The 288,358-nt window shown below is 45.4% G+C and overlaps 1 protein-coding gene and 1 pseudogene across 1 annotated transcript; both read left to right on the top strand.

The window, feature by feature from the left end:
* Positions 1–135,416: 135,416 nt before the first annotated feature.
* ADORA2B (adenosine A2b receptor) lies at positions 135,417–267,874 on the top strand. Its single transcript, XM_078679992.1, has 2 exons — positions 135,417–135,881; positions 263,145–267,874. The coding sequence occupies exons 1-2, from the start codon at positions 135,556–135,558 to the stop codon at positions 263,857–263,859; spliced, it is 1,041 nt and encodes a 346-aa protein (XP_078536118.1). The 5' UTR covers positions 135,417–135,555; the 3' UTR covers positions 263,860–267,874.
* LOC144825886 (small Cajal body-specific RNA 14) lies at positions 241,120–241,248 on the top strand (annotated as a pseudogene).
* Positions 267,875–288,358: the final 20,484 nt, after the last annotated feature.

Below are 288,358 nucleotides of genomic sequence, written 5' to 3'. Positions count from 1 at the left end.
GTACGCACTGGGAAAAGTTTTAGTTAGCACAGTGTTTTGTGCTGGAAGGCTACGCTTTGAGTACAAAACCTATGCTAGACACAGTTTTATACTGGGATACAAAGGGGTGTTCGTATCAAAAGGCAGCCAGAAAGTGCTTCAGAGCTAGGAAAGAGAGTAACATCATCATACAGATATGGCTCTGTCCTGCTCTCGGCCTTTCACACTCTGTAGCAACTTGGGAACGGATGTGATGCACATTTTGGACCTGGGGAATCAAGTTTTAGTCTCAGAATTGGCTCAACATCCTGTGACTTGGGGCAAATCACTTAATCTCCCCAGCCCATGCAAAAATGAATGTGATCTTGTGATCTTGTGTAATGTGAATTGTGCTCATGTAAAGAGCTCCAATACCTCAGATTCGGGCTACATAAACCTGTAATCGGAGAAAGAACACATGCGTTAACCACAACTCAAGCTAGAAAGCAGGTATCTAGCTCTCCCTGTGGGAACAATGTGAAAAGACATTGGGAGGACGATACAGTTGGCTACGGCAGAGAGCTGATTTCTCTAAATCTGCACTTCTCTCTTGGCTGTGTCCCTGGCCAGTGATCTGCAACAAATGGATTTCATTCCCATCCTTCTATCTCTGGAAGCTTCTTGGACATAATCGTTCACCTTATCTTTTTTCACATAATCATTTATCTTATACTTATTTTTACAGAACCCTAAATTCTCAAGGCTGCCATCTACACATCAATAATCTCACCGGCTTGGTCAGTGCTTAATTTGAGCCGGTGGTTGCTGGTGGGGCCCACCGGCTCTCATTTATCTGGACCGGCAATTATTTTTCCTCATCATACTTTGAGCCAGAGCAGGAAAGGGACCAGCACACAAGCGGGAAAGAAGAGAGAAGAGATGGATGAAAAATAGTGACAAAGGAAGAAAGCAGGAACCTGCAAGAGTAAAATATATGGGCCAGGAGTGTCTGGCGGTGAACTAAAGAGTGTTAGGTCAAATCAAGACTAGGCAGCCTCAACAATTGGCACTCTGATAAATAGACCCAGCCATGTGCTTCTGAGTAAAACTTTGGCCAGCACTTATTTTTTTACAAATTAAACACTGTTGCTCCTCACTTGAAAAGCACTAATATATATATAATATACTGAACTAGTTAATATTTTAAAATGGTATGTTATGGCCTTTTAAACTTATCCTTTTGTTCCCCTTGGAGAAGTTCCACCATGGTGAGGTATGCAAAAATGTTCTGTCTTACCATACCAAGAAAGTGTTCTAGGATGCACCTCTTCCTTCCTAGCCTACAGCTGAACCCATCCATTGTACCTAAATATACATTGAAAGCCATGTAACATACAGGAGGTTCACCTGGGTACAAAAGAAACAGCAGCAGTGGAGCCACTAATCCCATGATGAAAAATATATAAGGCTGACAAACAGTGGTCAAAGTGGGGGGATCTGAGGGGCACGAGGTGCTCATACTTTTTTTAATTTTAGAAAAACAATTCCCCTACTTTTTGTGAAAAGACAACCATCCAGGGACAGTTAATTCCTACTGTTGAAATGCTTCAGCTACAGTGTAAGGCAGGGAGTCTCCTGTGCTGTAAAACGGAGGGTGGGGCAGAAAGCTAAACAAGTCTGTCTTCCAGGGTGCCTGCTTGCCTCAAAGAAAGGTACTTGTGCGCAACTGGTCAATCTGCAAATGTAAAGGGTGCTTGGAAGTCTGTGTTAGCTTTAATTGATGGAATCATTTGAAGCTTCCAGATCAATTAATCAATCAATCAATCAAGCATGATACTTACCCGTGGTGCTGAAGGGAGGGGGAGTGCTGCTACAGCTCGAAGAGCCAGGTCTTGAGGAGTCTTCTGAAGGTGAGTAGGTCTTGGGTCTGCGGTATGTGGGTAGGGAGGGTGTTCCAGGTCTTGGTGGCGAGGTAGGAGGAGGATCTGCCGCCGGAGGTCATTCGCTGGATGCGGGGGACAGCGGCGAGGGCGAGGCTGGTGGAGCGGAGCTGGCGGGTGGGGATGTGGAAACTGAGTCTGCTGTTCAGGTAGGCTGGTCCGGTGTTGTGGAGTACTTTGTGTGCGTGGGTGAGGAGCTTGAAGGTGATCCTCTTGTTGACGAGGAGCCAGTGTAGGTTTCTCAGGTGGGGGGTGATGTGACTGCGGCGGGGGATGTTAACGATCAGTCGGGCGGAGGTGTTTTGGATGCGTTGCAGTAGTCGTAGGTGTTTGGCTGGGATTCCTGCGTAGAGTGCGTTTCCGTAGTCCAGTTTGCTGCTGACAAGGGCCTGTGTCACCGTTCTTCTTGTTTCGCTCTGTATCCACTTGTGGATCCTGCGGAGGGTGTTGTAGCAGGAGTTATAAAAGGTAGTGCAGAGCATCGCAAAGTATTGTCCATTGGGATCTGAGATTACATGGATAAAAGATTGTCTAACTTAACCCCAAAGTTTTTAACCACCAGAGCAGTAGGGGGGTGGCAGTGCAGAGAACCAGGTGTCTTCCCACCAGTTTGAAGCACGGGATCCAATGCTCTGCATCCACTTGAAGACCGCAAATATGCAGTCCTTGAAGGTGGATTCAGTCGATGCAGAGGATCCATCAAACGTAAAAAGCTGTTGGGTGTCATCAGCATAAGAAATTATTTTGCCATCAAAAACTCCACAATTTAGACCAAAGGTGACAAAAACACATTGAAAAGAGTAGGACTCAATGAGGAGCCTTGAGGGACACCTTCCCTCACAGCTTTCACCTCAGAAGCGAAAGAGGCAATCCAGACCAACTGACCTCTAGATTCTAAAAGCATTTAAGCTAGTCCCATGCTGTACCTCCCACATCCAATTTGGCAAGACGATGTAAAAGAACGGTGTGGGGGACCGTATCGAAAGCACCAGACAGATCAAGAAGTATAAGTGCTGCGTTATTGCCCTGCTCTAATGACCATTTGATATAGTCCGAGGCCTCCAGTAGCGCTGTTTCCGTGCTATGACGAGTACAGAAACTGGATTGACTCAGATGTAGCAATTTACTCTGCTTCAAATAGTTGGAAAGCTGATCATTGACCAGCTTTTCCAATATTTTGTCAAAAGCCGGCAGCAGAGAGATAGGTCTATAGTTACAAAAAATGTTAAGAACCAGGGATGTTTTTTTAAGGAGAGGAATCACGCTGGCAAGTTTTCAAAGGGCTGGCATGACGCCTGAAGACATCGAAAGATTGAAATTCTTCTGTTGATAACCGGATTAATGACGTCATACGCCGCTGTCAGTAAAGCAGATGACAGGCATCCAATGGGGATCCCGGTCAAATTTACGACCTAGAATTATGTAACCCAACTGCAGAGTTATTCCTCATACAGGGACAGGAATATAAAAAAACAAGCATTTGCAATGCAATAGGTCTCGCAGTTGTTGGAGTTTGAGCCATTGGCATTCTAATTGGTAATGCCTTTTATATACGTTTTATAAACTAACACAAATAAAAGGCATTGCCATTTACAATGGCAATGGCTCAAACTTTAACAACTGCGAGACCTATTGTCCTTGAAGTGGACGCCACACACGTGCACACAAGCGGCGGAATGCGGCTTTCGGAAAACGTCGCACACCCAGACATGCCAGTGTGCAGACAAACACACGTGCACTATTAAACAGTGCTAAATGTACAGACGGAATGTAGGATACTGCCAGCCTAACCCTGGGCTCAACGTGATATATAAATTCACAATACCGTAGAAGCGAAGCTGCCAACCTTAGTGCCCCGCCCGGTCGCCTCCACACTACAACACATTTAAGTGTTTCTAAAATGTGATACATGTGAAGCAAAACCTTAAATCACTGATTAGCTGATAATGTAAACCTATGCAGCTACAGCAGAAATGAAATGGTGACAAGAGGTTCTTTCGACTGTTACATATAGCATAAGCATATAGCATAAGCACCCGACTACTCACGTGTACATTGCACGGCAGAGCAGCGCTAATGCAGAAGTGAGGGGGAGCCGTGAAAACATAGCTCCATTCTTCCCTCAATAAAAATCAATATGTGGCCGAGCACTGTCAACAAAGAATAACAAGCGTCCCCCCTTAGTCCCCCTTAGTCCAGTACTTAGCGTTCGCGCGCGCGTGGCCTGCGCCGATCGCCTTTTGCGAGATGCGCGCGGCCTGGTGCTGTCTCCTGGGAAGCACAGTCAGCAACAAAAGATCTCTGGCGAGACAGCGCTTACGCGCTGCTATCGCCACGAGACCTAAAAATGATTATTAAACCACATTTTTCTATCCAGAGAAGTGTTCCACATCAAAGTATCGACTGTAATAAGGAAGGGTAGAATTAGGACTACTGAAGATTACCAGCACTAACCAAGCCATTTTCGTCCTGTATTACTAGAATTAATACACAGCCTGAGCACTTCACCGGCATCAAGCACTCGGATACTGTTAGTGGGAAAAATACTCACTAGCCATTCCAGAGCACGCACATCGAAGTGGCTTTTCGCGTGGGGAGTGTTCCCTTTGCAGTTTCTCATGTATGTTTGAAAAACTTTTATATATTAAGTTTCCAAACAGTTCAATTTTGAACGTCAGGAACTACTCCAGCCCAGTGCAGGCCATTACATGTAAATTCATTCACACATCTTGAGAAGGGCTGCCCCAGCAATGACATCAGAAAAGCGAGAGGAGAGCGGCCTTGGTCCTGGGGTAGCTTCAAGATGTGTTTCACGCTGATTTATAGTAGAAGACAGGGTGGGATGGCCTTCGGTGACTTGAAGGCTGATATACATTTTCAAGAAGTCACCAAACATGACTTCCATTCAGCACTCGAGGGACATGACCTCTGAACTGACTGCCATCACCTGTGATGGAGGACGCCCATTATGTCATCAAACGATGTGCTCATCTGTGAGGCACTCATCATCTCATAGGAAAGGCCACATGTCCATAGGACTAGTTTGATTGTTATCCATGTTTGACAACAGATTCAAAGTCAGTTTCTCGTCCTTTAGCCTTATACAAATGAACCAGTGGGTGGAGATACCCCCATACTTTAGGTTCCCTTGAATCCCTAGTCCACATGACATTAAACCACTTCTAAATATAAATGTCCCTAACTCGAGTCTGTCATGTGGGTGAATGCTTCAGCCATATGGACCTTTTGAGGTAATTGATTTGGTACTGAATATGAGAAAATAAACCATTCTTAACCAACGAAGGGACATATTTACAAAACAAAATGTCAGAGCACGTAGCTGCGCCATATTCAGCAGCTCCACACTCAGACTTTTTTAAATGCCGGATACGCTTTAATCACAAGAATACAACGCACTCCTATGTTTTCCATAACGTGGAGCAAAAAAAGCTCCCTAGCGCCAGCGCAGGCACCCTGACCCCATGTTGCAAGGGTGTCTGCGCTGCAAGGGGGATTGTTTATGCGTAGGAAGGGACACCTGGCTGCACATAAACAATCATTCATTGCGATTTGTTCTTTTTATGTGTGCAGCAGAATGCAGCAAACATGCAAAGAGCAAAAAAGAGGAGAAATGTGTAATTTCTAGTCGTATCACCAGTCTAACGCCTGATAATTCATGGCATAGAATGGCACTGTTTTTGGCGCTGCCTCTGCCTTGTAAATCTGAGGCAGTGTCATAAAGCAATGGGTGTTGCAGTGGAACTCCCACAGCAACACCCATTGTCCATCCTTTAACTGAGAGGACTGCTGCGAAAATGGGCATATTTACAAGGTGGCGATAAGCCACTTAAAGTGGCTTAACACCACCTTGTAAATATGGGAATGCGCTACGCCACCGGAGCATCAAAAAAAGTGACGCACCGGTGGCGAATGGGGCTTGTAAATACACCCCATAGTTACTGCTCTCGGTGATTTAAAGATGCCCCCCTACTAAGAGCAGGGCTCGAGTCGGGGTACCACGCGGGTGGACGGCGTCCCCCCACTTATTTTACCGGGGGATGCCGTCCCCCTGCCAAAAAGCTGGGCTTCACTCTTTGGCCTCTCTGGGACGAGGAGCTCGGCACCTTTCATGACGTCACTTACTGTCGTGACGTCACTTCCGGTGACAGTGTCCTCCCCCACTTCTTTTTTAGGTCTCGCCTGTCGATGCGCATGCGCATCGAGCAAGCGAGACTATAGGGGCTCATCCAGACTTTATCTAACTTGCAAGGAATCGTGGCGATTCCTTGCAGTGCCCGTGACTTTTAAGCTCAATGCGCATGTGCATTGAGCTTAAAAGCGCGTGCACATGCACCCAGCCGCCTACTCTCTCTCTCAGCCTTCCCACAACTCCGCCCCCTCACTACTTGATTGCACGGCCGCTAGGCCGTGCCTCCCCTACTCTCCTCCCCCCTCCTCCTCTCCTCCCATGCCTGCCTGCCTCAACTCTCCGCCTCCCGCCCCCTCCCCCTGCACGGCCGCTAGGCCGTGCCTCCCCTACTCTCCTCCCCCCTCCTCCTCTCCTCCCATGCCTGCCTGCCTCAACTCTCCGCCTCCCGCCCCCTCCCCCTAGTTTACAACGGATGCATGCAAACATGTTTTTTCAGATTGCAACGTTATTTTAATATTATATTATAATCTCTATATGTCATACTTACATGGGCAGGTAAATCCCCAGGAAGTACAGTGCCCGGTGGGTTAGTGTCCCTGAACGAAATGCCAACCGTACGGATATATAAACCGACTTCCTGGGTCGCAGGGCCGGACCCGGAGAGCGAAAATGTGTGTGGCTATGAGCCTGAGGACGCTGCTGGAATGAAACTTACTTCTCTGAGCATCGGGTTAAACTCCGAGGTCACGCGCCTCGGGCTGTCTCTGCCCCGACGAGCTGGGACACGTGTGCTTCAGACCCTGAATGCCCCGGACACGCTACGGGAGTCTCCCCTCCTCCCACCCTCCCAAGAAGCAGGTCCCTAAATTGTTCAGACCCCGAGACCTCCTGGGCATGTCTCACGGGGTCTCTCCCTCAACAAACAAGAAACGCGTGTTGTTCAGACCCTGAGAGCCGCAAACACGCAGCTAAGTGCCCCCTCCCCCAGCAAGCTGTTTCACTGAGGGTTCAGACCCTGAGCCAACCCCCCCCCCCCTCCAGCCCCCCCCAAAAGTAACACCTTTGCTTGATTTCGGGTCCTCCGCAGAGAGGGGCCGGTGCTTACCTCGCCCTGTGCCCGGCTCAGGCTCCTGGGGTCGGCACTCGCTCCCTGCCTGGGACTCTCCGCCGGGCTCGACTGGCACAGCTCGGACAGGGCTGCAGCCTCGGTGGCGTGCCCCCTCCCGCCCCTGCACAGCCCCCGGGCTCCGCTGTGACACTGAGCGCACTGCTCACCTGACTGACGGACAGCCCCCGCCTCCACTGACTGACTGACACAGCTCCGGGACACAGCTTTCAGCAGCGCCTCGTCCTCTTCAGAGGCACAGCTCTTCTTTCAGCAGCACCTCGTCCTCTTCACAGCCACAGCTCTCAGCAGCGCCTCGTCCTCTTCAGAGGCACAGCTCCCCGCCTCCACTAACTGCCTGCCACAGCTCTCAGCAGCGCCTCGTCCTCTTCACAGCAACAGCTCTCAGCAGCGCCTCGTCCTCTTCACAGCCACAGCTCTCAGCAGCGCCTCGTCCTCTTCAGAGACACAGCCCCCGCCTCCACTGACTGACTGACACAGCTCCGGGACACAGCTCTCAGCAGCGCCTCGTCCTCTTCACAGCAACAGCTCTCAGCAGCGCCTCGTCCTCTTCACAGCCACAGCTCCCAGCAGCTCCTCGTCCTCTTCAGAGGCACAGCTCCTCGTCCTCTTCAGAGGCACAGCTCCTCTTTCAGCAGCACCTCACTCTCTTCACAGCCACAGCTCCAATTTCAGCAGAACCTTGGTCTCTTCACAGCTCCAATTTCAGGAGAACCTTGTTCTCTTCACAGCCACAGCTCCAATTTCAGCATCATCTCATCCTCTTACCAGCCATCGTCTCAACTTTCAGCGGCACCCCATTCGCTTGCTAACCCACTGCTCGACTTCAGAAGCATTTGCCGTCGCCCCGACCCCACAGCTGCAGTTTCAGCACCACCTAGCCACAGCTCTAAATTTGGTAGCACCTCATCGACCCCCAGGCTACAGCTCCAGATTTAGCAGCACCTCGCCCTCATCAGGAGTCACAGCTCCAGTTCAGCACCGACCCACAGCTCTCCAATTTTAGCAGCAGCTCCCCCAAACCACAGCTCCAGTTTCAGCAGCACCTCGCCACCCTACTGAGCCACAGCAACTGGATAGCAGCACTCCCCTCCCCCGAGCCACACCTCCAGCCTCAGCAGCACATCACCCTTCTCCCAACATCGTCTCAACCTGGTCCGGATCCGGGTCAAGAGCACCCCACCGTGACCCTCAGCAGCACCTCACCCTGACCCTCAGCAGCACCTCACCCTGACCCTCAGCTCCAGTTTCAGCAGCTAGAAACTCGATCTTCTCCGGTTCCACAGCTCCACTACCAGCAGCGCCTAACCCTATTCCCAGTCCACAGCTCCACTCCCAGCAGCACCCGCCCTATTCCCAGTTCACAGCTCCACTACCAGCAGCGCTCCCTTCTTTTCCCAGTCCACAGCTCCACTCCCAGCAGCACCCGCCCTATTCCCAGTTCACAGCTCCACTTCCAGCAGCGCTCCCTTCTCTTCCCAGCCCACAGCTCCACTCCCAGCAGTCCCAGCAGCCCCACCCTCCTCCCAGTCCACAGCTCTACTCCCAGCAGCCCCGCCTCTTCCAAGTCCACAGCTCTACTCCCAGCAGCCCCGCCCCACCTCCACTTTGTTGTCTAGTTGGCAGACTCAGCTGAGAGGCCAACAACTGAATGGGTGCATGCAATAGGTCTCGGAGCATTTGAGTTAGAGCTTTTAGATTTGTTTATGGCTTTTTTTCTTTGTAATTCTTTAGCATTGCCTACAGGAAACAAAAATGCTAAAGATAAAAAAAAAAAAACATAAACAATTCTAAAAGCACAAACTCTAATGCTGCGAGACCTATTGCATTTCCAATGCTTGTTTACCACTTGTGCCCTGAATAAGAGTGATGTTGCATCACAACTCTCTGAGTCTACGGGCCTCTATTACTTTCTTCCTACCCTATTCTCCCTCAGGCTTCAGCTTCACTGTACAGACTACTCAAAAATCACGCCACTCGCTGACAACCATTTCCAGGAGCAGCGTTTAACCAGGAAATAAATGCACATTATCATGTTACTATGGAGCAAGAGTATTATAAATCTTTTCCACAAAGAAATTCATTCCACCTTGAGCATCATTTTGCATCATGAATTGGACTGATTCTTACCATCGAGCCAATGTGCATATCCTGTATGTAACTTTTATCACAAGATTGGTACTGTCATTCAATTTGAAAGCGCTTTCACGTCAGTTGATTTCGCCTGTAACCTGTTACATGAAACCCCAAAAATAAAACGAATTAAATGTTCAAGTATCCCTTGGGCAGAAATGGAGGGTGGAGTGGAGAGGGACCCCCACTATTATTAAATAGGGTCCGTCATCGCTCTGAGCCCGAGGCTCGGGAGGCGAGGCGGTGCCCCCTGGTGGTATCACACTGTGCCCCCTCACCACTGTCGTCACATCACGCATACCCTTGTCATGTGCCTCGGGGATCCTTTACCTCCCACTCTCCTCCCTTGGGAATTCCCCAGGAGGTGGGGGTGGGGGGGAGGCTTTGTAGCACTAAACTGAGAAGGGCCCAGCCCTCCATTCACCCTTCCATCACTCCCTGAAGCTGGAATGTGAGGCTATTTTATACCGTGACGCTATTTAAAGAATTACAGCAGGAAACCAGTCATTTACACCCAAATTTTAAGCACCTCCAGCACATTTTATGAACTCATTATAAATGTAATTGTTTTCAGTTTGAGGCACTTCTAAACTCAGTGGTTATTGACGGATTGGGATTGAAAACCGGCCCGGGCACACAAAAAAAATCGGCCTCCATTTGCATAATGCCTTTCCTCAAATCACTGCTTCAGTGTAATTGTATTAAAAAGAAGGAGGGGGACTTAAAAAAATGCACCCATTAGTTTACACTAGTGAAACACACCTGAAAACAAGTGAGGCCACTTCTATTGAGGCCCCCTGCCCGCTCATATGTGCATACATTAATGGGCCGGCCAGCGAGACAAAGGGAGTGATACCTCTCTGCCTGTTGCTAAACCGGGGGGTGGGGGGCCGGCGGTGTTGGTGGGGGGAGGGGGGGGTAATGAGCGCCCATCTGCCTGCAGAAAGGCCACTCAGCCACCCACTGGGCCGCTGGCTGTATTCCAAAAATAGAGACACCGCCCAAATCGGCCCCAGACTGCTCAAAAAAGCTGCCCGCAGCAGGAAATCAGACACCGGCCCCTCGGGCATTGCCCGAATGCCCGCATTACCAATCTAAGAGGCTGGTTATGGTAAACGTAGAAAGCATTAATAGGAACCTGAATATAAAATGTTCGTTCCACATTTCGTCGTGTTATTGCATTTTATTGTTTATCCAAAACACGCGTGCAGTCGGGCGGCCTCTCCAGGGCGCCGGTGGCACATACACGTGGGCGTGGCCACAAATCGTAGCCACTCTACCACGCTTTGTAAAGTACCTCAAACAGTGACTTTGAGGATCTACGTTATAGCCTAGAGGTGGCTAAATGTATTGCAGGTTGCAGCTGGCCTCGACTTGGTGTCTTGAAATCTGTTCTCCTCCTAGCTTCAGCCCAGCTGGAGCTGGAACTGGACCTGGGCTCCGGAGTAACCCACGAGCAGCAGCATCCCAGATTAAAGGAAGGCCAGGGGACACCTTCCTCTCCAGCCGCTGCGGGAGATGCAGGGTGGGAGGTGTTCATTGCATTCAGTGATTCTGGTCACAGATGAGCTCTGTCACTTTGGCTTCAGCCTCTGCCCCGCGCCTCGCACTTATCATGTCTGGCAGCTGTAAAAAGTTCTATTTTCGCACCGCCTGCTACCACCGATGCTCTCTGCTTATCTGTCTCTGCACTAAACACACGGCGGCACAGAAGGTGCCAGGCTGCTGCCCCCACCGCCAACGAGGGCCTCATTCGAGACACCTCTAAGGATTCTCTCTTGCTTAATGTCGTGTGTTTTTCAAACTGTTCTTCAAACTTAAACTGTTTTGTTCGTACGGGAACTTCTCCATGAGTCCCTAAGCAGTCAGGGTTGCTGGGCCCTGACTCTACCAATCAGAGCCTTTACCACTGGCCTACAGAGCACCAAGTACATCCCTTTAGCCCGTGACACCCAGGGTCCCGAGGTCTAGGGGTCAAAGGAGCTGGTGTGGGGTTAGAAGCTGAGAACCATCCAGTACCCCTTACTAAATCATGCTCCAGTCAGTGCATTTAGTTAGGAACAAAAAACATGTTTTACTTCAGTACAATACTGTACATAACCCTCAGATGGCATTCCAGTTGGTACAAAGCTATCACATAATGGCTGTGGCGACAAAGCTTAGCTTGCTTCACTATGACAGTTGTGGAATGGTTGTATTGGGCAGTGCTTAATATGTAAAACAAAAAGTGCCGGGACCCAAAGTTTTGGGACTGGTCCTATTGAGTGTTGCTGCACTGAATACTAAGGCTGCATATTCTTGAACCTGCCTCATGCCTCTTTAATCCGACACTCCCTGTCCCTTTACCAAACTACAACAGGTTCTAGTTTCACCCTTACCACTGTGTTTCCACCTTTCTCTGCATTTTTTCTTTGCCTTGTATGTTTTTCTCTTTCTCGCTCTTGTGAATGCCATTCCCCAAAATGAACACTGGTGGGCCCAACTGCACCCACTGGACCAAATTATTATGAATATGTAAGTTAGATATTAGTCCTCTTGGGAAATGAGCAGGTAATACTCGACCACTGTGCCTTGCCAGGCCGGGTCGCCCCCTACGCTCCTCCTGCTCCTGTTCTGCTGGTTTCCTGTTGCTGTTTTTGCCGCCACTCGCCACTCGCCTTTTCCCGCCGCTGCCTCCCTGCGGCCCTGCCCCCGCCAGCCAATTGGCCCCCCCGCTCCCGCCACCCAGCGGACCCTCCCTCCCGGCTCCCTTCTTATGTCGCCTCCACGCACGCGCAGCGTTGACGCGCAGCGGGCGCGCCGATTGAGCGCCGAAGGCGCGCCAAAGGCAAGCCCGTCTGCGCCAGTCCGCGCCTGGACCGCGCCCAGTGCCAGGACCCCTGGCCCCCGACGGACCTACGACGCCGCCACCCTCATCGCACTCAAACCCAACCGACCGAGAGCCTGCCACCGAGCCACCCCAAGACGCACCCACGGACCCTTCACCTGTCAGGCCTGCAAGTTCACCTGCCTTCGGACCTGCACCGCACCCGCCAAGCCAAGCACCAGCAGCAACCACCTCAAGTGCATCCTGCTCAACACCCGCTCCGTCCACAGACACGCCATCGAACTTTGGAACCTGCTCGACACAACCTCACCAGACGTCGCCTTCCTCACGGAAACCTGGATGAATGCCTCCTCAGCATCCGACATCGCCATCGCCATCGCCATCCCAGACGGATACAAGATCATCCGGAGAGACCGCGCCAACCAGACTGGAGGAGGCATCGCCATCGTACACAAGAACACCATCCGCATCACGACCGACTCCAACGACACCTTCACCACCACCGAGTATCTCCACTTCCAGATACACACCGACCCAAAGACGACCCTCAGAGGCACCCTCGTCTACAGACCCCCGGGACCACATACACAATTCAGCGAAGACATCACGGACTTCATCAGCCCGCACGCCCTCCGCTCCGCTGACTACATCCTCTTAGGGGACCTCAACTTCCACCTGGAGAACAACAAGGACCGCAACACCACCGCCCTGCTGGACAACCTCGCCAACCTCGGACTCAAGCAACTGGTCAACACCCCCACCCACTACGCCGGCCACACGCTTGATCCCGTCTTCTCAGCCAGCAAGCACATCACCTTCAGCCACTCCACCGGACTTCACTGGACCGACCACAGCTTCGTCCACTTCAGCTTCAGAAGAACCACGACCCACCACCACCCGCAACAGGTTCCTCGCAGGAGCTGGAACAAGATCACCGCCGAGCAGCTCACCACCTCCCTCAGCCAGAACCCACCCGCCAGCACAACGGACCCCAACGAAGCAGCCCACAACTTCACACAATGGCTGACCGCCTGCACCGACTACCTCGCGCAACTTAAGAACCCGCCCAGCAGACCCAGAAGCAAGAAAGCCTCCTGGTTCACCGACGAACTCAAGAATTCCAAGAAGAACTGCCGCACCCTTGAGAAAGCCTGGCTCCGCGACCAGACCACAGACAACAGGACCGCCCTCAAAGACGCCACCCGCAAGCACCACCAGCTCATCCGCACCACCAAGAAGGAATCACTGAAGGAACGACTGGACAACAACGCCCACGACAGCAAGGAACCCTTCAACATCGTCAAGGAGTTCTCCAATCCCAGCACCAGCAACAACGACATCACTCCTTCACAAAATCTCTGCGACTCTCTCGCCTCGTACTTCCACCGCAAGATCGCCGACATCCACAACAGCTTTGGCGCACCTTCCACGTACCCAATCGTCGAACCAACGCCCCCCACCGCCACCCTCCGCACCTGGACCACGGTGACCACCGAAGACACAGCCCGTACGATGAACACCATCCACTCCGGATCCCCAACCGACCCCTGCCCCCACCACGTCTTCAACAAGGCCGACTCCATCATCGCACCCCAACTCCGGGACGTCATCAACACAACCTTCAACACCGCCACCTTCCCGGAGAGCTGGAAGCATGCCGAGCTCAGCGCCCTACTAAAGAAACCAACAGCGGACCCCACCGACCTCAAGAACTTCCGCCCCATCTCGCTCCTCCCTTTTCCTGCCAAAGTCATCGAGAAGACCGTCAACAGACAGCTTGCAGCCTTCCTCGAGACGAACGGATCCCTCGACCCCTCGCAGTCCGGGTTCCGAGCCAACCACAGCACCGAGACCGCCCTCATCGCAGCCACCAACGACATCCGAGCCCTGCTCGACAACGGGGAAACAGCTGCCCTCATCCTCCTGGACCTCTCTGCAGCGTTCGACACAGTCTGCCACCGCACCCTAGTGCAACTAGTGAACTGGAGTGGATCATCTCATTCCTCGCCGGAAGAGCACAAAGAGTACGCCTCCCCCGTTCCGATCCGAGGCCACCGAAGTCATCTGCGGCGTACCCCAAGGATCTTCACTCAGCCCAACCCTCTTCAACGTCTACATGAGACCTCTTGCAACCATCGCACGCCAACACAACCTCAACATCATCTCCTACCCCGACGACACACAGCTGATCCTCTCTCTCACCCGAGACCCCGACACCGCCAGAACGAGCCTACACGAAGTGATGAAAGACGTCGCCGAATGGATGAAGAACTGCCGCCTGAAACTGAACTTAGACAAGACGGAAGTCCTCATCCTGGGACCATCGCCCTCCACCTGGGACGACTCCTGGTGGCCTCCCGCCCTGGGCACCGCTCCCAAGCCAACAGACCACGCACGCAACCTGGGCTTCATCCTGGACTCCTCCCTCTCGATGACCAGACAAGTCAACGCCGTCTCCTCATCGTGCTTCAACACCCTGCGTATGCTCCGTAAGATCTACCGAATGGATCCCCACCGAGACCAGGAAGACCGTCACCCAGGCACTCGTCACCAGACGACTGGACTACGGGAACACCCTCTACGCGGGAACCACAGCCAAACTACATCGTTTTCATAGTTTATCATGTGATATGTCCCTGTATTATTCTACTGTATCTGTAAAGCACTCTGATACCCTCACGGGTCATGTTCGCGCTCTATAAAACCTTAAAATAAATAAATAAATAAATAAACAGAGAAAACTCCAGCGCATACAGAACGCCTCCGCCCGACTCATCCTGGACATCCCCCGACGCAGCCCCATCTCCGGACACCTGAGGGACCTGCACTGGCTTCCCGTCAGCAAAAGGATCACGTTCAGACTTCTCACCCACGCACACAAGTCTCTCCACGACCTGGGCCCCAAGTACCTCAACGACCGCCTGACCTTCTACACACCCACCCGCCAGCTACACTCTACAAGCCTCGCCCTCGCCGCCGTACCACGCATCCAAAGAGCCACCGCCGGAGGAAGATCCTTCTCCTACCTGGCAGCCAAGACATGGAACTCCCTCCCCATCCACCTCCGGCTGACACAGGACCACCTCGCCTTCAGGAAACAACTCAAGACCTGGCTGTTCGAGCAGTAGCAACCCCCTCCCCCCAGCGCCTTGAGACCCTTCCGGGTGAGTAGCGCGCGATACAAATGCCATGATTGATTGATTGATTGATGTTGCTTTTCAGGGTCCTGCCAACTTTTTTCCAGAACAGAGATTAATTCGGTCCCAGTACAATGTTGCCCCTCCCATCAGTTGTCTTACCCGTGCACAGATAAGTTCCGTACTTGGTTGTCTTTATCTTCAGGCAGGCCCTGAGAGTGCTGTCTCATATGTGTGTGTTCTTGCACTGACTCTGCCCCAGCCAAGCCAGCCTTTCTGTGGTCCCTGTTTGGTGCGCACACCCTGGTTAGATGAATGTGGGTAGCTCCAGTACCAGTTGTGAAGAGGCTGCACTGCCCATGATCTAGTACATCTTCACACAGCGATGTGCCTCATGCCCAAACACAAACCTACTATCCAAATAAAGCCATGAGCCCAGCTCGGGTCACAGCTGTGATAGGTCAAAGCCCCCACTGATTGTAAGTAGCGATACGTGACTGCAGGGCCGAACTGGGAACAGAAACCGGCCCTGGCAAACTGCTCAGCCGCCCCAACCCCCCCCCTCTCCCCCCCCCCTCTGCTGTCCCCCCCGCTGAGGGGGAGTGCAGCTGAGCAGTTTGCGAGGGCCGGTTTTGGCCGATTTTGTGACAGGGGGCCGATATTGCCGACGCTCGGTAACAAACACAGCACCCGGGGCCCAAAACCGGCCCTCACTCAAGCAGCCTACTGGGGAAACGCCTGGTGCCCGGTATGGCCAGTCCGGCCCTGCCTGACTGGTGCAATACCCCTTCTGGCAGATATATGACGTTACTACGCGTACTAATACCACGCGTGGCATTACAACGCGGGTATTACTACAACAGTACCTTTACGACAACCTACTATTACAACGTAAACTTTTACCACGCATATGTCATTACCACGCATGCCATTACAACTCAAAGGCATGTGTGTTAAAGGCATACACTTGATAAAAGTGGTCAAGGAAAGTAATTGTCTATCAATCTATCCATCTATCTATTTATCTATCTATCTATCTATCTATCAATAGATAGATTAATAGATCCAAGCTCCAGTTTGTACCAAAAATCACAGGGCACTCGTGGGCAGGTGCTTCAGCACGCCGGTACCGCGTGTTAATGTTCAGGCTCAGAACTCCGTTTTCCCTCCATAAACAAAGCAAAAAGCACTCCGTGGTATAGCGGTCAAAGTTGTTTATTTTGGAGGCTTTTGCGCTGTATTTAAAGCGCGTCCCAATATGTTGATGTCTGTATGTTACAGTACTATCATGGCCGCCCGATTTGCATGTGAAACTAGAGTGTATGAGCCGTCATCGCTTTCAATGTGAAAATCGCGATGACGTACTCAAATACAGCCGCCTCACCACACGCGATGTTGAAACACTGACGAAGGACTAGGCGTCCGAAACGCGTCTGTGCACACTTTGCTGTTGCTGGAATAAACAACTTTGACCATTATACCACGGAGTGCTTTTTGCTTTGTTTATGGAGGGAAAACGGAGTTCTGAGCCTGAATAGATTAATAGATGTATACATTTTTTAAAATATATATTTTTTAACCCCCATAAACCCTAAAATTACCCTTACCACCGCAATACCAATACCCACCCTAAACCCTAAAACTACCCTCAACACCCCAAAACCTATACCCACCCTGAACCCTAGAATTACCTTTGACACACCAAAACCCATACCCACCCTGAACCCTAAAATTACCCTTGAAACCCCAAAAACCCTTACCCACCCTAAACCCTAAAATTACCCTTGTCACTTCAAAACCCATACCCACCCTTAACCCTACATTTACCCTTGCCACCCAAAAACCCATACCCACCCTGAACCCTAAAATTTCCCTTCTCCCCAAAACCCATATTCACCATGAACTCTAAAATTACCCTTGCCACCCAAAAACCCATACCCACCCTGAACCCTAAAATTACCCTTGCCACCCAAAAACCCATACCCACCCTGAACCCTAAAACGACCCTTGCCACCCCAAAACCCAAACCCACACTGAATCCTAAAATTACCCTTGACACACCAAAACCCATACCCACCCTGAACCCTAAAATTACCCTTGACATGCCAAAAACCCATACCCACCCTAAACCCTAAAATTACCCTTGCCACTTCAAAACCCATAACCACCCTTAACCCTACAATTACCCTTGCCACCCAAAAACCCATACCCACCCTGAACCCTAAAATTTCCCTTACCCCGCAAAATCCATATTCACCCTGAACTCTAAAATTACCCTTGCCACCCAAAAATCAATACCCAACCTGAACCCTAAAATTACCCTTGCCACCCAAAAACCCACACCCACGCTGAACCCTAAAATTACCCTTGCCACCCCAAAACCCATACCCACACTCAATCCTAAAATTACCCTTGCCACCCCAAAACCCAAACCCACACTGAATCCTAAAATTACCCTTGACACACCAAAACCCATACCCACCCTGAACCCTAAAATTACCCTTGACACGCCAAAAACCCATACCCACCCTAAACCCTAAAATTACCCTTGCCACTTCAAAACCCATAACCACCCATAACCCTACAATTACCCTTGCCACCCAAAAACCCATACCCACCCTGAACCCTAAAATTTCCCTTACCCCGCAAAATCCATATTCACCCTGAACTCTAAAATTACCCTTGCCACCCAAAAATCAATACCCAACCTGAACCCTAAAATTACCCTTGCCACCCAAAAACCCACAACCACGCTGAACCCTAAAATTACCCTTGCCACCCCAAAACCCATACCCACACTCAATCCTAAAATTACCCTTGCCACCCCAAAACCCAAACCCACACTGAATCCTAAAATTACCCTTGACACACCAAAACCCATACCCACCCTGAACCCTAAAATTACCCTTGACACGCCAAAAACCCATACCCACCCTAAACCCTAAAATTACCCTTGCCACTTCAAAACCCATAACCACCCTTAACCCTACAATTACCCTTGCCACCCAAAAACCCATACCCACCCTGAACCCTAAAATTTCCCTTACCCCGCAAAATCCATATTCACCCTGAACTCTAAAATTACCCTTGCCACCCAAAAATCAATACCCAACCTGAACCCTAAAATTACCCTTGCCACCCAAAAACCCACACCCACGCTGAACCCTAAAATTACCCTTGCCACCCCAAAACCCATACCCACACTCAATCCTAAAATTACCCTTGCCACCCCAAAACCCATACCCACCCTGAATCCTAAAATTACCCTTTCCACCCAAAACCCATACCCACCCTGAACCTTAAAGTTACCCTTGACACCCCAAACACCGTACTCACCCTGAACCCCTAAAATGACCATTGCCACCCCAAAACTCATACCCACCCATAATCCTAAAATTACCCTTGCCACCCAAAATTACCCTTAGGGGAGTTGGGAGTCTCCTCTCAGCGGACACCCAAAAACAAGATGGCAAAGAGGGAAAGGTGTCCTTATTTAACTTACACTCAAGCTGATAGGGTTACTACTTTTAGGAAACAATGAAACAGGAAAGAGCAGAGGAGTTTCACTACACTTCATCTCCTCCACACTCTGTCTGGTCCACTATAAAGGACCTCAGGAATACTTTGGTGGAGCCTTGCAGTTCACATTGCTGCCTGGGGCTCTCTCCAACCTACATATTATGTACCACTTTGGTTCAGCAAATCAAACTACATTCTTGAGTTGCCATAGTCACGTGAAGCGCCCTTGCTCCACTCACATTCCACTGTACATGTATGCTACATATTAGCATGTCACACATGGATGGAGTCTAGGGCTAGGTTGCAGGAGAGTGAAAGAACAATTTAAAACATGGAAGATGACATTAGGTATCTCTCCCTGACAGACAGCGGTTACAAAGTCCTGCCCTACAACTAGAATATGTTGCTGCCACCACTATCAGTCTTCTACAGCTGATGATCGTCCTGCTCCAAAAACACAGGGCACACTTGGTGTGGCCCTTCATTCCACCCTCTGGGTCCTATTACACGTCACAAGGAACCCATGTATGATTGTTGTATGGTGCACTGGTGGCCGATAATTTTACCAGGGAGGGTTACGGGAGGCACACATGCACCTCACTCATTCCCATGCATTCACACATTCACACACACTCATTTACAACACTCACTAACAAATACACATATATTCATAAATACACACACAAAACATTAAAAAACATATAAAACTTACCTTCACTGCAGCTTTCCATGAGGGCAGCCTCGGAGGTCACAGTAGGGTTGAGACGCGTCCTTCCCTCATTGGGTGACCAAGCAAGGCAGCAGTCCCAACCTCATTACAGAGTGGGATGGGGTCAGTGAGACTGCCGGCCCCCACCTCACTCTGGAACAAGGTGTCCCTGATTGACACTGGCCCTTGGCACTTCAGGGCTTAAAACTGGAGTGCCCAGGTCCGATGCAATTGGTGGGAGTCTGCGGTAGCACAGGTAGGCTTTCTCATGTTTGCTTTTAGGTAGCCTAGAAACTGGAATGGCCACAAGCCTTATCTTACTCACTGATAGCAAATGAAGGGATTCCTGGGATAAACTGCCCCACAACAACACAAATACTCTTTACATGCAATGCTGAGTCCTTACACACCTGTTCCGCCATTTCTCACCTGTCCTATAGGTTAGAGTAGGAGCAGCATGAAACAGGACCATCCACACACTGGGCCAGATCAGAACCCCTGCCTGTATAGGCAATCCATGTAAATGTCTAAATCAGGGACTAATATACCTATATTTATACTCGCCGCTACCTGCCTTGCTGCAGCTTTGTGATTTGCCTGAGCCAGCTGGGAACAAGCCTAAAGCCCCCACAAGGTACAGCTTTCAGAAAGAAGCTGAGCCGGAACAAAAGGCTATATTACAACCTCCACCCTTCCGTCCCTAGGAAGGCCGGCTGCACTACTGTGACTCAGTGCTAAGCTCCAAGGGGCAGATTTACAAGAAACTGACACATCTGTAGAGATGCGTCAGTTTCCCTGCACCAGCCTGCGATACTCTTGCGCCACTATGGATGCACCGTATTAAGAATACAGCGCATCATGGCGCAAGGATTGACAGATCCGTCAGAAATTCTGACGCTTCTGTTGGCCCAAAAGTCACGCATTGCAGGAGTTGTATTGCAAGCACGAGGCAACTCCAGCAATGCATGGTGAGGCAAGCATGCGTAAGGTTTTGACGCAGTGGCATCCTAGAAGTGGTGCAGTGAAATCTTGTAGATTTCACTGTGTCCCTTTTACAAGGCTTTCCTGCGTGGGAACGCCCACCCTGCATACATTTTACCTGACGCAGGTGTAATGTGACACAGGGCTTTACAACATGATGCATCTCTCTAGATGTGTCACGATGTAAATAGACCGCATTTTTTACGTCGCAGCTGCATCACAAAAGTGACGCAACAGTGGCGCAAAAGTGTCACAAGGGACTTGTAAATCTGTCCCACAGTGCGTCATGCTCCTGCGGTAGAATGCAAGACACCACCCTCTCCCCCGGAAGTCAGAGGATGCGTGACTTACTGCTAAAACATGTCAGTGCCTTCAGAGTACGTGCAGGCTGCAGCCACTCCGCGTGACCCCAGACAGGCTTAGCCAATCCCTGCTTTGTCTGATTATACAAGCGTCTTCGCTTTGGCGAATCGTTTTCTCTTAATTATTATAGCGTGGATTCTGCAATGGCGTTAATTTTTGGGGTCATTTCAGTTGGTTACATCCCTAAATCTGTAAGTGGAATTTGTCAGAAGGAGCAGGGAGTATCCCATCGACAGTAATCAACACATTTTAACTAATTGCATTCTTAGGATGTCTTCGGGTATCACTGGCAAATGAAGAAACCCGGCACACACATTGAACTTATGAATGACCATCTCTTCGGTGTAGAGAAACACAATAAATGTGTGAATCGTCAAGTCTTCGGCCTAGACGGGAATTGTGACCTCTTGCTCACAGAGGGACATAGCACGTGTGTGTCTGGTCAACATTTCCTCAGGAATAGACAACTCTCTCCAGTGGAGGGACACAGTGGACATGTGACTGGTCAATTGTTCCACAAAGAAGGGTTCAGCAAAGGTGTGAATGAAATGGACGAATTTAGTATGGTAATGGTTAGTGCTTGACCATAAAGGGACGCACTAAATGTATAATTAGCCAAATCTTCCCCATACAGAAACAGGGCAGTTTTATGAATGGTCAATTCGTCCCTATCGAGGGAGTCAATTGATGTGTGAATGAGAAACAATTCCACCAAGAAGGGAAAAGCAAATGTGTGATGGGTCAAATCACTTCTGAAGAGTAGCAAGTGTATGTGTTAATGCCAGTGGTCAGTTTTTGCAAGCAGTTGCCAAAAATGGGAACCAACTCTCTTTTTGGGGCCTGGGACTTATTTATCATCATCAGTCTGTCACCCAGGGAAAGGGAGAGAAAGGGAAGAAGAGAAACATAGGAAAAGTTTGAGAAATAGAGAAAGCGGGGATGAAAACAACCCGCAAGAGTGAGATAAACAGGGTGTGGATGGTAGTGGAAGGAAAAGACATGAGGTGGAAACAAAACTAGACAGCCTTGAAGTTTAGCAACCCTAGCATCCAGCTGCTCCAGTGATGGACGCTTAGGAAAATCTCTGAGACTCCACACTTAGGCCCAGATGTAGGTCGCCAATTACCGGTCGGTAAAGGCCGATTTCGGCCGTTATCGACCGGTATTTGGGAATTGGCATGTAGGGGGCATTTTATTTACAGAATCGGTATATTTACCGATTCGGTAAATTTACAGAATCGGTAAAATACCGATTCGGTAAATATACCGATTCTGTAAATCAAGATGTAGGTGGTACTGTAATCAGTGCCACAGGCCCTTACCGAATCGTTATTTACCATGGAATACTATTCCATGGTAAATAACGAATTCCAGTGTACATGCACATCTGTGCATGTACACCTGTGCCATGTGACACACAGACATGCCCTAAGGGCATGTCTGTGTGTCACATGGCACACAAGCCAGAAACAGGGGTGCAACAGGGTGTCAAAGTGACACCCTGTCCCCCTTGTAAATTCAGTAATTTTACCGATTCAGTAATTACCGAATCGGTATTTGCTATTGAATCCTATGGGCTTCAAGGCCCATAGGAATCAATGGCAAATACCGATTCAGTAATTACAGAATCGGTAATTACCGAATATTACCGATTCGGTATTTTTACCGAATTATTTACCTACATAGCAATTACCGAATTGTAAATACCGAATCGGTAAAATTCGGTATTTACCATTCGGTAATGTGCTATTACCTACATCTGGGCCTTAGACTTTTTTTTCCAACTAAACACTGGTTAATGCTCGACTCTTCACTGTAGAGTTAGACAATAAAGGTGCTAGTACTCAGCTCTTCACTGGAGATGGAGACAAAGAAAGCATTCATGGGAAATACTTCACCATATTAACAATGATTGTATTACTTGGGAAGTCGGTAAGATAGCTCAGTGGGTTTATGTGCATGCTATTAGGGCGTTTAGAAAGCCACATAGATAACTTGGTGGGTTCATGCATCTGCTGAGGGGATCTCAGCTCTCCCAACTGGGCATGTTTGAATTCAGTTGGCGATAACCCAGCCTTGGTCTTTACTAGTTTGATCAAATGAATAGCATTCAGTTGATTAAATTGTAAATTGCATCTGTTATTTGCAGGCAAAGTGCTTCAGTTGTTTGTCTGGTTACTAAATGATCAGTGACAATGTCAGCAATTCATTAAAGAGGAATATTACCTGATCGCTGCATACTGATTTCACCACACCCGGCAAGTCCCACACTGAGGCCTACAAATAGACTTTCCGGACCCCATGAAACCGTAATACTGAAACCACCAATCAGACCCAGTTATGAAATACATACAGTACATTGTAAAGTGTGGGCATGGTCCAGACAAGCATATTTGTGTGAAATACATAAGGAGTATTCACCATATATATGTACTTAGAGCGCAACCCTAGAATAGCTATTACAGGTGAAAAATAAAGGGTGAAGTACTTAAAGTCAAGGACGCTTAGGACGGGAACCTATACAAAGACAAGCTGTTCATCTCCTGGTCTGAACATCTCTGCAGGGGAACCTCTCCGATCCTGGATGTATATCAGTACCACGGGCTCAAAGAGTCAGTGCTCCTCTCTTTCCGGAAGACCCTGAGGGGTTGAGATTACTGTCGCTGGTAGCTGCAGGGCAAACGCAGATTTGGGAATAGAGACGCCCCAAGAACATTGGGCATATTGTAGACGGACCAAGGCAGTGTCCAGGAACAGTGTGTACAGATTAATCCTTTATAAGTACTTACATTGGTTATTCCACACACCAGCCAGTATGGTAAAATGTAGTGGGAAAAAATTGTTTTAAGTGCCAGGCCCAGAAGGCAGATTTCCTGTATTTTGGCATAGAGTGACCCGAAAATAGCCGCTTTCTGGCATCAACTATTTTGGAACTGAACGAGATGATGAAACTAACTTTGATGGTAGAACCAATAATAACACTACTGGGATATGTGAAAAAACTCCCACAAATCAGTACTTCTTTTTGGGACTTTATTCAGATTGCATTGTTTTTTCGTGAAAAGAAGGGTGCAAATTACTTGGGATGGAGTGACGGCACCCACTATATAAAGACTTGGGTAAAAGGTTTACCCCAATGTAACAAGAACTCTGAAACTTATAACGCACTTCTTTCTCCCTGCAGCATCGCGCCCAAAGGATATCTGGTGGCCCTTGAGGATTTATCTGTTATGGAAAGGTGCAGATGGGGATGCTCCAGTAGGGGATGATGGTAGCGCCAATGGTACACGAGATATGGAAATCCCTTGCTCAAACTGCGGGATCATATCAATGTTGCAGACTCCATAGGGAAGGAGTCATCAGACGCAGTGAGCATTGCACCGATAGAGAACTGTAATATAGCCTTATAGCCCGCCGTAGCGGGCTATACCGGCTATTAAAGGCCCGCTGAATCGTTAAAGGCCCGAGCCGAAGGCGAGGGACTTTAACGAAACAGCGGGACTTTAATAGCCGTATAGCCCTGCTACGAAGGGCTATAAGGCTATTAGAAAATTCTGCCACTAGAGGGCAGAATGTTCTAACAAATTAAACAAAGGGTTCTCGAAGCTCGAGGGGATATAAATCCCCTCGAACTTCGAGAAGCCTTTGTAGAACATTGGAATGTTGCTCTGCGGGCCTTTACCGGCCCGTAGAAGCAGGGAGCACTCCATTATCTGCAATGGAGCTCCCAACATTCCAATGTTCTCATATTTGTTAGAGTAACTAATGCTGTGAACTTTATACGTTTGCGTGGCTTTGAATGGCTTCATAAATCAGGAGTAAGGCAATGCAGTGCAAATCGCTGTGTTGCCCATCGCTGTATAAGGGAGGTGTTCCATGGGCATTGTGGCATTGCTGGGTATTTCCACGCAACTGCCATGGATTTTGATGCATTGCCAGATTTACAAGGACTTGTAAACCTGGAAATGTGCCAACATCTTAGGCCTCCACAGGTGAGGCATAACGAGGCAATATATCTTTATTTCTCCCCGTTTTCACCTCTTTTTACAAGTAGAAATGTTTTCTTGTTACTCTGGATTTACTAAGCCACTCAGAACCTCCCAAGGTGGCTTTGCGTGGCTTAGTAAATCCCACTAAAGGCCCAGGTTGCCTTGCATCTCCTTGCATGATCTAACGGAAACGCATGCCCTTTTTAAATCTGGGTCTTATTTTCATGTTTTGTTACTTTTTAGGTCACTTTTATTCTATTTAAAATCACCGAGGGGCGGCCATAAGAGACTTGTGTTGTGTTTTTTTGTTAAAGTTCAAACAGACTGTTGTAGTAATCCTTATAAGTACTGACTGGTACGAGGACATTGAGCGTGGACACAGTGGTGGCTGGTAGGGAACTGGGGTGGCAGGGCAGATGAGGTTGAAAAATATTTTTAAAAACCACTTACCTTTTCTGCCGTCTCTCCTCGCCGTCTCCACTTCTCTTCTCTTCCTCATTCTGAGTCCGCAAGTAACAGAAAGTGCCCAGGCTCCCCAAAGCCAATCACAATACTGCAATGCAGCATTGTGATTGGTCTGAGCGCTGGGGTTTGGCGCTCAGACGGGGACAGGGAGCCTGTGCATGTTCCCCAACAGGCTGTGCATTACAGCCTGGTTGGGAATATGCAAAATGCGCATGACTGTTTGGCTGGCTGAAGAAGGCCATCCAAACCATCAAGTGCATTTAAGTGCATAAAACACTCCTCCTCCCGGTGCCACCAGCCCTGCCCTGCCCTAGCCCAGCCCCACAGCAACGAAAAATAAAATGATAATAACGTTATCATTTTATTTTTTATTTTTCTACTGCTCTCAGAGCAGTGGGGCAATGCTCCTCCGCCTTCGCGGAGGATCCGCCACTGTGTGGATGTCATGTCCAGATTTCTTCCTGGTAATCTTCATTAGTCTTAGGGGAATAATAGCAACGATCTGCGATATTTATCGTAAACCGAGTACAGCGCTGTTTTCTTTATCGCCGCATATCGCTGGAATACATCGCCCTGTTAGCGGCGTATTATCAACGCGCTGCTCACAGGCGATGTGAATTCCAGTGATAGACGGCGATAAACCGCAATAGCGGGTGAAAACCTGCGATAAATCAAGTGCGTAAAGGAAATGCTTGATGATACGCAATGGTGTACTTAGCCCATCAATCCACATGCCATTGAAGAGATTGAACCTGATTTCGCGAGTGTTACTCATGTAGTTTTGCTGAGGTACGCCCACTTTGCATGTCATTAGCGATGTATATCACTGACATGCAAAGTGAGATTAAAACGGCTATTATCTCAAGGATACCCGCGCTAAAGCCTGTTAGAGTGTCTTTGATAATAGAGCGATGTTTTGATCGCCGCTTTTCATCCAAAACTGGCCGCTAAAGCGGCGATATCGGGCTTGATAATATGCCCCTCAGTCCTAATTGTATTCGTACCAGTCATTACACCCACCCTTCCACCTGGGTTTTTGCCCACTGACTGGGCTTGGTATTGCGGGAGGATGCTGGGAAGTCACCCCCATATCTCTTTGGAAATTGGGTGAGGCTTTGGCAACCTTACTATGTTATTTTCCTGTGTCGAGGAAGTAATGGCTAGTATGAGTACAATTAGGACTAAGAGTAATGAAGATTATCAGTAAATAACTGGGGGTCAGATGTACAACAAAATAGGTTTGAGGTTTCCTGATTGAAAATTTTTGCAATTCGCAATTAGGAAAACGCAAACACCCATGTACAAATGAGTCTTGGACACATTTTGCAATTCCCAGCGGGTCGCAAATAGATCTAGTTTGCGACTCATTGGGAATGGCCTGCACTCACAGGAATTGTGGCCTGTTGGGGTCGGCAGACCACCATGTCTGTGATTGATTTTTAAATAAAACATTTTTATTTTTTGGGGTAATACAGCATGTTTTCCTTAAAGGAAAACGGGATGCATTTTAACCCCTTGTGTGCTGGAGACGGAACAACTCCATCACCAGCCACGGGCGCGGTGTGCTAATGACGGAGTGGTTCCGTCGCGGCACGCCGCCCCGCCCATACTGCTGCGATTCCACACCTGCGCGGTGCGTTCTATTGAGCGGGCCGGGCCGTGACGGAACCACTCCGTTACAAGCACAGCGCGCCAGTGGCTGGTGACGGAGTGGTTCCATCACCAGCATGGCAGCGCCACGTGGCACCCCTTACCCCCCAGCGCCGTGGCGGAATTACCGCCGCGGCCAAAGGGTTAATACCTTTCATTTTTTAAGAGAAGGCAGTGGTCCGTGGGACCACTGCCTGCTCTTAAAAAATGTTGGTGTCCACATTCACAAAGAAGAAGGGTCCCGTAGGAGACCCCTTCCCGTTTGCTAATGGGTTAACACCAAGTTGAAGTTAGTGGTAACTGCGAATGTTTTGCGACCGCATTCCTGGTTGAAAAACATTCCTATATACCAGTGTAACTCGCTATTAGGAAGGGGCGCCCTTAAAATGCCCTTCCTAATAGCGACTTGCAAACCTTATTTTGTGAGTCGGTAATAGGTTTCCGACTAGCAAAATAGGGTTGGTACATGCCAAAAAGCATTTTACCGGTCGCAAACTAAATGTTTCATACAACTGTCCGTGAGTCATTATCTGTCAGCCCTCTGACTCCTTTGGAGCTCTGGAGACCCTAAACCACATACCTCAGAACCCTCTTTTACACTGCTCTCATATCAGAGCATTGAACAATGAAAAAAATTTCATTGCTCTGATATCAGAGAAGTGAATACCCGGATTTTGAAGCCTTTGTTCACAATAATGGCTCTAACTAAGTGGCATCTATAACAATTTACTGTCTCCCCAAGACTGGCCTGTTCAGTATTACAGCATAACCGGCCCCATTCTATAATTCAGAATTTGGTGAAGTGCAACACCTAGGAGGCCTTAATAGAGTAGAACTGCATTTTTAAGAGCAACTATTAATTTCTCGATATATTCATTTAATTTCACAAATCCTGGTCAAATGGGGACTTCGGAATTACATCTTGGACCCCTCGAGTCAACGACAGATAATACAATTATAAGCTTACGGGAAGGACTCCAATAAACCCATAGACACTCAAAATAAGTGAAAACATATTGTGGCTTGCTCAGTTAAGTTTCAAAATGCTTGCTAAGAGAGAAGCTACATATTATTGTTTTTTTTTACTTGGTTTGCTATTTTCTCTCATTAATCCAGACATTTGCAATCCATGACACCTTCTCAGGGAGTGTTTGCTTTTGAGATTTGTCAGGACAGGATGTTCGTTTTTCCCCATCACGAGACTGACCATAATAAGAAGGGTTCATGTCAAAGTAAATAATGTTCTCTTATTCAATTCACGATGTTCGCAGCGAATGAAACAGTGATGTGAGCGCCATTTATGGAAATACATTATTGGCGCCGTGGTCAGGCCCTTGTAAGCCCCCGGCACGGTAGGGGTATTTAGATTTGCATGTGCCCATGGAAAACTAATTCCAATCTGTATGAAAACAAATTTCTCATTCTGTATTCAAATTGACACCTATCGATAGCTGACCGCTGGCACCACTCTGAGATAACCACCGGTTTCATTTGCAAGCTGGTTTGTAGGAGCCACGACCTGGTCACGCGCAGGCCGATGCCACGCGCATCCAGGAGCCAAGTGTGAACTGGCCTGGCCTGTCACATCCACAGGAGAGGATATCATCTAGGACAAAAGATAATTATAGTTGGACACATCTCCTGACTAAGAGCCCAAGGGAATTGATAGGCACCATTCCTGAAATTGAGGTAATAGTCAAATGTAGGTGGAGAGGGGTGGTATACAAGTGATAGGCGGTGTCTCTCCACTATTTCAACAGGGTGGACGCTGTCCACCCTGTCCAGAAGTTGGGCCCTACTGAAATATGCGGAATTCGTCCTGGTGTAATTGCCAGACACCAGCACACATTCAGAAGCCCACCCCTGGTCTGCTTTCATTCCTGGCAGCAACCTGCAGGCATGGAGGCATTGTTATTTTTATTTCCAGCTGTACACAAAACAATGGCCGACTTTAAGGGTGCATGAGGTCTCCTTCTGTTGGAGCATCTTGGCCGGGAACTATCTGGAACCTTACACCTAGTTGCAAATGCGATGGAGGGGAAACAAACACACACAGCGCTACAACGACAGTCTCAACACCACGACCGCCCCAACATTGCCAGACTCCACCCCCCCTACGAACACCACCCGCCTCAACGGCCTGACCTCCTGGACCAACGTCAACGACGATGAAACACGCAAGATCATGAACTCCATCCACTCAGGATCTCTGTCAGACCCCTGCCCACACCACATATTCAACAAAGCAGATGCAACCATCGCACCCTATCTACGGAAGGGAATTAACATCTCATTCGAGACAGCCACATTCCCGGAAAGCTGGAAGCACGCCCAGATCAACGCCCTTCTCAAGAAGCCCAAGGCGGACCCCAAGGACCTCAAGAATTTCCAGCCCATCTCCCTGCTCCCGTTCCCGGCGCAGGTCTTCAAGAAAATCGTCAACACACAACTGACCCGCTACCTTGAGGTCAACAACATTCTAGACCCGTCCCAGTCCGGATTCCGAAAAAAACCCAGCACCGAGACAGCCCTCATCGCCGCCACAGACGACATCAGGATCTAACTAGACAATGGTGAAACATCAGCCCTCATCCTCCTGAACCTGTCAGCCGCCTTTGACACGGTCTGCCACCGCACACGAAAGACACGCCTCGAAGAAGCCGGAATCCTAGAGAAGGCCCTGGACTGGACCACATCCTTCCTCTCAGGTAGACCTCAGAGCGTCCGCCTCCCCCCTTCCGCTCTGAAACCACTGACATCATCTGCGGCGTACCCCAGGGCTCATCCCTCAGCCTGATGCTGTTCAACGTCTACATGGCCCCCCTCGCCCACGTCGCCCGCCAGCACGACCTCAACATCATCTCCTACGCCGACGATACCCAGCTCATCCTCTCCCTCACCAAGGACCCGCACACCGCCAAAACCAACCTCCACGAGGGAATGAAGGATGTCGCCCAATGGATTGAGGAGCAGCTGACTGAAGCTCAACTCGGACAAGACGGAGGTCTTCATCCTCGGATCCACCCCCTTGGCCTGGGACGACTCCTGGTGGCCGACCACGCTGGGAACAGCACCGACACCCACCGACCACGCACGCAACCTAGGAATCATCCTCAACTCCTCCCGCAGCATGTCGAAGCAGGTCAATGCCGTCTCCTCCTCCAGCTACAACACCCTCTGCATGCTCCGCAGGATCTACAAGTGGATCCCCACCGAAACAATAAGAACAGTGACACAGGCCGCCGTCAGCAGCAGGCTGGACTACGGCAATGCACTCTATGCAGGTATCTCGGCCAAACACCTGCAACGACTACAACGCATCCAAAACACCTCCGCCCGACTGATCCTCGATGTCCGCCGTCACAGCCACATCACACCCCACCTGAGAGACCTACACTGGCTCCCCATCAACAAGAGGATCACCTTCAAGCTACTCACCTACGCACACAAAGCACTCCACAACACTGGACCCGCCTACCTCAACTGCAGATTCAGCTTCTACACCCCCACCCGCCAGCTCCGCTCCACCAGCCTTGCTCTGGCTGCTGTCCCCTACATCCAACGAACAACCTCCGGCGGTAGATCCTTCTCCTTCCTCGCCGCCAAAACCTGGAATACCCTCTCTACCCACCTACGGCAGACCGAAGACCTGCTCACCTTCAGAAGGCTCCTCAAGACCTGGCTCTTCGAGCAGTAGCGGCACCCCCTCCCCTCAGCGCCTTGAGACCCTCACGGGTAAGTAGCACACTTAATAAATACATTGATTGATTGATTGATTGATTGACAGCTTATTTCTTCATAGCTTGTTTTTAATTCACAGGTACTTAAGAGAGGCATGTTTTTCACTTTGTCCAGTCCCTGTGTATATGAGGTATGCATGCACTGTTAGAATGCCAGATGTCTTGGTCTGCCCCAATATTTACACAAATAATAATTTAAATACCACTATTTTGTTTTATTTCTTTTATAGCACTACTCAACCGATTGTAGGTGTCAGAGAGCTTTACATGTACACATTATACATTGACAATAAATCTTATGTGTGTAAATCAATGTACATGATGTATTAAATACAACAGTGAGGGTTACAAGGTGTGGGGGTCATGTCCTTCATAGCTCTCTGTGCTATAAATAGAGGATTTACAATTTATTAACTGCAAGTAACAAAAGGATATTTGTGGTAAAAGCAGTTGCCCACGTACCCAGCTACATCAAATACAAATCCACAATCGGCATGTTACATGATGTGCTTTGCTGGACACACATCAATCCCCTATGATATTATGATTCAAAACTGGGACTAGACAAACCACAGATCTCTCCAGGAATATATGACATTACAACACAAACAATTACAACGCATGTTTTACAATGCAGTTTTTACATCACAACTACCATTACATCGCATGATTTTACAACGTATGCCATTACAACGCATTTTTTAAAACTACCATCACAACGCATACCAATGCAACGCATAATACTTTTAGGGCAATAGTAGGGTAAGTGTTGGATAGTGTAGGGGTAAAAATTTCTATTCCCACTCCAGTGAGTGCAACTGTAGGGTAAGTATTGGATAGTGTAGGGATACAAATTACTATTCCCACTCCAGTGGGTGTAACAGTAGGGAGAGTGTTGGATAGTGTAGTGGTAAAAATTACTATTCTCATCTATCCCAAAACCCATACCCATTCTAAAATGAAAAGATCTCTATTGCTTACCTTATAAAGCGTTGTAATGGCATTCATTATGATGGTATGCAGTGTAATGGCATGCGTTGTACTGACATGTGTTGTAGTGGCAAGCGATGTAATGGCAAGCGATGTAAAGGAAGTTGTGTTGTAGCAGCTGCGCTGTAAAAGCAGTGCAATGTAATGACTGAGTTGTAATGGATGTTACCTTCTCCGGAAAAATGCGTTAACCTCTCAAGTTATTTCATAATTATTATTATTCTCTGAGAATTAATGGGCACACAAAGATTTTTGCAATAGGTGCCTTCACAACATAAGATAGTTTAAAATGCTGACTTTGCTGTAGCATGATGTCACTTGCATATTGCCTAACTTGGTTAGTCACCCACTCCTGTTATTAGGACGTTATGTCATGGTGATAAAACCTTTGGAATGGGAGACCCTGAGGGATCTAACGTGGGGTGCGGTTCTTGTACACACATTCAGAATTGGGGCATTTTTGCTCTAAAAACCATAATTCCAAGTTGCAGGGTATGGAGGACACAGAAATACCTGGGGGCATATTTACAAGGGCATTGCACCACCGGAGCTTCATGATTTGCGACGCTCCAGCGGTACTGTGCCCTGCTTCATATTTACAAGGCATAGCTTAGCCACTTTGCGTGGCTTAGTTCCGCTTTGTAACTATGGTCCTCCTCGATGCAGTTTTCAGTGGGAAGTCCTGCCAGGTGCACAGCTTACAAGAAAAGATATGATTCCCCACTAACCAACATGAGTTATTGCGCAAAACTCAATAAATTGCACAAAGCATAAAGTGGTACAAAATTGCAAAAGTCCCCAAAAAATTAAGTATTTTTTGTTTCCTTGCTTTAAAATGAAGTATTTTTTGTTCCCTCACTTTCCACAGCTCACGGTAAAAACAATTCACAATAAAACACTTTAAAAAAAAGTTTTTGTAAGAAATTGGGCTATTAGTTGCGAAGGATGCGAGTTCGTCAGAAGTAATAGGGCTGCAATTGTCTTATTATTAGTAACTAAGTACCCAATTGCAGCAGCTTACTCTCAGGGTAGCAATGCTGAGCAGTTGAAGGGGGGCTGAGGGGAGTTGGTAAGGGATAGCAATATGGTCAGACTGGGACACAAATAGGCCCAGTTACCAAAATAAAAGTGTCTCACATTTACAAATCAGGACAGTTATGAACTTGTAAAAACACGCTGTGTGGATATATTGCGAGGTACGAGAAATTGCATGTATTTGTGTTTGCTGTAGGCAATGTTTGTGGTACTATCGAGGAAATGAATATTTAAAAAAAAGCCCACCTGGCCATAAAACAGACCCACAAGCTGCTAAAAAACCAGCCCAAGCACCGATTTGTCAGACCAGCCCATTCTGCAATGTCTGAATGCTCTATAGGCCTCTCTGACCCTTCTAGCAATCCCTGTTCACTGACACTCAATAAATCATTGCCAGTCAGTGCTTTATCTTTAAAAAAGGAAAAGTACTTTTATTACACACACTACTAAATCCAAACATTCAATTATAAATATATAGATTGAAGGTAGCGCGAACATCCTCTTATCACATTACGCCTTTAGAGAGTCCTGAACCCCATAATCACAATATCCCCCACCTAGAGCAGCGCAATCCCCCAACTTAGAAAGCTAGCGCGTTCTAAGTTGGGGGATAAAGTCCCCTTGCATACTGGGGGTCCCTGGGGGTCAACTACCCCACCAGGAACCTCCAGTATACGCCAGGGGGCTGCGTTGCAGAGATTGTAAAAAGGGGCATGGCCGCATTACACCTCTCTGCAACGCAGCCCCCTGGCGCACACTGGAGGTTACTGGTGGGCTAGTTGGCCCCCAGGGACCCCCAGTATTCATGGATAATTAGTTCCCCCTCTGCAAACGCTCCAGGGGGCGCGTTTGCAGAGAGCTGCAATGAGGGGGCGTGGCCTCCTCCCTGATACTGGTTTTTTTAATTTCTTTTAAGAAGGGGGCTGTGTAGCCCCCCTTCTTTTTCTTTTTTTTGGGCCCTGGGGACCCCATTCCCCAGGGCCTGCCCCCAAAGTTTTAGATTTAAAAAAAGAAAATTGGGAAGGGGGCCGTGTGGCCCCCTCCCGAGGCTTTTTTCGGCACCAGGGACCCCATCCCCCAGGGCATGGCCTTTTTAAAAAAAAAAAATATCTTTTGGAAGGGGGCTGCCATGCCCCTCTCCTGTGGCCTCTTATGGCCCCGGGGACCCCATCCCCGGGGCCGTTTTTAAATAAAAAAAAATAATAATTTTGTGGAGGGGGCCGCGTGGCCCCCCTCCCGGGCCAATCCTAGCCCCAGGGACCCATCCCCCGGGGCTGGCCCTCCTTGTTGGGGGCCATGGGGGAGGTCTCCAATCCCCCCACGGTCCCAGCCGGCTCCCCGCCTCCTGCGGGAGCCGGCATTTCTTTTCCATATGGGGAGCAGCTAACATGCTGCTCCCCATGTGGAAAAGCAATCTGCTTTCCTATTTGGGAGAGAGAGCAGGAAACCTGCTCTCTCTTCCAAATAGGAAAGCAGTTTGCAATGACGGGGCAGGACGTGCAAGGCTCCCGCCCTGTCATTGCAAATGGCAGTGTCCCGGGTGTAGGCACCCCGGGACACAGCAGGAGCCGGCCCTGGGGCGTGGCGGTCCCCAGGGCCTACAGAAGGCTCCAGGAGGGGTGCTGCGCGGACCCCCTCCCACATCAATTTCAAGCCCCGAGAGTGGCGGTCCCTGGGGCTGGGGGGGCCTGAGAGCCCCCCACCCAATTTCATTAAGCCCCGGGTGGCTGTCCCCGGGGCTGGGGGGCCTCAGAGCCCCCCTTACATAATTATGCAAAGCCCTGGGGGTGGCGGTCTCTGGGGCTAGGGGGCCTCAGAACCCCCCAACCCAAATTTAAGTAGCCCCCCAATAGCATTTATTAATTGCGCTGGGATTTGGCCTCCCCAGGGGCTTAAAAAAACAAAAACATTTTTTTATCGGCAGGATGCGCGCATCCTACGAGCATCCCGCGATTTAAAATAAATAAATTGGGGGGGGGTCTTGGGGGTCCTTGTGGGACCCCCTGAGCAGTCCTAGGGGGTCAGGGTGTTTCTACCCTGCCCCCTTCTCTCATTTTGCGAGGCTTTATTTTAGGTTTCTTGTGCCTCGGTTCTACCGAGACACAAGATGGCTGCCAACACTTCCTGTTTTGGAGTGTTGACACACAGTTGACAGCCAATTAGCATGTGCTCGTGCTCGGAAGGGTATGTGTATGATCCTCGGAGGATACGTGTACCCTACTTCGTCCATAGATATATCTATGATTTTACTTTTGATTTTCTCAGGAACTACTGCATGGATTTACACCATTTAACAATAAGCGTGATCTGTGAACCAAACTCCACATTTTTGCCAAATTTGGTGCCATTCTGTTCAGCAGTTCGGGCAGTAGCCGTGTCTAAAGGTCCCTATGGAAAATTGCATTGGGAAAACACGTTTTGGTACCCCCCTTTTTTCTCTGCCACGCTTGACGAATCACCACGAAACTTTCAAGATAGAAGCTTAGCGGAGCGCCCCATCTTCTTGGAGAATTTCGCCAAGATTCGTCAACCGGCGCCAAAGTTATTTCACAAATTTCCACAACCGGATTGTCGACGCCGTGTTGCTTGGCAAAAAGTTATTTAATTCGTCAGCTGCAACTATATATTTATATATACAGTGCTACTGGCTTTGTCAAGGTGTCAGGTGTCAGCACTGAAATAAAGCGAGTTGTTAAGTGGTGTTGAAGCACAGCCCAAGTGTTTGGGAGGCTGCAAAGCTTTTGGACAAGTGCTGTTGTCAAGGTAGCAGCAGCAAGTCAGGGTTTGGCGCCAAGTTCATAGTAAGTCCTTAGGCCTCATGGTGACAGCTCTTTTTTGTCTTTCTTCGGTTCCTAGGTAGACAAATCTGAGTTCCTGTGTCAGGGGAACCCCTAAAGTACTGAATTTAGAGGTGTTTAGGGGAGTGTAGAGAGTGGACATAAACCTGACCCAGAGTTCCTAGTTTCACCAGACCCAAGATGGTGAAACCCTTTCTCGGCTGTCCCTTTCAGGTGGCCTACCTTAGGGGTAAGCCTAGCCTGGTTTTGTGCACCGCTACTGATGATCTAATTTATCGCCTGCTCAGGTGCCAAATGGGCCTAGGGGAAGTGGTGGCATGCCCCAAGACAGGAGAAAGTCAGGGTCGCATATCAAAGGTAGCAGATGCTTTGAAGCTTCTGGATTTGATATGATAAATCAATAGCCATCCTGCTGGAGAAGGCATTGTTTCTGGCCTCTGAGAGCACCCTTACCTATTGGGAGTCAGAAACGTGTCTCTGGTGGCAGGCTGGATGATATTTATTTATTGAGACAAAGTATTTGATGCCAAACATCATTTTTTTCAGTGAAGCCATTATGTAGCTGGGTAACTCGTAATGACTAGTGCCCAGTATTTGCCTTTAACATGGCTACCTGATCACTTGCAATGTCCTAGTAATGGAACTAGGCATCACAGAGGCATACCTACTCATGAATATATGCTCTCACATGTATTTTAATGCACCCTGCCTTTGGGCTCTAAGGCCTGCTGTAGGGGTGACTTGCAGTGTACTTGGACATTGCACAAAGGGAGTGTGAAATGTCATGTTTTCAGAAGGGCTTGTCCCCTTTCACACATCCTGCAGTGGCAGTTTGCGTGCTGCAGCCCATATGTGCCCTCTTTAGTACTCATGCCCTGGTATCATAGGGACCATTTACCAGGGACTTACAAGGGTGCGAAAATCTTTTCCAATTGGGTTACAATTGAACACATCCACAGTTTTTAGGGAAAGAGCTCTGGCACTGGGGCCTGTTTAGCAGCGACTCAGTGCACATCCAGTCAAGGCCACCAGAACAAGTGAGCAAAAAGTGGGGGCGACTATATCAAAAAGTGTCACTTTCCTTCACTCCCCTCCCCCCAAATTAAAGAAAATGAGACTAACCTTTCCCAGTAATCTTCAATGTATAAGTGCCAGAACCCGGAAAGGCCATCTGCATTGGCATGGTCCGTCCGAGGTCTGTGTTCCACTGTAAAGCCCATTCCCTGTAGGTAGATGGACCATCACAACCATTTGATGTTTTTACCTTTTACTTGTATGAGCCATCTGAATGGTCTGTGATCGGTTTGAACAGGGAAGTGAGTTCACAGGTATGGTCTTAGCTTCTTCAGGGACCAAATCACAGCGAAGGCTACCCTATCAATGGCACTCCAATGCTGTTCTTTGGGGTGTGTCCTTCTACTAATAAAAGCAACAGGTTGTTCCAGGTAATCATCATTGGTCTGAGATAGGACTGCTCCCATGCTCAGGGTCATCAGTCTGCACTAAGAACTGCTGTGAGTAATCTGGAAATTGTAGAATGGGTGCTGAGCACATTACTTCCTTCAGAGTATCAAAAGCCTTTTGACAGCTCACTGTCCAATTTAGTCTCTTGGGTTACTTTTCGGAGGTCAATTCTGTGAGGAGAGCAACAAAAGTACCATACCCCCTTACAAACATCTTGTACTCAGTCAAGCCAAGAAATGCCCTGTCTTGAGTCTGAGTGGTTGGGCCTCCCAGTTCAAAATAGCCTGGATCTTGGGCTGTGAGGGTTGAATTTGGCCTCTAATTACAAGGTGGGCTAAGTAAAAAACTGAGCCCTGCCCTTCTCGCACATATTTGTATTGATATTGAGTCCTGCCTTCTGCAGGGCCTCAAGGACTAATCCAAGGTGTATGAGGTGATCCTGCCAAGTTGATCTATAGACAGCAATATCAATTAGATATGCTGCACTAACATACTCCAGCCCAGCCTGGGGTTTGTTCACCAACCTTTGGATGGTTGCATGGACACTCTTTAAACCAAAGGGCATCATATTAAACTGGTAATGCCCATCTGGGGTAGACAATGCTGTTTTCTCTTTGGCTCCTGGGTTGAGTCCAATGTGATAGCACCCTGATATCAAATCAAAAGTACTGAGAAACGTTGCTGCACCCAACCTGTCAATTAGCTCATCTGCCCTTGGAATATGAAGAGCATCAGTCTTTCTGACTGCATTGAGTCCACTGTAGTCCACACAAAACCCCATCTCTGGTTTACCTCGCTTGGAATGATGTTTGGGGACTAAGACCACTGGGCTGGCTCAGGGACTTTCAGAAGGTTCAATCACCCCTTACTCTGGCATCTTGCTGACTTCAGCTCTAATCTTTCTTCAACTTGGTCAGACTGACTGTAAATGTTGTTTTTGACAGGTATGCTGTCCTCGGTGTTCACATAATGTGTACACCAGGTTGTCAGACCAGGGGTTAAGGAAATGAGCTCAGTATACTACCCCTCTGAGTGGCTAAATAACCCTTCCTCCTTTGGGCTTACTCAGAAATTACTCCCTACTCCTGAGCACAATCCGGGTCCCGTTCTATCACCTGATCCAGGTATCCCGAGTCTCCTACAAGATCTTCCCGAATGTCTCCCCAGCTTGGTGTTAAATAATACCTTAACTCATATCATATCCGATTCCTCTACGGACAGCTCTTTTGAAGAGCAGCTCCCAGCGAATCCTTCCAGTACTGTAAAGACCGCGCCATCAGTTCCATCTAAAAGAAAGCGTGGTCGAACCAAACATAAAGGCTCTAAAGCAAAAAATTCTAAAACTTCCACTTCTCCCCTACCCTCTACATATGATCCCCTCCACGCATTTCCGCTAGATGATGTCATGAGTAAAATAGAGCATTTAATGAGATCTTTATGTCACAATTTAGGCGCTCTTAGGTGAAGACTACATCTCCCAGAATGCCTGCTCTGTAGTCTGTTGTTTGTGTCCTTTGCTCTTCCTTCCTTTCTGTTCCCTATATCCATTCTCTGAAGGCTGAGCTCGGTGCTTGTCACCTGATTGCCTACCTGATTCTGTGTTACCGGAGAACGAGGATTCTGGAGCCCTTTTTGATAGCAGAGAAGCTTGGGAGTCGCGCTGAGGTTCAGCGCGTGAGAACTCTGTGAAGTACTGTCCGTGTTGGCGGAATTGACCCCTATTGACCTCAGGAGCCGCGCTGACGAGCAGTGCTGTTTATTCAGCGAGGGAGAGCTCTGGAAGCGCTTGTGTGAACAGTTGAAGCGCCCCTTCTGCAACAGCGTCTGGCTGGGGAAGTGCCCTGGCATTAGTGAGAAACGAAGACAGCCAGTCTTTGGTGGTTGTGGAACTTTGATTTTGTTTGAATCTGCATGAAACCCTAGAGCTGTTGAGAGGCTCGGATTAAGTACTGTACCTCTCTTTTGGAATTCAAGACGTATTGTTTCCAGACAAGTCCTCGAGGCTTTGGGACACATAAAACAGGCGGAAGTAACGTCATGTTTTGAGCTAAGTAGCTTCATCTTTCTTTGATAAGACTTACACCGAGTTTCAAGGACTCTTGGAGAGAGCTTGTGTTTCTTTTGTCTTTTTACTTTATTTTTTGCCTTTTTACTCTGAAATCTTTTCTATGGGAGATTGTGGCAGCATATTGCAGTAAGTTATTCTCCTATCCATTTACTTACGTAACTGCATATATCATACCGGAGTGTATTTATGTGTGTTCTTTGTATTCTTATGCAGGAACCCGAATGCAGACTTAACGTATGATATCTCTCCTGTCGCCGAGCATTTGTAGATGGTTTCTGGCTGCCAGTCCTTTATGTTTTATTTCTCCACTTTTCCCCTTCCCTGGGTGGGGTCCTCATAGGAGAGTTGTATATATATATGAACTCACTTTGGGTGCCGCCCCTAGGGAGGAGTGAAATCAGCTACTATATCGCTCCTGCTGTATCTGGTTATTAAGGTTAGTCAATCTGCAATCAACTGTGACACTTTACTGCTGCCTCTCCTTGAGCGTGTTAAACTAATAACAGTCCAACTTGGGGAAGTTCAAGCAGCATGTACCTCGAACATGAAGTTACTCAGCGAATTGTCTGTCAGCAGGCTTTCCTTGAAAATTCCTTCCCTTTGTGAAAAATCTAATCTAGGTAAGAGTCCGCCTAAGGCAAAGCCCAAGCCTATGACAACACCTCAAGTTAACCCCCCCACTAGTCATTCCCTCAACCCAGCTCCAACTATTTATAACTCTAGAGATACAAGAAAATTTGAACAAAATAATTGTCATGAACAGGACTTGAACAACATTCACGGGGAGAGGCCTACGGTGATCAAAAACAAAAAAGGGAAGGCGCTACTTGTAACCCTCCCACCCAAAGCAGAGCCCTATGTAATAGTGTTAACCGGGGTCCCAATACTGAAGCCTGGCCAATTTGAAAATTACCAGACCCTGAAAAATAAGGTCACGCATTGGCTTAGCATCAATAGACCACTTCCCGCAAGTATAGACGGTAAAATCCTACATGTTAGGAGGTTACCCTGGCTGGGACAAAGACCCAAGGACATTCTTGGGGACAGCATAATCATAAATTTGAAAGATCATAGGGCTACTAATTTTATTAGAGATTGGTATAGCGACAGCTATGAGGGAGGCATATCTACCAAATCTTTAAGCTATTTCTACCCAAGACCTCTGGTTGAAAATCACATTCCAATGAACCCTATGTATAACTCGGCCCCAACCTTCAATATTGCTACCTTCAATCGTTTTGCGGCCCTATACAGTCTAGAGGGGGTAGATTGACTCGTAAATAAATATGTTAAGACCCCGAAGCATAAATTGTTTCAAAAGGCCCGTATAACCCCAAATAACGTTAGTGCTGGGCACCCAGAGGATTTTATTTTGGTTGCCCCCCACATATCCCTTTTATTGTGAGCACCGATAACGTGCAGAATATATCCCAATCCCATGTGGCGGATAGTCTGTCTAATTCCAGGCATAATTACTCCACCCCTGACTCTCTGTCTGTAACGGAAGTCCCTCAAGTACCTTCCTCTGCTACCACTGTACCACCGGGTGAGCTAACACTTAATATAATTTACTGGAACATAGCAGGATTACGTACTAAAATCGATCAAGTTACCTGGCTTGAAATAATTCGAGAACATTCTGTAGTTTGTCTGCAGGAAACATGGCTGATTTCTCCCATTCACACTCAGGGTTATAAAACGTCTCATTCAAATGCTCGCCCTTCTACCTCTGGTAGACCTAAAGGAGGCTTAATCATTTATTTATCTATTGATCTACCGTTAAAGGAAATTTCCTCAATAAAGATTGCTGAGAATTATCAAATTTTAAAAATAACAGTCAACAAAGGGTGTACGTACTTTCTGGTAAACATGTATAATAATTTGCCTTTTTCTGATTTTGTTATTGTTTTAAACGAATTGTTACATGTTTTAACGGAGCAACGGGCTAGACTTCCTGTTTCTTCTTTTAACTTGATATGGGGTGGTGATTTTAATATTCCTTTGTGTGCAAGCTATGATTCTACCAAATGCGGTGTTATAGATGAAAGTGGGTGTCCTTTAACTCACTTTACTCATACAATTCCAGGGAATTGCCTAAATGAACTGCTATTCTCGTTAGACTTGGGCTTTGCAAATGACTTAGTCGATACCCCCATAGCTTTCTCTCCTACTTTCCATGGAAGGGGGCTATCAAGTGTCAGTGATTATATATTAAGTACCCATAATTCGCATTCCTACCTGTCAAAATTTACAACGGGGACAGATATTAGTAGTGACCACTATTCTAATAGTCTTACTATTACGATCCAGGGTATTCGTCATCAAACTAGGATTGCTAGCTTACTTAATCAACAGACCCTGACAATAGCTAAGCCAAATGGGTACTCAGGTAAATGGTCGAGTGCAGACCCTAATGCCCTGTCAGCTAAGATAATTAAAAGAGCACTTCCTTTATTGGAAATATGTTTAGACATCCAATCCCCTGTGGATCTGATTTTGACCAGTTTTGCAGATATCACTAAAATAATAAGAGAGGAATTATTCCGTAAGCAGAATTCTAATCCCTCCTAAGGGATAGGTTGGTTTAACACCCAATGTCGCAAGGCTCTTTCTCTTTTGAAGGAGGCCCTACGTAACCCTACTAGGGATGTTCCGGTGGTGAGAAAACTCAGAAAAGAATATAACTCGGCCATCAAAAACTGTAGACGCGAGATAAAAAGGGACTTATGGGAACAACTTCATGAGACTTGTCGAACCAAAGATAGCTCTGCATTTTGGCGCGTAATAAAATCTCCCTTTCTCTAAGAGTCGAGCTCACTACCCAGAATAGAAGTAGCTGTCTCTGCTGAGAATTGGGTTACTCATTTTTCAAAATTTTTCTCTGGGGGACAATTATTACAGAATGATGGTGACCAAACTAGGGTGCATGCTTCCTCCACCTCCAAAACGTACCCAATGCAGTTAGTCTTTGGTCACAATGAAGTCATCGCTGCATTGTCAGCCTCAAAGTCCGACAAAGCTCCTGGCCCGGACTGGGTTCCTTTGGACATCTTTACCCATTACCAGGAGCTCTGGTCCCCGATCTTGACCCGCGTTTTTGAGGCTGCTACAGCTGTTGGGTTAATTGACTCATGGTCAACGTCTACGTTACTCCCCATCTTTAAAAAAGGTGATCGTAATGACCCTGCATGTTACAGGCCCATATCCCTCCTTGATTCCCTTGGCAAAGTGGCAGGTCGAATGGTACTCGAGCGATTACATGACTGGGCCGAAGCCATTAAAATTATGACCGACCTTCAATATGGATTTCAGGAGGGTCTGGGCACTGTAGAGCAGGCGTTGAACCTTTCCCTTCTTATCGGCAAATATGTGGGGGCTAAGAATGGTAAACTTCACCATGTATACTAAATTCCCTTTCAAACTTACTGCCGCTGGAGAAGGTGGTGGGGTCATGGGGTTATTCAGCACTTCTGTTTTAAAACTTCTTTTGTAGAAATAACGGGCTCATGAAAATCAGCAAAAAGTATTCAAATCTCGCAGCAGTGGCTCGTTTTATTTTGGCCCCAAGTCCTCGTCGCCAAAATTATGTTGTGGGTGTCAAATCGATAACAGGAAACAGATGTTAAGTTGGTTGGAGTTTATTCACGGAGTAACGAGCCACCGCACCATACACTGGCACAGGGAAACACCAACTGGCAATTTGCAGAACTAGAACAACATAAGCACCATGACAACAGGGAAGTTCCATTGTAGGAACATAGTAAGCACAAGCAAATACAACATATACGTGGACCTCTCCGCAGCATTTGACTGCGTGTCTCACTCAAAAGTATGGTCAATTTTAACTGAATTGGGTGTTGACCAACCCCTGGTCACATTTCTACGTGAACTGTACTCTGGCGCCTCAGCGTGGGTGAGATACGGGACTCAAGGCGATCTCACATCGTCATTTGCCATTTCGAGGGGAGTTAGACAGAGCTGCGTACTGGCTCCCTTCCTTTTTAATCTTTATACTAATGGCCTGGAGTTGGCTATTTTGGAAGGGAGCCAAGACCTCCCTACAATAGCCCATTGTCCTATCCCTGCATTATTATATGCGGACGACTCCGTGATAATGGCAAGAACCCCTAACCAGCTGCAGAACCTTCTTAACAACTATTGTAACTTTATGTCTTCTCTGGACCTAATGGTCAATATTAAAAAGACTTTTGTTATGCATGTGGGCAAGCAGTTAAAGAAACCCAAACCGATTGTTATCGCCAACGCTAAGTTGGACTGTACTAACACCTATCCCTACCTAGGCATTCTATTCGACAGTAAAATGTCTTGGAAGCAGGCTATGTGCAGTAGGAAACTACAGTTTCTACGAGCCACCACTGCCTTGGTAGCCTTCGCAAGAAAGCTTGGTAAGCCCCCCCCCCCGAAGAATTATTGATTTTTTTTTACGCCAAATGCCATAGTGTGACAGTATATGGCGCGGGGGTCTGGGGCTATGCCGCCGCAGACGCTCTTCAGGTTGTAGAAAATGCCTTTATTAGGTATGTGCTGGCAGTTCCTAAAAGTGCCCCAAATTACGGTAGCCATATTGAGTTGGGTATGGACTATATTACTGACAACATCAAAATTCAGCCCATTCTCTTATGGCACCGAGTGTGGACCACGGAGCAGTGTCACCTTACTTGTTCCCTTATTACCGACTGTCTGGGCTTGGCATACTGGGCCAAAATTCCCCGGTTGGCCTATGTGAACAATTTCTTGGTGGACTTGTATCTCTCTCTGTATTTTATTGAGCCATTAACTATGTTAAACATCTCTAGGAAAAACGTGAACATTTTATGTTTATCACATTTAAGGGAGTTGCGTTTATCTCACGAAACTAGCAAGCCCTCTAATATTCAGATTCTAACTGTTCAAACCACTCCAGGCATCCAACCGTACTTAAAATACCATTTGAATGCACATGAAAAATATCTTCTTACAAGGTTTCGTTTTAACACTTTCTTTCGTATGATTTCTTTTCCGATAAAACACGATTGGTCTAAATCTATCATTAAATGCCCATGTGACGACTCTTCGGACCAATCCACAATTCATGTTATACTATTTTGCAGGTTTTACGAATTGCCTCGAAAGTGTTGGATTATTCCCCTTCTCTCATTCATGGGCCTGAGATCTTGTCGTCCCGCTTTCCTGGCCTTGCAATATTTGGATTCTGTATTCATTGCCAAATGTGTAGCATGTTTTCTTAAAATGTGTATAAAATACCGACGCAACCACGATTAATTGGCTGTTTTAACATATTAGCATTCTATTATCAAATCCTCTGTCTTTTTAACAATTTTAACAAATAGTAATCTTTTTTTTCTTTTTCCTTATAAAAATGTTTCTTTTAAAATTCCTACTGTTGACTAAATGTTATAAATTGTATGCTGTATTGTACTTTTTATGGTTCCTACTAAATTATGGCAACCGAATAAAAGATTTATGACTGACTGACTACCCCAGGTTATGCCTGCAGTCAGTTTGCTGCAGGGCAGTGAGGGTGTCTGAAAAGACAACTCACTCAACAGAACCATCTTTAGGGTTGTTAGAGAGGAGGTCAGAAAGAGGTACACTCTCTTGTTCCTGATCCTCAGCAGTGACCATGAGCATGGTCACATCAGCCCTGTCATAAAAGGGTTTAAGGCGGTTCACTTGGATGATCCTGTGAGGGCTCCTGGAAGCGCCATGGTCCATCAAATAGGTAACTTCCCCTTTTCAAGAATAGGTTATGGACTACTGCATTTGTGCTTGAGGGCCGTATGTGCCACAGGCTCAAAAGCCCATACCTTCTGCCCTGGCTAAAACTCAACCAGTGCAGCCTTTTGGTTTTCCACTGATTCCGGAGCGCTTGGCTTTCCTTAAGGTTGTGATTTGCTTTCTCCATGTACTCAGCCATCCTGTAACGAAGGCTAAGCACATATTCCACTATGTCCAGTTTGCGCTCTTTGAGAGGCTTCCCCCAGCCTTTCCTCGCCAGATTTAGAGAACCTCTAACAGAATTGCCAAACATAAGTTCAGTGGACTAAAGCCCACTCCCTTCTGTGGCACTTCTATGTAGGCAAAAAAGCAGGTATGGCAACTGGACATCCCTTCTTCTTTAAAGTTTTTCAGGGAGCCCCACGATCATACCTTTCATGATCTTTTTTGAGCCTCTCAACAAGGCTGTTGGTTTGTGTGTGATATGGGGTGCTGAACTTGTATGTCACCCACATTTAGCCCACATGGCTTTGAGGTAAGCAGACATCAATTTACTACCACTGTCTGAAGTCACCTTATTATGGAAACCCACTGTTGTAAAAATACTCAAGAGGGCCCTGGGAAACTGCAGGAGCAGTGCCAGGCCTAAGAGTAATTGCCTCAGGATACCTGGTGGCATGATCCACTACCACCAGAATATATCTGTTTCCTGATGCTGCTTGAGGGTTAAGGAGACCAACAATGTCAAATCCCTACCATTTAAAAGGGGATCCCAACCACTTGTAGAGGAATTAAGGGGGGCTCTGATTTGCTACCTGTCTTGGCACTGATATGACACGTAACACAGGAGTTACAAAACTCCATACCTTCTGGGACATATTGTGTGAGTGGAAGTGGGTAACTAACCTACTATGTGTTTTTTTTTCTGGCCAAGATGCCCACCTAGGGGGATTTCATGGGCTAAAGTGAGAAAGAACTCTCTATACTGCGTGGCTCTACCCCTCTCCCAGTGGCACCATGTTTGGAATCTCTGGCCTCAGCGTAAAGGAGTCCCTCTTCCCAATAGATTCTGTGGAAAGCACTGCCATCCCCACTTTCCTGTGTAGTAGGTTGCAATCTCAAGCTCTCAAGAGTGGGACTGGTTCTCTGGTCCTGGCATAGATATCCCTAAATGGTCCACCTGATCCTAGGAGCTCTGCCGTGTAAGGCCCAAGTTCCTCAGGCTCAGTTTCCTCATGGGCTGACAGGTCTTCTCCCTGAGGAGAGGAGACCTGAACGTGAGTCTCTTCAGAAGTTGGATTCACAGCCTTCTTGCCATTTTTTTCTTGGAGGTTTGGGCCATTATTCCAGGCTCCATTAACTCTTTTTTCACACTGAGCTTTTCTTTGTGCTTTTGTTTTTACACACACCCACTCAGTTATTCTGAGCATGGGTATCCACCCTACTCTCTGAGATTGAAATAGCTTAATTGTGCTCTCTGATCTGATCAGGGCACACTAAGGATCCCATTTGGAGACTAGCAACCCCAGTGGGTGCTGGACTAGTGGAAACATTTTTCGGACAATTAGAGCCTCCAGTATGGTGGCCATTCTGTTTATAGAGATGGCACCATACCTTTGTATCCCACTACTAACTCTGGTACCCACCCTTGGATTTGGAAGAATTTCAGACCCAACCTTCTGAACAGGTTTTTAGGGGACTTTGGGAGAGTATTTGGGTTTTCCCTTTTTTTTTTCACATCTTTCGCTTGGTGGGGGGAGCAGTAAGTCCTTTCTTTTGGTCACCCCCACCTTGGATCTTTCTGGAAACTCTTGTTTTGACCAAGTGGTCCGCCCTTCTTCCCCAGCTTTTGAGGAGAGACTAACCCTTTCGGGAGAATCCCTTTGAGGATTTTGGGATCAAATATTTTCTCTCTCACCCTATTTACTCTGTTGCTGCTCCCACATATGGATGAAGACTCATATCAGCCCTCTCTCTTTCTAGAGCCAGGATTTTGTCATCCAGGGCTGCTCTCTTAGCTAGTCTTACAAGGAATATTTCCGGCTCATCTAGTTCCTCTATCTTTTAAGGTCTGGAGTTGCCTGGACTAGTCCCAGAAGGGGAAGGCACTCTAGATCTAATGTTAGGGAATATGTGAGAGGTTATGCCTTCATCTTCCCTGGTTAGAACGGGGGACTATCCCAATGAGTACTGACTACAGTCTCATTGTCATTGTCTGTCTCCTCTTCAGGGGTGTCAGAATTTTTCCCCAATTGGGCTGCATCAAATTCTGCATGGAGCTGCTGGAGTCTTGCTTTTATACGGTTTGAGCCAGTTGTAATTTTATTGGCTTTGTAGAGGCTCCTTAACTAAGCCACAGATAAGGGGCCAGGTTGAGTTCCTGCGCTATCTCCTCTGAGCCAAACATTTTTCGTACAGTTGGGACATTTTTTAGAAAAGCCTCAACAATATTGAAAAGACCTTTAAGGCGTAACCACCTACTAACACCGTTTACATTTCTAAAGCAGCGGACTGGGGGACTTAACACAGGGCCCTAACAGTTAAAATTAGAACATTATGGAAAAACACGCAAATTAAAAAAAAAATATTTTGAATGTCAGTTATGGATTTCTTCATGGAATCACCTACTGGCCAATTGATATTAAATGCAAAATCTTGTACCCGACTGCTGATCCACCAAAGTTGGAACCTGGGTTTTATGAGGTAATGTCAATGCAATGGCAAATCATGCAAAAAAGTACAGACGCCGCTTAAATGAATAATCCCAAGTGGTCTATTTGCAGTAGTGTGATCTAGCAGTTTAGGCTTATCAGAGAGCAATGTTAAGCATTTGTTGTACACACATGTACAATAAATGAGACACTCAAGTAGGAAAACAAGACCAATTTACAAAAATAACACATATTTTTATATTATTTACACGAAGATCATCGAGATCAGGAAAATACTTTTGGAGATTTAAAATTTTCAGTAAAATTATAAAATACTCAGAAAACAGTTTTGAGGTATGAGCCTTGAACGTGATAATGTTATCCTATGGGAGAAACGTACAATACACACTGGTACTTGAGAACGGTTGTTGAGGGTGCCTTTCAGGAGTTAAAGTGCATAGTGGCCAAGAACCACCAGCAGTTCGGGTTTACCTGCCCCAGTGTATCCGGGTGCAGAGGTGCTGGTCATGTTGGTAGCAGGAAGCGCTGCATGTTAAAGTCAATGGAAGGGTACCTGTAACAAAAAGGCTGCAAGTGGGGACTTGGGGACAAGCCCGGCAGAACCCAATGGGGATCTCGGGTCGTGAGGGTGTCTGGAGCCAGGGACACATTCGGTGTTTCTGGACCAGGCTGGGGGGTTTGGGTGCAGAAGTGTTTGGTTCGGGGGGGTCGCTGGAGTCAGAGGCTCTTACAGTTCTTGGATGAACTAGTGAGGGGAAGAAAATAGGGCAGCAGGACCACTCTCTGTGCGGGCCTAATTGATCCTGAAGCTTCTCATCGGCAGGTCAGTCTTTGCGGCAGACAGTCTTTGCGGCTTGTTGAGAGACACTCAACAAGCCATGATTGCGGCAAAAGCTCAGACACCCAGGGGATTGGTGCTGGAATGCTTCTGGAGGGTCTAGTATCTTGCAGCTCGCTGGAGAGAAGGGGCTGACCTCCTGCAACCATGGTGACCTCCTCCTGGCGAGATTCTCCCTCTGTGGGCCGAATGGCCAGCAAAATGGAGTACCAGATAAGTCCGTCGGTGTCTGCAGCTGCAGAGGTATTGGCTCCTCCACCTCAAGCGAGTTTCTAAGTGGTTGTTAAAGCACTGGACCATCCTCCATGGGCTTCAGAGGATGCATAGCTAATGGACTAGTCAGGTCAATTTGAATGTTGAGGTACCAGCAGAAGACCATGGTTTGGAGTCAAATTCAAGGTAAGTCTTCATTTCTTGCGGTGACTGCTCTACTTTGTCCTTCTTTGGTTTCCAGGTCGACTAATCTGAATTCCTGGTGTCGGGGGGGGGGGCACTAAATACTGAATCTAGGGATGTTTAGGGGAGTATGGAGAGTTCGCATAATCCTGACCAGAGTTCTTAGTTTCACCAATCCAAGATGGCGAAACCATTCTCAGCTGTCCACTTCAGTTGGGCCACAGTAGGGGTGTGCCTAGCCTGTAAGTGTAACATAAATATGGGTTATCTAATTTCCCACCTGCTTTGGTACCAAATGAGCCTCAGGGCAGGGGCAGGGGCTGGTGTTTCCTAGGACTGTGGGAAAACATAGTTGCATATCAAAGGCGGCAGAGGCATTGAAGCCTCTGGCCTTGATATGCTAATTCACTAGCCATACTGCAAGAGGAGGTGTGAACACCTTCTTCCAGAGTAGGCATTGTTTCTGGCCTCTCAGAGCATGGGCTCTCACCTATAGGGGCCCACAAACTTGTTTGTGGTGGCAGGCTTGGATGATACTAGTCAGTCAGCACACTAGAGGACCAGTAGGTTTTCAGTTGACACTTCTAAGGTGCTCTCTGGGTGCATGTCACAACCAATCTGACATTGGTATAAGTATCGATTTACTGAGACAAAGTGTTTGATGCCAAACACCATTATTTTTAGTGAAGCCATTATATAGCTGTGTAACTCGTAATGACCCGTGCCCAGTACATACTTTTAGCATGGCTTCCTGATCACTTGCAATGCCAAAGTAATGGAACTAGGCATCATAGGGGCATACCTGCTCATGCAGATATGCCCTCACATGTATTATAATGACCCCTGCCTTAGGGCTCTAAGGCCTTCTGTAGGGGGTCACTTACATATAAGACATACACTTGGGCAGCGCACAGTGCAATGTTGTATTTTCAGAAAGGCTTGTGCTCTTTCAGGCATCCGGTAGCCCTGTAGGGGAGGCTGCATGCTGTTTTTGAGGGGGTCCCTTTGGGTAGCATAATACATGATGTAACCCATAAGGACCATCTTTAGTACCCATGCCCTATGTACCATAGGTATCATTTACCAGGGACATACAAGGGTGCTAAAGCCCTTGCCAATTGGGTTAAAATTGAACATGTACAGTTTTTAGGGAAAGAGCGCTGGCACTGGGGCATGTTTAGCAGGGACCCAGTGCACATTCAGTCAAGAACATAAGTACCAATGAGCAAAAGGTGGGGTGACCATGTCAAAAAGGAACACTTTACTACAACTCTCTGTTCAATTACAGTAAATTTACTGTGAGTGAGACTCAGATAGTAAGATTCGCTCATAGTAAAAGTCCAAACCCCAACTAGTCCATTGCAAAAAGTCCTGGTTGACTAAATGGGCAGAACCTATTTGCTACAGTTTTAAACTAAGCGGCAGGCAGTAAAGCACAAATCAGTGTTGTGTTATGAAATCTCTCTCACTTAAAATGGCACAAGCTGTCTTGTTATATAGGTTCCTGGGCCGTGAGTGAGACTCCGGTTGTGAGACTGGCTCATAGTAAAAGTCCAAAAACCAGGTAGTCAATTACTAAAAATCCTGTCAAAGGGTCAAGACTGATTTGCATATGGCTGGGTCCAAACTGGGGTGGCGTAGTGGGCAAAAGAACGATGGATTTAACCCAGATCTTTTGACTGGGGGAGAATGTTTGCATTGTCAGCATTCCGTCCATCATTTGTTTGCTGTAACACTGCTTCTTATTCAATGGCATACCTTCCTCACTTGTGTTTGTCCATCCCATGGAGCACAACCCTTTTACCATCCTGCTGATTAGCTTCTTGCTCTTTTTCATGTGCTGCAGCCCCATCCTCACCCGCCCTCGCCAGCTTCTACATTGATCCTTTACCCCTTGTGGTCAAAACAAATACTGTCATTTTAATGGGGTTTTTATGGCCAGAAGCTCCCATTTGCTCCCTGGCCACTCTGCAGTCCTTTTGCATGCATCCTTTGCTCCCACGCCCAAACACTCTTTCATTGCTCACCCACCATAACAGTACTTTAAATAGATTTTTTTATTGTATTGTTTTTGGAGGGCCTTGCAACCCGTAGCAGCTGGCGTTAGGGCAGAGTGGCTGGTGTGGGGTTGGGAGCAGGGCTGGGGGTGGCGGGTGCAGAGAAAGAAAGAAGATAAAAAAGAACTTACCTGCCACCTGTAGCCCGCCGTATCACCGGTCTTCTGCTTTTCTCATGGTTCCACTGCAGGCAGAGGCTCTCAGCCTCCCCTGCGGCCAATCCTTAGGCTGCTCTCATCCATGAGCAGCTTCAGGATTCGGCTGAGCGCCCTCGATTTGCCGGTTTTGGTTCTCAGTCCGGCCCTGCGCATGCGGGTTTGGCCGACCTCAGGCGGCCGGCCAAACACACATGCAGTGACAGCAGTGCTAAACACTCCCCCTTGTGACTGTTCCCGCGATGGCCCCGCTCCCAGGACGCAGCACTTAGAAGTTGAAAAATAAAACGATAATAAACCTGTTTTATTATCGTTTTATTTTTCAACTTTTAACGCTGCTGGCCGGAGGGGCAACGCTCCTCGGCCATAGCGGAGGGACCGCCGCTGGGCCAACTGCCACGTACAAATTCATTCCAAATAGCTATTTCACTCTAAAAAAAATGCATTTTCTAAATCACTGAGCAAAGTGCCGTCCTTCATCTTTGAGAGTAAAAAAAAAAGGAAATAGTGCTCCGCATTATTCTGCTGGGAAGTGCAGGCATGGTGATGCCTACGTCATCTCACATGTGCACATGCAGAATGATGTGGTCACAAGCAATGACCATTTTACCAGGCCTTTTTCCCATTTTGTTACAATTATTTTTGCTGACACTGGCAAAAGGCATTTTGATTTCTGGCGATCCTACACCACATTGCAAAAAACACTGGCTTCGCAAATGTGCATTTCCTGTAGGCAATAAAGGAATAAACAGTTCAGTGGTGGTGAGGACAGATTTTTCCTTACAAGAACAGATGGGAGGTCCCACTGGTAATGGGCTAACACTGCCGCTACTCTAAAAACAAGCATTGGAAATGCAATAGGTCTCGCATTAGGAAAGTTTGAGCTATTGGTCTTATAAATGACATTTTATTTTATTTATGTGTTGTTTTTTAAAATAGCTAAATTAATAGCTTTGTCATGTACAATGCCAATAGTTATAACTTTCGCAAATGTAACACCTGTAGCATTTGTAATGCAACATGTTTTGTATTTACGTGACTTAGATGTATTGATATTACAAATAACAATGGCTTTTAGTTCTTTAAAAAAAATAATTTTTAAATAATTTATTTAATTTGTAATGGCAATAGCTTAAACTTTTGTAAATAACTTTTGTGAAGATTATGTTCAGTGTTTTTTATTGTGACGAAAATCCAAGAACAGAAGTGAAATATTAACATCTTTTTGTGATTTGTAATAAAGCTTGAAAGCTTGAAAACAGCTTGAAACATTGAAAGAACATATTTGAACCAGTGATGCTGTGGGAGTGCTGAGTGATGCTGTGGTGGTGCTGAGTGATGCTGTGTTGCGCTGAGTGATGCTGTGGTTGCGCAGAGTGATGCTGTGGTTGCGCAGAGTGATGCTGTAGTTGCGCTGAGTGATGCTGTGGTTGCGCTGAGTGATGCTGTGGTGGTGCTGAGTGATGCTGGGGTGGCGCTGAGTGATAATGTGGTGGTGCTGAGTGAAAATGTGGTGGTGCTGAGTGATGCTGGGGTAGTGCTGAGTGATGATGTGGGGATGCTGAGTGGTGCTGTGGTGGTGCTGAGTGATGCTGAGTGATGATGTGGTGATGGCGAGTGGTGCTGAGTGATGCTGGGGTGGTGCTGAGTGATGCTGTGACGTGGAGATCTCACCCGGAAAGCTTATTCAAATCAAATGGCGGGACGCCAGTAATGCAGCGAGTCCTGCGTTGAGTATTTGCAACGGACAATGTATACGCCTGAATAAGAACGAGAAAAGTATTGCGGGAAATGCCATATATTAGTATGTTTTTAGCCTTTGAACCCATTCGAAAGTCGAACTGGTATTCAGGTAATCGCTCACCTTAAATTAAGTCAAGACAGGGCGATCATCGTGTAGTGCCGCCTCGTCTCGCAAACAAACATGGATACGTGTTAGCAGTGGCTCTGTAGGAAAATGTAAGCCGTGAGTATTCTCCGACCAATACACTGAATATGGGTCTTACAGAAAAGTGAGGCATGAACTATCAGGGCTGTGGGAAACAATTAGCGTGACACTCACCAAATTAAAGCCCCGCTCTCTCCCTCTGGCGTCTCAAATCAAAAACCGGAACCAAGAGTTGCGTTCCGGAAGCGTATATATTGCGAGGACGAGCCTCGCAACTAGACCGCAATTAAAATTCCCCAGCGATAACGTCACATGATGCCGGAAGTAGCTCGCTGTTGATGTATACAGCGCAACTAGAACGCGAGTTGAAAGTAAGCAGTGTATCCAAATATCCAACTGAAATAAAAGAAGTCGGTAGTCTTCCCGTGGGCTCAAAGTGAAAAATTGTAAAAAACACCATCATTCTCAATTAAAACATAAATGGGTCTAATTAAAGCTAGGGTCATCGAGAGGTGCACATATTAAAGAGTACACACCTGATCTATTGAAAAGGGGCCACACCAGGCCAGGTCAGTATTAGTGTAAAAAGAGTAAAAAAGGAAACATGCCCAGCAACGCAGTCATAAGGAAAATGCATGTATTACCGAGTGTCCGTAGTCAAGAGTACAAGACCGGTCTGTTACCACCGTGTCCAGGAGCCATGACCAGTAATCCAGTAATAAGAAGATTCCACGTAATAAAGAGTATTAATGGCAAAGAGTATAACAAGGTATCACTTACTTATGCTAGACAAGTCGGGCGGCACAACAGGGGCAGAAAAAAAAAACGCGGCCGCGAAATGAAAGCCTTTGATGCAGCAAGGGGCGGAGCGGATACCTTTGAAGAGCTGCTGGAGGCACCAAGCTGGGGAACAGATGGCTGGCTTTGATGTGCACGCGCTTTTTATGTCAATGCGCTTGCGCATTGAGCTTGTTTTGCACGGGCACTGCATGGAATCGCCCGATGGTAAAGCTCTGGATAAGCCCCTATATTCTCGCAAGCTCAATGCGCAAGCGCATTGACAGGCGAGACCTAACAAAAGGATATGAAGAAAAAAATATCTCCCAGAAATAATATGCCTAATGACCCTTTCTGCCAACCCACCCACAAACTGTTGGTGGGCATTTATAGAAGTACTTGCTACACCTCTGTGAAGTGGCCTGCCTTGTTCAGGAGCAACACATGTTGCAGGTGCTGCCAAGCGAGGTCCCCACTTTTGCTTGCAATCCCCTGGTTTTCAGTCAAGTGCCAAAGCCAGGATCAGACCCCAGATATGCATAGTCATCTTTTAACCAATAGACATGCACACTTCAACAAGATGTACCCATTGCTACAAACAGTCACAGTGTTTGTGGCACTACCTCATACTCAGTCCACACCACAGCCATGACATGGCTCCCCATCCTTACGCCAAGATTGGACACACTAGGATGTGTAGAAACAGCTGAAGCTTGGCTACGCTAGCTGCCACTCCTTCCAGGAACATGTGCACAGCATTAAAATGGATTAAGCATGCATACCACATCTTCAAAGTCTGTTTGACCCAATGCAACATTCGCAGACACCTCTGTTTAACTACATTAGACATTGGCTGGAATCGCAGTGGTCCAATCAGCTTTTGTCCTTTAGAGACCAATAAAATTGGCCCTATTAAGTTGGGGAACAATACACATGTTGCCTGCAATGGATGAGCAAGAAGCAGTATAGACTTATGTTTTTGGGAATGGAGCCCAGAATATATTTAATCAAGGGGCCAAGTTGCTGACTAAATAAAGAGACCTGGGATGTAATTCGGACTTCTCCATTATACAACATTATAATATCTTCCTTCGCAGATCGCTTTTTACTGATCTATTTATTTGAGCATTGCCTACAGCGCTCCAACACTGAGCATGTAGGCGCTGTACAAACACAACAGAAGATTACACGGAGCCGATATAAATAATAAAAAGCAAATAAGAGGTAATAGATAGAACTCGAAGGCTTGCCAGAGAGATGGAAATATTATCAGAGGGGTGAAAGTCTTCCTCTGATCAATAGGAGAAGAACCAAGAGGGTATAGCTGGGGGTGAGGTGGTCGGGTTCTGGGGAGCGGGGTTAGCAGCGTTTAGGCAACTATTTCTGTCAGTGTGATTTTTTCTCCCAGTGCCTCATTCCCTTTATCTACCGAAATTGAGAGCGCTTAGAAACCAGCTGAACAACACTGCTTAGCACTAGGTAGAGAAGAAAGGGATTATTGTATCTGCCTGGAAGCGCTGAGAGTTCTGTACGCATACGTTACTCTTTCACACTCACTTCTAGGCCTCATTTATGAAAATTGTTGCATCTCTGCGTGAAAACATTGATGCAACAGTTTTCACTGCGCCCTCCTTGCGACACAATGGATGCACCGTGTTTAATGTACGGCGCTCCTTGTCGCAAGGAGTTACAGATTCGTCAGTATTTCGGACGTATCTGTAGGTGCAGTATTGTTGCATTGCTAGAGTGTGTCACAAAAGTGACGCAACTCCAGCAATGTGTCCTTTCACATGGGGCAAGCCCCATGTGAAAGGGCCTTTGTCAGTCTTCTGCCTGTGAGGCAGGCGTAAGATTTTGACGCAGTGGCATCCTAGAAGTGAAATCTGATAGATTTCACTGTGCCACTTCTACGAGGCATTTTACGTGGGAGCGCCCACCCTGCATACATTATACCTAATGCAGGTATAATGTAGCGCAGGGCTTTACAAAGTGACACATTTGCTTAAATGCGTCACTTTGTATACAGAGCGCAACATGGAGCATTTTTTACGCCACCGGTGCACCACAAAAAGTGATGTAACAAAGGCGCAAAAGTGTCAAGGCTTCATAAATAAGGCCCTCAATTTGTTGAGAGTCTTCTGTTCAGCACATTGGGTAACACTAGCTTTATGATCTGCTCTGCATTCCTCCCATCTTGTAGGCCTGGTTCCTGTTTTCCATTTTGTCGTTTAGTGCTCTACAGTGTACAAGATTCCTCTAGTTTGTCAACCATATGTTCAGTCTCTACAGTCTGGGTCCCATGGGATAGGAATCAGTAGGAGAGCAGGTGCAGTGGAACCGTGGCCAGAACAGGTGTTGGATTTGGATTTGGATTTGGATGGAGATTTGTAAAGCGCGTAGCTACCCTAGGGCGTCCCAGCGCTGACTTGACCTATAGTTCCAGAGTGGGGGTAGAAGGAGTGGAAGATTATGGGAAGAGCCAAGTTTTTAGTTGCCTACGAAAGGCCAAAAGATTGTGTTCTCTCCGCATGGAAAGTGGGAGAGCGTTCCACAGTTTTGGGGCGTTGTAGGAAAACGAGCGCCCCCCGGATCGGGCCTTTTTTATGCTAGGAACGCTGGCCAGGTAAAGGGAGTCTGACCTGAGTTGTTTGTTAGAATGGTGGGGTTTGGCCCCTTTGATGGGGTTTTCACTGCCAAATTGAGCCCAATGCCTTTTGATTTTACTAAAATAATATATAATTTACTTACAGGGACTTTCAAGCCAGGACTCTTCTTCCATTGGCCTCCTGCTGTGTCATGCAAGTTTTAATTCCACCCACTACATCATGGGGAAATGGGTCAACCAACATCAGCCATTTGCTAACTCCACTGAGAGGGACAGCATTCTGCGCTTTCATAAGTGGCACATCCACACAAAAAGTAGTTCCCTTCAGAACCAGGCAGTACTACGGCAATGTATGCTTCTCAAGACCCCAAAAAATGTTTGATTGCAGTCAATATTTTTAAAAAAATTGTTGAGGGTCCAGCAGCTCCTTCAACAATACAGTTTTACAAAAACCATGACAAAGCAAAACAAATATTGACAAAGTCAAAAGGCTGTCAGCCAAAGCAGGCCTGCCTATTGGCTTTGCCAAAACTTGTTTAGTACTTGTCCTAGTTGTAAATTAAAGGGATGCACCCTGGAGTGAAACAAGGGAACAGCTTTTTATAGCTCCAGAAAATTGAGTCTGTAGCAATTAATATAAATTTATATTTTTTTTAAGTGTGTGTGTGTGTATGTGTGTGAGTGTGTGCGTGCGTGTGCGTGTGTGTGTGTGTGTAAAAATATATATGCACATTTTATCAAAGTGAAATATGCAGGTAAAGTTACTTCAATGTCCCTTTGTACAACATTAATTTCAAGCCAAATGTAGTCAAATTATGAATTGTTCCTCGATATAATGAACTGAAGCCATATAAGTTTAGGAGACCACACACTAATACAAACACTAACACAATGCACCAGCCAATATTGCTTCATTTGCTGGAGTAAATTCACTTTATATAACTTTAAAGCAGACATCTTTGTCTGCTCGTGCCTCTACATCCCTCTCTTGACTGACGTTCTCGCACATTCTTTACTTCTATGTGCGGGTTGCCATTGCTAGGAGACCATCTTGGGTGAGGATATTAAGAGGATCCTCTGCAGCCCAATTAGAACGACCCCCAAACCTCAGCAGCATATCCCAATCTGCTGGTTTTGCTAAGCGCCACATAGGACTCGCTCACTTTCTTTTAAAGTGCTGTTCTCAGTCTGTATAAAAGTCAAAGAATGTACAGGAACGAGAATTCAGCCAAGGTAATCTCAGATCATATATTAATTGCAACATTTCAAACAGGTGCTCTAGACTAGGTCTTATCAGATTTTTCCCAATGTCACGTTGAACATTGGGAACATTCGCCATGGTCCCTGCTCTTGTGAACCTACAGTGGGCACCAATAAGTTTATGTCACACTGATGAAAAGTGCCAAATTTAAGGAACCCCGGTCCTATAACTCTCCCAAAACACAAACACCCCAGACAGTGTGCTCAATGCAGCAGGAAATCCTGCTTACAGGATATAAGTGACTGAGAGGGTACATCCTGTCATTAAGGTTACAAGACATCATTTCCAATGTGTATTTTCCACTCCAAATGTCAACCAAACAATAGGCTTTTGTGGTGAGTGATTGGAATAATTGATATTGCTGTTACCACAGCTGCTGACAGTCACAGATCCTGACACTCTTAGGAAATTAGAGCTAATGTTCCTTTTTAGGTCTTGGCTACACAGCGCATGCGCTGTCTCAAAGAGACATGTTGTGTTTAATCTGTGGGCTTCAGCCCACTCACAGGCTTCCCATTTGCGCACTCCATTGTCTGTCTCATATTTTTGTCACCATTTGTCCCTAGCATGCATAGTCATGCCTATTTTTGTGTTTAGCCCTCCCCCAGAGCATGGACCAAGTACTTGTAAACATCCACTGCTCCCATTTTTAGGAACATCTTAGGACCTACTTTTTTCTTTCTTTTTCAGCACTCTACACAGTGCTTCTGCTTTTATCAGCTCCATCTCCTCACACCCACCCTTATGCCCGGTCCACAGATCACCCACTCCCCGTCACTACTTTTCCTGTTTGTTGCTGCTCTCTGTTTCTCCCACTTCCTCCCATTCATCTCTGCTTGCTCCCACGCACCTCCCGGTGCTTGCCCCATCCACATATCACCCCCTCCATCGACTCTGTCACTGCTATAAACCCCGTTGTAGTCTGTTTCTTTCTAGTGAGCGTTGGTGTTCTGCCTTTTAATGTCATGTTTGTGTATAGCTGATGTGCTGATTGGAGCATGTGTGCATGGCTGCTACTTGGCACACGTAGTCTCTGTGTATTTTCTGTGCGTGTCGGTACTAGGTGTGTGTGCGTGTTTACAACATATGTGGTTGTTCCGCAATAGTGGCTTTAGCTGGAAAATCAGATCTCATGTGAATCAGGTAAGCATTATAGCAGGGCATGTCAGAGCTTCTAAAGTACCTGTGTTTTCTGCTGTAATTGCATAGCCAAGTTTTTCCTGTGCAGAATCATTTAACTGTTCGTGGCTCACCTTGTTGCTTCTTATTTCATAGGAAGGGCCTCTATTTCCTTAAACTTTCTCCCATCTGGACATTGTCTTACTTTTTCTGCATTCAACAGTGAAGTGTTTCAGTGTGCCATTGTTGATTAATTTGAATTCTCTTCAAAGGAGCCAAGCTGACTCCTCATGTCATCAATGTCCGCCTGCCCCTCAGTATCCATGGCAAAATAAGTCCTTTTAATGTTGTTGCCGATGTGATGCAGTTCCTCATGTTCACTACTTTACACCAGCCTAACACTGTGATTCTTTCTGTTTTTTGTGCAGTTTTATATAGTGCCAACACCAGCCGCAGCTATTAGAGCATTTTACAATAGCACCAGTTCCTTTAGACAAGGACACATTCATTTTTGTAGGCAAGGTGAAATTAAGTGATTTGCCCTGAATCAAGGATGTTCAGCTGATGCCGAAACTAGAACCCGGTTTCCCAGCTCCATAGTCGGCAGCTGTTGCCCTTAGGCCACATCCCCTCCTAAGAGGACGCCACATCGTCTCTCTCAAGTCTCGGCCTCACTTCAACATTTTGTGATTATGGGCAAATGACTGCATCTTCCCGTGGCTGCCCGCATTTGTTGTTGGTTGCCTGTCCACATCCCGCCCCTCGCTACTTGCCCCTGCCGAACTCCGTTGCACAGATCCTCTCCTCCACCAACTCTGTTTTTCATATTTTATTGTGCAGCTTTATGTGGCGCCAGCACAACCCAAAGTTATTGTAGTGCTTTACAATAGCACCAGTTACTTTTTTGTGCAGTTTCATATAGAGCCAACAGCGGACGTATTGGGGCACATTACATTAACACCAGTTATTTTTCATGGGGACACCGTAAACATAGGCAAATCACTTAATCTCCCCTTAGCAGCCTGTATTTGCTGTTTGTTGCCCATCAACCACTCGCCCGTCGTTGCTTGGCCATGCTGAACTCCTGTTGAACAGATCCCCTCTTCCCCCAAATCCTCTCCTTCCCTGACTCTGCTTTTCACATTTGGTTTTTTGTACAGTTTTATGTAGTGCCAACACCACCTGAAGGTATTGGAGTGCTTAACATAAGCACCAATTACTTTACACAGGACATATTCATTTTTATAGGCATGGGGAGGTTAGGTGATTTGCCCAGAACCAAGGGTGTTAATCTGTTGCTGAAACTCAAACCCTGTTTCCCAGCTCCATAGTTGGCAGCTCTGGCCTTTATGCCGCATCCTTTCCCAAGTGGACCCCACCTTTTCTACCTAGCCTCGGCCTCAGTTCCTCCTTTTGTGATTATGGGCAAATTACTTCATCTCTTCGTGGGTGCCCGCATTTGCTGTTGGTTGCCCGTCCACCTCCTGCCCATCGCTGTTTGCCCACATCTCTTCCTCCACCGACTCTGTTTTTCAGATTTTTTTGTGAAGCTTTATGTAGCACCAACACCACCAGAATGTACTGGAGCACTTTACATAAGCACCAGTTACTTTTTTTGTGTAGGTTTATATGACTCCAACACCACCCGAAGGTACTGGAGTGCTTTACATTAGCACCAGTTGCTTTTTTTGTGCAGTTTTATATAGCGTTAGCACCACCTCCAAGGTATTGGAGTGCTTTACATTAACATCAGTTACTTTTGATGAGGACACCGTAAACATAGGCAAATCACTTAACCTCCTCATGCCAGCCCGCATTTACTGTTGGTTGCCCATCAACCTCCTGCCAATAGCTACTTTTTTTGTGTAGTTTTATGTAGCGCCAACACAACCTGAAGGTATTGGAGCGCTTTACATTAGCACCAGTTACTTCACACATGGACATATTCATTTTTGTAGGCATAGGGGGATTAAGCAATTTGCCCAGAATCAAAGATGCTAAACTGAAAAATCCGGTTTCCCAGCTCCATAGTTGGCAGCTCTGGTCTTTATGTCACATCCTCTCCCAAGAGGATGCCACATTGTCTCCTAAGCCTTAGCCTCAGTTCCACATTTTGTGATTATGGGCGAATGACTTAAGCTCCCATTGGACGCCCGCATTTACTGTTGGTTGCCCGGCCAACTCCTTCCAATCGCTCCTTGCCCCGCTGAACCCTGTTGCACAGATCCCCTCCTCCAGCAACTCTGCATTTCGGATTTTTCTGTGCAGCTTTATTTACACCACCGAAAGGTATTGAGGGACTTTACATCAGCACTAGTTACTTTTTTTGTGCAGGTTTAGATGACACCAACTCCACCCAAAGGTATTAGAACAGTTTACATTAGCAACAGTTACTTTTTTTCTGTGCAGTTTATATAGCTGTTAAAACACAAACAGTACTTGTTTATTTTTGTTTTGCACGATCCAATGGTATTGGAGCACTAACTCGTTCTTCCGTCTTGCCATAGAGCGAACACAAGGCCGATAGCATTGGAGCTCTTTAAGGGCTCACCAGTTACACTTCATAATGACTGGAGAAGGAGTCCGCTGCACACCAAAGTAATTCGAATAATTTTCAAGTTAGTTAGTAGTATTCAATTTTAGGGTGCTCAGGGTGAGCCCCTTCTGTCCAAGAGGGGCGGAGGACTGAATAAAGTGAAGAGAAACCTTACAGGCGTAAGGTGGGTAACCTGAGCACTCCTGTGTGCTTATAAAAAAGCAAATTTAAGCACAAGTGTTCGAAAGTTCAAAGTTTTATTCACTTTGTGACAAAGTACATTTAATTCATCTTGCTGAATCCAGAGTAATTAAGTTGAAAAGGATAACTTAAATTGTACATATTGTAATCACTCCAGGGTTATGATAAGTTCATTGTTGAAACACATAACTTAATGTCCCGGATGCATTTCGAGCTGCGAAGCTCTTCTTCAGGGGAGTCAATGTGTTCTAAGAAAAAGAAGAAGAAACCGAAATAAGTGATCAGGGCCCGAGTGGTGGTCGAATTACATAGGGAGAATGGCAGAGAGGGATGGGGATAATGGCAAGTAATAAGGTGCTGGTATATAGTGGGTAAAAAACCGTGAAGTAATAGACCGTGTGCATAAAAACAAACAGTGAGATGAAGTGAAATGATATCTGTGAAGTAGTGGGCTCGGACGTAAAAGAGGGAAATCAGTGCACTCTGTAGAGTCACAAAACGTGCATATAATGTGCCATGCAATGCGCAAAGAAAAAAATCACGAAGTGGTTTTAAAGTGAAAGTAAACGATACCATGGTGACCGAGTGACTTTGAGGATCCAAGAGCATGAACGAGTGTTTCGCTTACCGAGCTGTAACGCGGTGAAGTTTCCAAATCCCGACACGGTGAAGCGCCGTCCGGAGAATACGGAAGTTAGAGGGAACACTAACGCATGCGTGAAATATCTCAGCCTGGTGAGACAAAAGTAGGACTACGGTAATCTTTCGACCGGGTATCATGGAAAGGGGACTGCAATGGTGTGCCGAGAAAAATAAATAAAGTGTATGAATGACAGGAAATGGTCAAACAGTCGTGAGAAGGAAAATACATACATAAAATTGAATATGCAAAAAAGAATAAACAATGAAGGATAATCATGTGCAAAACAGTGAACGAACTGTTAAACTGATAGAAATGCAAGTGTGATGCGAAAGTAATGAGGGGGATAATTGAAAAAAAGAGGAACTAAAAGGTGTGAGAGTGAATGAATGAGATTGTGGAAAATATAATTAAAGTGGAACATAATAAAGTGTCAAGTGAAATTACAGAGGATGAAGAAAGTGAAGCTGTGATGTGAGAGAATGAGATTATAATCTGAGAGAAGGACCAGAAAGGGGAAGTCAAGAACAGAGAAGAAAAAGAAGAAAAGAAAGGAGACATAATGTGAAAATACATTTTCAAAATAATTATCAAGATTATTGCAATCAGGAAATACACTTTCAAAATACTTGTCAAAATTATGAGAATGTATAAATAGAAAACATATGGTGATGAATGAAAAACATATGATGATGCAGTCAGAAAGAAGAGGACCAACAAATGCGGTATACAGTGTCAAAGATGCGGGTTAAAGAATACTGCTAAATTCCAGGCGTTCATTGAGTCCTTTTGGATGGGCTGTTCCCAATTTGAATATCCAGTGCAATTCTGTTTGAAGTAGATATTTCTTTGGGTCTATGCCCTCTGGTTTATTGACGACCTCTAGGATGAGGAAGCGAATTTGGCTGTTGTTGTGGTTTTGTTGAGTGAAGTGTGCAGAGATGCAAGATTTCAAGTTTTTGTTTCTAACATTACTTCGATGTTCATTCAGTCTAGTTTTGATTTTGCGCTCGGTTTTCCCTACATAGGGTAATCCGCAAGGACACTTCAATAAGTACACAACATTCGTAGTTTCACACGTGGCATTGACCTGTAAAGCAATTGGTGTGCCTTTGCTTGGATGGGTTATGCTGTTCCCTGGCATGATGTTGTGGCAATTCTGGCAGTTATGACAGGGAATGGTTCCTTTGTAGACAATTGACTGGATGGTGCGAGGTTTTATGATTGACCCTAAGTTTTTGACTCGTTGGTAGGCAAAGATAGGCAACTCATTGAAGATAGTGTTAAAATCAGGTTCCAGTTGGAGTATTTGCCAATGATTGATGATACTTTTTTTAACCAAATAGCTTTTTGTAGAGTATTTAGAAACAAACACGTTGCGTTGTTCCTTGGAGGATGTCTTGATTTTTGGTTTGAGTAAATTGGATCGATCTAGGGTGGTGACTCTGGCGTGGGTAGTTTGAATCACCTCATTGGGGTAACCTCTCTTGCGAAATTTGTTCATGATGATGGTACTATCGTGTTTGAATATTTCGTCAGAAGAAGCAATTCTCTTTGCTCGCATGAGCTGTGAATACGGCAAATGTTTCTTGAGACTTGGTTGATGAAAGCTTGAGTAATGAAGGTAATTATTGCGATCAGTGGGTTTGGTGTAAATGGATGTCTCTAGTTTGGTGTCTTTGATGGTGATATCCACGTCTAGGAATGAAATTCTGGTCTGACTATAGTTTTGAGTGAATTGTATTCGGTCGTTAATAGTGTTGAGATGATTGATGGCAAAGATGAGTTGTTGTTCAGAACCAGTCCAGATTAGGAAAATGTCATCTATGTACCGGTAATAGATTTTGAGATGTTCTTGCCAATGAGGAATGGATAGTATGTGTTTAGTTTCAAAATCGTGCATAAAAAAATTCGCGTATGATGGGGCTGCACAATTTCCCATCGCTACGCCTGAAAGTTGGATGAAAAATGTGTCCTGATATTTAAAATAACTGTGCAGCAAAGTGAATTGAACGAGTTCCATGAGGAACACTTGTAAGTCAGATGATTTGTTGGTTTTGAGTAGGGCCGCTTCTATTGCCTGAATTCCTAGATTGTGAGGGATGGATGTATAGAGAGAGTTGACATCAATGGTGCAAAGTAAGACAGGTGTTTGTGGGTCAATGATGATATTGCTGAGTTTGGATAGGAAATCCGTAGTGTCCTGTAAATAACTTTCCATTTGTGTGACTGAAGGTTGAAGGTGACGGTCTATGTAGGTTCCGATTGGTTCGTGAATAGAATTGCATGTGCTGACTATTGGTCTGAATGGAGGTTTGATGGGATCCTTATGGATTTTTGGAATCATGTACAGATACGGAATGTTGGGATGGGTCTTGATAAGGTAGTTGCGATCTTTGATGGTGATGGTTCCAAAAGCTACTGCTTTGTCAATGAGTGACTGGAGAATGGCAGAATATTCTTTAGTAGGATCTGAATTTATCTCCATATAGGTATTTGCATCCGAAAGATGGTGGTTCACACTTTCCAGATAAAACTGGGTATCCATAATTACCAAAGATCCACCCTTGTCAGCGGGGCAGATCTTGATGTTACTATTGGTGGCTGGTTGCGTTAAGGCAATTTTTTCATTTCTTGTAAGATTCTGTTTATGTCGTACTGTGGATTGATTAATACTGTCAAGATCTTTATGTACAAGTGCTTCAAATAGATCCAAGGCTTTATGACTAACTGGAGCCAAATCCATGATAGTATTTTCTTCTATTGTAGTGGGCACTGTGCAAACATTGGAAAAGAAGTGTTTAAGCCGCAAAGTTCGCATGAACTTGTAGAAACTAACATGAGTTTCTAGGTCGTTGGTAGTGTAAGTGGGAACAAAAGAAATGCCCTTTTGGAGAACCTTCATTTGTGTAGTCGAAATTGTAGTCTGTGAGATGTTAATAATTACATTCTGTGACTCCTCGTCGATTGAGCTATAGGGCGCTGTTGCTCTGTTGAACCGAGTCCGCCTGGATCGACGGTTGCGTCTGTGCCTAATCCTAAAAAAGGAACTGGTCCAGTGCTTTGGGTTGAAGGTTGGCTCATGGAAGCATCATTTTGTGGTGGCTGACTGCTCTGCTGGGACTGTGTTGGACCTGGAGGTTGCCGTGAATCTTGTCTAGGCTGTCTGGTGCGTGATGAGCCATCAGAGGATGATGTGTCTCCTTCTGTTGATTTGTTAAATTGCGTTCTATGTTGTCTTCTTGCTGCATAGATCTCGGCCCAGTTATACACCTCCCCAGTTTATAATCAACCGTATCCCTTTTAAATTTGCGCAACTTGCGTTCATTAATTTCTTTGGTGTACTTTTCAAGCTGTGTGTTAACATCCTCAAGGGTTTGGTTTAGCTCTTCTGTGGTGAGTTTAGAACTCAATTCTTCTTTTAGTTGGGCTACCTCGGTTGAAAGATCTTCTAACATTTTGGATAGTTCTTTGACTATCAATAAAATTAGATCGAGTGAGCACTTGTTAAGAATTCCGTACCACCTTTCAGTAAATTTGATATTGTTCTTACATAATGTGGATTTGAGTGGTATACGTAGTCCTCTTGGGATCCTGGAAACTTTGTGATAACGGATCAAAGTACTCGCATGTAAGCGTTGGTTAATCTCTCTTTTGGCTGCATACAATAATTGACGTATGTTGGATAGGACAGATCCAGTACTGGAAGCTATACACTCGGGTTCCTGTATCAATGTGTAGATGCGTTCGGTATCCTCTGGAAAATTCAAAAGTTTCAGCTTTGTTGCTGGTTAAACTGGCTATGTCAGCGTAAGACATGGTTTTCAGGTAAGAGGGTGCGGAGCGCGGATGGACAGATAAGACTTGAAGACTGGAGAAGGGGTCCGCTGCACACCAAAGTAATTCAAATAATTTTCAAGTTAGTTAGTAGTATTCAATTTTAGGGTGCTCAGGGTGAGCCCCTTCTGTCCGAAAGGGGCGGTGGACTGAATAAAGTGAAGAGAAACCTTACAGGCGTAAGATGGGTAACCTGAGCACTCCTGTGTGCTTATAAAAAAGCAAATTTAAGCACAAGTGTTCGAAAGTTCAAAGTTTTATTCACTTTGTGATAAAGTACATCTAATTCATCTTGCTGAATCCAGAGTAATTAAGTTGAAAAGGTTAACTTCAATTGTACATATTGTAATCACTCCAGGGTTATGATAAGTTCATTGTTGAAACACATAACTTAATGTCCCCGATGCATTAGGGTCAATCATAAAACCTCGCACCATCCAGTCAATTGTCTACAAAGGAACACTTCCCTGTCATAACTGCCAGAATTGCCACAACATCATACCAGGGAACAGCATAACCCATCCAAGCAAAGGCACACCAATTGCTTTACAGGTCAATGCCACGTGTGACACTACGAATGTTGTGTACTTATTGAAGTGTCCTTGCGGACTACCCTATGTAGGGAAAACCGAGCGCAAAATCAAAACTAGACTGAATGAACATCGAAGTAATGTTAGAAACAAAAACTTGAAATCTTGCATCTTTGCACACTTCACGCAACAAAATCACAACAACAGCCAAATTCGCTTCCTCATCCTAGAGGTCGTCAATAAACCAGAGGGCATAGACCCAAAGAAATATCTACTTCAAAGAGAATTGCACTGGATATTCAAATTGGGAACAGCCCATCCAAAATGACTCAATGAACGCCTGGAATTTAGCAGTTTTCTTTAACCCGCATCTTTGACACTGTATACCGCATTTGTTGGTCCTCCTCTTTCTGACTGCATCATCATATGTTTTTCATTCATCACCATATGTTTTCTATTTATATATTCTCATAATTTTGACAAGTATTTTGAAAGTGTATTTCCTGATTGCAATAATCTTGATAATTATTTTGAAAATGTATTTTCACATTATGTCTCCTTTCTTTTCTTCTTTTTCTTCTCTGTTCTTGACTTCCCCTTTCTGGTCCTTCTTACAGATTATAATCTCATTCTCTCACATCACAGCTTCACTTTCTTCATCCTCGGTAATTTCACTAGACACTTTATTATGTTCCACTTTAATTACATTTTACACAATCTCATTTATTCACTCTCACACCTCTTAGTTCTTCTTTTTTTCAATTATCCCCCTCATTACTTTCGCATCACACTTGCATTTCTATCAGTTTAACAGTTCGTTCACTGTTTTGCACATGATTATCCTTCATTGTTTATTCTTTTTTGCATATTCAATTTTATGTATATATTTTCCTTCTCACGACTGTTTGACCATTTCTTGTAATTCATACACTTTATTTATTTTTCTCGGCACACCATTGCAGTCCCCTTTCCATGATACCCGGTCGAAAGATTACCGTAGTCCTACTTTTATCTCACCAGGCTGAGATATTTCACGCATGCGTTAGTGTTCCCTCTTACTTCCGTATTCTCCGGACGGCGCTTCACCGTGTCGGGATCTGGAAACTTCACCGCGTTACAGCTCGGTAAGCGAAACACTCGTTCATGCTCTTGGATCCTCAAACTCACTCGGTCACCATGGTATCGTTTACTTTCACTTTAAAACCACTTCCTGATTTTTTTCTTTGCGCATTGCATGGCACATTATATGCACGTTTTGTGACTCTATAGAGTGCACTGATTTCCCTCTTTTACGTCCGAGCCCACAACTTCACAGATATCATTTCACTTCATCTCACTGTTTGTTTTTATGCACACGGTCTATTACTTCACGTTTTTTTACCCACTATATACCAGCACCTTATTACTTGCCATTATCCCCATCCCTCTCTGCCATTCTCCCTATGTAATTCGACCACCACTCGGGCCCTGATCACTTATTTCGGTTTCTTCTTCTTTTTCTTAGAACACATTGACTCCCCTGAAGAAGAGCTTTGCAGCTCGAAATGCATCGGGGACATTAAGTTATGTGTTTCAACAATGAACTTATCATAACCCTGGAGTGATTACAATATGTACAATTGAAGTTATCCTTTTCAACTTAATTACTCTGGATTCAGCAAGATGAATTAGATGTACTTTATCACAAAGTGAATAAAACTTTGAACTTTCGAACACTTGTGCTTAAATTTGCTTTTTTATAAGCACACAGGAGTGCTCAGGTTACCCACCTTACGCCTGTAAGGTTTCTCTTCACACTTCATAATGACACATTCATTTTTGTCACTGATCCTGTTTCATATTTTTCCCCATTCATTGTTGCTTCCTCCCGCCCTCTCCAATCATTGCTTGCCCAACTCCTCATCCCTTCCTGCGTCCCTGCTTGACCCGTCGTCCCTCCACTACCTCCCTCGTCGCTGCTGCTTTTATTTATTTAATTTGTTTGCACAATCTGATGGTATTGGAGCACTTGTTCCGTTCTCCATCTTTCCATAGTGCTAACACCAGCTGATGATATTGGAGATCTCTACGTGCTCACCAGTTACATTACACATTCATTGTCGTACGCAGGGAGAAGTGTAAGTTATTTGCCGAGAATCACAAACTGTTCAGCTGACCCCGAGATCCAAACCAGGTTCCCCAGTTCCCTTGTCGGCAGCTGTGTGCGTTACGCCACAATCTTGCTTCACTTCAAAGCTCGCAAACTATTTCTCAATATCATTTCCACATTTGTTCAGCATGATGCTGACAGTGCAAGCCATGTCATAGCGTGTTTTTTGTGTTAGGAGTGACATGACAATAAACTCAACTTGCGGGTGAAGAAACTTGGTGTGGGCTCAACATCCTGTGTTTCTGGAGTTTCATTGACTTTCAGCCAGGCTGAGCAGCAGCTGTGCTGCTAGACAGCATGGCTAAAAGACATTCACATTGGCATGGCCATTAGCTCGGGCGTTGTCGAGACCTAATGGCTTTGCCAATGCATGTTATATTAATCATAACAGTAATAATTTATTCAACTGTTATTCCTCGGTTGCAGTTTTCAAAACTGAATCATTCAAACTGTTAAATTAACAATGAGGTATTAAGCTGTTTAAAAGCTCACAGTGTGAATATTTAAAAAATGCAGAAATAATGGATGGGCCATGCGAGAGTAACGACAAAGGAAGAATTTTGTAGACATGAGTTATGATTGTCTTTTTCAGAAAAAGTTATACGCAACACATGCAATCCCTGTACATGCAGACAGGTTGCCACACGGCCTAGCTGCCAAAACAGTAAGCGCTTGACGTCGTGAACATAAGATATACTCTGTGCCTGCGCTCTCGATGGAAGCACCTTAGCCCCCCTCCACGTCCAGAGGAATTTAACATTCTGCTCTTTGCTTATTTCTTTTACTTCCAAATCATTTTTTCGGAGCGCATTAAAGTGTCATCCATTTTCTCTGTCCCGTTGGAGAGGAGGCAGATAAGTGAACAAGATGGCTACCTAATTTCTCAGCGATAGCAGAGGAGTCCCTCAGTAAACAAATGTAAGAGTCTGTGACATCCACAGTGGAATAACACTACTGATGAGCGAGGGTGAACCTGGCGACATGTTTCTACAGATGACAAGATGAACCTTCCACACACCGAAAAAACACCACCTGAAGGTACCTGAATTACCACCGCGCGCCCCAACAAGAGGCAAAAACTGACAGAATGGTGCACATGGGCATTAGTTTGTGCAGATACTTATGTTGGACTTTAGTGAAGTGCAGACCAGACTCTTCCTAGAAGCAGAGCAGTGTGCAAGGATAAGTACTACAGTGAGGATCCTGGGACTACAGGAGGACATTCTAGCATTCACAAAGGTGTGTTATCTTGCACTTAGACTGACAATTTACGACCAATTCTTCTGGCACACCCACATATTTGTGGAGGGAGGGGTGAAATGGGTAGTGTACAAAATGACAGACAATAATTTCTGCGAATAAATTATATTCAGTAAGCCAGCAGGGCAGTGTGTCTGTTCGAGCTGAGCTCTGTAAGAAAGACAGTTTAACCTCTGGGTATCAGTTTAAGTGTGGAGGTGACTACAATTGATGTAAAACAGGGACTGATCCTGTTGATGGGCGTTTCACTGTAGCATGACCCCATGACCTTGGAATGACTATAGGTCAATGGGTCGATCTTTGACAAGAGAAAAGAATAAGCAGTGAAATTTTGTCCATTGTAGTGTATTGTAAAATGCTCTTGACCTGTTGTGACATCCGTAATTTTGGGGTGCACTTTGACCCACTTCGTCCATTTTATTGTTTTAATTGGCTATGGGATGGTGTATATGATACTCAAAGATATATAGGCATTACTGTGTTTAATGAATATCTTACTTACACGTATGCTGGTAACATTTGTATGTGCCTTTTCCTTTTGTTTTAAAAGGAAAGAACCCAAGAGATGTGGTTTTATATCTATATAAATAGTAAAGAAATTATAAAATACATAGCATTGACAAAACCAATAGATCGTTTATTTGGGACCTACTGCCTTTGTCAATTGTTTTAAGCATAGGGCACAAGATCGCTAACGCGGTGCCTCATGGCTAAAACACATGTTTTAACCGGTTCCGTGCTGATGACGGAACCGCTCCGTCATCAGCTGCGGTGGCGCTGTGCTGATGACGGAGCGGTTCCGTCATGGCCCCCCCGACGCGCCTGCGCGGCGCTGATTTTGCGCCTGCGCGGCGCGTTCTATTAAGCGGGCGGGGCCATGACGGAATCGCTCCGTCATGAGCACAGCTCAACCGCGGCTGGTGACGGAGCGGTTCCGTCACCAGCATGCGCCCGCCGCGTGGCCCCCCCGCCCCCTTAGCGCTGCGGCGGAATAGCCGCTACAGCGATGTGGCTAAAAAAGTTTCTGATGTGGTTCACCGCACCATTGTGGGGGCACCACACATGCGTTCCTCTACAAAATGAAGCAGCTGTTTTTTTCTTTCTAGATAACGATCCGAGATGGATCTTTAACTTATTTTGTTCTGTAATCTTTTTATTGGCATTTAGATTTTTAAAAATTCACAGTTTAGGTTATCAGCATAAATTGCAGTTCGTCCACTCTTAATACACCAGGCTATTTGTCATATCACTACTTACAGATAAACCAAACAAACCAGGGTGTGCTGTGCATAGTCACCTCTTGGCAGTTGGCTTCTGAGCTGTCTGGGTGGGTTAGCTGTAATGTAGTTGAAACATATAATCGTAGATTCAATTACAATTAACAAAAGCTATTCATAACTGGAGTTACTAAAGCGTGCCGGCACCTATCACCTGTATCAGGAGAAGTGATGTGACACCTGAAGATGTAGGAAAGCACTGTGGGAGGTGCAGATTTTAGCCAGGGTACCCCCTGCGAGCCGTGTTCGGCAGGGTGTCAGCAGCGGTGGTAGGTTAGGGGGAATGGTGGTCCATGTTCAAGCAACCGCAGTTCCACCAGTAACGTGTCCGAGCTACAAGAGATGGATTATTTACGTAAGCCCTTGTTGTCCTCTCTGTGTAAGGCCATGCTCTCAGCCTGTGCCCAGGCCTCCAACAAAAGTGACCAGGCATAAGGGAGAGGGTTGAGGTGACTTCCACCTGCGGGTGATCAGGTGTTTAGCCAGTTCAAGAGCCATGTCTATAAAGCGCGCCACTGCTTTGTTTTTCTTTGTTTGGGGTATCAGACCCAGTAAGCAGACCAAAGAAAAACCAAAGGTGGTGATGGACGGAGCGTTGACAATACAAATACTCACCCCCAGTCAACTGATCTGGGTTTAATCCATCAACGTTCTTTAGCTCACTCCGCCACCCCAGTTCAGACATGGCTATATGCAAATCAGTCTGACCCTGTGCCTCATGGGAACAGTCCAGCCCGAACTGCCAAGCCATGTCTTCCCTGGACCGGAATCAAGCTTCCCAGGACCGGTTTCTGGCATTACAGCCTCCTTCAGCCGGGCTTGCTTGACTCCAGTGGCAAAGTGAGCAAGGGACTCACGTCTGAGCATACCCTGGCAACTTAGGTCGAACAAAGAAAAACCAAAGGTGGTGATGGACGGAGCGTTGACAATACAAACACTCACCCCCAGTCAACTGATCTGGGTTTAATCCATCACCGTTCTTTAGCTCACTCCGCCACCCCAGTTCAGACATGGCTATATGCAAATCAGTCTGACCCTGTGCCTCATGGGAACAGTCCAGCCCGAACTGCCAAGCCATGTCTTCCCTGGACCGGAATCAAGCTTCCCAGGACCGGTTTCTGGCATTACAGCCTCCTTCAGCCGGGCTTGCTTGACTCCAGTGGCAAAGTGAGCAAGGGACTCACGTCTGAGCATACCCTGGCAACTTAGGTCGAACAAAGAAAAACCAAAGGTGGTGATGGACGGAGCGTTGACAATACAAACACTCACCCCCAGTCAACTGATCTGGGTTTAATCCATCACCGTTCTTTAGCTCACTCCGCCACCCCAGTTTAGACATGGCTATATGCAAATCAGTCTGACCCTGTGCCTCATGGGAACAGTCCAGCCCGAATTGCCAAGCCATGTCTTCCCTGGACCGGAGTCATGCTTCCCAGGACCGGTTTCTGGCATTACAGCCTTCTTCAGCCGGGCTTGCTTGACTCCAGTGGCAAAGTGAGCAAGGGACTCACGTCTGAGCATACCCTGCCAACTTAGGGCTTAGTACTGGTGGTGCCCTGTGCATTAATGTTTGTTATTGCCCCCCAATGACCCCCTCTGCCATGGATTTCCTCACTAGCACCCTTTAACAGTGCCCCGCAAGTCTCCATAACCACACTCTCTCTCAGATGCATTTTATTTGATTTACAGTGCCACTCATACTAGTGTAGGGTGTCAGAGCACTTTACATCACACACATTACTCAGAGACAATCAATATGTGTGTAAATCACTGTATAGAAAATATTACATAAGACTAAGGACTACAAGGTGTAGGAGCCACATGGCAACCATATTAGCAGGCAGTATAGTTTAATAGTGATTGGTCTGGAGAAACACAAACTCAGAATTTAAAACTTAATACCATGGTTGGCGGTTCTCTTTAATAATCAGAATTGATTTCTGTGCAAAAGAACACTTTTTGCAACATTAGGATAATCAAATACTGGGGGGAAAAATATAACGCTCTAATTTATACCTTCCAGTTTGTATGCAGCTCTTAGATGAACGTTAATATTTCACTGTTCTATGTTTGGATTTTAACTTATAAACTGCAAGTAACAAAAGGATCTCTCTGACGACAAAAGCAGTAACCCACTGACCTATTTACATTATGTGCACTTTGTGATCTACATGGTACATGTTCTTTGCAGCTGGCACATTAACCCTCTGAGCTACCTTTCCATGAATCAAAACTTACACTGGACAAAATGATCTCTCTCTAGGAAAAACATTAAACACCAGAGTCATCATGGCATTTTTATTGTTGCTGAAAATTGCTGGAGGCCAGGAAGGAGGCAGAAAGCACTTTTAAAACCTTAATATACTTGCAAACGTAATGCCTCCACCCAAAGTCAGCACCCGGTGCGGTCACACCAGTTGAACTGCCCTAGAGCTGGGCCTTCTCAAGGGTCCTGTTACCACTGTTGTTCTAGGCTGTGCTGCTTCATAGGCCTGCCGGCAAGACTGAAGGTGAACTTCAGCGTGGATTGTGGTGGACAAACCTTGAAGGTTAACCCACACTTGCCACTGCAGGTGCTAAGATACCAGGGCTTCTAAGGTCTTGTGAAGCCTTCTAAGGTCTAGCATGGGAACGTGCTCCCTCAGTAGAGTGGTCTGGTGGACTGGTTATTAAGACTGAACCTGATTCCCCAGTTCCAAATTCAGCAGCTCTGGTCATTGAAGAACTGAAATCTTCATTCTCAGGGAATACTTACTAATAAAAAGAACTTGGCACAGAAGCTGAAAATATGAAAAGACATCTTTATTAAATTTAATAAGTGAGGCCACGTCACACAGAAGCCGTAGCAACTTAATGAGGCAGTCTGAGGAATACAGAGAACAGAGGCCTTTTATATGCTCTCAGGGTTACAAACTTCAGCATACAAGTAAGGGGCAGTCCTAGCTTTTGCAAGCATGCAAAATACCTAACATTCCTTCTTACACAAGCCGGACAAACCCATAATAAAAGGACCACAACCCATATCATAAACAGACCATAAAAGAAGGAACAGAAACAGATAAGAAGCAGGCTAAGGGGTGTGTGTGTGCATACCAAACTCTACAATGTCCTGTGCTTTGATCCTCAATCTTGATCAGCTAAAGGGCAGGAACTGGTTTAACAAGGTCAGCTTCAGGCAACAGGGTCAGTTCACTCAGGTCAAACAGGAGTTAGCACGAATTCGAGCTAAGGTGTACATGTCCTTGAAAGACTTGTTGAGCCACAGTCATAGGCCTATGTGAGGGCAACCACAAAATGGCTGCCATACACAAAATGGAACCCATTGGTTCAGAATTCACAGAACCTCAGACCCTCCTTTTGCCCTTACATAGGCAATCACTCAGTCTGTATCTGAATTGATGTCAATATTATCCGTTATTACCCTTCACTAAGGCATTATTACTCGAGTTATCTTTCATGGAACGCAAGGGATAGACTTCGTTGGCATAAAACATCGTCTGATATGCCCATACAGACCCATTGTAACTAAATGACAGAACCAAATAGGGAATACCTCTATCTGTAGTATGTGGCATAAGACCACACACCCAACAATTAGTGCTGTTCATTACTAACTGGTATTGATGCTGAAACTGTACAAAGGAATTATTCACAAATTCCGACCTTCTAATCTGCTCGTGTTCAGGTAAGATATGAAAAGAATGCAAAGAAGTAGTAGTAGGAAAAGACATAGGTTGGGAGGTGGGTGCAGAAGTCAATTGGGTAGTGAAAACGATCCAACCCATAAAAGACAACGTCATGCTTAAAAATACTAGAAAATATGTTATTAAGAACATATGGACAACAGGAGAAAGTAATGACCACTATTACAAACAACATTATCATTTTCACAACACTAAGCAAAAGCAAATCCTAAAATTATCTAATAACATTTTAGGGCTCCTATGCATTTCAGAAACGTACTATATATTCAGGTGAAACAGTGGCGATCCTTATTAATGCTCTCAGATGAAAAGGGAAACTCTTTCAGAGAGAATGGACTTTATTCTGCTTTTACTAAACAGAATACTACTTTAAAACAATGCTAGCAAAACAGCAAAAATTAGTCCCCTAACACCCATTTTATGCAATTGCACGGGAAATACCCTGAGTCCGTCCAAGCCTCTCCGGCAGGCTTCTATTGTTCATCAAAATCCTCTTGTGTTGTTTTCTTCCGCATGGGCCTCTTCGTTCAGGCCTTTCATGAAAATGGTCCTTCTCAGTATCCGTTGGAGTGCCCTCCTGGCAAACACTCGCAGCTTATTTGAAAGTCTCAATGTCTCAAGGCAGTGCACCAATATCTCTCCTCTGCGGCAGGCACTACATATAGTGTGCTCTTCATTGATCAAGGGCACAGATCATCTTATGCAGATCCGGGTCTACATTCTCAGGCTCCAACACTCATTACTCAGTGTCAGAGAACGCTCAGGCTGCTCTTTCATGGGCACCAGAATGTAGTGCCTTTTTCCAATCTTGGATCCTCCAGTGCACTGCACTTCCGTTGGAGCAAAGGAAAAGGGGTTGTGTGGCCAAAACTCAGGCCAAGGGGCTCAAGGGACTGCACACTGTCAGAGGTTGCCAGCACATGACAGGTGGGTGGAAAACTGAAGCCTCAAACAACTGAAATTATTGTTCTGTGATGTCCAATGCCGTCTGATGGAGCAAGTGCGATGCTTAAACAGTTCATTGTATAACAAGGGGACTGCAAGCAGGTGGCCTGCAATCTTCAAAGGAGTGGCCATATGCGATGGGACAATTCTGGTCTAGAATACACTGTCATTTCTCAAAGGCAATACAAAGACAAAGGCAGTAGGCAAACAGGCTCTTCAATTGGGTTTCAGTGTGAGAGTATATCCTCCACCATCTAAGGGTAGATAGCGACATGATTAAGTCTAGGTATTCCTAAATTCCTTATCTAGAACATCTCAAAAGAAAAATTGCATAATATAGATTATCAGGGATATGTAGATACCTCCCTTTTAATAACTGTGCACCAAGTGCACTACGCAATACACAGGCTAATAATCAAAATGTGGAAACTTGTCTTATAATAGCATTGAATTAGTTAACCAGTCCATCACTACCATGACTGTTAGACTGAAAAACATCGAGTTAGGCCTAAAGAAAATTCTTTAAAAAACAGTCTAGTCATACAAAAGGGAATTATACATAATATAGGGGTTCCTAGTACATTACTGCAATCTGGAAGTGTGAACCTAATACAATAATAATAATAAAAGAAGGCTAACTGGTGAAAGGAATATGGAAAAGGGAAAATGGGACTAGGACACAGCTAAAATCCCCAATTACTAGGCACAATGTGACATCAATCGGGGGAGAAATGTCAAAAGAAAAATCTATAGGAAGAACAAGAAATTACTCAGGTGATAGTCAAGTTTGTGACACAATACCAAGAGTATGGGTGATACACAAAAAGTCAAAATAGTACACAAATTTAAACTCTACCGCTGGCCGCTACACCATATACGGTAATCTCAGCTAATGTTCCAATTCCTTCTTCAGGGAAAAATGAAACCTTGTTTCCTTTATAGTACAAAGCCATACACTATTCAGGAAGCAGAACAAAACTGACTAATGTAATATAAAAAGTAGGTCACCATGTACAAGAGTCACAGATCTATAATTTATCCTTACGTCCAATTCAGGATACATAATTTTAGGGCTACCTGTTCCTTAAGGGGAGGGGGAGTACGTGACTAACAGCATGTGACACACTTTGATTCTGTATGTCTCTTTTTTATTTTCCTTCAAATACCATTAAAGCCAAATTTGACATACACTGATGAAGTGTTGTCTGTTTTTCTGTGAAATTTAGTGTCAAAGCAAATCTACCCATACTGTTTGCAGGATACACATCATCATGTATATCCCTTCACAACACAGGTAAACAAAAAAACGCACAAAACGGACATGTCAAGCCATCAGATATACTCGCTGTATATCAAGCACAAAAAACATAGACAAGACAATAACATATGTAAATGAGCGTGACGCACAACACCAGGTCATGTACTAACAATATTCGGGCCTGCTTAATTTGTCAGGTTTAAAATCCTCACCCTCCTTTTGACAGCAAATCATCAGGTAGTGGAGATTTGGCTGTCAAATGCAACTTACTGTGTGTCACTTCTGACACACAGGACCAGCAGGAACAATTCAGGGAAGAGGTGTGGCGCCGCGGCCAGGGCGACTGACGCTGGAATCTGGGGACCACGGTTCGATCCCCGGCTCCGGCGGCAGGTCAGCCCAGCACCATGTGACTCTGGGCAATAGCTCGCTTAATCTTCCCGACGGCCCCCAGCGCCTGGAGACCCTTACGGGTGATTGTGCGCTTTACAAATGTGGACTTTACTATAAAAGGATAAAATGCAAGAATATGTAAAATGCACAAACATTTCTTTTCAAAGAAATTATGCAAAAACACATCTCTTTTCAACCAACCAAACTCACGTGTCTTGTCAGCCTTAAAATCACCCAGAACAATCCATGAATGATCTGTTGGCAGAAGCAAAAAAAAAAAAAAATTTCCATTACTTAACTGTTACCATCTTGTCAGTCACCTTGCAACATGAAGCCCTTTTATCTTTCCAAAAGTAACATTCTTTCACTGACACTCCATATTAGCCTTGTGCCACAATTCGTTCTCACTTAGGCATGTAGTCTTCAAAATTTCAATAAAAAGCTTTGTCTTATTTTCTGTCTAAGACTTAATACAATGCTTCATTTTCAGTCAAATAAAAGCAACTAGCAGACATTTTTTTTTAGAGGCAGAGATACAAATATATCATTTCTGCAGAGCATTTAGCATGTGTTGGGACTTTCAAAGAAACCTGTTTCATATTTTCCCTTTGGAATTAAGTGCTTTAATTTTGTGGAGAAACCAGAAACCCTTCCTTTTAGAGGCCTGTTTAGCAAGGTCATTCTGCATTTCACAGAGACAAGTCCCTAATTTAAAAGGTTACAAATGTCAACATAACAGCCTCCTTCCATTGTTTACAGGGAAACCAAAGATAGCATCTCAGCGCGACTTGAGCCAGCTGCAGCTTCTTCCAGCCCCCACCCTCTGCTCATTCTGAGGCTGACAAAGGCAAAAAGCCTTCCTAATTCCTCCTAACCTGCAATAATTCACTCTATTTTGAAAAATAATGTCTCCTTTTTATGCGCTAAAAAAATTATCTCTGTTTCCAGATTATTAAACAACATTTACTGTGAATAATTCGCACAACATAATAACATAACATACCATCTTTAGAACAGATGGTTGCTATTACCCTATGCAATGGTACTCATTTCAGCAACCTTAAATAGATAAACATTTCAGTAAGTCCAGCTGGAGTTAAAACCTTCAACCCTGATATTAAACTCAAACCTCTGCACCAGGCACTTTGGCTGACTGAGCCAATAAAAGCATCCCCAAATGGGAACAACCTGTAAATTAGTGTTTTATACCTAAATGTATGCATTTACTGAAGCCTAAAAGCACTTTAAAGCTATTTTAAATGGCAAAAATACCCAAATTCGACTTTGATATTTGGGGCACTTAAAAATAAATATCCTATACTTGTGATACATATTAATCATCCTCAGAATGTTGTTTACAAATTACAGAGATTGGACATTAGACATATCCCATGTAAATCATTAGAAAAATGAGTTTTTTATGCCTGCGCTAGGTAAGATGTCATATGCTAATGTCCTCATTATGCAGTGCAACACAACTCAAATCAAATTATAATGCTAGGAGGTCACAGTATGAGCATTAAGCTCCATGAATAGTAAAAAACGAATTTTGTAGCACTTATTTTTAATAATTATTTTTCATAATTAATAATTATTTTTAATATACCCAATCATTTTTGCTAATTTCACATATAAAAGCAAGCTGCAACACTTGCCTATCATTTTAGACGCATTCATTTATAAGCCTAAGCACAGAAGCCTAACTTGAAACATGACAACATTTTTGCGCCATTTTTTTCTTTCTAAAAAGGACAATTTTATTTAGCAACAGACCCAAGAATATGCTTACAAAATGTTGCTTAATAGACTAAAACATCAAGAAAAACCACGAACAGACATTGAGCTAATTTCAGACATAAACAGAAAGGGGTCAAAACACTCAGGACACACAATACAGCGCGCTTTAGCCATGCATCTCGTGAATAGCGCCATCACAATTTACTTACAGAAGTTGCACTAATGGGAAAACCACATAGACATTTAAACACACATTTAACCCATAACTCAATACTCAGGACAGAAACCAAGGACAGCCCACAGACTGTACTTAAACCAAACCATTTTCAAATACTAGTTGTAAGTCATATTTACAAGAAACGCATCTCAATAGTGTTCCAAAAGACCGCAAAAACAGCCCAAAAGACTGATGTACATCCAAGAAGCAAAAAAACACTCAATTCACTAGCTTTGGCTAGCAGAACACCAAATATCGCTCTGCATATCTTCATTCATAAAATTGCACAGAACAAAGGATCCTTGTATGTATTATGTCCATATTTTAATTCCCTGGGGATACAAAATCACCAAGGAAGAAATATGTTTGTAAATCTAAACCTATTTAGATATTTCCCGCTAGGCGGGCCGGCTAATTTACTTCACATCACACTATGGTACCTTTCAAAAAAGCAACACATTTTTCCATGTGAGCTTGAGAACAGGCATGCCAAAAAATACTGCGGAATACGCAAGTATTATAATCAAAGTGGTGCTTAAGGTACTTTTCGTACGTGCACCGTTCAACTAAACCAAATGGAGAAATATCTCCTCATTGCCTGCCTACACAAATTGCAATTCGCATATACAAACCTATACAAATCCAAACGTTGGCCAACACAAATTCCAAAGTTCCAAAGTTACAGTCCTAAATTTGCTAAGACCAGGCATCTTATAGCTCACTAATCTAGCTTCAAACTTCAAGGGGTTATCTCTACCAATACACTCGCAAATATATGAGCCCCTCGGCTTTGGTTATTGCAGCAACCAAATCAAAACCAAGAAACCAACCCCTCGGCTTTGGTAATTGCAACAACCAAATCAAAACCAAGAAACCAAACAAAGTCGTGGGAGCGACCCACTTGTACTTCTTATTCTTACTAATCAAAAGGTTATCCAAATTCTAACTGTCAAGTTCTACATGACCGAACGGTCTTTTTTTAGAATACTCACGGCAAAAAGGTTCTCAGTCAGGAGTGACATCATGTGGAGGATCAAAATCAGGAAGATCAGAAATCCTTATGCGGGGGCTTGGGTGTGGCCTTTTTACTCCTAAGCTCTACCCCACCTTTCCCTATGTTATTATTTATTTTTAACGTATCAGCAAAGTGAACAGTAGTTTTTGTCTATCGTCGCTAGCCTGACTTCGATCTTTGTTAAGCGTATTTCTAAAGGACTTAAAAATGTCTTAAAAAGTGCTTCGATCCTAGGTAGAATGGGATCATTGGCATCTGTATTTGGACAGGGAGGTGAGTTTGGCAAACTTGGTACCTGCGAGGGCGGTAAAACAATTGGTGGAGGCGTGGTTTTATCTGGTATGGTGGGTCCCTTTTTGCTTGATCCTTGTCTAGTACCCGCCACTGTAGAGTTATACTTGGCAATTTTCGGTTTTCGCCCACCAATGTTTAACGCCCCTCTTTTCCTCTTTGGTATGGCGCCTTCTCTTTCCCCTGGGTAAGGTAGTCTGCGCTATCAGTAACATAAACCAAGTTAGCTGTGGTTGGAATGGGAGGGGGGAGGGTCTGTTGCGCTTGAATTCAGGGTAGGGATAAGAGACTAAACTCATCAGCAATACTGGTATCATTGTCAATATTGTACAAAGTAGAATTAATTGAATTAGATGAGACTAACGCCCCACTCGCCGTATTATCCCCAATAACTGAAGCAGTACAATCCAATCTATTTTCCAGAGTCTTTGCGTTAGCTATAGGCCCTATGGAAGATCTTCTGACCCAATCTATTTCCTAGGATATGCGCCTTTCTAGTATCGTTATCTCGTCGATCAAAAGAGACCCAGCTTTGGCAAAATAAGTGTCCAAAGTACCTTTTGCAGCTCCAGCGATCAGCGTGCTCTTACTCCTAGTTTCTCTGAACGCCATAGTTCGTCTTTTACAAAGCGATCATGAAACTCAAAGGTTGCAGCAGGAGCAAGGCGGGTGGCCCGGTCCCGGTCTCTACCGTTCTCGAACGGCCTCAAACGGCCTGCCCTTTGCCAGGGCTTAGCCCGGCGCCCGCCCGCGCGCGTCCCGCTTGCGCGGAGGAGGGCGTGGTTATATGAGGCAGCTGGGGGCGGGAAGAGACACCAGGTGCGCTGTGATGGTAAAGCGCTAGGCACCCTGGGTCTCCCAGTCCCTGCCCCAGCAACAACGATAAGTGTCCCAAGATCTTCTGCTCCTCTTAATCAGGGTCCGTGGCAAGTATCGGCAGACCAGCAAAGCAGTGCGGGGAAAAGACCAGTGTTCGCTATCCCACTGCTAAGGCTGCGAGCCGTAGCAGTTATTGTTATCTGTACAAATTTTGTCTACGCAAAATGATAATGATGAACATTGGGTTTTGGCATAGGTTGGTATACAAAACAAAACTCTTGTCTTACTAAATATTTATGGCCCTGTTAAACCGGATCCTAAATTTTAGAACTCTTCCATTGACTGCCCTAATATTATTGTTGCTGGTGATTTTAACCAATGGATTGACCCTTTTTCGGATAGACTATCTAAATGTAAATTTAACCCTGATAAATCCCATAAAGCATTTCAATCTGCCATTGCCTCTCGTTCATTATATTATGTTTGGAAGACATGTAACCCTGATTCACTTGAATATACTTTTTTTTCTAATGTGCATCAAACTCGTTCTAGAATTGATTATATTTTGGTTAGTAAATCCATGCTTCCTTCCATTCAAACTTCAGAAATGGGATCCATTTTTATTTCTGACCATGCACCCGTTCATGTTGTACTAGACCTCTCAATACCTCCCTTCAATTTAGTCGCTGGAAAAGTAATAACTTTTTATTATCAGATGCTCTGTTCATCAAGGAAGCCACTACTTTTATGAACAAATTTTTTAACTTCAATATTCCACTGGACACTTCTGTTTTCAATAATTGGGATGCTATTAAGGCATCTTTTCGTGCCTTTCCCTCTCATATGTCTCGAATAAATAGAAAGTCACTCTGAAAAAATATAGTGACCAATTACAACATCTTAAATTATTGGAACATACGCATTTTACTTATAAATCGTCTTCCACTCTCCATGAACTTATTAAGGCCAAATCTGAACTCAACAAACTTGCATTGAAGCTTGTAATATTCTCCTTAAAATTAAATCCAAATATCAAGGGGTTCAAAATAAAGCGGGTAAGATGTTAGCCAATTATTTGAAAATTAAATCTGAATGCAAAAATATTAGGCCTATCTTAAACGAATCCACTAAAACAATGGTGTCGTCGGATGAAGATATTGCAGAAGTTTTTCATGAATATTATTGTTTTTCTTTATTCTGATGACACGTTTCCTACTAATCAAAATTGATATCTTTTTCTCGGGCCTTTCTTCTCCCCCATTTGTCCCCGATGAATTTAATGCATTGGAAAAAGAGGTCACGGCTCAAGAAATAATTAATGCTATTAAATCTTTAAAAAAATCAAAAGCGCCAGGTCTTGATGGTTTATCTGTTGAATTTTACGCCACCTTTATCTCCATTTTTGTTCCCAAACTTATGACACTTTTTAATTAATTTATTGAGGATGCTAAAGCATCTGGCTCTTTTATGGACGCCTTAATTATTATAATTCCTAAACCAGATAAGGATCATTCCCTTTGTAAAAATTTCCGCCCTATCTCTTTAATAAATTATGATTGTAAAATATTTGCCAAGATTCTTGCATCCCGTCTTCAAACTATTATTCCTTTATTGGTTAAAACTGACCAAGTAGGGCTTGTCAAGGGTAGATTGGCATCGGATAATGCTCAAATGTTTGCTAATATTATTTCATGGTAAAAAATTCAAATCTCCTCTTGCAGCGTTGTCTTTAGATGCCGAAAAGGCCTTTGATCGTATTAATTGGCAGTTTATGTTTAGAACACTCCAATGGTTTGGCTTTGGACCTACTTTTATTTCCTATATTAAATTACTGTATTCATGCCCACGAGCTAGTATTTTCGTTAACAATCATTTTTCCAGATTTTTTTCTTTATCCAGAGGTACACAACAGGGTTGCCCCCTTTCGCCTTTATTATTTATTTTATGCCTTGACCATTCCTTGAGCGTATCCGTGTTAATTCACATATTTTTTGGCTTCACATATAATTCCATAGAAACTAAAATTTCAGCTTATGCGGATGATATTTTAATTTACATGTCGAACCCCACTACCTCCCTCCCACCTTTTATGGATGAAGTTTGATTATGCTCCAGTATTTCTGGTTATAAACTAAACCTATCGAAGACTGAAGTCTTACCTCTAAACTCCTTATGCTACTAATTTATGTTTAATGACACTAATTTTGCTTTGTGTCCAACAAAAATTAAGTACCTTGGTATTTGGTTTTCTACCTCTTTGTCCACCACAATTAAATACACGTTTAATTAATTAATTATTAAAATCCAATCACTCCTTCTCACGTGGAATCCGCTATTTCTCTCCTGGTGGGGTAGGTTAGATACTATCAAAATGATGATTGTGACTCATGTTGTCTACACATTATCTATGTTACATATTCGGATGCCTATTTCCTATTTTTCTCAAATTAATCCCATTTGTTTAAAATTTTTATGGAACAAGAAACATCCACGAATTGCTCTTACCAAACTCATTCGTCCTAAGACTACAGGTGCTGTACATTCTCCAAATTTTAAAGCTTATCACTCGGCCTTTTTGATTAAACAATCCTTTGTTTTATCATATGACTTTGCTGATATTCCCATTCCCAGATGGATTGTTTTTGAACGCTCATTATTAAAAGACTTTTCTTTTCAGAACGTAATATATATGTCCAACAGTACTTTCATGTTCAATAATCCTATTTTAAAATATTCCCAGAGTTTATTAATCAATACATTTTCTAATGGTCTAACTCATCCAATGTTTTTTATCCTCCACAATTTGGTATAATAAATATAAAGGTAAATCATTCTATTACAAATACTGGAGGGTAAGGGTATTATTTTTGTACAGCAATTAATATACCAAAATTCTGTTATTCCTTTTCCTTTTCCTGACTTACAAATACAATTTCAGTTACCTGATTCTTGTATCAATGACTAAACCATAATTTCATTTGCCTTACAATCACAATTAGCTTCTTTTGACCTTCCCCATCTCTTACCCCGCCTACTCCTTTGTATCTTTTATTTCCAACACACAGACCTATTGCTGCTCTTATATATAAGTTATTGTTATCAAATGTTATTGAAAGACCTAAATCCCCTCCTGTATTTCTAAGTTTTCCCCATCCTCCTCTCCATTATGCTGGTCTTGTTCTAATGATATTGGCAAATTGAGACATCAACTTTATGACTGTCCTAATGTATTACATTTTTGGAAATCTGTTTGGGTTATCTGTATGAAAATATTTAAGAGTGATCTTACATTATCGTTACAAAACATTTTTCTAGGTTCTTCTTCACCTGACGTTGTTGATTCCTCTTCTATTTCCATGTTATTTGACCTTTTTATTGCATTAGCCTTCAAAGATATTTTAGCTTCATGGAAAGATAATTCTAAAATATCTTCATTAACTTGGTGGAATTTTTTATTTGTGATGAACATAGAATTCCTAATGTTTCCTCCATTTCTCTCTCTCAAAAAATTAAATCTGATCTTCTTTGGTTACACTAGTTCTTTTCACCTGTTCTCTTTACTATTTTTCTCTTTCTTTTTTCTTTTCTTTTCTTTTCCTTCTTATTTTGCCTTCCTCTTTCTCTTTACTGCTATGCTCATATTGCATCTTTATGTCATTTGCTTACCTATAATTTGTAATGTGTTTTATATATTTATAAATGCTTTTGCTTCTTGCTCTTATTTTCTTTTTGCTCGTTGTACCTGAAAATTCAATAAAAAATTCTTAAACAAAAAAAAGAATATGGGGCTATAATCTTCAGGTGAAAGTAAACACTAAAGTTTAGCAGCACAACCTGAAAAGGATTGAGTGTTGTGATTTTTAAGGATCAGAATTTTCAAGCTTAGCTCTTCTATGCTGCACCATGCGCAAAAATGTTCGAAAATATTTAATCTTGTCTTGGCAATGCCTCCATCGGAGCTCAGTGTTGTAATCCCAGAGCTGGTGATATAGCAACTGATGGTTTAAACTAGCCCATACGATGAATTATTTCTATTGTTATCAGGTGATATTTTGGGGGATTTACATGGGTTGTGCAGTTTGGGCATAAGGAATTCTTGCACGTCCCTAAGTCAGACACAGAATATAGTCTTTTTTGGGTGTTGTGCAGTAAAGAGCTGGATGTGCGCTCTCTTATCATGTGAAGAATGTGACTTTGAGTTGAGGTTTTTTATAGACATATAAGTCCCAAGGATTTTGACTTTGAATGAAGCGCTGGAGTATCCCTTTTGCCAAGACATATAGGGATGATATCCATTTTTGTATTGATAGATGTGAGGTGGAGAAAGTCCTAAGCAAGAACTCCCTTCATTGCCCAGCAAGTTTTAGTTGAGTTTGAGGCGTTCAGTTCTGGACAGTCTGGAAGCAAGTGAAGAGAGAGTGACCACATCTTGAACTGCAGGGACTCTGAAGTACCGGTGTGTTCAACCTGCTTGCTTGTGACGTAAAATACCAATATTTTGCCTAGTACTCTGACGGGCCCTCCAGCAAAGTTGAAGTTCATGGAAGAGGACATAGGGTCAGCTGTATTAGAGGGTTTTACCCATTCTGTGTCTATGGAAACATGTGTTCGTACATATGGCTCATAGAGTATTGAGGGACTCTACATGGCTTTGGAACACATGAGGATTTGGATTCTTTTATTTAAACCATGTGACAATGAGGAGAACAAGTTAAATTCTAAGGCATTGAAGCCAAGGACGAATTTCAAGGATTTTGAGGAGTCTTGTATAAAGAGCAGTAACATATAATTATAGGCCATGGGGAAGGAGTAGGCAGACCTGACTCCATCACGTGCATCATTCACAACTTTTAGGGTGGTGGTTTCAGTACCGCACGCATGACCAAAAATACACTGGAATTATCTGCAGCCGCCATTGCCAATGATAAATTAGGTTAATACCTTGGCAACACAGGCACAGCTTTCATTTGTTGTTGTGAGAAATTGGAATGTGGTAAAGAAGCAGAGATTGTTTAAACTGGTGGGGACAGCTGATGGTTTTACGAGTGTGGGAATCTGCCACGTTTTAGTCTGATTTAGTATTTCAGGTTGCAGAGGGGAGGAAATTATTTCCAGCCAGAATGAACCCATGCTTTCGATGATGGTCCTACTGTGGATGGTGGCGTGGAGTCTATATAACTGCCAGGGGGTTTTAGCATGTGTAGCTGGTTGGGGGTGTGAATCTTGCATACGTTTGGGTGGTTTCTCAGCATCACCTCAAGAACATGGATTGTGAGTGGTGTGGGTGTGCATAGGTGTGCAGATTTGCTTGTTTTAATCAGTTATTGTTGCACATTTTTTTGCTTCTTTTATGATATTTTTACTTATGGGGTAAATAATGTATTTTATAGACTGAGCTGTAAAAATAAATGCACACCTTTTTAACATCCAGTACCTGTCCTAGTTTAACTTTTGACTTGTGGGGTGAGAGATTCTGAATGCATCCTCAGCCTACTGTCGGTGGCATTTTATTGGGTAGAGGATGGTTATGAATGAGTCTTCACCTGGAAAGAAATTACAGTTTGACTTTTTGGACAGGTCTTTGATTGTAGAAGCTGAGCATTTGGGAAACAGACACATTAGGGAAGGGAACAAGGGTTACTGCTCACCCACCAAGCGCAGTCAGATGGAAGAATCCAATGGTGGAGCTTATCAAATGTTGTAGAGGCGATTCATCATTATACCTGGGAGTAAGGAATGAGGCACGCATGTATGAGTGTCAGTTGCTGCGCTCATTCACAGTAACTGCAAATTGATGTCTATATATATGCTAGGAATGGGCTGGTGGGACTTCTCAGTAATCTCTTCAATATGTGGGAGGCACAGACGAAGAGGGGTATTGCGATGATCATGTCCTGGGCTGTGATGTCCACGTCTTGGGTTCCCTTGGTTAAAACCCTTTCGTGGTGTCTATATAACTAGTTGTGTCTATGATCATCACTAAGCAGCTTCTATTCTGCAGTTAGTTTACAGTCAATCTGAACTTGTTTACGTTTTTCTGCATACACAACTCCACTAAGTCAAAATCCTTACATCGGTTAATCAAGAAATGGCGCTAGGAATCGGAGTGTTCACACTTGCGCTCCAAGGCCTTTTGACAATGTATTTACAGAATACTGACTGCATGATGCTAGTTGTGATCAAGGCCGGATTTTGGGCAGACTTTCCTTCGTCTCTCTGTCATTTCCCCCTCCTACCCTTTCACCCCACCCCCTTACCCCTCTACGCTCCCTTCTTCTCGCCCTCTTCCTCTTTAATGTTTTTCTGTTGAGACCTAGCCATTTGACCGATGCCCGGTGGAGCTTCCTGATAGATGAAGAGGAGATGGGCCGAGGATTCCCCCTCGGCCGTTACCTACCCAGCCGGACCTTGGACAAACTTTCCCTTTGTCTCTCCGCTGTATCTATACACTGCCCCTTTTGCCCTCACCCCCTTTGCATTCCTCACCCCATTTTCCTTTTTTTCTATGCTCCTAAAAAGTTTTTTCTGGTATCTTTTGTAACTATTTTCCCTTCGTCTCTACGTCCTGTCTTCCTCCTACCCCTTTACCCTATCCCCTTACCCTTCCTGCTCCATTCATCTTGTCCCCTATGTTCTTTAAATGCTTTTCTTGATACTTATGTACCTTTTAACTGATGTAATTTGCAACATTATTGTCCCTCATGTAAGGCGCTCTGATTCCATTGGGTCTAGCCAGCGCTATATAATAACTCATTAATTAAATTTGTTCCCATTTAGTACTCTTTCTCCCTTTGTCCACTTCCCTAGCTCCTATCTCCTCTCCCCTGAATCTCTCACCTTGCCTGCTAGTCTGCCTAGCCCCTTGTCCTTTGTGCCCTTTGACTAAGGACTCCTTCTCCCCTTGTTGGGGAAAGATCCAATATGTATACCGTACCGGCTGAGAGAGTCCACTGCGCCAAGGGAGCCACTCACAGCTGAGGTATGGTATGGCACCCCTTGCCAAAGCACTCCCTCTCCCCTTTTTGGGGAAGGATCCAGTATGTAGGCCTTGAAGTCTCAGAGACCCTTCTGGGAGAGTCCACTGCGTAAAGGAAGCCTCTCGCAACAGAGATAGGGAAGTGATACCACTTCCCCTGGGATCACAGCTTACTGGACTTTGATCTTTGGATGTTGCTTTGACTTGTCTACCGGTTTGTGTCCCCGTCGCCCTTCCCCTCCTCTTTCCATGCGATGTCCTACACCCTCCCCTCCTCTTTCCCGCCTTCATTACCTGTCTACTTCCCCAGCTCCTTCCCACCTCCCCTGAATCTTTCCCCTTGCTTGCTTTTCCCCTTTCGTATTTGTGCTTATTGTTTATCTTGACCTTACAAGTAACTATGTTGCCATGCTCTAATAACTCTGATGCTCATGTAAAGCGCTCTGATACCTCCGGGTCTAGCCAGCGCTATATAAAACCTTTAAAAGAAAATAAAATAAATAAAGTGCAGATGTAAGCTGTAGCTGGATAATGACACATGAAACAGATACATCAGTTACAGGGAAGCATCGGTTCTTGGGCGGAGAGGCATGGCTGGAGTGGGAATGTCTCTCTCTGATCCGAGGGGTCCCTACTGCTTTCTGATCTGCAGGTAGGTGTTCTCAAACTGGATGTGGAAGGGAAAATATGACATTAATTTGCAGTGTCACTCCGGCTTGATGTGCCTCACTATTCCAGACCTGCCAGTCATAGAATATGTTTCACCATGCAATCGTATGTGGAATGTGGGATTAGGTCCTTGGAGTCGGCAGAGCCATGGGGAGAGGCCATGGCGTTAGACCCATGTCTTTGCCTGAACAACTAGAGTCACCCCACAGCAAAAACACAAAGTTCATCCAGAGATGACACCCTAAATGAATTTCCGCAGTGCAGATCTACATGAGCTGCACACCTACTGTTCTTAAAGGTTTCCAGGTCACCTTACTGTTACCACTTTGATAGTAGCTCTTCGCCGCGTGGACCTGTGATGAACGTGAAACCAGGTGTCATAGGGTGTCATCATGTGAGCTGGCAAGTCTATCGTTCTGCTGTGTTAATGGGCATGCACTTTGAGCACTGCTGTTGTCCTGGAGCGAACATTTCTTGTTATATGTACTGGATAAAAAGATTAATTGCTCCTACTTTTACCTGAAGGCACAATCCCAAATAAGTCCCATGCCGACCACTAGTGACTATTATTTCACTCAAAGTGCTAGTCCGGAAAGTGGCATCTTGTATACATCAAGTTCTCTTGACCTAGCCGTCAGCAGGCACCAATATCTTGTCATTTCACATATGGCTTAGTCCCAAATAAGTCCCATGCTGATCACTTGGGAATAATATTTCACTCAAGGTGCTAGTCTGGAAAGTGGCTTCTTGTACACACTCAGTTCTCTTGACCTAGCCGTTAGCAGGCACCAGTATCCTGTCCTTTCACATATGCCTTAAGGAGTTTAAGATATCTCGCAACTAATTATGATTAAAGGCTCCTGGTTTTATGGTATTTATGTTTTTTAACAATTTCAACTGCATTTATCCATATTTATTTTTGGGCCAGCTTATTGGTATTTATCCATATTTATTTTGTGTTTTGAGAATAAATGGAGTCATAAAATGGAACATTTCCACATTTATTTATCTGATGAACATGCACTCATGCTTTGATGCGTGTCGCTTTTTAGTAAATTAAGCAGCTAAATATAACAAAACAATACATCCATAGGTAAATATTATTATCATACTTCATATATATGTTAACATATGCTTGTATTTAAGCAAATCTCATCCTGTTTACTAACTGCCCATGCTATCTGCCTGCTCAACTGTTGGCCTGGAATTCACGAAAGACAGCATGGAGCATCAATCAACAAAAGCAACATCTTCAGTATTTTTCCGCTTTTAGAAATAAATACAGACAGGAACACTTTGTTTTCTGTCTGTATTCATCTGCAAAAAATCAGTAAAAAACGGAAAATTGGGAGCCTTGGTTATGATTCTGCTCAAAGGGTGCTTTAAAGTTTTGGCAAATTAACCTAAGAATATTAAAAAAAGATTTAAATGACGAAAGAATTGTGAAAGTATGGAAATGGAAAAGCGACAAGTCAAAAACCAGAGGTTCACCCTTGACACCAGTAGGGCTAGAACATTTAACTGGCGGCTCAACAGTGCATGATGTGCATTATCTCTCGGTAGTGGCAAAGATTCCATTGGTAATGGAAATATCCCATTTATTGATGGTTTAATTCATCTGTTTCTTTATTAGGCGCTATAAGTACCTGACTGATGCCACTGTGCTGTGCCTCATTTAAATGGGTAGCGAAGAATGTCGGTAGATTACTCAATAGAATTTACGTTGTTTTACATTAAAATGTAGCAACCCAAGACTAGCACAGCTGTCTTTACGCTACCTAACCATCATTGTAGCAGCGCAACCTCTGGAGCCAGGATATTTGTTCCTGTGGTCCCAAGTAGGTGGATCCCTTTGTGAAGTGTATTCTTTCCTGTGCTATCATTACGAGCGGCCCAGTTAATTGTGATATGTGCGTTAACCCCTTCGGCACTGCACGAATTCTCCCGCTGTGCAGGAGAATTAATAGGTGGGCGGGATTCGGACAGCCCACGGCCATCCTTAGCACACGCCCACCGTGACGTCGAAGAGGTTAACTCCTGTTAACACACTTATCGCAATTATGAGTTTTGTAATAAATATCAGCAGGTTCAACCTGATGATATTTAGTGAGGAAAAATTGCGTGGTATTTAATGGAACATGCAGATTTTGGTAAGGCAAGCACCAAAATCTGCTTGGTATTCCCCCAAAAATCATAACTGGGTGATATTTATTGCACCTGATAAATTCCGACTCAGTGGAGAGATTTTATCAGGTGTGATAAATATCACACCAGTTACCAGCCCAACCGTAATCAGGGCATTAGTATAGTTGCTTCGTAGAGAGATTGTCAAGAAATCCTAGTGTGAAATGATCTTTATCTGTGCTCTGTGTAATCGAGAAGTACAAATGCGAGATCCAGTCCTCACAAGACAAAGAGCACAGGCCTTGCCGGAGCAGTTAGGTAGACAATCTAGGGTGAGATCTCTAGCATGTATAGACTAGTCCTAGCCACATTCTTCCTGTGAATACACTCTCTGTCAGTCCAGTAAGATACTATTATTCTCCTACCGCCACAAGACATCTTCCTTACTCCCACTTTGCATGTCCCATATTTTTCATTTCTCATGGCAGTTCTACTACAATATTGAAGTTTCATTATCAACCCGAATTTATACTAGCTTTACAATCTTAAATACCAACATATTGTTACGGTTAGTATATACAGCATTAAGAAATGAAATTCTATACTTCCCTATATATTCTTACCTAGACGATATGATGGTAGGCCATGGTTGATATTGTGATATACAACACGTTCTTGTCCCCCTCTCACCAGCATAATTGTGGCTTGAGTACGAGGTAAATATATACAATATATATATATAAGACCGCATGGAAATTACATATGGAATACGCATCACATTCGTCAATCAAAGGTCTTTTCACTGTTTTAGCCTTAAAGGTTGACCATCTGCTCTTGAGCTTCCACAGACAGACATAACTTGCATCCTTATACAACACTCTGTCTCACAGGCTCACAGGCCTGTTTTCTGCCTTTTTCCCTTCAGCCACAGATCTCTTCCCACTCCTGGCCTTTCCAACTCGTAGTCACTGGCTTACTCCCTGTCCTCAAACTCTCAACTCTCAGTCTCAGGTTTCTGTGTCACAAACCTCTTGACGGATATTACCATCTCTAGGGCATATTAGCAAGAACCTCGTTAAAATTATTGCAGTTTTAGCAGAAGGAAACTGCCGCTAAAACGGCGATAATGGGCTTGCTAATATGCGTTATAGAATTCCAATAGAAGCCCAGGTTAGATGTGCAGGACATCTAACCTGGGCTTCTATTGGAATCCTATAACGCATATTAGCAAGCCCATTATCGCCGTTTTAGCGGCAGTTTCTTGCCGCTAAAACGGCGATAATTTTAACGAGGTTCTTGCTAATATGCCCCTCATTTTTTATAACTCTCCCATTTTTTACCTCTCACTGACACAGGCTTTTCCTCTGACTCCCAGCAACAGTTCGTTCTACGGGATAGAGCAATGTCAGCGTAAATCACCCCACAGCACTTACTCTCTCATCCTCAACAAATTAGACAATATTTGTGACCAAAAAAGAGCAGATTGTTTGTAAGTTACTGCTGTACGTGTATTGTGTTTCCATATACTATTTTTAATCTCTTTTTGGGTTATTCCTGCTTATATTTCATATTGTATTCTTGGCATTTTATATTTTTGAGCAGATAATTGGTTATTGATCATTCTTTGCTTACTATTGTTAAAAATGTAATAAAGAATTGAAATACAAAAAAATCTCTAACTAGAATAAAGATGACATAAGTAGAAACGGCATCACGTGACATATGGCCTGACCCTCCTCGGTTCCATCTCAGGAGCAGAGTGGCTTTCAGAGGATTGTTGGTATTCTCGTTCTGCACAGGGAACTGGCGCTGACCTCTCAGTGGGTTCAGTCTCCAGCTTCCCCAGAAGCACTAGGATGACGCAGATGAATCAGCAGGCTGTGGTGATGCCTCAAATGGAGTTGCAGATTTCCTATTTCGGGGTTACGTGCGAATTACGTGCGAATTACACAATAAACCACAGACCCTGCTGTTAGCATAAAAGGTCACTTTATCAGTACAGGTCTGTAGATAAATTCATTAAATTACAACACATCAGTAAATCAACCTCATTAGTGCATTAACATTCCTCATATTCTCCCGCCTTTAAACCTCCCCAAAATGTGAACAGTCCCCAAACAACTCGCCCTTTCCCCGAAATATCATACATTCTTCTATTTACCGCCCTACCTGTGCATTCTGCAATCTCTAGCTCACGCCCACCAGACATCTCCAAGCCACTTACCCTTTACCTGCCTCAGACCCTCAAACTTATCTATTCCACACCCCCAAGTCCATCCCCAGGGGAGGAAATGCCCGCACCTGAATCACTAGCCCCCAAACTACCACCATTCAGGAAAACCCTACTCGGTATTCTCGCGCCCATTCATACTAAATCTGCACTTCAATATCTGTAGTCACCACCACACCACAGCTTCTCATTCCACATTCTGTCCAACAAATCCCTCAATTCTAACATATAGTATGCATTTCCAAATGTAGATAGGTTTTAAATAAGTTTCCTCCTCCTCGATATTCCCAAGGGACAAAACTTCAATACCTGCCGTCCTGATAAAAACTCTCATTGCCCAATTTAGCTACCCCCTTGTATTGTCCATAGTTGTATGCATTTGTGCCTCTCTCCATATACTTTTTTTTAAATTGTTTTATTTATGTAACTTTCAGATACAAGGTACAGTATCAATAACATACCCCTCCCCCACCCTCCAATTGTGCAGTACATCCATTGAGCATCAGACACCCGTCCTCACAGTTACCAATGATTACACAGCCATTTAGCCAACAACCCATTAAGTAGGGCAGGCGGCGATGTAGGTACATATGTGCGCAAACTCATATTATGCTGGTGATGCCTGGAAACACTAGCGTCAAAGCTTACAGCCTCAGGTTCCTCAATCAGAAAAGCACTCAAAGTTCTAGGCATTTCAGGCACCATGTCCAGCCCTCCTAGATCCCCTGATGCTCTGCTGAATCAGTGCTATCAGCCTGAGCCGCCAAATAAGTGCGGTAGAGCCCCCAGAAGTTCTTGGGTCTGCTGGTAGGGGGGAGGAGTTCACTATAGTTCTCGGATTGTGTGCAGCAGTACATCATGTCATGGGCCCATCTCTGAGGCGTCGGCTTTGGGCCTTTTATCCAGCAGCATGCTACTACCCTGCGCGCAATTAAAAACCCCATATCTACCATTCTACGGATCGCTCTCGGGAGCTTTTTGGTGTAACCCAATAGTGCTATCATAGGGTCTGGGGAATGACAACTTCCGTAACAGTGCTAATTTCTTCAAAAATCTTTATCCAGAAATCACTTATCCCCGGGCACAGCCATGCTAGATGTAAAAAGTCAGCGTCAGGGGCATGACACCTCTCACAATCCGCTGTGGCACGGAGACCATATCTGAAAAGTCTAGCCGGTGTGTAATATATTCTATTTAGGAATTTGAAGTGTACCAATCTGTGCCGGCCGTTCAGTGATATTTTTTTTGTGTTGGAGCAGCAATATGCCCAAGCATCATCATCTAGTGCCGTTTGCAAGTCAGACTGCCAGGCCAACCGCGCTTTAGTGTAAGTGTGTTCCCGGTGGGATTGTGATAAGTTATATAAGCGAGAGAGCAGCTTCTGCGGTGACGTCGCCTTTATGACATACGTGAGTTCTCGAACTTCCGGTGGTTCCATCATGCCCCCCCAAAAGGTCCAAAAGAGCATGCCGAACCCTGAAGTATTGGAAACGCGTCAAGAGCGATGGTGCATCAATACCAGCCACCACCTGTTCCCATGTCTTTACCACTCCGTCCTGAAACAGGTCCCCAGCCGTTACTATTTTGAGTTTCAGCATGTCGGCTATCACTCCCTTGTCTCGCAGCGGGGGCAACCATCTAGTCCAGTCGATGGGCATGATAGGGGAGTAAAGCAGTGCTCCATTCTGCCCCTGAAGGAGGCTGTGCCAGGCATGATTAGTAGACGCTAGCGAGTCCAGGCGTCCCGTCCTACGATCAGTTGGTTCAAAAATCGTGTGCGGGAGGGAGAGAGGGCCCGCGAACAGGGTTTCCACCTTAACATGCGGTATGCCTCGATCCCCATGCACCCATGTATGTAAATGCGCAGCCTGTGCCACTCGATAGTACAGCTCCAAATCTGGGGCGCCTAGACCTCCCATTCTGTACAGCAGTGTGAGTAGTGACCATTTCGCGCGAGGTTGACCACCAGCCCACGCGAGCTTCGTCATCAGCTGCTGCAGTCGCTGGAAAAATATTTTAGGGAGCACCATCGGGATAGTCATAAATAAAAATAAAAATCTGGGAAGCACCACCATTTTCATTATAGCAATCCGCCCCAATAGAGAGAGCGGTAGCCTGCACCAGGCAGTTACGTCGTCCTCCAGCTTGCTGAAAGCGGTTCCGTAGTTTGCACTAAATATGGTCTCTGGGTCCGTATGCAAGCGAATCCCCCAGATACCTAATTGGATCTGTAGTCCAAGTGAGTGGGTACTCCATGTCGGTAGGCCGTGTGATAGGGGTCAAGGGAAATGCAAGTGACTTTGACCAATTGACTCGGAGTCCCGAAAGCGCACAAAACCAGACCACTTCTCTTAGGACCGAGGATAGGTTGTTGTTCGGGTCACGGACGTATAGTAAGGTATCATATGCGTATATTGACACCACTATCTTGTAGCGCGTAAAGCACACGCCTTCGTTGCCATGATATTCCCTTAGGGCGCAAGCCAAAGGCTCTGCCACCAGTGCATAAAGGAGGGGCGAGAGAGGGCATCCTTGCCTAGTGCCTCTAGTGATGTGGAATGAATCCGTCACCAGGTCGTTGATTCTGATTCGAGCCCGTGGTCTACTGTATAGATCATCTGTAGAAAGGGCTGACCTAGTCCCATGCGTTGCAAAACCATTCTCATAAACGTCCACTCCACCGAGTCGAAGGCCTTTTACATATCTAGGAAAACTGTGAGCGCCTCTCTATCCTGCCGTACATGCTGTATCGCGCCCAATACAGTACGGATGTTATAAGTTAAGTTCCTGCTCGGAATGAAGCCAGCTTGTTCCGGAGCTATCAGTCTGGGTGCCAAGAGAGCCAGTCGAGTGGCCAAGACCTTGGCGAACAACTTAGCATCCACGTTCAGCAAAGACAGTGGTCTATATGAGCTACATTCTCCCCTGGGCTTACCTGGCTTGGGGATAGTGACTATGAGTGCCTCCCTCATCGATTCCGGCATGGAACCCTCAACACATATATCATCAAAAAGAGTTGACAAGTGTGGAATCAGCTGATCCTTAAAGGTTTTATAGAAGCCTGCCGTAAGTCCGTCCGCGCCGGGGGCGCTTCCAGACTTCATGCTCGATGTATGCATAATGTGCAGGATGACATTATATTAACATCAATGTAACTGTGTGTTGTTTAAGGTGCCTTCATTGTAGGCCCAGAGCTGCAAGTTGTTGACAGTTTAAAATCCTTGGTTGCTGGTACACTGATGGGAGGGGGAACCAGCAGTCACAATACCACACTTTTTTAATTAATGTAGTGATCTAGGACACAATGAGGCAGTTGTGAAAATAAAATCCACTGCGGTGACACTCTAAGAAGGGTGTTCTTGTTGAGAGATATATGGTGGTTTAATCTCCACACATATAGTAGGAACAGGTCTGGTGTTTAATTACAGTAATTGAGTGGGGAGGCGACCTGTTCTGACTTTTATCCCCTGAGGCTCCCATTTGTTGATAGATGTGCAGGACATCTAACCTGGGCTTCTATTGGAATTCTATAACGCATATTAGCAACCTCATTATCGCCGTTTTAGCGGCAGTTTCCAGCCGCTAAAATGGTGATAATTTTAACGAGGTTCTTGCTAATATGCCCCTCTTTTTTTATAACTCTCCCATTTTTTACCTCTCACTGACACAGGCTTTTCCTCTGACTCCCAGCAACAGTTCGTTCGAAGGGATAGAGCAATGTCAGCGTAAATCACCCCCACAGCACTTACGCTCTAATCCTCAACAAATTAGACAATATTTGTGACCAAAAAGGAGCAGATTGTTTGTAAGTTACTGTGGTCCGTGCATTATGTTTCCATATACTATTTTTCATCTCTTTTTGGGTTATTCCTGCTTATATGTCATATTGTATTCTTGCCATTTTATATTTTTGAGCAGATAATTGATTATTGATCATTCTTTGCTTACTATTGTTAAAAATGTAATAAAGAATTGAAATACAAAAGAATTCTCTAATTAGAATAAAGATGACATAAGTAGAAACGGCATCACGTGACATATGGCCTGATGAGCACATCAAAGGACTCCGTGCCTGGGGTCAAAGGAAATGATGATTTGACCCGGTGACTTTAAGAGAAATGACTGAAATGTATCGATGATTGGCTTGGAGCGCTGTAGCCAACCCCAAACTCACTAATACATCTTCAGCATCAATCATCCAAGTGCAGGCGACCTTCCTCGGTTCCATCTCAGGAGCAGAGTGGCTTTCAGAGGATTGTTGGTATTCTCGTTCTGCACAGGGAACTGGCGCTGACCTCTCAGTGGGTTCAGTCTCCAGCTTCCTCAGAAGCACTAGGATGACGCAGATGAATCAGCAGGCTGTGGTGATGCCTCAAAAATAGTTGCAGATTTCCTATTTCGGGGTTACGTGCGAATTACACAATAAACCACACACCCTGCTGTTAGCAAAAAAGGTCAATTTATCAGTACAGGTCTGTAGATAAATTCATTAAATTACAACACATCAGTAAATCAACCTCATTAGTGCATTAACATTCCTAATATTATCCCGCCTTTAAACCTCCCCAAAATGTGAACAGTCCCCATACAACTCGCCCTTACCCCGAAATATCCTTCATTCTTCTATTTACCGCCCTACCTGTGCGTTCTGCAATCTCTAGCTCACGCCCACCAGACATCTCCAAGCCACTTCCCCTTTGCCTGCCTCAGACCCTCAAACGTATCTATTCCACACCCCCAAGTCCATCCCCAGGGGAGGAAATGCCCGCACCTGAATCACTAGCCCCCAAACTACCACCATTCAGGAAAACCCTACTCGGTATTCTCGCGCCCATTCTTACTAAATCTGCACTTCAATATCTGTAGTCACCACCACACCACAGCGTCTCATTCCACATTCTGTCCAACAATTCCCTCAATTCTAACACATAGGGGCATATTTACAATAACTGGCGCATCCCTGCAAATCAGCAGGTATGCGCCAGTTATTGTATGCCACAGCTCCGCCATCATGGATGCGCCGCATTTACAATGCGGCGCACCATGGTGCAAAAACGGCACAGATGCGTGACGCATCTGTGCCGTAAAAGTGACGCATTGCTGGAGTTGCGTCGCAAGCGCGACGCAGCTCCAGCAGTGCTCTGGGGGCCCTATCTAGTTAATGCTGCGTCAATCCTTACGCCTGCTTCAGGCAGGCGCAGGGTTTTGATGCAGCATGGGCCTAAAAATGACTGAGTGAAATCTTGCAGATTTCACTCAGCCACTTTTAGGAGGCGTTCCTGCGCCGGAACACCCCCCCCTACACAGGAGCGCCTACATGTGGCGCAGGGCATTACAACGTGACGCATCTCCCAGATGCGTCACGTTGTAAGTACCCCTGCACCATGGAGCAGGATTTGCGTCGCCGCTGCGTCACAAAAGTGACGCAACAGTAGCGTAAATGAGGCGCAAGGGGCTTGTAAATCTGCCCCATAGTATGCATTTCTAAATGTAGATAGATTATAAATAAGTTTCCTCCTCCTCGATGTTCCCAAGGGACAAAACTTCAATACCTGCCGTCCTGATAAAAACTCTCATTGCCCAATTTAGCTATCCCCTTGTTTTGTCCATAGTTGTATGCATGTGTGCCTCTCTCCATATTCTTTTAAGAACAAATTCCGTTCACACCAGGCACAGTCCTTTCCATTTCTTTTTCAGGGATGTATGACGTTACAACGCACACTTTTACAACGCATACCATTACAACGCATTTTTTACAACGCAACATCCATTACAACGCATACCATTACAACGCATACCATTACAACGCATACTTTAAAACTACCTTTACAACGCATTCCACTACAACGCATAGTAGATTTACAACGCATACCATTACAACGTATTACACTACTTTGCATATAAGGTAAGTGTTGGATAGTGTAGGGGTTAAAATTACTATTCTAACTCCAGGGGGTGCAACAGTAGGGTAAGTGTTGGATAGTGTAGGGGTTAAAATTACTATTCTAACTCCAGGGGGTGCAACAGTAGGGTAAGTGTTGGACGGTAAGTTATGCGTTGTAATGGTATGCGTTGTAATGACTGCGTTGTAATGGTATGCGTTGTAGTGGTGTGCGTTGTAGTGTCATGCGTTGTAATGACTGCGTTGTAAATGTATGCGTTGTAATGGATTTTGCATGGTAAAAGTTTCGTTGTAATGGTAGTGCGTTGTAAAAATTGCGTTGTAAACGTTACATACCCTTTTTCAGCAACATTACATCTTCTTTCATCTGCTTAATCAATATCAAACCTGACTGTTGTACCAGGTCATTTTCTCTTACATGGGTAACCCACATTACCAGGCATCCTCTACCTAGAAAACCATATGGTAAAACAGACAGCCGTTTGCCACATTGCATGCTGCTTTTACCTCACCCGTCATGTCTACTACTTGACAGTCCCAGAGAGGGGCCATATATCCGGACTTCTGCATATTTTACTACCTAGCGTGCTAAAAAATGTCCAACAATCCTTGTAACCATTTTACTCGGCAACGGTCCGTAAACGCAACTTGTGCTAAAAAAAAACCAACTTTCAATAATCCTGACATATCACTCCATCGATTCCTCATTTTCTGTTATACTTTGCACAACATTTTGACTTTCATCTCCCAATTCGCCTGAATTCCTCTCCATTCAAACCCAACCTGGCAGCTTCTTTCGCCACACCAATTATGAAAGAGAGTGGGACACCCCCGCGCCGCACGGCCACCAGCTGCTGCGTGTGCCCCCAGTGCCTGCCTCTGTCTCAGCGCCGGCCTCGCTGCCGCCCTGAGCGCTCTCCTTGGTTTTTCCCCCCGTTTTTTGCCTGAATTTGTGCTTGGTTTCCTCGTGTTTCACTGCCTTTTTCCCCGTTTTTTGCCTGAATTTGTGCTTGTTTTCCTCGTGTTTCACTGCCTTTTTCCCCGTTTTTTGCCTGAATTTGTGCTTGTTTTCTTCGTGTTTCACTGCCTTTCTCCCCGTTTTTTGCCTGAATTTGTGCTTGTTTTCCTCGTGTTTCACTGCCTTTTTCCCCGTTTTTTGCCTGAATTTGTGCTTGTTTTCTTCGTGTTTCACTGCCTTTCTCCCCGTTTTTTGCCTGAATTTGTGCTTGTTCTCTTCGTGTGTCACTGCCTTTATTTTCCCCGTTTTGACTTAAATTTGTGCTTGTCTTTGTATCTGCCGATCTCGGCGTGCTCTGCCCATCTCGCCGCCCCCCGCTCCCGCTTCCCGCCACCGCCTTAGCCCCGCCCCTTTTTTCTTCTGTTTCCCTCCCCGCTCCCGCCTCCCAGCTGCTCCGCCCACCCGCGCACTTCGCCTTAAATGGCGACCGTGCGAACGCGCAGCGTTGACGCGCAGCGGGCGCGCCGATTGTGCGCCGAAGGCGCGCCAAAGGTAAGCCCGTCTGCGCCCGTCCGCGCCTGGACCGCGCCCAGCGCCAGGACCCCTGGCCCCCACCGACGGAAGCCGACCCGACGAACCTACAGCGCCTCCGACCTCGTCGCACTCAACACCGGCCACATCCCAGGATGTCACCGAGCCGCCCCGAAGCACACCCACGGACCCTTCAGCTGCCTCGCCTGCAAGTTCACCTGCATCCGGACCTTCCCTGCACCCGCCAAGCCGAACTCCAGCAGCACCCACCTCAAGTGTATCCTGCTCAACACCCGCTCCGTCCACAGACACGCCGTAGAACTCTGGAACCTGCTCGACACCACCGCCCCCGACGTTGCCTTCATCACCGAGACCTGGATGAACGCCTCCTCAGCCCCAGACATCGCCATCGCCATCCCAGAGGGCTACAAGATCACCCGGAGGGACCGCGACAACCAGACCGGAGGAGGCATCGCCATCATCCACAGAGACACCATCCGCATCACGACCAACACCGACGACACCCTCACCACCGCTGAACACCTGCACTTCCAGATCCACACCAACCCGAAGACCACCCTCAGAGGCACCCTGATCTACCGACCCCCGGGACCACGCACACGATTCAGCGAGGACATCGCCGACTTCGTCAGCCCGCACGCTCTCCCCTCCGCCGACTACATCCTCCTGGGGGACCTCAACTTCCACCTGGAGAACAACAACGACCGCAACACCACCACCCTGCTCGACAACCTCGACAACCTCGGACTCAAGCAACTGGTGACCACCCCCACCCACCTCGCCGGACACACACTCGACGCCGTCTTCTCTTCCAGCAAAGACGTCACCTTCAGCCACGCAACAGGACTCCACTGGACGGACCACAGCTGCGTCCACTTCACCTTCAGAAGAACGACGATCCACCACCTCCAGCAACAGGTTGCTCGAAGAAGCTGGAACAAGATCACAGCCGACCAGCTCACCGCCTCCCTGAGCCAGCACCCTCCCGCCAACTCAGCGAACCCCAGCCAGGCCGCCGACAACCTCACGAAGTGGATCAGCAACTGCGCGGACGAACTCGCCCCTCTGAGGACCCCGCCCAGCAGATCCTGCAGCAGAAAAACACCATGGTTCACCGACGAACTCAAGTGCTCCAAGAAGAACTGTCGAGCCCTCGAGAAAGCCTGGAGAAGGGAACCAACGACGGACAACATGGCCACCCTCAAGCTCGCCACCCGGAAACACCACCAACTGATCCGCGCCACCAAGAAAAATGCATACAAGGACCGGCTGGACAACAACGCACACAACTGCAAGGAACTCTTCAACATCGTGAAAGAGCTCTCCAACCCCAACGCCGGAAACAACGACATCACCCCGTCGCAAGACCTCTGCAACTCCCTCGCGTCCTACTTCCACAACAAGATCGCGGACATACACAACAGCTTCAACAACCAACCAACGCAAGCCACAACCGCAACGACGCCACCATCCACCACCCTCCGCACCTGGACCCCGATCAGCACCGAAGACACCATCCGCACCATGAACTCCATCCATTCCGGATCTCCGACTGACCCCTGCCCTCACCACGTCTTCAACAAGGCCGACGCTGTCCTCGCACCCCACCTGCGGGACATCATCAACACCTCCTTCGACTCCGCCACCTTCCCTGAGAGCTGGAAGCACGCCGAAATCAGCGCTCTCCTCAAGAAACCCACAGCAGACCCCACCGACCTCAAGAACTACCGTCCCATCTCGCTCCTCCCGTTCCCGGCCAAAGTCATCGAGAAGACCGTCAACAAACAGCTGGCCGCCTTCCTCGAGACGAATGGATCCCTCGACCCCTCACAGTCCGGCTTCCGAGCGAACCACAGCACGGAGACCGCCCTCATCGCCGCCACCGACGACCTTCGAACTCTGATGGACAACGGAGAAACAGCGGCCCTCATCCTCCTGGACCTCTCCGCGGCTTTCGACACTGTCTGCCACCGCACCCTAGTACAGCGCCTCAGCAACATCGGAATCCAGGAGAAGGCACTGGAATGGATCACCTCCTTCCTCGACGGAAGAACACAAAGAGTCCGCCTACCACCGTACAAGTCAGAGGCCACCAAAGTCATCTGCGGCGTACCCCAAGGATCCTCGCTGAGCCCAACCCTCTTCAACGTCTACATGAGCCCCCTCGCGGCCATCGCACGCCAACACAACCTGAACATCATCTCCTACGCCGACGACACCCAGCTGATCCTCTCCCTGACCAACGACCCCGCCACCGCCAGAGCCAACCTGCACGAAGGGATGAGAGACGTAGCCGAATGGATGACGACCAGCCGCCTGAAACTGAACTCAGACAAGACGGAGGTCCTCATCCTGGGCTCCACGCCCTCCGCCTGGGACGACTCCTGGTGGCCCCCCGCCCTGGGCACCGCACCCAAACCGACGGACCACGCACGCAACCTGGGCTTCATCCTGGACTCCTCCCTCTCCATGACCAGACAAGTCAACGCCGTCTCCTCGTCATGCTTCAACATCCTGCGCATGCTACGTAAGATCTTCCGGTGGATCCCCACCGAGACGAGGAAGACGGTCACCCAAGCCCTCGTCACCAGCCGACTGGACTACGGCAACGCCCTCTACGCCGGAACCACGGCCAAACTCCAGAAGAGACTCCAGCGGATCCAGAACGCCTCGGCGAGACTCATCCTCGACATCCCCCGACGCAGCCACATCACCGGACACCTGAGAGATCTGCACTGGCTCCCGGTCAACAAGAGAATCACCTTCCGGCTCCTCACCCACGCGCACAAAGCCCTACACGACCAAGGCCCGAGCTACCTCAACAACCGGATCAGCTTCTACACTCCCAAGCGCCTCCTCAGATCAACCAACCACGCCCTCGCCGCCGTCCCCCGCATCCGAAGAGCGACAACAGGAGGAAGATCCTTCTCCTACCTGGCCGCCAAGACCTGGAACTCACTTCCGACCAATCTGCGCCTGACCCAAGACCACCTCTCCTTCAGGAAGAAGCTCAAGACCTGGCTGTTCGAGCAGTAGCGGCACCCCCCCCCCTCCCAGCGCCTTGAGACCCTACGGGTGAGTAGGGCGCTCTACAAATGACCTGATTGATTGATTGATTGATTGATTGATCCCATTCTTTCTTGGTTCCAGGCCAAGCATATATGGTGCTGTTAAAAAGATGCATGCATGCATAAAGAGATGTCAGCAAGTGAAGAAGGTAGTAACTGGTTAATTAAGTAAAACGGTACATGAAAGACAGCGCAGCCATCCCCATCAAGCTCCACCGCCGGTCTGACTTCAAAGCCAAACATTCTTAGAGCCTTTAACAATTCTGGAATGATCGGGTACCTTTTTTCATTTCCACACACCTCCCTCACATATAACACACATTACATGAGCTAACCTAACCTATATACAGAGAACAAAGCGAATGTGAATGCACAACAAAATATATGTGGGAAGTAAGAACATTTGAACCACATAGTCATCTTGATATACAGAACTTCGTGTTTTCCTATCAGATGTTCTTGAAATAGAAAGTTGTCTCTTGCCTTCACATTTGTCACTGTTTTGACATTACTTTTGACACTGGTTTTGCCTTTACTTTCATCACTGGTTTTGCCATTACCTTCACCAGCTCCCTCACACTTTTCTTTGTCATCCATATCTTCCAGAGCGAACCGCTCACCATTCCCCAGTTTTCTTCCTTCATATACCACCACCTGGTTGAGATTCCCCACAAGATATTCCTCGGTCCTGAAGCCGTTAGTGAACACTTTTATCACCCTCATAGGTTTCGACAACTTCCATCCCTACATTCCATCCCGGCCTTTCACTCATGACACAGTCCCCAACAGCAACAACGGTAGGTTTGACTGAGTGGTTATCATCTAAACAGGGTTTGATGGGTTTCGTTTTTATGTCCTCCCTCACCTTCAACTCCTCAAATGCACTACCTCTCTTCACATCGTCTAGGAGCTTGATCACCCTGGTAGGTCCCAGAACAGTATTAGGAAGCCTGCCGTGAAACAAAACAAATGCAGATTTGCCTGTTGTGGTGTGAGGCGTGAACCTGTAAACATCAACCCTCTTAGATATCTCTTCTTTTTAATTAAGGCGATTGTTGCTAGAGAGATGATTTTCTTCAATACACGATTAAATCTCTCTACCATCACTTTGGATGTGGGATGATAGAACATTTCTTGTGTACTATACCACATCATTGAAGAAAATGTTCCATCTCCCTGGAGACCAACTATACCCTGTTGTCAGTAAATAACGTTTCAGGAAGACTCTCCCTGATAATAAGGTGCTTCAAAAAATTTATCACATTACGCGTCTCAATGCCTCAGTAAAAACACACTTCTGTCCACCTGGAAATCAAACCCATTACCACAATAGCATAGCTCTCATGACCTTCCCCATGGATAGGCCCCAAAAGGTCCAGAGCAATGTTCTTCCATGGCCCACAAGAACGCTTCCTGATAACCATGTGTTGGACCCACACCATCATACTCTTCTCGCTCAAAGCACGCTCTATGCATTCTCTTATCAAGCTTTCAGCATGTAGACCCATCCCAGGCCACCAATATGTTGAGGGTAGCCTCTCTTTAGTCTTCGAGATGGGTGTGATTTTGAATGATATGAATATTAGAAAGCTGGCAACAATAATGGATTAACTCTCTGTGAATACAGCCCAAATATTGTTACTCGTTGATGGGGAGATGGTTTCGATAAGGGCTATGGTTCTTCAAAATCGTCTTGCTTTAGACGTCCTATTAGCAAAAGCCGGAGGAGTCTATAAATTATTGAAAGTTCAACAGTGCTGCACGTCTATTCCTGACAATAGTCGGGATATACGAAAATATATCAGTAACATTTCAGAGATACATCAAGAATTGTGTGATTTGTCAGATTGCATTTGGGAACAAATTGGCAAGGGATTTGGGAAGATTTGAAGCTGGTTTGGAAGCCTGTGACAAGGGATAATGGGATACAGCTTGAAACCCATCATAATAGCAGTCATTTGTATCATTGTGTTATTGGGAGCCATCAAAGTTTACAAATGACAAAAGGCATGTCATAATGAAAACTCCTTGAAGAAATGAGAGCAGCAGTTAGAATGACTGCAGGACATTCATTATCTACACCTTAAGGGGTTAAAAAGATTTAAAGACAGGGACGGCAAGCTACAACTTCTGTTTAGGTCAATCTCTTCTGCAAAGAGAAAACTGTGAGTAAGATGTTGGTGTTATGACACTAGTCATGAGAGGGGGGAACTGATAGAGCACTTACAGCACTCTAAATTGTATGGGTGCATTATACTCATGCTTCAAATGCACCCACATATATTTGTATAGTTTTCAGTGTATTATGTTTATAAAATGCATTTATTCAAATTCTTAAGCATAGAAATGTAATGTGTGCCTTTAAATAGAATTTTCATGTATTAGAGACACTAGTATTCCTGTATGCACAATGTGCAGGATGACTTTATATTAACATCAATGTAACTGTGTGTTGTTTAAGGTGCCTTCATTGTTGGCCCAGAGCTGCAAGTTGTTGACCGTTTAAAATCCTTGGTTGCTGGTACACTGATGGGAGGGGGGACCAGCAGTCACAATACCACACTTTTTAACCGCATGCGCGCTAGCGGTTTTCCCACTGTGCGCTGCGTTTCGCAAAAAGCCACGTTACATGACGAGATCAGCTCGTCATCAGCGCATGGCACGTTACGCTCATGACGAGCTGAGCTCGTCATCAGCCCCGAAGGGGTTAAATTAATGTAGTGATCTAGGACACAATGAGGCAGTTGTGAAAATAAAATCCACTGCGGTGACACTCTAAGAAGGGTGTTCTTGTTGAGAGATATATGGTGGTTTAATCTCCACACATATAGTAGGAACAGGTCTGGTGTTGAATTGCAGTAATTGAGTGGGGAGGCGACCTGTTCTGACTTTTACCCCCTGAGGCTCCCATTTGTTGATAGATGTGCAGGACATCTAACCTGGGCTTCTATTGGAATTCTATAACGCATATTAGCAACCCCATTATTGCCGTTTTAGCGGCAGTTTCCTGCCGCTAAAATGGCGATAATTTTAACGAGGTTCTTGCTAATATGCCCCTTTTTTTTATAACTCTCCCATTTTTTACCTCTCACTGACACAGGCTTTTCCTCTGACTCTCAGCAGCAGTTCGTTCTACGGGATAGAGCAATGTCAGCGTAAATCACCCCCACAGCACTTACGCTCTAATCCTCAACAAATTAGACAATATTTGTGACCAAAAAGGAGCAGATTGTTTGTAAGTTACTGTGGTACGTGTATTGTGTTTCCATATACTATTTTTCATCTCTTTTTGGGTTATTCCTGCTTATATGTCATATTGTATTCTTGGCATTTTATATTTTTAAGCAGATAATTGATTATTGATCATTCTTTGCTTACTATTGTTAAAAATGTAAAAAAGAATTGAAATACAAAAGAAATCTCTAATTAGAATAAAGATGACATTAGTAGAAATGCCGTTACATGACATATGGCCTGATGAGCACATCAAAGGACTCCGGGCCTGGGGTCAAAGGAAATGATGATTTGGCGTCTGACCCGGTGACTTCAAGAGAAATGACTGAAATGTATTGATGATTGGCTTGGAGCGCTGTGGCCAACCCCAAACTCACTAATACATCTTCAGCATCAATCATCCAAGTGCAGGCGACCTTCCTCGGTTCCATCTCAGGAGCAGAGTGGCTTTCAGAGGATTGTTGGTATTCTCGTTCTGCACAGGGAACTGGCGCTGACCTCTCAGTGGGTTCAGTCTCCAGCTTCCTCAGAAGCACTAGGATGACGCAGATGAATAAGCAGGCTGCGGTGATGCCTCAAAAATAGTTCCAGATTTCCTATTTCGGGGTTACGTGCGAATTACACAATAAACCACACACCCTGCTGTTAGCAAAAAAAGGTCAATTTATCAGTACAGGTCTGTAGATTCATTCATTAAATTACAACACATCAGTAAATCAACCTCATTAGTGCATTAACATTCCTCATATTCTCCCGCCTTTAAACCTCCCCAAAATGTGAACAGTCCCCAAACAACTCGCCCTTACTCGAAATATCCGTCATTCTTTTTCTATTCACAACCCTACCATTGCGTTCTCCAATCTCTAGCTCACGCCCACCAGACATCTCCTAAACTCTTCCCCTTTGCCTGACTCAGACCCTCAAACTTATCTATTCCACACCCCCAAGTCCATTCCCAGGGGAGGAAATGCCCGCACCTGAATCACTAGCCCCCAAACTACCACCATTCAGGAAAACCCTACTCAGTATTCTCGCGCCCATCCTTACTAAATCTGCGCTTCAATATCTGTAGTCACCACCACACCACAGCGTCTCATTCCACATTCTGTCCAACCATTCCCTCAATTCTAACACATTATTTGAATTTCCAAACGTAGATAGGTTATAAATAAGTTTCCTCCTCCTCGTACCAGGTCATTTTCTCTTACATGGGAAACCCACATTACCAGGCATCTTCTACGTAAAAAACGTTATGGTAAAAAAAGACAGCAGCTTGCCACATCACATGCTGCTTTTACCTCACCCATCATGTCTACTACTTGACAGTCCCCGAGAGAGGCCAATTATCGTGTCTCCTGCATATTTTACTCCTTAGCGTGCTAGAAAATGTCCAACAATCCTTGTAACCATTTTACTCACCAACGGTCCATAAACGCAACTTGTGGTTAAAAAAAGCCTTTCAATAATCCTGACATATCACACCATCGATTCCTCATTTTCTGTTATACTTTGCACAACATTTTGACTTTCATCTCCCAATTCGCCTGAATTCCTCTCAATTCAAACCCAACCTGGCAGCTTCTGTCGCCATACCAATTACGAAAGAGTGTGTTCCATACTTTCTTGGTTGCTAGACAAGCATATATGGTGCTGTTAAAAAGATGCATGCACGCATAAAGAGATGTCAGCAAGTGAAGAAGGTAGTAACTGTTTTATTAAGTAAAACGGTACATGAAAGACAGCGCAGCCATCCCCATCAAGCTCCACCACTGGTCTGACTTCAAAGCCAAACATTCTAAGAGCCTATAACAATTCTGGAATGATCTGCTACCTGTTCTCATTGCTTTAAAAATAAGAGAGTCTCCCAGAAACCAGAAAGGACCGGGTATCAATAGTATAAACAAAGAGAATTCCTTTCTGTGTTGTTATACTTCTAGTTGGTGACCTAAAGGCCTACATACAAGTCATTATTTACTTTGTATTCAAATTTGACACTGATAATTATTGCTACACAACACTAGATTCACTTTTGTCTCTCAAATTTTATTTACTTAAAAAATGTTTTTCCCTTATTGGTTAAAAACATAAACTAGTCATGCATTCATTATATATCGTGATCATGATCATGTGCTCTGGTACATAATATCATAATCTAACTAACAATTCCAATTTACGGTGGCTACCACAGAGTCACTGATACTTATACTTTGATCAAAATTTGACATGAATCACAAATCAGTTGATGAACATAATATATAAAATCAGTTGATAAACATATTGCATAAATATAAAAACAAAAAAGTCCTTTATCGACGCGTTTCGGTGCTTCTGTAGTGTTGTAACACCTTCCTCAGGACGGACGAATTAAAAACAAGTATTTTCTTCTTTTTTAGTTAGTGAACTATTGGTCCTTCTCATCAGTGTTGAGGCCAATTTAATGTTGTATTTGTTGTCGTTATGGAGCCAATGAAATTTAGCCCACAAATTTTAAAAACGGGGAGGCTCGTATCTACGGTGTCATACTATCATACAAAAATTGATCACATTACTCGTCTCAATGCCTTGGTAAAAACATACTTATGTCCACCTAGAAAACAAATATATAACCACAATATGATAGCTCTCATGACCTTCCCCACGAATAGGCCCCAAAATGTCCAGAGCAATGTCTTTTCATGGCTCACAAGAACGCTTCCTGATCACCATGTGTTGGACCTTCGCTATCATGCTCTTCTCGCTCAAAGCACACACTATGCATTCTCTTATCGAGTGTTCGGCATGTAGACCCATTCCAGGCCACCAATATGTAGAGGGTAGCCTCTCTTTAGTCTTCGAGATCCCTCAATGATATTTGTGTGCTTGATCTAGCAACTCTTTGCATAATTTAAGAGGAGGAATTCATCTGGTTCCCCTCTATAAGTGACCATAACTAGATGATAACTGAACTTTGACCCACCAGAATTCCTTACAATCCGCACCACCCTTTTTTTGTGATTCCAGCCCATACAAATAAGTTTCATCACTCTTTGCAAAACATCATCCTCCTTCCACATCCTCACGCCACCTTCCTTCAGAATTAATTTTGCAATCAATTTCACAGACAAACTCTGTGGAATTAATTGCGGCTGAATCACGATCATGTTGTGCTATTGTCTCAGGTACTAACCTGGACAAAGTGTCTACTATAACATTTTCAGTCCCTGGAATGTACATGACACTAAAGTTGCATTCCTATAGAGTCACAACCCATTTAGAAATGCTAGTTGAAATGGACTCAATGCATTTACTAGTGAAAAGCTAACAAGGGCTTCTGGTCAGTCTTCACCACGAACATACTGCCCCACGAAAATGTCTTTCATTTTTTGATCACCTAATGAACAGCAAGGGCTACTCTCTCTACGACTGAGTATCTACATTCCGTTCCCTTTAGGCTTCTTGAGAAGAATATGATAGTGTTTTCAGCACTACAACAACCTTTCTGCAATACTACCCCCAGCCCATTGAGACTTGCATCCATGGTGATAAACAAGCTTTTCTTGGGATCAACATTTTTTGTTTAGGGGCCTGTGTCAGTTTACTCTCAAGACCACAAAATTCTCTTTCACAATCAGCATTCACACAAAATATGTCCCCTTCTTCAATAAACTTCTCATATTAGAGCTGACATCAGCAAAATTCTGAATAAACTTATTATAGTATTCAGCCATCCCGAGAAAGCACATAAGTTCCTCCTTGGATGACGGAGAGGCCATATTCTGAATGGTGTCTACAAGCTACACCTTAGGAATTATCCCTTCTCTTCTTATGGTGCGACCGAGATAATCAATTGCTCTGGCACCAAACTTGCATTTTCCCAACTTTATAGTGAGATCATGCCTGCATATTTGATCTAGAACCTATTTGACCATAACATTGCGCCCTGTCTCATCCCTACCATGCACTAGTATTTCATCCTGGTATACACAAATACTACCTATCCCATGCAAAGTTTTCTCCATGGCCCATTGGAAAACCTACGCCGACAAGACCAAACGGCAGTCTTGCGCATCTGAATGTTCTGTAAGGTGTTACAAACTCGGTGAGGTCTTTGGACGACTCATCCAACTGTATTTGATGATAGGCCAAAGTCCTGCTAAAAAACATTAGCTTCTCCTACCACATTAACAGTTCTGAGGGGATAATTGTCAACCAACATGCATTTGTTTAGTTGCCTGAGGTCCACACACAACCTCAAGGACCCATTATCCTGGCCGCAATCACTGGAGCTAGCCATGGAGTCCCTTCCACCTCCTCAATTATTCCCTGAGACTTGAGTTTCTCTAAGACAGCCCACATCTCTTCCCTTACAGCTATGTGAATACCACGTACCTTGCTACAAACGGGCACTGAAGCGGAAATCAGTCTTATCTTGTGCCAATAACCCTTCAAACAACCTAACCTTCCCTAAAAACACCGGAAAAATCCTTTTTCAAAACATCATGTAACCGAGAGTCCGAAAGCTCGGCATCACCTACTACATTAACACCATAAATGTACTTCAAAATGATGGGAGGACTACTATTTGGCTCCAGCTTGACTCCTAAATCCCTTTGATGGCACCAACTTAAAATTCTATCTCCCTTCTTAGAGGCATATATCTTCCCAGAGACATATCGACCAATCAAGCCCATAAAGTATCCGTGTAGCTCTATAGGGTCCCCCCATAAGCACAGAGCTTAATGCCAGGTCTCAGTAAAGTCACCTTCCCTTCCAATTTGTCCTTGTAGAATTTATTTGCCACAATGTTGATTTTAGCGGCAGAATTAAATAAAACTTTGGTTCTTTCACCCTCAACCTCTATGTAATCCAGTGGGCCTTTGTGCCCAACCTGTAAAACTATTTTCCCACATTCAAAATCTGAACTACCTTTGTCCTAACTGTCACTGGTCTCCACCTCATTTACTTTCTATTTGAGGCTTTTTATCTTGCAGACCACAGTAAGATGCCCTTTTTTCTTACAATGCATGCACACAGGCTTGAATGCAGGACACGCTCTATCATTAGCAAAGTGACCTGTCCTACCATGCCGGAAACATCTTTTTACAGTCTCACCCTCTCCAACGACACCTTTTTCTTACTGTCATACACAACAGAGGAGTCATTTTTTTATTACCTCTACACAATCTAAGGAGTGTTCAATTCTTTTAGCCACAAGCAGTGCTTCCTCCAGTGTGGGTTCATCTTTGAGCCACTGTTCTTCCCACACCTTCTCGTTCTAACACCACAACATGCATTGGACCCTGATTCTTTCATCCACCAAAGACCCAATGTTACAGGAGGATGGCAAACGCCTATGCTCTGTAACATAGCTCTCTGTTGTCTCCACTTTTTTTCTACACCTTTCCCAAAATAATAGTGTTCCAGGATGGTACTTATTTTACACAACTAGTGTGAGTCAAGCTTATGTATGCAAGTTTCATACTCGTTCAAATCAAGAGCATTACTATCTGGTACATCAGGATAGTGGTCAAATACCTCTTGTCCTTCTGTGCCAAGAAAGTGGAGCAATAATACCGTCCTCCTCTCCGAACTGAGAGATGTGCCACACACCTGTGCATAGCGCTCAGTTACTTTCTTCCATTTAGCCCATTTTATGGGCGGATTACCAGGATTGGATAAAAGGAACAGAGCTGCTGTGACATTCTGCATTATCCCCAAAACAATATTAGGAGCCTCAAACAATATTGGTTTGGTTGTTATCCAACATGAAAATATTAGATGCAGTTAAATTAAAGCAAAACATTTTTTTTTTAATTAGACCACAAAACTGCAGAGTAATATAGTACTTTGGATGATACATGTGCCTTCCGCCGTGCAGAAACAAGTACTCCAACTTGCACAAATAGTGAGGAAGTAGCCACAATTACTTCATTAAAGCATGCCTATCGCTGCATGAAGAACACTGAGACCGCAGATTTATTAATAACACACTAAGCCCTTGGGTCCAAAACAATGACTACCAATTGTCCCAAAGGAGAACAACATGAAAAAAACAATGCTGTAGAACATGGGGGGAGTCCCTTAAAACAAAGGTTTCCCTCACACAGTAAAGGTGTCATGCTTCATCATGGGGATACCTCCTCACGTCACAAACCTATTTGTGACGCGGGCTACAACCCCCTCGCTGCATGGGAGGAGCTAAGGGATGTTTTTACGTGAAGAGAGGGGTACCTAAAACCCAATGTGAGAGATTGTGTGTGCGAGATGGTGCAATGCTGACTAACAGTGGTGCAAAAAAAGGGAAATAAAACTATCTACGAGGTAAGCCTACCAAAGTTTATTATAGCTCCCTAGTGCCAGGATTAAAAGCAGTATTTAGGTAGTGTGGCTGCCATCATTAGAGGAAGCAACACCAGAAAGGTGATCAACATGTTTCGGCCATCTTCACATGTATCAGTGTCATGGCCTTCATCAGGATCTTTTTTATAAAGCTACTGCAACTAAGTGAAACATCAAATGAAGAAAAAAAGCAACAAAGTGTGATACAACACCAGCGATCCAGTCGATCAGCAGATTCACTGGTGTAGCTACAAGCATCAGGTGTCCTATATCATCTTTCCGTGGCTATTAGTCCTAGGTACAGACGCCCATCCAACCGCTCGAATCAAGCGTGGCTCCAGCAGCATCTGTCCGTAGATTTATTGTCAGAACACTCGGGAGAAATGCTTGTTAAACACAGTTGAACCCATAAACAACACAGATGAAGTGCAACTGCCAGGCACATCAGCAAATTACCTTGTACTGCTGTACGCGTCAGCAGCATGCTAGTCTTCTCATGAAATATCCCAATTTCAGCTTCAACGAAGTTGTGATGCCCCCAACACCCACAGTTGTGTGTGCAAACGAAGCGTGTGCTTTCCGTTTACCTGCCGTTTTGAGGAAAACAAGAACAGCCTCTGACGTCACAGGAGCCGTCCTAACAGAAAAGAGAATGCATTGCATCACAAGTTTGCAGCTGTTCAGAAAATGACCAATGCTGCTTGAGCACGCCTGGACAGCATGAGTCTTTTCAATCAAGATGCCTGCAGCGTTCAAATAAAATGCTTTCTGCTCAGTTTACCAAGCACCCGCCAGAGCTGTGTAACACTACTTGCCTCAAATTAAGCCATCAAGGAAGCGCTGCATTCAACACCAAAGCAGCTCCAACATAAGATGCAGGCAAAAAGATTTATGAGGCAAAAACACTCTGTCCACATTGTACATTCAGCCCAAGGTAGCAATTTGCTGCAGACCACATGCAAACCACACAGTACACATTGCGCAGGTAGCCCCAAAGGGTAACTTACAGTAAACTCTTCAAAGTTGAGCAGAACAACGTTGTAGGGCAAAGTTCCTTAAAATCCAGGAGTTGGGCTGTCCTTCCCTCTTTGAATTTTCCATCTCGTTGCCAGAGTTAAAGAGATGCATGCACGCATATAGTGATGTCCACAAGTGAAGAAGGGAGTAACTAGTTTATTAGGTAACACGGTAAATGAGAGACGGCAAGTCAACCCCATCAAGCTCTGCCACCGGTCTGACTTCAAAGCCAAACATTCTAAAAGCCTCTAAGAAATCTGGAATGAGCTGGTGCCAGTTCTCATTACCACAAGTGCTTTCTTCAAATCTCCAAATATATTAGAAGATGTCATCTACGAAACGTGAGAGAAAAGGGCATGCAATATGCAAATTAGTGTAAAACTAAATTACAGGTTTGTATCATCCTGGACAGTCAGAAGGGAGTGAGACTCCTCTGGAGCAAGTGCCCTCACACACCCAGATGGGTGTCATGCTTTATCATTGTATAACAAAAAGAACAATGTCTCAACCAATATGTCATTCGGAAAGGACTGTTTGTAAAAAAGGTTTCTCAATCACACAGGACACGAAAGAAAGGGGGAGGGAGACCAAGGTAGAGTGGAAGGGTTGTTATTTGCACACAGTTATAACAGCACTATGATACAATTAGATTGCAGTAACCATAACAACCAATTGTGCACTGGAAGTGTTGGTGTGGATGAACGGCGCAGTGACACAAGTGATTAGAGAACAACGTGAGGCGGCGAAAAAACTGCAAAAACAATCATTTGTAACGGTCAAACATATGATTTAAACAAATGCAAGTACAGTTTCATATTTTGCGAATGACCCTCTGACAGCCGCGAATAGCGTTGTGGAGTTGACGGCGTTTCGACCTATTCAAATAAAGGTCATCATCAGTTCGATGGTTACTAATTCTTGAAATAGTGCTGGTAGCACAATGATGAAGAAAGAATCCAGGGAAGTAGAAATCAGGTTGGAGTAACTGCTGTAGGTCATCAATTGAGTGGCGGGGGTGGGGGTGTAGAGTACTTGAGGTCTTGGCGCGCAAAAGTGAAATTAATTCAATGGCCAGAAGAGCGGTCAGCGCTGTCTTAGCCTGCGCGACTGGTCAGGCTCGTGGCTTAAGGAGGCGAGTGAATCGGGCAGGATGAGTTAAGCGTGTTATACGCAATATATGAAACTGTACTAGCATTTGTTTAAATCATATGTTTGACCCTTACAAATGATTGTTTTTACTGTTTTTTCGCCGCCTCACGTTCTCTAATCACTTGTGTCACTGCGCCGTTCACCCACACCAACACTTCCAGTGCACAATTGGTTGTTATGGTTACTGCAATCTAATTGTATCGTGGTGCAAATAACAACCCTTCCACTCTATCTTGTTCTCCCTCCCCCTTTCTTTCCCGTCCTGTGTGATTGAGACACCTTTTTTACAAATAGTCCTTTCCGAATGACATACTGGTTGAGACATTGTTCTTTTTGTTATACAGCTTACCCGGTCTCAACTGGGGCAACGGGTTTACTCCTGTATTCTGTTTCATGCTTTATCATTTGGCGTGCTCCACGTCGGGCCGGTGCTGCAGTGTCCAAGGGGCACCTACAAAGGAACTCTTTGCCAGAAATCTTTTCATTGTGCCGTTGTGAAGCCTGGGTGTGAGGCTAAAGGTGTGGAAAGGTGTGGGTTGTGTCAGGAACTGCACACCCTTTTCTCTCATGTTCTAGTTAGGAGCTGTATGCTGGACCTCTAGCACTCCTGGTCCCTCTCTTTGATATAGCAATCTGTGAAACCTCCGCATGGCAAAAAATATCATCAAATCTCATGCCAGGTAACACCAAGACTTATTCTAAAGCTCTAACCAGGCAAACTTTCTCAGTCCCTCCCCTGTTCAACCACACCCACTTCTTGTACCTACTTGAAATGTATTTGAATGCCTCAGCCAAATCAGAAGCCTTTCTTTTTCCGTTTTCACTTCTTCCTTTCTTATTCCTAAATTAATTTTTGAGTCCAACAAATCTGACACCCAAAATGTCCCTTAGAACAAAACATGCACAACCTAAAAATACTCTCTTTAATTTTATCATAACAACACTTGGGTAAGATCATTAACAACTTTAGTGATATGTCAAATGTAACAGAGTACCTCACTTTACTGTTAGAAGCCCTAACCCTGCCACAACCAGCCAACACTCGCCTTAACAATTTACCTTTTGCCGGGTCAAATACCTTCCATGAAGTTTGCTTGCAATAGTCACTTGTGAAAGACCTCTGTCAATCAAACACAGAACAAAAAGCAGTAAGTCCTCCTTCCTCACCTTCCTCCCCTTGCTGTCCTCAGACCTCCTCCTGTTACAGAATTCCAGAAGCTCCTTCCACACTTGCTTCCACCCCTTCTGAGTATATACCGCAATATGTTTTTCAATTAAATGAAACGACTTTTTATCTAAGTCAATAATTCTCATTCTCCCAATGCCCCAATATACTGTGGCTACTCAGTCTTACAGTTGTATGGCCTTGGGCAGCATTCAAAACCGATGCGACTGCAAGCAAGATAAAGCATCAGCAATTATTGTGTGCATACCTGGCACATGACCTGGTTTGAAAACAATATTCAATTGCAAGCCTTAACACAAACCTCCTCAGTAATCACAGGCACTCTCAAGTCTCTTGCTTTTTGCTTGTTCACCAATTGTCATGTTATCGACATGAAAATCACTTTCCTGTTAGTCAGTTCCTCTTCCTATATTACAAGTGCCACAGCTAATGCAAAACATTTCAGGAAAGCTATACTCCTCCCTTGTTAAAACCAATGCACTGGCCACTTCTAGCGCACCAAAGATCATCCCGGAAAAGCCCAAACATTTAGCTTATCGTGCATCTGAAAACATTTGCATCTGCCACGCTGTCTCATTCTCCCAAAAATACATTGATGCTGTTAGCGCTTTTTTGCGTAAGTTTGAGAACCATGAAGTACTATCGGATGGAACAAGTTTCACAACTGAGCTTGGTCAATAAGTTTATACGTTGACCAATGTCAAACTGTAAAACTTCACAAGAAAAACAAAGAGTATTTTAGTTATTAAACTATGAAAGTTTATTAAATATTAATGGTTTACAGAAAGCAAACTCAGCTTAGCATCAATTAATAATCAAAATGAGTATGCTTCGAATAATATGCAATTTAAAGTAAATCAAAATCTTAAATTAAGCACAGAGTCGCCTTAAAGGCAATGGCAAAGGAAATTCGGTTCTCTAACTTGGGAGAGCACTCTAAAATATCCAGCTTTGCTCTGCTCTGTTCAAAATCTAAGTCCATGTCTGAATACTCAGTTCAAATCTGCACTATATTAAAAACAGAACTCCAAAATGTTTTCACACCTACACACACAGTTCTCACAAGGCTGTCCAATCAGGTTAAAGCAACTTAATACAATTAAGTGCTTGTTAGGTTCTCAGGACTCCTCACAATACAGGCTTTTCTTTGTGTCCTTCAAAGTTACACTATCGTTATTAGGATGAGATACACATAACAAGCTGTACTCTGGAGGTGTCTGCGGAATACTCTATTCATTAAACCATTCCATGATAATCACACAAAAAAATCTTCACATGGAAAGAGGGCAAAATAACATTGTGTTTGTTAATTGGGACTCAAGATCACATAGGAATAAATGCTTATGTGTCACAAAGCAAAGATGACAGCCAACGTTAACCGTTTTTAAATTCAGGCCCAAATTAACTGCAGTCAATCTAAACTTGATTAAACATAAGTTCTCCTTACACATAACATGTGTGTGCTTATGTGTTAATACAAACATTTAACTATATAAAAAAAATTCCAATCCCTTCCTCTGGTGATTCTGGAAATCACCATAATTCACAATTATACTAATTGAATTCTCACGTTACACAGAGGTTGTCGACCTTCCCAGCTTATGGCTGGACTCTTTCAAACCTTTAAGGTCACAATGTACTTTGTCTTGAATCTGATTTAGTTCATAATATGCACGCTTCCGCTTCTTTCACCTCGTTGCTCACAGCTACTTTTCTCCACTCCAATTTGACCCACCTTTTACCGAACTCATTTTTGTGGGATCTGAAGTGTATTATATGGTATGGTTGTGTAACTTTAATGTATAATCTATCTTGGGTTCAGTCAGGCTCATTTGTAAAACCTTTAGCCCAACCATGGGTAGTTGCGGCTTCGAGTAGCAAGATTTAGACAAAGGGACTAGTGTAAAGCATTTAGAAACATCAACACAACAAAATAAAGTCACACAACACAAAAGAAATCCAACAATGATTTATAAAACCTGACTATATTTTTATGATTTTTTAGACACCAAGATGAGCAAAATCCACCAGAGGGTTCCGGAGATTTCGATTTTTAAGTAAAACGTAAATCTCAACATTTTAGTTCAAAGTATAAACAAGCATTAGTGGCCATAAAGTTTAGAAACTCTTAAATAGTTAGAAAGCGTTGTGTTTGGCTACTCTGTCCTGAGAGGGGTGACCAAATCCATCAGGGAGAAGGTCGGGCAGTAAAGGGTATTTGGATAGTTACCTGGTCACCAAAGCAGTTTCAAGTCCAGTTCCACAATTTACATTAAGACCACCATAGGCTTCAATGGAGGGGTTCTAATACTGGGGATGCAGGATGCTGAGGATGCTGAAAGATGCTCTGGGTACTGTGCGGTTGACAAAGGTTTTGTTTGTGGCTATTCCTCAATTCATCGATAAGGTGGGGTGACTTTAGCTAGAGGTGTTGGTGCCCCCCAAACTCTTCTTTGAGCCCGTAGAAGGCCAGTTGCGGCTGGGCTACTGGTCTCCACACACAGCAAGTCCAGCTGTATCCTTTGGAGAAAGCTGGTGTCCATCTTTGGTGACCAATCTGGACTCCGACAATACTCACGGGTCCAACAGACTCTAGTGCAACTATTGGCCATCAAGGATCAGCCTCTTGGGTTGCCCAGTGGCAGTCAGCAGTGATTCAAAGAATGTAGTTACTGAATTGCCGGTGTGGGCTGCTTCAGCTTTAATGACGCTGGTGCTGGTTCCATGGGGTCAGCCAACTGATCCTTTGAGTCACTTCTTTGATCTGGGGCTTGGGAGCAACTTTTCTATGAGCCAGGAATCACAGACGCAGTTCTCTCTTTTCTAGCCCAAGGTGCCACACCAGAAGACGGGGCTGCCTCTCTTGCCAGATTCAGGTGTAAGCAGGGCAGTCCTTCTTCGGTCCTGTCTTCAATTCCATTGTGATCTGAGTTTCAGGGTGCCAGGGGTGCCACATTTATGTCCAGAAATTGCCCTGAGGGGATGATGCAGCCACTATTGAATGGGCTACCAGGATCCCTCCCACCTCATGACGACTTCCAGCTATGTGTGGCATCTAGCAATCCCAGACTGCACTATTTTGACCACTTTCAAGATGTCTAAACCTTCCTTGGGTGTTAGGATCTTGGTATCTCACCCTAGAGGTGTGGCTACCTATGGGCTACACACCCATGGGAAAGCCGGTTTGAGAACTGGTCTTCTCTTTCTGTTCCCACCGCTAGCCTGTTTATCTGAACAAAGGGGAAGCCCTTCAGGACTATGATCGCCACTTGCCAACCAAAGGCGGCTTGACCTTTGAAGCTCACCTTTTGGGCTAACAACCTGCAAGGGGAGGTGACAAAATGTAAATGTAGCAGGCAGCTATTGTTCCTGAGCCTGAGAGTCATTCACGCCACTCCCCAGGAGGGCAGAATGCTGTCTGGTGGCCAGCAACTGTGAAAGGCCACTGGACAAACTAGGCAACAGAATGGCAACTTTCTAAAAGTTGCCTTTCCTTAAAAGTGACATTAAATTCATCCTGGGCATGAAGTCGAGTTTAGACCACATGTTTCGGCAATATTCATTCATAAAACAGAAACCAGAGAACAAGGTCGACAACAGGTAGTAGTTTTTCTTATCCGGATCGAGCTCTTCTCTTCATCCACCATTCTGCAGTTTGCAGTATTTCCGATGTGATGGCTGTATTCGCCCGTCTTTTTCAAGCTCCCATAGCAGGGGGGGGTCTTTCATTTTACCTCCAGTCCGTCATCAGTGGCTTCTTTTCTACACGATATAACCCGATACAGAACCGGGTTGGAATTATCACCGGTTCCCCGATACCACGTAGATTAGCCTATTTTCAGCCCTGGAAACTCACGGTAACTACCCGCTTGACGAAACACGTGTCGGCAGGTCTGTTCTTGGTGTCTCCTCTGGAAGGAGTACCAATTATCACATAAAACAAAGAAAAACTACAACCTGTTGTCGGCCTTGTTCTCCGGACTTTTGTTCTCAAGTTTGTACAGGGTTGGCTTTTGCCTACTCTGTTTCAGGGGTTTTGGGTTGCTCCTTGACCTAGTAGCACCGTCCTTGCACTGTTTATTTACTCCTATTCTCACCACTACCTGTCATGTGCGCACATTTTTTCCTGTATACTTAAAACTCTATGTAGAAATCCTCATGAAGTCGAGTTTAACTATATGATTAATTTGATACTTTGAGGCACTCATTTTAGTAATCCCATTCAGAGGTTAGCGGGCTGAGAGATCAGCTGCTAACTCTGTGTTAGCCAATGGGGCTACTAACTTTTCAACATCAAAAAAGATAATTTGGAAGCTTTGGTGTTAGGACATATTAAAAGTGTATGCCCTTCTTAATAATATACAGCTACCTGCCTTGTGGCTCCATAGGCTTTCCTTAGGGGAGACTTCTATATATTGTTAATGGAAGTGGGGGTTTGCCTTTGGGTTAAATGACAAAGTCAAGCTAGCAGTTTTTAAACTGCTCTTCCAGGCTGCAGTAGCAGGTTGGGAACCATGTTTTACTTTGTCACACACAGGGTAGCACAATCAGTGCTATAAGCCTGGCTGGACACTCTGTCTTACATGCTCTGTGTAACCGTAGTACAATATACTAGGGACTTATGAGTAAGCCAGCTTATGCCAAATAGGGGCAGCCAATTCAACATACATTTTGTAGAGGGTTGGAACACTGACACTTATGTCTGGTTAGCAGGTGTCAGTGCCCTCTCAGAGTAAAAGAGCCAGCAGCTAGTAGTCCAAATGGGGGTAAAGGTGTGTGGAGGACCTGCAAAAAGCCTGTTTGCGCAAAAGTGTGATATCTCTTATAAAAGGAAATATGCATATCATATAAATCAAAAAGATTAGAATTGGGGTTAGTACAGTTCCTCATCCAATGCCACTAAACCCTTCACCAATCTTTGAGGATCTAGTCTCTATTGATTCCTGCACAATTGAGTCCTTCAAATCAAACACCTCACAAGAGATATCTATCAAGTTAGTTGTGAACTTCATAATCTCGTTATCCATATCAGGTACATGAGAAGAATCAGGCAGACACCGCCCTCTTTTGCTAACAAGATGTCCAAGTCAAACCTATTTTGCAATACCATAGTTCTTATGGCCATAAGCTTTGTATTTTTTGCAGTTAAAGCACCAGCTGTGTTAGCAGCAAAATAATCTACCAAAGTAGACAGCTTTATGATCATCAAGTCATTGAAAATTACACATGCAGAGGGTATCAGAGCTCCAAATATATCTCCTACTATTTATGAAGCACTACACTTAATCTCCCCAAGAGCCTTTACACCTCTTTCATTTATGTAATCTGCATGATACACTTTTGGAAACACTAAAGCTAAATAACAAGTACCTACCAAATTTTGCGGAAGCTGAAAATAAGCATTTTCATAATAAACTAATCTAACAGCAGCCTCTTTCCCTGACAGAACCTGATCACCAAGAACTCTGAATTCTTGTAAGAAATCACTCCATCCTACCATTTCCAGCTTTTGAACTTTATCTTTCCCTGTCACCACACTAGGATTTTCCATCCTGTGCAAATCCAGGCTAAGTTTCAGATGTATTACTCTACAGACTTCAGCCCAGCATTTGGACTTAAAGGCTTAAACATAGGCACATAATCTAAAGGCATATCAAAAGTTGAAAAATAATAGTCTGAATGTTCTTGACGATAAAACAGATTATATACTACCAGAATGGCACTATGTAAGAGGCAAGTGGCGATAGGTCACACCAGCAGCCATAGACTCCGGCAAATACATGCAAATATAAAAGTCCTGGACACGCATAACTTTGGAATAGTCAATTTACAGTCTAAACTAAACATGTCTGAAAAGTTTATTCAAAGCTGTCTTTATGTAATATTTTCATATAAAATCTACATTGCTCATCTAGATAGGTCTGGTTTGATCTAGTCTCGATTAAGGCATGCTCGATAAGAGAGTTAAGACTCACTACTAAGCTCAATATTGGCTAATGCCAACACTACAATATACATTTGCAACTCGTTTCTGTGCTTGACAACATAGTTTCTCTCAAGTCAGATCAAATATAAAAATAAAACATCTTCTTGTTGACACTGCTGTGCAAACGGCAAAACGTTCAATTCTTTTCAGTGTAATCTGGTGATTCAGGTTAGGGAATCTACAACTTTGACTAGATACCAAATGGATACATTTGACTCTTCAGCTGGATACTTAGGGAACCCAACATCTTCCTCTAAATACCTAAAGTACAAAACAAGGATTTTCCACCATCGGTATGCTTGTCATTTTAGTTTGTTAATCAAAACGTTTGTGTGGTAGCAACGTTCATTGGTGTTTCTCAAAAACACTGGTGTGAGTTTCAGTTTCCTCAGTTTCAGTTTTTGCTGAAAGTGTCAGTATCACTTTCAACAAATTAGGTCCACTCAAAAGCCTAATATCTTTAGTTTGGCACTCTTTGTGTCTCTGTTCTTCTGACTTCTGTTTGTTCACTGTCCATAGCACTGTGTTCCATTGACTTTAGTTCTGCCCTGATCGTCTCTACTCAGGTCTTGAACATGTAAATCCTAGGCCAGGTCACGTACGGCTAGACCCAAGCATAGTGGCAAAGCTAGACCTCGTAGCCCCGCGGTGGCCGTATTAAAGGGGGGGGGGTGCTGGAGATTCCTGCGGTACAACCCCCAGTTCCTCTTCCTATGCCACTGACCAAGCATGCTGCACCCTGTGAAGTGCTTCTCCTCCTTAAACTGTGCCCCAGAAGCATGATCATCTAGAAAATGGAGTCTCCTGCACCTCCCTCTTCAGCCACTGGCTGGTAGGCAAACTTATCTATTTGAGTGAGGCTGCGTAAAGGGGTCTGGATGTAGACCTTGTGCGAGGAAGATAGAGAAGAAAATCTTCCTTTCACAGACTATTGTGGGCCTTTCCTAGTGTCTCTCATATATTGATTTTTACCTGTCGGTTAGGTCCTCTCGTTCCCCAGGACCACTTCTACAAACTGTCCACACAGACGGTTGCCTATAGCCCCATTTGCTGGGAGCGACACATATTAATCCATGAACTTGTGTCTAGCTACACTGGTACCAAAAAGGGTGGGCACAAAAAATGGACCTCAGTGAGGATGACAAGATTCCTTGAGTGGTTCTGCCTCCTGCTTCCACCCACTTTCCTACCAGCCTATCAATTATGTTAGGGCAGTGTCTCACCAATGTATAATCAGCCCACCTAGTGAGATACTAGTGTTTTGTGGAAACCTACTTCATCAACCAGGCTCTTCCCCTTCACCCATAATCTAGTGCTCTCCATTGCTCTCGCCTGTTTTTTCTGTTCCATTTCTCCTCCACCTACACCCCCTTCACTTTGATGTGTCCGTCCACTGTACAAAGAATAGTATCATATTTTTTACAGCATTTCCACAATGCCTACTCCCACCATGTGGAGCCATTAAGCGCTTGCCTACATGGGCAGCATGCTGTGCCATGTAGGGTGTGTGGTTGGAAGGGTGATGTCTTTGTTTTTGCTCCTATGTGAGAAGTGTTTAAATCGTGGATCTGATGACCACTAAGTGCTGCTATCATGTAATAGGGTCCAGCGCTTAGCAGTGGCTGGCTCAAGAAGTGTGCAGGATAGACATGCAGTTTACAGGTTTTCAATAAGCAGTTCTCTTTACAGGATGATCATATTTCACTCAGCCACTTAATGCAGTAGGTTATCCAATTTGAGATATTTTGTTGAAATGTTTATGGCCCAGAGCAGGCACAGCTGGAAAGAGAAATAGTGGAGAAAGCTGTTGGGTTGGACTACAAATCTCTAATCTGACTGTGCTCGCTCCTTCTCCCTAGCATAACCTAGCACTCAGAATGTGTTTAGATAACTATGGCAAATAGCTCCCCGGGCACCGGTTCCGGTGGCTTGTTGCGCACTATGTAGCATCACTTAATTGAGTGCTCAGCCATGCTCAGCTTCTAGACTCAGAAACTCTACAAGCGCCAACACCAAGAAAGACAACAAGCCTCTTGTCAACAGCTCCAGTACAAGTATGCAACATAACATTAGGGAGTCCAGATGCAGGGTCGGATTGGTAAGCCGGGCACTCGGGCGATGGGTCGGTATCGGAATTGCAGCTGTTGGTTGCTCTTTTGGGCAGCGTAATGGCCGATTTGGGCTGTGTTTGTGCTGTTCAAAACCCGCCAGCAGTCCAGAGAGGGCCTGAAGGCCTATCTGGAGGCAGATGGGCCTCTATTACCTCCCTTACCAGGGGGGGCAGAGGGGTCACTCCCAGTCTTTTGCGGGCCGGTTCATTAATGTATGCAGATTGAGCGGGGAGGGGGCCTGAACAGAAGTGGCCTTGCGTCTATTCAGGTGTGGTTCACCATTGTGAACTAAACTGTGCACAAAGAGTCCTGGCAACAATTGCCTTTTTTTGATCTCCGTGAAGTTGAAAAAAACATGCCTCTTTTAGCAAACCCAAACCTCCCTCCTTTTCATAATACTGAAAACACTGAAGCAGTGACTTGCGAAAAGGCGCAATCCGCAAATATGGGCCACTTTATTTTAGGGTGCCCTTGCCTATGTTTGATACCAATCCAACCCTATCCAGATTCCATACATACGAATATTTTCAAACTGGGAAGTAGGAGACTTTGAAAGCGGAGTGTACCCTTTGGGCTTTAATTGTGAAAAAAAAGGCAATTTTAGGCAGGAAGACACTTAAAACAAAGCCACTTTTTACTTCAGGAATCGGGAGACTCCCGCCTGATTCGGGTCCATTGCCATGTGTAGTGTGCGAGTGATCTGCAGTGACTTTTAGTGTAGGGATTGGGTTTGGACAAACGACTGCATGCAAACCCCAGGGTCTCAGACACAGTGAGCAGCAGTGCATTCACGTGTTTACTCCATTTGTGTAGCAGTACACTTCGAACGAGCCGCTTCACAGCACTTTCTCTGAAGCGCCTTGACGGCAAAAAAAAGCACATTATCATCATGCCTTGGCAAACAGCTTCACACGCCGGTCGTTAATATTTAACAAGTAACTTCACTCTAGCCCTGCCTTCCTCTTGCACGAGCGCTGTCTGGAATTCCCACAGCTTCTACTGCATGCATTGCTTTCCAGATGCTGGAGTTAAAGGCCAAGGGAAAGTCACTCACTTACAAGAACTTCCGCCAGGGGTTGGCAAGCAGCGTCTCGGAAACTCATCTCGGCATACTGACCCGTGTCCCTTTGCAGCACATTGAGTTACATTTATCAAGAATGCTTGAAACGCCAGTAAAGATGGTGTCATCCGCTGAAAACCACAACCGGCTGCTAAAAAACATTTTTATTTGTATTAGATCTGTGGTGCATTGTAAATGTATTCTTATTCAAACACATCAGCCTAAGTGAGCACCAACTGCAAACAAAAACACAAGATGAGGGGTAAAACTGGCATTAGTATGGCGGACCAGTGCATGATTTGTAAAAAAAAACTTAGCGCAACAGGAGGCCACTAGAGTTTGACCATCCGTTGTCCATCGCAGCACTGGCAATGACAGCACCAAAACACTATTAATCATCACACTCTTAAAAGTGTGACAGATCATACTATTACATGCCCCCGACGCTATAAGAATGGCTATGGAGGTAAATACTAATAATTGGAAATTGAAACAATAAACAGAAGTTGTGGTGCTCGTACCTAAATTGGCAGATACATACCATGTGGTAGACAGTCATAAGCCCCTGTGCTGGCATATAAGTGCCGGTGCGGAGCACCAGAAAGCACCGGCACACATTAAGCACTGGCGCCGGTTCAAACAAACCCAGAAGCATCTGCAACAAAAGGGACGAATTACCCCAGCTACACAGCACCATTTTAGTCTTCACGCCCAGGAGAACAAAAATAATTAAGACCTCTCTCCTCCCCTCCCAAATAAATCGGTCACAAAGAGAAACCCCACTACAAAGATCTTGGTCCCCTGTTCTGCTGTCCTCTGCAGAGCCTATCCAATAAGACATTACACCAGCCGTCCTTAGGAAAGCTTTATAAATTATGTAATTGTATGCAGGGCTTTAAGTGGGATGAAAAAACTGGGGGTGCTCTCAAAGGGGCGTGGTCAGTATAATTAGGGGCGTGGCTTTAAAACACTTATGCTAAAAATCTGTGCTTAGCTTAGTGTGCCGCCCGACTTGTATTTTGCTGTTTCTTTCATTGCATCCAGATATGTGATACATCAAGTAACATCATACTTACAACAAGTAAGGACTATTGGCTTTGTCAATGGTTATTAGTTGCATGAGATAAATAAGCTGAAACTATGGCTTGTTATATAAAATACTGAAAAAGCTTCCAATTAAAGCCCTGGTGACACCATGACAATCTTGCTGCTGCAGAGTTTCAAGAAGAGAAGGGAAATCCATAAATAAAATGACTCTTTAACGGATTTCCATTTCCCTACAACGCTCACCTGGCATGACGTCATGCCGTAACTTCTCCACTGGTGAGAAGCGAGCAGTGTCTTGCTGTCTCCAAACGGGTCTCTATCGGGCTGTTTTGTGCCCTGAAACTTTTTTCCGGACTGTAGCGACAGCAGGCTCTCACTGCAGTCCTGAAAAAAACGGACCGCCTGTGTCCCAGGGCTCAAAACAGAGCCCGATAGAGACCCGTTTCGAGGCCCCCTTTAAAAAACTGCCGGTGCTCAGACCCCTTAAGACCCGGCCCACTTAAAGCCCTGATTGTATGTGTATTTTTAGACCGCACGATCACCAGGAAGATTATCCTAGGGCTGAAAAGCAGGAGTAGTATGTGCTGTGCCATGGCCTGGCCTATTTGAAAAGCCACTTTTTCTGTTTTTTGTGGAATTAAAGAACTGAGTTTGCAGCTTTAATGTGGAGGGGCAGGTTTTTCCAGGCTTAAGTAAGGAGGTGGGAGAAGGTGAGACCACCATTTCTGGTTCTGAGTATATAGGTGATGTGTGAGAGTAGAAGTTCAGCTTAGCAGAGTTGTCTGGTAGCTCTGTGGAAACTTTTGAGGTATGCGGGGCCCATGTTGTGTAAGGTTTGAATGTGTGCGTGAGCAATTTAAATTAAGTGTGGGCAGAACTTGTGGAGTTTTACCCAGTGGAATTCTGCGGAGTTAAACTCAGCAAGATTCCTTAGAGTTCAGCGAACTGCAAAATTTCAGTACATCACACTGCTTGCAATGGGAGCTTGTTCCGAGCTGTAAAATCAACGTGAATGTCAGAGGGCGCTGCTTTTTTCTGTCGCTTGAGGACATTTTCTGCTTGAGCAGCAGCATTCTCAATGCGAATGGTAGTGACCAGCTGCGACCGCCTGCGTTGTGAAATCGCGCTAGAACTCGTCCTTGCGCTCAATTTTTCTTGCTGCCAACTTACCATTGGCGAGCCGCGCATGAGAAAAACTCTGCTGGTGGTTCACAGAGTTTTTCTGGAACTCTGAGACTGGAGTGGGGAAAACTCTGCAAACTTCACTGGCGGAGGAGAGTTTACCGCCCACCCCTAATTTGAAAAGTATTCATTTGTGGATGGGGAGCCAGTGGAGCTCCTTGTGGAGCTGGGTAATGTGCATGCAGGGTGGGAGGCTGCGGGGAAGCTACCCTGTCACCCATGACCAAGTTAAAAACAAACTTAAAGTTGGGCGGAATAACACTTGCCGTCAGAGCTGATAGTTCAATACATGTCCTACCAGAAAAGTAAGCTGAAAGCACACAGCAATTTGCACCTCTCAAAAGAGACAACTCTTTCCCCAAACAACCATGCCAGCCCAGATTACCAAGTTACGGCGTCTGTATCAAAGGATTCCCTCTTAGCTCTGCCAGGAGCGATATGAAGCTACAGACCTTTTCCTTAAACACAGCATGTCAAATAATTGAATGCGTTGCTACACCCTATGTCATTATAAACAAAGTGATCATACTACGAAAATCTTAGCCAAATGAGACAGAAATCCTCCCACTTCAAATGGAAATATATCAAACTAGATTATTTTAAGAATCAGATAATTGGAGTAACTTACTTCAAGTCTTCAAACCTGGTTTAATAAAATCCACCTTTCAAGAACTCGTTCCACAGATACTATGCACGTACACTAGATCAGAGAAGAGAACAAGAAATTGGACTAGTGGGATATATTCTTCCACAAAGACAAGCTCCATGATACAGTTACTCACACAAACATTTAGTCAGCAAGACCAGCCTCACAAAAGATATTACATTGGACAAGAAGACTGGAGACTGACATGCTCAAATGAAGGTCAAACGTGACATCATTGACGTAGTTGGTCTTATGATAAACTCCATTGTACAAGACCAATTTCAAATTAGATTCTCCTCAATAAAACACCAAGCCCAATAGAACAGTCTCAAAGAAAAAGGCCAAACGAGGCGATCACAAATAGAAGAAAGATGCTGCCTTCCCAAACAAGGGGTCAAAAAAGGGAAAGCACGGCCCATGTCTAGAGAGTTTACAAGGCCCTGTTGGACAGGTTTCCATATCTTCCCACACAGGGCATGCCTTTATCTTTATTCCTTGTTCTACAGTCTACAGTCTTTGGTACCCCTCAGTGGTTTTGCTTTTATGAAGAGCCACTTGTTGCATTTCAGGGTCTATGCCTGGACCTCCTTGATTCGGCCATTAACAAACTACAACATATATAGACTTTTCCATAAGGAAAGCAATTGCACTAAGAACATTTGATCATGTGTCGGGTAACAGGAGAAAACATCAATTGCTTCCTGTGAAGCAGAGGGTACCTTTTAAAGCCCCCTGATTCATGCCTTCATGTAGATCCCTAATTGTGCATTCTTTCTTAGTAGTGTCTCGCTATCTATGCCTTTGTAGTGGACCATCAAAGCACAGGCCTTCCTTTTGCATCTTCTTCGGGTGTGCCGTCAAAGTGTGTGTACCGAGAGCACAGTGTTGGGCCTTAGTGAGGAGTACTTTCCTCCGAGATCCTCCTTGATCATGCTTTTCTAGAGGCTCTCATGTGAAAAAAATGCCCTGTAGGTCATCTTGTAGGGAATGGGCGCTGTAGTATTCTGCGTCTCCTCATTCTCTGTATGTCTGAGTTGGTGTCTGGAATGCTGAGAGTGAATGGAGTAATAACGAGGAGTAGCTAGGAGATAGAGACAGTTGTAGGGAGAATGTAACCCTGACAGGACATACCTGCGGTTGCTGTAACCTAAGGGCCAAACATGAAATAAAGAACGTACCTCTCACCTGAATGGCTCCAGATGATTCTTGTGTAAAGACCCTGCCCTCTAACTTCAACTGTCGCCTAAGGTACCGCATGAAACATAGACCAAGTTTTCACTTTTGGCTCTTATGACTGGATTCTCTGTAGACAAACAAAGTGCCTTTGATCATTCACACTAGGGAATAGCGCTGATTCTGGTCTTCCTTATGACCTCAATGCCAAGAATTCACTTTTGTTCATCCTTATTGTTAGGTGCTTATCATCCGAAACACAGGAAGATCCGTCACCATTAGTAGGTCTTCATGACATTTGGAAAGATGGCTTTGGCTGACTGCACAATGCCGAAAGTCCAGACCTGAAGATTTTAAGACCTGCTACAGCAGTCCACTATGAGATTAAACAGGAGCAGTTATGGTATGGATGGAGCTGATACGGGCTCCTGTAGGGTACTTGGTTCTTTAAACATCATCGTCATGGCCAGCCTGGCTGAGTATTGTCTATGTTGCAATTGTCAGCTGTATTTGACTTGAATGCTTTAACCTCTACCGCGCCAGCGGGTTTTCCCGCTGTGCGCTGAAATTTGAAAATCGCGCGTAACATGACAAAGCCAGCTCGTCATGCGCGTAGCGCAGGTAACGCCCATGACGAGCTGGCTTTGTCATCAGCGCTGAAGGGGTTAAAATGTATATTGGTTGCGATTATTATATACGTGATTGATGTATGTACCTTACTAATGGAACAAATTAAATAAACAGATCAAACAAAAAATGGGACTAAACAGGAGCAGCATCAGTGCTTCTCTATCACTAAGCCTATGACGCCATAACAAGGGATGTTGATCCAGGTGAAAAAACAAGATTCTATTTTGTATATTTGAATGTGAGGGGACTTGGGATAAGTGCCTAAAAACATCAAAATACCACAAACCCTATTAGTGAATTAGAGCACTAGAGTAGGAGGCTTAGGCTAGAGTTCACAAATGATGTCACTTTGCTAACTCGCACCCATATGCATTGGGTCCTTGATTTTCTCGTTTATACAAAAAGTAGGCAAACACATAAAATAGATTTTGTGGAGAAGTGTGGCTCAATGGTTAGAGCGGCAGACCCTGATGCAGAGGTCTAGCCCGGGACCAGGGTTCAATTCCCCGGCTCGGCGGGTCTTGGGCTCAAAATTCCACGGACCTGATAAATCTCGCCTCGGTGCCTATTCCAATCATGGAGTTCCACTCTGCAACTCTGGGCAATAGCTTGCTTAATCTCCACAACGGCCCCCACAATGCTAAGGATGCCTGGCCTCCACCATGGGGGTGCCCAGGAGTGGACACCTCACAGGGTAAGCCAGGATGGGTTCCAAAGCGGTATTCGTACAAGTGCCTTGAGACCCTTGCGGGTGAGTAGTGCGCTATACAAGTATCAATTTACATATTTTTCTATGACCATCCATTGACCTGTATCCATGATTGTGCCAGTCCATCTCTGTACATCTTACCTGTACAAGATGCCTGTATTGCTCAGATGAGAGTACAGCCACTACGCGTGGCGCAGAATACTACCCACTCATAAAGAGAAGTAATTCAGATTTCTTATGCAAGTGTCACTCTCTCCCTCAATCAGAGAAGACCACTATTATAGACGTCACTCGCTCCATGACACCACAGCGCTGGAAGATGACCCCTCCACTCTCTAGCCTGCAGAACAGTGATATCTAACCTGTGAAGCTCACCTCTCCACGTTGGGGGCAGATAGGTAGTCGAGGAGGGACCAAGCCTTTAGAAAACAAGCACTGGCAAAGCCAATTCATCTGGCCTTCAAGAGCTACTGGCTTTGTCATTGTTTTACAGCCATTCTGAAGAGCAGTGTGGTTAAAACTATTTTTTTTTAAGTGCTATGACATGGCCAGCCCTAAGGGGACGGAGGAGCACACTGACAACAGAGGGTGGGTGGGAGGGGTTCGGGGCAAGCGCACTGCAAACATAGGCTGGGAGCGAGGGGCTGAAGGCAAACAGAGAGACAACTGAGGGTTGGAGGGACATGCTGGGGCGATCTGACGGATAATGGTTAGGAGAGGTGGTGCAACAAAACAGATAACTCAGTGTTGGTGGAAAGGGCTGAAGGAAAGCAGACAGACGATCGTTGGTGGTCAGAAGGGGCTGGGGAAATCAGGAGGACCATGGTAGGTGGTCAGGATGGACTGGGGCAAGCAGACAAACAGAGTGGTCAGGAGGGCCTGGAGGCAAGTAGCCAAACAACAGAGGCTGGTCGATAGGGCCTGGGGCCAAGCACATGGATAATAGAGACTTGGGTAGGGGGCTGAAGCGAGCACACGACAACGTATGGGACAGGAGAAGAATACAAAAGGGGGGAGAAGTACAAAATAGAGATAGCTGATAAGCACACACACTCTTATAGATTGTTTAAACAAAAAGGAAAAAGTATCGCCTGAAAAGCAAGTAGCGGAAGAACACAAGTAATGCATCAATGCTGCAGGGGAGGGGCAAACACACAAAGAGGACGGAAGACTACAGAAGCGGACAAATTAGAAGCAAGCAAATGAGAGTGACAATGAAACCAACCAAAAGTAAGGAATGGGCGGCATTTAAGCCCCCTGTAAGGTAACAAAAGGTCTCGCAACAGACAGCTCATGTTCTGCCCTAGGCGAAATCTGAAACGAGGCTACTTGACATTTCACACAGTATCTGTTCCAGCCCAGTCATTTGGGAGCTTAGCATACATTTCTTTACTCTAGAAGGCCTCATTACAAAATGTTTTAAGACCAATGGGTTAGTAGGATGCCAGTGACACCCCGATGAATGGTGCAGACACTCGCATGCCCCTCGGAAATTCCCGGTGGTGACAACTATTCCGGGAAGTTGGCCAAGGCCAATAATGTAATTAGCAATGGGGAAATATAAACAATGAAAAGTCATTTCACTTATTAACTTCTCCAAACTCTTCTACAGGTGTAAAAAGACTGCTAAATAAAACAGAACACAATTTATAACCGTGTAAAGGTATATTTAACTGTCGAAACAACTGCCCGAGAAAATAATGTGACATTTTCCCATCATGGTTTCATAAAAAACGTTGCAAATCAGTGTTTTAAATAACTTAACAGACGCGGCCAGGGGAAATTCCCCGTGTTTACCGGATGCGTGCCTTGGGATTCGACCCCCATCGCTCATTCTTTCTGGAATGCCAGACCCCCTTTCGATCGGTAGGACTGCGCCCAAGGACACCTGGATTTCCGATTGAACCACTTAAAATGCCTTTCTTATCTTTCTCTAAATACCCGTGTGTGCCCTTTCGTTCAGGTGTGTGAAAGGCGGGGGTGGGTTCGACGTGTTGACAGATGACAGACACGCAGGTGGGGGTCACTCTTACAACACGGGAAGAACAAGGTTCGAAAAAAATTAAGTCTTTTAGCGATAGTGGGGAGGGTGAACCTGAGGAGATAAAAGGTGGGGGCGGAGTGGTGGAAGTGTTGGAACCGAATGTAAGGAGGAAGAAGGCAACGGTCAAAAGAGGCAATATGAAGAGAGAGAGGGGCAGAGAGGAAGGGAGGGGCGTGTGACTTCACTGAAATAGGGGTTAATGAAACGCTGCAAAACTACTGCACGCCGTAGGGAAAACATTTTCAGTGCTGTGCATTCATTATTTACTACTTAACTTCCAAGTTTAGCGTATGGCTGCTTGCCCTCCTTCAATGTGCACAGCACTCTGTCCTGTTCGCACTTCATAAATAAATAAATCTATTAAATGATGTGACTTGTAACCCGGGTCTCGTCAGCGTAACCAGCTACACTGTCACTAAATACCTGAAAATATCGATTGTGAAATGGAAAACTCTGGGCTCGAACACGGCATCCCTGATGACAAGGTGTCACCTGGTCACTTTGGAGATCGGGCAGTCATAGGTGGTGTGGAGATAGGTGAAAGAGAAAAAAAACGAGACACGCTGGTGCGGGATGCAAGAACTAGAGAAGCAGGGAGGGGTCGCGAAAGACGGCGATGCAAAGTAGTAAAAAAAGAGCGGGAACAAGGAAGGATCGAATGAAAGATTGAAAGGAGGGGGGCATCGTATGCAAAGCGGAAAGTACAAAAAGGAATCATGAATATACAGGTTGAAAGTGAGACTAAGGTACGACAGTCCCTCTGCCTGTCCAAACGGTTAAACTTGACACTGCTGATCAAAGCCAGTCCCGCCCCCGCACAGCAGCGCCAGCGCAGCCCTGTAGGTGGCGGTAAAGTAGGAAGGAGGGACGGCGTGCAGGCTGTCTCAGTGGCTTCCTAAAAGGAGAGACACCCGGTATAAATGCACGGAGTCGCTGTGCAGGAGTAGCCGGACGCCGTCAGACAGAGTCCTGGGATTACTGCTCCCGCAGAGAAAGACCTCTCCAGGCCTGGCCTAGGAAGGGGGCAGGCAAAGAGAGCCCCTCCCTCAGCCAGTGAGACCCCCGCCACAGCAGCCCCCTCTGCAAACAAACGCGCCAGGGACACCTCAACTTTTGACACCTGGAGACGAGCCGCGGGCTGACTGCCCGGGACAGGAGGGTTGCAACGGGGCGGGCTGCACCGCGAGCGCGAGGGTCTCAGTCAGACCCAGAGCTGTTGGAGGAAGAAGGGAGCTCACGCCCACCTCCTGCGCGAGAAGGAGCGCCAGGACCCGTGCAGGGGCGCGCTGCGGTCCGGAGCCCGGCGGCAGCGCTCGTGCTCCTCGGCGCCCCCGCCCATCACTCACGCGCTGAAGGAAAGTTGACGGCTGGAGAAGACGAGCCGCTTCTGACGGCCCACGCGGGGGTCTGCCTGGGGAGCGCTCTGTTTGCTCGGCGACTAAAAGCAAACAATAATGTGATTTAGGGAGACGGCTGTTGGAACCAGCATTGAAACAAGCTTCGCCAGAGCCTGTCGCTGCTTCCTGGGGGGTACCTAAAGCCATCAACAGGTGTGAGCCCAGAGGAGTCTGCCTCCTGCTGGGCGCGCGCCCGCATCTAAAGGCTGCATGAGGAGCAGCCGGGACCCCTGGGCGCGGCTCCGCTGCCGGCCCGCTGACAGCAGGGCATAACCCCCATTGTCCCATTGCCCCTCGGGCTGACTCCCCGTGCAGACTCTCCTGGCTTCAGTGCAGAGGGGGGCCAACACTTCACCGGGGGAGGAGAGATGCTCCAGACAGGAGGAGGGAACAGACGCCCAGTTTTGTGGATCGACCTTTTGGAAATGAGATGGAAGTGGGGAGGAGGGAGATCGCGGAGCTCGGGGGAAGAGGCAGGGAAAGTTTGCAGCAGGGCTGAGAGTTTCTGGGGAAGGCAATTCTGGCTTTGATTGTGCCCCCTTCTCTCGCTGGCTGTCATCTCTGGAAAGAGCACCTACCGTCACTCCTGGAGAGGGGCTCTGCCTTCTGGTCAGAAGGCCACTGGTATGCTGGAGTGCAGCCTCAGGACATTTCCGAGTGTGCCTCCTTTTTGAGGAGTTTTGATAACATTGGACTTCACGACGGACCTTGTCTGCAGCACCATGACGCTTCCCAGGCATGGGCCCTTCACGGACCCTGCCAAGTGAAGGGGCCCTCAGTTCCCAGCCCGGTGCGTGCACCCCCTGCTCCTCCTCGCCAAGGACTGGACATGACCGTGAACCCAGCCTACATTACCATAGAAGTCATCATCGCCGTCCTCTCCATCGCGGGCAACGTGCTGGTCTGCTGGGCCGTGGCCATCAACAGCACCCTGAAGAATGCCACCAACTACTTCCTGGTGTCGCTGGCGGTGGCGGACATCGCCGTGGGGCTGCTGGCCATCCCCTTCGCCATCACCATCAGCATCGGCTTCGAGACGGACTTCCACGCCTGCCTCTTCTTCGCCTGCTTCGTGCTGGTCCTGACCCAGAGCTCCATCTTCAGCCTCCTGGCCGTGGCCGTGGACCGCTACCTGGCCATCAAGATCCCGCTCCGGTATGTAGGGCTGGGGGGCTGTAGAGGGAGTTTCGCAAAGTCCACTGTTGGCCTCGGAGATTAATGCTCAGGACCTTTTACGTGGTACTGCTGATCACATTAGGAATTTGTGGCCAGTTAAAATATTGCTATGTGGGCGATCAGTTTTGTCCAAAGCTGCTCCATGTGTTTTGTATGTATATGTGTGTCTGTGTATGTATGTGTATGTGTGTGTGTGTGTGTGTATATATATATATATATATATATATATATATATATATATATACACAAAAATGGTTGACTTTTATATATATATATATATATATATATATATATATATATATATATACACGCACAATTGAGCAGCACTTTCTTCTTCGTTTTGGTTGAATCATTTAGTCCATATGAAAAACAGTGTGTTAATGACTGTTCAGTGAGTAGGTGAATGTCCCTGTTAACGATACCACGTACCTTAAAGAAATGAGGTGTCTGCAGTGAATCAGAAAATATAGTGCTAGTTTCCCCCCTCAAAACTTTACATCCATTTTAGCTTATAAGTTATTGTCTTGTGCATTGCTTTGTTCATATTCGCCTTGAAGCTAGGCTTCCTCCTGCACTTTGTGTGTTCTAAACAAATACAAGTCTTTACTCTGGGTACGGATCCTGAGACCGCGCATCCCACAAGGAGTGCTCTACAGAGGCATTCCAAACTGATAAAGCCTATTTATAATACTTCTGGCCAGGTGACCACTATTGGTAATCTTGCACGGGTAGCTACTATGTAATTTTGGGTGATGTACTCACTATTACAACACTAGCAATGTTAGTAACCCAAGATGATTTTCATTGAACCTAAGCAGCGCTTATTACAGAAAAGATCGGAGACCCTTGATCTAGAGAATGAGTGAGAGATTTCTATGTTCATGGTGCCTCCAAATTCCCTTTTTTGTACTTCTTCCCCATAAAATCTTAGTTGCAAAGTGGCCCTATATCAAGTGTTATGATATGGCGAGTGCCTTTGTGTAGCACAATCCAGCCACTTGTATATCTCTGGTTGCCACTTGTAGTTCTGGAATTCTCATTAACAGAAGTTAAAGTGATCTGTTGATAGTTTGTTTGTGTTTCCTATTGTTTTGATGGGAGTCATATTGGTTAGTGGATGTCAAGGTTAGCATGCACCAATGTATGGATGGGCGATAAAATACATTGGATAGAGGTGACAAGAATAACTTATGGATCAGTGCAGAGCATGAAGAGCATGGATGTGTGTGCCAAAGGACACTACTGCATGTTTCAGTCAGCTGGGAGTGTATAATTTTCATAGCTATATGAAGATGTCACACATACTGGGTCACTCGGTAGCTATGGTAAGAGAAATGAGGTGGGAGAGATGCAGCATATTGCATTGAACAAAACCCTTACATAGCAGGATGGCTGGCCAGGTGTCCCAGATTCACCAGTTCAGTCCCAGTTATCCTGGCACATTTAGCTACCCCCAAGTTCCGTTTTTCAGCAGAGGTCGACTAAAAACACAAGGAGGCATGTTTTTGTGAATTTCAAGGCAGGGCTAGACAGCAGCTCTCACAGAAAAGCTATTTAATTAACATGCACGATACTGGGTTTAAAAGTTGCATTTAATACATTCCCTTAGTACCCTGCAGTCTGTGTTTCTGTGTTGATGAGCACTCTCATCTAAGTCCTTCTGTGCCCCATGGCAGTAAAATTGTAGTTCCTTCTATTTTCAAATGTCCTGTTTTTTGGTTTTCAAAGTCTGCTCACTCCGCACATAAATAAACCCATACCGCTCCACCTTGCGCCTAGAAGCTGTTCAGGCTGTGGTGGAGCGCTGGAAGCAGTGTTGCTAGAAGGACACTACATGCTGGGTGCCGAGACGATGTTTACAGCAGTTTCTTCGCGGGTGTGGTACAAATCGGTCATATAATTGAATGAAAGTGATTGTTTTAAGCAAGTCGGGCTTGTAGAGCGGCAAATGGTTCTTGTTTGGACTTGCAACACCCAGAAGAAACATGCGAAGTCACGCGCATTGGAGGGAAGGAGCGCGCTGTCGGAGGCTGCTCCGGACACCCTACTACCTGAATGTACGGCCTGGATGCGTGGGTGGGTGGGGCAGATGCACAGGAGGAAGGAGGGGCCACAACACGAGAGAGGGGAAAGCACACGTCTGCTCTCTAACTTTCAACAGGTAACCGCGGTTCTCGCTTAGTGATTTCCGCGCGCTCGCGTGTTTTACTAAAGGGCGAATTGAAGTCCCCTCCCTCCCTCCCCCTCAAAATTCCGGGCATTTTCTATGCAGCCGCTAGTTTCATTTTCTGTGAATTAAAGCACCTAAAAGCCACAGGGGGCGGGGCAGCGCGGCGCTCTACACATCGGATGTGGTTTTTCTATCGAATATATGCGTGACGTCCCCTGAATGTGTCAGTATCGCCTCCTCCTCCCGTATTTGTCCGCCATCCAACCACTTTCCTTACCGCGCTAGCGTGCACAACACGCTGATCACACTTCAAACAAACGGCATAGCTGCCACCTGGCTCCACGTCAGAAGAGAGGGCCCGCCTTTCCGGTCAGCAGCACTAAGCATGGCAGGACTCAATCCTGCTAGGCGTGGGCAGCTGCCCAGGGCCTCGCACTCAGCCCACCAGCATGGGGCCACGCACTGGTGATGCGTCCTGTCGGTTCCCTGGTGATCCAGTTCAAAGAAAAGTGTCACCTTTCTTTGAAATGGAGGGGCCCCCCTCCCCGGGCCTCTCAGGGATGGTATCTGGATACATAAGGGAGGGAGAGGCTCCCTTCAATTGAAAGGATACCCATTCACAGACACTGTGGGAGGCCCATTGTCCATCATTTTGGAGCCCCCATAGTTTTAACTTTTAGCCCACAAGCAATTCTCACACCTATTGGGCTGAAGGTGTGAGAAATGCTTGTGGGCTCAAAGTTAAAACTGGGGGGCGACAAAATGCTGGACAATAGGCCTCCCACAGTGTCTGTGAATGGTCTAGAGCAGTGGTTCCCAAACTTTTGACTCCTGAGGACCCCCATTGAGTCACCACTGGAAGCCGGGGACCCCCAAGCAATTTGTATGAGTTAAATTTCAAACATTAACCCCTTGCGCGCTCGTGACGGAACCATTCCGTCACGAGCCACGGTGGGGCTGTGCTGGTGACGGAATGGTTCCGTCACGGCCCGGCCGCTGCGCCTGCGCTGCGTGTTCTATTGAGCGGGCGGGACCGTGACGGAACCATTCCGTCACACGCACAGCGGCTCGGGACGGAGTGGTTCCGACACGAGCATGGGGGCGCCACATGGCCCCCCATGCCCCCTAGCGCCGCGGCAGAATTACCGCCGCGGCCAGGGGGTTAAAACAGTAATTCGAAAAAAATACACACGTGTGCACACAAAACAAATACTCAAAGTACTAAGGATTTTGGGGCCAGATGTACGACCATTTCATATAGCGCCTCGCAATCGGCGACACATTGCGAGTGGCAAATTGCGAGTCGCTAAATGAAATGTACAACAGTTTGTTTAACACTGTTTTGGGATTGTCAATGGGGTTGCAAATTGCGAGGTTCATTAATATTTATGAGCCTCTCGCAATTTGCGAGCCCATTGGGAATGCCTGCCCTCCCAGCGATGGTGGCTTGCTGGGCTCTGCAGGCCACCATGTCTCGGACTGCTTTTAAATAAAGCAGTTTAAAAAAAAAATGCAGCCTGTTTACCATGCATTTTAAAAAAAAAAAATAGAAAATTAAACGTTTTCGTTTCATTTACTAAGGGCAGGCAGAGGTCTCTGGGACCACTGCCTGACCTTAAAAAATAATTCTGCATGCATTTAGGAAGCGGTCCCTTGGGGACCCCTTCCCATTTGCGAATGCATTACCATCTACTTGAAGTAGGTGGTAATTGTGACTGTTTTGCGAACGCAAAACATTTGTACATGGTTCAGAGACTCGCTATTTGGAAGGGAATGCCCCTTCCAAATAGCAAGTTGCAAAACTTGTTTAGAGAGTCGCAAACAAATTGTAACTCGCGAAATAGGCTATGTACATGGCCCAATAGGTTTTTACATACGTAAAAGCAGATCGTACATCTGGTCCTTAGTATTTTATATTGAAGTAATAGCCCCTCTGTCACATGTATTTTATTTGTTTTGTAGCATCTCTCATACCATTGTAGGATGTCAGAGCACTTTACATCACACTCATATAGAGACATTGAATCATACATGTGAATCAGTGTGTATATAAAATGTTTAAAGAGTGTTTGGTCTGGAAAAGCACAAACTCAGGATTCAGAGCATAACACAGTGGCTAGCATTGACTTTAACATAAAAAATGTATTTCCACCCAAATATATCTTTTTAGCAGCATCAGGATAATGAATAACTGGGACAAAATATAAGTTACTAACTGGTACCATACAGTTTGCAAGCAGCTCTTTGATGACAGTTTATAGGTCCCTCTGCTAGATTACGATTGTCACTTATGAAGTGCACAGTAATAAAGGAATCTCTGTGACCAAAGCAGTGACCATGAACCTAGGCACATAAAATGCTGCTTTTTAAGATGCATGTTACACATTCTTTGCAGTAGGCACATTAATCCTCTGTGCTACATTAGTTAAAAACGAAGCTGCCACTGAACAAAACTCTCCTGCTCTCCAGCAGGTACATTAATCACTGGCATTCTCTTGACACTTTTAATGTTGCTGGAAAGCTGCTAATTATACAAGAAATGTTTCTGTGCTTTTAAAACTGTTGCCTACGGACCCCCTGGGAATGTGTCACGGACCCCTGAGGGTCAGCGGACCACAGTTTGGGAAACACTGGTCTAGGGTCATGGTGGCCCTGGGCAGGGAGCGTAGGTAGGGGCCCCGGAAGAGGGGGTCCGAGCGGGGCAGAGCGCGGAGTCCAGTAAAGAGGGGGAGGTCAGGGTGTTTGGAAGTGGAACAGAGCCGGAGGCCGCCAAATCCCTGCCAGGGGCCGCCACGCAAATATGTATCCATCCTCAGAGGATAATTATATTAAGGATATATATTAGCGTGGTGGCCCCTGGGGTTTAGTGGCCCTGTGCAGGTGCACAGCTTGCACATGCCTAAGGCCGGCCCTGTCCTTGCAAGGGGCCACTAATCTACATTAGAGGGGCCTCCCACATTCCCTTTCAGCGCAGGGCCTCGCAAATCCTAGAACCGGCCCTGTGTGCATGCATCTATCTCACTGCCCCGATCTCGACAGTGATGTTGCATGAAGTACTAGGACTGGTGTAAAATAGGAACCAACAATTTGAAGATGAAAAGTGGTAGTTTATTAGAAGAAAGATCCCAGCCACAGGTGAGCATCCAGCCAGCATCAGGGTATGATAGTAACTGCTTGTAGGTCAAAGCATAACATTCCATATGAGGTTCCAGTACTCCATGACATCAGCGCAGCTGTGTCATGAAGGGTACAGAGAACCACGATGCCACACATCTCCCTTCTTAACAACAGTAACAAAATTACAAAAGGAAATGAGTTAACATTAAGGCATAAATCAGAAACGAAATAGGAGGAGAAAAAGAGTTAACATAAAAGCATAAATCACACAGTCACATAGTCTTTTAAATACTCAGGAGAATGAGACTTCCTTGTAGACTTGCGAAGAAGTGAAGAGGGTTCACCACTAGGCATTTGGCAATGAGAGTTGTAAGACGCCTCCACAAGATCATTTCTCACCACCACCACCCTGTTCAAATTCCAAACACGATGATCTGCAGTCTTGATGGCGTTCTTAAAAACTTTAATGACCCGAATGGGTTTCTTAAAGGTAGCCTTATTGTTTTTACAGGGATTTTTAATGAGTACCCAATCTCCCACTTTAACTGGCGTGACCTTTACAGAATTCCTTGCATCAAAATTCCTTTTCCTATGTTCAACTCTAGAAGATTCACGCAACATCCAGTCATCATGAACATCATGAGGACATGGTTGTAGATCATTGACCCATGCAGGTACTACTAGGGTATTGGGAATGCGTGATTTAAAAAGTTCAAACGGAGTCTTCCCAGTAACAGCATGGGGAGATATTCTGTAAACCTTAACCTTCTTAAAGACATCTGTCCTCCAATCTGTACCAGCAGACTTGGCCATTCTGATGGTTTCTTTGAGAACACGGTTGAACCTCTCAACCATGCCATTGGTTTCTGGGTGGTACAAAGAGGACTTTTTGTGTTTTACACCTTGCTCTAATAGAAAATGTTCCATCTCGTTAGATACTAATTGGGGACCATTATCTGTGAGAATGGTGTTGGGAATGCCCTCCCTTGCGAAAAGTTTGGTTAAAAAAGGCCACCACATGCTTAGTTTCGATGCCACGAGTAATGGCAATTTCTGGCCATCTGGAAAAGAAGTCAACAAGGACCAAAACATACCACTCACAACCAGCAGACACTATGGGCCCCAAAATATCCAAACCAACTTCTTTCCAGGGTGCATTCGGTCTGTCTCTGATCACCATAGGTTGAACCTTAGGTTTAGCTACCTTCTCACTAAGGGCACAGTCAATGCAATCCCTAACCTTACGTTCCACTTCTAAATCCATATTAGGCCACCAATATGACCTCCTCAATATCTCCTTGGTTTTAGAGACTCCTAAATGTCCAATATGTGCTAAAGACATAAGCTCATCCCGCAGAGCTAGAGGTGGAACCAATCTAGTTCCTCTAAACAGTAAGCCATCCTGTTCTGAAAGCTGATCCTTGACATGCCAAAATTTCTCGAGGCCTTCATTAGATTTGGGTTTGACCTTCCATCCTGTCGTTAATAGTTTAAGAACCTCCACGAGAATCAAATCCTCCTGAACCATCTTCAACCACCTCACCTTATCAATGACAGCCTCCTCTACAACACAAACCATCTCATCGTCTTCATCACAATCTTCCTCATCATTAGTCTCAGAACTAGGAACAAGGCGGGATAAGGCATCTGCTACCTTGTTTTCCACCCCAGGTAGATATTTTACATCAAAATCATAATCTTGCAACCCAACAACCCACTTAGTGATCCTTCCAGAGACAGCATCAATACCTTTCTTTTTTAAAATTTCACAAAGCGGCTTGTGATCCGTCCTAACCTCAAAGGTGGTTCCCCATAATAGATTTTTAAGCTTCTTGACAGACCAGTAAACAGCGAGAGCTTCACGCTCAATAACTGAGTATCTAGTTTCAGCTCCCTTTAAACTCCTTGACAAGAAAAGAATGACCCTCTCGGTGCCCTCAAACTTCTGTACCAGTACTGCACCTAAGCCTTTCAAACTTGCATCAGTAATCAAAATAGATTTTTCAGAAGGATCAAAACTGCTCAGTTTAGGTGCAGAGGCTAACCTCTTCTTGATGACTTCAAATTCATGTTGGCATTTTTCTCCCCAAACAAAATCCACTCCTTTCATCAACAATTGTCTCATGTTAGCACACAAAGAGGCAAAATCTTTCACAAACTTACTGTAATATTCAGCAAGTCCTAAAAAACTAATTAATTCTTCCTTATTCTGTGGGGAAGACAACTTAGAAATGGTAGAGATTAAGTTTTCTTTAGGTAAAATTCCTCCTTCAGTAATTGTGTGACCTAGATAGTCAATGGAAGTCTTCCTAAACTTGCATTTCTCAATCTTAACAGTCAAACCTGCAGTACATAGTCTTTCTAAGACTGCAAAAAGCCTCAAATCATGCTGCGAATTATCCACGCCAAACACAAGAATATCATCTTGGTATATTCTGACACCTTGTAGACCTTTTAAGACCTTTTCCAATGCCCTTTGGAAAATCGATGCGGCTGACACTAAACCAAATGGTAGTCTGACAAATCTAAAGGTGCCATACGGTGTCACAAAAGAGGTTAAATCTTTCGAACTTTCTTCCAACCTAATCTGATGGTATGCGGACCGTAGATCAATGGTGCTAAAAATCTTAGCACCCTTGAGTAGCATAAGCATGTCAGCAATCTTGGGTAAAGGGTAATGATCAGTGACCACACACTTGTTGAGTTCTCTTAAATCGACACAGAGACGAAGAGAGTTGTCCGATTTTTTAGCTGCAACAATCGGGGCAACCCATTCCGTTCCCTCTACTGTTTCAATAATGCCTCCTTTGACAAGCTTCTCAAGTTCAGCTTTAACTTGCTCCCTGACAGCCACAGGTACATTTCGTACTTTGCAGCAAACAGGTACAGCACCTTTTTTCAAAATGATACGATGACAATAATCATTCAGGCACCCCAAGTCTTCAGAAAATACTTTGGGAAACCTCATTTTCAACTCAGTGGTGAAATCTTGAGAAACTAGAGAAATAGTATGGGAGGTAGAGGGAAAAGGCTCTTTTAATACAATAGGAGGTGTCGAATTTGGATCAAGCATAACTCCCAAATCTTTGAGAGCAAACCAACTTATTATGCTATCTCCCTTTTGAGAAACATAAATTTTTGCTCTGGTCAACCTATTCTTATAATTGATCACTCCTTCACACACCCCAAGCAGCTTAATGGGTTGTCCCGCATAGCCGAAAGGTCTTATGTCAGGGCGAGACAACTTAAGTTTTTGGCCTAACTTATTTAAGAAAAATTCTTTTGCAATAATAGTGATTTTTGCTCCAGAATTAAACAAAACTTTTGTGGGGAAACCTTCTATTAGAATTTCGTCAGAAGGCGAATTCTTTGCTTCTTCAGCACTTACAGTCTGTATACAAATTTGGCCACAATCTAGATTTTCATCAGAATTACATTCATTTTCAAAGTCATAAAATATCTCATTCACTCTACCTTTGTAGTTTCCCCCTCTACAACATGAGGTAACATGTCCCTTCCTTTTACATTTACCACAATATCCTTTCCAACCTTGACATTGTCAATCCGTAGCAAAATGTCCCATTTTACCACACCTATAACATCTTACTTGGGAGAAATCAAGACTGTTCTCCTTCTTTTTATAGGGAATTTTGCTGGCACCATTTTCATTTCTAGATTCTTTCTGGTGATTTTCGCCTACTCTAGGAGTAGATTTTACAACACTTACTGTGTCTTTAGTAATTTTGTTCTCCCCATTTTTCTTTATAACTTCTACACACTTGATAGAATGTTCTATCCTCTTAGCAATAGTAAGAACTTCCTCTAAAGAGGGTTCGTCCTTTTGCCACAATTCCTCCCTCACCTTCTCAATATAGCATCCTAGCATGAACTGATCTCTTATGTGTTCATCAAGACTTGCACCAAATTTACATGAAGAAGCCAGCTTTCTTAAAGCTGTAATATAATTCTCAATTGTCTCTTCTTCCAATTGTGTTCTCCGACCAAAATGATATCTTTCTAAAATTGTACTGACTCTAGGAAGATAATGTTCATCTAATTTAGCAATACAAATTTCATATTCATTTAAAGTACTATTATCAAGGTCAGGCAAATGATCGAATACCTCTTGTCCTTCTGCCCCCAAACAGTGTAATAGTAGAGCGGTCTTTCTTTCAGCACTCAAGCTAGATCCACACACTCTAGCATACCTTTCAAACACTTTACGCCATTTTTTCCATCTGATAGGTGGATCTCCAGGTGAGGATAAGAAGAAGGGGGGGGCAGTTACATTTTGCATTTTGTTGTCACCGACAAGCAGAAAACAAGTGTGAGAGAAAAAATTTTAAATGGGAAAAAAAAAAGAATTAAATGTCAAATATGTGTGTGTGTCACAGTGAGTGCACACAAAACAATAAAATTGTAGGTGTAAAGTCTAGTGTGTGTGTCACTGTAGTCGGACACACAAAACAGATTCAAGTGAGAGTCTCCAATAGGTAGAGAAACGGTTGAATTAGTTGAAATAGTACCTTTGTATTGTCCAAATGAAACTGTGGCAAAGCTTGTAATAAACAAGAGACTTCAGGGTGACTTGTAAGAATTAGCGATGAAATTGCATTGCGGAGTTATGAAATGCGATGAAAAACGCGCTCCGAAATGAAAATGAGGAAGTTGACCAATTCAAGATGGCGCCCACGTCAGCGTGACTCCCAGCGTACCTTGCGGCACGTTTGCGTGCTTCCCAGTAGGCTCCGCGAACAGCTGTGAAGATGAGTAGAGCTGGTGTGTCTACTTGAAGGCTCTGAGACGCTGCTAGGCAACGGCGCCAGCGTTCTCCACAGGATGCGGCGGGATGGGCTCGCGAGGAGTCAGCAGGTAGGGTCTTATTTGAAAGATGCAGATCGCAAAGTAGATCGCTTCCTCCAATAATGAAATGAAGTGCAAGCGTCTGATAAGGCGATCGCAAAGGTGCAACAGGAACAATAATGATCAATCGCTAATTTTAAAAACAAAAGTACTGTTTCCCTTTTTTATGAAAAAAAACGTTTCTCCTTACCCTGAAAAGACGAAAATGAAGTTCTCTTTTGAAGTCCAAAGTCAGTGAAGTATTTCCAAATCTTGACAGTTGAATGTCACGTAGTATCTCCTTGAAATTGTTCAGAAAAATCCACAAGTTTCCAAGGGAAAAAAAAATTTTTTTTTTTTTTGAGATAGGTGTTGAGATCTTATCTTCTTATCCCATCCTGCGTCGCCAAATGTAAAATAGGAACCAACAATTTTGAAGATGAAAAGTGGTAGTTTATTATAAGAAAGATCCCAGCCACAGGTGAGCATCCAGCCAGCATCAGGGTATGATAGTAACTGCTTGTAGGTCAAAGCATAACATTCCATATGAGGTTCCAGTACTCCATGACATCAGCGCAGCTGTGTCATGAAGGGTACAGAGAACCACGATGCCACAACTGGCTGTCGTCCTTCTGTCCCGTGGGTAGTTTTGGAAGTCCTAAAAGCAGTCTCAGCAGAGAGCTCAAGGACTGAATGAGCATGGACTGAGCTCGTTGCGCTTTCTAGCTGCACTTATAGGTTCTCAAAGGGCCGTCGAGGGGAGGGGGTTCCTCACTGGACTCTGTGGTTGGAGTTCGGCACCTTTCCGGAGTACTAAGATCACCCAGGCGCCTAGAGTTGCCATTAGCGTGTGACATACAAAAGCACGTAATCTTCGTGAACAAAATCATACCGGTCCTGTAAATCGCCATCGGAAGAGGTGCAAATGTTAGGTGAAGTTAGGGAATGGCACACAAAAAACGAGTGGGCGTGGTATCTCCCCACCCACCCTTGCGGCTACCTCCGAGTTCCCACGCTCTAAAGTAAGCACTGGGCAGTACAGCCAAGCAAGGACCACCATTTCAAGTTCAAGTCCAAAGACAACCGCCTCGTTTTTTTTTTTGTTTTTTTTTATTATTACATGAAATCATAACTTTGTGGTACCTGGACTTTCCTTTTCTCTTTGACTACAAGGGCCTGAATGCAGTGGCGAAAAAACGGGATTAAGTGAGTTGCACATACATACTGGACGGTTGTGCACCGTTTCAGAGTCTATAGTTTCTTTGAAATATTTTTTTTTCTCTATAAACTATTTTTTGTGTGGACTGATATTCCGTAGCTATAGGGTTCACTAGAATAAGACAGCCAATGGGAGGCAGCGGGGAAAAGGGCTCTCGTCAAATAGTGTAAATTAAATGTAGGAAAAAACGTAAACCTACAGCCGCTGGCTGTGAGTTTGCTGCACGTGAAGAAAACGACAGCTGTACATTCTGTACTGCACAAGATTACACCGTATCTTCAGCGAACTGAAGACCAGCTATCAAAACGTCGGTATTCAAACGCAATTTCTTCACCCTTCCCGTGCCTGCACCCCCGCCTTTGTTGGTTTTATTGTGGGGGATGAGGGGTGAGTGTGGGTGGTGGTCGGAAGGCCTCAGCTCGTTCATAAGATCGCTTCCGCTCCAAAGCATCAAGCGAGGCGACACATCGGCTGCTTTCCAAAACAAACTAGATTTCAATTTTACCTACGAGCGACGCCCTAAACAGAGAAAGATAAAAAGCTATTAATATTTAAACATAAAGGTAACCTTAAAAAATATATATGTGAATAAAGCTGGAAATTTATTTTGTGCCGTTAAAATATTAGCTATGCCCCCGCTCTGTTTCATTTACTGTTTAGTGTTGATCGATTTTGAGCGTGCATGAACAATTAAGGTAATATTTCCTGTAATTATTGTATTTTTTTCTGTATGCGAAAGGCGTTCTTGTACTGCCAGCAATAAAAACTCAATCCTCGGTCCCTTCGCAGCTTAGTGCTTCTCTGCCCATTCTGGAGCTTCTCGGCGGTTCCAGGGGGTCTGTAAGGCATATATAGTTATTTTGTGCCATCCCTCTACTTCGAGGAGAGAGACCACATTCTTTGCCTCCTGCCACCGCCCATCGGATGCAGACACGTTTCGTTCGTGAAGCACCTCGAGGTCTCTGATCCAGAACATTCTGGGGCCTGCAGCCATTCATGGACCCAGCCTTTTCTTTTTAGAAATAAAGGAGTGTAGTTCTTAAGTATGTATTTCACTCTCCTTTGTGAAATCTCTTCACTGATTAATTCTGTAACGTGCTGGGTGTGTCTGTGCTCTTTTACTATACAATACCTCTGTGGCAAAAGCACGTTTTTTTCCCTTCCCAAAATCGCCCCCCCCCCATCCCCACCCCCCCCAAAACGTCGTAGAGTACAGATCAGCCATGGGAAAAGCTTAAGTCTGAAGGTGTGTAGCACTTCTCCCCACGGTCTCCTAGCTGAAAGTCTGTTCCAACAAACAGGAACCAAGTCACCCCCCCACCCTTTTACTAAATATACTGGCGCTACTTCTTTGTAGTCACTTTCATTGTTCAATTCATTTTTGTTAAAACTCTTGCACTTGTTTTAACTGTGCTGCTGATGATCTGAGAGGCATCTGATTTGTATTCTGGTTTCACCAATTCACTCCCCTTTCAATCACGCTCCACTACTTTTCGTTGACCTCAGGCTGGCACTTAGCCCAGTAACTTCCAGGTCTCACTCCCTCCCACTCTCTGATAAAGGCCTCCCCGAGTTTGAACTGGTTCGTGGTGAGTGATGCCGCATTGAAGTGGTGCAGACTGTTTTTTAAAGCTGGATCCATGTGTGGAGGAGTTGTTCTCACAGTGGCTTATACTGCAGGAGACCCTGGGGCACAGCAGACCATAATGAGTCTTACGAGCAGGCGAAGGTAGCAGAGAGGCAAGACACACAGAGAAAGAAGTTCTAGAAGAGTGACCCCGTCGGGTAGCAGGACATTGGCCATTACCAACCCGCACCCCAAGCGTTTTCTAATTTTTAGGTTTACCTCAGACACCCTATTTGCTGTCGCTTGTGAAACATTTTGTTTACTAACTGGTCTTAGAGCCCGTCCACTGCCTGCCATTGGTTGTCCTTCATAGACCTGCTCATTTCCTTGCTTTTCTTTGGTTCGCATGTGCCGTCCTCACTTACTAGTTGTTTGTTTTTCCCTCCCTTGGAGAATGGCCCAAATACTGCTTCCTTGTCCAGTGCAATGTCCTTCCAAATCGTGCACTTTTTGGGAGTTACTTTTTTTTCTTCTTTTTTTCTTGCAGTAGCCCATAAGAGTGCATGTTTGCAGATCATCCCTGCCCTCTCTAATCCCACTACATTCTTGCTTGACCTGTCATTGCTTACACGTTCCCCATCACCCCACCCCTCCTACCAAGTGTTGTTTCTCCTTAGCCTGACCACCTCCCACTAGAAAAAAGCACTGTGACTGTGCCAGCGCTAGCTGCGTCATATCACTTTTGGGCTAACTTGTAGCCATTCTTCACAGCAGCCACACTCCTGTACAAAATGGCTAAATCACATTGACAAAGCCAATAGCTCTTGTATAGGTTGAGACCTATTCACTTTGTCAATGCTTGTTAGAGCGAAGATTTATTCCAGCTCTGCAAATTAAGACCAGTATGTAGCGATGTGCGGCACCATAGCACTGTCTGCTAGACACCCTTGTTGGTAGCCCTGGTGGCATTTCTTTAAGCAGATGTTTGCTAGGGCCTAGATTGGGGGTGCTAGATGTGGACAGAGTAAGGGATTAGGCTGCAGGTTTGTGTCTTTTGTAGATGAGCCATTTTTTTTTTAATTCCTTTTTGATCAGGTCAAGCTGTTCGTATTTAGTTGGCAAGCATCTCGAAGAGAGGATTCAGAGATGTCCCATCAAACGGTACATGTAAATGTAAATGTAGTTGAGCTTATATAGCGCACAGCTACCCGCAGTGGGTGTCCCGGCGCTTGCTTAGGGAACCCTTCCTGGTATTCCCCTGTGAGATAGCAGGGTATCCACAAGGTGAAAGTCAGGCATCCCGCCGCGAGGGGCCGTTGTGGAGATTAAGCAAGCTATTGCCCAGAGTCGCAGAGTGTGAACCCGTGAGTCGAGGAGGCACCAGGGCGAGAATTATCGAGTCCGTGGAATTTTTAGCCCAAGACCCGCCGAGGCGGGGAATTGAACCCTGGTCCAGGACCGATCTCAGCTTCCGGGTCTGCTGCCTCTAACCCCTGAGCCACACTTCTCCACATAAGAGCTTGAGGTTGATATGATGTGCAGTTAGGTGGAGTTGATGTGCGAGGGGCTATTGAGAATGATTACTCTCATGAAGTCAGCTTTAGGAAGAGCTCTTTGGGGTACTCAGTGTTTTTTAAAAAATTTTTTACTCGTATACGGATATTTTAAACCGGGTACAGGTGTAAAAGGTAACCTTTATCCAAGTTAAGTGAGCACAGGGGTAGAGCAACCTGGTGGGTGTCACAACAGTCAACCTTGATCATCATTAGAAATATGCCCTCAAGGAGAATTCTATGTAAATCTCCATGCTCACTGTGTCACTGGAACCAAGCTGTACCTGGCTGATGAGCCGATAACTAGGGCGAAACCGGTCCTGGGTTGCTTGTGTTCTGGTTCGGGGAGGACCTGGCTTGGCAGTTCTGGCTGGACTGTTCCCATGAAGAACAGGGTCAAGACTGATTTGCATATTGTTCACTCCAAACTGAGGTGGGTGGTGAGCAAAAGAACCATGGGTTGGAGTGCTATCCACGCTATTGCCATTAGTTGTACTGAAATCTCCAGGCAACCTACTCATCTGACAACCAGACAGTTGCTATGGCTAATAGTCAAGAGATATACACTTCCACCATCCCAGTGCATGCAGGGTAGACTCGCACTCTGATGTGGCTTTAAGATGATGTGAACCATTCAAAACACATGTAACATCAAAGTGCCTTTATCTGCTGCGTTTAACAGGCTGGCTGGTGAAGCTAGGTGGAGAACCGCATAGACAAAATTAAGTTTGCATGTACCAATCTATGGATGGGCCAAGGTAGGCTCAAGAGGTCTGGTTTTGCATAAGATTTTCAGGATAAACTGGCTATACAGTGAATTCCATTTGGATTCATAGTATGCAAATTACCCTTCAGTTTCTGGCATATAGTCTCTCCTCCCTGAAAGGTTCTATTTGTAGCCATACCAGTTTATCTTTTGTCTTCAGAGAGTCAGACAGGCCAATTTCAGAACATGACTGTGAATATACCAAATCTGTTACTCTCAGGCACAACTTTTATATCCATTTTCAGGGTCTCTTGGTCACTCTCGAAATCTTGCTGGCCACACACTAGTTCTCTAGGGGCGACTTTGTTGACTGTTTTCATTTAGCTAAAATTAATTGGGCCTATCACTAGATGCTGACAGAAATGAAAGTACAGTTTATGCAAAAAAAATCTTAAAAGAGAAGTTGCACGTCAGGATCACACAATGTATCAATGAGGAAAGGTCTAGTTGGACCCTTGGCTCAAGCAGTCACCCTCTCCCACTACTGGAGACAATCAGTAACCGAAAGGTCCTGAAAAGTAATGCATTGCCTGTTAGTTTGTACTCCATGAAAAGGTGGGCTGCTGAGTGGTAAGTAACGGGTTTGGAAATCCCAGAGCGTTCCTTAAATAAACCGGTTTGTTGCAGGGTTTGGATGCAAAATCCACTAGCTGGAGACTAGCAGTACTTCTGTGCGATATACCAACGTGCAACTGGGTTGGGTCCGTTAAGGATGTATGGCCAACTTTCCAATATTGCAGGGAGTTTAGTGTTGCTTGTCGGTGACTAAACTGCATTGCCATAATCGAACACGTACAACCTGAATGCGCGCCCTTTCCAACAGGGAGTTGGTTTGCCTTGTGGGGTTGGGGTCCAGTGTGAGACAGGTGCATCCCTTCCAGGGAAGGTGTTGATGTATCTGTAATACCAATGGAGTCTGAGTGCTAGTCACATATCCTAAGTAATGCAAGCATGATTCAAGCATTTCAGCCGCAACTGTGGGGAGTGAGTCGTCCTTGTCAGCAGATACAAGCATTAACGCACAATTTTACAAATGGTTCCCTCAGTTGTTAGCAGGACATTGTCTTGAAATCACTAGTTCTAAGCAAATATGTTTGAACGTGTTCGGTGTGCTATATGAGCTGTGCAATCTCCCAATTGTGGACAAAGCCTAGGATGATTTTAGGGTCCTGGCCCTGGGCAAATGCTGATATCAAAATACCAAACATTATGGTGACAAGATAATCTTCTCTTCAGGTCTAGTGAAGTGACGATGTTTTTTTATACTTAAGTTTTCCTTAAGCAGATGTCTTCCAGACTATTAAAATGGCATCTCTTTTCTAGCTTTTATGTAGTAGGCGAGCGTAGCCCTTGGCTCTCTGAGTTAGTAGGGAGTGGAATACTTATTGAATTTAATGAAGCTGCAAATCCTTTGATGGGAGAGTTTGGTCCTTCTTGTGATGTGATATTGTTTCATAATTTAGGAGCCAGAGCAGATAAGCGCCTCCTTTCCACCAACGCTTGTTTTGCAAAGAGTGGTTGTAGTAAAGGTGTGCCTATGGCCTTATCTGACGAGCTGATTGAGCAGTGGAGCGTTTTATTTACAAATAGTGTGTACCAGCAGCAGACGCAGGGCCTTGTACAATAAACCCAAACTTTTACTGCTGACCCTATCTTCTGCTTTCATCCTATAAATGTGTACCCAGGCAGATGCGAGATGTTCCCATCTCCCCATTTTCTCAGAATTTCCCAAATACAGACTGTTTGTATAATCCAGATGAGAACTAATCAAAAAAACTTACCATACATTTTCCCAAATTCAAAGGTAAACGATGCAGTATTTTACGCATCATCAATAACTAAAAATGTGTTTAATCTGCTGCAACCTGGCAATGCACTGTTGCTCAAGCCACAAACTAAGGTGCTTTACCCTCTTTGTGAGTTCAGTTTCATGGCCAAAAAAGAACGCACTATACCCTGCAGTAGGGTGTTGTCGATGTTGTCCATACCAATCTTTTCTCCAGTGTGCAGCTTTTGTTTTAAAGCCTTTTGGTTGTGACCACCCTGGTGCATGCAGCGTTCTGTTTATGATGGACAAAGTATCTGCTACCTAGTGGCAATGTCAACCACAGAGTAGAGTAGCCCTGCGGTAGTGCCACTAGCCATTAGCCGGAGAGCTTCCTGGTACCAGAGCTGTGCAACCTTCCAGGAGGGAGGCTGTGCACTACTTGGCGACCACATTAACTCCCTTAATGAAAGAAACCGAATTTGTGCATTGGTTTTGACAGCAAAAACTCTCAAGCCCAAAAAAACCAACAGACTTGTACTTAAAGTACCAACACACCTTATCACAGGAAGGTCCAATGGACATGACCAAAATCCACTCTGGGATCTAATTGAGGGGGTGAGTTCTATCTGGATCCTCCAAATAGGAACTACCTTGCTCCACAATGCACACTTATCCATTCCACAATCCTATAAGTAGATCAAGCACACAGCATCCCATAGATGCTATTTACGGTATCCCTCTGCTGGAAACAAGTTTACAGCACCCTATCACCAGGCTGCATCCCCATTATCTTGAAGCAAGGCCACCCTCCAGGAAAGTACTGGTAGTTCACAGACCCATGATGCTCTCTCACGTCATGTCGGGAGCGCAATGCTCATCTGGTTGCCTTTAATCTTTACCCGATGATTTTAAGCTTTCAGCAGCCAGCACAGTCTGCCTGTAATGGTGGGACATGCACGCCCCAGGAGACTGCTTTGCAGTGCCTTGGGAAAGTGTAGTGGTTTCCTGGCTAACTCTTGGGTGCACCTGGTTCCTGCCCCCAGATATGACCGCATGGAGGAGGAGCCCATCCCAAGTGGAGAAGTCATGCGGACCAATTCCCGATAACACTGCAGCTTTAGCAAGTAAATCCATTCCTCTGCAAGGTTGGCTCATCCTTCTGCACACTCTAAGACCAGGCATAGCTGCCATCACCCACCCGTGCAATGGCATTCTTTCCTCCTGCACGGTCACTCGTGCATAACAGTCTATGCCCTTTGCAGCTCCTTCTCATAGTTGCTACTGTTCCTTCCATTCCCCTGCAACACTATCCGTAGGGCCATCCTGGCAGTCTGAAGCAGGGCACTGTCCAGGCACTGTGAAGTAGTGCACTGTCCCTCTTCCAGAAGACTCAATAGAAACCTGTACAGCGTGCACCTACCTGACCTTCATCAGTACCTCTGGAAGGAGGACCCTTGCTGTAGTGCTTTGTTAGGTGAAGAGGCCATGAGTCTGGTTGAGCAGAAGAAATGTGGCACAATATGGGTTATTTAGTGGAGAGGTGGGATGGGGTGGTTAGGTGATGGTGGTCTGGCCAAGTTGTTTGTTGCCAGGATATACTTCAGGGTCAAGCATTGTACACCCTTGGCCAGGAAAACTGTCTGCAACTGGAGAGTAGTCTAATTGCAGGGACTGCAGTTGTTGCGCATGGCCAATTCTCGTAGTTGCCAACATTTGGAGGAAAAAAATCCGTGGACATTTTGCACCACATGGCCGCTGCAGATAGAAAGTTCATGTTTGCGTACTTGTGTGTAATAAAGAGGAACAGTTTCTGCAACAGTACTATCCGGGAGTGTCCCTGCAAAAATTGGACAGTTGGCAGCTATGCATTCTATACGTGCCATACCAGGAACTCTCTTTTAACAGGTCTCTGCTGGTCTCGTAAAGCTGCCTACGCCGAGACGATGGGAATCAGATCTGCGCACCGAGGCTTGCTAAATGACCTCCAGTGAGGCAGAAGCAATCGTCAGTTTCCCCTTTGCCGCCATGTCAATTCTCTCTGCGTGAAACCAACATTTCACCTTGTTAGATGTGTCCTGGGATCTGCTGAGGGCGCCCCAGCAGTGTGGAATGAAGGGAGCGTCCCACGGAGTGCGAATTACAGGTGTCTTGTGTGCGTGCGTGGTGTCCATCTATCATTCGGGCCTAGAGGACGCCGATGGTGGAGACTGCTCTTGGAGAAATTGTGTCACAGAGACCTCTGATCTTAACCTTGAGTAAGCGCCTTAGTCTCTGACTTGGCCTGTTTGAAACCAGAAAGGGGGAACTTGTTCCATTTCGCAACAAGCATTTGCAATGCAATAGTTCTCGCATTTATGAGTTTGAGCTATTGGTATTGTAAATGACTATGCTTTTTATCAATGTGTTGTTTTTAAAACCGATAAATAAAAGGCATTGTCATTTACAATGCTAATAGTTTAAACTCTAGCAAATGCAAGACCAATTGCATTGGAAATGCGTGCAATAAAAAAAAAAAATAAGGGTTAGGAGAGTGCCTGCTCTGCCTGCAATTGCAGGCAGGACAAAGCTATTTGAGAAAATAATGCTTGGAGGCTGCAATTAAAGCCTACCGAACAACACACATAACTGGGGTTGTTGCCATGGGAGGTTACAAAATGGGACCAGGCAGTACTAAGGAGGGAATACTAAGCCTTTCAAAGAAGGAACTGCTTCCTCCATGCCATTTACCGATTCGGTAAATAATGACTCGGTAGGTACAGAGTCGGTACATACCGATTCGGTATTTACAGAATCATCACCTACATAGCAAATGCCTCAATACCGGTCGGTAAGTCTGAAATTTACCGAATTTCAGGTTTACCGACCGGTCATGAGCCACTTACATCGGGCCCTTAGTTAGCAGTGGGGCAGCCTAAAATTACAGCCTAGAAATAAGATTTTACTTTACTGGGTCCTGCATGTGTTGGGCTAGGCAGAAGTGAATCGTAGGGCTTGTCTGTTTATTGTAGGCTCATGAGTGTTGAGGAATTGAGGAGTAGGTTTAAATACCCTGCCTGTTCCTCACAGGGCCCTAAAGAATATAATAACATACAGGTTTGCTAAATCGAGGGTGTCCACTATAGGCTCATGGGTGCCAGAGCACTGCCGGATTCCCAGGATGGCCACTAATTTCCATGGTCAACAATTAGCCTGCAATTCCTTGGAGCTACTTTGCAATTTTTCTATTTATTCTCATAAGCGTCTGTCATGAAAGTCTATTTGGAAAGGTGTCTCCTTCCTGCCAATTTGGACCTAATGTTATGGCATCAAAATTATTTTTTAAACGATTGCTTATGCTGCCCCAGCACTAGGAAGGCTCTACTTTATGCTGGTAAATAACTGAAAGACAATGCAATAATTAAACTCCTGAGTAACAGAGTTCTTATGCAAGAGATAGTCTGACGCTTGGAAAATCAGGAGGAGATTAGATTAGGACTGGCCTTCTTCCAGCATTTGACTTTGATACATAAGGGTTTCTAGAAATGTGCCATATCCTCCCTAGATTAGGCCATCTCTGCCTGAGTTTTACCTAGATGCAGGCTAGTGGGAGGACTTCACCGAACCTTTTAAGAAGGGTAGCGATTCAAAAGGCCAATGTGCATGAATGAAGGTGACTAATACCTGTTTTCTGTGTTGTAAGGCCCATCTGAATTACTGGCCTTTGTGTGCATTAAATCTCAAACCTTGAGAATTTGTCTTCATGTGGTGACATTTTACCTTCATCTGTAATCTTGTGTGATTTTGGAGAGCAAATCATACAAGATGGAAGGAAAGAGAAGGTTTGAGCATGGTTTACAGGGAGCACCGTAGAATTCAGGAGGTGAAAAATGGCTACTGATTGGAAGACCGGTTGCTTTAAATTCCAGTGCTAAATCACCATCTCAAATGAGCTGCCTTAAGCCTGAGTAAAGTTTTCTTTGAGCAATTATTGTCCATCACCCAGTTTGTTGTTTGCAGCGTTCGGGAGTGTCCATTTCATATCTAGCATTTTATTCAGGGTTTTTACATCCTGAACTCTTCCAAGGAGGATAACGTGATCTGCCCAGGATGAAACATTGTCAAATAGTTATGATGGGATTAGAACTATTGCTTTATGTTTCGACCATCAAATAACTTGGTCACTAGGCCCCACTCCTCCCTATAGCAACACAATGGGTGAATAATATTGACAACTGAATATATTTAGGGATCTCTCTTAGGAGTTGTCCTCTGTATGGTTATTTTGCATTGACTGATGTTACTCAGTTGTTTGTTGTACACTGACTTGTTTTTATGATGGTTTTTCTTTCTACATAGTGTGAAAGGCTCAATGTGCTTTTGTTTTGCTAGTTTTAAGATGTTCACAGGGTTTTGTATGTGAGACAGAGCTAGTCCCGAACGACTGGTCCATAAGTTGGCTGTTTTCATGGGAGCTGTCGGAGATGCTAAAGGATGTAAAAGTTCATTGTGTTGTCATGGTCAATGGATGTCTCTCCATAAATTGCCAAAAGAGTTGTCATCCCGAGAGAGCCGCTGTCCTTGGATGACTGTCTATTGGTTTTTGGTAACCATGGAGAGCTTCAGATGTGGTATTTGTCTCTGTCCCGGTAGTGCTTTGCCACGGTTGTGGAGTGACTGCAGAGGAAGTACAACCCATGAACTTTTGTTCTTGGAAAGAGTATCCACAGAGACCTTTTGAGGGAGATTTTGTAGAAGATAGCAGTTCATGTGATTTTATGTTACGCAGCGACGTTTATGCTCATAAATTCACTCCCTTCTTTTCCTAGAACTTCTCTTTACTGGGTCGTACAGGGAAACTGCTTTCGTGGAAGTAGCAGATTGAGTGGTTATCTAAGCTCCGCGTGCTGCTGGGAGATATACTAGGTAACCGTGCTTCAACACTCGGATGACTCGTGTATCCTGATGGTAGAGTACACACGCACATCAACTCATTTGGAAAAAAGGAACAGTAAACCGACCTTTGATATCAACCTCCTGCCACACTTGAAAAATATACCCTCCCATTAAGAAAGTGTCTTTGGAGGGATCGGAACATCCCTGGGAGTGTTTATGGCAGTCTTTATCTGTACATGAATGAATCCAGCCACGAGCAACAGCCCGTCGTATCCATCATCCACAAAGACCTTCAAACAAGAGGGTGCTGAGGGCCTTTACACTAAGTCATATGCTTAATAAACGTATACGTCCTTTAAGCCAGCCTACTCCATCCATTGATTTGTTATTGGGTGACTTATATTTTTATCCATCCAGCTAGAGAATGAGGAAGTGGGTCAGGCCATTTCAGCCATTGACAAACTACACTGTGAGCGATGGAATTTTGGCCTTTCACAAACCGCACACCCAAGGATTCGATTTCACAACTGTGATGTGCGTGTTTTTATATGATGTCATACAAGCAACGGAAAATAGTTCAGTGCAGTATTTGAGTGGATACACTCTTGCTAGAAAATAGTTCTACAGGTTGACCTTCACTTGACCTGGGTAGTTTTGAGGAACACCGGATTAGCGGTAAAGTGTGTGGCAGTAAACTGTGTGTAGAGGGGAGATTTAAATCTTTTGTGATTGTGTCAGAAGAATGAGTCATCGTGTTACAAACATTTAGACTGCCGTTCCTGCTCCGCCTACCGCCCGCCTGTGCTTGCCGGCGCAAATAATCCCCATGCTGTGCTTAATTTCTCCCGTTGGTTGTTGGCACTGCTTCACAAACAGCAGTGGGCATCGGCAATCATTTTTCCTGACCAGGTCTTAGGTTTCATCATTAGACTTCGATTGTGAGCAAGGGATAAGAAGAAAGGATGAGGGAGGAAAAGGAAAACCGTGATCAAGTAAGAAAGCCGAAATTAAAACTAACCTGCAAGACGGAGACAAAGAGACAGGAGTTATAGGTTGGCTGAAGGCTGAGTCACAAATAATAGTTTAAATCACATGCTTAGCAGAGGAGAACTCAGACTGGGCCACCTTTAAGTGCTTAATTTGTGGGGGAAAAACAGGCAAAATAAATAATACTAATAATGTGCAGAGGCCGAAGGTTTTTCTCAGGATCCCACCGACCGTGTTTGCGGATGACACCATAGTTCAATATCAAGGCTGCCTAGTCTTGATTCCTTCTCGTGCCTATTTATTTTGTAGTGTCGCCAGGGGAATCCTGCTAACTTTTATTCAGAACATGGCTATTTGTGGTGCCATGATCTGAGCAAGTGTGCCTACTTCCAGGCACAGCAAGCGGTATTGGAAGTCCAGCACTCCTTATAATCTACCAGTATGAAAAGAGAGAACTTCTAGACAGTACTTCATACGTGGATTCTAGGCTATGAGCGAGAACTCAAAGTTTAGTGAGTGCAAGACATCCCATTCAATCTATATTCGATTCTGGGGCGCCCTACAAAACGCCTAAATCAGTATTCTGTGGTAGCAGAAGCTCTCCAGCTCAATTCCTGAGCCAGGTGAAACAAGTTCTGTTTGTGCTACTATCTACGTAGAGGAGTGTGTTATTTGTGCATTTTGAGTAGGCCAGGGCAGAGTTCGCAGAGTGTGACCAAAAAACTCCATTGCGCTATGCAGAGTTCTGCAAGTGGCCGAGGGCGTCGCGTCACGCCGCTCGCTTTTATTTTTAGCACTAGGTATTTACGCTGATTTTACAGCGCTGGGAAAAAAGGCACCACGCGCAGCGCAAGAGGGGGCTGCTTCTTTCTGCAGCTTACGAAGAGATTCTAATCAAGCGGCAGGTTCCTCAGCACGAATGGAAGGTTTCTCAAAGGGAAACATCATTTACTACGAAGCAAATAACACGCATAACGTTTACCACGCGTCACTCACCACGCAAAGGTCTTTCCCACGCGTAAGCCTTCAACGACCGTCTTTACCACGCGAGTGGTATTCCTTCCTGTCGTCGTTCTGCAAGTACGGTCTGCGTTGGCTTTGGGGGGCTGGGGGAGGGGGGGATTAAGGGGCTGGGGGGCTGGGTGGGGGACTGGGGGGAGGCTAGGGGGGGTTGGGGGTGTCTCCCCCCCCAAAAAAAAAACAAGCGGATATTAATAAATAAATAAGAAGAAAATTTCAAAAACGTAAAAAAAAAACGCTCTACAATGCCTCAAAACGCTGAAGGAAAAGAGCACGTCATAATAGAAGTCCGTTATCAGTTTTGATAGACGTGTTTTGACGCTTGTTTCCGTGGTCGGTGGAAGAAAGGGCTGATGGTGAAAGACGTACAGGGGTAAGATATGAATCAAAACTTTGTAAATTAGGGTATTAATTAAGCGCATTATGAAAAAAATAAAAATATAATGTAAGGGAATCTGTTTATTATTGTTTAAAACATCGATCTTTTCCTTCGTACTGCATGTAGCCTATCAGTATCATTATGTAAATGTAAATGGGACGTCAGATGTTTCGTAACGTTATGATTGCGGAGTAAAAACATGCGTTGTCAAATGCTGCGTGCAAAAGACACATGCGAAGTAAAATTCGCGTGGTAAAGGCATGCGTGGAACTTGAAATCGTTGAATAATCATATATTCTTTCTCAAAGCGAGCGGTACGATTATCCACTACCACCCGCGTCGAGAAATCTTGCACTGAGGTGGTCTGGAGTAAAAGTTTCCCCTCTCTCCAACTCAACGTTGGCGAGCACGAGCGAGGGAGAAAAAAACTCAGCTCTGCAGATTTTTCGGAACTCCGTGCTTTACACAGAGCATGGAGTGGGAAAAACTCTGCTATGGAGCGGAATTTCACGCCCAGGCCTAAGTCCACAAGGAATGCCTCGATTTCCACCAAAGTTAGGCAGGACCACAATCTGTGTCCTAGCTAACGTTGATGATGTGGTACTAACTACCAAAATGGCAACTGGCCTGCAACGTACTGGTCTCATAATTTCAGTGTGTACTGGGCATACCTTGCGGTAAATACACAGAAAACAGAAATCTTTGGCAGTTGCCTGCTCATCATACATATACTAATTTTGAGCAACGTAAATTGATGTAAGATAGCACAATCACTTTATTATTGTTTATGTAGTTTACTTAAAACAACAAGAAACCATTTATAAATAATAAATAGACCGATCAGTTAAGGCTTAGCTCTACTTTCCAAATCCCATGTCTATAGGATCTTTGAACTCTCCAGGCTTTCCCGACTGTGCAAGATCTCGGTCTGTAGCGTTGATCTAACCAAACTATCTTGTAGGGTGTGATTAATTGGGTAGCTATTTAGGGTGATGCCAACTCTACGCTGGGGTGGAGTCGATGGGTCGGGGGTACAATATCACTTCACTTAGATGAGCAAATGTTTGTACATTAACCCACCCAGGGAACATCTGCAGAATAACTTGCCTGTACGAAAGATCTGCGTAGACTGAAGCTCGCTCCACCAGAGCCTGTAAAAAATGTCACTTGTGGCCTGGCCAGGAGGTACTCGCCTATCCTTCCACAATGCTCATGAAGGGAGTTTGGGCAAAGGATCACTATTTTTTTCCACCTTGTTAGGATGGGTACAAAAGAGACCAACTCTGTCTGTGTATCGCAACATATTCAAGAACCCAGTGTGGTTGTGTGAATTGTTGCAAATTATCCTTTTTTAAAAAAAATCTTGTTTTTATCGATTTGTATCTCAGAGGAATGATGAGTGCCGTAGAACTCTTTTAATGCAATGGCAGTGGTCGGGGCTTACAGAGATGTACGAGGAGGATACTTGCCTTGCTTTATGTCCTGCTACTTACAATTTACCTTTTCATACTCTGAGAGGGATGCATATGCTTTTTTTGATTGGTCTTGTCACTGAAAGAGGCTTGGTATCAGTCAGCAAGAGGAGATTAAGTCCAGTCTAGCCTGCACATTGTGTGTGAATAGGGCATTAAAAGGGGGTGTTTTTGCTTAGATGCCCATGGTTTACCTTTTAGAGCTGGGCCTTTAAAACAGATGGCTCCCCTCTTAAAGACTTTGAGTGATGTTAATGCAACTTGGTGTGTTTCTGCCCACTTTAAAATCTTGTATATGCAAATAGAGGTATGTGCCTTTGGTGTAATGCAGTTAAAAACTACCAGAATGTCAGGCTTTAATGAGAAGTACCCTCTTGCAAAATCTTTCAGAACCTTATTGAAAGGCAGCTTAGTGGGTTGAGCACCTGCTGCAGGGATCTAGGAATAAAACAAAGGTCGCCAGTTGGTAACCCAATAGCACCTCATCACTGGAGAATTATGTTATTCTTGTGCTTGTTAAATAACCTCTGCTTGTGTGCCAACAACAAATGTAGATTTTATGTACGTTATATGAATGGTCACCTGCAACCATCCCTTAATTCGTACATACCGACCCCCACTAAATAATTTGTTTTGCCTACTGGATAGATGTGCTTTGAGCAATTTTGGCATTTCCACAATCGGCTCCCTAAATGTGTTCTTGTGGTTTCTGCCTGGGGACTAGGAGGCTGGTGTTGTGTAATATTTGAGCACTGAATGCTGGTCCAACATGTGCAGCACTGCAGGGTGGAAAATGGTGGGGAGAGGGGATGGGGAACTGCATCGCTGGAGTTACGACTTCTCTGTGTACGTCATTGCTGATCTTAGTCAGGATGTGACGAGGTCACTGAGAGGTGATCTAGCAAGACATACATATTTCTGTTTAAGACCATTTTCTGTTTTTAAACGGAAACCGGAGTTCTCGTCATTTTTAAGTGGCTCTTTCCTGGTAGGAAGAAACTGACATAAAATGGCGGCGGTTTCAGCATAGGGGGCTCCGTGAAAGAACTCTTAACGATCACTTAAACTGTTCTTTTGTCTTTCTTTTAATGCCTTCCTGAATTTAAAAGACTTGTCGTACCCTCAAGTGATCTTGAGTGGAAAGTCCCAGTGGCGGGAGAGGGGGAGGCGGGGGGAGCGGCGGACTTATGGAAACTGGGCCCTCAAAGCCAGAAAGGAGTTGGCTTGAATTCTGTAGAGTGATTTTTGGCAGGTCAATGGAAGAATTACTTCCTGAATATTGTGATCATAACATGCCCTACACCAATTGCATCTCTACTCGGCGTACTGATGAGCAGGCATGGCGAACCATCCTTAGCACGCTGTGTATGAATGGCTGAATGCTGAGATTCTCATATTTTACATGCACACAAAAAAGGCACAGCCAGCTTCTATGCTACTAGCTGCAAAAAGATAAGTGAATGCTAATATCTTTATAAATAGCCAGGACAGAGCAGTAAAGACTCACCCAAGAGAAAGAAATTTCATCTTTGGGTGAATGGGTACCCTCTATGCTGTATGCTGATACGGCTGCCCTCTAAGCATGCATCCGAGCAGCTTTGTTAGCCTTTTAGGTTTCATGCTTATCCTTAGACACAATAAATCTTTGAGATAATCATACTGTAGATAACATTACCCTGCGAGTTGTTAGACATTTTCATTATCAGGCCATTAATGAGGAGGCTGTAAATGGCCCAGTCACTTGGCTAAACTTAATTGTACCTTGAATAATGCACTCGTAGTTCTCTGTTTGCTGGATGAGCAATCTCTTGGCCTATGTTTTTGAAGCCCACTCGACAGGATTACCTACTTGGTCACCGGCGTACAGCACCTGTTGTAGCTTTAGAGATCACCCCCCATTGATGTCTGCTTTTCTACACAATTTCAAAACCATAATTCCACTATAAGCTAAACTGATTTACATGACATTCACTATCTTGCTTTTCTTGAACCCATAACATTCTAGACCAGGCTGTGGAATAGACCCAAATGAGATCTTACAAGTCGGTGATGGAATGCCTGAGAAGTAGGCCCGAGCAAATGATAGTCGATTGACACATCAGCCGATGATTTCCATCAACAATGAGCTTCTGTGGGAGTACCATACTTCTTTATCCAAACATCATTCATCCTAGCTGTCTCCATATTGGGCACTGGTCGATGTGCAGATGCTTAATGGCCACCAAGCTCTATGGACTCAAGTTGATTTTAGTATATTTGAGGTGGATTCAACGTTTCTGTACCTCAAAAGTGTTTCATCTACCTGACTTGCATCACAGTATGTGAGATTTAGAATTGTGTCCTCTCATTGAACCCTGCACCCGTAAAAGGTCCAGTGGCAGCAGTAAGACAAACTTTTGGATTTGCACAGTTACTTTCGTGCAATACCGTAACTAAAAAGAACTTGAGTTTTACTCCTTTTCGAAGCATTCCAAGTGAAAGAAATGCAAAACTGTTCTGCGGTTGTGCAAGGCTGACCAGGTACTAGCAGACCAGTTTGGCTGCCAGGTATTGTGAAGTGGCGTGAGCTAGTTGCACTTCAAATTGGGTTTATAAGCAGTGTTATGTTCTTAATTGTTTAGAAATTTTGTTGGCACGATGAGATATATATCGAACTCAAGGTGATTTATGTTTGTTGGGGACTGAAAATTCAGCCATGCCAATGAATAATGTCTGCACCAAGATTTGTGCCCCCCATGGGTGTGCGCATCCCTAGACTGTCTGTCTATTCTGCGTCAATGACATCACTGCGTGTCAGATGGCTCCATAAATAACAAGGCAGTTTCATGGTGTTTGTTTCAAGATTTGATCTGTGCTTTGCACTCTGGCTCCTAGCAAATGTCCCTACTATGTGTTGAGTGACTAATAGTATCCACCGTTGCTGCAGCATTCCCTTTTCTATGTTCCTTGAATATCATTTTCTTTTATGTTTGCGTTATTTGCGTAGTCAAGTATTGACTCCTAAGTAACAAGTAATAACTGGAATGCAGACAGGTTCGTTGGTAATTGCCTCAGGATATATTTGAGGTTTGTGATCTTAATTTGTCAGCGTGACTTTTCCACCTTTAGTCGTGTTGATACTCTATTGTTATTGTTTAATCTTTTTAAAACGGCAGTGGTGTAATTTGCACACATCTTATGGCCCTGCTTGAAATCAGGATGATGAACGTTGTGAAGTGCCAGCATGTTCCTTGCATTCTTCTTTATCTGCGATATAATTACTCGAATAGGCCCAACATCCATTCAGTTCTATCCCTGTAACCTACATTATGCTAGAACGCTTGCTTAATCTTATATTATTATTAACTATTACCACGCACCTCTGAGTAGTGCCTGTTGCACTATGTCTGACAAAGCAATTCTGAACAATATCTAGATCTTAAAGATGGTTAGGAAATTGGGTTGAGCGATACAAATGTGGATTAATATAAAAAAATATACATATCATATACTGTTTCACTTAATCACCTGGTGATGTGGGGAGCCACCTGCATACCTCCGTTTTATGTGCTATAAAAGTTTATGTATTTTTGGTGCACAATTTATTTTAAGAACTGTCCGATATTAGCATAATGAATTTATCATCCATTACTAGCATTTCGATTGTTCATCCATCTCCTATTGCCTGGCTAGTCATTAAAACATTATTCACACCACATACATACGCAGCTCGCTGGTACAAACAGTAGTTCACCTGACCTTAGTGCGTCTTCATATAAAGTAGCGTTGAATATTTTGAGATTGAATATCTACCGTGGATTTGATTGGTATCCTTTTGCTGACCAGTAGAAAGCAACTTAGCTTTCTGTTATTTTTTTTAAGAAGGCTACAGTGTAGGAATGTGCACACGTTGTTTCCTGTCCTGGGGCTGAAACTCCACCGTTCCCAGGCAACATTTGGAGTCACAAACCTGCTTGTTTAGCCTTAGCTTGCATTTTTTTTCTCATTTGTATTCTTTCACCTGACTTTCTCGTCCACTCCAAGAAGTCCAGAGGATGGTACAGAATTGCCCTATGCCCTAGAGTGACCACTCGCCAGATACTGCGGATAATGACTTCTGCCATAATAATGTACAGGTGAGGAGACCATGGAACAGTGACGTCTCCAGAAAAAAAACCTCCTGCACCACTTTGTAACTTTTTATTAATATGGCGATCTCCTCAGTCTCATTCCCCGCCATCCCCAGACCTCCTCCAACCCTTACACACCCCAGATGTGACGCAACATGATGTGCACATGGACCCCTACCAGCCTTGAGTCTGTGTGCCAGAGTGTCGCCACACTAGCTCCAGACCTTGCCAGGCTGTGCTGGAGTCTGACCACAGGGAAACCAGTGTAGTCACATCTTTGATACAACTCCAGAGCCTTGGACAAAGACTGATGCAGCTTTATCGCTATATTCTTTATCGCGGCCGTAGAAAGGAAAGGGATGTAGAATGGTGGCTGCAACTGGACAGCCTCCCTGTTCTTTAGAGGTGGGATCCTGTGACCACTGGGGGTTGGCAAACAGTTCATAGAGTGTGGTCCATCTCTTACCTCTTCACAGATTGTCGAGATTCTTAAATCAAGACATCACTATTTGCTTTGACAAGTGTTCTCCCAGAAGTATCAGTCCTGGATTCAGAGCTCCTTTTCCAGAAAGCTGAAAGGCAGACCTATATCTCAATGGCTTATATAAATCTCACAACGAAACATGTAAATGGGAGTTGAGTTGTAAATGGGTAAATGCATTTTAGGTTGCAATTTTTTTAAAATTTCTTTAGTTAACTTACTTTGATTTTTGTGAACACTGTGGTTATGTCTGTAGTTTTATGAAGTTATATGGCCGCTGGTTAGCATCAACATTTGGATTTTTGGGCAGCTTTTCAGTTGTTTCAAAGAAAAAATTTACCAGTATCCAGACCGTTTTAAAGTTAACCAATGAGGAAACTGCACACACGTTTTCAGCGCTAGCTATAAATTGTGATGAAACACAGCCACTTTGTGGGAGAAAGACGATGCTAGAGTGTGAGACCAAAATCAGGAAGCTCTGCGAACTACAAGTCGACTAATAATTGAGATTTTGTCAGATTTTGCTTCTATGGTGCTTGAACCATTGATGGCGAATATACATTCCACAAATACTTTCATTGGCTCTGATTCATGCTCCTTCAGCCATTGATGACATTGGCTTAGGAACCCTTAGCTCGTAGGCTGTGGCATTGTTATTCACATCTTTAATCAATCGCAAAATATTTTAGTTTCAGCTGCTTTCTATTAGTTCTTTGGGTGTATCCTTCGAAGGCCGTTGGAATTCATGAAGGACTATTTTAAATCTGAAAAGTACGCCCTGTCATTACAAACGTAACTAATATATATATATATATATATTTTTTTACTGCAGCAGCCATTTTTGAGTTGCGTTTGTCAGGACTCGAATGTCACGTCAAACTTATTGGCATTGTCCATGCTGGTTTTTAAATGTAATAATGCACACACCACCAGCTAAATCCTTTGGATCAAGCCGAACCAGGTCCGTTGTAACATTATTGCATTTAGAATGCCTTAGGTCATTGAGGAGCAAGTCGTATAAGTATGAGGCTGCTTTTGTAACCTGCATGAAAAATAACGGGAGGTGTTCCCTGCACCTTCACAGTGAGAAGGCACCGGCCTAGAAGGAACGGAAGGGGCTTTATTTGTTCTGTAGGACCACTTGGGCACAACCTGAGGTACTTAACGCAATAGGAAGATAGTTGCGCTTGTTTTATAAGGAACATGTCCCGGTTTTTCCCTGAGCTATGGCTGCAGAGCTGTAAGTGGCCACATTTGCAGAATGTACAAAAGTAGGAAGCGCACAGCTTGTTTAAAGGTTTAACAAGAGGTTATTGAAATGTTCTTTAAAGGATTGGGTGCTCCCGACACATTTGCAGAATGCCATGTACTAATATGTGCTTGTAGAAAACATTAACAGTAGTACAGGATACAGTACCACTGTTGCTGTTTTTAGTCCCACGAGGAAAAACGGTGGCATTTTTAAACAAAAAGATAAGTGGCTTAAAATGGATTTTCGCTTTGACAGGTAGGAAGTGTGAGGTATTTAACTGCAAACACTGGTGTGGCCTTGAGGGTGGCGGGGTTGAATGGGTAGCCATTCCTTGCTTGTCAAAAAATGGCTTGTCTGGAGTGTACCACGTACATTCGAGAAGTATCAGTTAACTGGAATTTACAAAGTGTCTTTTGCACAAAATGGCTCGATGCTGCCGCACGCGCTGCTATTGTGCAAGGCTTGCGCCTACACTAGTGTCTGAGGAAGCGTGTGTGAGCTTTTTAGAGTTCGAAAACTTCAAGTACACTGTGAATTTCTCGTGCGTACCTTGTCGTCTTTATGCATCGGACAAAACCATCACACTCGCCCACATCCACCACAACACGGATATGCCACTTAAGTGGCTATCCACAATCTTGCAAGAGCACTTACGACGCACCATCCACCCAACACCTGGACTATATGGCAAACACCGCCATTAAATGGCTTTGGCATCAAAAAGCACTTGATACTATTAGCTGCATGCTTCACATATTAACAGTGCCATTGGAAAGATGCCGCAGGGGAGCACCAAATTGTTCCGCTACAAAGGGCAAATTATGCAGCACATTTTTTTTTTTTTATACCATTGCTTCAGTATTTTGTAATTTTTACACATGTAATACTGTCTGGGTTCATATGGATCCTCTTTAGTACCAGTTCAAACACCAAATGCTGAAAAAAAACCGAAAAGATGACCCGTTAAGTTTTACAAAGGGCCCCTTCTACTCCTTGTAAATCCAGTTCGCCACATTAAGCGCCTTTTGATCGGTTTGAGAAGAAACATGTTGAAGATGAAGGATTATGTGGCAAATGTATAATTATTCACACAAAAAACCACAACATAACATAATTCCAGTGGGCTTGCATATATATCTGCCAAACAGTGGACAGCGACCACTGTGGGACTTTTTAATGTTTGCTGCTGCCCATCATTGTCCCTTCTGTAACGGATGCCATGCTGCATCTACTCTCGGCTCTTTACACTATAGTCATTAATTTTGCCTTTCTCTTCTCACTCCAGCATCGACTCCTTGTGTAAATTGTGTGCCTAGCTTTTACCTCCTGAACCTGTTGGGTTGTGACACGGTGTCAACTTTGCCTCGGTATCTACTGCACGCAAGGTTTGATAACACCACCTTTGGTACACACGTCACTATCCATGTCTGAATATTCAGCACCCACAGTCCCCCAGGCCTGGGACCGGACCTGTGCATGTGACGTCTGTGTCACTTGTGTTTGTATACCCATCTCAGCTCAATGTTTGTTATTCTGCACTCTGATGTGTGAGCGGGCCTGGGCCGCAATATATGAGAATAAATGCAATATTTAAGGGGTGTGAGTAACAGAACTTTTTTTTTATTGTTAGCAACCCAGGGAGTTCTGGGTCAGAAATAGGGTAACTAGCACAAGATGCAAATCTTCTTTTTTGCACAAAGTGTGGTATTTGCAGTGCAGCCATGTCGTGGGTGACTTTCTGCATGACTGACATTGCTGGGAAGGTCACCACAGATAAATGTGCACAAAGATAAGTGTGCTTCAGCTGTCTCCGAGCTAAATTTGTCCCAGTGGCTGCAGGTGGTTTGCACTGGAACCCAGTTTTGGGTGCCAGTTATGTTTCATCATCAAACCTTTACCAAAGGCAAGAAAGTGAGTGGCAGAAAGGGAAGAAAGAAAGAGGAAAAGAGAGATTGCAAAACTGCGCTAAAGTAGAGCAAAATAGTGATAAAGAACCTGGATGAGTGAAAGGGGAAAAAAAAGGAAGTGCAGTGTGGTGGCGAAAACGAGGTACAAGTTGGAATCAAGGCTAGTTATCCGTTTTCATTACGAAGGGGTCTCTGTGGGGATAGGTTATAGATATTATTAACATCAATATAATAGCAGAATCCGTCAGTAATGGAGATCAACTCATGCTATAGGCTTACCTAATATGTACACATTTAGTGCATTGCCTTGCATTGGGATTAACAATCTGGTCCATGGAGAATACTTGGTTTATTCTAAAACAATGCACTAAATGAGTAAATAGTGGGTAAGTCTGTATCCTATATTTTTTAAAGATCTTTATTGGCATTTTGAGAATCACAGACAGCATTTTTCCATAGGAGTTCACTGTAGGATATCCATCTATTTATTCCCTCCCACCCTCCCCACATAAATACAGATTAACAACATGTGGCCTCATCAGTAATTCTCATCTTATCCAATAAGGAGAGAGAGAGGGTGGGAAGAAGCTTATTAATCAGTCTGTTTCATAAGATGATCCCCAGGGATGTAACACCTAATAAATGAATGATATATCAGATAGTTTGGTTCAGGAGCTTTCAGTCGGGTATTCATTTTGGGCCTGGCTTACGTTCCCAGAATATGCTGCACCCGGTTGGGCTGCAGATCCTTTAGGTTCCAGGGAGCCCGAGTCTGGTAAAGCCATCCCTGCCAAAGTCATCGAAAAGACCGTCAACAGTCAGCTTGCCGCCTTCCTCGAATCCAACGGTTCCCTCGACCCCTCACAGTCCGGCTTCCGAGCCAACCACAGCACCGAGACCGCCCTCATCGCAGCCACAGACGACATCCGGACCCTGTTCGACAACAGGGAAACAACAGCCCTCATCCTCCTGGACCTCTCCGCAGCGTTCGACACTGTCTGCCACCGCACCCTAGTACAACGCCTTAGCAACATTGGAATACAAGATAAGGCATTGGAGTGGATCACCTCGTTCCTCGCCGGAAGAACCCAGAGAGTCCGCCTCCCCCCGTTCAGATCAGAGGCCACCGAAGTCATCTGCGGCGTACCACAAGGTTCATCACTCAGCCCCACCCTCTTCAACGTCTACATGAGCCCCCTCGCAGCCATCGCGCGCCAACACAACCTCAACATCATCTCCTACGCCGACGACACCCAGTTGATCCTCTCCCTCACCAAAGACCCAACCACCGCCAGAAACAACCTACACGAAGGGATGAAAGAAGTAGCAGAGTGGATGAAGAACAGCCGCCTAAAACTTAACTCAGACAAGACAGAAGTCCTCATCCTGGAATCATCCCCCTCTGCCTGGGACGACTCCTGGTGGCCTCCGGCCCTAGGCAGCACACCCAAACCAACGGATCATGCACGCAACCTGGGCTTCATCCTTGACTCCACCCTCTCGATGACCAGACAAGTCAACGCCGTCTCATCATCATGTTTTAACATCCTACGCATGCTCCGAAAGATTTTCCGGTGGATCCCCACCGAAACCAGGAAAACGGTCACCCAGGCACTCGTCACCAGCCGGCTAGACTACAGAAACACCCTCTACACCGGAACCACAGCCAAACTGCAAAAAAGACTCCAACGCATTCAGAACGCCTCCGCACGACTCATCCTGGACATACCTCGACACAACCACATTTCCGGACACCTGAGAGACCTGCACTGGCTCCCCGTCAGCAAGAGAATCACGTTCCGTCTCCTCACCCACGCACACAAGGCCCTCCACGACCAAGGACCCAGCTACCTTAACAACCGCCTGACCTTCTACACCCCCACCCGCCAACTGCGATCATCCAACCAAGCCCTCGCCGCGATTCCCCGCATCCGAAAAGCCACCATGGGAGGAAGATCCTTCTCCTACCTGGCGGCAAAACCTGGAATTCCCTCCCCACCCACCTCCGTCGTACCCAGGACCACCTCTCCTTCAGGAAGAAACTCAAGACCTGGTTGTTCGATCAATAGCGGACCCCCCCTCCCCTAAGCGCCTTGAGACCCTCTGGGTGAGTAGCGCGCTATACAAATTTCTGATTGGATTGGATTGGTACCTTCTTCCGATGACTCTCAGACCGGAGAGAACAGACAGGCATGACGTGGAATATTGAAACATAGGCCTGTACCAACCAGCCTCTATTGTCCATCAGCCTCTTTATTGCGTTCAGTGGAGCTCTGAATATTCCAAAACTCTAACACTAAACCCCTCCATTGCTTATTGTAAGCAAGAGGGCAGGCTTGGTCTTTTCTGGGAACAGGGAGGGTCACAGCCATGCATGTTTCTTGAGTAATGCAGCAGGCTGGTTACTATGTATAGCAAGAGCTCTAGACCCTGCTTAATTTGAGCTGCTGCTTGCAGGTGGGGGCCTATACGCACTCCTTTTTGAGGACCAGCACTTATTTTCCCTCAACAGACTTTGATCCAGAGCATGAGGGGAAAAACTCAAAAGTAGGAGAGCAAGATTAAGGGAGAAAGCATTGATGAAAAACACAACGTGCAAGAGTGAGATAACAGGGTGACTGGTGTTGGTTCAAATTGGCATCAGGCGAAGTTAAGACTGCACAGCCTTGGTATTTGGCACTCAAACGACCTTGAATGGTGGCAGGGCGGGGTTCTGAGCAAAACTATGGGCACCAGCACGAATTATTTTACTAATTAAGCACTGGTTCAGGGACATTAGTTTAGGAGTCGAAGATTCCGCCAACCCCACCCTAGTGACTTCCTAGCGCACACCACCACGGTGAATACCTAGCACTCCCCAACATGGTGAATACCTAACACTCCCCACCACTGACTGCTGTGGAAAGTGCAGCCGACGCCTTGAGCAAAGTTGCATTCTTATGAACTAAAAACAGTGCAGTTGATGAAGGTTTGACAGTCTTGTCTGTACCATAAACAGAAATGAGGAAATATGAAATATAATCAGTAGATCAATGTCTGTTTTTGTTGTGCCCACATACAAAATACTGTGCCTCTCGGTGCAGTTTGGAGCAGAAATATGATGAGTTTCTGCCCAAAGCAGACCTACGAGTCCTGCAATATTACCATGAGTTAACACCGCATTGGTGTTTCTGCATGTTACTCCCCTTTTCATGTGGTCGTGTATGGGATTAGCAGTAATCTTCTAGTGTTACTGACGTTTAAAATTACCTATTCTCTTGGTATTGGTAATACGATGTGCAGTATTGCTATTCTACAAATACTGCATTGTCTGTGATGGAGCCTTAGTGTTTTTTGTTTTTCTCTTTTCTGGACTCTTTGCACATCATTTTTGTAGCAGTAAGAACTGCTTTCTGTTACAGGTGCTGTTTCATTGGTTGTCTAACTGCCAAATAGTTGTTTGTACTCTGTGCCGTATATTGTGACGTTGATGCACTGTAGCGTAAGTATGCTGTTAATGGTCTGGCGTGACTGCACAGCTGACGTCAGGCAGTAACGTGATCATAACTAGAAAGCTTTGGTTCCACCTATATGTTGGCAACCAGAAGTACATGTTTTGATTGGTCAGAAGTCATGCTTCCACAAAAAAAGCGATTGACCTCACATCTGTGATCTTTCTGTTTATTTATCCAGCAGCCTAAGCTTGAACTTACAGGGTCACACACGACACTGGAATGTTATTAAAGCATCTTAGATAAGTAGATACTGCTGTTGTTTTTCTCTGGCAGCAGCCCAGATGGGAGGAGGACATTCATTAACCTACATGATATTTTAGGTCTTGCTTGACAGTGCAGCTATCATCTGATCTTTTCACCTACACCAATATTATTGGACGGTTCTTTGCCTCCACAGAAATACATATCAATTTTCATACTATTTACTTGTAATGCTTCACCATACCATTCAACATTACTTTAAAGCCAGACCTATTGACATTGCCAATGCTGGTTTATGTATATGGTTTATTTTTTTTTACTTTTATTTTTTGGCCTGGCCCCTCTTTCCCCAGCCATTCACTGGCACAATTAGAGCTTGCTGTAGATCACAGGCGAGAGTGAGCTTCACAAATACACATAGCATATTGGTATAGGAACTGGCCTGGCTGTTCAGTATTTCTACTATTCACTCCACAAGTGCTTTGAGAATCTTTAAGCTCCTCTGCATACTTCAAGTAGAGGGGGGTGAGCCACTGAAGACTCAAACCAAATGCCTGGCTCACTCGCCTGTGTTGTATGTGGTCTGCGCCAAGAATTAAACACAACCATTAACCTTTGATCTAAAACGAGAGAGAAAAAGAGATCCCAATCTAGTCTGAAATGAACAATGTGAACCGGAAAACCTGGGTTCAATCCCAGCTTCTCCATTTGACCAAATTGGGTGATCCTTTGCTACTATTTAATTTTACCACAACTGCTTTTTTTCATTAATGCATATGAGAGCATCTTGGAATAGGCGAGTACAAGATGTGCGCTGAACTAAAGCATTCTCGTTTGAAATATAATAGATTATAAATACGTGACTCCTTGTAGAATACGAATCTAGGCACGAACTGACTTGACACTCAGTTCATGAATGGTTTTGTCGTCACGGCAGGCGGGGATAAAGGGACCATGATTTTTTCTAAGTTCATGTTTGAAATCTATCCTTTTTGATACATGCCTCTCAATGTAGTGATATTAAAGAAATACGTTTTCTTGAGCTAGGAAGAGACTTTATCATATTTTTTTCCATGATGTTTGTTGCAAGGTTTACATGCCAAACATTTGCATGGCTCGGCTGGTGCATAGGCCTGGGCTCCGCCCTCCCTGTTATTTTATTGGCTCGCTCACCTCTCAGTCCTATGAAATCATATATATTAGTAAGGAGTTGAAAAGGATGCTACTGACAATCAATACGTCATGAACAAGACATATTTCTCAAGTTAATATTCTTGATTAAAAGGCATGCATTTGTTTTCCTCCAGGATATGGTGGGTGAGCACTCTCTGCCAGCTCGGCTGCGGTGCGGGCTCCTTGCCAGGAACCTGTTCCCAGGAGAGAGGGGGTAATCTCACAGCTATCTGGCGGCTGCGGGGGTGCGAAGGGCAGATGGACACCCGCTGCGGCTCAGCGGGACTTTAATCGATGCTATTCACAACCGTAAGAAGCATGACACATCCGCCGTGTCTACGGGGAGAACCTGGCAGCCTCTTTTCAGCTGAGTTCTCACCGCGGCCCTGCTGTAGTGGCACCTCTGGGCCCAGGGCACAAGTACTAATAAAAAAAGAAGTGGGGGGACTAACCTGTTTAATCAGTATGCAAGTGGCATCGCAGCGCGTGACATCACATTGCGTGACATCATATCGCGTGACATCACAGGAACTGGCATCACAAGAAGTGATATCAGATATTAAGCCCTCACATATATGTTTAGCAGGTGTATCATGAGTACATTTGAACACATTTCGAGTATACTTGCAAACCCTCTTGATTTAGGCAGAAGATTCACACTTTTGTACACTACATACAAAACAATGTTCCCTTTTATCAGCGTTAAGCCTTCTTTAGCCATAGTGCTTTAAAAGAAATCGTGATATTTAAATTATTACAATGCCTCCTCAAGGGTAATAAGTGTATATAAATTCAATTTATTTTGTGAAAATACTGGGAGAGTTCAACTCATCTGATGTTCTTACAGTGCATGCAAACCTCCTGAACAGAGCCTGAACAAAGTGAAAAGCTGCCTCTCAAGTATGTGTGTAGTGCTAACAAGGTGTGAGCCTTTGTTTCCCCTCTGCTGCATTTGCATCAGGTGTGAGGCTCCTGACTGCTGCCAGCCAGGGAAACTCCAACAAAGGGAGGCCTGATGACCCTGAAATTCGGCCTTTGTTATGGCCGAGTATCCCAGCAGGAGTCGAAATAAGAGAGCCCTGTCCCCACCTGCAGGTTGTTGTGATCAAAAGCAGACAACAATGTGCAGGCGCTGCTGAAAGTGTCCCTGTGTTTGGAAATTACACCGGGACGAATTCAGCATCTTTTTTAGTGGGGCCCAACTTCTTGGCAGGTTGGACGGCATCCACCCTTAGAAAGAAGTGGGGGGGGCGCCGTCCACCCGGGTGGACCCCCGACTCGTGCCCTGTGTGGGCCCCTCAGAACACCTCTTTAGAAAGAGCTTTTACACTCACTGCAGGAGGAGATACCGTGCTTCAGCTCAAAGACCCTGCAGGTCTAAAAGATAAGACCCCATTTGAGGCTCAAGGGCTCCAGAGATGCCGTTCGAGGCTACAACACCCGGCTGTGTAATCTGTATGAGATTCAGAAACGACAACGCACAGTTTCATGCTACTCCAAGCTCCATCCTTTGCAACAGCACCCATCCTCATGAGACAAAACATTCCATGTTACGCAAGAGCATCCAACCTCATGAAACACAAGAGACTCCCCTCTGAGGTTATTTGAGGCTACAACTCACCAGCCTCCTACTCTGCACAAGATTCCATATTAGGACATAACACCCATCCTCTTGATGCAGACAGAATCCATCTGAGGCTACAATCACAAGGCCCATCCTCTACATGGGACTCCACCAGAGGCAACAACCTCTATCCTTGTGAAGCACAACATAAGCTCTTGGGCTACAATACGCAAGCTTTGTGATCTACACCAGATGCCATCAGAGGCTGCAACACTTAACCTGATACATAACAGATTGTATACAATGGTAAAACATCCAGCCTTTTGGTATACAGAAGACTTAATCGGATGCTACAACACCCAATCTTGTGATACACAAGAGACACCCTCCGAGGCAACAACACACACAACGGACTCCTGAGATTACAACCCCCTGATAAACGAAGTGAGAATGTAATTGTCATAAGATCTAGCTTTGAAGGATTGGAGATGAGAATAGAGAGTAGTGGGTTCAAGTAAGCATTTGAAAAGAATGCCAGGAAGAGATATTTCATGGAGCTGTGGAAGTACATATATTTGGAGTGATGGAAAGGTCTGTGTTATTGCAGATGGCTTTAGTTTTGTTCGTAAAGAAGCGGTTGATGTTGGCTTGTTTATCAACGGAATGGGGGATGGAGAAAGAACGGTGGAAGCAAATTTGCCTAGTTGTTGACTGCTCTAAAAGCGAATTTGCCTAGCGTTAAAGTACTCTGAAGAGTGCTTTGCATCTGTTGTCAGAGTTCAGCAGCATTCTTAGCGTAAAGGTTTTCAAATGTTTTTTATGTGGGGCATTCATTTTTTAGATCTAGCAGTTCCCCTGCAGATTTGGAAGTGTTGCCAGATATTCTCAAGTACTGTGTTTACTTTTCATTAGAGGTGGGCGAGACACTTCAGGCTCACCAGAAGACTAGCTCTGGCTCAGCTCAAGGTACTCTTGAACACTCAAGCCTATAATGAGCCATGCTTTAATGTGGCCTCTACCTGCCACCCACTCTCTACACTTACTTGCCAGGAATTAAAAACAAAGCATAAACCTTTGGTGTTAAAAAAAGAGAAAGAGCTAGTAACCATCTAGTGCATGAAATGCTTAACATGAAACCAGAAAACCTGGGATGAATCCTGGCTTCTCCTCCTTGAGCAAATTGTTGATCCTAGGCAAATATTTTATTTTACACAGCCTCATTTTTCTTTTTTGTTACATATCAGAGCACTTTCCAACACATTAGTCCGGAGTGTGTGATGTAAAAAATAATCTGATGTAGTAAGGTGATAGTCTTCTGCATGCTAAAGAAATGTCATTTTTTGTTTTGTTTTAAAACGCCTATAATGGTCACATAATGTTAGTTGCATCATTTAGATGCCGACTAGTTTCAGGGCTCAGCTCATGCACAGACTCTTAGAGCCCAGCCAGATGGTTGTATGACACAACCATGCATGCCTTAACCACGCATGCCTTAACCATGCGGTCTCTACAACGATCACGTCATAACCATGCATGTCTTTACAACTAATTTTGTTGTAAAGCTATGATTGGTAAAGGTATATGTGTAGTAAAGATGCAACCCCAGCCCTTTTATCTACCCCAACCACCCCCGCCCTAAGACTCAACACCCATCCCAAAAACGAACCTGAACCCACCACCCTGCCCTGAGCCGTAAAATCTGGCCCACAGACCAGAAAACTGCGCTCCCCTTGCTCTGAGCCTTATAATTCGCCCCCCTGCCTTAAAAACTACCTCTGACCCCGGCCCCTACCCCAACCTCCCACCAGCCCCAGCCCAACTTACCAAGCCACGTCCTGGTCCTTCTTCCTGACGCGATCCTTCTGGTTTCTCTCCCCACCCATCCGCTCAGACAGCTAGAACACCGACTGCCATAACCACGCATAATCTGGTTTACGGCAAGCGTTGTTTCCCTTGCGGGGAAACAGCACATGTGCTTAAGGCCATGTTATTATAAAGGCTGTTTCCCAGCCAGACCCTTGGCTCGGCTCTCCTTGTTAATTTGTTGGCAGCCTCTTGTGCACGATGTAATCATTTCTCCTTTTTCACGCCTTCCACATTCTTATCTCTCACGTTGGAGTCCGCACTCCCTGCAAAAGATTCTGTGGTACCAACCTCTTGCCCTCAAAGCTAGTTTCCTCTGGGCTGCACGACTGAGCAATAAGCAACACCAATTTGATTACATCGCCCTAATCCTCAGAGTCTGACACTGGTTCCCTCACCAAGCTGGTATGAAGGGAAAACACGATCATATCCCCAAAATGCCATAGGTAATGCAGGTGACATGAGGCACCCAATTACCTAAGTGGGCTGATACCTCATCCCACTGTTGGCCTCTTTGTTGCTCAGGGGCTAGAGGAAGGGCAAGGGATGGAAGCCACAAGAATGGAAACAATTATGTCTCTGAGAATCCTCTTTACTCTGTTTCTGCTGCTGCCGCCTTGACCCCTGAGAGCCAACTGCTAACAGACTACCAATGATGAGAGTGCACCAAGACACCTCGTCAGAACGTCTAGCTTCTGGCCAGTTGTAGGATACTTTAGCGGCTACAACAAGCTCCGCTATAAAGGTGTACGGGATGCAGAGCGATGTTGGGGGAAGGACAGCAATGTGTCCAGAGAGCCTAAAACAGACTACTACTTCCTATTCAATGTGAACTAAGGGACCACATTCTGGAATTACTTTCTGCTACCTACTGCTCCCCCTAACCTTCCGCTCAAGGATTATTTAATAAGAGGGTTATGGCCACTTTGTACCCAGTGCTGTACTTTGAAATCAGTCTGCCTTTGTCTATGACTTAAGCTGAGTGAATAATTTCCAAAGTGGAGTGGCTGGCCTCCATAGCTTTATTCTAGAGAGTGAAACGAGTCTAACTCCGCCATTAAATGGGACCAGGTTATGGGTGATGTACTATCCTTCCTTGCTGCTTCTGTTTCTATGGCTTCAGTAAACAGGATCGCATGTTATCCCTTAACTCAAGGTGGTAACTCCATGGAACTCATTTTATTTAGCTGAGCGAACTACACCTGCATGTCAAAACCTGCATTGTGTGCACTGATTTTGCAGCTCAAACACACATCATTGTCGTGTGACCTTATAAGCCAATACCATGTTAAGGCTATCTCTAATGTAACCATGTGGTTCTGGACAGCTAAGAGCCATTCGTATAGTAAAGCCCACTTCGTCACTGACCCAGTATCATGCAGCAATAGTGCAGTGGTTTTAAATTGCCTCAGCTATCCAAAAACATCCCTAATTTATATTTATAAATCAATTTACCTATCAACAGCCTAGCAGTCAACGCTCACGTCCTCTGCCCAGACCAGGAATACTCTAAATCTCTCAACGGGAGGTTTTAACCTCCGGTCTGCAGCGGCAGTGACGACTGCAATAGACCGTAATCTAGGCAATGGGCAGCCATGCGAGGCCGCACGACTACTGACCCCTTTCATTTTCCCATCCGAGTCCGTACTGGGATCTCCTTCCCTGAGAAACACTCTCTCAACAGCATATCCCCCCATGGAACGATATGAACCCTAGAGCAGTGTTTCCCAAACTGTGGTCCGCGGACCCCCAGGGGTCCGTGACACATTCCCAGGGGGTCCGTAGGCAACAGTTTTAAAAGCACAGAAACATTTCTTGTATAATTAGCAGCCTTCCAGCGACAATAAAAGTGTCAAGAGAATGCCAGTGATTAATGTACATGCTGGAGAGCGAGGAGAGTTTTGTTCAGTGGCAGCTTTGATTTAACTAATGTAGCACAGAGGGTTAATGTGCCTACTGCAAAGAACGTGTAACATGCATCTTAAAAAGCTGAATTTTATGTGCCTAGGTTCGTGGTCACTGCTTTTGTCACAGAGATTTCTTTATTACTGTGCACTTTTTTTAAGTGACAATCGTAATCTAGCAGAGGGACCTCTAAACTGTCATCAAAGAGCTGCTTGCAAACTGCATGGTACCAGGTAGTAACTTATATTTTGTTCCAGTTATTAATTATCCTGATGCTGCTAAAAATATATACTTGGGTGGAAATACATTTTTAATGTTAAAGTCAATGCTAGCCACTGTGTTATGCTCTGAATCTTGAGTTTGTGCTTTTCCAGACCAAGCACTCTTTAAACATTTTATATGCACACTTATTTACATGTATGATTCAATGTCTCTATATGTGTGCGATGTAAAGTGCTCTGACATCCTACAATGGTATGAGAGATGCTACAAAACAAATGAAATACATGTGACAGAGGGGCTATTACTTCAATATAAAATACTACGGGCCAGATGCACGATCTGTTTTTATATGCGCGACCGGGTTTGCGAACCCGTTTGCGCATGCAAAAACCTATTGGGCCATGTACATAGCCTATTTTGTGAGTCGCAATTTGTTTGCGACTCTCTAAATAGGTTTTTGCAACTTGCTATTTGGAAGGGGCATTCCCTTCCAAATAGCGAGTCTCAAAACCATGTACACATGTTTTGCGGTTGCAAAACAGTCACAATTACCACCTACTTCAAGTAGATGGTAATGCATTCGCAAATGGGAAGGGGTCCCCAAGGGACCCCTTCCCAAATGCATGCAAAATTATTTTTTAAGGTCAGGCAGTGGTCCCAGGGACCTCTGCCTGCCCTTAGAAAATGAAACGAAAATGTTTCTTTTTTTTTTTTTTAAATGCATGGTAAACAGGCTGCATTTTTTTTTTTTAAACTGCTTTATTTAAAAGCAGTCCGAGACATGGTGGCCTGCAGAGCCCAGCAGGCCACCATCGCTGGGAGGGCTGGCATTCCCAATGGGCTCACAAATTGTGAGAGGCTCATTAATATTAATGAGCCTCGCAATTTGCGACCCCATTGGGAATCCCAAACAGTGTTAAACAAACTGTTGTACATTTCATTTAGCGACTCGCAATGTGTCGCCAATTGCGAGGCGCTAAATGAAATGGTCGTACATCTGGCCCCAAAATCCTTAGTACTTTGAGTATTTGTTTTGTGTGCACACGTGTGTATTTCTATCGAATTACTGTTTTAAACCCTTGGCCACGGCGGTAATTCCGCCACGGCGCTAATTCCGCCACGGCGCTAGGGGGCGGGGATGGCGCACGGCGCTGCCATGCTCGTGACGGAACCACTCTGTCACGAGCCGCGGTGGCGCTGTGCTTGTGATGGAATGGTTCCGTCACGGCCCCGCCCGCTCAATAGAACGCGCCGGGCAGGCCGGGCCGTGACGGAACCATTCGGTCACCAGCACAGCCCCACCGTGGCTCGTGACGGAATGGTTTCGTCACGAGCGCGCAAGGGGTTAATGTTTGAAATTTAACTCAAACAAATTGCTTGGGGGTCCCCGGCTTCCAGTGGTGACTCAATGGGGGTCCTCAGGAGTCAAAAGTTTGGGAACCACTGCCCTAGAGGAAGTCAAGCCAATGAATGGCCTGTGCTGGGTCCATCTGCATGTGACGGAAGTCCCGGCTCCCCCGCCTCTGCGTCACTTCCTGAAGCTTCTTGAGTGTAAATATCAATGGAACGGCGCGTGAACGGGCCCGCCCTCCAAAGGCCCCAACAATCAGCAAGGACCCCATCAATCAGCAAGGACCCCATCCAATGGGTGATTCAAGACACTGGCTCAAAACTTGGAGAGAATAAGAGACGTTCCCAGTGTTTTCGCTGAGGCCTTGTAGGTCTTCTGCAGCCTGCCTGCCTGCCTCGGGAGTTAGGGGTCTTGTACTCTCTCCCGCTGATGAGGACCGAGACCCCATACAGTCCCAGCTGGCACCGTGGCTGGGAAGGAGCGCACAGCATCACATTGAATTTCTCTCCTTGGCTCCTGTGATTACTTTGCTACTCAGTGGTCCCCGTGCGTGAGAAGTGAACGCTTTGCGTGAACCGGCGCCTGGGAATCAGAATTGGAAATGAACTAAAACGGACTTGAACGAAGCTTGGCAGGAAATGGGCTGATTTACTGTTCAGAGACCAGAAACAGCTGCATGTATAAATGAGCGTTCATTTTTTTCCCCATTGTGGTTGGTTTTTAATAAAAGTGTGAATCAATGCAATTCAATTATTGGCGTACTGTGGGCATTGCTTAACTTATTTGTAGTGGTTTTTTTAATGAAACACAAGCAACAGAATATGAAGTATGACAACCTACTAATGCACTAATTTAAAGGGCGTGTCTCAGTATCGCAAATACAGCGCACTGTCCTAACCAGTCGCAACTCGAACCTTTGGAAACCCCTTCTCTGCGTTTGGAGTAGTATTGTGACTGTCTCAGGCAAGATGCGGCACGAAGGCTGCACACCCTTTCAGTCTGCACTGCACCGCGCAAATAGTGAGATGCTGGTAGCAATATCCCCTCCCATCCATCGGCAGGGCCGATGGTTACCCCGGTAAATAAATAACACCGGGCAAATATCTCTGCCATGAGTGCGTCTGTATTTGCCCCGCTGTGAGATATCCAGAAATTCTCTGAAACATGAGATGCCCACGGCTTCCTCAAATGAAGCTCTTTCCAACACCTGTCTCTATAAACATTATATGAAAAATGTCATGAAATATTGATCCTAGTCAAAATACTCAAATATGATGAAGACCCACAAAAATCTCAATGGTCGACCTCTTGTACTGAACCCTCTCGCCCCTTCTTACTGCTCCTTCAACTAACTTTATTTTATTTTTATTTATGCCCACCTGGCCCTGGAATGCAGCCTCACAAGGGTAATTCCTTAATGTGAGGGTTTGCATATACCATGTATCAGTCCACTTGTTGCATGCAGAAGTATTCTGTACATCATTTTTGAGTACCAAATAAACAAATGTTGGATTAAAACAATAGGGATCCCAACAGCTGCGTGAAATTTTGACCAAGTTTAGCAGAGAATAATTGGCAACATGCATATTCAGGGCGGTGCTTCCCAAAGTGGTTTGACTGGTGTTTGTAGAAATGAAATTTAAGAAGAGTGGTAAGACACTAAACAGACTGCACCCTCCACTCCGATCTCCCTCGGTTGCTTGCCCGTCGCATTGCTGTACTTGGCCTTACCTGCTAATCTAGCTCAAGGCTTCACCCCATGGTTGCGTAGCATGCCATTTTGAACATAGTTTACCTCTTTCGGCTCGTCAAGCAATTTAAGGCTCTATTGCCTAAAAAAGTGAGGTGCAAAACTACAAATAATTTGATAAAGATCAGATCAAAGTTTTATATACACAGTCTCCCATATCTTACAGATAAATATTGGCCTTGGGCACCAAAGGGGCTGCCTGTAGATGTGGTGGCTCCCTGTAAATGTAAATGTAAATGTAAATGTCATGGTACTTATAGAGCGCGCTGTCACCAGACGGTCACCTTGCGGTGTCGCCTATTCGGCTTCCTGGCGCTGATACTCATACCGCTGTGGAACCCCTCCTGGCTTTCCCTGTGAAGTGTCCACTCCTGGGCACCCCCAGGGTGAAGCCAGGCATCCTTAGCGCTGTTAGGGCCGGTGTGGAGGCTAAGCAAGCTATTGCCCAGAGTTGCAGCGTGGGGCCCGTGATTAGAATAGGCACCGAGGCGAGAATTAACAGGTCCGAGGAAATTGAGCCCGAGACTCCGCCGAGGCAGGAATCGAACCCTGGTCCCTGGCCAGAACTCTGCATCAGGGTCTGCCGCTCTAACCATTGAGCCACACTCCTCCACCTGTAAGATTGGGGCACTGTGCACCGCAGTGGCTGCAGGTGTTACGCCCCTGCATTGTGCTTATTCAGGATTTTTAACTTTCCCAGGGTTCAGAAAGTGGAGAACAAGCAAAGGGCATGACACGGGTAAATGTATCTGTCAGACGTGGGCTGCTCGAGAAACTTACTCTACTTGTAGAGGAAACTGAGGAAGAGGTCTCCTGATATTCTCTCTCTGGCCTGCCCTAACACTCTTCAAACAGTTTACCATGATTTCTAACTTTGCTATGCTTCGGTTCATCCTCATGTCCCTTATTGTCCTCCCTAACTGGGCGTAATGGAGGTCTCAGCATCTCCAACGAACCACATTCGGCAAGGAAGGGGGCTCATTTTGCTATAAGGCACTGCTCCCTACCTCTCCTCAACACCTTACATCTCCTCTTTCCATCTACACTCATTTATCCCACCCCAATGCCAATCCCACTACCTGTCCTGCTACGCAACTGCCAGTCGGACGCCTGTGACTAACGTCTCTCAGGCAAGGTTGCTCATTCCAGTGTGATATGAATATTTTGTCGAATGCCACACCACCCACAAGGGAGAAAATAGCCTTTACCACGCATAACATTTACAGTACAGCCTTTACCACACAGGTAAGTACATAGTATAGGTTTTAACCTTTACCACGCATCCTTTACCATGTGGTACTTTACCGTACAGGAAAGTTTGTGTGTGTGTGTATGTGTAAATATACATACATTTAGAAAAAGAAAATATATATATATATATATACATATACATATGTTCGTGCGTGTATATATATTTTTCTAAATGACATGTTATTTTAAAAAAGTAAAGTATTTTAAGGTTCGGGTAAAGGGTAGTAAGGGTGATTTTATGGTTAAGGGGTGGGTACAGGTAAGCGTGGATAGAGGTAAAGATTGTTTATTTCATATTTGAGATCATTTTATCGTTTTGGGGTGGGTAAAGTCAAAGAGTGGTGAGGGTAATTTTAGGGTTGGGTTAGAAGTAAAAGGAGATTTTAGGGGTTTAAGAGTATGTGGATGTAAAGGTAAAGTTTAGGGGTGAGCAGAGGTATAGAAAGGTAAGGGTAACTTTAGGATAGGAGTAAAGGGAAGTAAGTATGATTTCAGCATTAGGAGTGTGTAGAGGTAACAGGAGGTAAGGGTATTTTTAGGGTTTGGGGTGGGTAGAGGTAAAGGGAGGTAAGGGTGATTTTTAGGGTTTGGGATGGGTAGAGGTAAAAGGAGATGAGGGTAATTGAGGGTTTTATCGGCGGGTAGAGGTAAAGGGAGGTAATAGTAATATGTGGGTGTATGGATGAGTAGTGATAAAAAGATAAGGGTAATTTTAGAGTTTAGGGATGGTAGAGGTATGGGTATTTTTTATGGTTATGGGTGGATAGAGGTAAATGGAGGTAAGGGTATTATTATTTAGGGGTGGATAGAAGTAAAGGGAGAAGTGTGTTTTTTGGGGTTCAAGGGACAGAAGAAGTAACATGAGGTAAGAGTATTTGTAGGGTGAAGGGGTTGGTAGCGATAAAAGGAGGTTAGAAGTATTAAAGAAAATTGGGAAGTTTGGGGTACTCAAAGTAATAAAAAAAAGTGTGTGTGTATGTATGTGTGTGTGTATATGTGTATATATATATATATATCGATGCTCCAACAACCCCTCTCCCAGCCGAGAGAGAGGTAGAAAAGCAGCACTCGCGGGGTGGGTTTCAGAGTTTCTTTATTTTTTTAGTGCAGACGCGTTTCGGGCAAAGCCCTTTGTCAATGTAATTACAAAACGCTAACAGGAAGACATTATATGCAGCGCGTTACTGCTGATGGAAACTGAAAATGGACTACCCGACTCAGAACTGCGGGCGCCATATTGGAATGTGCAATGTAACATTGTTACAATGATCAAAGGGCAACAGATTACCTTTTCTCAGTATCATTCATTTGGTTATTAAGCTGTGGATCAGCATGCATTCAACGTTCAATTAATGATTATTGTGACAAAAAATATATATATATGAGCTAAAACAGGTACATTTTAGATATGCTAAAATTTGCATGTAGATTCCATCCGTCTTTATCCTCTTATTTACTGTACACGGTTACTCATTTTGTCACAGAAAATAAATACAAATGCCCACTCGATCAAACATTCCATTATTATCTTGCCGTGGATCGGCTTAGGCGGCTCCTATTGCTAGAAACCGCTAATAATGACCAGGGGAACCCCCCAGGTCAACACAGATTCCATCAGATTAGAGTGGGACAGCAAGCTGTTGACTGATGCAGTTTATTTACCCAGATGGATGGCTAATTCCTCGCCACTATTTAAACCATTTGGAATTTTGGTCTGTAGGTCAATAATAAAACGAGACTCCAAACGTCTTAGCTTTAAAAGTCTGTTCCCACCCCTTTCACTCTCTGGAACTTGGTCCACCCCAAAGTATTGTAACAAATCTCTGTTGCTGCGATGTTTAATGGCAAAGTGTTTGGCAACAGGAGAAGTCAGATCCTTGTTGGCTATCGCCCTCATATGTTCTAGGATTCTTAACTTCACGCTTTTTATGGTGCTCCCTATATACTTAAGGTTGCAGGGGCATACTAGACAATACACCACATACGGTGTCTGACACGTGATGAAGGACCCAATGTTTTTCTTCCTTGTGACCCCAGGGATTTCGTAGCCCAAGACCCTTTTGCTGTAAGCACAGGCCTTGCATTTGCCACAAGGATAGAATCCTTTCATTTCAGCCAGAGTGTTCGTCCTAGCAACGGGAGTCTCTAGGTGGCTGTGTACCAGTAAGTCCTTGATGGACTTCGTTTTTCTGAAGGTTACAAGTGGGTTGTTGGGGATGTCTACCCCAATTATGGGGTCAGTCTTTAAGATATGCCAGCTGTGGCGTAAGATTCCTTTGAGTGGATTGGTATTGTTGCTATAGGATGTTATTAAACGGAATTTGCCCTCATCTGTTTTGTTGGGGTTTATTTTGTCTTTCAGCAGTTCGGCTCTGTCTATCCCGGACACTCTTTTGAGAGTGCCAGAGAGTATATCTCTCATTTAAACAACAATAATGTCAATCTGAAATTCACAGGCGAGGTTAGCTCAGTGGCAGTGAGCTACCTCGACCTTCGTGTAACTATTATTGATAACCAGGTAACAACATCCCTATACCGCAAGCCTACTGCTGGCAACAGCGTCTTACACGCTGAAAGCGCACACCCGACGAACCTGAAACGAAGTATTCCTTACGGGGAGCTCTTGCGTCTTAAACGGAATTGCTCACGTGAGGAGGACTTCCAGGAAGCAGCAAAAGACAGTCTGTCCAGGTTCAAACAAAGAGGTTACAACCAGGCTCTCTTGACCGAAACTCTCAAAAGAGTGTCCGGGATAGACAGAGCCGAACTGCTGAAAGACAAAATAAACCCCAACAAAACAGATGAGGGCAAATTCCGTTTAATAACATCCTATAGCAACAATACCAATCAACTCAAAGGAATCTTACGCCACAGCTGGCATATCTTAAAGACTGACCCCATAATTGGGGTAGACATCCCCAACAACCCACTTGTAACCTTCAGAAAAACGAAGTCCATCAAGGACTTACTGGTACACAGCCACCTAGAGACTCCCGTTGCTAGGACGAACACTCTGGCTGAAATGAAAGGATTCTATCCTTGTGGCAAATGCAAGGCCTGTGCTTACAGCAAAAGGGTCTTGGGCTACGAAATCCCTGGGGTCACAAGGAAGAAAAACATTGGGTCCTTCATCACGTGTCAGACACCGTATGTGGTGTATTGTCTAGTATGCCCCTGCAACCTTAAGTATATAGGGAGCACCATAAAAAGCGTGAAGTTAAGAATCCTAGAACATATGAGGGCGATAGCCAACAAGGATCTGACTTCTCCTGTTGCCAAACACTTTGCCATTAAACATCGCAGCAACAGAGATTTGTTACAATACTTTGGGGTGGACCAAGTTCCAGAGAGTGAAAGGGGTGGGAACAGACTTTTAAAGCTAAGACGTTTGGAGTCTCGTTTTATTATTGACCTACAGACCAAAATTCCAAATGGTTTAAATAGTGGCGAGGAATTAGCCATCCATCTGGGTAAATAAACTGCATCAGTCAACAGCTTGCTGTCCCACTCTAATCTGATGGAATCTGTGTTGACCTGGGGGGTTCCCCTGGTCATTATTAGCGGTTTCTAGCAATAGGAGCCGCCTAAGCCGATCCACGGCAAGATAATAATGGAATGTTTGATCGAGTGGGCATTTGTATTTATTTTCTGTGACAAAATGAGTAACCGTGTACAGTAAATAAGAGGATAAAGACGGATGGAATCTACATGCAAATTTTAGCATATCTAAAATGTACCTGTTTTAGCTCATATATATATTTTTTGTCACAATAATCATTAATTGACCGTTGAATGCATGCTGATCCACAGCTTAATAACCAAATGAATGATACTGAGAAAAGGTAATCTGTTGCCCTTTGATCATTGTAACAATGTTACATTGCACATTCCAATATGGCGCCCGCAGTTCTGAGTCGGGTAGTCCATTTTCAGTTTCCATCAGCAGTAACGCGCTGCATATAATGTCTTCCTGTTAGCGTTTTGTAATTACATTGACAAAGGGCTTTGCCCGAAACGCGTCTGCACTAAAAAAATAAAGAAACTCTGAAACCCACCCCGCGAGTGCTGCTTTTCTACCTCTCTCTCGGCTGGGAGAGGGGTTGTTGGAGCATCGATATTTCACGGTGCGCCGACCGTGCAGCGGCACCCACCGCCTGAGCCCCGTTTTTCGGCGCAATTGGAGCGTATATATATATATATATATATATATATATATATATATATATATATATATATATATATATATATATATATATATATATATATATATATATATATATATATACACAAACATCGGTACCCTTTCAAGCTTGTGAGTATGTATGTACGTATATGTGTGTGTCTATATATGTGTAATATATATGAACTCCGCCACATGAATCCAATTCTACTGAAAGACGGATACGGACCCAAATGTGCGTGCAAAAGTGTTAATTATTTCATAAACCCAGCACTGCCGCCATAACGCGTTTCGGCCTCAAAGAGGCCTTGATCACACGAGATATATATGGCGATTGGTCGGTCCCCTCCTCCCCAAAAAGTAAAACTTTTAAAAAATGAATACGTATGTGTATATAGATAGATAGATCAAACCACAAAAATTCATTGTAAGGATCCACAATGTAATGCAAAGCGTTGTATTACAGGCGTAGTAAAAAGGCTTGCATTATTCAGTCCTATATCCCACCAACAAGGCTCATTCTTCATTCTCTCTGTTTTGTCCCAACCATTCCCCGCTCACAACCGTTTTGTTTTCCATCACTTCTGGCCTTCTCAGATTCTTAGGGTAACCATGGCGTAAAGCACTATAGAACATAACACTGAAAGGAGGTCAGAGGGAGCTTTATTTTGGTTTGTAAATATTTGATAGTTGCTGCAAATAAGCTAGTTTTTTAAAGTAGAACGCAGCAAAAAGTGCTCTTTTGAAGCAGAGCATAAAGAGATCTCATGAAGCGGAACCACTACTAATGGCCCTTTTGAAAAATCCTCCCAGGTATTAGGTAATATCTTTTTGTGAATTTGCCTTCCGGTTAAGAACTCAAAAACATGTGCGGACGTCGCTTTGTAGCTTACAAGTAGTTGGGTGGTGCACTTGCCCATGTTCCTTTAAGGTTGGTCCTGAAACACTTCCTTTTGTATGTTTATGCAATTTTCCCTACTAAAACCAAATCTGTTGCATCACGCTTTGCATCAATAGGTACAACGTGATTTCTGTAGGCCGTAGCTTTGCCTTTTCTCTTTACACATTATGGGCCAGATTTACTAAGCGCTTGTATTGCCCTTGCTTCACACAAGGCACTACAAACTCTTAAATGGGATTCTTAACATGCTGAAGTTACTCCACTATGATACCTGGGTGCAGGTGAAGCTGGGAAGCGGGACCCATCTGTCTTCCAAAGTTTGTACGACCAAAGGGCTAAAACAAGGGTGCGTGTTGGCCCCGACCTTGTTCAATCTGTTTATGGTAGATTTATCAGGCCGACTCGACACATGCAACTCCCACTCTCCGAGGCTGGGAGGAAAAACCCTAAGCAATCTATTATACGCGGATGACGTGGTGCTTCTTAGCCACACACATATCGGCCTCCAGAATCTGCTGATCGAAATGCATAGTTACGCAATGGAAAACAACCTAAAAATCAACTTAAGCAAAACGCGTACAATGTCGATCAATACCAGGAACAAACATCAGAAGCCCTGGACTCTGGGCGGCCAAAAAATAGAGTCTTCACGCGAATATAAATACTTGGGACTTATCTTTGACACTGAAGGCTCATTTGTCCGGTAGATGGAGGAAACCAAAAGAAGAGGGGCCTCGATCGCGATTACACTGAAAAACTTAGCAAACCAACTATCGGGCCGACTTTAACACCATACTTAAAAGTCATCCAGGCTAAACTGCTCCCTTCAATATCCTACGGCAGCGAGGCACTACGAGGAAGAGACTCCAAGAACCTAGACAACATCCAGGTAAAAGCATGCAGAACTCTGTTCTCACTTCCGTCCTACACCTCGCCTGCCCAAATAAGGCTTGAGTTTGGCTTAAAAAAACAAGCCCTTGCAAGACAAGGAGCTTTCATTATCTGCTGCCACAAACTCCGCTCAGCCCTCAAAGACACCTTAAACGTGACGCTGTGGCAAGACATACAAAGCAGGGATGAATCTCGGGCACGCTCCTACTTGAAGGCAGCCTTGGGGGCTGTCAAGGCATCCGCACTCTGGGACATGCAACTGGGGCACAACCCCTTTAAAAAAGTGGTTTGGAAAAACGTAAAAACCATATCCCTAATAGAGGACAAGGCCGCTTTTGCAAAAAGAAACCATGCGTGGATGACATTAAACACGTATAAATCCCTGACACCACAACCTTACTTCAGCCAGGGCTTCCCAAAAACTACAAAACTGAAGTTTTTGAAATATAGATTAGGGATCCTGCCCAGCAGAGAGCACCAACCACCATGGCTCAGGAGCAATGGCCATGAAGTCTGTCCGCTCTGCAAACTAGCAACCGGAGACGTACTACACATGACCTGTCTCTGTGAAGAGTTTCGACAAGTCCTTCGACAGCTATTAAGGGACCAGTTCAAGCAGATAGGGACCAGCACGCGAAGGCAGGCTGCGCTTGCATGCTTGAACCCTGTGAATACAAAACTGAACTGCAGATACGTCAAATTTCTGGACACGAACGAGCAAAGCCTGCAAAACCTACAACTGGCAGCAACTTTTGGCTCTGGGACCTAATGGACAAACTTTGGGCCACAAAAGTCTAGCCTGCCCTGGCTCAGGAAACACTGTCCGACAACTACCCTCGGTTTCTCACCGCATGCCTTTTGACAAAGACGATTACACAGACTATATTCTCATCATATTTTAGGAAATTGTTTTAAATGTAACGAATGTACTGGTTTTAATTAACTATACATAATAAATTTACTTTACTTTACTTTACTTACTAAATGGGATCTACTCAGCTAAGCAAAGCCACTTGCGTGGGTTAGTAAATCCAAGGTAACGTGAGGCAGCGCGTTTCGGTGAATTGCGTTACCTTGCGGCAGGGAGACGTTCCCTGGGTGGAGTGTGGGCGTTCCCACGCAACCACCCATGGATTTTGGCATATTCCTAGATTTACAAATAGTTGTAAACCTGGGAAGGTGTCAAAATGGTACACCTCCCAGACTCTGGCGTAACGAGGAGAAATATCTTTACTTCTCCTTGTTACTTCCTTTTTTTATGTGTGAGCATTCTGCATTACACATAGAAGAAGGAAAATGACACTAAGGATTGTTTTTTGACGGAGGGTTTCCCTTCATGCACAAAAAGAACCCTGCTCGTAACACATGCGCCCTTGCACCATGGTGCAAAGGTGCCTGCGTTGGTGCTAGGCAGCACACAACGCACCAGTGTAAGGAGGTAGCTGAAATGCACCATATCTTTGTAAAACGGTAAATTTCTAATGTGTATCTTTCAAGCAATGCAGCGCAGCCTAGCTGCTCCTCGTTGCATGAAATGTAAGTAAATCTGTCCCTGACTTTTTAGGCTTTATCCATATTCTATTTTTCTTCTTCATTCACTTCGAATCATGTTGGGACCTAGTGTTTTGAACAACCAAAATCATATATATGATTGTGGTGTGTGTGTGTATGTATGTATGTATGTATGTATGTATAATCAATAGTGCTGATTTACAGCATTTTACTCTCAGGGGATCCCCATATATGGTTTATGGCACAATGTTTTCAATGTGTAGAAGTTATATATTTATTTAACCCAAACCAGAGAACGCTTTTATTAAATTGTAAAAGTAAGAATGGACCTTGCTCTTTTCAATGGGAATATTTAGTCGACAATAGGGAATTTCTCTGGATATAGCAAATTTTTCCTTTTAACAGGCTAAAAGGGATTCCTCTAGATTTAGGGGATTTCTCTAGATAGTCAAGTGGCGATTCGCCTTTCGCCTGTACTAGGGTAGTGGTAGTAACATGAAAATTGACATTTGCATGTTAACCCCTCCGCTGAACGTTCCGCGCTGGTGCGGAACGTTCTAGTGCGCGGGCGGGGCCGCGACGTTCAGCGGACGTGCGCAGCATTACCGAGGTAGTGTACGCGACGTCCGCTGAACGTGCGCCGCACTTAATGGGTTAATATTCCCTCTGTGAACCCCTGTCTATTAGTACAGTTGGTCCCGATAACTTTTCAATGGTGTGCATTTATTTTCCCTGGTATGAATTATATATCCAGGTATACTGGACTAGGAAAGAGACCAATAACAATCGTTTTGATTCCTCACTTCAGAGGTGGGCGTCCTAATGACTGGATTTGTTTTTGTATCCCCTGTGCAGCCTTTGCCTCCAGGGTGTCCTCTTACTCTCCACCTGCGATGAATGGAGGGAAGCATTCCTATTACTGGGAACTATTAAAAGAACAAATCCAGGCAATGGGCCATTACAGAGGGAGAAAATGATGCTCCTGCTGATCCAATAAGAGAAACTGGAAACTACTGTAGATGGAGATTGTCTAACTCGGTTGCCGGCATGTCAGACAGAGGGAGACTGTGCAAAGGGCTTGGCAGTCGATGCGTGAACATCACTCAGTGTTGTTCCCCCCCGAAGGGTTTTAGTAGGAAAATCATATCCGCTCTGCATTCAATGCGCACATGGGTGCCGGCGGAGGGGAGGAAGGGGGGATGGAGGGATATAGAATTTCTGTACTTTCTACCTTTAGCATTAAATGTTTAACTTGGAGGGAGGAGCCAAGATGGCGACCGGAACAGTCGCATAACCGCCGCGCTCCGTGATCCCTTCCTCCCCGCCACCTATCCTGTATTTCATCCTGTTCGGGGTGTTCCGAATTTGGTCACCAAGGAAGAGCCTTCACTTACCATCCTTGTCCGGAGCTCTGGCGTGCAGTCATTTCGGCGTTCTGCCCTTGTTGCCCTGCTGGCCTTCCCGGCCCTGACGCCGGGGCCTCGAGTGCTGTGCTTGCCCGGAGATGTTCGGAGTGCCGGCGGTCCGGAACCGGCGGAGAGACCCGATGCTGGGAGCCTGAGAGCCGCGGGCCGGAAGCCCTGGAGCGGACCCGCCCCCGCGGATGGGCCAACCCGTCTGTCCGATTGCCTGCCGGCCCGAAGAAGAGAAGCCGCGCTGTCCGGCGCCCCTCAAGTGGGTGGCCCACTCCTGTTGCTTGTCCCGCCCGGGGTCCGGTGCTTGGCTCCCCCCGAGTGTTGTGGGGAGCACGCCCGTTCTTCTGGTGACTGTCCTTTCTCCGCCGAGCGCCATCCGCCGCGGATCGGTTGTGTGCCCTGGGGCCGCCGGTGCTCCTGGTGGACTTGGAGGCGCCCACGATGATGGCGGAGGGCGCTGTGCTTAAGATGGCGGATGGCCCCTCGGAGAGTCTTTCTCCTGGAGACGGGGAAGTTCCTGCATTTGTTCTCTCCAGCCCTTGTATGATTCGGGCGGCCCCTACTCGGAGTGCTGTTTTGTCTGCCCTGGCTGCTCTGGGGATCGACCTGTCCTTGAAATGCCGAGACTTGGAGTCGCGGATCTCCGCCATGGCTGCTCCGCCATTTTGTGACGCGGTGTCGTCTTCCCGAATTGTAATGGTTGAAACTTCTCGGGCTGCTGTGCTGGGATCTCCGGCTGGGTGTTTGATTCTATGGGATCATGTGGACTCGGTGCCGATGCTGCAGTGTCTCCTACATCCTGATTTCTCTGCTTCGTGCTGGACAGTCCAGATATTGTGTTTGGCCATGTGGATTGTTGAGGTACTTTTGCATTCTGACTGCTGCCGAGTTCTCCTGGTTGCCTCTTGTTGGCCGGGATGGTGTTCTGCGGAGATCCCACTGGCCTTCCGGGACTGGTATGGACCCACTGCATCATTCTGCTTTTCGGCCGTGGCGGGGTCTGGAAGCTCGACTCTTCATAAAAGTGGACAGGGGTGATTGTGCCTGAGTACCTGTGGGGACCTTTTAAATGGCATCTCCAGGCCTCATTATTTTGGTTAATTCTTGTTTTTCATCCTTGTGTGGGCTCTTTTCAATGTCCTTTTCGACCTCGATTGGTGATCCGTTGTTGTGGGTGGGGTAGTATTCCATGTTTCGATCGCTGGCTCCTCTCCTCTTCTGTTCTTCTTTTTCCTCTCCTTCTCTTTCTTTGTTATTATTCTCTTTCTCTTTCTTCTATATTTCGGTGACTCTGGGCGACAGGCACGCTGTTTAGTGGGGTAGGCCGTAGCCATTACAGTGATGTAGGGTGGGGGGGGTGTTTGTTATTTTAGTTTGTTTTATTCTACGGTCCCTTTTTGCCTTTTTCCGGGGGTGGGCTATGTCCCTTTGTTTTCTCTCCTTTGTTTCGTAAGTGTCCGCACTTTCTCCTTTTCCGGGGCGGGAGGGCTGTACATGTGGCGTCCACGTTATTTGTTTGCTGCTATTTGTCCTTTATTTTTTAGGTTTAAAGCATTTTATTAAAGCATAAAAAACACGGGAAGGGAAGTAGGAGGTCAAGGTTACATACAGTACAAAAAGAAGTAAGTTGCAGTAATTCTAGAGAGAAATGGGGAGGTCGGCAGTCCCGGAGGGGGAAAAAGGGCAAATGCTGTAAGGCAAGAAGGCCGTGCGAAAAACCCTCCAATAGTCCCCAACCTCCCAAGCAAAGCTAAGCTGAGCAGCGTCCCGCAACACATCGTAAACAACACAGTCCCTCCGAGTCCCCCACCCCCAGAAAAGGAAAAAGAAGAAAAACAATACCCCAACATCCCCGTCCAATAGCCCATTATAAACCATTCACCCCAACCACCCACCCCCAGGCCCCAGTCCCCTCGATCCCATCCCTCCTAAACCGCTGGAGCCGCCGGCGGCGTCAGCCTAAGAAGGCGTAGGTACCTCGGACATGTGATCTCGTGAAATTCCGTGGACAACAGTGCCAAGAAAGGGTGCCAGAGCTCCTCGAACTGGTCCCCCCTGCCCGCCACTGTGAGCGACATCTTCTCCATACCCAGTACCTGCCAGAGTCTATGTAACCAGCCAGTGACAGAGGGGGCAGTGGGGGTGCGCCAATGCACAAGGATATTTTGAACCGCTGAGCCCAGCGCAATAGCAATCTGCCTACCCCTGCGGGACTTCAGCGGGTACATCAAGTCGTTGGGAAGGCCTAGCAGGACATAAGCCGGGAAGCGCGGGAGTTCAACCTCAAAGTGCCTGTCCACCTCATCTAAGACCTCTTTCCAATAAGCAGACCATATCGGGCATCCCCAGAGAATGTGCGATAGAGTACCCTCCTGGCCGCAGCCTCGCCAGCAACCCTTGTCTGTGAGTTTGTGCATCTCGTAAAGCCTCTCCGGGGTGTAATACCAATAGGTGGACACCTTGGTAAAAGTCTCCGTCAGCCCAGTGTGGTACGCAGAGTGCCTCGCCCGATATGCGATCCCGTCCCACTCTTTGTGGCTCAGGGTTCTGCCCAACTCTCTGTGCCAGCGCTCTCTGCCCGGGTTGTGGTAATGAAACGGCGGGGGTTGGAGAAATTTATAGAGATCAGTGATAAGCTTGGCATCCGAGGTCCGGGTCACCAGCCACCGCTCGTAAGGCGTGATTTGACGGGCTGCGACGTCGCGCACTTGGGGCTGGAGAGCCCAGTGACGGACCTGCATATAACGCAGTCTGTCCATCTCCGGCAGACCAAAATCCCGCCGGAGTTGTTGGAAAGGGAGCACCCCCTCCGGCCCGTAAATCTGAAAGAGCGCCCTGCAACCCGCACTCACCCAGCGAGAGAAAGCCCCCGGTTCCAAGCCCGGAGTAAAGTCTGGGTTACCAACTATGGGCGTGAACGGTGACGGGAAAGTAGTCAGCTCGCGGAGCTCACAAACCGCATCCCACACCCGTAGCGGAACTCGGGTGACAAAGGAGGCGTAGAGATTAGCCGGGCGGTGTGCGCGCCGCAGGAATGGGATCTCTTGAAGGGTGCGACCCGCAACCGCCTGATCTTGAAAGAGCCAGTGCTTGTCCGAATCCCACCTGCTCCATTCCACCAAATACCGGAGTTGCGCCGCTTGAAAATACTTCCGGAGGTCCGGAATACCGAGACCCCCCGCCTCCGGTGCCAGCGTGGAAAGAACCCTCTTCATCCGGGGCTTGCGGCCTTGCCACACGAAACGGGAAATGTCAGCTTGCGCTTGCTGTATCCAACCCACAGGGGGCTGGAGAGGCAGGGCGCGAAAAAGATACAAGATCTGGGGCAGTACCGTCATCTTCACCGCTGCGATACGGCCCAGCCACGAGAGCAGGCCCTTGCCCCATCGGCCGAGTTCCTCCTTAATCTTCTTGCTAAGAGAAGAATAGTTGGCTTCGACCATCACGGGCAGCGAAGGAGCAAGCAGGATCCCCAGGTATGGCACCGTGGAAGAGGACCACTGCATAGGGAAAAGACGCTGGAGGTCACGCCTGGTGTCCGCGGAAAGCGACACATCCAGGGCAGCCGATTTAGACATGTTCATTTTAAAGCCGGCCACACGTGCAAAGGCGTTCAGTTCCCGGACGCAGGCAGGGAGTGATCGCCTGGGGTCATCCAGGGTCAGCAGGACATCATCCGCATATAGGCTAACCGTGTGGGTATACTGACCCATCCTAACCCCAATAGCATCCGGATTGTCGCGAATCCTCTGAGCGAACGGCTCCATATAGAGGGCGAACAAAAGCGGCGAGAGGGGGCATCCCTGTCTCGTACCACGCTCAATGGCAAAACTACTAGAGCTGTGCCCGTTGACCCGCACCGACGCTGACGGTCTCCTATAGCAATTGAAGACCATGGAGCGGAACTTCTCGCCGATCCCCAGTTTCCCGAGAACCAGCTCAAGGTACGGCCAATGAACCCTATCAAAGGCCTTCTCCGCATCGACCGACAGCAACATCCGTTCCCCCGGGACGCGCGAGGCCTTTTCTAACACATGCGTCACCCTCTTGGTGTTGTCGACCGTCTGCCTACCGGGCACAAAGCCAGCCTGGTCCGCCTCCACCAGGCCCGGCAAGTGCAGTCCAAGTCTGGCCGCCAGGATCCCCGTGTAGAGCTTAAGGTCCACATTCAGAAGCGAAATAGGCCGATATGAACCGCACAGGGTCCGATCCTTCCCAGGCTTCGGAATAACCGACACCGTCGCGGAGAGAAGGTCCGGCGGAATGGCCCCCGGCTCAGAGAAGGAGTTGAACAGGCGAGTCAGTATAGGCGCCACAGTGGAGCAGAAGGTCTTGTAAAACAAGGCCGTGTAGCCATCCGGGCCCGGGGCCTTGCCGTGCTTCAATCGTGCGATAGCGGAGATGACTTCCTCCACATGGATGTTCCTCTCCAGATGGTCCGCCTGGGCGGGCTCCAGAGACGGGAGGGTCACAGACTCCAGATAGGCCTCGGCTTCTCCCGGTGGGGAGGGCTCCGCGGCATATAGCGCCTCGTAAAAGCTACGGAAAGAATCCGCCACATCCGCGTCACCGGAAACCGGGGCCCCATCCATGCCCACTATCTCCTTCACCACATTGCGTTGTCGCGCAGCCCTGAGCCGATGGGCCAGAAGCTTACCGCATCTGTCTCCGCCCGTATAAAAGGCATGCTTCAGACGCAACGCCGCATATTCCGCCCGATCTAGATCTAGCGCAGAGAGGAGTTTCCTCGCCGCCTTCAGCTGCCTCCAGACCCGGGGAGCCCCCGTGCGGCGGTGAACCTGCTCAAGTTCTCTAACTTGCGCCGTCAATTCGTCTCTCTTAACTTGCCGCTCTCTGTTCTCCGCCGAGGAAATGGAAATAAATTCCCCCCTGAGGACCGCCTTCAAGGCTGCCCACTGCGTCGCTAGAGACGTGTCGGAATTGCTATTATGGACCAGGTACTCCTGAATGACCTCCCCCACTCGCGTCACCACCGACTTCCTATGTAGGAGCGTATCCCGAAGCCGCCACATCCCTCTAGAGGGGGGGGTTGCCGGCCAAGCAAAAACTCCGGAAACCGGCGCATGATCGGACAGGGACAAGACCCCGATGTCTGCCGCTGTGGCGGCCAAGCGAAGCGGGCCGCTCACCAAGAGATAGTCCAACCGCGAATAAGTACGGTGCGCATGGGAGAAGTACGAATAGTCCCTATCGGTGGGGTGCATTGTGCGCCAGAGATCATGCAGACCACATTGAGGTCTCCCCCCAGGACAACATGGCGATCGGGCGAGGCAGTGACATCCACCAACACTGATGCCAGGAAACGATCTTGGTGGTCATTCGGGCTGTAAACGGAGCCGACCGTGAAGGTGATACCTCCAAGCCGCATGCGATACACTAGGAGCCTCCCCTTCTGCTCGGCATATTTATACAACACCTCTCCCCTGAAGGAGCTAGCTAAAAGAATGGCCACATCCGCAGTCTTGGTCGCCGCCGAAGAGAAGAATTGGGTGGGGAACTTAGCAGAGCGCAACCTATGACAATCATTGGATAGTAAATGGGTTTCCTGCAAAAGGCAAATGTCCGCCTGCGTCCCCTCCAGCAGGGAAAGGATCGCCCTACGCTTCACAGGGTTGTTCAGGCCCTTAACATTAAGGGTCACCACCTTCAAGGACGGCATCGCTCCCAGGGGATCGAAGCGCTAAGCAGCAAGTGAGGGAACAGCGGAGAGGGCGCGCGGGGCAGGTGTGCAGGGAAGGCCAGAACCGGCCTCGCGTGCGCATGGGCAATATCAGACGGGACCCCAGCTACAACAAACCAACTCCCAAACCCTCCCGGAACCAACCCACGGCAACTAGCCAAAACCAAAAACAAAGAAAAACACCCCATAGTCTCAGTCCAGCCCGAACGGGCAAGTCTGCAGAAGTCAATCTAGTGGACGTTCAGCCACTCACCTCCAACTATCCCCCCCACCCCCCCAGTCCCAACCCAGCATCGTAGAGGCTAAGAATCTCTCCCCCCGGAGTGAAGTTAGGCCGTCAAGGCCACACCGTCGGATTCAGGCAAGGTCCCGGCCGCCGCTCTCAGGGCCTCCTCCATGTCTGCTCTGATAGTAGGGGAATCAGGGCGACTCGCAGTCGCCGGCGAATGTCTTCTCCTCGATCCCCGCCGGCCCCGTCTCTCGGGACGTCTCCATGCGGGCGTCGCTCCGTCCTCGTCCGTGGCCGTAAGTCCCAACACCCCGCAGATGTCTTGGAGGGAGCGCAGCTGGTGTAACACTCCGTTCCATCGGAAGATGAGACGGAAGGGGTGACCCCAAGAGTAGGGCGTCTCATGTTCCCGCAGAAAGTCCGTAGCAATCCGGAAGGACCTACGCTTCTGCAGCGTGATGGCGGACAAGTCCTGGTAGAGCGCCACGGGCCGCTCTCTGAAGGTTAAAGGCTGCTTCCTGCGGGCTTCTGTCATGATGCGCTCCTTCAAAGGGAAGTCCGGCAGGAACGCCAGAATATCAGGGGGGGGCGCCGATGAATGGCGCTGGCGGCCCACTCTGTGCGCTCTGTCTATGCGAATCGGGAAGTCCGTGTCTTCACCCAAAATCTCCCGGAACAGGTCCTGCAAATAGGCCACCAGATCCGATCCCTCATCTGTGGATGAAACACCCCGCACCCGGATATTGTTCCGTCTGGACCTGTTCTCGAGGTCTTCAGAGTGGGCCTGGAGCTCGACACATTGCTCCCGTAGGCGGAGAACGTCCTGTTGGAGATGGACTATCTCCTCATCGCGGCGCTGGGCCGCCGTTTCCACCGAGTCCACACGTTCGCCAAGGCCCTCAACCTCTCTGCGCACCTCACGGACTTCGCTGGCTACCTCGCTCTTGAGCGTCTGGAAGTCCTCCCTGAGGGAGCTGAATAAGTCTTCCATGAAGGACCTCGTGACCGGTGGTTCGCCTCCAGTGGCGTCTGCCGAGGCCCGAGAGGGCCCCGGGGATGGTAGCGTCCTGTCCCGCTGCTGCTGGGCCCTGCTGAGCATGTCTGGCAGGGTGCGTTCCCCTCTTTTCGCGCCTCCTCTCCCAGTCATCCTGGTCTCCGCAATGGGCAAGGCTCAGGGCCGGCCGCCGCAGATGCGTCCAGTCACTCGGGGGCACCAGATGTGAAGGCCCCGCCGAGGGCAAGGGTGATGCGTCACAGGCGACAAGATGGCGGTTCAGGCCAGGGCGAGACGAGCACAGTGCCGTCGAGAGCGAAAGCAGGGCCAAAGTCAGGGTCCTTCAGCGGGTCACCCTCAAAGAAGGTAGTGCGGGAGCCAGGGCGAAAGGAGGCACTCGTTCGACCAGGGCGCGGGGAGGGTCGCCCGCTCCAGCTCTCCAGTGACAAGATGGCGGAAGAGCGAAATCCGGGAGGGCGGCCCAGGCCGGCAAGACCGCCGGAGGCCCCCGGGTTGCAATGGGCCAGGAAAAATCAAAGCCAATGTCCCACAATTGTACCGGGGGGTATGCTCAGATCAGCTGCAGCTCAAACTCCGCCGTCTCTCGCCTCCAGGTTCGGGATCTGCGTTGCAGCACCCACCGACTGCAGCGGTGAAAGGAGAACGCACCAGCGAGGATCCAGGGTCCACTGTTCTTCGGCGACTCTGGTCACGTAGGCTCCGGCCGGCGGGACCCGCACTCTGCAGAGCCCATCGGGTCCGATCCCTCGGGAACACCCGCACGCAGCACTCGGCCCAGCCGAGGCGCCCGGACAGCTCCGCAACACGCTCCGCCCTCAGGCACCTCTCCGTGGTCCGCTCCAAGCTCTTCTCCGTGGGCCGATCTACGAAGAGACTTTCAGGGCACTTCCACCAGGGCGATAGGAGACAGAGTAGCATCAAAATGTGCCCCAGGAATTCCGGCACAGCACCCTCGCCCGCAGAGCAGCTGCGGGGGGAGAGAAGCGCAGGAATCGGGGCGCGAGCTGGGCCGGGCCGGAGGAGCTACGGGAGGAAGCGTCCGCTCACACCGCCATCTTGGCCACGCCCCCGTCCTTTATTTTTTAACCTTTGCTGGGCGTGGGATGTTTTTGGGCTTCGCCCTACTAGGGTTATTTGCTTGCGTGGGGGGCTGTCTCCCTCCCGCCCCCCCCCTCTTTTTCTGTATATGTTGCGTGACGCCCGGTAGATATGGTTGCTGCCTCCTCTATAAAATGTAAAATGAAACCTTTCTTATCCTGGCGCTGACTGTTTAACGTCTTTATTTCACGTCTATCCTGTATTCATTCTATTGTACGCATTGATGTTGTCTTTTTTTTTTGATTCTCCTGCTTTTGCGGCCGGCCCCTGTGGTTGTAGGCCTGCGCTTGTACTTCTACGTGTCTTTCAATAAAGGTTTTAAAAAAAAAAAAAAAAAAAAAAGTGTTTAACTTGGTGCTTCAACTTATTTTTTAAGCCATTGCTATGTTTTCGTTAATTATTGCATTTCTTCTTTTTTTGTCTTTGAGTTATGCTTTCTCTCTACGCTGTGTTTCTAAGACCTCCTCCCTGCACTGATTTCATCGTTTTTTCAGCAGCCATGCGTCTGTCTCAACTACATTTTTCCTCAGACATTATGATGACTTATTTGCCTGTGTTGCTCTCACCCCCTGAACCTGTGCATTGCACCGATTGGTCACAGGAGGTCTCTGGTTTATCCTTGGCCTTCTTTCTCAGCAGACTGTCTCCCCCCCCCCCCCCCCCCACACCCCCGCCCTCCCCCAACCGAACATGGCACCAGTTATTCTCTGCCCACTAGGGTCTGTTCCCCTTAAAATGTTGTCTGTTCCCCATATCCGGTTCTAAAGCCAGGACCGCCATCACCAGCACAGTTAACATGAACACTGACACCACGTGTTACTGTTTCCAGATGTATATTATGTGGTTACGTTTCTTACATTTTCTATTTTGTCACTCACGTTTTTCTGCAATTTCTGTAGTGCTCATATGGTAACACTCGCTTGAGGCACACCTCTCACCCAGTGGCCTCTTCCTCAACTTTTGGATTTACTGATTTTAATATTTTTGTATGTCTAACTACTTATCTGTTCGTTTACAAATTTCAGGGGCTTATGGTAGGGGGGGGAGTAATGCTGAAACTAGGCTTGCGGCTTCTCTTAACTGTTTTACTTGCAAGTGTCTGAACGGCAGTAGAACTCTAACGATACTGAAACTTTGTATAAGGCCAACCAACTTAGTTTTTCTCTTGAACCATAAACCTGTAGTATTGGTATTCAACTCTGTGGCCTATGATCCTTACTCAGTAAGGGAAATAGCCATAAATAAAATAGGTAAAACACATTGTTCGTATTCATGTCGTAATAGTGCAGGGTATCTCACTGTGAAAGACAACGTGTGAATTGCTGGATATATTTCGATTAAGTATAAATGCTTTGATTAGAGGAAGCTTTTCTGAAGATAGGATGGGTCAGCTGCTCAATCACCTCTATAGGGGGCTTATGAAGTTTCCAAACTGCGCTTTTATTTTATTTTGTTCAATATGTTGTCATCAGAAGGCAGTGGTTCTGTGTATTGTATGTTTGTCCTCTGTGTGTTTCCTAGCACAATATCTGAGTGCACATTGGCTTTTGCGTTCTAATATTTTCAGGGCAGGTTTAGATTGCTCTTGCCTGTTGAGTAAGCCCCATGTTAGACTGGAGCTAGGAATTGAAGGTTGATGTGTTTGCTGGAACCGTGATCCGTGCCACATGCTTTTTTTGGTGGTACTTTAGGGATGCTGATGTGGAATTCAGCAGCCCAGAAAGCAACACAACTGAATTGATGGATGTGGTTTGTGCACAATGTTGTAGAGTGCAGGAGCAGCCTGGTGATCAGTGCGCCTGATTGGACAAAACTCAATCTTCTCATTTTCAGACCAATGCCAAAGTAGCCAGGACACAGGATGAAGAGCAGGAGGTGCCATTGCAGCATTTTAAGTGTGATCTAATGCACCTCATAAGTGTCTGTCTTCATGTTGGAAACTGATACAAAACGGTGAATGGCTTGTTGGCATAACTTGGCACCTGAATTAAGAGGACTGAGTCTAGGACACTTGTGATGCAATGCAACATCAGCTTTCTGCCCGGTTCACCTTCTGCAGTGAAGATTTCTCATCTGCATCCTTTGCTTAAATCTATTTTCACCACGTTTCCATTCGCCAGGCTGGGTCTGTATTTCACAGATGTTTTTACTGTTAAGCCTGAGTATATAATATGTAACATTCTGCCTGGAGCAAAAATGTATTTAAAACTTATTTTAAAGAGCAACTATTTATATGAAGCTGGGCAGATCTCTCTCTTTTTCCCCCAGGAATTCACTCTTGTTGTAGTTTCCTACATGTTTCTATGACAAGTCACTATATTGAAGGCCGTAAAACTGTTATCCTCTTGAATCAGGAGCTGGAAGTAGCCCATTCTTTTTCCGCTGGCAACTTCTTTGAGGGCGGAATGGCAACCACCCTGGTTCCATGTAAAGTCTTACAGATGAGGTCATTCTTGAGTCTAGGGGTCAATGTGCAGTTCAACACCTTGCTTATGTGCAGCCAGGTCTGTCAATTTAGTGTGTATGACGTCTGTGGCATTGGGTGGCGTGTGGTGTTGGTGCAATCTGTGATAAACTACGAGAGACTAACACTACAGTGTGTTCCGGCGGGTGTCGTAATTTCTTTGCGTGAACAATGGGGAAGTGTGGGCCTAGGATGACTATTGTTTAACAACTACAAAAGCAAATGAAATACACAATACACAACATGAAACAACTATACTTACTTAGTGCTTATTATTTAGATATGACTTTGAATATACTATTTCCTATTTTTCATATAAGGCTGTCAAGACCACAGAAAATGTTGTGACTTGGTGTTAAAGTGACACAATACAGTCTCGCACTGATCTTAACATGAGCTATGTGTGTGTATGTATATGTATGTATGTGTATGTGTGTGTGTGTGTGTGTGTATATGTATGTATATATATATATATATATATGTGTGTGTGTGTGTGTATATATATATGTGTGTGTGTGTGTGTGTGTGTGTGTGTGTGTGTATATATATATATATATGTGTGTGTGTGTGTGTGTATATCTGAACCTCTCTCATAAACTAAGGCAGGCGGAACCAGGCACATTAGAATCTTTAGTCTGGTATGAAATCACCCAGAAAAATCCAGGAGGAACGTTTGGTCGCCTTCTTAATGATGCAATCCAGCAAATGTCAGCGGGCGAGTTATGGGCCCTTAATCCCAGCCGGATAGCATTCAAAAACGGGATTAAAAAATGCGTAAGAATGAGTTCACTTATAATGGATAAAGCCCACTTCTCGAAACGCAGACACGCTTGGGCTCTTGTAAACTCCTACAGAAGGCTAGCCCCCGCCCCCTATCTGGCCTGTACATACTCATTGCACTTAAAACGTAGCCTTATCGCTATTAGACTGGGTGACTGGCGATTTCTGCAAGACTTGCCTACCTGGCGACGCATGGGGGATGACTTAACCTGCAGAGGGTGCGGCAATACAGTCGAAACCCATTGCATGTGGTCTGCCTTTGCCCAGCCTTTAATTCTGAGCGTAGCTGTAAACTTAAAACCGAATGGAATAGGCTTGGTGTCAGGTCTTGTAGGCAAGCCATCATGGCAGCCCTGAATCCCGAAAATACTGCCTTAAATATAAAATTCACCAATTTTATCCAGCACGTATACCGTAACTTTAAGAGGCTTGGTTAAACGCGCCCTCTTATCAAATTCCTAGATAAGGGAGGATGAAATGTTAAGATTAGTAGGCCCAGGAATGTTGGTTGTCTTTTTTGTATGTATATTTTATTGACAACAAGGGCAACATAACAATGTGGAAGAGAAGAGTTCGAATGTGTAATACGTTTTATAATCATCTCCTGTTTTTATGATTACCATCTTGTATTCCTAATTTTTTTTTTAAATACTACGGAACAAGGAGGTTTCTAGACAACCCCTACTTGATGGTTAATTGACTGTTGCTTTGGTTGTCTCTCTCTCTTTTTTTTTTTTTTTGCTTCGCTTTTAACAGTTGATACTCAATGTGTTCATTGTTATCTTCTTTTAAAGATATATGTTCTATATCTAAATAAAGAATTTATTTGATTTGATTTGATTTGAATACTGTTGTGTCAGTGTGTGTGTTGTCAGGAATTGATTCTGGCGAAGGTAGAGTATAATGGTGTGATCTGCCTGTTAGTGTAATTCTGTATCTCTGTGAGCGTTGTTTTTAGGGACCAAAAGGTTGGCGAGTCTGTTATTGGCAAACCACATTAAATGTTTTCCTGAAGAGTATTCTTGAGGAGTTTCAGTTCGGCTGGTTGTGCTCGGAGGGGTTGATCAAGACTGGTACGGATTGGAGACCTGGTTGCTTTTTATGACTTTGTCCTGCTTTTTCCTTCTTGCTGTTTGTATAGTAATCGGGGGCGAAGGGTTGGGTGGACCTCAAGTCTTTGGATAGGGAATGGGAGGGAGCCTATTGCTGGATGCTGTTGCATCAATTCCCGTTCCCTAAAAGCTCTATGCATAGTGCAGAAGATCTTTAATTCAATTGTTTCTGCTAGGAGACAATGGATGGCTTTCAGCACCGTTGTTGCTGCTCTGTCTTGAACCCACTGTTATGAGATTTGTTTCATAGGGAAGCCAGCATAGACGGTAGTGTACTAACGCCCTTAAAAGATGAAATCATATTCACCTGAAGAAGTGAAGGACTTTCTGCACAGATTTAGATGTTTGTCTTCCAATAGCGTTCCATGTGAGACTGTTGCAACTCTTACAACCCCTCTAAAGATGGGGGTGTTGCAGGCACCATTTTTTGGTCCATTTAATTATATGTATGGAAATGCAAATAAGAGTAGGAAAGGCTTTCCAAATGTTTGTGACTACCGGCTAAGCTATAACATTGTTGACGTGCATTCCATTTTCACTGCCCACTCTTCTAACTCGCACATTTTCCCATCTCAAAGTGCCACAATTGAAATGGGAAAAGCTTCTAAAACTGATTGTTGGTCGTAGGTTACTTTTTCACACATGATCCTCTGCAGATTCTATCCTTTTGTAATCTACATCTGGAAATTGTGTGTGAGGATGCATCTTTGTCCTTGTGTAAGATATATACTTAAACATGGAAAATGTTTAGAGTTCGCCATGTATCTATGATTTGAATAAGCAATAAATCACTTTTAATTTGTAAGAAAATTGAGGTAATGGATCACGAGACATCAAGAACAAAAAGATTTACAATTTTTGGGATGTAATAAATGTGTTTAGAGCAGTTCCAGGCCTCGTTAATAAACGTGTTTTTACGTCATCGAAAGATTATCACATACTGAGTTTGTTTCTTTCTTTGAGCGTGGGTCATTCGTCTCTTCTCTATTCTCTAAACTCACATCCTGGGTAGTTTGTGAAAGGGAATTACACTGTTAGTTGTGATGGAACATAGTTGGCTGTGGGCTGCTGGCGAGCGGCATGTGGCGCCTAACAAATAAAATAAATCAGTTGGCACAGAATACAAGTGTCAGCCATGACTGCTCGTCCTACTTGAAAGGATGCAGTTCTTGTTGTGCAATACAGTCCTCACAAGCACAATATATAAAAATACCATTCCAGAATTGGAAACATCACAAACACAGCACCACAAGTGAGTTGGAGATGAGTGATGAGTATTAAGCGGCCATTCTACTGCTAGGGGCAGTTATTTGGCGATGGAGCGGGAAACAGATGCTGAGAGTGATGTGTCTGCCCTATGTAATTCTGTCTAATGGAGATAATCAGTATTTGGCCACAGACCAGCGCGAAGATGATACAGATTCCGAAAATAGACCCGGCTGCCTGTGATTGCAATTTCTTGCAGCCTGAACCAGTGCTTCCATTGCAGTACCTTGAAGCACAAGCCAGTGGGGTCTTGCAGCAGCAGGTAGCTCATTGCAGCCAGAAGCTGTGGGTTCTGTAACCTGAACCAGAGAATTACATCAGTTTGTGCCAGCAATTAATTGCTGCCTGAGACTGCGTGGCTCTTGCAGCCTGAGGCCAATGCAGCTATTCACAGCATGAGGCTGCTCCGGCTATTAGCAGCCTGAGGTTCCTGCAGGTTCTTGTAGCATGCGGCCACCACAGCTCTTTGCAGCTTAGAGAGCCGTAGTGGCCTCAGGCTGCAAGGACCCCTAGCAGCCTGAGGCCATGGGGCCCCCTGCAGCCTGAGGCTAAGGGCAGCCCCCTACAGTCTGAGGCCAAGGGCGGCAGCCTGAGGCCACAGCGGCATATAGCCTGAACCTGTGGGGTTGCTCAAGCCTCATTCAATGCCGGAATTTGATTGGCTTGATTTTTTTTTTTTTTAGATGTTTGCTACTGAATATTTTGTCTTTGACTTTGTTGCTGGCAGGAATACAGGAGTTAATAAGGAATTTTTCTGTATCTGCTAGTCGGTGATGAGAAAAAAGGCTACGCTTTTCCATCTTCAGAAGAAAATGTGCTTAGTTTCCTAAGAGTTTTCTTTTTAGGTTGAGGCTACCGTCGCACTGCGAAGCAGTGGGAGGAGCCGAAGACCTTATGATCTTACAGTGTGGGGCTTTGTCCCGCCTTCTCTTTCATTGGCTAGCTCCATAAATGGAGGCTAGCCATTGGAAGAGATGGTTGTCAATTACTCTTTCCCCCTCAGAACGCGAATCGGGGGCGTTTCTGTCTCTTTTTTTAAGTCCCGCCCTCCACACCCTCCCTCTCGCCGAGGTCCGTGGCTTGATGCGATCCATGGGCGTTTCTGTCTCTTTTTCCTAAGTCCCGCCCCCCCACACCCGCCCTCTCGCCGAGGTCCGCGCTGAGGAGCGCTTCTTTTAAATTGCTTAGCCCCGTTATTTATTTATTTCGAGGGAGCCCACCCCTCATCTGTTGCCGTGTGAAAATCACCGCCGGTCGGCCCGGGACAACCCCCTGACGTCCTTCCCCGGGCCGCGCAGTGATTGGCTGCCGGCCCGGGACACCCCCGTGACGTCATTCCCCGGGCCGCGCTCTGATTGGCTGCCGGCCCGGGACACCCCCGTGACGTCATTCCCCGGGCCGCGCTCTGATTGGCTGCCGGCCCGGGACCTGACTTGTTCTGTCTCCCTGCTGCTTTCCCGTTTCCAGCGGTAGGGCTGGGATCCTGTCTGCGTGGGCACCGTGAATAGGAACGATGGAGCTGTAATTCCAGAAGGCGAGGCCTGGGGCCTTATCAAAGCACAGGCCTGCAGCAGCAGCACTCGGTGGCCGGCAGCACTGCACCCTCTGTAACCTGTCAGTCTGCCTCCTCGCTCGGCCTCTTTCCACCCTCCTCCCTCTTCCTTCCTCTCCCCCACCTCGCCGCCTGTGGGCAGCGCCGCCGTCCCTCTTTGACACCAGTGGGAGTGGATGTTGCAGCCTCTTCCGCCGTCCACGTACACTCTGGCGTGACCCGCTTTTTGTCAGGGCAGAGTCATGTACTGTGCACCACCACGAGATCAAGGTCGTCTGTCGGCAACTCTGCGTGGGAAACAGGGCCCCAGGCAGCACCGAGCACCTGACCAGTATTTTTCAGGGCTGACTCACCCCTATTGTGTCCGCTGCGCCCCCCTATCGGGTTCAGTTTATAAATATGGGACACCCATGTCCCGCCGGGACTCAGCTCCCTTCAAGTTACCGGCCACCAACCAGGGGCCCAACGCTCAAACCGGCTCTGTGGCGGGAGAGTGGTGCACCCGTCCCCACACACACTCTTCTCCGACCGCGATCCAGCGACGCACCCCTACTCACTGGTTCTCGGCTAGGGCCCACTTCAGCAGCACACCCACAGATACAAACTCGACACCTCTCCCCGCTCAGAGTACGGGCCCATTGGCCAGCCACGCTGCAGTCAAGTCTCCACAGCACCGCCCCACGGCAGTTCACGGTGAGCGGCTGAGGCTATTTCCTAGTTCGTTGTGTGCAACAGTAGTTCTCGGTCAGCTAGGTGGGTATTTTATCTCAGCCGGTGGGGCCTGGGCCGATTTAATAGGTGAATTGAAGGAACCCAGCAGGCAGAGCTACACTAATGTGCGACCATCTTGCAATGTGCTATCTGGCGCCCACAAGTCCCTGTAATTCATTGGATGGTTTTTCTCCCTCTTGTTTTTGTCCCGCCCCTTCATCATTTCTTCTTTACCCGAGCTTATGATTGGACAGGATGCACCCTTCCATTGCTGACATCATGGAACTACTTTTCTGTTGAACTTTGATAGTTTGCAATCTCTGGGAGTGTATTTCCTGCTCCTGCCACTTACCATCTTTCTGTGGTCCACGAACCTCCCCACCACATCAATCTAGTCACACCCTCCCTCCCAGTACTACTCTGCAGTGCAACAAGCACAGGGTGGCAGGCTTGATGCCCTGGATGCTGTTCTGCAGCGACAACCTTCTCCCACCCAGTCTCTCTCCAATGACTCCTCCATGCTGTAAAAAGGTCTCGGATGGCGGGCTTGGGTAGGTCCTGGGTGATGCACCACAATAGGTTACTGTGCCTCATTGTACCCCTCCCCCGTCTTCTCTCTCTTCCTTACCACTCCTTTCTCGCTTCACGGGGGCTGCCATTAATGGCCTTTTCACAATGCCGGATGCTTTCAATACGCGCTGACACTGGCAAAGCAAACAGCAGCGACTGACCATAAGAAAAAACAGAGAAAATAGGAATTTCTGTACTTTCAAGATGGCCACCAAGTAAAGTCATCCATCGTGTCACGCACCATGGAATCCACCTTAATATATGAAAACATGGTTTCCTATATTTCCATGTTCGCCACTGCGTTGTCAAGTTGCATCCTGCATTTTATTTCTGTACTTAAAAGATGGCCGCTGTGCTGTGTTGCGTTGTTACTTTATGTTGCGAGACACATTGTGGCACCCATCTTCAGGGTATATAAAACAATGGTCTTCTATAGTTTTAAGATGGTCAGTCAACCCTACTGGCTTTGCCAATGCTAGCACATGTTTGAAACATCATGCGTTGGCATAAACAATAGTGGTGACCACCAGGCATTGTTTTGTTCAATGCTTGTCTGTGCAGGCAACCTCCCTTTGGAATGCACTAACCTTTCAAAACTTCTCTTGAACTTCATGAAAAACCTGAAGCTTCCTGTGTTTGGTTAGGTTTTTGTAGACCATCGGCAACAGTGTGGGTGATAACAAAACGTTACCACTCATTGAAACATGAAAATATCCCTTAATCAGACTCTCGAAGACTTCTTCATGAAATAAGTGGACCTATTTTCTGCACTGTTAAAGAGAATACATCAGATTATTTTTTATTAATCTAACAAACATCTTTTCATTTATTAGGGACGCTGCAGTACCAATGTAGTGCTTTGAGGGACAATATCTAGAACAAGCATTTACAATGCAATGGTCTCGGCTTTGATAAAGGTAGAGCTATTGGCATTGCTCATGACATTTTTTTCTTTTTTTTTAAAAAAAACATAAATAAATGATATTGTCATTTACAATGGCAATAGGTGAGCATTAGAGTGTGTCAGGGAATAATACTCTCTACTACTGTCTAATGCTCACCTATTGCCATTGTAAATGACAATACCATTTATTTATGTTTTAAAATAAAATAAAAAAAGTCATGAGCAATGCCAATAGCTCTACCTTTAATAATGCCGAGACCATTGCATTGTAAATGCTTTTTTTTCATGTGATGGGCACCATTAGATGCATGTCCAGCCTTTGTCAATTGGGAGAAATCTGAACGACTTTTTTTCTTCTTTTAGTTGTTCTGGTTATATATCTTCACTAGGTTCCTGTACCAATGATGCTAATATGTACTTTTGGTAAGTATGAACCTATAATCACTATATCAAGAAAGCAATTACTATGTAGCGGTACTATACATTTGTGATAACTGTGGACCTACACTAATTACATTATGTATGCAAAGTGGATCATGGAAATAGACTGCCTTTGTATCTACAGTGATACAGCTGTAACTGTTTAATTACAAACACCAGGAGATGATGGACGGAGTGCTGAAACTTTTCAGAATCGCCCCCAGTCACAGATCTGGGTTGAATCCATCATAGCTCTTTGGCTCACTTCGCCACCGCAGTTCAGACCCAGCTATATACAAATCAGTCTTGACCCTGTGCCTCATGGGAACAGTCCAGCCCGAACTGCCAGGCCAGGTCAGGTCCTCCCTGGACCGGAAACAAGTATCCTGGGACAAGTTTCGGGGTAACACCTAACTGTAAAAACGATGCCAGCTGTGAATCTGTGGAGCACGACCACAAGTAAACTAGCCTGACTGCAGGTGTAACTAATTAAACTGCTTATAACTAGCAATGTTACCAGGTATCTAGACTAACTTTGATACTTAACAAATGTACTTCTGCAATGCCGGTACTGTATTCAGCGCCTGCTGTATTCTATACGTACCATAGACTATTATCACAGAGAAACTGTGAAAAGTACTTCCTGTGGCACAATGCTAACCCTGTTATGTAATTTTAAAACTCATAACTATACAAAATATTTCAATGTACTAAGTAGTATTTTAATCTGTTTTATTTTTTCAAGAAAGCATTATTCCAATCAGTGCTTCATTTGTGAAACAATAAGTGCCAGTTTCAGGAGGCCCCTGCAACATGCATCTCCCATTGAACCTGCCAGCATTGCTAAAGTACCAACACAACTACTAACCATCACACTCCTACAAACGTGACAATTTGGACTATTCTAGGCCCCCAAAGCCAAAAAATGGCTTGGACGGCAGGTATTTCAATTTGTTAATGTACGTTCAGTTAATAAGCAACTGTTCTTGTGCACATCTGTAAATTAGACCAGCCGCGCCACCAAGTGGCAGATTGCCATAAGTGCCGGTGCTGACAATTAGGTGCTGGTGCAGAACACTGGAAATCACCGGCTCAAATTAAACACTGATTTCAATTAACTAAGTAAACTGTGTTGTGTTTTTTTGTCCAATTGGTTTTATCTTCAAGACTTCCTGTGACGAGGACCATTCAGCTTCAGGAAATGGAATCATTTTAACAAGTCTGAACATGTACTGAAACTCTATGCCGACCAAGTTCATGGGGCCAGTGCTTCACACATATATTAAGAGGCATTTCAGTCACATAGATAAATCTGCCTTCTAGCTCTATTGGAACGGGCATCTTTGGCAAGGAGAAACCAGCAGAACATGAGGACTAGCTTCCATTCTCTGATAACTGTTTGCTTTTCTGCGGTCTCTGAAGTACATTGGCAATAGCCCACTGCTCTCACAGGTTATCTAGAACTATAAATGCAGATGTTAACGAAAAAACTCAAAATCTGCATTAATGCAGAAATCGATTGGCGCAGGAGTGGCCCCTGCTGTCCGCCAGTCAGTATACAATAAGGAGGATTGCACTCTGGTAGGCCGTGCCTAATGTGTGCCGGTGGTTGCTGGTGCTGTGCACTAGTGCTCGTTTTGAGGGACTAGTATTTACTTTTCATGAACAGACTTTGACCTAGAGCAAGAGAGAAATGAGGAAAGGGTGGAAGAAAAAGGATAGAAAAACAGGGAGAACACATGGTTGAGAAAAAGAACCTGCAAGAGTGATATAAAGAGAAGTAGGGTTCTTAAATGGAGCCAGTGGTTTCAGGTGAGGCACACCAGCACCCGTTTTAGGGACCCGCACATAATTTTCCTCATAAGATTTTGTCCCAGAATAAGACACCAAAAGGGGAAGAAGGGGGAGGAGAAAGATTAACTGTTACAAAGGGCGAAAGTAGTTAAGAAAAAGAACATTCAAGAATGAGATAAAGGGATGAGGCATGTATGCTGACGGATGGAGGAGGCATGAAGTGGAATCAAGACTATGCAGCCTTGATATTTGGCAGCTACATCTTTGGGCACTGGCACTTATTATTTTATAGATAAAGCCCAGCTGGATGACAGTGGTATATGAGAGAATCAAGACTTGGCTTTCTTGGGGTTTGACAAACTCCGCATACAGCTGCGATGGCAGCCAAATCATTAAAAGAAACATACGCCCTGCACTTATTTAATATTTTTTTTTTTTACAGAAACTAAGGGTGGAGTTACTGGGCCAAACTCTGGGGCACTCCTCAAGAGGCTTAGGAGTAGTGTTGTAACCTCAAAACCTGGCTGCAGGAGGGGTAATGTAGTGAGCTGTGATTCTGGTTGCATTTCTGTTGCCATCTGTTATGTGCGAATGGCAGCTCCTTCCATCTCTTGACTGAGATTAAGAACTGTTAAGTGTACATCTGCCAAGGGTCACTGTTATTTTTAACCTACTCTGGTGTTACAAAAAATATAGCGGTTGAGAAGTTCAAAGTTTTGTGCTGCAAAAAAGTAGCCCCTAATGGTTTGATAACTATTACTATTTTTACTAAAAATGTTTTCCAGGAAAAATAGCCCACAATTTTTTTCCCAGGACCTTTTTACCTGCATTAAAATGTTTCTGAATATGAGAAAGTTCAAACAACCAAGAGATTGTTGCAGAAAAATGAATAAACTGTGGTTTCTTCAGAATTAACTGTATTAGAATACGCCCTTCCCCCTCACTCCTCATAGGTGGTACATTTGTACATTTCATATATAATCATCAGATACTACTTTTGTTGGAATTGTGCTGCATTTACCCCAAACCCACCTAGACTCTTGAAAGATTTGATTTCAGAGCATATTCGAACTTTAAAAGGTGAGATGTAAATCGGAAAAAAATGTTTTCATGTTTTCTGCAGAAAATGATTTAACTCTAGAAACCGAGCATGATGCGCTGCTTTCTATCTTTTTCTGCACGTGATACGAATTATGGACAAGGAACACATTCCTCATTCTAATTCAATGGTTCCAAGTTCCAGGGACCATGAGGAAGTTATGTGAAAAGTGTGTGCAACCTGAGCCAACGCGGTCTGGATCACTGCCAAGGCTCCGAGATTCATTTTGAAACTCCGCGGACGAGGTGTCTGGCTAAGTAAAATCCCGCACCCTAAAGTTGGCAGGCGCCGTCACTTTATTTTTCAGATCTTGATCGGCCTGTAGCATGACTGGTAGTAACAAGTCCACAGGCGCTAATCCTTTTCTGTGATGGCACCGCTACTCTCAGCCCGATGTTTGGATGAGACTACGTTGGTCGCACCACGAGACATCACTCATGGCCTGGATTAGGTTATTCTAATCTAAGAGTGTGGAGGGGGTACCACTGTATTTTTTTCAGGTTAAATCTAGGACTGGGGTTGGGAGGGGATATTGGTGCCTTCATTCTGCACCGTGGCCATGGGTGACTGTCGTCTTGCAAAGTACTTCAAGTAAGTGAATAATTTGTATTGTAGTATTTAGGAATCTGAACATTTCTACAGTGCCATCGATGGTTATCATTCTTCATCGTGATGGCAGTCAGTACATGTGTATAGGACACACGTCTGAGGTCACTGCCTGTTTGACAACATGTAGCCTATTCTACTGCGTTCATGTACAGTGTTGGAAGTAGGCGGGGCACAGCCTACTGGTCTTGGAGCCAGTAGGTAGATTTGTTAGTTCTCATAGTGCTCATAGTCTTCGGTGCTTATTCTCCGTGTCAGAGTGAGTAGGTGGATTTAAACATCAGCTCAAGGTGTTCCTTCTCCACGTTGGCAGCACTGGGTATATTTAAGCGTCACAAACTATAGTGTTCCTTCTCCATGTTGAAAGTAGAGGGTAGATGTGGGCAAGTCAACGAATACCAGGAAGAGTCGAGACAAGGGTCTAATTTGGATCTAAGAACCTGTGCATGTGCCGAGCCTGAAAAATATTTGCCCTGGAAATCAAACCACATTCACAAAGTAAAAATATAATAAAGTCTTTTCAAAATAAAAATAAAAGTGTATTTCTTTAACTTGCAGAAGCATATCCCTTTAGTACTTTAGATTATATCACTGCATTGAGAGGCATCCATTATAAGTGATATATTTTTAACATGAAAGCAGATAGTTTTCTCCCCACTCCTTGCTGTCCTGACGACAATGCCATTATTGAACTAAGATGTAAGTCAGTTGTTTGTATATATTATAAGAGGCCAAGACTCTTATTATGCGTGAAGCATCTTTATAGTCTATTAAATCAAACACAAGAGGTGTTTGTGCAATGAACATCCTGAGCTTGCATATATGAAGGTTCTCTCAAATGTGGTAATGAAGAAAAATGAGGCTCTGTGGAATTAAATATTTGACTAGGATCATACAGTTTGGTCAAGCAGGGAACCTGGAATTGATCCCTGGTTTTCTTGTTTCACTTTCAATTCAGCTGCTTAATGGTTATGTCTTCCTCTGGCTTTTTTTTTTTTTTTTTTACATCAAAGGGTCACACTGCTTTAGTTTTATGTTTTTTATATATGAGGGTTGCAGCTTGAAGGCAAATGGAAGCTTGGCTTATTTTGGCTCAGTGGTCAAGAGGGCCTCTAGCTGAGCCAGAGCCAGGTACCTGCCTCCAGCTTTCAGTGGCTGCGCTCACCCACCTCTAGTAAGGGGTTCATTTGCATGTCGGTTTATGGCAGCAGTTCTTAAAGGTTTGACTTTATGTACTCCCACTAAATCATTACTGGAAGACTGGGACCCATGCCTAAGGCATTTCTATTATTTGGGTTGTAAACCAATATAGAGAAACAAGTATACATCAAACAAATTATGAATATTTTATTTCACAAACACAAAACATACAAACATTTAAGTTTGAATGAGATGGTTGTAACTTGCTTTATGTCCCTTTGTCTCGTTTGCTCTCGTTTGCTCCTAAAGCACGCTCTTTTTGTTTGCTTATACCAGTGCTTCAACTGAGGCAACCAGTCATCCATACTAGATTCTTCTATCTGTACTTCTACTGATCCCAAGCTAAAGATACTAACCTAATTTGTATCCTCCGATATCAAATTTCTTTCACATTTACAGAGCATTCTAAAATTTTCAATTTTACAGTATAGTCCGCAAAAGGTAGCTCTAGTTAAGACCTAGTTTCCACAGGATGAGCATTTTGTCAATAACTGGAGCCGTTTGACGAATTGTCACTAAATTTTCAAAACTAGTTTTCCACTCACTTCAGCTGATGTCTGGAAAGTTTTGGGTGATTTGTATAGCAGGGTCCGGGGGAAAAGGGGCGGGGGCTCAAAACACATTTTCCTTGTGCAATTTCTGTGAGGGATTTTAAACACAACTCCAGCCTGAACCGCTAAATGGAATTACCCCAAATTTGGCAGAAAGCTAGATCTTGGTCCAGAAAGAGTGATTTTTGTAATTTTGCGAAACTCTGTTCAGTAGTCATTAGAAATAGGATATAAGGGGTCAGGATCGAGGTATCCTGAACCCATGGGACTGATAGAGAGGTCTGTGAGAGACTGCTCATGGGAAAGAAATTGTGAAAAAAAAAAAATTCCCCGCACATGAGGATCTGCAGATCCAACGTGGCGCTCAGCGTGGCGAATCCAAAATCCAATTTTCAAAAAAACAGACCCACACAGCCACTCACACACCCACTCTTAGACCCACAAAGCCACTACCACACCGACCCACAAAGCCACTACCACACCCACAACACCACTCACAGACCCACACAGCCACTCACTCCAATTCAGGTGAGAGACTACCAATTTCAAGGTTAGGCTCCCACCTCCTGCATGCAAAACCCAATTCCTCTGCATGCTTCAGATAGCAGGGGCTGGTCTTGCATGTTTCAGATTATACACTGACAGTTACCTGCTCTGGCTTGCAAGTAAACAACATTTTTATCACACTTTTCTCTGCCTGCCATAACGATTTCCCTGTGCCTCTGACCGGTTTGGAAAAGAACTGTATTTTAATTTGTGATAGCTGATCCTTCGGCAGCACACTTGCAAGTCTCATACGCAGTGATTGATAGACCTGATGCTGGTAGAAATAGAAGTCAATGGGAAAAATACATTCTCCCGATTGAATTATTTTTAAATATCCCCCCTTCCCCTTGAAAAATGTTGGCATGTATGCCCTTACAGCCACTCACACACCCACTCATGCATGCACTCTCACACACACAGAGCCACTAACACACCCACTCACACAACCATTCACATCCGTACAGCCACTCAGACCCACAGAACCACTATCACACCCACTCACAGGCCTACACAGCCACTACCACGCCCATTCACACATACATACTCACTTGCACTCCCACGCAACTACTTGCAAACCCATACAGCCACTCACACACCCACTCTCAGACCCACAAAACTACTCGCACACCCACTCAAACCCACACAGCCACTTCAACGCCCATTCACACATTTACACACTTGCCTACGCACCCGCTTACACACCCACACACCATTATAGCCACTCGTACACCTACTCCCAGATTCACACATCCACTCTGACTCACACACCCATTCAGAATCACACACACATTCACTCACAAACCCACTTGCACACCCACACAGCCACTTACACACACATCCATTCACACACACACATCCATTCACACACACACAAAACCAAAGGTTACAGAGACGCTATAGTTAGGAAATACATTTTTAAAAACCTTAGAAATTAATTTTTAAAAAAACAAAGGTTACAGGGACATTATATTTTGGTTCAGATTTTACGCACACAAAACTGTATAAATTCAGCAGTTGTAGTGTATAATTATTTCAAGTTACTCGTGCCCTAAGGTAACTAGAACTCACACTCTCCCCATGCATTGATAATTACCCCACATATTACATCAGTCATGACATCATTGATAATATCTCTGCAACATTTGGGCGTGTGTTATAGTTACCGTAGGGCTTAACTTATAGCTACTTGAGATAACTTTCTAAATAGTCATGGACACCCTGACTACGTGTCATAGACTCAAGGTTAGGGACTTCTGGTCTCTGATGTTCATTCCCTAAATTGGTGGCATTGTATGCACATAAAGATCAGAGTGAATACTGTAGACTATAGTCTTCACTTTCCATGTTGGAGGCAGTAGGTACACTTAAATGTCACAGCCTATGATGTTCATTCTCAATGCTGAAGGTAGAGGGTTCATTTAAATGTCAGTCTGTGGTGTTTATTCTCTTAGCTGGAAATAGTCCGAAGTCGTGCAGTGAAGAGACCTGATAAAAGGCTACACACCTTTAATATATCATGAGAGGTCGAGTGGCCAATGCCCTTGCTGCATACATATGTGTGTCTTATGTTTAAATCCCACTAAGATCAACTCCACATTTGAGTCTCCTTGGATGGATCAACAGGTATGCCTGATTTGGTACAGAAGAACACCTTTTCTGTACAGTGTTCTGTCAGACTAGCAGCCAGAGGTATGTAGAAGGTACCTAAATACACATTTATTGTAAGTTTTACTACGGATGTAATTCGAGCCTATCCAATATTTGAATAGTGAGAGACTCTTCTCTTCAAGTACTGCATGGAAATGAAAGATTATGCAAAAGATGAGTCATGAGAGGCCTTCTACCGAGAGTGCGGCCTAACCGGCCCATACTATCTTCAAAACCAGCTGCATCATTTACAACGCCATTATGACCAGCACTGCCAACCCCCCCCCCTCCTTCCTTATCTTCAGACAAGCTCACCATCACCCTCTGACTGGAGAGGAAGAAGTGTAAAAATGGAAATAAAGTGAGCCGAATCCATGACTCATCCTCGTAGCCTTCAATCCAGAGATTCTGAGTTAATTCAATAACTTTATACTTTGAAATAGAAGGGCCTAAAAAAGGAAATGTGTGGGGCATTGGAACAGATGATGCGTCAGTCTGACGTCCTGCGGGCCTGATGTGAAGAGCCAGATTTACTTTTCTGCTCCCGGGCCATGTGGAATCTGTACACTGCTGCCCAATGCAGACACTTCACCCAACACTACTGCGCAACCTCTGTGCCAGCCTTAATATCTGGGCATTCTGCCATTTCTTGGTGGGCTGTAACCCCTGGTTGAAGCCCTCCGAGGAACGAGGGATGGGCATCACTTATGACGGAGCTTGCGCAGGCAAAATCACCCACAATGGATATCTCCTTTATGATGAAACACAGCAAACGTCTAGGATTGTGCTTATTACACCAAACCACCATAAACTGAATCACAATTTACCAGAATGACGTAAATCCATTGAAAACTCAAGGCTCCTGATTCACCAATCTCCATGGTTGCCCAAATCAACACATCCTAATATGCAACTGGGCAAATGTCCAAATGAAAATAGAGGTAGGCAAGCCAGTGAAAACTCGAGCTTGAAGCCTGACTCAGGCTCATCTCTTGGTCCTGTTAGAGCCTCGAGGCCATAACAAGCAGAGTTTTCATCTAACTTCTGCCTGTTTGCCTCCCTCACTCTATCCTGTGGCGTTTCGGTCAGTTTCCAACTGGGGAACTAGGTTTGAGTATCGGCGTCGACTCCACATACCACGATTTCAGGCAAATCACTAAATAAATCTCTGCATGCCTATGAACCATGCAGGTGACTTTGTGTATTGTACCTGGTACTCGTGTAAAGCGCTCCAATACCTTTATGTAGAGTTTGTGCTATATTTCAAAAACTGCAGAAAAATACACTAAGGTAAAAAAAACAAAGCCCTAACCTAATGGAATACAAATAGATACCCATTTACTGGCTTATCTGTACAAAGTGAAGCCAGAAAACCTGGATTAATTGCGGCTACTCCGCTTAAATTGTGTGATCTCAGGCAAATATTGTATTTCACAAAAACTTTTTTTTTCTTCGTTGTAGCCTAAGAAAGCCTGTTCAAACATGTGAATTCAAACTATCAGTTGTACAAAACGTAACTTTTAAAAATAACTTCAGTGTAATGCTATAATGTGCCCTATTAATCACAAAATGCCCACATGTTAAAGAAATGCACTTTATTTGTATTTTGAAGAGGCTTTATATTTAATCAGTGGCGGCTGGCATCTATAGGGTTGCCGGGTATGTATATATAAAACATTTTTTTTAAACTTACCTGAATAGATGTCCTTCACTCCGCTTCAGAACTGGATCTCTTTTGAAACGGATGCTGCAGTAATTGTGCATGTCTGGCTGGCCGTCGCAAGATAGCCGGCCAAAAGGAACATGCGGACTTTGAAAAGTGCATAGCCAGCCCACCCTCCTCCCTGCTGCAGTCACTCAGCAGCAGCCCGCCCTGACGCTCAATTCAGCGTGGGCGAATGAAAAATAAAATGGTAATATAGAACCATTTTATTTTTCATTTTATGTGGGGCGATGCTCATCTGCTCCAAAGAAGAAGCCACCCTGATGTGTGCTATATGATTTACATAGAAAATAATCTAAGGACTCGCATTGTACACTGGCTCCAAGATCTAAGTCCGACCCTTAGCTCGGGTCATGCTTTTCCTGTTAATTTGTTGGTTCGCCCACCTCTAGATGAAAAATGCTATATTTTGAGGATAGTACACCAATGTTATTGTCTCCCCTACCAGGAAGTGATGTCTCAACTTACTGGAATCTTAAATCCCGTCTAGGAGGCTCTCTACAGAGACCTCTGTCTGGCCAGAGCCTCCTTTTGAGGCCCTCCTCTGCTGCCCCCATTGTACAGAGCTCTGTTGCTTATCTCAGTTATGGACGTACGTGGCATAGATACACCCACTCTATGTGGTGCTAAGTTTGAGGTACTCCAAACCGCCCATCTCACCCGGGGGCAGAATTGGTACGTGGGGCATCTGTAATGGGTTTTGTAATAAATCAAGGGTGATGAACAGCTTTGCAGCGCAGCTGTGGTCGCTGTTGTGGGCAGAGGAGGCTCCTCCGCTAAGGCGGAGGAGTCTTGCCTCACTGCTTTAAAGCAGTGCAAAGTAAAAAAAATGATAATTACGGAACGTCCTTTATTATCATCTTATTTTTAGGATTGCAGTTGCACTGCGGTGCAGCCAGATTGTTAAAGCGCGGTGGGGCCGGCTTCCCCTGATGTCGAGGCCGGAGGAGTTGTGACTGCACCTTAAGTGCGCATGACGAGTAGGCAGGCTGTCTCGGGCCGGCCAAACCGTCATGCGCACTATGCCTGTTCACCACAGCCTGAGTGTAGAACATGCCCAACCTCCTAGTCACGCTCTAAGCGCTGAAAGCACAGTGCTGACGTTGTGATTGGTCAGGGGATTTTGGGAGGATGTGTGCTTCCTGGTACCCCCTGGAGGAGAGGCAGGGGCTGGCGACGCCGACCAGCAGGTACGTTTGGTTTTTGTTTTTCATTATTTTTTCTCCCCCCTCCCTATAACCCTCACCACCCTCCCTAACACCGCCACTGCTCCCTACCAGCCACCACTGGTTGTGGGAGCCCTATGTACCCACTCCAAGAACAAGCCATTCTTTGTGACTTCATTCTTTGCAAGGAAGTGCCGCGGCCAGACTTCACAAAAGCACCACACATGAAGCCTCTTTCAGTGGGTGAGGGGGGGGAGAAAGGGGGCTAGAGCAAGGAGGGCGCATGCTCCAGTTTCTCTTCAGAGAGGAATCCTGCTCCCTTCTCAGCTCCCACCTTATGGAGGACGTGGGGGTATTAAAAGTGCACATAGAGTTAGCTAAGGACCCCTTTTGCTTGCTGCTGTGAGTAGCACACAAAGGATGCATCTAATTTAAGCTTGGCTTTGTTTATTCTTTCTGCTTTGGGCTGCTATTAGGACCCTGCTTCTTAAGCGTCTGAAAGGGACCATCGCTTCCAAGTTTCCCTTGTACATGCGTGATGGTGCTGCTCGAGTCCAGATTTTTTTCCTTTGGGTTCTGGGACTTACAGCCTGATTCATCAAGATAAATTGCACTTGCAAAGGGCAAGATTCTCAGAATCTTGCCTTTTGCAAGTGCAATTTTTGCATTTGGGATTCATCATCCCAAATGCAAAATTCGCTATTTAAGAATTCGCACATTTGCGAAGAATTGCATTTAAGGAATCTCTATTTGAGATTCCTTATATGCAATTCATGAATCTTTTTAAAATTGCGAAATTGCAATTTTGGGCCGCTATTTACCGAGAGGTCCGACCTCGAGGTAAATAGCAAAAACTTAGAAAAATGCATTTAAATGCATTTTTCTAAGTTGCATGTTACACACACACATGTCGTTTGGACAAGTGTGTGCACAACACCAATGTAGATTACATTTCAGGGGTGCTACAGGGTGTCCTTTGGACACCCCTGCACCCTTGAAATCGCATCCTTATTTGCGATTAGCTAATTGCTAATCGCAAATAAGGAATAACTCCCCATGCATTCCTATGGGCCTGTAGGCCCATAGGAATGCATGGGGAGTTATTCCTTATTTGCGATTAGCAATTAGCTAATCGCAAATAAGGAACATGTAGGAATCGCAATATTTTTTGCAATTCCTACATGAATCCCGTTTTGCAAGTCCTTAATAGCGATTCCTTATGAATCGCTATTAGGGGCTCGCAAAACGGGAGAATGATGAATCTGGCTGTATGTCCTTTATGATGGAATAAACCAGACTGCAAATCCCAGAATAAAATAAAGAACTGGACTAGAGTTGAACATCACGCATGGATACAGGTAACTTGGCAGGGCTGAGGGAGCCCTGGGTTCGGTTGTTTCAATAGTGGCAGCATTGGTCTTCTCCAACTGGTTGGAGAGCACGGGACCTTTTTAGGAAGCCCTCGTCTATTTACTATATATTTTTTTAAAAAGCTAGTATTGGATGTTTGTAGATGGGCTAGCCATTGGCTAGAGGACCAGCATCCCACCCTGCAAGATTTTCCCCAAGCCTGTTTATGGTTGTAGACAAGGCTGAGAGCACTCTATCAAATGTGATTAATGTGTATTTGGTCCAAAAATGGATATCTGCCCGTCACATGGACCTTTGAGCAAACCTCGTTAAGCTTCTCCAAAAACTGCTGCTGTGGCACCTTTGGGAGCTTGTGAAGATTGAGGAGTGGGGTGGATGAGCAGTGACTGCACTTACCCAGCTTCTCTCTGTTGATAGACCTTCTTTGTGCTTCAAAACATTAGTTCCCACTGTGCACCCAGAAGAGGTGAAGTGAATAAACTAAATATTGTAGTCTAGATAGACGAACCACACAATTAAACCTCTCTCGCCTAGGTGAACTGTGTATATACATATAGATCTATTCACACTTGTAGCTAGACAGACACTAGCGCGCATTCAGATATCGCAGCTTTGCAGTGAAATATATATAGTTAATTATTTTTGTATGTATTGTCAGGGGCAGTGGTGGAGGGGACAAATTGAGCTGGGACACAAGACTCCCACCCTTCACCCGAGTAGCTAAGGAATAAATCAATAAAGGGGAATAGCTCATAGTTCAATTGTAAATGTGTGTTTAGACGGCTTTTTAATGAAAAACCCTCCGTGTGTTTCAGTGAAGCCCACGTGTGTAATGTACTGTGCGGTCTAATGTGCGGCGTGGGCTATTTTCGTAAAAGTAAGTAGCTTCGGTGCACCTTTCACATTGAGGAGAGTGCGGGATGTTCATTAAAGGTCAATGCTCATTAAAGGTCATTCGAGTGCCTCCGAGCCACACAGTACAACCCCCCCTAGTATGATTATCCAGGAATGTAATGAGAGCGGCACATTCACCCCATCTAGAGTAACCCTGGGCGTCACGAGGAGGCTCACCTGAATATTATTAATTCTCGTCACCGCGCGCGCAGTGCTCTCGCTCACGGAGGCGCCCAGGCGCGCTCCAGTCAGGCCCCCTCGAGACGTGCGTCGGGGCGCGTCTCACGGGAGGCGGATCCGTGACTAATCTCTGGTGCTGCAGGCCCCTTGCGGCGACTTCCACAGGAGACGCGCAGCCCTTGTAATGAATATTAATATACTGGTGCCGTTTTCTAACTGCGCTCCTGTGGTCTCAGTTGTTAACGCGGCCAAGAATCCACAAGGCGTAGAATCCTTCCAAGGAATATACCAAACCTCATGCACGACTATCGCAATCACTGATCACGTGTGAGGTTGAGGGTGTGTGAATGACCCAAGATCACACACTAGCATAACACAAGCACCTCTGCTCAATTCTATAGATTTCTAAAGCCCCCTTTTTCTAAGTCTTCTACTGGGTTAGTGTGGTTAAAGCACCCCTTTTCTAAGTCTTCTACTGGGTTAGTGTGGTTAAAGCACCCCTTTTCTAAGTCTTCTACTGGGTTAGTGTGGTAGGCTGTCCAGAGAGAGGGGTAGGTGTTTAGACATCCTTTCATGTGCATTGTTACAAAAGGGGGGATGTAATTGCTAAATTGCCCTAGTGAGGATGTCGCTGCTCGAAATGCAGAGCTCCAAAACCGACCAGATCAAATAACAGAGATATTCATCATAAATCTTAATTTAAAAAAACATAACCGGTCTTCTTTTGCGTATATGTCGTCATGATCAAAAGTTGATGCCTTTAGTGCGAAATCACTAAGAACATGTTTTTTTTTTTTTGGGCAAACCGAACTCGTTATAACCTTATTGTTAAGATGAGACACCACTGTGTTGGTTCCGAGGCTGGGACCTTCAGATAACTACTCTATCTCTACAGTGTACGCATTATCCACTGTGCTAGCCACCCGTCCAAGACAAACCTGAAAAAAATGGATGGGCGTTAAATAATCAGTGCCAATGTAGACTGAGCTTAATGACCCGCAGTAACTCCTGACAAACGTCTTGTGCAAATATTTGACTGCTAAATAAATCGGAGGAAAATGACTGCTAGCTGGGCTCTGGGCGGGTTGGGTTTTCCTGTGTCTGGACGCCTTTGGGCTATGCTACCTCGTCTCAAGCAGCCTAGCATTCGTGTCACGAAGGTGGCTATACGTCAGCATCTTTGCGACCAGCAGCTGTATGAGCTGCCTTCACCACATGAAAGTAAATATCGCCAAAGCCAATAGGCCTCTTATTGTCTCAATCCGTTTCTCGCTTTGAGACTAGTCAGTACAGCTGCACACTCAGGCTGTAAACACAACACTGTATCCCTTGGTTAGTGTGAGTAGTAGGGGTGGTGTAGATCGTAGTAGGGTCTCAAGGGTTTGGGAAGTCTTGATCGTGCAGGTGATTGAACTGGCTTCTATATCTAACAGGTTAATTAATATGAGAAGATTTCAATGTCTGGTTCTCTGTCCTTTTCCTTGTGCAGCGATCAACAGACATGTTTGAGGGTCTCACTTTACAGAAACTGTAATGGGAACCGACACAAGTCATGTTATTTGTTGAAGTGGTTCTTATCTTTTAGAATTATTGTGACCCCCTCTTCAGTTCTGGGGTTTCTTATATTGACTTTGTCTACCAAAGCATCACAATCTCCACCATTTTAGATGACATTCCCTGATGGGGAAAGTCTCACCCAGGTGACGCAATATCCTTCTATTTTTGATAAATGGATTCTGGTGTCTCTAGAAGAGTTGAGCCCAAGGTGAAACTAGGACTTATCTTCCCCACTTGACACTTGTCCTACACATTAATAAAAATCCAGGTATCATTAGTATGCCCCCTTCCCCCCACCATCTGGCCAAATTAATTAACTGTTCACTGTCAACTGCGGCCGTGCCTGTAACTGCGGTTGTGTCACTGGACCCAAGCTGGACCTGGCTGATGAGCCCTAATAAAGTTAAAATCGGACCTAGGTTGCTTGTGTTCTTATTCAGGGAGGACCTGGCCTAGCAGTTTGAACTGGACTGTCTCCACTGAAGTAGGGTCAAGACTCATTTGCATATGGCTGGGTCCAAACTGGGGTGGCATGGTGGGTAAAACATGATCGATTGGGATGTGGCCCGATTGATCACCAGTGGCTGCGATTAATTCAACCTTTCTATCCATCACTTTGTTGTTTGATGAAGAACTTGAAGGGGCCACCTAGTGAATGATGTTAAAGTAGGGCTCAAGTAGTCCTCATCATGCAAAGGAACATTCTGGAATGGTGATGGTTAGAGTTACAGCCCTGTGTAAAGATTTTTTGTTTTTCTTCTTTCTGCTGCACTGACTGGTCCCTTTAATATGGAAGTGGTTACAATATTATTACAAAGGCACACCTATAACGGCCAGAGTTAGGAACCAAACACTCCTTATCAAATGTATGGATAATTGGGTAAGTGATGAAAGCTGAGCTGCCTCAACAGTTACAAAACCAACGTGAAAGACATTAATGTCTAGATACTGACTGATTAGCTCTCTGGCTTGCACACAGGATAGCATCTCCACTGATTGATGGTAGAAAGTAACCCAGGTTATCAGTCGGCGTCAAGACAGTAAACCATGACTTCCTCCTGGATGCGTTTGAAAGTAAACTAGATTATTATGGATGGGAGAGCCCTTCCATTGTGGAAGAAAACCTGGTCGGACCAGGCCTGTGCTAGTTGTCCTAAGAACTGTCTAGTTCTCCAGGGGCTTTTTCTCTCCCCTCTTTTATTTACAATCTGTATGATCCTACTGGCTGGGACAAAATGACGTCATTAGATTTATCTCCAGATAACTGATGGGAAAAGATCCAAAAATTAGTTTTTCAAGAGAAAACCCCTGCAAATTATTACAATTTTTTTCAGTAGAATAAATAAAACCCAACTTTCACCTATATTGCTGAATGTAAATCTCTTCCATTGATTTTTTTTTTTTAGAGAAACTTTACTAAACGCATAGCAGGAAATGAGGTTCATTACTTAAAGTACACACATCATGAACCTCCTCCATCGTGGCCAACATTTTTTTCCCCTTGGTACTACATAAAAGCTGTGTTTAACTTACTGTAGAATTCACTGTTCCACCAGCGTTTTGTTGCAAAGACCTGTCCATAGAGGTGAGAGAATATTCTTAAGGTGATCCCTGATGCCCTTCAATTAAACAGTACCCCTTATTTTTTTATATATGGGTTAGTGTACTCATTTGTAATACATTAATCTATTTTAAGACAGCATCTGGTGGTGACATTGACAGTTTGTGTTGTTTCAGTACCAAAAGTACTGAAAGGTGTTGTCTCCAGACACCCAAGCTGCATAGCAGCATACGTGGAAAGCACACCAGACAACAATGAGTATAGCTTGGCCATCTCATTTATTGTGACTTTGACACGTTTTCAAACAAGATGACGAAAACCTCCTGCTCGTCAGCTCTCTGGTGGATTGTCTAGGCAGGCCTGCTGGCTCCCTTTCATGTGTTTGAAGTTTAACAAGCTCGCCTGCTTGCGCCTGGTCTGGATGTCACTGCACTCCGAAGAACATCACTGGGCTTCCAGTAGTCTGGATCTGGACTGTGCTTAGCTGGTCTCAGGCATGTGCAAAATGCCTTGTTTTATGGTGTTTGCTCTCAGGAGAGGGGTAGAATCCTTGTGTGACGTCTGGTTCACGCAGGCCTCTGTTTTTGATTTATTCGAGCCCCCACTTTGGATTTTCACGCTACTTTTCCAGTCTTTTGTATTTGGCCAGCAAGGCTGTCGTTTTATTTTAATGTATGCAACTGTTTTCATGACGCACTAGCAGCGACTGCGCGAGCTGAACAGCTGTGATATTTTAGAGGGTTCAAGTGACAAATCAGTTTAGTTAAATGATGGCACCTAGTGGAGATTTCCAAAAATGCACCGAAGGAACTTCCGCTAGATGGCTGTATTGAACTGCAGCGCTATGAAAACATCCCTGGAATGCAGCATAGCCGAAGGCCTAGGGACAGTTCATCCTAGAAATTCGGCTTGTATAGCAAGTATCCCTAAGGCTGCCAATGCCACTGCGAGATATTTCCTCACTTGAGTCACCGACAGGTGTGCACTTGACCATTTTACCAGGTGCCTCTTGTGTGTTAGTGTAGCGGAGTACCTGTTGTCCTCGCCCCTTGCTGAAGCTACCTTTCCACTGGCCTAGGTCCTGTGACCCCTTTATATCGACCTCGATCATTAATTTACATTTATCGCATGTAAAGGAATATTGACTCAGTAAAGACTGATAAGTGAAGACCGGTACGTCGTGTACAAGTGACAATTCCCTCTTGCCATGCGAATAAACGACTGCCACTTGTTAGCACTGCTGTCAAATTATCAAAAGGACAGTACTGCATCTTGGCGTGCACCTTCTTGATGTTCCTGTTTTGCTTTTGCAAAGGCAGGTTACATCAGGCCATCAGCATTGATGTAGCACACGTCGGTCATATGCATGGCCTCCTAGCACTGTCGAAGCCTGCTCGGCTTTTCACGATAATGGAGTCTCTCAGTGGCAGGGGTCCTGGTGATATGGTGGCATTGTGTGTGGTCAGTGAAGATGTCGGTCTGGTCAGTGTAGTGTTTTGTTTAGTGAAGCTTGTTTTTGTGCAAGAAATATGATGCATCAGATCATGGAAGGAGTGTTCGTAGGGTCTTGTCTATGGATAAAATAGGATGTTGACGTGTGCATTGTTTCAAGAGGGTGAACCGGTGTAGATTGCCCAGCATGTTGGGTCTGTGCTGTTGGAGCAGCGTTGTTTAGCCAGCTATTAGCGCTTCTTCTCGAATGGTTTGTGTCCCTTCCATATGATCACTAATGTCTAAAGTATAGTTGTATGAAGAATGGGGTGTGCTGTTAAGATGGGGAAACTCATCCGACTGTGGGCCCATGAAGAGTTGCATGTAGTGGTATTTCAGGGATGTGGGAATGCCGCCCTGTGGAGCAGCAGGTGGTCCATTGTTTCTGGCTTTGAAATTACTGTGTCTGAAAACTCTGGGTCTGGTCTTACTGGGTGCCGATCCACACGTGGAAAAACTACTGGGAAGAGAACCAGCAGCTGAATACAGAGGTGTAGCGTGTCCTCACCCAGCCTAGTATCACAGGGAAATAGAAAATGCTTTTCCAAGAAAGGCTGGAGTCTCCACATCCCTCCCTTCCCCCAACACCTTGCCACCATCCAACAACCCGTACTTGCACCGGCCCTGCAAATATTTACAAAATGCTAAACTCAGCTGGTAAACATCAGTGTTAATCTCCCCGTAAAATCTAGAAAACACTGTTAAAGAACCTGGTTACTTAGGATTTGGCATGTTATTCCCCATTCTAGGGGTTTTAAGTTGTGAGCCCCAATAACTTGCAAGGAGATACCAGAAAGAATTGTTCATTTCAGCCCATTTGTCTTCTCACTGAGTTAATAGGTAACTTAGAATATGGCCCTGTATGGCACTACTGGCAAGGGAGTGGGGTGTGGTCTGACTAACCTCAGTGAAGGGTGGTTGTGTGAGGAGAGACGGGAAACCACCTTTACAACTCATTATTACATCGCACTACATTTACAACGCAGACTTTACATCGCAACATCCTTTACAACGCATGCCACTACAACAAAGCCATTACATTGAATGTCACTACAACGCAGGCATTACATCGCATGTCATTACAACGCATAGTACCCCTATAATATCCAACACTTACCCTACTGTTGCATCCCCTGGAGTTAGAGTAGTAATCTTTACTCCTACACTATCCAACACTTACCTTAAATGCAATTTAACGGTATGCGTTGTAAAGGTATAATGTGATGTAAAGGAATGCGTTGTAAATGTAGTTAAAAACAATTCTTTGTAATGGCATGCAATGTAAATGTATGCGTTGTAAAGGATGTTGCGATGTAAAAACTGCGTTGTAAAGGCATGCGTTGTAACGTCACACATTCGGAGAGACATGTTTTGTTGGGGCTGGAACACTTTGCTTACTATCTGGGGTTTGTGCCATAGTGTACATACACCCTTAGTTTCACTCTCTAATCATACTAACTCTGATGTTGTGGTATGTATGCCACAAACTGTTCAGACGTGGATTTTATTGGTCAGACAACCAGAAGTTGTTCTGCAGCATGGATAGTGAATTCACAAAATGGACACACTGATCTCTACACAAAGATGTGTCCACTGAAGGACGTTTTATACAAGACATTGGGTGGTGCTGTTAAAAGATGAGTTTTCCCTGGTTCTGAAAGCAAGCACTGTCAAGCCACTGAATGCTATCTCTACAGTTTTGAACTGTGCATTGATCCCAAAACTTGCAGACTTTTCAACTTTTCCAGGAGAGAAAGGAAACTAAAGAATCTAAGTAATGATCAGTGAGAACTTAGTTTTCTGCAGACCCTGGTCCATATAGTTCTTGTGTGTCTGAATTACATTCTTACTTCGTCCCTCTCACTATTAAACTAACAAACCTATATTTTTGCTTATCTATCTAAGCATTTTTTTTTATCTTATTCTAATTTTCTTTTCTTTAAGACGAATAGCCATAGGTATGTTTCAATTTCTTGGAATACAGAAGTCTTTCTTCTAAGTCAGTTAGACTATCTTACTAGCATCGACAGAAGGCAATTCCCAGTATGCACTGCAGAACAGTAGTGCATGCATCTTTGATGCTGTGCTGGGTTTTGGTTTTAATGTAAATTGTAGAGTGTGGCATTGTTCACATCAAGTGGATCCAAATTGTGGTCCACCTATGCCCAGAAGGGGTTCGATCTGTCTTGATGCTTTCCCCGTTTCTTGTTCATCTGAACTGCCGATTGGATTGATTGTAAGTAGAATTTGCACGATATTATGAGATACAATGGAGTTCATCCTTTCTCAGAATATTGAAGCAGATTCTGCTCCATAGGCAAAGGAAGCATCGCCTGTGACAGCAATCTCTATTAGAGAGACCGCACCAACACTTTTTCAATGGCTAAGACAAGTATTTGGCACCACAAATGGAATTCCTTTAATTGAACAGCATCAGCATTTTTTCAAGAGGTTTGCAGTAGCTTTTTAATAGAACTGTATCAGCACTAATAAGCTGTGCATTTAATAGGACTGTACAGGAGCATATCCGCAATGCTGCCCTATATTACATTGGGACAAAAACATATGCTTCTTAGAAATGCTAAATAAATGCAATAGGCCAGCAATAGCAGTACTATTAGACTTCCAGTAGCCAGGCATTTCCGACGGAGGAGGTACTGTAAAGTTCCTTTTGGTTATTTATTAACATATAAATGTTAGCACAAAGTAAATTACCCTGTTTACGTGCCCTCTCCCTAATCAAAAGGTTTTTTGATGCTTGTAAAGATGTTGAAAATCCAGTGTCCAGTAATGGGACTTAATCCAGTGTCCAGTAATGGGACTTAAATGTTGTAGTTTAAACAAGTCTGCACTCACACACATCCCGGCATGTTTTTTATTTTCATACTCAGCGACCATAACAAACTTTGCTCCAGCTGCAGGCTTTGGTTCCCCATCCTTGAGAAAACAATTCAAATATCAGAAAAACAGGCACTGCTGGAAGCCCGAAAAACGCATGCTTCTCAAGTCCTTGTTTTATTTGTTTGAGTCAAAGGATGTTTGCAAGACTAAACATGACAAGGCCCAGTCTGAGGAAGTGAAGCCAGCAGCCTGGAACTCCAAGGGGCCATTTCTGCTTGAGGTCTTTCACGTAAACCTACAACCAGGAATCCTCACTGTGCACATCACTGTTCTTTGGTATGGAGCATTGCTCGCAGCTGTTGTTCTCAGTGCTGGTTTTAATGATATTGCTGCTCACAGTGTGATCTACCGCATGACAATGGACTGAATCAGGTATCATTGTCATGTCATTGTACTTAACCATGTTTTGATTACATTTACTTTAGTTTGCTTTTGTTCCCTACTATATTTATTTCTTACTAATGTCGCTCGCAAGCTGTCTCTTTTGTTCTATGGGCATAACAGTGCTCTTGTACTGTAGTCCCCCTGTTGGAGCCTTGGTCTGGTGTGCTGGTACATCTGTTGATGGGACCTTACCATTAATACAAATAACTTTACCTTACCTACACCTGCTGGCTCCTCGACCTATCTGTGTGGCACCTGCCAGCTTCCTAAACCTCTTTACAGAATGTTCATGGCAGTGGCTCACATTTGAAGAGAAACCTTGCAATTTCAATGCTAATGATGCAACAGAAGTTGATGTGCCACTAAATGTTGCTTTACACGAGTAAGCTATGTGATAGTTCAATAAAGCAGCCCCCAGAGGAACAGCTCACCATAATGCTATCAACCCATAGATGTGCAGCACTGGCCATTGCAGGTGAATAGGGCTTAGCTTGTTTGAGAAGCAGTTCAATGTGGACTGTGGTACCCCAGATAAGTAGGCTGACAGGGTACCTCCGTCTCATGAAGACAGAAGGAGTGGGTTCCTGTCCATCCCAGAGGATGGAATTTTGAGGTCTGCTATCATATTCAAGTTCAGGACTGTGGAAGAGCTTTTCCTGTCCAAAGGATGGACTGAAGACTGAAGATCACTGATCTCAGAGGCCATGTTCAGGGCTGCTCTTTATGGTAAATGATAGGCTGATTGGGGCAGATATTTGTCCCAGATTATAAAAGACAACATATGTACCTCTTTTAGAGTGCAAGGGTTAAGGTCCTCTGCTCTGGATCCCACAAGCTAGACTAGGGAGGGTATTCATCCATTCCAAAAGAAAGGCTGCGGTCTACCTAAACCCAGAGAGCGCGATGAGGACGTTATTGTTCCTCAGAATTGTCTGATGACCGCAGCTTTATCCCAGGTGAGACACCAAGGAAGATTGGGCTTGATCCTAAAGGAAGAGCTGAGGAGAGGGATGGATTCTTGATCTCAATGGATTGAGGAAAATGGCCTTCCTTCGAGATGAATTGTGGAGGGTTACATCCCACACAGGAGGAAGAGATGGGGATGATTACATTGTCCAAGAGGGAGGGGTTGGAAGTATTGGGCTCTGGTGAAAGGGCTGAGTAGGAAGGCCTGACCACTACTGCATAAGATGAGCTGCTGGGATCCCAGACAAAGGGCAGAGGAGAACTACACCCTACACCCCCCTCCCTTCAAGGGCTTCTCTGAATCCCATAGGAAGAGCTGAAGAGAAGGACCGCTCTCAAATGAAGGCTCAGGAGGACAGCAGCTATGTCACATAGGAAGGGCTGAGGGGAGCTGCTCTCCATCCTATGGGAAGGATTGATGAGGACAGCAGCCCTTTTTCCTGGAGTAAGAGTGGGGTAGGTGTCTTGGTCTCCACCCATCACGAGTAGCAGAGAAGGATGACTGCTGTCCATCCCAGGAGAAGGCGGATGCAGTTTTCTGTACCAAAGGAAGGCCGAAGAGCAAGACTGCTGCCCATCCAAAATGAAGGTTTGAGGAGGAGATCTGCTCGACATCTTAAGGATAGACAAGGGAAAGGCTGCTCTCCATTCCAGAGAAAGGCCAGCAGACTATTCTCCATCCCAGAGTACAAGTGTAGGAGGAGTGCTGTAGACAATGGAAGGGGTGTAGCTGAGATCAAACACTTCAGAGAACTATCCTCAGCCACTAGCGGAAAAGCACTAGGCAGCTGTTCACCTGCTCTCCCTGTGGAAGATCTTATCTTATGGAGGACTGCCATTAGCCCTTAAGGAAAGTCTACTTTCTTACACCAATTGGAGAATTAAGAAGGATTGATTGCATCTTCTGGAAGAAGGGAATGGAAAACTGTCTGCAGCGGAATGGTATCAAACAATGTAACTACATAGGACGTAGCTTGAGAAAGATCTGCCACAAGCTAGAACATCAATGTGCCCTGCAGTGAGTTCAAAGAACTTTTGAAACAAGAGACAAAGTTAAAGAGCTTCTGGTGTACAATAAAGCACAAGCAAAAATTTGTGTCAGGAATTTCAGAGGAAGATTGCAGGCGGAGAAAATAGGAAAACTGGGATAGAGATTCCAGGTGGCAATAGGACGGGCAGAAAAGAGATATTTAAGAAGGTAAACTCGACACAACACTGGAGGTTAGCCTCACAAAGTTCCCTAGAAATTACCACATTTTGGTGCGAAACTGGTGTAGGTGTGACATAGCTGGACCATCAGCTGAATGTAGGGCTGAAGATAGGTTTGCATTTCAGAGTCCTGCGGAGGGTACACCAGAGTAGCAGAGAATGATGTAATGAAGAAAAGGTGGAACCTTCTTAGGAGAGTAGTATTTGAGGAGTTAGTCTCCAGCAAAGAGTTCCATATTTATGGAGATTCCAGTATGAAGGTACTTTGGATTTTACTGTAAAAGGATGTGAGAGAATTCCACAATATAGCGCTTCAGCATGCACACAATGGCTATCCACCTCCGTTTTCAAAGATTTGGATGTTTGGGTGATTTGTTTTTTTGCTTTTTCAGTATATATAATATTGGATTTTTGCTTTAAAAGCAAATAAGCTGAAGGAGGGGAAATGGAGGTAGATAGAAAAGCAATAAAGTAATACAGACGAACTTTTGGTGATTTCGTGCTAAGCAAAGACATTTTTTTTTTTTAGCATTTCTTGACAAATATTCTTAAGCAGCCCACCATCTCCAATCAACCGTGAAGAACAGCCGGAAATCGGGAGAAAAGGGAGCCCGTGCAGCCTGAGTGTTAATGAATCTTAAACAGAGCACGGATGGAAACATCAGCCTGTTGGTATAAGCTGCACGTCCGGCCTAGCTGCTGTCGCTCTCAGTTACTTGGTACCCAGGCAGTCTTTGACATTGATTTAAATAGTGAGCATAGAGGCCTTTTGTTATCGGTGGCAGGGGTTTGAACTGTGGTGCTAGGACTTGTTGGCGAGTTACAGATGGTTCGGCTGCCGTGATCTCGGATCAACTTGTTGAGTAGGAACACTTGGTTCTGTTCCAGACATTCAATTTTTATGACAATTAAACTGCCACTAACAGGGCTGAAACCTGATCAGTCTACTGAAATGTTGTGAGTGTAAGAAGATGGCCGTCTCTGTGTTCTGGACGAGTGCAAATGTCCTAAGAATGTTTATTATTCAAGGAGAGGAATTTTCAGCTCATTTAGTTAATCTACTGGGTTATTTTATGGCCAGTGTATGTACGTGATCCTCTTCGGTGTCCGAGGCAAGCTATTGGAAATGTATGTTCCGTAATAGTTTGTTTCCGTCCTACCGTTAGTTAACCTCTTCGAGGCTATTGACGGAACCGTTCCGTCACGGCTCGTGGGTGAGCTGTGCTCATGACGGAACGGTTCCGTCACGGCCCGCTCGCCGTGCCTGCGCGGCGCTGATTTCGCGCCTGCGCGGCGTGTTTCATTAAGCGGGCGGGGCCGTGACGGAACCGTTCCGTCATGAGCACAGCTCACCCGCGAGCCGTGACGGAACGGTTCTGTCACTCGCGCAGGTCAGCCGCGCGCCCCTCCGCGACCGTTAGTGCTGCGGCGGCATAGCCGCCGCAGCGAAGGTGTTAAAAATACTTGGTGAGAAGCTCCACTCCCCTTACTGATTAGTTGAGAATATATTTATAATGACAGAGATGCTCCAACAACCATTTCAGTGGGATTTCTCCAGAAATTCTAGATCTAATCGGAAGCTGTGGGTATGATCATGTTCAGTGGGGAATGTCGGACCACTTTTATCTTCACTAGTTACAAGGCGGGGTTCCAAATTCCATGTAGTAGAAGTTACATCACTCTAACCTTAATGTTACCTGGCCAAGACAACCATTGGTCAAAGTTCTGAAACAATTGCAGCTAAATTTTGCCGTAGGTAAGACTCTCGGTGCTAACAGGGGCGTAGATGGAGAAGGGTGTTACCTCACCTCCCCAATAAATCTTGTTCTGATAAGTAGTTGGGTACAGGTGCTTTTAGCTGGGTAGTGTGAGAAATCAGTTCCATTTCAGCAGGAATTTTTCCGTATACACAGACAAAAATGCACACAGTCTTTTACTCTCTGTTTTGAAAGTCCTCAAAAAGATTGGTTTACAAAATATTGTGTTTTCTCTATTGGTACTCCTACCAATCTGCATTCTTCTCCCTTTCCACTGCCCCTTAGGCCCGTTTCATGCACCCCATGTCTTAAAACGCATTTAAACATTATTGGCCAGCTTGATTGTCACAAACGCTGAACACCTCACCCACTCCCTCCCACCCCCCATCTTACTGACCAAGCTACGCCCGTGAGTGAATGGCATGGTACTGCCAAACTATTTAATGTGTAATGCAAGTATAAAGCATGGAACGAGCCATGAGATGTAAAACGCAGAAATGTAACACTTACAGCCTAATTACAACTTTGGTGGTGTGGTGCCAGGTCCACCTCAGCGCCAAAGCTATGGTTTGGCGGCCCTCCAGATTAAGAGTTTCCTCCTGTCATGGTTTCCCCCTGCATGCACCACAGGGTGCAGAGGCACAAGGAGGCCCTGTAGGGCCCCTTTGTCTACTCTCTGCCAGACATTTCATGGAGGAGGAATCTCCATGAAAACCATGGCAGAGAGGAAACTCCGAATATGCTTCGCGGGACTGCGTGTATTGATGCCTCCTGACCGCCGCAACACCACCTGGCAGTTCCGGTAGGGCAATGGCGGTCTGACCTCCCTAATCGTAATGGGGCACTGCCATCACACCCAGAGTCTGACCGCCCGTGGACCGTTAGACCTGTAATTGAGCCCCAAGTGAGCGCCCACACACTACATAGCCCTGTCCATACAGACAGTAGCAATGTGCATCGCTCCTTTGTCCTCCCATTCACTTCCTGTAGAATTCTTAATTGCTCCTATTCCAATGATTATTAACTTGTCTTTGTTGCTCCCGCCTAGAGCCAGTCAGTAATTTACACTATGTGAGTCTATAACTTCATTTAGGGATAGGAAACAAACCTGCGCTGTTTGCCTAGTCTTGCATCAGCAACAAACCGGATTTCAGAGTGTTTGGTTGGTTTATCAGACTTATTGAGGCATTATCACTGGGCGGCCCTTTGGGCGTGTGGAGTTGCTGAGTTATAGCCGCACACTGGAGGAGCCATCTGCAGCGAGGTCTGGTCCTGCCTTCCAACCGAACATCTCTTTAGGCCATGTCGTGATTTATTGCACGGCCCTATCGCTAGCTAATCTTGTAAAGCCTCGCTCAATGACCTGCTCTAATGATCATTGTTTTTTAACTATGATATTACTGCCTTTGAGAGTATGTCTGTGTGCCTTCTTAATATATCTTCAGAGGAAAACATTGCCCCAGCTTTTGTTTCTCTCTCTGTGTAAGACTCAACGTCTAGAGAGATCTCTGTAACACTGTAATAAGGTGATGATGACATTTATACGGCTGTCATGGGTACTGAAGATGATTTGGTTAGGAAGGCAGGGAGGGAACTGCAAATGAAGATTATGAATGTCTAGAAAATATGCAGTTGTTGACAGATGTTGCAATTATTTATCTAACAGAGTAGCTCAGCCTAAATGCACCATTTAAGTGCTTGTGTCAAATATAGGCAGAACAGATTCCTGGGCCCCGTTTAGAAGTAGGTATTTGAATGAATAGGAATATGAAGTGTGGCGCAGCGGCCAGGGTGCCTGACTCCGGACCACGGGGTTCACAGTTCGATCACTGGCGGCAGGTCTGCCCAGCACCATGTGACTCTGGGCAATAGCTCGCTTAATCTTCCCGAGGGCCCCCACCGCCGGAAAACCACTTCGGAGGTAGCTGTGCGCTTTACAAATTCAAGGTCATTATTATAAATGAACGAATGAAAAAGCTCCTAAAGTGTGCACTACTTGGAGAGTGTCACAGCGCTAAAGCATGAAAATGTTCTTTTTCTGTAACTTCCATTACTGTTATAAAATTGTGCATTAATGTAGGGACTAGAGGGAGAATCCGCAAAAAGAAAACTTAAATTTAACCCAGAGGAGGGCCAACAGAATGGAGATGGAATACTGCTTACTGCTTCTGAGGCAGGGTACATAAACCTAATTGAGGGTCTAAGCTGTCCACTATATTTGGCGGTGTACATCAATAAGCTAGTCGCTTTGCCCTTGTCGGAACCAGGTTTGCAGCCTGCTTTGCATCTCTTGCCTAGGAGAAGGTTCTGTGCGGATGTATTTCAATAATGCGGAAACTCGTAGCCATTTCCCCTATGCTTAGATTCCCTGCCCAGGCTGCCACTGTTTTCGTTGGATGGATTGACAATGTCTGGATTTATACTGAATATGTTTCCCAGTAAAGGGGTTTGAGAATGTGAGAGGTGTGGCGCCCACCCTCACTGTGGTTACTGAGGCTTCCAGTGAGCACTGTCTAGAAAGCCCCCACTACAGGGTAGAGTATCTATAAGCAATTGTTTATATTTTGAATCCCTACACGAAGAAGTATAAAGAACGGCCCATTGTTTGTGATCTCATGGGCAGAATAGCCCCTCTACACCAAGTTGCACAGGCCCAGCCAGTGTGTCCTCCTGTCCCCCTGTCCCGATGGTGTGTTAATCTTTGCAGCTCTCGGGCCCGGGCATACCTCAAGAGGCACAGAGCACCTGGTTGAAAGCTACCTTTTGGCAGTGAACCAGCAGAGGATGATGATTGAAGTGTTTGCCTTCCTCTCACTTAGACACTTACCGTTGGTAGTCAGTCCACTTTATAGCTAGCAGTTCTTTAGATGTCAGCATTTGGCTGCATACAAATCATTTGCATCGGTTTGAGCAAAATTTCTGCCAGTGAAGCTTTGAGCTTGAGATGAGGAAGACACTGGAACTGCAGGATTCTCCACAACAGCAAATAAGTATTTGAAAACAGTGTCGCCACGAGCAAAGCAAGTTGCCGCTGCACGCAGCTGTGAGGCAATAAAGTCAGGGCTTTAAGTGGGCTGGATCCTGCCGCAGCCCAGCCCCGGCAGCTCTACAAAAAAAAAAAAAACTGGTGCTGAGTCCTGTCCCTATCGGGCTCCACATTGTTGAACTCACCCTCCGTGTGTGCCCTGCAGCAGTACCATCCTTAATTGCTTTTTTATATAGCACAGACTTGAACTGAGAATGCGCTTTACATTAACTAGTGGCAGCTCCTCCATTAGGGCGGAGGAGCGCCACCCCACTGCTGTCCGAGCAGTGCAAAAAGGACAAATAAAATGATAATAACACAGTTATTATCATTTTATTTTTCAGTACTGAGCCAGAGCGGGTTGTGCTATTGTGACGGACAGCAGCACCAAACAGGGAGGAGGAGCAGTGGGCACCAAAAGTGCACATGAGCGTTTGTCCGGGCATCTTAAAACGGCCAACCGTCATGCACACTTAGCATTTCTCCACCCGGCTTTGTAGCACCGCTGGGTGGAAAACAGTCCCAAGCACTGTCTGAGCGGCTAACCATTATTACCAGCATGACATTACGACCCTTCTGTCATGCTAGAAATATTACCAGCATGACCACAGCGTTGTGATTGGCTTAAGGGAGTCTTGGAGCCTGTGTGCTGCCTGGAGTCAGGATCAGAAGAGGACGGAGGAGAGGCAGCGGTCAGACACCGCTAAGTGATCTTTTCTTTTCAAACCCTACCCCACGCAGTACAATGAAGCCATGTTGTTGTTTTATCTTATGCAACTGACAAACATTTGCAAAGCCACTAGTCTTGGCTTGTTGTAGGTGTAATATTACTCGTCGTATTATATATCTTGATGCAATGATAGAAGCCGCAAAATACCATTCAGGTGGCATACTATGCTAAGCACTGGTTTATTTTTTTTTGTTGCATGTGTTTTTAAGCAGTACAACAATCATGACCCTTTGAGAAACTGCCCAGTTTGTTATCTCACTTAAAGCCCTGAATAAAGTGTACTCTATTATATTAGCATTTACGTAGGGCATTACACCGTTGACTAGGTGTAAAAGCCCTTTGCTAACAGATCGCATGGAAGAGGCCATAACTGATCTCAAACAATCATTTGGCCAGCGGAAGGACACTGGCCGCAACCTGAAAGCTATGTTAGGTCCATGCTCCACGGCAGGGACAGAAGCATGCAGGAGGAATTGTGCAGCCAGTAGGGAGCAAGAGAAAAGGACTAAGGTTAGGAACTCCACTTATGTAGTCTTATCATTCATCCTCAACCATTTGTGATCCAGTTAAGCCTTTTCAATCAGCCTTGTTCTTTTACACATATGTAGAATATAGTGGCTCTCTTTCCCTGCTACTGTCTTCTCTCCCGCACACTGTGGCTTTACCAGAGGTGATGGAGCAAGGTAGGCGAGCTGGGTTGGTCTTTATTTTACCATTGATGCTTAAGTGGTGTGCGTAAATAAATGCAAACTGAAGTGTCCATGAATAAAATGCGAGAGCCATGAAGAATGTACGGTGTTTGGCTCTCGCATTTTGGTGGTGGGTGAGGTCCATCTGCAGCCTTAAGTACCCCACAATATTATGCGCCTATGTAAATAGCCAAAACAATAAAAACTACAACAGTAATATGACAACTGTGGAATTAACCATGATTTCTCATTATTTACATCTTCGGTATGGCCAAGAGACAGGCACGAGTCACACTGGAGAGATTTTAAGAAACAAATCGACCCTTGTGCAGGTTTATATACACCAGTACCTACAACTTTGAATGAAAATGGTTCTTGTGGCTTCTTCGCTTTTTCTTTTTGCTGTTCTATTAATGATGCAATATAAAAAGTGCAAACTGTAAGGTTACATAGTAATTTTGCTGTCAGTTTCATATAATATTAAATCCATACATTAACATATCCATCAGATGGCTTTGGGTCCGTCCATTTCTCTGTTCAACTGCCATTTACATGTTGCTTTTGCGCACCACAGCAAACACGGTAAGCCCACTTTCGACATTGGCCTTATTACACTGATTGACAACATTATTTTCCTCATATGTGCACATATGCCTAAAAAAAAGTGCACTTCAGTGCAAGAGCTGGTCGGCCAATAACTTCACCAATGTTTTTTTCTTTACATTTTTTCGTTTTTAGGTCTCCTGGCGTTTAACAGCGCGTCAGCGCTGTGTCCGCCAGGAGATCTTTTGTTGCTGACTATGCTTCCCAGGAGACAGCACCGGCCGCGCGCAAAGGCGATCGGCGTAGGCCACGCGCGCGCGAACACGCTCAGCTGCCGTCTCCTGGGAAGCTCCAACACCCTACATGCATGCGCATGCGCATACGCAGAGACACACACACACACGAGCGCCCATGCACGCATGCACCCCCACATAAAGAGAACTCACCCCTGCTGTCGCATACACGCATACACACACACACACACACACGTGCATCAAGCGCCCCCGCCCCGCCCCCCCCCCCCCCGCCGCCACTTACCGCTACTCCGGTCTTCAGCTGCCACCGCGGGGCTCTCTCTAGGGCATGGGCTTCTCTCCGTGGGCGCGGCTTCTCTCCGTGGGCGGTTCGATCCCCGGCCGCTCCTCCTCACACGTGGGTGTCCTCCCTGACGGTTGCATGCGTCAGTAATACCATGTGACCCCAAGGCAGCCACGTACAGCAACGAGAGGGGGCCCACTGCCGACAGGACCCCCAGGTGCCTGTGCTACGGCTCCCTACAGCATTTTAAAGGCGGCGCGAGGACGCCGCGCGAACCTGCACCGAGATATGGAGATACTGAGACAGGAAACAAACCAAACGTTTCCACCGAAATTTGTACAGACTGGAGCAGTGCGTAGGGTTCAGTGCACGCGCGTGTGTGTAAATAAGTGCGAAGTGGGGATGGGCAGGCCATTTTACAAGCATGCAAAACACACTTTGACGTAAAGGCTCTAGGTTCTGTAATAACTACCTTCAAGGTTGAAGCAGATGGTTATGAAGCCGGGCTACGGGGTTCGAGTCCTGGCAACAGCTCAAACACCCTGCAGCGCCAAAGCGAGGCCAGGCGGGGTGCCGGGGGAGGGTGGGCTTAAGTACGGGGAGCCGGGCTCGGGGGAGGCCTTATTTGGGTTCAGGACAGGCCCACCTGCGAGGAGTCACGGCCTAGACGCTTCCAGTTCCGTTCATCCGGTGCACCCTGCAAGGAGGGGCACGAGGCGCCGCGATGTCCGCCTCTGAGCTCTACAGCAAGGTAAGGCCTGCACCTTTAACATGCACAGGGGGCCCGCTTGGGGTGAGGCTGGGAGGGATGGGGTGTTGTTGAAAGGGGTTGACTGTCTCGAAAGAGCACGTAGACCTTCATAGCTGCCAAGGTTTCAGATTGCTATGTGTGACGTTTTCATAATTTATGTGTAATTATGAGTGGCATTTCAGCGGTTATGAGTGATACTTTTTCGGAAGCAAAATCAAGCAATAAAGTCTGGGAAGTCATACATATCTGCAACCTGAAGCCCTACTGCCCTCCTAAACTGATCGTACTGTTAATAAGAAACGAGGACTCCGATGTGCACCCCTCTCATTGAAAGTCCACACTGCACCACTGCAAACAAAAGAACGTTTCTGCAAATGTCAGCAAAGTCAGTTATTGTAGTAGGGTCAGTTAAAAAACCTGCGCAGTGTGCCTGCCACTTGCTCACCTCGAGTAGAGAAAATATCATAATGACTGCAATACTAGGGGGTACTGAATGTAGCCGAGGTTCAGATTCCATTTGCCATATTTTTGTGTACCGCTTTATTTTCTTCTGCTTTACCTGATGTCTTTCTTGACTGCTCGGCCGCTTCCCGGGTGACCTCTTAGAGGACGAGGCAGGCCGCGGTGGTGCAAGAGGCGGCATGCTCGTCACCTCAGCTACCCGGACCTCATGTAATAACCACCTGCTCCTGCAGTCCCTCTGACATGACTGTAGGGCCCGCATCACCATCCAGTGACCGCTGGATCCAGGAGGCGCCAACGTTACCCCTTAAAGCACAACTCCTGGAAGCCTACTGTACACCTACCTGTTCACGAGCCACCATATTGCAGTGCTGTGTTTTAAAATGAAGTTAAAGTGCAATCTGGATTTGTAATGAAAGCATCTGATAACTCGCTGTGGGGGAATTAGTGGGAATTACTACGGTCAATGTTTCTGGATTTTACTGCATAGGCTGCATACAGTACATGTATTTTCCCCCATCATTTTGCATGCAGTAACATTTAAATTGCTTAATATTTGAAGGGAAAATGATGGCTTATTCTCACAGCAAACTGGATATTGTTGGATGTTTGTGTCCCTGGTGCCGTTTTAAGAAGTGTAAATGTTCCAGATGCCAGGATCCTACCAACTCTGTTTTGAATCCAATGAGTGCACTTTAGCTGTGGCCCTTCGTTTAAGCCTTTCCCCCATATGTTGCTAGCACAGAGTGGAAAAATCAGGCGGGTGTCTTCATGGGTCTTTTTAAAATAGTTTGCTTGGCAAAGTTCAAAGAAGAGGTTTTGAAAATGAATTTTGCCTTTTTTTCCTTCAAATTTCCCTACTCATGTCATGCCAATCAGGACAGTTTGCCCATTAACAGACTTCCTCATGTCATGCCAACCAAGACAGTTTGCCCATTAACAGACTTCCTCATGTCATGCCAACCAAGACAGTTTGCCCATTACCAGACTTATTGTGCCCATTACCAGACGTCCTCATGTCATGCCAACCAAGACAGTTTGCCCATTACCAGACTTATTGTGATATGCAGAGACAGTAGCGTAGGAAGGTGCAGGCTGCCCCCGGGGTCATCACTGTGTGTGAATAATAACCGCTGTGAGGCCGTGCATGAGGTGCATCATCAGAGCTGTGTGAATAATAACAGCTGTGAGCCCCGTGCTGAGGTGCATCATCAGAGCTGTGTGAATAATAGCTGTAAGCCCGTGCCAGAGGTGCATCATCAGAGCTGTGTGAATAATAACAGCTGTGAGCCTGTGCCTAAGGTGCATCATCAGAGCTGTGTGAATAATAACTGCGTCAGCCCGTGCGTGAGGTGCATCATCAGAGCTGTGTGAATAATAACAGCTATGAGCCCGTGCGTGAGGTGCATCATCAGAGCTGTGTGCATAATAATAGCTGTAAGCCCGTGCCAGAGGTGCATCATCAGAGCTGTGTGAATAATAACAGCTGTGAGCCCGTGCCTGAGGTGCATCATCAGAGCTGTGTGAATAATAACTGTCAGCCCCGTGCGTGAGGTGCATCATCAGAGCTGTGTGAATAATAACATCTGTGAGCCCGTACCTGAGGTGCATCAGAGCTGTGTGAATAATAACTGTGTCAGCCCCGTGTGTGAGGTGCATCATCCACATTGCTCAGGTCACCCAAATTCCTGCACTCTCTACCACACTGCTTTCAAGAACACCATACTCTTGCACACACTCACACTGCTCACCAATTCAAAGTGTGCTAAAAATTTGATGCAACGCATTGTCATACACAATGCCAATAACTCAAACTTTAATGCTGGGAGACCTATTGCATTGTAAATGCTTGTTTTGTGTAAGTTATCCATGTGCGATTAGCCTATGTCTTAAACTTCTAGTAATTCAAAGTAAAAAAAGTACCCTTCTTTCCACTAGTATCCTATTTCGAGTGTATTAACATTTAAAAAAAAAAATCCTATGTCAGCACTAAATATACCCGTCTGCTTTAAATGTATGGCAAAGCAATGGCTGCCATGTTTGGACGGTATCATGTATTCTTTTTATTTTTGTGGCCTAGGAGTGGAATAAAAGATCTAGCCATTGTACCAACCTGCCAACACCAGATTTAGACTTTGACCATGCTTATGTGTTTATGAAGTACACCTCGAATGATGCTCCCAATATTTAAAGTCACATCAAAAGAAACTTCAGTTCAATTTCAATAAATATAGAAGGTAGTTTGCTTTCTAAATTGGGGAAAAACCAATTATGTCGAACGCTTATTTCGCTTTCTTTGCGGCGTCTGTTTCTCTGGTGTCCATTCATGTTTTGATTTGAACACTGCATGCAGTGACACCATGTACACCACTACAGACAACCGTTTCGTGCCCGGATTGCTACATCATATCATTTCACTGGCGTTTATTGGTGCACGAAAGTTGTGCACTAAAGGAGGTTTCAGTGAGGGGGGTCACGCATAAGGCATTTAATTTACATCCAGGAATCATTTGTTTCCTCTCCCTACCTTGTTCCGCCAGGGTTTCCCCAAATACGCCAAGATGATCGATTCGTTTCCGCCGAAACTCGAGCCACCTGCCCGACAAGCTCCGCGCTCCTTTATGCAGCGCGTCTTGCCGTTACTGAAACCCCTGCTGATTGGCCCATTGTCTGTATGCAAACGAAACCGAGGCTGAGCGCTGAGAAGTGGTTGGCTCGGTGGTTGCCTGGCAGCACTGACCCCTTGTGATGAGATGGTGGTCTCACTACCGTTGCACCATTGTCTTTACCTCACAGGAAGGGCCGGGTCCAGGATTTTCTGCCCCAGGCGAAGGCGAATGTGCGAAGCCCCTATAATTTACATAAGTGACACCTTCTGGGCTCGGGGGAAGCTTCTTTGTGGAGACTCTTCCTAGGCCGCAGCTCCTCCTCTCAGCCACCAACAAGCACCTCGTTTACAACTCATATGAGGCTGAAGGTGTGAGAATTGCTTGGGGGCTGAGTTTTAAAGCTGGGGGGAAGCTAAAGTGCTCAGAATGGGTGGCTCTGAATGGGTAGCCAGACAGGAGGCATAATTGCAGGACAAACCTGCAAAGTGTGTTTCCTTGCAATTTAGATAAGAGGAAGTGTCCCCTTGTTGCAAACAAAGTCAGAGTCAAGGTAAGATGAAGAAGTAGAAGTTTATTATATCAGCCCCACACCTTAAGGCGGTGCGTAGGTCAGTTAGTTAGAATCATTATGACAGTTGGGGGCAAGGGAACGGAACCAGGACAGGCGGAATGTAGGGGAACCAATCAGGTGACAGATGATGCCCTCGCGCAGGAGAGCTGGTAGGCACCACTTGCCAAAGGTTGCAGGGGGGAAACTAGAACTAGGTTACAACACATCTTCCTCTCTAGAGGGTTTTGACAGGTAGGCCCAACGTGTGGCAATGAGAACTTTGGTGATACGTGAACTGGTAAACATTAGTCACACACAGTTTTAAAACAGTGGCAATGAGAACTTTGGTGATACGTGAACTGGTAAACATTAGTCACACACAGTTTTAAAACATTTGGAATATGGTCGGCTCTCCCTGATGTTCCCTGGGCCACAAGGGCATGAGGAACACTCTGTGTGTCATGCTGGGATTACATGTAGGTTCTGCCAGACCTACCGCTGAAGCAGTGACCGCCAAGCTGGGCTTCAGAGACAGAGTGGGAGTTACCGTACAGCTCCGTTGGGTAGTCGGAGTGCGTGGAGTGACCCCCAGGGGCTGGTCTGAGTGATTGACGGTCAGCTGAGTCAGTGGCAGGTGGGAGATGGTGTGAGGTTACAACACATCTTCCTCTCTAGAGGGTTTTGACAGGTAGGTCCAACGTGTAGCAAAGAGAACTTTGGTGATAAGTGAACTGGTAAACAATAGTCACAAACACAGTTACACAGTTACATCCCTAACGTGAATGGTGAGCTCCCGTAAGGGCTCGCTGGGTCTTGTGGTCCGCAGGTCTTGTGCTGGCCCGCAAGACCTGTATGCATCTAGTCAGTTCCTATGTTTACCACATGGTGTGGGCAAGGTACTGGTCTGAGTGCCTTCTTGTTCCCTTTCTCTGATTCCTCATCGTTTTCTCCGCCATGGCACTCCCTTATAGTATTGTGCTCCTGTCTGCTGTAACTTGTACTGACTTCTCCACCCTGGTGAGTGGCCACGGCTTTGGAATCCTTTTTCCTGGGATATTTCCAGGACCATAATGTACTGCGTCTGCGCCTACACTTACTCATACCACAAGTATCCCTCACGTTGTCACTCTCTGGGATGGGTCTGACATCACATCTCTTGTAGTACTCTGTACCAGTGTCACTTGTACTTTCTTTTCCAACAACTCTCATTCCTTCAATACTTGCATCCGCAAGGACCTGTTCTCCATCCAATTTCATCACGTGAGTTCCACTAGAGGATGTGGTTGTGTCCTCTGTGTCACTTAACTTGCATTCTCTCCAGCGTTCCACAAGCTTCTTGTTATTCCTTAACTGAACTTTGGGGTGAGGATCTAGTACGTGTTTGTGTGCATCTTTACTTTCATTCTTTGGCTCTACATTATATAACCAGTCAAAGTACTCCGACTCCACCAGACACTGACCATCATTTTCTTCTTGGTGACCGCCGTCAGCATCATTCTTTCTTGTGATGGGTTTTGACTTAATCAGTGCAGTAGAGTGCCACACTGCCTCGTCTTTGTGGCAGGTAGATTTACAAAAGTGCACCACTGGCACCGTGGACAGAGATACCATACTTGTTCCTCCATAGGCCGGTTCATTTTTATCTGCCAGAACTTCTTCACTAATACTGTCCTCTACATCATAACTCATGAATGCATTTTGTTTTGTTTTGAATTTGTCAATGGCTGCTTCCTTTTTCCATTTCTTACCCCATGCAGCCATTGTCCATCCACTTTTGGTCGTGGACGATGGCTTCTTCTCACTCAACATCTTGGAGCTTGTACTGAGTTTGTTGTTGATTTGTGCCTGCCTATTCAAAGGTTCAATACGGTTGGGATCTATCATTATGTTACATTTCTTCTGTTCTTCCCACCCCAGTACCGAGGGTGCTTCTTCTGAAATATAAACCGTACTCCATGTGCTTCCCTTCATATAGCTCAATTTTGCTTCTCTACACCCCGTTAGGTTAATGTTTTCTCCTGTGTATGTTATCGGGGACGTTTCAGTTTCCTTCAATTCATTCCCTTGTGTCACAACCAATTTACTTTTCCATATACCCCTGTTTATCAATGTGCAGTTCGAACCTGAATCAGCGATAACGTCAATCCCAACTCCATTTATGTCTATGGTACTCTCAGGTTTGGTTTCACTCATGTTAAAATCATTTTTGCAATCACCACTTTCCCGGTGAATTTTGTCACTTTGTGCGTTGGCAAACAGTTTTTGTTCGTAAAGTTCACTTAAGTCATCCTTCACCTCCTCAAATACGTTACTGTTCGCTACCTTCTTGGCTTCTTTTCCTGGTGGGGGTAAGATGCACATTATGTTTTTATCCATGTTGCTGCTGCTATCAAATTCGACTTGTATAATTTCCCTTTTATGTGTTGGCCGTGCCGTGGTTTCTACCTATATGTTGTGGATGATGCGCTTTGTTCAGTTGGTCTTCTTCACTCTTGAAGTTCAGTTCGGATTCATCTCCCGTAGCTCATTGAGTTTATTTTTAATGGATTTTATGGGGTTGTGTGTTAAGACTTTGTCACTTAACTGGGCATACTTATGTCCTTACGTTTCCACTTATCTGCCCATTTAGCGCATGACGTGCATTTAATTTCTAAAAGCTTTTCCTTGACAAGTTGCTAGAAAGTTCCTCTAAGGGGTACTGGTCTTATTCACTTATGTGCAGTACCACTCGCTTTCGTTATTTCTTGGGATATGTGTGTGTAAGCAGTTGCGGCCTTCAACGGCAAGGTGGCGCTGCTGCGAGAGGTGTGTCGTTCTCCCCTTCGCGCCCAAAGAGTTGAGGAAAACTCACGATAGCCGAGCGCCGCTGAGGTATGTCAGCCGCATACACTTTAAGGTTCTCGGATCCCTGACTTCAAAGTGGGCTACTCATCGCGTTGAATTATACAGAAAAAAACCCAGAAGGACGGCTGACGCTCAATGGTGCAGATGGGTCTCTTCGCCTCGCGCTTACGGACTGTTAAACAATCAAGGGTTTACGACGTTGCACTTCATTATCACTTAAGACACGGCTAATCAGTCATGCGTGGCACTAATCTTTGACACTGTGGAGAACTCTATGCCTTAAGATCCTTTAAATGCTTATGTGCTCGTTTGGTCATAGAGATGGTCGTGTGCATGAGCATTTGTGGCCTTTGACAACCAGGTGGCGCTGCTGCGTGAAGTGCGTAGTTCTCACCTTCGCGCCAATGTGCTGAGGAAAACTCTACGACAGCCGAGCGCCGTCAAGGTCTGCCAGCCACAACCTCCCTCAAGCTCCCCAACGTGCAGCTTCAAGGTAAGCTAACCACTCCATAGAATATACTGATGACACTCGCCGATGCCGATTCACTTTTAACATTTAAATGAGCCTCTTCGCCTCGCGCTGAGGAAAGTCACCCTTCTTCTTTCAGATTGCCAGACAATCAAGGGTTTGCGCCGTTCTAAATGCACCTCACTCTCACTCAGGACGCAGCTTATTTGTTATGCGCTGCACTTAACTTCGACAATGTGAGGAATTTGACACGTTAAATCCTTTCAATGTCAATGTTCTTTTAGTAGGTGATTCTTTGTTTTCCTCAGAGCGTTAACTAGTTTGGCCCTGGGTTTACGCTGAAAGTGGGGTGGGTTACTTAACACGCTTAAACATCGTTAAATGCGGCTGCAGACGTTATATTAGTATGGGTTCCTGCTTCGCTCACTTCACCTCCACCCGGCTACCCGGCTCACCTCATGGACTCGCTCAGATTCCAGTGGTCTTGCGTTTTTCTTTTCTTTCACTGTTACCACAAAAACGCTCGAAGTTTCATCAGTATCCACCGGTCACTGTCAATCTCTAGGAAGTCCAAAGTTCACTTATCACTATCACTTTTCAAATACTAGCCGAGATTCACGGAGGTTGATCAGTTTCCTCACCATACTTCACGGCTCACCATATTGACTTGCGCAGGATCCAGTTATACTTAACTCGAGTCTTACTCCGTCAGTTTCACAAGAACGCTCGAGTTTGAATGATAATCACTGGTCGAATCCCCTGCTAATCGTCAATGGTTCATTTCACATTCGACTTACTCACAAGTCGATGGCTCATTTCACGCTCGACTCACTCAAAAGCCGGCTTGCCGAAATCACGGAGCTGTTCTTAGCCCTTCACATTCGACTTACTCACAAGTCGATGGCTCATTTCACGCTCGACTCACTCAAAAGCCGGCTTGCCGAAATCACGGAGCTGTTCTTAGCCCTTGACCTGTTAATCTCAAGCCAGTCGTTCCTTGAACCGGCTGCAGCACCGAGCCTTTAGAAGAAGTTGCTTCCGCATTCAAACTGGAAGGCAGTGGGTTCACGGTGAGGGGCTGGGGTCCTCGTCGCCACTGTTGCAAACAAAGTCAGAGTCAAGGTAAGATGAAGAAGTAGAAGTTTATTATATCATCCCCACACCTTAAGGCGGTGCGTAGGTCAGTTAGTTAGAATCATTATGACAGTTGGGGGCAAGGGAACGGAACCAGGACAGGCGGAATGTAGGGGAACCAATCAGGTGACAGATGATGCCCTCGCGCAGGAGAGCTGGTAGGCACCACTTGCCAAAGGTTGCAGGGGGGAAACTAGAACTAGGTTACAACACCCCTCCCCTAGGAATTTCCACACCATCCCCGAGAGGCCTGGGGAGAGGACCCCCTCCCATGGCCCAATTTCAAAGAGACACTTTTTCTTTCAATTGGATAGGGCAGGGGTACATGAGGAGCAGTGGGGTGTTGCAATTGTGTGCCCCATGCTGGTAGGCTGAGCGGGAGGCCCTGAGCAGCTGCCCACACTGCCCATGCCTAGTGCCAGCCCTGCTCACAGGTACAGTATTACATGAGGGTGAAGGGGTGTTTTTTTTAATGAATAAATGAGTTTAGATAGCGAAACTGCGCAAAGCGTAAATTGTGTACTCGCATGAAATCATACATGCCAATGGACCCGATTCGGACGGGATGCTCCTGATTTTTGTTAAGTGGCTCCCGCCTAAACTTGCCTCTACTGCAGTATTAATCAATGGAGAAAATACGTTCCCCCGTTTTCTACTAAGAAGAAAAAAAAAATCTTCCACTTCCCAGGTTGAAAATGTTGGCATGTATGGTAAAGTGTATTGTACCTTTGTCTCACACACTGTGCACATGCCTAACTTTTCTTTTTCCAGATGTAAGACTACTTTACCAGAGTGATGGCGAATGCGTGAATGTTAGGTGTGTGTTTCCACTTTAATAGCCTGCAAGAGTCTTGTGCGTTACCTAAGAGTCCTAGTTTGGTCCCACAGGTGGCAGTGGTGCAGGGCATTGCCTAGAGAGAGTGACATAGCAAAACGGCCACCATTGGTAACCCTGAGCAGAAGCCGTAGTCCACCTGGGCAGGTCTGAATGACGGTGTGCATGTGATTGACGTGTAGCTGGGGGTAGCCCAGTATGCCTGGTCTGAGTAATGGCATACATAGAGTGTATGTAATGGACCAGTATATATGGATACCAGAGTACGGGTGGACTGAGTGATGGTGTTCATGGGGAGTGAATGTGATGGATTTGTAGATAAAGTGCCCCAGTCTATCGTGGCTGGGCTGTGTAGGACTGTCCTTTGGGAGTGTACAGAGTGGATTGGTAGATTGCGAGCCAGAGCCTGCCCGGGCTAGGCAGAGTGATGGTGTGCCTGGGGGAGTTCATGCGATGAATGTGTAGGTTGGACTGGGGAGTGCATGCCATGCTTGGGGAGATGGTGTGCCGTTGTCTTCGTAGGCTGGCCTAAGTGGCTGTGCATGTGATGGACAGGTAGATGGTGAGGAGGTGCCCAAATCTGGCTGCTCAAAGAGTGCTGTGGATCGAAGATTCTACCTTCCTATGAAGTTTGCTGTAGCAGTCCTCGGGGCGGGTTCCCATGGGGTACCTCTGCTTGGAGTCGTTATAGACCCATACACACGTTTTTTCCCCTTTTTTTTAGGAACTACCTTTGCTTTTAAAATGGCTCTAGGAATCACCTACAGTTAGTTGTGCTTTCTCTTTTCGGTTTCAGTGTTGCATAATCTACGATACACTGGTTTTATAGAGCCAAGTGTGCACTTCTTTTGAGCACCCAGTTTCCTTTCATATGCTTCAAAGGCCATTCGATATCGTTCTTCAGCAGTTTTGTGAGCTGGCAGAGTCACTGTTTAGGCATTCCTAAAAGGGAGCATGGATCGGTTGTCCGTTGGTTGTTGCCTGTTACATTGGTTTCCGCACATTGCTAAGACAAAAGTCACTAGTAAATTCATCGACTTGGGATTGGTATTGGCGAAGAGGGAGCTTACTATGCACTGGTAGTCAAGGAATGCCCCCAACCTGCTGAGTTGGAATAGGGAACTAGTGAAATGGGCGGAGGAGAGTGAGGGGACCTGCAGACTGCGAATGGCTATGCGCACTGGGAATGAAAAGTCGATGGAAATGGTGCGTGCATGGGTGGCACTGGTGGACTTGGTGAAGCACCCGCTTGAGGACGCAGAATACATATTAGAGGGGAGATGGGCGCAGCATGGGACGACTGAACCCGGAGGTTCCTTGCAAGCCTGAGCATATGGTGGGGTCTGGGTAGGGCTAACTGAGGGCATCCACTGACTCTCTCCATGATACTGACCCCTGGGGTTTGGGATGTAAGGGACATGGACTACAGTGGATGCACTAGATGGATATGAATGGACGTTTTAATGAGACAGCGGCATGCCCGGGGCGGGAATGGGTGGTGTGAGTTTCTCAGGGTGTTGGGGGAGGAGGGAAGAGGGAGGGGAAGCGGGGCGGAGGGTGGCATTCACATGATGGATCCTGCTGGGATGTTCATTATGCGGAGGTGCTCTGTGATATTTCCATAAGGCTAGGCACGAGGAGGGGAGGTGAAATGGCATGAGGGTGCTCCTGTTGTCCAACAGATAAGAGGAACTGATACTGAGTGAGAAAGGCAGACCTCATGACATTGAGAAGGGGCGGGGGGGAGGGGTAAATGTACTGGACCTTAATTGCACCGTTTGATTATCTACTGGGCCCTCTGGGCTGTTTTTCTATCATGTCACCTTGAAAAACCAATAAAAATCTGTTTGCAAAATGGATCGGTTGTCCGTTCTTCATGTGTAGGGAGGGGCATGCAAAGTGGAGTTGTTTTTCCTTGTGACATGCATAATTCTCCCATAAAACCTATCGACCACACATATTACACTTAGTTCTCTGCAAGGGGTACTTCCACGTCAAAATCAGGATTTTCAAGAGCATATCTCTGTTATTTGTGTTGCTTAACTGTCACTCTAAGCAAAGTACGTACTTTCAGACAACATGCTTGTGAGCTACCGGGTGCAACACGGCCTCAGAATACTTGTGAGAAAAAGTTCAGCAAGTCATCCACTTGCATATCAAATTCTGCCAAGGTACCTACCGGTGCAGCATGGTTTCAGAGGACTGTCAAGAAAAAAGGTGTGGCAAGTTATACATTCACAGACTAAATGTGTACGAGTTACCGGCATCAACAAACTACAGATAGGTCAGAATTCAGGCGTATCATTACTTGCATAATAAAAACTTCAGCGCCCTACTCCGATGCAATGCGCTGCCAAGGATGTGTTTTAGTTGAGGCCAAACCTATTTTTAAAAGCACTAATCGTATTTTTGGGCAGAATACGTATACATTTAAAGAGAAATATAACATTTTTCTCACATGTGTACAGCATTCAAGTTTGAATTTGGGACTAATAATACACGCCTACATATTCCGTGCTTAATTTTTCAGTCATTCCTTTTTCAATTGTTTTATTACTCAGAGCCATACACTCGACCACCTAATAGGAAGACATATTTGGTCTTGATTCCCATTCTGTTTTACCAGGGAACTGACTAAAATCACTAGATGCTAAACTGAGGAAAAGCAGTAAATACATTGGTGCTCAATTTTCTACTTTCGGAAACAATGATGTCTACTCATTAATCATCAGTAGAGCACGGTCTATTGAACACCATAGTTACAACTGTGAATACAACCGGGTTTTCTTGCAGTCGGTAGCCACACTCCTAAGTTAATTTTTCGAGTGCGAATGCTCACTCGGAGGCCAAACTGTCACTGTCATTTAACCTCTTACCATATTCAAACTCTTCATCAAGTTAGACCTCTTATCTCTGCAAGGCAACCTGCATGACTAGAAGACCATGGTTTATCGGAATAATGCCACTTTTGTGCAAATGCCCTCGCAAACCGGAAGTAATTAGTCAAGTAACAGTTTAAGAAAGAGTTCACCATTTCGAGGGTTTCCAGAACTGGGAAATTCTCTATATTAGTGTCATGCTTTTGGCTTTCAGTCTGACTGCCACAGAATATTTCTTTACTTTTTCCAAAGGATTCCACACAGACAACTCCCCCCCCCCCCCCCCCCAAACTGCCCTGTCAATAACCTGTATCAGAGGTTACCTACCAACTGCAAGTTCAAAATTGCACTCTGTACAAAATTCCGTGGTAAAATAGTGGAGGTAATTTTCCAGGGTACATTAAGTAGGAGTAAGATAGGAAGTTTAATAAGATACATTGAACTCTGGCTCTATTACTATATCGATTCCGAGGTTGGGGAGGGGGGGGGGGGGGCTCTGAGTGAGTCGTTTCAGAGGAGTTTTGAATTTGGAGGCGGCAGCCTTTGGGCTACAGCGACCTCAACCGAGCACAATACTAGGTTTAAAACGAAAATGCTTATCCATATACCCAGTGACTGGTTAGCCTGTTGAGTACATTTTACAGGTCAAATTGGCAAGTGTCTTTCATGAGTAAGTGTGACTTAATCCTGGAATAAGTAGACCGTAAACTACACCCCCTCAGATGGTTGTGAATCTAGGCGATGACAAATGTGCACTTCATATTGAAATGGCACCTCTTAAAATGTATGCCCAAATGGCAACTACGCCTCAAAAACGTATTTCTATTTAATCAAACAGTGCACAATACTGTGTTTACTCCTTGGTTGCACAAGGCATACAATTGTGTTAGATGCCTACTTATATGAGCAACCCATTTTCTAAGTGACCGTGTTCTCCTGGACATAATGTATGGTGTAATGCGTCTCATTTATTTTTAACTTCTTTGTTTTGGAGGGTGTTCACATTGTTTTAGAGCGTTTTTATAGACTATTTTATGCTGAGGGGAAAATATCACCAGCATCTAGATTTATTTTAATCCACCAGTAGTTGAGAATCTCCAACTCCGATATCCACAAGTGTGTACCTAGAAGCAAGCCTTATAAATTTCATAAATGAGGCTAGTAACTAAAACAACTTGGCAGCAAGTGCTTCCGTAATTATGTAGCTGTATAGTAACATTGGTCCCTCACATTAATTTGCTTTTGCGTTAAACACAGAGATACAATGACATCTATGATCTTATATCCAAATGGATGTTTATATTTCAATAAAAGAATTTCACAAAAACTTAAAAAGTGGAACAAATTACAACAAACAAAACAGGTTGCCAAACTCTGGAATTGGACATGTTGGCCAGAATACAAGTAAGCATTGTGAGCCAAGGAACATACACATTAACACCTTAGAACTTTGCAATAACAAAATTCTCAATTCTGTCAAGGTGCTGGAGTCGACATTTCGATCCCTTAACTAGGTTATGGGATCATAAGGAAATTATAATTGTTGCCTGAGAACAATGTCTGTGGTTAGGATCCACAATGTAGGTCCAGGTAAGCGTGGGCCTCCCATATCAGAAGCAGACTGATAATGTTGGTAAGGTCCGAATCTTGTGCGCATTGCTTCAAGGTCGCATTAGAGTGGAAGCTGGGCGTCTGGGTCGGCGTCTGGGGGAATTGCAGGAGTCTTGTATGCAATGCTTCAGTAGGTCGTGATGGGGTAGAATAGACGCTGGGCATCAGCGTCTGCCCGGGTGGGGCTTCAGGATCAGGGAATAAGCAGGAATGAAAAGCAAATCGAAGACCTCTTCACGGCACGCTGACCGCGGGTTCACCATGGTTTTGGTTATGCACCCGGTCTGCTTTTGATTCCTGCTTATCCCTCGGATCCTGAAGCTCTGTCTGGGCTGACCCTGATGCCTGGCGTCGACTCTACTCCCTCACGACCTATCGAAGCATTGCGTACAAGATCCCCACAATTCCCCTGAACCGTGGAATCCCCCCCACCCCCGGGCCAATCCAGACGACCGGCCTCCACTCTATCATGATCTTGATGCAAAGCGCACAAGATTCGGTCCTTACCAGCATTATCAGTCTGCTACTGGTTACGTGGGAGGTCCACGCTCACCTGGTCCTTCATTGTGGATCCTAACTGCAGACCTTGTTCTCAGGCATAAATTATAATGTCCTGATGATCCCATTACCTAGTTAAGGGATCGAAACGTCGACTTCAGCACCTTGACACAAATGAGAATTTTGTTTTTGCAAACGGCTATGGTGCAAATGTCTATGTTCCTTGGCTCACAATGCTCACTTGTATTCTGGGCAACATGTCTAATGCTGGAGTTTGGCAACCTGTTTTGTTTGTTGTAATTTGCCCCACTTTTTTTGTTCTTTGTGCAATTCTTGTATTGAAGTATAAACATCTATTTGAATATAAGAACATAGATGTCATTGTATCTCTGTGTTAAATGCAAAAGCAAATTTCATGTTGTGAGGGACCATTGTTTCTATCCAGATACTCACACCCAAGGTCCCTTCTGCACAGCTTCGGTGTCCCCTTGTCTCTTCAAAATATACATCTGTAATTATGTAGGGCATTACCTGTAAAATAGTTGCTTTATTCCCTCATGTGGAACATGGTAGTGACATATTTTAACGGCAAAATTCCTTTTATGTGGGGTCCAACATAGTGCATATCATTAAAATCCAGCATAGTTCCTGTATTCGTGAGCTGGCTGTATAAATTAATTCCAATTAGATTCAATGTACGAAAACGCAATAAGTGGATATCTACTCTTGGTACTTTGTTGGGCAGCCCTGCTTCAAGCGATCAGTTTAAAACATTTTTTTATCATTATATTGCCGGCTTGTTCCCTTGTTTGGTGAAGCTGTTTCTTTATCCCTCACCCAATATTATCGCCTCACAACCCATCACACATATTGGAAAGTTAACACTGCTTCCTATGTCTCCCTCTCCTCCCCCCACTTTCTTCAATCGGTGGTCTCGGTAATTGTCCTTCCCGAAGGTCAAGCCATCAGCTGCAGTTCTCCTTTGCCATGTTGAGAACTACCTTTATTTAAATGTCTTAAAAACAACTAGTCAAGTATTTGTATTGCTGGTTTAGATTTCCTTCCATGCACGATAAATCAATGACCAATTATATTAATTCAATAGTATTATGTGCTTGAATTCCTAGAAAGCGCACAAAGCTTGACAGTAACCAAATTATCTTGTCGTCGGTAATCTTGCAGTGTGAAGTGGTCTTCGAACGGATTTACAATGAACACACAGACTGTGCAGCTGCCTAGCAGAGCACACAGAGCACGTACCATGCTATGCCGCTGGTCTTTACTAGAGTGGGCAGTAGAGATCAGGGATATGGTCTTGTCATCCTCTGCGCGTCTTATTGTATTTTCTGGCTGCCACGTGTCCTTTTCCACGAAAAGGCTTTGTGTGCTCAGCCCTGTTGATGGATATTGCGCTGTTGCTCCGATTTCGGAGAAAGGATTAGGCGTTAATTGTGTCTTTATGCTTCCTCTGCTCTTGGTTTCCGCAGGGTATCCTTGGGGGTCCAGCTAAGTACCTGTCGTCTGTTTGATAGGAGCGTGAAAGGGCCCCAGAAGACCTACTGAGCAATGCCCAATATGTCATTGCTCGTGTCCCAGCTGCCAGCGTGTGGGAGTATTGATGAGGTGGCAAGGATATCGAGCTGCCTCAGCTCTCTTCATCAGCCTGACTACACAAGATCCTGGACTTTTGTCGCTTAGTATGGATCACGCAACGCTCCATGTCCATCACATCTATCCTTCTGCGACCCCTTCAAGCTTGCGGAGTTCGCTGCGCGGTCTGAGATTAGGCTTGGAGTTCTAAGAGTGGAGGAATCGATAGGACCAGTCAAGGCCACAGCGAGAGACCAAAATGTTATATGCTTAATTTGTCGTATAAGGACCAAGTTCTACTACCGTTTCTCAGACAATAGCTAGTATTGGGTGTAGAGCTCCCCTCTAAGAGCTTGTGTGAAATACTTTTGCTTTTAAAATGGTTTATTTCGAATTAAAGGTCTGTTATATCAATGCAAAATGGCTATAACAGCAGCAGCTTATTCTATAAGACACTGTTTGAAATTCCATGAATGAAAAGCCTATTGCTTACCCCTTATTTTGCTTTAATATCAAACATATCACAAAATCTGACCATTCTTTCAAAGAATACTTCTATGCATTTAGTGGTTAGGAGACTAATTTCCCAAAGCGCTGTTGACAAAATGCCTCCACCCACAATGCAGACACAGCAGGAGGACCACGCACACCCAAACAATGTCTTTATCCAGAAGGTAGGCACAGCATCAAAAACAAACAAAACACACTAACACTCTCTGACCTCACTCTTTTACCCCCAACCGTATGGGCAGCAGGAGTAACATCTCCCTTAGCACACAACTGATGGGCAGCACTGGCAGGAGCAGTTCAAGAGTGCCCCATACAGGGCAGGCAGATCCGTGTAATGGCAGTACATGATTTCTTCACATGCACAGAACAGTCACAACCACAACAAAGGGAGCAGCTGCCCAAGTTTCCCTCGTACACATTTGGACAGCACACACAAGAGCAGTGCAGGCTTCTGTCTTGGACTTGCAGCAGATAAAGCGCAGGTAGCCTCGGTTCAAGCTTCCTTCGCTCTGCATAGTTACAGCAAGAACAGCAGCAGGGTAGGTCTGTGTCACATAGAACTGGCACTGAACAGGTAGCATCTTTCTCCTCCTCCCTGTACACCCATTTTTATGTCCTCCCATTGGAGGAGACAAATCATGGGCTTCATGGGCCACCACTCCAGAGGTAATTGCACAGGTCACCCATGAAGAAATAGCATACAAATATTAAAAAACATTGAGTTTAGGGGCGTCAGCTTGCTTTTACTCCAAGAATGGTTCATTTGGTGCCGTCCTAAAATGCCACATCTTTCTGTGATTTGTTAAAGACTTGCAATCTTTTGCACCATCACCCGCCCACAATGGAATGGAAGAATATGGATATATTCAAGTCCATTGTGGTTTGTTGATGGTCTATATTCATGGGGTCAGGGCTTCACTGCCCCGAAGAGCTGAGGAAGATCCCGGCTTATACACTGTAGTACAGGGGTGGGCATTGGATGGATGGGCTCTACATCTGACACCCTAAGGCTTTCTGTACAAGGTACTTTCAATGCTAAACCATCTTGGCCCAAACCTAAGCCTCTTATATCCTGACACTTTACTAAGGGTTGAGGAGCACCTGTGTGAAAAATGTAATAATCTGTTCACGGTGTGGTTTGTCTAACAATCGTACAATTAGTAATTTGAGTTAGTATTGCAACACAAATGGCGTTTGGTAACTGGAGAACTTCCAAAGCGGAAGTGCCTTAGTACCATATTAATCTGATGAAAGGTGTTCCTGGCTCACTCTTCAGGGACAGCAATGAGTTTCAATTGTGAAGCTCCTATTATTTGCAGCAGGTATTGTCTGACTTTCCCTGGAAATGAAATGGAGGACATTTTCCTGGTAATCCCTCTATAATACCTGTGATTGGCTCAACAGAAAGCTGTCTAACAACAAGCTGCCTGAACCCCATGACCGCTTCCTTTCGCTAACTGAGCATGGTCTTCGAATTCACACCTCCCAGGTGGATGCGAGAAGGCCCTTGCATCTTCCTTGGGAACAGATTTCCAGCAGTCTTCTGTTTGTCATCCTGTGGTGCCACCCCATGCAGAAAGAAGGCAATCCATGTCGACTGAAACCCCTTTGCTATGCTAGTTTTCTGAATGCCACCACACTGTAACATACACTTGGGTCCTAGCGGTCTGCATAGACATTTTACAACCATGTTACCCCATCATGAATTTTGCTTACTCTAGATTTGAGCTGTAACTGGATGTACGATCATAACAACCACAGTGAAGGAAATGGGCCCTGTAGCCCAAACATACAAGGAAAGTTAGACCTGGACTCTAGTAGAGGGCAGGAACACCAAGTGCGGTGGTTAATACTAGCCCCGTCTACAGCGGTCTAAATCAGCAGGCGTGTTCGTTCTCTTCAATGTGTTTTCATTCTTCTTTAATGATCTACATCTTGCTGGTGTTTGTGGGTGATGTGATGTGAAAAGGAAACTGTTCAAAGAGTATTTTGCCTAAAGCAGTGTAACGTTTGGGGTTGGCACAGAGTACTGTGTAAGACAACAAGTGTGAACACTGGAGTGAGAAAAATGTAAGACGGTTGGTTTGCAAAGGAAGATAAAGAATTGCAGTGAATGGAACGCTTCTATCTGCAGCATAGGATGGCATCTACAAAAGGCCTGGCCTTTTTGGCACCATTTCTAGGGCACAGCCAGCCGCGACTAGCCTGTCTATGCTTGCTATGCCCTCACCCCTATCACAACAGCGGCACAGCCTGGACCTCCTCCCTTTTACACTGGAAGCACAACCTAACCTCTCTAAAATTACACTGAATAGCATGACCTTTTACATATCACACCAGGTGCACATGCTGCCCCCATTACACTAGCTGCAGAGGCTGGCTTCTTATGCCCTCACCCCTATCACAACAGCGGCACAGCGGCTCCTCCCTTTTACACTGGAAGCACAACCTAACCTCTCCAAAATTACACTGAATAGCATGACCTTTTACATATCACACCAGATGCACATGCTGCCCCCATTACACTAGCTGCAGAGGCTGGCTTCTTATGCCCTCACCCCTATCACAACAGCGGCACAGCGGCTCCTCCCTTTTACACTGGAAGCACAACCTAACCTCTCCAAAATTACACTGAATAGCATGACCTTTTACATATCACACCAGGTGCACATGCTGCCCCCATTACACTAGCTGCAGAGGCTGGCTTCTTATGCCCTCACCCCTATCACAACAGCGGCACAGCGGCTCCTCCCTTTTACACTGGAAGCACAACCTAACCTCTCCAAAATTACACTGAATAGCATGACCTTTTACATATCACACCAGGTGCACATGCTGCCCCCATTACACTAGCTGCAGAGGCTGGCTTCTTATGCCCTCACCCCTATCACAACAGCGGCACAGCGGCTCCTCCCTTTTACACTGGAAGCACAACCTAACCTCTCCAAAATTACACTGAATAGCATGACCTTTTACATATCACACCAGGTGCACATGCTGCCCCCATTACACTAGCTGCAGAGGCTGGCTTCTTATGCCCTCACCCCTATCACAACAGCGGCACAGCGGCTCCTCCCTTTTACACTGGAAGCACAACCTAACCTCTCCAAAATTACACTGAATAGCATGACCTTTTACATATCACACCAGATGCACATGCTGCCCCCATTACACTAGCTGCAGAGGCTGGCTTCTTATGCCCTCACCCCTATCACAACAGCGGCACAGCGGCTCCTCCCTTTTACACTGGAAGCACAACCTAACCTCTCCAAAATTACACTGAATAGCATGACCTTTTACATATCACACCAGGTGCACATGCTGCCCCCATTACACTAGCTGCAGAGGCTGGCTTCTTTTGGTCCTGCCCCTTCTCACTCTGGCCTGAATTAATAAAAGTAATAAAACAACACTTTGGAGTCCTGCACGACAAGGATAGCCATATCTACAGAGAGATGGCACTCTCCTCTCTAGCGATGGTGCAGAATTTACTGCCAAGCGCCACGCCATAGTGCTAGGGTGTGTGCGTGAGTCCAGCAGAGTGCATAGTGGGGGGACTTTTCAGTATTTCACCCCTGATCTCCTTCTTCGTGGTGTCGTCCAATATTTGGACTTCTTCTACGTTCCATGGCATGACAAACATGCACGAATCAACCAATATTTATGCTCGGATTTCGAGCTGTTGAATTGCTGAACGAATAGCTCAATTTTCCATGTTGACAGGGTAATATTTGATTCCCTCCTGTAAATGTAATTCTGGCCTCGTCATTGCATCACTCGTAATGTTTAATCAGAGCCTTGGCTGCAAATCACTTGTTTTCTCTCCACGCTTAAATGCTGTTGAGCCAAAGATCCTCCTGGGCACATACACAGCGTTATCCCGCTCTGAGTAACAGGGATTATGTCGGCTTACCGGGCTCCAGGAGCTTCTATATCTGTTGTATGAGTGATGCCTGGTATCAGCAAGGCATCAACACTCCTAGGACTATACAAGGAAATGCGACAATGCACCCTTAACCTGCCATGATTGCAACACAAACCCTTCCAGAGGTTGCCTTCATGCTGCTCACGCTGGCACATGGTAGGTATCCTTACAGGAGAAGGCGCAGCCCACTGGTCCAAGGTTCAGATACCGGCAAGGTGACTTTAACCCTCAGAAGTTGATGAAATTACTACCCCTGACTTGGGTGACAGTAATAGCAGCGTAGGGGCAATTAATCATGTAAAGGGTGTTCCAGAAGTCCAGCATTTATGTCTTATTCTTATGTCAGTGCAGCTCGTACACTTGTTCCAATAACGATTTGTTCACAATGGATTGTGAGAAATGTGATCACCCTTTTTTATTTTTATTTAATCACCTGGAACTATCTATCAAGAATAACATATGCATTATTTTAGAAATGCAATATTGCCTTTAAGGCAGCGATACGGCTCGGAAGAGGTCCTGTAATGAATAAACTATGCTAGCAGTTCCTCGTCTATATACAAGAATGTTTTTTAGGATTGAGTGGGTAGGTACAGATTGTGTTTCTTACTCCTCTGTTGGCTATACCCTCATCCACTCCGATCATGCAACAGTGAAACCTATTACGGCCTGATTAGCAGGTGCATATAGTGTAAGCAACCTATTAACTACAGAGTATATACTCACAAGGGTCATACGCTGGGTTAGCTGTATTGAGTTGCAACATTTCAGGACAAATTATGTTTTTTTTCCGTTGGCTAACACCGGAGTCTTCTACAAGTGTCGGAGCAGGATTGTTTGGAAAACCATTGGCTATGTAATCCTTGTTGGATGCCACTGGCCTACCGTGGCCAGGCCATCGCACCCATCAATGAATGAGCATTCCAGCTAGAATCATAGTGGTGTATTCTGACTCAAATTGTAGGAAGTAATATTCAAAGTATCAAGAGCTAACTCTTGGAAAAAATTGTGCAAAACTGCAGTGATTCTTAGATGACTCCTGTGTGCTTGTTCTGTATTCTACACGGTCTCATGCTACCTAGTAACAGGTTTTAATAATGACATTTCTAAGAAGGAAGACTAAACAACAGAAGTTTCCATTGAAGGACCGGATCAATGCCAGGTTTTCAAGAGGACCACCTGGATGCAATTCATTTACATAGATAGTGGCCACCCTTGCAAATCTTTCATGGATTCGGCCTTCCTGGACTAAGGTGGGCTGCCTACTTGAGTAAAAGGTGTTTTACCGGAAGGCATCCTAGATTATAGAATCCTGCCACCTAACTGGTGGCACATGACACTGAACAATTATTCGAGTTAGCGTAATAATGCTTTTCAAGACTGTTTAGGGGGGAATATTTGCTATATATCACTACAGGCATTGTTTCTTCTGGACTCTCCTTACTAATCAATATCTGACTTTGTCTTTGCAGATACAAGAGTTTGGTGACGGGGAAACGAGCCAGAGGCACCATCGCAGTCATCTGGATCCTCTCCTTTGTGATTGGTCTCACTCCACTCATGGGCTGGAACCGGTGGGACGATGAATGTGGGGCCAACAGAACTAAGAACATGAATGAGACGGGCTGGAGCTCCCAGGGATGCTCCATCAATTGCTTGTTTGAGAGTGTGGTTACCATGAGCTACATGGTCTACTTCAACTTCTTTGGATGTGTGTTGCTCCCCTTGCTGCTCATGCTGGGCATCTATATTAAGATATTCATGGTCGCCCGCAAACAGCTGCGGCAGATTGAGCTCAAGTGCATCAGCTCAGACAACTCTCGAACAATCAAGTCCACATTGCAGAAGGAGGTGAATGCCGCAAAGTCGCTGGCGATCATCGTGGGACTTTTTGCCTTCTGCTGGCTACCTGTCCACATCTTGAACTGCTTCACTCTCTTTGCTCCTCACTTGGAAAAGCCAGGTGAGGTGATGTTCATGGGTATCATCCTCTCACATGCCAACTCTGTTGTCAACCCCATCATCTATGCCTACAAAATTCAGGACTTCCGCTGCACATTTCGGAAGATCATCTCCAAGTATTTTGTCTGCCAGAAGGACAATTTTTCCAAGTGCCCAAATGGCAAAGCCAGCCACAACAGACCGATGCAAATCAGCAGCGTGAGTGCAGCCAATGCCATCATATGATACAGTAGTGCCTGCAAAGACACCTCGATCATCATTCCAGTAGTTATGGTTTACAGCGGAACATCTCCCTTGTCCTCTCATTGGCAATGGATGGACATCTTATGCACAGTGGTGGAGTCCGGTCTTATAGGATGTGAAGAATGAACACTTTTAAGAATTGTACATTTGAATTATTTTTATAAAAGAGCCTCATCTATGGATCTTAATGTTTCTTTGTGTGCACATCATTGTGACCTCCTCAGATAGATGTGATGTGTTTCTTCCAAGGTTTGTTCTTTTGGTTGCCATGGTGATCGTAGCCTCTTGTGTTGTTCAGACAGAAACCTCCGTAATTAAAGATGAAATTGTGTTAATACATTATGAGCCGAATGTGTACTAAAGTTAGTGACTTTCCGAAGTTCAGCTTCCTGGAACCTTTCGTACAACAGATGGGCACCTGAGGTGATCTGTGCTACTCTAAGGGTAGTATAAGCAGATAGCCAGAAATAGCTAGCATGATAGGGTTAGCATGCAGGCAGCCGCTCTTGGGAAATCTGCAATAGCTTTGGTACCAAACGATCCTGTTTGTTTTCTAGCTTCCACCTGCTTCATTCTAGTATCTGTTGTGACATTTGTCTTCTACAGGCTGGCTGGTACAATCCTCAGCAAAATGGTGACATGGTAAGCCTGCCAGATAATGGAAAATGCCCCTACTTAGTTTAGGTAAGAGCAGGACTGCATTTCCCAGAATCTCATGGAATGGCGTTTATATTAATAGCCTAGCACTGTTGCTAAAGTAGCATCCAATACACTGTGCCATTGTCCTCTACAATGTAGTGAAAGCAAGATGATTTGAAATCACTAGGAGACAGCATCTAAAAATGCATCTTGCATTATCAGATTGAGAATGCAGTTCAAAATCCTTTGACATGTCGCATTTAGGTATTGTTTCCACTCAGTCTGGTGGTTTCAGGACGTTCCGACCTGCAGTTTTAATCTGACTAAGTTGAGAAGAGGGTGGCAGAGACTGTAGTTCAGAACCTCATGGCATCCTCAAACCTGGCCCAGGTATCAGCCTTAAACTGTGGTGAGACAATTACATGTCATCAGACCAGGTCTTGAAAGCTCTCCTGCCTCCTCATGCTCTGAGTGCAGAGAACACTAAAAATGGCATCATATTTGCTGGTAGGGCGGTTAATACAAATATTAGCTGAAAGACACCCAAATATTAACTAGGAAAAGAAAAAAGCACGCCTGCGCTTACATTGTCTCTGCTACCTCAAATTTGGTCTTGTCCAGACTGGTCGATTTCGCCAGGAAGCAGTGAAGAGACAATAACAGAGACCAGCTACACACAATGTTGTTGTGTGTGTGTTTTTTTTAAAACCATATTGTTTCTCTAAAGTTCATCAAGCTCCCCTCAAAGTAAAGGACAGCTTAACCCAAAATAGCCTGGGGTAATTGTCAGAAAGGTCCAAACATGAATGAAAGAGTGATTTAATTTTTTTTTTTTCCATTGTGTGATTTTTAATATTTTTTTTAATTGTGACACACCACTTAATGCTTCATGGGCAGCTGCAGTGGAGTCGTATCCCTGCCCTTTCTTAATACGGATAGGGACACAACTCCTTTTTTCTCGAGTACAATATCTGGACCACCTTTTGGCAATTCCTTTTTGTGGAGTGAATTGGAGTTAAAGGGGAAGTATTATTTTTTTTTTTAAGTTGGTCCTTTGTGAAACAAGCCTAAACACAATTGGGTGCAGCAGCTTTTCTCTGCTGTCTGTGGCACTCCTAATAAGGAGATACAATTTTTAAATTTCCATATCACTTAAAACTTTACAGAAAAGAGCTTGTGAGGTATTTAATATTGGAAATGTTTTCATTCATCTTCACTTGTTCAAATTTAGATACATCATAACAGCCTGATTTAAAACATTTTTTATAATATTTTCAGTCTGTGCGTCATATGGGTGTGCCTTTTAATCCCTGAAATAAAATAAAAATAGAAAAGTTGCTTCCTCTGTCGGGAAGGGGTAGCATTTTGACGCATTCCCATGTGTTCCTGTCTTGGCAGATCTGGGAATGCGCCAAAATACATGGGTGGATGTGTGGGAACACCCACTCTCACCCCATGTAACGCCTTCTTGGTGCACAGTAATGCAAGGCAGTGACCGTACCCAGGAATGCAGTGCCACAGAAGGTAAATCTGACTTAAGAATTGCGTTGCCCTACGTCACACAAGGGCAATGCAATCCTTTGATAAATCTGGGCCTTAGGTTTTAAGCAGAACACGAAACCACTATCTCTACTGGACACCAACCAGGCTAATATAGTTCCTCAGAATAGGAAGAGCACTCAAAATCAATATGGTGCTTTTAGAGTTCTTTCCTGAACCGGGCATTCTCAGCACAAACCAAAACTTAGCAATGCTCAAGTGACCCTGTCCTACATGCAAACTTATGCCCAGATTTAGGAATAGTTTACCATGCTTTTTTAATGCAGACCCGGTATAAAGTCGTTTGCCTTGGTTTGTAAATAGAGCAGATCACAATTTGCAATGCTTTGAAATAAAAAAGTAATCTTGAGTTACTTTGCAACTGCGAGGCGTAACATGGGTGGCCACATGAGCATTCCCGTGCATCCACCCATCAATTTTGAACCAGATCCATGTCTACAAAGACTTGTAGGTATGGATTTATGATAAAATTTAGCATCTCCCTAGAGATGGTGTAACGAAAAAAAATATCTTTCTCATTGCTTTTTCCTCTTTGCATGTGTGCTGCATTCTTCAGTACATATATATAGATGGAATAGCCTTAAAGCATAGTTTTGGTGCACAAAAACTCGGTGGACCACAACACTGTCACTCGTGCCTGCGTTGGTGCATGGCTGCATAAAATGTGCCAAGTGCATAGAGAGACTAGAACTGTGCCATTTCTTTGTAGATATAGCAAAGTTCTACTCCCCCCAAGTTCACGCAACGCAATGCAGCAAAGCAGTTTTGCTTGCTGCCCGACGTTGCGTGAAGTCTTAGAAAAAATACTGTGACCCACATTTACTACTTCCACCAGACACCAAGTACATTCCATTCTGGGGACTGTAGTCCTGCTTCCGAACAACTGACCAGTTTTCCCAACAGAAGAAAGGCTGTTTTATGTTAGTCCTGCACAAGTTCTACCTAAAAAACCAAAATGAAAATCATACCTGTACATTCGATTTGTTCCATCAAGGTGTACATTTTTAATACAAAGCTGAGAAAACAAGCATTGTCAAAGCCTATAGGTCTGAGTTTAATGTGTTGCATGCAAAAATTCTTTCCATGCGATACAGCATCAACACCAGACCTTTTGGCTTTGGCGGTGGTGCTGCCAGTACTAAACGGTGTGAATATAGGCCCTTTGCAGGAGGACATTGATTTGATAGCTGCTTTCACAATCAAGAGAATGACCGGTGATGGGCACACTCATGGCCTGTGAAGACACAATAAACACCCACAGGTACCACTTGACAAAGAAAGCCAGCAGAGCTGAGCCATAGTTCACATTTTGTGTGGCACGATGACCTACATATGAGTCAACACTCAAAAAGCTATCGGTCTGTTATTGCCTCTATTGTTTTTTAATGAAGGATATGCTTGGGGAGGGCAGTGACAGAAACTCCCCAGAACTTACATTTTAAATGCTGGAAAGTGTGATTGTTACTCGCCAGGCACTTCAAGGCTCAGAGAAAGATCCGAGCTTACAAGCTGTTACTTAAACACTAGAAGCCTGGTCTGCATTTCAGTTTGAAGCATTCAACACTTTATCACAGGACACATGGGAGAGCAGGCACCTTTGCTGACCCCCCGGTGCTGTACAGTGTTTCCAGAATTGTAAAGTCACCTGTATCGAATAGAGCTAATAGGATCTAATTTATTATATAACACAAGTGTAATTGCCTTATTTATTAAAATCACCACTTTTTTTTTTAAACTTTTGTGTAAAACCCCAGGGTTCAAGGAAATAAAATGCCTTATTGTTATTTATACACATGCACTGAATGACTCTTGAAGTTAATGTTTCAGACCTTGCGCTGTGTGAAAAATGTAAATGTTGCACTAAGGAAAATGATGGGACTGTGGTGGGGGTTTGTCATGGGTGTGGGAGGGAGAGGTTATTCACTGTGGGCATCAGAAACTCAGACTTACCCCCAACACCATACCACAATGTGACCAAGATCACTGTCCTTCCAATATAGTGCACTGTTTTATGATGCAAATTTACCCTCCTGAGTTCCAGGGAAGATGTAAACCAGACAGCTGAATGGTATGTGCATCTACCAGAGAACCACTAAAAAGAAGCTGGTCAACACCAAGGCTTGTGCCAACCATGCATCAGGCAGAACATGGGGCAATGACGATAGGTAGTACACAGTGGGTTGCAGCAGAGTGTCAGAATTTGGGTTTCCACTGTCCTGGTCTAGTGAGTGCATACATTATCACTTTGCTCCCAATGTATCTGTGTAGTGACCCTGAAAACTTTCCTTCACAAAGTCACTTATCACTTAACGACCACATGCAGTGAAAGAAGTGAATCACAAACTGAATGGGAGGTACTGGTGATGGGTTGTCGATGGAACAGAGTCAGCGCGAATGTAATGCAAGAATCTAGTGCTGAAGCTAAGAATGTAATCTGAATGTGGTCCAACTGGTTCTGTTTGGGCTCCTCTCAGAATTTTAAGCATCCGCACCCTGTGCATTGGAAAATACAGATGGCCGAGTTACCCCATTACCTCCCCTATGCACTTGTCTGTCTTGTGGTTACACAAGTACTATCTTGCATGAAGGGCCACCAGGCTCTTGTGAAGCCACGGAGAGGTAACGTGGCCCCAGCGTGAGGAAACCAGGTGAAAGCCAGCAACACAAACACTTGTAGGCTTTTCATACATGTTGCAGGCTCCAAACTGTCTCGTGGATGCGTTTGGTCAGTATAACAACACTAGTTGGGTAACATAAGTACTGTTTGGAGATTTACTTTGAGGGAGAGATCAACAATTAAAAACCTGTCCGGATCTAAATCTTTCGGATTCCGATTAAACCATTTCACCTTCTGCTAAATGCTCTGAAAGGAACCAGCCCTGTTCTATCTTAAGATAATGCAGTGTTTTAGGGACTGATAAAACGAATGGGCTTTTCTTATATCTTTTCAGTGGGAGTTGCACTGCCCCTAATAGGACCTATTTTTGGTAAGCAAATGAGCGTTGCATACTGTCCTGTCTACATTCACAATTCTACTGTGAAAAAAACCTTTGTGAGGACTACAAGGGTCCAGCCCGCTACGCCATAGGCTTCATCACTGATTTGGCCCAAACTTTAACCACAAGTGCCCTCAAAAGCTGACCAGCTCTGCTTGGATTATCTTCTGCTTGTACACATCCACTGTTCCTTCATTAAACCTACTTTTCTTTCTGGACACAGTTTCGCATAAACTTTGAACAGTTATTCAGCCTAGGCCAAACATAGCTCACAGTTGATCTTTTCAAATAAAATCTTAAAAAGGAGACCTACCTTCGATTTAGCCAAGCTCACGTCATCAGTCTGCCCTCCTGCTTGTCTTTTCTGCACGCCAAAACATGGGAACTAATTGTGACTTTACCCTTGGCCCCTAGAATATCTCCAACTTAACATGCAGGGTAGCCATCTAACTTTATTTCACCCAATTAGGAAACATTTGCCTAACCAACAGGTGTGTTAGTGTAATTTGTTCAAAGGCAGCAAACCAACCTTAACCACTCCCAAATTTACAGAAGTTCATACAAGTCCAGGACAGGAATCAGTATCCACAATGACCGCGTGAGGTGACAGCACTATCAAGATGTGACCCCTGGGAAGAGTTCTCCATGCCTTCTAACCTTTCAATGTTCTGCAGATGAGGAGGTGGGATCTCTTGAATGTTGAACCAAAGTTACAGGTGAACTTGCTCTTTAGGCCCATCGAAAGCACTGTTCCTCATCCGCTCAGCACCTTGAAATACTGTGCTGTTTGAGGGAATGTTTCTGGTAAACTACATGAATCAAACAAGTCTTATATCTTTATATTTTTTTGCAAAGAAAATGTGAATTTGAGCCTAAATGCCAGAGAATGTCTTGTGCTATCCATATCTGTATTTGTCCTGTAACACATAACTGGTCGATTAGTGTTCTGTCAAACCGCTTCATTGCGTCAATTAATTGTTCATATCCATTTGTTACTGTAATGTATATTTGCAGAAAAGTAAATACTTATTTTACTATTTTAAAACTTTATGGCGAAAGTGGTTTTATTTATTGTTTTTGCAATTCTTCAGATTGTTTCCAAAAATCCTTCATTTTGATTTGAAATCTATGTCCGGTACCCCCCCAAAGATGACATGGTGGTTTAATGTCTGAAATTTAGAAGAAATATTGCTGGAAAGTACAATGACTCCACAATAGTGCCCAGTACCATAGAAATAAACCTCAACAGTATCGTAAAGTGCAATACCTGTAAGACCAACAGGATAGAGCTGAACATCATCACGAGATTGCAACAACATCTCGGAGTTAAATATCCTCTTAAAAAAACTTTAAAACATCACAAGAAAGTGCACTGGCATTAGAGAGCAACTGCATCCCACTAGACCTCCATATCACCAGTGCATACCATGACATCAGAGCATCACAAAATATCTCCACATTAGAAGAGCATAAAGAACAACATCACTACAACAGTGTAGTCTATCATTTTGCCGATTTTATAAAATGAAGATAATTGGCCTTAGGGATTTTAAAATGACGAGATAATGTTTATATGGAAAAGGTAAATGTTTATTTTAAAGGTCGGCATGAAAAACAAGTAAGGAGGGAAAAGTGGGCAGGCATACATAATAGGGGAAGGCATGGATGAGGAAATAATAAGTGGTGTGTTCAAAAATAGTAAAGAGGGAGTAGGGGGTTTGAAAAAGGAGTACAAGCAGGAGGGGAATAAAGGGTTTATCAAATTAAAATAGGGGTAAAGCGAGAAGAGAAGTAAAAGGTTTGAGAGATTATGAGTACCAGGAGTGGATTGTAGGCCATGTTACAATAAGGAGTACAATGGGAGAGTGTGTAAGGGGACTGCAAAAGTAACGTGGGAGGGAGACTACGGTTTGTAAAAAAACATTGGATTAAGGTAGGAAGGGATATTGAAGGTATCAAAATATTACACTAATGGACTATAGCCCATATATCTTAGTTACATATAATAAGTCAGTCGGCAATGGAGAAGGTTCAATCGTTTATTTTGCAAATACAAGCCCTGACAGGGGAGCCTCAGTCTACACGACCCTTGGAGGTGCGCAGAGGAGACTGACTACATGCAAATGGTACAGAGTATATATACGTTTCACACACACCGCAATGTCACCTTACTAGGAAAGATACAATTTGTCAGTGTGCCAGCAGGAAGACCCATATAAGGCACAATTGATTGCTAGTAGCTAGGCCTAAGCTATTCCGGGGGAGGTCAGTAAGGTGCCTCCCTTTCTATCTGTAGCTGGAGGAGTGCAGGACTGGAATCTGCTAGAATGTGCGCATCCCACAAGAAGGGCAGGTGTGACCTTGGGTTTCCCTGAGCTACAAACTAGCGAGTGGAGCAGACATCTAAGTCAGCCATCGTGGTTTCATGCAGAAAACTCAATCACGTGATTTCAGGGAAAGTGTACGTAAAACAGAGAAACAAAACAAGATGGCTCTGGTCACTCCAATAGGTTTAAGCAACAGAAAGTGAATCATTCCTAACTACAATAATACAATGTGAATGATGCAATGCTAACGTGCGGTTATAAGGTTATATTGTATATATTAGGTCAATAACACATTTATATATCTCATCAGACGGCCCTTTTGGCCTACTATAGCCAATATAGCTAGATGTATTCCACAAACACTCCCTCATCGATCTGGATAAGATCTGAAACCTCCTTCTGAATCATTTGTTTTTCGACTTTGGCCTGATGAGAGATAGTCAAGGCAGACGTGATTCTAGCCGCACAGAACAGCAAGCTGGGCCACAATGGAGACACAGACAACAAGTAAATATGACTCCAAAGGCTCCAGCAAGAATCATAAATATTTTCCAACCCCAGGTAGCTAAAAGACCCCAGAACAATCCACTAAGGGACCAAGTACCATTGTCGACATGCGCTTCACTGGCTAATCGGTGTAATTTCTGGATTGCAAGATGTATGGTTGGGGCTGAATCAGCGATCACGCGGCAGGCTCCACGCCTATCTGCGAGGATGACGTCAAGAACCATCCGGTTCTGAAGCGAAACAAGCCTCGTCGCCTGAAGCTCAACAGTAATATTGGTCAGAATCCCAGTTGTGGTCTGAACCGCATTTTCCACTATTCTTGACAGGCGTCTTATGCTACGGCTATTAAAAATCAGTCCCCAAAAGGGGGTTAGACCTTTAGCAAAGTCTTCAAATTGTTGCAAGGAGGTGTCAGTCTGATCAGTACTATCCGTATCGAAACTCCTGATACTCCGGTTAGATTCTATCTCTCTTTTGACTAGTTGATGGGTCTTATTGTAGTCAGATGGGGCAATATAAACTGGGGGGTAGAGGAAGGAAAGGTAACACCGCCCTGCCCATCCCCGGGTAAGCCACGTATATGCATTTTCACCACACACAAAATATACATTGGGGGGAGTAATCACAGGGGGAGTACTGTATGTCTGCAAGGTGTAAGTGTAATTAAATCTACTGCTCCCTACCTTAATGTGACCTCGTCCCTGTATGCAAAAGGGGGAAGTACCATTTATAATAGGAATTGGCAAAGCTTTGTCATTAGTGACATTTCGTTCTTTAAAGTGCTGAAAATACATGGTGGAGTTGAAAAGTTCATAATCCTGCATTTCTTCTTGTAACCAGCTAGCATTTTTATACTCCGTGTACACATTCATACAAGCATTTGGGTCCAAGGATCCCTCTCCTCCATTTCCTTCAGCATCAAACCCTTGGTGCTGTTCTATATACTTCAGAATGGCCTCATAGTCTTTTTCAGTATATATCTTAGGTTCAGCTACATAGTGAGAGTACATCAGTGACAATAGTTGGAACCAGGCTTCACAGCTAGGTAAGTGGGACATGAATAGTTCATGCTGATGCATTACTGATGGGAGTAACCCACAGACCCAACAATTCGTCTTGTTGGTTGTGCTATGGGTCTGGTGCAGCATTTCGATAAACACATTTGTCGAATAAGTTTCTCTGTGTCTAGCCTTATGTGGAGGTAAGGAATAAAAGAGGTGTTCCTCCGGGGCAGGGGTAGTTCCTAGCAATTTCTGTACAGGGTGCTGAAATTCTAAATACGCAAATACACACATCAAAATTACTGTGATTATAACAATAAAAGCAACGAATGCCACCTTCACTCTGGTGGGCCATCCGGAAAATGATTGCATATTATCAATATACCGTCGAGGGGCAAGTGGTCGTTCATCCTCCATAGCAAATCGGGCAAAAGGAAACATGCTCTCTAAAAGTCCAAAATCTAACTCTGTTCCTCTCTAAAAGTCCAAATCTAATCTTTGTATCCACAAAGCACGCACACCACCAGAGGGTTCTCCTTACCACTGAGGGATCTTCTCCCTGTGTCCATTAGAGACTCACAGGCAGACTCCTATAGTTCATCAAGAGAACCAACTTATATATTTCAGTAGTACGACCGCGGCCCTTAACTCAGTCTTTCTTTCTGAACAGAGCTATTTAACACAATGTTCCAAGCTCTCAACGAGTTCCGTCCAGCTGTTTTCGGGGCCACAGGTCGTATTTACAACAGCGAGGTTGGTCCTGGTCAGAAAACAATTCTGCTGCAAGCAAGCCGGGCCGACGAGGCTGAAATGCCAGAAACCGGTCCCCGGTAGCTTGTCTCCTTTCTGGTGAAGAATTGGCTTGGTAGTTTGGTCTGCCCTGTTCCCATGATGCACTGGGCCAGGGACAGACTAATTTGCATATAGCCAGGTTCTGAGCTGGGATGGGGCAGTGAGCTAAATAACGGTGATGGATCAAGCCCTGATCTTTGGACTGGGTAAGAGTGGTCTGCTTAATTCAGAACTGCTAAATCTCTTGAGGCGGAAGCCGGGAGACGACCGATTTTAAAAATTGTTAATTTTGTGTCACTTTAAAAATTACTTGTATTTTTAACTGCGCACTCACCTGGCTGGCACCTGTGCAGCGGGCTTGAGACACGCCAAACAGCGACCCCTTCGCTGCACCGATTTACAAACAAACAAACATTTGGACGCCATTCACGGCGAGGAACTGAGGCCACGCCCACTCTCAGGCCACGCCCACCCGCCACAGCATAAAAGCGCGAATAACAGCGCTAAGTAATTAGAACTGCTAAATCTCTTGAGGCGGAAGCCGGGAGACGACCGATTTTAAAAATTGTTATTTTTGTGTCACTTTAAAAATTACTTGTATTTTTAACTGCGCACTCACCTGGCTGGCACCTGTGCAGCGGGCTTGAGACACGCCAAACAGCGACCCCTTCGCTGCACCGATTTACAAACAAACAAACATTTGGACGCCATTCACGGCGAGGAACTGAGGCCACGCCCACTCTCAGGCCACGCCCACCCGCCACAGCATAAAAGCGCGAATAACAGCGCTAAGTAATTAGAACTGCTAAATCTCTTGAGGCGGAAGCCGGGAGACGACCGATTTTAAAAATTTTTATTTTTGTGTCACTTTAAAAATTACTTGTATTTTTAACTGCGTACTCACCTGGCTGGCACCTGTGCAGCGGGCTTGAGACACGCCAAACAGCGACCCCTTCGCTGCACCGATTTACAAACAAACAAACATTTGGACGCCATTCACGGCGAGGAACTGAGGCCACGCCCACTCTCAGGCCACGCCCACCCGCCACAGCATAAAAGCGCGAATAACAGCGCTAAGTAATTAGAACTGCTAAATCTCTTGAGGCGGAAGCCGGGAGACGACCGATTTTAAAAATTTTTATTTTTGTGTCACTTTAAAAATTACTTGTATTTTTAACTGCGCACTCACCTGGCTGGCACCTGTGCAGCGGGCTTGAGACACGCCAAACAGCGACCCCTTCGCTGCACCGATTTACAAACAAACAAACATTTGGACGCCATTCACGGCGAGGAACTGAGGCCACGCCCACTCTCAGGCCACGCCCACCCGCCCCCTTTCCACCCATAAAAATGTGCAACCACCAGACGCGCAGCGGACGGGCGCAGCGGGCGCGCCGTCAGCGCGCCAAAGGCCGCCAAAGGCAAGCCCGTCTGGGCCCGTCCGGGCCCAGCCGGCCTTAGGCCCTGTCACTCTGGCCGTGGCAGCTCCTAACAACTTGACCTACACCCGGGTCTGACCTGCTAGCCTTGAACACCAACAAACATCCCTACTGCTCGCGCATCCTAACCGGAGACAAGCAATTCTCCTCCTGTGACCGCTGTAACCCGGGCAGTCAGACCGTGGCATCAAAGGGTTTGTACCTAGGCCTACTTAACTGCAGGTCTCTTGTGAAACATGCACAAGAAGTGAACCTCCTAATTATCAACAATGCCATAGATATTCTGTTTTTAACAGAAACCTGGCTTACCTCCAGTAGTGGCCCAGACATCGTTTCAGCACTCCCCCCCGGGTACGTTATGTGCTCACAGAACAGACCAGAAGGTAGGGGAGGTGGACTTGCAATAATCTTCAAAGACACCTTTACCTGCAGAACGTCTGATGGCAACATCAAGGGTTATGAAAGCTGCCACTATACCATTACAATCTCCCCTGTCACCTCGATATCAGGAACGTTGATATACCGCCCACCAGGCAACTTAGGGGATTTTTCTACCAAAATTGCTGACCAGACCTCCGTTAAATGTACGTCTACCACTAACTACCTATTATTAGGAGACTTGAATGTACATTTTCTGGATCCAGACGACAAACTGGCCAATGAACTACTCCAGGATCTCACCTCAATGGGCCTAGACCTTAAAAACCCACAGGCTACCCACGAAAAAGGGCAACTGCTTGATCCCATTCTTTCTAATATCCCCAACCTCAGATCCCTTGACCACATCCCCCTTCCCTGGACGGACCACTTTTTATTTCCCTTAGTATGGGACATTATTACTGTACCCACGCCACCCCCAAAAATCAGAATGTATTCCAGACAATGGCAGAAATTGGAACCAGACGTCTGGGCAGCCAAACTCCGAGAAAATGTTCCTCATCCCCCCAATAACACCATAGAAGGGGAAAAAAAATTCAGTACCTGGATTACCCAATCACTAGACGCCATCCTGCCTAAAACCCACTCTCTTAGACATATCAAGAGAGTTAATCCCTCACCCTGGTACACCCCGGAACTCAATCTGCTGCGTAAGGCTTGCAAAAGAAACGAACGAATCTGGAGGAAGGAAAAAACCGAGGAACGGAAAGAAGCATTCCGCGCCGCGGTAAAATCCTACAAAAAAGAGCTCCGTAGCATTAAAACCAGTTTCTACGAGGACAGAATTAAAAACGCGGCCTGTTCAGCTCATGAAACCTATATAGTTCTAAAAGAACTACTCCACGCCCCCGACCCCCCACTCAAACCCCTCGATCCCAAAGCAGCTGAAACCAAATGTCAAAAATTAGCCATTTTTTTCGACGAGAAGATTAAAAATATTCTTCTAACCATACCCCCCCCGAACAGGACCCCACACAGCCGGATCCTATCATCACTATCGCCAATCCTCAACTGCCGCCAGCCCTCCAACCCTCCCTGGACATTTTTGGTCCCGTAACAACGGAAGAAGTAGGAACCACGATGGCCGCAATTAAAAGTGGTTCTCCCCTTGATCCTGCCCCCCTCCGTTTTCTAAAAAAAGTGTCAAGTACCATCATCCCCCCCCTCACGGCCCTGATCAATTCCTCTTTCTCGGAGGGCATTGTCCCCCCCAGCTGGAAAGCGGCAGCAGTCAAAGGTCTGCTGAAAAAACCCTCTTTAGACCCGGAGGACTTCGCCAACTACAGGCCCATATCCCTTCTCCCTGGAAACAGCAAGATCGCAGAGAAGCTGGTAAATAAACAACTATCACTTTACCTAGAAAGTAACAACCTCTTAGCGGCCTCCCAGACAGGATTTCGTCCAGGGCAGGGCACTGACATCGCCCTCCTGACAGCAGTGGAGAAGGCCAGAAGCATTCTGGACACAGGAGGATCAGTGGCAGTGATCCTCCTAGACCTCAGTGCGGCCTTCGACACTGTAGACCATCCCACCCTAATCCACCGACTGGGAGAGATCGGATTAAAGGGTCTGGCCCTGAAATGGCTAAAATCCTTTTTGACTGGACGCTCCTTCCAGGTGCGGGAAAACGACAGCTGCTCATCCATCATCCCCCTCCGGTGTGGAGTGCCACAGGGCTCATCTCTGAGCCCCACACTCTTCAACGTGTACATGGCCCCACTGGAGAAGAGGGTTAGCCCGTTCGGCGTGTCAGTCATCAACTACGCCGACGACACTCAGCTGGTCGTTACCCTTTCCCATCCTCACCACGCCCCTTCCGACCTCCACAGTTGCCTTTCCGAAGTCCACCGATGGATGAATCTCTCCTCCTTAAAATTGAACGGGTCCAAGACCGAGATCCTCCTGATGGGCCACAATGGGCCCTCTTTACCATCTCACCTTTGGCCCAGGTGCCTGGGGGACCCTCCCGCACCCAAGGAAGAGGTCAAGAGCCTTGGTGTGTGGATCGAGAAAGACATGAGTTTCAAAACCCAGGCAAAGAGAACCGCAGGGACATGCTTTGGACTACTCAGAGCCTGCAGGAAGATCTTTCCCCTGCTCCCAGAGACCGCAAGGAGGCTCCTCATCCAGGGTCTAATCCTGGCAAGATTGGACTACTGTAACGCTATATACTTGGGGCCCCTGAAGCCACCTTGAACTCACTGCAGGAAGTCCAAAATGCCGCAGCCCGTCTACTCACGGGCACACCTGGAAGATCCTCCGCCAGGCCGGCCCTTAAATCTCTCCACTGGCTCCCAGTCAGAGAAAGGGTCTTGTTCAAAGCCCTCTGTCTGGCCCATAAACCACTCAACAACAACGGTCCCCCTCTCCTGAAAGAACTTTTAATCCCATACAAAGCAGAGAGGGATCTCCGGTCCAATGCAGAAAACCTCATTACAGTCCCTAGAGTGAGAAAAGCCAAGACCGGTGGCCGTCGCTTCTCGGTTCACACGGCGAAACGATGGAACCAGCTACCCCGAAAACTTAGGACAGAACCGAACTATCTTCAGTTCAGAAAGACCTTAAAGACCTTCCTTTTCCCGTAAATATAATCCTATTAGTTGGCCAAATCCCCTGGAGAAGCAGTTTAGCGCTGGGATGCTCTTCGGAGTTACTACGCGCTTTACAAAACCATTAAATAACTCTGTTCATCACCACCCCCTTTTCTGAATCGTTTTTGGCCACTATAGGTGTGGCAGGGTATACTCAGACATGAGTCCCTTGCTCACTGCTCCATCAGGATTCAAGCAAGCTGGGCCGACGAGGCTGAAATGCCAGAAACCGGTCCCCGGTAGCTTGTCTCCTTTCTGGTGAAGAATTGGCTTGGTAGTTTGGTCTGCCCTGTTCCCATGATGCACTGGGCCAGGGACAGACTAATTTGCATATAGCCAGGTTCTGAGCTGGGATGGGGCAGTGAGCTAAATAACGGTGATGGATCAAGCCCTGATCTTTGGACTGGGTAAGAGTGGTCTGCTTAATTCAGACACTCTGTTCATCACCACCCCCTTTTCTGAATCGTTTTTGGCCACTATAGGTGTGGCAGGGTATACTCAGACATGAGTCCCTTGCTCACTGCTCCATCAGGATTCAAGCAAGCCGTGCCGATGAGGCTGAAATGCCAGAAACCGGTCCCCGGTAGCTTGTCTCCTTTCTGGTGAAGAATTGGCTTGGTAGTTTGGTCTGCCCTGTTCCCATGATGCACTGGGCCAGGGACAGACTAATTTGCATATAGCCAGGTTCTGAGCTGGGATGGGGCAGTGAGCTAAATAACGGTGATGGATCAAGCCCTGATCTTTGGACTGGGTAAGAGTGGTCTGCTTAATTCAGACACTCTGTTCATCACCACCCCCTTTTCTGAATCGCAAGGGCATCTGAGGCATTCAAAACTTGTGGTGCCCTGGGAATAACAGCTTCCGCGGGTTGAGCTGTCGCACTTTCAACTGCGGGCAACACCTCACTCGGTTGCCCTATCTCTTGGGCGTCTGAAAAGGGCACAAAACTTTGAGTCAGCTCTCCTTCCTGGCTCGGAACTCCTTCCCGGTTCCGTAGATCAAATGGCAGAGGCAGCGGCAGGCGTTTTAGATGAGTGACATGGATCCAGTGCTTTCTTCCATGCACTTTCACCGCCGTCCTTGTCGCCAAGAGGATCTGGTGGGGATCTGACCACCTCGGCTCCAAACTCGATTTCCGTTGGTAATTCTTCACCAGTACCCACTGGCCAGGCTCCAATCGGTGTCCTGGACCCTCCGGTAGTGGCTGCAATGTGTCCGATACCGGTTGATGAATAGAACGCGAATACAAGTAGTCTGTCATCAAAGGGTAATCAATATTCCTAAAGGATCGGGGTCTAGGGACTCCCCACAGATTGGCGGGACGGCCAAAGATTACTTCATATGGGGACAATCCAGTTCTAGTGTAAGGGGTTGTCCTTGGGGACAGCAGTGCCAATGGGAGGGCGTCGGGCCAGTTTAATCCAGTACTCTCACAGATTTTAGCCATTTTTAACTTTAAAGTGCCGTTATACTTTTCAACCAGACCAGCCGACTGGGGATGTCTGGCGGCATGGAATTTTTGCTTTATCTTCAGCCCTTCACAAACACTCTGTACTAGCTTGGCATTAAAATGAGGCCCGTTGTCGGACCAAATGACCCGGGGCAAGCAATATCGAGGCAAGTACTCTTTAACCAGGACTTTGGCAGTTGCAACTGCAGTGGCTTCTTTAGTGGGGTAGGCTTCAACCCATTTACTAAAAGCGCATACCACCACTAGTACATACTTCAAATTATGCACTCTTTCCATCTGGATGTAATCAATTTGTATTACCTCAAAAGGCAAAGACGGTGGGGCAAAATTTCCACTCGAAACAGATTCTCTACCCCCAGGATTATGACATAAACACACTGGGCAATATTTCACTATGTGCTGCAGTTTTGGGAATGTTTGATTTGTTCCATACTGGGTCTAACACAGCACAAATACCTTTTGCGCCAAGAAACCGCAGGTGTATGTGCGCTTTATAAGTAATTTTAAACTCAAAGTCATGTGGGCCGGGCCATGGTCACTACAGCATATACCAATGCATTAGGTAGTAACCATCGCTGTTTCACAGATATATCTATCCAACAATCATTCTTATCTAGTTTTCCTACTTCCTGTTCCCATCTCTGTACTTCATCTATTGTTGCTTCCTTCTGTAGTTCTCTCACACTTTCAATGGTGTTGTCGAAAAGGGATGTTTCTGCTACCCACCGGGCCGATGTGCTAGGGAACATGGGGTTCATTCTAGTCTGAGCTGTCTCTTTCGCTACTGAATCAGCAAAAGCATTTCCCTTTCCAGTAGAGTCAATGACTTTCTTGTGGGCGCTACACTTGATAATGGCCACTTTCTCTGGTAGTGTCAAAGCAAATAGCAATCGGTCAATTAAAGGGCCATGTTGAATTTTCTGGCCATGTGTGGTAAAGAAACCCCTCTCCCTCCACAGCCTCTCGAAGCTATGGGCCACGCCAAAGGCGTACTGGCTGTCCGTAAAAATGTTCACCCTCAGCCCTTCACTCAATTCACATGCTCTTAACAGGGCTATTAGTTCAGGTGCCTGGGCTGAGTGATGAGAAATCCTTGCGGTCTCCACCACAGTCTTTAATGTCTTAACAGCATATGCAGCTGTCGCAGTACCATCTGGTAACTTAAAACAAGAGCCATCTTCATACAACTCCCTTGGGGTTCAGGAAGAGGTGTGTCAGTAAGATCTACACGCCACTTCGTTTCCGCTACTGTTCTAAATATACAATCATGGACATCGTCCTTTTCATCATTTGAAGGAAGGGGCAGTAATGTGGCTGGGTTCAGAGTGGCACATCTCTTAATTGTGATATGGGGTGCAAACAAAGTTAGCTCGTACCCTGTCAATCGAGCACTTGTAAGGTGCTGGGTCTTGGTTCTATTCAAAAGGATATTCACAGCATGCGGTACCATGACTGTGAGATCTGTATTCAGAACTATTCCTTCTGATTGCTGGATGGCCACCGCTACTGCAGCAGTGGCCCTCAGGCAACTCGGGAGGGCTCGTGCAACAGTATCCAGGACTGATGAAAAGAATGCACATGGTCTTTGCTTTCCGCCAAAACCCTGTGTTAACACTGAAAGCGAACAACCGTCCACCTCGTGCACATAAAGTGAAAAAGGCTTTCGGTAATCTGGAGTACCCAAGACAGGTGCAGAACAAAGAGCAGACTTTAAAGAATCAAAGGCTTCTTGACATTCATCCGTCCAGGGTAGGGGTTCATGCACATCTTTGGTTGTCAAATACAACAAGGGTTTAGAGAGGAGTGAAAAGTTAGGAATCCACTGGCGACAGTAAGAGGTTATGCCGAGAAAAGCACGAACATCACGTTGAGTACGAGGTACAGACATGTTAGTTATCACAGATATTCGCTCTGGAGTCAATCGTCTCCCCGCTTTCGACAGTAAGTGGCCAAAGTCGAAAAACAAATGATTCAGAAGGAGGTTTCAGATCTTATGCAGCTCGATGAGGGAGTGTTTGTGAAATAAATCTAGTTATATTGGCTATAGTAGGCCAAAAGGGCCGTCTGATGGGATATAAATTCGATAAATATGTGTTATTGGCCTAATATATACAATATAACCTTATAACCGCACGTTAGCATTGCATCATTCACATTGTATTATTGTAGTTAGGAATGATTCACTTTCTGTTGCTTAAACCTATTGGTGTGACCGGAGCCATCTTGTTTCGTTTCTCTGTTTTACGTACTGTTTGGTTTGGGGATTGTCAAAGTAATTTTTCCGAGAATCCTCATGTTGCATCTCTTCTCGTCTCATAATATTTCGGTCTATATTCCCTCGACCCCTTCCTCGTCCTCTGCTAGGACCATTCCTTGCCAACAACAGAGGGCAGTCTGCCCTCCAGTGCCCTTCCTGTTTGCAATACGAACATTGATTTATGCCAATGTTCGGGGTACCTCCTCTACCTCTTTCTCTACTGACTTGCTGCAACAGAACTCTAGTTTTTAAATCCTTAGTCTTCTTTTCTGACTTTTCTTTACTTTCATTCTCTCGATGTTCATAATACTGGGCCATACTGAGAATTACTGACTGGGCAGCCGTAGTCCTTTCGGGGAGCAAATTTGTAACAAACCTATTTACAAACAACCGTATCCCACATTCCGTGGATAGGTCCTGTCCACTAAAATCTATAAAGACTTTCTCAAATCTTGTAAAGAAATCTGACACGCTTTCATCCTTCTACTGTCTACAGGCTGTTAATTTGTCCCAATCAACTTTTCTAGGAGGGAGGAGAGTCTGCATATAAGCGATAATCTTAGCTGGTACTGCTAGTACTTCGTCTCTAGCTTTCTCTCCGGGTTTTCGTTCCTTGTCCCATGTTTTTAGTTGGTCCCACGTCCCTCCTAATTCGGGAACATGGTCCGTGTCATGTACTTGTCTCCAAATGTCTACCGGGATCAAGAGACCAAAGAATAGCTCAATATCAGGTATCGTCATGATAGCAGAATTGGCGGCCTCAGTTAATTCCTTATAGTAGGCAGTGGGATTCTTATGGGGGTCAGGGTGCTGAGCCTTTAGAGTGAGGACCTCGCTTCGTTTCCAAGGGGTATAAACCCAGAGTTCCTGAAGCCTAGCATCCACGCGGGCCCTAGTTATTTGGTTATTGGCATCCCTTAATTCAGGTAGTTCTGGATAAAAGAGGGGTGCTGTGCTCCCCAATCGGCACACTTCCGAAGCATTCGTTCACGATAATGTACAAGAGTAGCTACATTCTGATATACTTCATCAGCCTGTAACTGGAATTTAAAAGCTCGATCTCTTATATCACGCAGTATTTGAGGAGGTAATCCTTCTTCAAAACACTGTTCCCATAGTGAAATTAGTCTGATCGCCATGTTCTCTAAAGCCAGTTGCTGCGCAACAGGTTCAAAATCTTTCATGGTGCTCCAAATGTCCTCCAAAGTGTAAATAGCATTCCGCATCCACTGGGATGCCTCAATTACTATGGCCTTCCTTTCTTCCGTACCCAAAAGCTACCTGGTATAGACTCGTTGATCACTCAAGTCAGGTCTGGTGCGTTTGGGCGTGGTATCTAGGCAAGCCGTATATCGGGGATCCATGGCGGTCTGAGTCGGAGGGGAGAGAAATACAGGATGTGAAGGGGAGGGAACAGCCGTGTCCGGCTGCAAGGATATCAAGGGTGAGGTAGTCGGTCGGAGAGTGGGAGGGAGAAGTAATGGACTCCGTACTGATCCGTCAGCAGGGGCCGTGGCAACCGTTCCTACTGGCGCTCCAACGGCCGATGCTGCTCCAATGTGGTCAACTCGTACCAAAGGCACGGCTGGGTATAACCCCTGTGGAGCATAAGGAGGGGGTGGTCGGGCTTCTAATAATTCTTCTATTTCATCTCCAGCATCGGGTCGAGTCACATAAATTTTGTCCGTCTCTAAACGGAACTGCCTATCCATTTGCGCAATATTCTCTTCAACCTTCCCTTTATCATAAGCTATAGCTTTCTGGGTGACTGTCCTGATTTAAGCTTTCCCAATTTCTCCTCTCTTATCCGTCGTCGTTTTGCCTCCTTTAACCATAGGTTCAAGGAGTCAAACATCGACTGGCGGCTTTTCTTCATAAACAATTTATTTTGAATATAATTAATCTTTTTCTCATCAAATGACCCCGTTAGAGGCCATTGCAAATTGGAATTATCTTTAGTATATTTATTACAAAGGGTATTGAACAAAATCGGTGTAAGACCGTGTTTCACATACATATCAAAACTAGGGCTGCCTTCGGGAGGGGCAGGCTGTCTTTCTTCCAGCCGTGTATTTCGCCGAGAGCAGCACCCAAAACATATTTTACTAAAGCAAGGCATTATTATAATGTTCACACACTTCTACTCATATATGCCCGAAACCATTCACATTCGGACGCGTCCTCCTCACCACTCACACTCTCATATTCTTCTTCTATTTTCTCGCAATAAAGTGCTGTAAAGAGTCGTAAGGCAATAATTTCTCAATGCTAATTACTTATCCTTATGCAAATGACGTCTTCAAAAACTAACAGAGCCCGCCGACTCCTGTTCGGGAAATCGATTAAACAGAATTCCGGACTAACAAAATTCAACAACAAAAGAAACAGTCACTAGACTGTTTTGAGAACACCTGGTAGGCGAACCACGAACCCTCTTAGTCCTGTTCTGGTTGGGCCGGGCGTCTGGGCACGCAGCTCCAGAGCCCTAGCTTACCCAGTTGCTCCCAGGGCTTTCCCGAAGAGGACCGGCCGAGCGAGTAACTCCGTACTCCGCTAAGGCACCAGGTGTTGTCTCAAGTTTTCACCAAACAAGTCCTTGAGGTATCTGCCCGCACAGCCACTTCGCCGTAACAGCAGACCCCCAGATTTCCTCGTGGTCCGGATTCCCCGGCCACTACCAAAAGCAGTTAACCGCTACCAAAGAGACACTTCTTCCAAGTGTCTCTCATCCAATGCAATCAAAATTCACTCACCTGGTGCACTCAGGTCGATTGCGAATTCTCCACTGCCGACTCCTAAACAGACCGGCACAGTCTGTTTTTCTCTCGGGTTAAGCCCGTAGGACTCCGGCGTAGGGTCTTCAGCAGCTGGGAGGGATACTGGACTCGAGAGTGGAATTTCTTGTTGTTCGTACCACAAGAAGGTGTTTCCAATTAGGATTCATTTTCTGTCCACCCTTTCGGCCAGAACTCCTCCCTGTCACTTCTACTCCTGTTTACAGGAGGGGACGACCCTATCGCGGAGTCCCGGCGGAGTCGCCAACTGAAGGAACCAAAATCTTACACTAATGGACTATACTCACCAATAGCCCATATATCTTAGTTACATATAATAAGTCAGTCGGCAATGGAGAAGGTTCAATCGTTTATTTTGCAAATACAAGCCCTGACAGGGGAGCCTCCGTCTACACAACCTTCGGAGGTGCGCAGAGGAGACTGACTACATGCAAATGGTACAGAGCATATATACGTTTCACACACACCACGATGTCACCTTACTAGGAAAGATACAATTTGTCAGTGTGCCAGCAGGAAGACCCATATAAGGCACAATTGATTGCTAGTAGCTAGGCCTAAGCTATTCCGGGGGAGGTCAGTCTGGTGTCTCCCTTTCTATCTGTAGCTCGAGGAGTGCAGGAACGGAATCTGCGCATCCCACAAGAAGGGCAGGTGTGATCTTGGGTTTCCCTGAGCTACAAACTAGCGGGTGGAGCAGACAGCTAAGTCAGCCATCGTGGTTTCATGCAGTAAACGTAATCACGTGATTTCAGGGAAACAGTACGTAAAACCGAGAAACGAAACAAGATGGCTCCGGTCACACCAATAGGTTTAAGCAACAGAAAGTGAATCATTCCTAGCTACAATAATACAATGTGAATGATGCAATGCTAACGTGCGGTTATAAGGTTATATTGTATATATTAGGCCAATAACACATATTTATCGAATCTATATCCCATCAATATAGGCGTTTAAAAGTGGAGTAATGTAGGCGAATAAAGTGTTTGAAAAAACGTAGAGCCCTCATTATGATGTCAGTCGGACCACAATCGACAGCCTGTCTGCTGCGGTCTGATTGATATCTGGGGATGCAGTCCGACCGCCGCATTATGATGCATGACGGGCGGAGGCAGCATGCAGAGGGACCGACTGATGATTCTGACAGGCGCAAGGAGCCTGGCCAACCGTCGGTCAGAATGAAATCCCCTACACTAGGGTGGTGCCTCCCTTTTAGGCAGCCTTTCAACGGTGGTCCACCCGCCATTGAAAGGCTGTCGGAAATGGCCTTTGGGGGGTCTCCGCTATGAGGCCTGTCCCCCACCCCCCCAACATCAATTCCCAGTATTCCAGGCACCACAAAGAGCCTGCCACACGGTGCATGGATGTATGTAAACATCCACTTTCCCATGCTTCTTGTGCTGCAGCCCTTTTCCAGCTGCTCCACAAGCCGCAGTGGGAAAATGTATGTTTCCGACCGCCTCATGGGCAGTCGCATCCTGACACATTGGATGGAACTGCTGACTATTAGTCAATCAGTTTCCATTACGACACAAAGCCTGTCGGATGGATGCTTGTCCGACAGTACTCGGAATCAGGGCCTTAGTAAAGCAGAAGTGGGAGTGAGGGGCTTGTTTACATTTTTTTTTTAAAGTACTACAGCTAGAGAGGGAGTAAGGTCGAAAAAAAGGGGGGCAATAGATTTGGAAGGGGAAGAGTTGGTACGTACAAAGAGTCAATCAAGAGTAAGAGGTTTCTAAAACCAGAAGAAGTAAAGGGTTTGAAAAAAGCAAACTGAAGGGGAGTGGACATGGAAGACAGGGGAAAGGGTCTTGGAAAAAAATTGAATGTGGGTAATCCCCCAAGAAACAACCGTTTTCAAGAATGGCTTTAAGACGGCTTTAGTCAAGCTGATGAGTCCTTCTAGAAGAAAATGTTTAAGCAATGGTTGGCAGAAATACATCTGTCCAAACCATTTTATTTGTTTGATTTTCATACAAATCATATACATTCCACACGAGAGTTCATAGGAAAATTGAGTGGCATATTATGAGATTAAGCAGACACTGAACTTTCAGTATTTCCAGAGAGAGATCCTTGTAAAAAATTGCATTATATTTTCAGATTTGTGTATGACTTTCAATACACATCTACATTGTATCTGGCCAAGACCTGTGCATGGTGGATAATAGAGAAACAATTGGTGGTGCTATCTGAGTCAGTTGTTCATTTAATGCACCTCTGCAACACTATGGTTGTCAATATACTGGCTGATAACTGACTTCCCCTTTTTGCACATAGCACTCAGTCTGTGGCTCCCCTCTGTCCCCTTTTACACATACTGAATAGATACAGGGATGGTGCAGGGAAAGGTTACTTCCAAAATGTCACGCATAGTGTCAAAGGGGAAGATTATGTAGAATTGAGACTCTAAGATATTGGATAATTGTTTGGGGTGGGTGACAACTCACCTCAAAGAATAATCACAATGTGTATCGAGGTGAACCCACAAAGTCACTAAATTAACCAGAGATCAACCCTGTGGTATATATGGCATTAAGTCTTAATGTGGAAAGAATGCATGCAGTATCACAACAGTAATACAGTCAAAATGCAAATCAATAAAATTGTCAAAGCAAATTAGGAAAATAAAGTAAACTTTAATGAACAAAGTGACCCCAAAATTTCAAAAAGTCAATCGGGGGAACCAGAGATATGAAATTTTAAAGTAAGTAGAAATGGCTTCATAAAGTGCAATAATTGATGACTGCGGTAGACGGAGATTGGAGTGCAATTTGGCGCGATGGAGCATGGATCAAATACGCCAACCAGGTTTATCTGGGTCAAATAATTTATTGTCTGGATTAGGGCCTGATTTAGACTTTGGAGGAGAGAGTACTCTGTCTCAACTGCAAAGGAGTATCCTGTTCACCAAATTGAAACTCCACCCACCTCATTTAGAGTAGGGCGGACCTTCAGTATGTCGATGGTGGAGAATACTATGTCTTCGCTGTCGACCTACAACTCTGACCGCAAAACCGAGTAATGGTCGTCAGAGGTCTTGCTATTTGTCTGCCTGCCCTATTTTGAGTGGAGGGGATAAATGACAAGTTTTCACTGACCGTAACTGTAAGGTAAAACCTCGTAGTAAGGGGCAGTGAAAACTGCAAAGTGATCCCCATGCAATGAGAGAAAGCTCCCATGGTGAGCAGGCCATTGCTTTGTTTATTTTCAAAAACAAACTTCCACTTTAGGATTTTGTTGTTGAAAATAAAAAAAAAGTTGCAAGTTTGACATAAGGCTCCATCATGTTGATGGAACCGCCAATAAAACTTTCAAAGCATTTACAGGAATCACCTTGATGGCGATTCCTAGAAATGTAAAAGAGGTCTGGTGGGCAGGCGGACACCTCTAAATTTGGCAGGTAGAGTAATACACCGTGGCGATGGTACTTAATCCATCTGCTAAACTTCAAAAGCTTGCCTATAGTCCTTTAAGTTCCAATCCACAGAAGGAGTACACTTCTAAAGCCCCAGAGACTTCAGGGGAGGCACTTGGAAACTTACAAGATGTCAGACAGATGCAAACAGCAGCATCCAGTCCAGGTTCAGTCACCACTGGTAAGCTGGGTTTTTTCAGAAAAAGGACTCTTGTAGCTTATTTTATCCCTGTAGCTTGAAAAGGCC

This window comes from Lissotriton helveticus, chromosome 3_1 (genome assembly GCF_964261635.1).
Source record: "Lissotriton helveticus chromosome 3_1, aLisHel1.1, whole genome shotgun sequence".
Classification (NCBI taxonomy): domain Eukaryota; kingdom Metazoa; phylum Chordata; class Amphibia; order Caudata; family Salamandridae; genus Lissotriton; species Lissotriton helveticus.
This window is presented reverse-complemented; position numbering and strand designations above follow the sequence as displayed.

Excerpts from the sequence above, each read along its gene's own strand:
- ADORA2B (XM_078679992.1), top strand. The coding sequence starts at position 135,556 with ATGACCGTGAACCCAGCCTACATTACCATAGAAGTCATCATCGCCGTC. Across the intron at positions 135,882-263,144 it reads GCCATCAAGATCCCGCTCCG|ATACAAGAGTTTGGTGACGG; the intron begins GTATGTAGGGCT and ends TTGTCTTTGCAG.